The sequence below is a fragment of the Ovis canadensis genome, chromosome 14 (genome assembly GCF_042477335.2).
Source record: "Ovis canadensis isolate MfBH-ARS-UI-01 breed Bighorn chromosome 14, ARS-UI_OviCan_v2, whole genome shotgun sequence".
NCBI lineage: Eukaryota > Metazoa > Chordata > Mammalia > Artiodactyla > Bovidae > Ovis > Ovis canadensis.
Genome location: NC_091258.1, coordinates 20,504,697 through 20,793,054, shown reverse-complemented (window position 1 = coordinate 20,793,054; position 288,358 = coordinate 20,504,697). Strand labels below are relative to the sequence as shown.

The 288,358-nt window shown below is 44.9% G+C and overlaps 1 protein-coding gene, 1 long non-coding RNA gene and 1 pseudogene across 4 annotated transcripts; 1 reads left to right on the top strand and 2 right to left on the bottom strand.

Moving 5' to 3' along the window:
* Positions 1–11,625: 11,625 nt before the first annotated feature.
* Positions 11,626–17,935, bottom strand: LOC138419666 (uncharacterized). Its single transcript, XR_011249010.1, has 2 exons — positions 15,555–17,935; positions 11,626–12,144 (listed from the first exon to the last, which is right to left on the bottom strand). It is a non-coding gene; the product is annotated as an uncharacterized lncRNA (long non-coding RNA).
* A 70,138-nt stretch (positions 17,936–88,073) lies between these two features.
* Positions 88,074–252,379, top strand: CDYL2 (chromodomain Y like 2). 3 transcript variants are annotated; one of them, XM_069552510.1, is made up of 7 exons: positions 88,074–88,558; positions 199,166–199,754; positions 231,543–231,760; positions 240,929–241,101; positions 246,923–247,133; positions 248,889–249,032; positions 251,585–252,379. In XM_069552510.1, the coding sequence occupies exons 1-7, from the start codon at positions 88,535–88,537 to the stop codon at positions 251,741–251,743; spliced, it is 1,518 nt and encodes a 505-aa protein (XP_069408611.1). In that variant the 5' UTR covers positions 88,074–88,534; the 3' UTR covers positions 251,744–252,379. The 3 variants fall into 3 exon arrangements, with proteins under 3 accessions (XP_069408611.1, XP_069408612.1, XP_069408610.1); XM_069552511.1 differs by lacking the exon at positions 88,074–88,558 and adding an exon at positions 88,829–88,910; XM_069552509.1 differs by lacking the exon at positions 88,074–88,558 and adding an exon at positions 192,071–192,173.
* LOC138418486 (EEF1A lysine methyltransferase 2-like) lies at positions 120,892–121,569 on the bottom strand (annotated as a pseudogene).
* Positions 252,380–288,358: the final 35,979 nt, after the last annotated feature.

The window sequence follows — 288,358 nt, the reverse complement described above, 5'->3', positions numbered from 1 at the left end:
TTAGCCTCTCATCTTCTACCTAGTCCTGTTGGTTTTATTTCTCAAACAACCCTCAGATCTGTCCCTTCCATTTCTTCTCCAGGTCCCCATTTTATTTGCTGGAAACACAGCTATTGCCTCCTCACAGGCCTGCCATTTCTACTCTTACCAGCTCCAACCCATTCTCCAAAGCGCTTGAGAAGGAAGAAAACACAAGTCAGACTGTGTCTCCTCTCTACTAAAGACCTTTCAGTGAGTCCATCTTCTCTTGGGATAAAAATCAAACATCTTACAAAGGCTTTGGAGGCCATGCATGGTCTGGCCTGACTCCCCTAGCCCTTTAACTCACTTCTTTGCCTGATTTCTGAACTCCAGCCACATTGGACCTCTCTCAGCTTCTGAGGTACATCGGCGGAGCCTAGCCTAAATCAGCCGCAGTCAACCTGACCTGTAAACACACGAGAGATAATAAACGATTGTCATTTTAAGATAATAAATAATGAGGGACTTCCCTGGCAGTCCAGTGGTTAAGACTTTAGTTTCCAGTGGAGAGGGTGTGGGTTCTATCCCTGGTTGGGGAGCTAAGGTCATGCATGCCTCATGGCCAAAGAAAACATAAAACAGAAGAAATATTGTAAAAGATTCAATAAAGACTTTAAAAATGGTCCACATTAAAAAAAAACTTAAAAAAAGGACAAATTAATAATTTGAGCATGCTGGGGTTGTTTGTTATACAGGAATAGCTAACTGATACAGTCCTCTATGAAAACACTGCCCCACTGGATGTAGCCATTTCTGCCAGTGCCTTGTGGTCAGTGACCCACCGTGTGTGTGAGACTGTCATTTTCCCCACATTTGATCATGCTTATGCTCAGCTTCTCAGTCTTTCTTCGATGAAGCTCCTTCAACTTTTGGCCATTTCCCCTCCTTCCAAGCAGGCTCAAAGCAGCTGCTGAGGCTGGGTAAAGAGACAGTACTCATGTCATTTCCTCTATCAGCCTGCTCTCTTCAGTTCCCAAGCCCCAAGCCCATTCATCCTCTTTCTTAAAAATAATTAAAATAAATGAAAGCATCCTTACATTGACAGGCTTGGAAACCCACGCAAACATCTGCCTGTGGGCATCAGTAGCCTATTCAATATGGCAAACTGCCAGACCTTATGTGATGAATTGTGTTGGACTGGCTGAAAAGTTCATTTGGGTTTTTCTGTAAGATGCTATGGAAAAACCCAAACGAACTCTTTGGCCAACCCAATATCTCCAAGAAGCAGATATTAAGATGGGATTAGACAAGCAGAAGATTCACTGGGGACTTGCCTGTGGAGAGTGTGACACAGCGGGAAGAGGGTAGATGCCTAAGTCTGACAGCTTTGAGAGGAGAATTAGGAGGAAGAGCCCTAGACCACAGTAGAAGTCTAAGAACATTTAGGCCAGGCCAGTAAGGAATCCTCCGATAAAGTGCATGTTCTGTGGGAAAGGGCTGGTGCTGTGCTGCGCCCAGTCACTGGGTGGCACAGCCTGGGAGAAGTGTAGCCTCAAGATGAACATAGTGCATCCCCACAGGAGGCTGCTGGAGCTGCCGGGCAACCGTGCCTCCACAGCAGAAGGTCTGAGCAGTGAGTCTCCATGGCCATCGTACCAGCTTGCCCATCAAGCCATCAAGCTGGGCCATCAAGCCCAGCTGGGCCCTCACCCACTATGCCCTGAATAGAGAAATGTATTTAGATAATAGGTGGTTGGGGAGGGGAAGAAATCAGATCTCTCCAAGGAGAGAGTTTGGCCTCTTTAGATGACATTCATGTGGAGCAGACATATGGGAGACCTTGCCTCAGAGACAGGTACCCAAGAAAACGTGTCTATCTTCGTCTAAATCGGGAACACTAACCAGATGGCTTTGGAGCAGGTGGCAGTTCCTGTGGTTTTTCACCAAAACGGCGTTGATTGTCAAAAGGCACAGGGTAGCAAGACTGGAGTATGGGAATCAGTTCTGCACTTTTCCTTTAAAGCGAAGGAGGAAGGTACATGAAACCATAAGACCTGCCTTTACTGGCAGACTCCAGGCACAGGAGAGAAGACTGGGGTCAGATGGTCGCTCATTCACAACACTGATTTCACACTTGTGCTCATGACTGTGCCGAGTGCGAGGGGACTGCTCCAGGTAGTCTCCGCTTGCCCCTTCAGACCTGTGCTCTACTTGTCCCCACCTTGCTCCAGCCCTGGAAGGAGGACCTAGGTGGGAGGCACCGGGCTCCAGTGTCCCCTGGCTTCTGTTTGGGCTTGGACGACAGGGTGTCCTGGCACGAGACTGGGGGTAGGAGAGAGGGAGCAGCCGGCCGCTTCCTCCTTTGGCTCCCTCTCTGGGCCCCCGTTCAGCTCCACGACTGGCGATCGCTGCTGCTCTCTAGGAGGCTGATTTGCCATCGCTCTTGCATCCATGGCATCCCCAGTGGTCCCTCCCTTCCTCCCTTTAGGCTTAGGGTGGTAAGTTCTGGGTTACATCCCCTGCACTCACCCCTTTGGGTAAATAAACCCTCCTATGCTTATCAAGTTCAGGTGTGCCATTGGTCTCCCAGAGGCCCAGGAGTGATCAAGGGACAGTCACAAGACAGACTTGGTGTCTCTGAGGTCAGGACACATTGTCTTAATCAGCTCTGGCTGCCCAAACAACATACCGTAGACTGGGTGACTTAAACAACAGATCTTTATTTCTCACATTCTTGGGAGCTGAACATCCAAGATCAAGATTCATTTCCTGGTGAGAGCTCTCTTCCCAGTTTGCAGACAGCCACCTTCTCACTGTGTCTTCATACGGCAGAAAGCACGTGCGAGACCACCAGCTCTAGTCTCCCTCTTGTTATAAGGACATCTTGGGGCGCTACCCTCATGACCTCTTCTAAACCTAATCACCTCCTGAAGGCCCTATCTGCAAATACTATCACACTGGGGGCTAGGAATTTCAATATAGAAATTTGTGGGGCTGTGAGGGACACAATTTAGCCCATAGCAGGCATCAAGCATGTAATTCCACAAACATTTGAAATTATAATACAACAAAATCTACAATGGAAAAGTACTTGGGTCTCTAGTCTGGGCTCAGGTGGGAATCAGAAAGGGCTCTCTTGTGGAGATGACTCGTTTCACTTGCTCTGTCCTGGGCAACAGCAGATAGGAAAGCCAGAGGTGGGAAGGAGCCAGGGGTGTTCCACAAACCAGAGAAGGCTCTAGAGTGGGCGGCAGCCTAGTGATGGACTCGGAATCAGTTCATACAAATCTCACTCTCTCTTTTTTCTTCTCCTCTCTCTCCTTCATGCCCCCACCCATTTTGGGGGATGGTAGAGTTCAAAGAGGTCTTTAGTCCAAGGTCACCTGCTGATCTTGAGAAGGGCATAGGTTTGGGGTCTCTGGCTGAACTGAGGCAAAATCCCCAGGTTCAAAATGCTGAGTACAGTCTGAGCTATTGCTTTCTGCGCTCTTCTTTCTCTGGACTGCAAGGTGGGTGGGAGGATTAACTCCTTGTGATCCAAGCGATGAGAGGGACTGAATGACTCAGAGGCAGAACTGGCCTGATGCATAGAGGGCTGGTTATGAAGGGTTCCCAGATGCCAGCACAGGCAAGACAGAGTGCACTTGGCAGGACACTGTAGGATCTCATTTATTGGATCCATTATCTGAATTAGGAGCAATTTGAAATGATGACCATGAGATAAAAATAAAAGATAAGAGCATTTGTAATCATCCTTGCCCCTGCCTGTCTGTGTTGTGAGCATTGCGGAGGCCTCTCCTATCTCTCCTCATGTTTCAGATCATTTAATTAAATTTAACTAGTTCTCTGGAAGCCAGAAAAGGAAGAAGCGAGCCAGCATTTACTATGTGCTAGGCACTACATTAAGCATGTTGATGCTGGAAGCCACACACAGCAGTTCAGTTTCTCATTCAAGCTTCCCAGCAATTCTACACAGAAGGTGTTAGTTTTTACATTTGATGGGTGGAGGCTCACTGAGGTTTAGAAAGACTGGACAACCTAATTGTCATCTCTTAGTTAGAGTTATACATCTGTCTGTACATCTGTCCATCCATCCACCAATTCATCTAACCATCTACTCATCCATCTATCCATCATCCACTCATCCATCCATCTCTCCATCCATCCACCACTTGATCAACAACAATACTTACTGATCATGTTTCATGTGCTTTAGGGCACTAAGGGTGTCACTGGGGAAAGAGACAGTTGGTCTTCTGCCCTCATGGAGCTGTCAGTCTAGTGGGGTGTGTGCTCAGACCTCCCCGGATCCCTTGGGTGGGATGTCTCAAAAACCGTTTTATCCATGGCTCCATTCCAAGATTCCCTACACTGTCTGGGTCTGGGCTTGGTGGAAAAACACAAGGCTTTTCAGTGGTGCATAAGCTATTCTTAGCTCTCAAAGAGAATATATTTGGGGTGGGCAACTGACTTGAGTGGTGTCTTTTAGTGCTAAAATCAGAGAGTCCTGGGCATACCTGGATGGTTGACCACCATAAGTCAGTGGTTCTCAACAGTGGGGTGATTTTGCTACCCGTTTCCCCGCTCTCCTCCCCAGCCCCCAGGAACACTTGGCAATGTCTGGAGACATGTTTGGTGGACACAGTAAGGTGGGGGAGCTGTTGTTTTATTTCTAGTGGCTAGAGACCCAGCATGCTGATGAAGAGCTTACAGTTCCCCAGGGCAGCCCCCTCACAAAGAATCATGCAGTTTAAAATGTCAGTAGAGCCCCAAGCTCAAGGGAGGGGCTAGCAGTGCCACACAGTTACCTCTGCCAAGAGTAGGATTCAGCCAATGTGGGTGGAGTTTCTCACACCAGGAGGAGCATTCAGCCAATGATGACATTTCCCAAACTGGTTGCCCTCAAGTTCTTAAGTTAAGTTCTGCTTCCAGTGGAACCCAGTTATCTTTAGAAAATCAAACATGGCCAGTTTTATTAATATTTAAAGATAACTTCATTCTTCTCCCCATTTCTGGCCCCTTAACTCAACTCAGGGGTCCTGCTGCACAGCCAAATGCAGATTCATGAGGGCCAGTGGCCACCCTAAAGCTGAGCAGCAGTTCACGCAGAAGCTGCCAGCGCCGTGGACCTCTTTGGGTGGGTGCGCACAGATTTGCCTAAAGGACTGAAGGCGGGGTTGAAGCAAGGAGTGCAAAGGGGAAGTAGAAGCATTCAGGCAGGCTGAGTTTCCTTTGACCTGACCTCACTGACATAAGCCACTTGTTTCTGTTGGCCTTGTGATTGTACCCTGAGGCTTTTCCTACCCACAGTTGAGCATGGGTTAGTTGGGTTAGTACAGCAGGGTGGGTAAGGAACATTCCAGACTTTAAAGGCAGACAGAGTTTGACTCGAAATGTTGGCATTTACTAGTTCTTTGACCTGGGATTACCTACTCAGTCCCTTGCCTCATGTGATTGTCATGAAAATTAAATAACATTCACACAGAATGGTGATTTTGCCTGGTTTGCTGTATACTACAGATAGAGTAATTGTATAGTAATATGTGTGTGTGTGTATTCCAAAATATAATTTTGCAGTTTGCAAGTTCTTGTAGCACCGAGGATATGTGATGTGGCCAAGTTATGATCCAAAAATGATCTGCAGAAAGATAAGATCCATGAATGTAGGATAAGGACACATTTGCTTCCAATTTCCTTTCAATATTGACATTTTCAAAGTCTATACAGAAGTAGAAAAATGAATGAACCCCAAATATTCACCAGCCTTCCCAGGTGGCTCAGTGCTGAAGAATTTGCCTACCAATGCAAGAAACATAGGAAACATGGGTTTGATTCCTGGTTTGGGAAGATCCTCTAGAGAAGGAAATGGCAAACCCACTTCAGTATTTTTGCCTGGGAAATCTCATAGACAGAGGAGCCTGGTGGGCTATGATCCCAAAGAGTCCCTGGTGGGTGAGGTCGCAAAAGTCAGACACAACTGAGCCACTGAGCACACAGCACAAATACTCACCACCTAGCTTCAGCCATCATCAATATCTTGCTTCATCCAAAACAATATCTAAAAAAAAAGTTCATGGGGAGAAAAATCTTGTTTTATCTATCCATCCCCCAATATTTTTCTTTCTGGAGTATTTCAAAGCAGATTCCAGACAACAAGTCATTTCAGCCATCATCTTCCATTCACACTGGAGTGAATTTAGCCTCACTCTTCACCCAGGGCTGCAGACCCTCTGGGGAGTGCCACCAGGACTGCCGCCATCTGCCCTGGGCTATGGGGTCTCCATGGTCCCGTCCCACAGGCCTGGGGAAGGCCTGATGTCCTGAGCCCCCCACACGTGTGCTCTTTCCTCTCAGGCCTTTGTTTGTCATGATGGTTTAGAGGTCATATCTGATTTCTGCCCAGGTACCTGCTGCCTGCTTCTGCAGACTTAGCCAGCGTAATTCATGCTGAGCGTCTGTCTCCACTCTGGGAAGGTGCTGCTGGCTCCACATTTCACAATAAATATCTTTTTAAACGGCCTGGTGTTCAGGCTCGTTTCTCATTTCCAAGGAGACTCTTGACTGATGACCTAAAGAATTGCTTCCCCGTGACTGACAGGGGAACGTAGCATCCCAGGCTCCCTGTTCCCTCCCTCCCGGAGGTGTATAGGAGCTGTGACTTCAAGGGCCACAGGCTGCTCCCGGCAGAGGCATTTACCCGGTTACAGCCCGCTTTCCTCTGCCCCTGTGAGGCTGCTGGCTGCTAGCCTGGGGGTGCTCCAATGGGACGCATTTTTGCAGGAAATCCATGGTAAGGCCTCCAAAGGCAAGGTGAATTAGGGCCCCCTGTCTGCCGGCAGCCCACGGAAGGCACAGTTTTATAGAGGCCTTGAAATCCACGGAATGCAAAAGCTCTACAAGGTGGGGTGTTGCGGTTAGATTCTCTTGACCTGGAGGCCACGCTGCAAAGGCTGGCTGTTTTAAAATCCCGATGTGCGCAGGAAGCCCTAGACGCTCCCACTTTGTGATGCAGCTTCTTACATCCCATCCATCATAATAAAATGTACCTACATCCCACGTGAAAAGCAATTCACGTGTAAATGTCAGGTTGCAGATGAGTAGAGGCCTGGAGCAGATTCTACCCCTAGAGCCTTCAGTGAGTGTGGCCCTGTTTGCGCTACCCATGAAAGCAAAGAGGCTTACATGATGGTTCTTCATTTTTGTTCTTCCACCAGACTTAATTCTGTGTTATAGAATCATGAAGGGCCTGAAAAAGCCACCTGCCTTTTTCAGTTATACTTTTCTGTGTCTTAGGGAGAAATACTGTATCTTACCCAGGTTTGGAGTTTCATGATATAAAAACCAAGCTTTCAGTTCCTGGTAAATTGCTAACGTGGCCAAAGCAACCCACCTTTCTGCTTTCTAGATGATCTGGGGTTTTTCAGTCTTTAAAATGTGGATGGAATGCAGTTTGCTGTGACTGAGTTAATTCTGCCTTAATGATTGATGATGCTTCAAAGCCCTTAACCAATTCCATCTCAGAAGTCGGTCAATAAAGCACAAGTGTCATAAATGAGAAGGGCCTGGGAGCGTATTTGGCTCGAGGCCACTGGATGCTCCTGAGCAGCTCTGACCTCTTCTCTCTGAGATTCATCATCAAGTCATCTGGCTGCTGACAGTTTGGTTCTGATTGTGGTCCCTTGTTATGGGCTGGATTGTGTCCGCCCCCCGCCCCAACCCCGCCCCCCAATTCAAAAGTCCTAACCCTCAGCACTTCAGAATGTGCCTGTATTTGGAGACAGGTCTTTAAAGAGGTAATTAAGATGAGGCCACTAGGGTGGGTCCTAGTCCAATATGACTGATGCCCCTGTAAGAAGAGGAGCTGAGACTCAGATATACACAGAGGGAAGGCCATGTGAAGACTTGGGGCAAGGATGGCCAACTACAATCCAAGGAGAGAGGCCTCAGAAGATGCTAACCCTGGGACGTCCTTGGTGGTCCAGTGGTTATGAATCCACCTTCCATGCAGGTTTCATTGCGTTCCCTTCATTGAACCAGCCATCTGGACCATCTTTTTTTTTTTTTTTTTAATAGTATTAAAAAAAAATATCTTGGCTCAATTTATTTATTTATTTATTTATTTTCTGCCATACAAAGTCTTTTTTTTTTTTTTTAACTTTCCCTGGACAGCTTTATTTATTTATTTTAATTGGAGGCTAATTACTTTATAATATTGTAGTGGTTTTTTGTCATACATTGACATGACTCAGCCTTGGGTGTACATGTGTTCCCCATCCTAAATCCCCCTCCCACCTCCCTCCCCATCCTAGCCCTCAGGGTCATCCCAGTGCACCATTGGCTAAATTTATTTCAAAATAGGTTCTATTCTTGGTTGGGGAACTAAGATCCCACATGCCATGGGGCAATTAGGCCTACACACCACAGCGAAAGATCCCACATCTTGCAACTAAGACCCAATGCAGCCACATAAATAAATATTTTTTAAAAATGGTACAAGGAGTTTGAAAGCTCAGTGAGCTTAAAAAAAAGAGAAGACACTAAGCTTGCTGACCCCTTGATTTTGGATCTCCAGCCTCTAAAGCTGTGAGAAAATCAATTGCTGCGGTTTAAGCCACCCAGTCTGGTACTTTGTTATGGCTGCCCTACTTCTGATAGTGGATGGGTATCTCAATCTCTTTCTCTAGGACATACCCCCATCTCCCAATGCTTACCCTAGTCTGATCTTTCCAGTTCCTCTTTCTCAGGGGCTGGTGTCATTTGATTGTTGCTTGATTCTCTACATACACTTTTCTGAAGCCAGCTCTCAAGGCTTGTGAATATCACAGCTCCTGAATTCCTCACTGAGATGCTATTGTGGGTTTTGCTTGCCCGTCGTACTTCTTTTGGGAAAACTCCCTCCTCTCATTCCATGTATTTCTAGTAGAACTGTTCATCTACCTTCTCTCCATTGAACACCATCTGGACCATCCTTTTTTTAAATAGTATATTTTTAAAATTTATTTTTATTTATTTATTTGCTTTTTGACTCCAGAGCATGCAGGATCTTAGTTCTCTGACCAGGGATTGAACCCATGTCCCCTGCAGTGGAAGTCAGAGTCTTAACCACTGGACCACCAGGGAAGTCCCTGGAACATTATTCTTGACCAAACATTTCTGAGGGAGAATCTAACGGTCTTGGTGGCCAACTGGATATGCAGAGAGTAGAAGATACCGATACTGTGGTTTGGTCATCTGGATGAATATGTGCAGAAAATAAAATTTGGGAAAAGGTGATGAACTTTGACTTTCAGTGCCTGAGAAGTGAGCGGATAAAAGTGATGTTTCAGGATGGCTGGTTTTGGACTAATAGGAGTCTTGAGATTGAGAGACCCAGCAAGAGATGATAATTGATCCTAATATGAGAAGAGAAGTGATGTCATTAACTAACCACTTCTGCCCAAGGATCGTGGCAATTGCCAGGTTCAGATGAACATGATTTTCAATAGTGAATCCAGTGATATGTTAGGGAGTGGAAACCAGAGAGGGTTCATGATTTTCCAAGATAGAAGGAAGAGAATTTGAAGTTCCCAAGAGGAATCAAGAAGTGAGGAGGTGAGAGAGAAAATGGAAAGAAGAAGGCAGAAGAAGAACCAGAGATCTGTCTCAGCATGGGGGTCCTGGTGGAGTCAAGTTACTGACTTAGGCAAAGGAATCTTAAAAGATATTCAACATTTAATTTTAAGCTCTCTGCTTTGCTCCACCCACCTAAACTTTCATTTCCTCTAAGCACACACATTTCTTTAGTTTTGCTTTTAAAAAGAGATTGAGGAAGGGTGTGAGTGTGGATACTTTCAGAAAAGCAAGAGCATCTGCAATGTCATAGGACACATGCGCTGGGGGTAGTAGGGGGGCTCAGTTGACAGCTGGGTTTCACTTATTACTGTTTGTTATCTGCCTCAAACCTGACCTCACCAGCTGGGCCTGAAACCTTCTTCTAGACTGCTGGGTTCCACTGCACAATGGAGGTCCGTGGCAAGCACTTGTTGCCTCCAAAAGGTTCTCCAGTAAGAAGCCTCTGAATGACCCACCTCCCAGTTCCGTCCAGTGGTCTGGCCTGGAGAATGCTGCTCCAAAGAGAGCACAGAAGTTTCCCACTGCCACTCTGAGATCACACAGTAAGGGAACTGGCTGCACTTAAAGAGGTGAGGTTCACTCTGCAGCTTCAAAAAAAAATTTTTTTTTTTCCCAGCCAAGTTTCTGTTCTGCTAGCAGTTCTTGCTTGTGACCTAGAAGCGGCCAGTGCCCCCAGGGAATGATGCTGTCTAAACTTCCTCCTGTTTCCTGGCCTCCCCTCCCCTTCCCACTACCCCTAAGCACTTGGGCTTCCCAGCAGCCTTTGTAGGCCTTTCCTGCACCCCTCCTCCAGCCAGATCCCTGCTTGGAACCCTCATCCTATCAGATGCAGGCCTGCAGCTGGACCGCAGCCAATGGCAGCCATGAATGTTGGCATCAGGCTTAAATCCACACTGGCCTCCCTCCTGCCTGCAGCGGGTCCAGTCTGGTCTTCCTGTGCTGACTTCTCTCCCTGCTCTGGCCAAGGCGTGTGTGCAGAGTTTCTTGGTCCAAATCACACACTGACACCTGGGATTTGTGTCAGTACATGCATCCTGAGCTTTGTGGCTGTGAACTCTGGAAATGTTATCTGTAAGTTCATTTTTCTTTTGTTTGATCCATTCATGAGTGCAGCCCTCCACACTTCAGGACATTCTAGAGTCCTCTTTTCCTTGTCTTTGAACGGAAATGATTACTTGTCTGGTTGCCCGGACGTGGCTGGGAGCTGGGCCAAGAATCCCCTTTCACACACACCACTCAGTGCCCACACCCATCCTCAGTCATCTCAAAAACGCTGACTCATCCCCTCTATCACCATCATTTGTTCACTTACAAGAATATTGAAACCCACTGGGTGCCAGGGGCTGTGCTAGGTGCTGAGGGCACAATGCCAAAACAAAGCGATGGCTCTGCCATCCTGGCACTTGGAGTCTAGTGGGAGACACAGATGATCCAACAATTCAGTCCACTGACTTAAGAGGAGAAGATGGGGAGCACACCTAAGCCAGCCTTGGAAATTCAGAGACAGTTTTAGGAAGAACTGCCATATGCATGGACCTATGAAATGTTGGCGTTGGGCAGGGACAGCTGGCTGATGTTGGCATCGATGGTGGCCCTAAGCCATGCTGTGCATCTCTCATGCTGAAAAATTCCATAATAGCACCACACACAAAGAAACAGGGTAAGACATCCACTCAATGGTTTTTCCATTTCTTGGTTCAAAATATCTTCATTGGCAGCCTCTAAAAGTGTCATTGCAGTTTATTGCTTGTCCCCTTTTCACCTGCAGAATCTGTGCTTTGTAGAGTCAAGACTTGTTCATTGTCCTAACAGATAGACATATTACCCTATGGTAGAGCTCCAGTGGCAATGCCATCCACCCTACCAAGTTCAGCCTCATCTTGAAGCCCCACTTTCTGGATACTGACCATAAAGTTCCCATAGAATGAGCACCGTAAATATATGTGCTGAAGGCAGGCAGACAGGGAAAGGGCACCTATTATTTTACACACACACAGACACGCAACCAAAGCAGCCAGTAACTTTGGAAAATTTAGTAAAATCTGGAGCTAATTCAGGTAGCTAATAACAGGTGATATTTATTGAGTGCTTACTATGTGTCACTTCCCTGGTGGCTCAGCTGGTAAAGAATCCGCCTGCAATGCCGGAGACCTGGGTTTGATCCTTGGGTTGGGAAGATCCCCTTGAGAAGGGAAAGGCTACCCACTCCAGAATTCTGGCCTGGAGAATTCTGTTATACAGTCCACGGGGTCGCAAAGAATAGGACACGACTGAGAGACTTTCACTTACTACGTGTCAGGTTCTAAAAGTTTGATTTGTGTGCCCTCCTTTCATCCTCATAACCAGCCGGGGAAGCAGGAACCATTAGCGCTCCAGGGTAGAGACAGGAAAACACACAGCCAGGCTGAGTAATCGGCTTCATGTCTCACGGGCAGGGGTGAGAACTCAGGGCTCCTTGCTTTGGAGCCGGGGCTCCTGACCACGCTGACTCTCATGGTTTCCCATGCACAGAACAGAGCTCCCTTCGAGGGTTTTGATTCTTCAGGTTGAGAGGATGTTTGGTCCGGGAATCTGAGCAAGAGAAAAGAGCATGGAGAGAGAGTGTGTGTGAGGTGGCACTCCATGGCTGCCTTGTCCTGTGGGCGAAGCTGCGGACCCCCTTCTTACAGAGTCTGCAGTGAGCTCAGGGCCACCAGGAGTGGGTGGGTGCTTGGGAGCCGAAATCCAGCACCGCTTCCCTCGTTAAGCCCAAGGGGGACGCCCTTCTCCAGTTTTTCAAAGGTGCCGGCTCCCCCTTGCTCCCAGATGCGGCTCTTTGGAGGACATCTTTGGCCTCTGGGCCTGCCCCGTGTAGACAGAAGACTTTGTAAGACCAACATGATTCTGCCCAGGCTCACTCAGCAGCCAGAATCTAACACCAGGAGGTGGATTCAGGTTTCTGACTTTCCTGGGAGGGCAATTCCAACAAGAGCAGGGTCTTAAGGAAGAAAAATGGAAAGAGAATGAGAGAGGGGAAGAAATAGCAGGGATGATGGATTACTCATTTGAGGCCACTAACTGAAGCCTTAGGAGAGCAGGACCCCCCACATCAAGGCCAGGTATAATCCCTAACCCTCTCATACCCCTTCCTAGCTAACAAGGGGGCTGAGTTGGATGAATGGGATCAGCAGACAATTGCAAATACATACAGAGCATTTATTGGGTTTTAATCTCCCCCTGTTTACTTGTAAGAAATATTAAAGGGCAAATATGAAACCAGCTAAGTATATCCTTGGAAACCTAACTTCTCTGGCCAGAATAAGAAATACAATGTCTGTTTCTTTTTAAAAGATTCATTTTGGTTGTTCAGTTGCTCAGTCATGTCCAACTCTTTGCAACTCGATGGACTGCAGCACACCAGACTTCCCTGTCCATCACCAACTTCTGGAGCTTGCTCAAACTCATGTCCAGTGTCATTGGTAATGCCATCCAACCATCTCATCCTCTGTCGTCCCCTTCTCCCACCTTCAATCTTTCCCAGCATCAGGGTCTTTTCAAATGAGTCAGTTCTTTGTATCAGGTGTCCAAAGTATTGGAGCTTCAGCTTCAGCATCTGTCCTTCCAATGAATATTCAGGGCTGGTTTCCTCTAGGATTGACTGGTTTGACCTCCTTGCAGTCCAAGGGACTCTCAAGAGTCTTCTCCAGCACCACAGCTTTATAGTACAGGAGATCGGTGTCTGGATGCGTGCATGCGTGTTTTTCAGCTGTGCCTGCCTAAGTGTGTCCCTGAACTGGTGTGTGACTGTGTTTGCACATGTTCATGTGGGGCTCTCTGCCTGCAGCATCTGTAAGGCACAGCGTTGCAGTTGCTTTGGAAACAGCATTCTTGCCCTGGCACAGCCGGGGACCATGGGGCGTGGCAGACTGTGACATGGCCGTGCAGCTCTGATGCTCTCAGGGAGTTGGAGGCTCTCGGGCACTAGTGCCTTCTCTTGACTCTGTACATACGCGTGGACCACAGTGGACAGCAAGGTGCAGCGAGGTCTCAAGGACGTCGTGCAGTGCTCATGTGGAGGCGAATCTGGGAAAGAAGGCCACCTGGCTGTGTAGATGTGCTCTTGGAACCTTATTTTCTGCCCTCTAAAGAATGGCACCACTTCCTCCCGTCAGTGAGATCTCTTTCACAGGAAGCAGCTACTGCTTCTGGCCACCGGTGGACACAATTTAAGGCATCTCAGGGAGCACCCTAAATTTGCTTTACATAATGGAATGTTAGCAGCCACATTGTATTTTGGGGAAAAGAGGTTTTAGGGAATTCCTTCCTGGGCAAACGAAATGATTCAGTGAGAAAAAACTTGGTTAGAGTAATGGTCTGTGGGGAAGCTTATAAGTATAAATACAGATTTATATAGAGCATGTGCTGATACACTTTTTAAATTTTTGGCCTCACTGCATGACTTGTGGGATCTTAGTTTCCCGACCGGGGATTGAACCTGCGCAGCGCTGATGTACTTTTGAATGCGATGCGTATTCTCACCCCTTAGTAAATAATATCATTAAATCATTTAAGGGATGGGATGGCTCAAGAGGGAGAGGATATATGTTTATGTGGCTCAGTGGTAAAGAATCCGCCTGCCAATGCAGGAGACACAAGAGACGTGGGTGCGAACCCTAGAGAAGGAAATGGCAACCCACTCCAGTATTCTTGCTGGGGAAATCTCAAAAAGTACAGAGAAACCTGGTGGGCTACAGTGCATGGGGTTCCAAAAGAGTCGGATATGACTTAATGACTGAAAAACAACAACAACAGCTGGTTCACTGTGGTGTACAGCAGAAACTAACAGCACTGTAAAGCAATTATACACCAATAAAAAATAATCATAGCGTTAAATCATTTAAGAAATCTAGGAGGTAGACGGTGAAGATCCAGGGATGAAAACTCCAGCGCGTTCTGACAGAGTTCACGGAGAGTGGACAAAGTGTTTAATTGGAGAGATAATTGCCACAAAGTGTCATTTGGGTGAAAAAGGAAGTAACCAGGTGGGACAGAGCAGGGGAGAGGGAAGCAAACCAGAGAGGATCTGAGTGGCCAGCTCTTCGTCCTTTCCCCAAGCCTGTCCCTTACTCATACCAGCCTGGGAACTTGTCATTCCTGACCAACAAGTCAGGAGAGGAGAATGGTACCAAGTAAAGAAGTGTTGATGTCAGTGTTACTGTGTGTGTGGGGACAGAGCCCGCAGTAGCAGGCTCTGCTGTCACGGATGAAACACTGGCTGCAGGGTGGTGTGGCTGTTAGTGACTATGCACAGGACTTCGCAGGGGACCGCTGAGTGGGCGTGAGAACACGTGTACTAATGATCAGAACACCCGGAGCTGTCGTCTGTTCATTCTGAATGGCAGGCTCTGTGCAAAGAACTCTGCACCCCTCATCTCATTCAAACCCCACTTATTCTCATCCTGTGTTTAGCTGAGAAAATGGCACTTCATGGGAGTTAACAGGCAGCAAAGCTTCAGGTCTTTATGTCTGAGTCGTGTCTACTGTCCCCACCTCAGCCACAGCAGACAGAATGATGGACAGTCTAAGTTCATGTGATTGTAACTGGCCTTTTAGAATAGGACCTCAAGCAGCTTTATCTCTTTCTCCCCTCTGCCCAGTCAACCCACGTCATGGGACCAGCTTTCTCGTGCCCATGGTGGAAGCTCAGATGGGCCCGCTAGCCTTTCTAGCCATTTGCAAATATTAATACAAAACACCCAGCTCACTTTATGTCCAAGATTCTCATCTCAGTAAGGGATGTGTTCAATCCAGGGGAAGGGGCCAAACTCCAGGTCCCCTAACAGTGAAACTTCAGTCCTGGAAGCGGGTGGTGGGAGAGGCTGTGTGGTCAGCTTTGCCCCGTTTCTCTGCTTTTGCCTTGCTCCGCTGGGTGAGCAGTTTCTTGTCTCTCCTGGGTCCAAGTAATGGAGGAAGGAAGGAGAAGGGGTCCCGAAAAGTCTTACCTGCCAGGTCCCGTCTTGAACTTACTGCTGCTGCTGCTAAGTCGCTTCAGTCGTGTCCGACTCTTAGTGACCCCATGGACTGCAGCCTGCCAGGCTCCTCTGTCTGGGATTTTCCAGGCAAGAATACTGGAGTGGGGAGCCGTCACCTTCTCCCACCTTGAACTTGAGGCCACATCAAAACGTCAAATGAAGGGAATATTTTAGCTCAAAAAAAAGAAAAAAAAGAGAGAGAGAGAGAGGTAGATTAGTTTTGGAGGAAAGGGGTCCCTGGGAAATAATGATTGTTAACACTATCTGGGCCTCTTTTTCTGTACTGTGCAAACGTATATAACCAGAGGGGCTACAATGATTTTTTCCTATTTTATTATCAGGGAAGCTGAGGCTCTGAGAAAGAAATAATTTGTGTCAAAGGCAGAGAGCTTGGTAAGTACAAGATCAGGGGTTTGGGCCCAGAGAGTGTGAAGTAAGAACTTGGTCTCTTAACGGCTCTGCTATCTGAAGTTGGAAATCTATCAGGAGAGGAAATTACTACTCCTTAACAACTTCACAATTTTGCCTTCTTTCTTATTCTAGGAAATATTACCAGACTGGATAGCATTTCCTTTTAATAGCTAGTATCAAAGCAAATCTAATGAAAAAGTGTAACCTGAAAAAAAAAACCTCTGAAATGGTACTAATTTATGATCACAAAGGGATGTCATGTGTTTGAAAATAACCAACAACTTGGATGGTATGTAATGAATTAGGAAAACAAAACAAATCTCAAGAGATTGAATTTGTATAACTAGAAACTATCTCGAGAGAATTATTTCTTGCATTGCATGATACTCGGAGCATATTTCATACAGTTGAACTTGCACCCAGAAGTAATTTGTTGTAGGAGATAAGATAGCCTCCCCCGCAACTGGTGACCTGTAGGGAGAGCAGAAGAATGTATCACTGAGGATGGCTTTTGCACATCAAGCTGCTATTTCCGTTCTTGGAATTTGTCCCTTTCTCAATGCTTCAGTTTAGTTGGTGCTCACAGAAGCATTGAAACACTTTTTACATGTTACACTTTCCCAAAGCATTTTAGTTCAAGAGACTGAAATATCTGGGGTGGAAGCGGGCATTTTAGAAGGTGGTGTCTTGCATCTGCCAGTCCTCTCCCCTTTGCCCAAGCCGTTCTCTTTGCATAACTTCATTGTCTGTACTTGTTGAACACCTACTCATCACATAAGACACACAGGGATAGTCACCTCACAGAAGCCTTCCTAACTGCCATAGAGGCTGTCTGCCTTCATTGGACTATCGAGAGTTTTGCAACATTTTACCTTTTATGAGGGGCTTCCCAGGTGGCTCAGTGGTAAAGAATCTGCCTGTCAATGTGGGAGATGTGGGTTTGATCCCTGGGTCAGGAAGATCCCCTGGAAAAGGAAATGGCAACCCACTCCCATAGTCTTGCCTGGAAATTCCATGACAAAGGAGTCTGGAAGGCTACACAGTCCATGGGGTCGTAAAGAGACGGACATGACTCAGCGACTGAGCATGTACACACCTTGGATGAGAGCTGCCCGTCTTTGTGTTGTTCTAGTTAGAGAGTTCTCTCTTAGTAGGTGGCAGAGTACAGCTGTAGAGCAGAGGTCGCAAGTGATGGCTCACAGCCTGTTTTTGTACAACCCTTGAGGTAAGGATGGTTTTCATAATTTTAATTGGTTGAAAAAAAAAGTCAAAAGACGAATACTATTTTGTGACACATAAAAATGACATAAAATTCAGATTTCATTGTCCATAATTAAAGTTTGATTGGAGCACAGCCACACTCATTTGCTTGAGTATTATCTGTGACTGCTTCGGAGCCACAGCAACAGAACCAAGTAGTTGCAACACAGACCATCTGGCCTGAAAAGCCTGGAATATTTTCTGTCTGGTCCTTCACAGAAAGCATTTATTGACTTTTGCTCTAAGTCAGATGTCCTCAAATCTTAGTGTGTCTCAGCATATCACGGAGGTGCCTCTGCTGGAACTTGATAGAAATGCAGATTCTCAGGACCCACCTCAGACTTTCTGAGTCAGAAATTACAGGGGTGGGGGTCCATAATCTGTGTGTTAACCAGGCCCTCAGAAAGCAACAAAATTTGCTTTCTGTAAAAGACCAGACAGAAAATATCCCATGTAGGATCATCAGTACCATCTTTCTAAATTCCATATATATGCATAATAAACAGTATTTGTCTTTCTCTTTCTGACTTACTTCACTGTATAATAGGCTCCAGGTTCATCCACCCCATTAGAACTGGCTCAAATGCGTTCATTTTTATAGGTGAGTAATATTCCATTGTGTGCATGTACCACCGCTTCCTTATCCATTCATCTGCCAATAGACACCACGTCCTGGCTATTGTAAACAGCGCTGCGGTGAACATTGAGGTACATGTGTCTCTTTCAATTCTGGTTTCCTCGGGGTATATGCCCAGCTGTGGGATTGCTGAGTCATATGGCAGTTCTTTCCCCAGGTGTTTTGGGAACCTCCAAACTGTTCTCCATAGTGGCTGTACCAGTTTGCATTCCCACAAACAGTGCAAGAGGGTTCCCTTTTTTAGAAGGAAATCTTTGTCTAACCGGTGACCTTGCCTTTAGGATGAGCCACGCAGATATAACTTTGCTTTATTATCTGACAAGCCATTAAGCTCTCTCTGAATCTCAGTTTCTTCATCTGTCAAGTGGGGCTCATGATAACCAAGTCAGGTTGTCTGAAGGTTCAGAACATGACGTCTGTGAAAGTTCCTGAAATATGTTATAGGGCTTCTATAAATGGACACTTCTTTCTCTCCCTCCATCCCTCTCTCCCTCCTTCTATTCTCTCTCCCTATCCCTTCTCTCTGAAAAGGAACTATCCATACTTACTGTCTCACTGCCTCTGAATTGCCTTCCTTCACAAGGCTGCTTGGGACTTTCAGAGCCTTCAACGACTGATTATGTGTCTCCCTCCAGTATGGTGTTTGTCTTATAATTCATGCAAGGCAGGCTGGGAAAACCATTCTTACTTAATTTACTTGAGCACATACTGTGTTCAAGCTTATATACTAATGAAGAAAATTAAGATCAAGGACTTAAAAAAAAAAAGAGAGAGATTGCCTGTCTACCTCTTAGAAGATTTCATGATAAAGGCAGAGGCCAGGGTTTAAAAAATTAATGGTTGCCCTTTAGTTAATTGTAATCAGGTGGGTTTTGTCTTCTGTGTCAGGAAGAATGATAAAGGATGAGTGCTTGAGAAACAAAATCATACAAAAATCTTTTAAGGAACCAGATATGAATACATTTAAAAGAAATACAGCATTTTTTTCTTGGGTCTGGTTTTAAAACCATGATTAAATTAAGCACACAAAAAATATTACATTTTTCTTGGGATTTCTTTCCCTTAAAATTTAGCCATTTCTGCTTTACAAAAACTTGTTAGGAGAATCAAATGAGATAATTAATATAATTGTATTTGAAAATTATAAAGTAATGCTTAAATGCAAAGGAGATCAGGTTTCCCACATTAAGTTACAATCTCATTAGAGGAGAAAGTACAGTTTACTGGATGAATAGCAAAGGGTACACAGAATTAGGTAGAGGCTGGAGGACCCCCTTTCTCTCTGAGCCCCTGGGAATCTATGCACCTTAATTTACCTGTTAAGTTAATTACAGAGAAGACCTTTTAACTTTCTTGCTCTCAGATTTCTTATTGTCTTTCTTTACCTGTGGCTGAGCCTGAAAGATGGGAACTAACCTCCCTGTTGATTCCCTCCACGTGGGGCACAAAACGTGGGACACAAAATGTTGGTTGTTTACTCTTCCTTGTGGGTTCTCAGTTGCATCTGATACTGTGACCTCACGGACCGTAGCCCACCAGGCTCCTCAGTCCATGGGATTTTCCCAGCAAGAATACTGGAGTGGGTTGCCATTTCCTCCTCCAGGGGATCTTTCTGACAGAGGGGTTGAACTCGCGTCTCCTGCACTGCAGGCAGATTCTTCACCGCCGAGCCACTGAGGAAGTCGTTGACTCTTCTTTAGCCCAAGTTAGAAAAGGGGCTTTTTACCTTCACCTTTTCGCTTTAGCGCTCTCCCCCATCAGTTCTTTGGGTTCTTCAGCTGTGGATGTATTTAGGGTGTAAAGAATCTGCCTGCAATGCAGGAGACCTGGGTTCGATGCCTAGGTTGGGAAGATTCCCTGGAGAAGGGGATGGCAACCTACTTCAGTATTCTTGCCTGGAGAATTCCATGGACAAAGGAGCCTGGCAGGCTATGGTCCATGGGGTTGTAAAGAGTCACTCACGACTGAGTGATTAACACTAACTATGTTTGCAAATCATGTTTATGCTATTAACTTCTGTCTACCACTGCTTTTAGGCAGTGGTGTGCTGATAAATACTTAACAACTGGCTCCCTGGGAAAATGGACGCATATAAGTTTGAACATTATTACTATTACTGGCATAAAGGAAGTATAGCATACAGTTTACAAATAAAGATAAAATAAGCAATACTCTTATAAATTCCATAGAGCTGATTGATTTTCACACGGTGTTTTTGCTGATCTCTGCTGAATGCTTGTATCCGTAGCCAAATTATGGTTGCTACTGATCAGCAAGTGTAGTAAATGTTGGTTGATGTTTTCCTTTCTGTTAACTAGTAAGATGGAAGTGAAATAACCAAAGACATATGTAGGGATGTTGGTCCATGATATGAGCAACTTCTTTGCTGGATTGGATAATAGCTTTTGAATCCTGGGCTAATAAACACATGCAAAGAAGCTCAACATTTCTTGTTGCTGCTGCTGCTGCTAAGTCGCTTCAGTCGTGTCCAACTCTGTGCAACCCCATAGACGGCAGCCCACCAGGATCCCCCGTCCCTGGGATTCTCCAGGCAAGAACACTGGAGTGGGTTGCCATTTCCTTCTCCAATGCATGAAAGTGAAAAATGAAAGTGAAGTCTTTCAGTTGTGTCTGACTCTTTACGACCCTATGGACTGCAGCCTACCAGGCTCCCCTGTCCATGCGATTTTCCAGGCAAGAGTACTGGAGTCGGGTGCCATTGCCTTCTCTGAACATCTCCTGTTAGAGAAATGCAAATCAAAACTACAATGAGCTATCACTTCACACCCGTCAGAATGGCCATCAGCAACAAATCTACAAACAATTAATGCTGGAAAGAGTGTGGAGAAAAGGGGACCCTCTTGCATTGTTGGTGGGAACGTAAATTGATACAGCCACTATAGAGAACAGTACGGAAATTCCTTACAAAGCTAGGAATAAAAAAATTACCATATGATCTAGCAATCCCACTATTGGTTCTATACACTGAGGAAACCATAATTGAAAAAGACGCATGTACTCCACTGTTCATTGCAACGCTATTTACAATAGCTGGAGAAGGCAATGGCACCCCACTCCAGCACTCTTGCCTGGAAAATCCCATGGACAGAGGAGCCTGGTAGGCTGCAGTCCATGCGGTCGCGGAGAGTCAGACACGACTGAACGACTTCACTTTCACTTTTCACTTTCATGCATTGGAGAAGGAAATGGCAACCCACTCCAGTGTTCTTGCCTGGAGAATCCCAGGGACTCTGGAGCCTGGTGGGCTGCTGCCTATGGAGTCGCACAGAGTTGGACACGACTGAAGCAACACAGCCGCAGCAGCAGGACATGGAAGCAACCTAGACGTCCATCAACAGATGAATGGATAAAGTTGTGGATGAATAAAGAAGATGAATGGAATATTACTCAGCTGTAAAAAGAATGCATCTGAGTCAGTTCTAATGAGGTGGATGAACCTAGAGCCTATTATACAGAGTGAAATGACTCAGAAAAACAAATGTCATATATGAATGCATATATATGAATCTAGAAAGGTGGTACTGATAAAACCTATTTGCTGAGCAACAGTGGAGATGCAGACACAGAGAACAGACTTGTGGACACAATGGGGGAAGGAGAGGTAGGGATGAGTTGAAAGAGTAACATTGAAACATATATATTACCATATATAAAATACGTAGCCAGTGGGAATTTGCTGTGTGATGCAGGAAGCTCAAACCCAGTGCTCTGTGACAACCTAGAGGGGTGGGATCGGGTGGGAGCTGGGAGGGAGGGTCAAGAGACATGTGTATACCTATGACTGATTCATGTTGATGTATGGCAGAAGCTAACAATATTGTAAAGCAATTATCCTCCAATTAAAAATAAAGGAAAAGAAGGTAAAACAAATATCTTTTGAATCCTGGAAGAATATTTCCTTAATTTTGAGGGTGATTAGTATAAATATAGGGCTTCCCCAGTGTCTCAGCGGTAAAAAATCTGCCTGCAATGCAAGAGACTCAGGAGAGTAAATATCTTCAGTGTTGAAGGTCAAACAGTCCCTATTGCAACTACTCAACTCTGCAGCTGCAACACCAAGGCAGCCATGGACAACATGGAAGTGAGTGAGTATGGATGGTTATGTCCTAATAAAACTTCATAAAAACAGGTGGTGGGCCAGGCTTGGTTCATAGGCTACAGTTTGCCAACCTCTGGTACTTAATTTCCTGATTATAATGTTCAGTACTTTTCAAACTTGTTTTTAATCAGGAAAAAGTACTTAAATCTATAACAAACATCATCTATTTGTTGAATACTTATTATGAGCCAAGCACTGTGGTTAGCTTTGGGAATTACTCACAGAAGATTAACTCCTCCACCCTCCTCTCCACAAAAATGAATCTTAATTGAAACTCGGTATGTAAATAGGCAAAAGCTGAACTGTTCAACTTAGAAATAGAGAACTCAGAGTCCCATCAACTTAACCACTTTCTGGTCCCACTGGTTTCCCCTGTATTTAACTCTAGGGCTCTACTGGAAGCAACCTGAAAACCATGACCAAATCTTTCAGTTGTACGATATTGACAGTTTTTCTTTATTATGCCACTGCTTTGAATTTTTTTTGTACATAAATCTTTGATTTTCTACTTTTCTATACTAGATTTCTAACAGAGAATTTATGAGGTCAAATGTTATACCTGTTTTGAAGTCTCTTGCTCTGTTTTGCCAAAACATTTATCAGTTTGTGCCACCATGAACACTATTTGATGAGTTGTATCCCACCTTTGCCAGCATCCAGTACTGGCATTTAAAAAACATTTGCAAAAAAAGTAATAATAATTTTAAAAAAAACAACATTTGCAAGTTTGATAGGTAAAAAATATTGCCTTGTTATTTTAATTTACATTTCTTTGATTAGTTGAGTGCTGAACATTTCTTCATATTTATTACTCATTTGCATTTTCTCCCTGAATTGATGATAATAGGACATTTTGAACATAATTTAAATGGAGTTTTGAAGAGAGATTAAAAAATCAGTTTTTTATTTTCCTTCCCAGATGCCAGACTTTGAATTGAAATGAGGTCATGGTCAAGAAAAGCAGAATTTCCACAGAACTCTCCTAGGAAGCCAAGCCTGTGTTTTATTCTGTATGCATTATTATTCTCAATTTGATAAAATAATATTATTTTTTCAAGTGCTAAAAAACACTCTTTGAAAATGTACAGGCAAAGATGTAAGTGTGAGAGAGAAACAGTGTGGTATAAACAGAAAGGGAAAATGAAGCTAGGTATAATAAAAGAAACTCGATGTGTGCTATGGATTGAAGGTTTGTGAATGTGTAAGCCTAACTTGCCAACGTGTTGGGCTATGGAAGTGGGACTTCTGGGAGACGATCAGGTCACGAGGATGGACTTTCCTGAATGCTCTTAGTGTTCTTTTAAGAAGAGATATGAGAGAGATGAGCAACTTCACTTCTCATGAATCAGGTGGCTTGCCACTTCTTGGGGCTTCTCTGGTGGCTCAAAGGGTAAAGAGTCTGCCTGCAGTGCAGGAGACCTGGATACAACCCCTGGGTTGGGAAGACCCCTGGAGAAGGAAATGGCAACCCACTCCAGTACTCTTGCCTAAAAAATTTGATGGATGGAGGAGCCTGGTAGGCTACAGTCCATGGGATTGCAAAGAGTCACACACGACTGAGCAACTTCACTTCATAAGAGATGATGTCTCTGCCCTCCACTGTGTGAGGACTCTAGATGAAATTCTGCAAAGAAGGAAGAATTCCCTTGCCAGACAGTGAATCTGCCCACATCCTTTTTTTTTTTTTTTTGGCTGTGCCGCATGGCTTGTGGGATCTTAGTTCCTCAAACAGGGATTGAATCCAGGCCCTTGGCAATGAAGGTACAGAGTCCTAACCACCAGGGAATTTCCCTGCCTATATCTTGATCTTGGACTTCTTAACCTCCAGAACTGTATGAAGTAAAGTTTTGTTGTTTAAGCCATCCTGTTATAGCAACTCAAACTAAGATAGAAATCCATATTTGTCAGGTCCAATCATATATATTACATAGCTTGTAAAAAAACCAAAAGCTAAGGAAGGGATTTATTATATTAGCTCACACAATTATGGAGGCTGAGAAGTCCCACAGTCTGTCATCTGCAAACTGGAGACCCAGGAAAGCTGGTGGGGTAAGTTCAAAGGCCTAAGAACCAGAGGGCCAGTGGTATAGATTCCAGTCCAGGTCTGAAGGCCTGAGAACCAGGAGGGCCAAGGGCTGGAGAAGATCGATGTTCTAGCTCAAGTAGTCAGGCAGAGGGCTAATTCACTTTCCTCCGCTTTTCTGGGGGGAATCTATTCCGATCCTCAATGAATTGAATGATGCCCACCTGCCCTGGGGAGGGCTGTCTGCTTCACATGTGCTCACCTCACATGTGCTCACTTTACATGTCTCTACCTTAGTCTCTCTGCGTGTTTAAATGCTGCTCTTGCTTCAGAATTCTCGAACATCCTCAGGGAGGCCTCACCTGACCCCTGAGGTTAGGCCAGAACTCATATTCTGTGAATCCCTCGACCCTGGGCTTTTCTGGCCTCATCGCAAAGGTAATTAAATAACTGGTTGTGCAATTCAACCTTTGATATCTGTATTATGGTTGCCATGTCAATTAAGGTAGAAACTACTGGGAGGCAGAATCAGAGCTGTTTTATTGACCACAAGCCACACCTCACGTTATGCCTGTCAGATGACATCCCAATCCAAGCACGGAGGGCGGAGAGGGAGAGACACTTACGTATATACTTATTTTGAAGCTGATTTTTTTCTTCTCTCTTGTCATTAATTCTGCCCCTGATAGTGAAAATATTATCAAGGCTGGCAGGATATATTATCTTGTGATTGCTACCTTTGCCCTTTGTTCTGGAAGATCCCTTCCACCTCCTTGTGAGCTTATGGCTCTCTGTCCTCAGCATGTGCTCTGACTTGTTGAGGAAGCTGAGTTTTAAACATCCTAGTCCTTGATTTCTTTTTCTTGGAGACGGTTTTGATCACTGTCTCTTGTATAATGTCATGAACCTCCATCCATAGTTCTTCAGGCACTCTATCTATCAGATCTAATCCCTTGGATCTATTTGTCCCTTCCACTGTATAATCGTAAGGGATTTGATTTAGGTCATACCTGAATGGCCTAGTGGTTTTCCATACTTTCTTCAATTTAAGTCTGAATTTGGCAATAAGGGGTTCATGAGCTGAGCCACAGTCAACTCCTGGTCTTGTTTTTGCTGACTGTATAGAGCGTCTCCATCTTTGACTATAAAGAATATAATCAATATGATTTTGGTATTGACCATATGGTGATGTTCATGCGTAAAGTCATCTCTTGTGTTGTTGAAAGAGGGTGTTTGCTATTATCAGTGTGTTCTCTTGGCAAAACTCGATTGGCCTTTGCCCTGCGTCATTTTTTACTCTAAGGCCAAATTTGCCCGTTGCTCCAGGTATCTCTTGACTTTCCACTTTTACATTCCAGTCCCCTATGATGAAAAGGACATCTTTTTTTTTTTTTTTTTTGGTGTTAGTTCTAGCAGGTCTTGTAGGTCTTCATAGAACTGTTCAACTTCAGCTTCTTCAGCATTGGTGGTTGGGGCATAGACTTGGACTACTGTGATAGCAAATGGTTTGCCTTGGAAATGAACAGAGATCATTCTGTTGTTTTTGAGACAGAAAATTCTTTTTTTTTTTTTTTTATTCATTTGACTACACCAGGTCTTAGTTGCAGCATGTGGGATCTAGTTCCCTGACTAGGGATTGAACTCAGGCCCCTTGCCTTGGGAGCCTGGAGTCTTAGCCACTGGACCATGAGGGAAGTCCTGAGACAGAAAATTCTTAAAGAGATGGGAATACCAGACCACCTTACCTGCCTCCTGAGAAATCTATATGCAGGTCAAGAAGCAACAGTTAGAACCAGACGTGGAACAATGGACTGGTTCAAAATTGAGAAAGGAGTATGTCCAGGTGACAAGTATATTGTCACCCTGCTTATTTAACTTATATGCAGAGGACATCATGTGAAATACCAGGCTGGATGAAGCACAAGCTGGAATCAAGCTTGCCAGGAGAAATATCAATAATCTCAAATATGCAGATGATACCACCCTTATGGTAAAAAGTGAAGAGGAGCTAAAGAGCCTCTTGATGAAAGTGAACTAGCTGGCTTAAAATTCAACATCTAAAAAATGAAGATCATGGCATCCGGTTCCACCACTTTATGGCAAATAGATGGGGAAACAATGGAAACAGTGAGAGACTTTATTTTCTTTGGCTCCAAAATCACTGCAGATGGTGACTGCAGCCATGAAATTAGAAGACACTTGCTCCTTGGAAGAAAAGCTATGACAAACTTAGCGTATTAAAAAGCAGAGACATTACTTTGCCAACAAAGGTCTGTCTAGTCAAAGCTATGGCTTTTCCAGTAGTCATGTATGAATATGAGAGTTGGACCACAAAGAAGGCTGAGCACTGAAGAACTGATGCTTTTGAACTGTGGTACTGGAGAAGACTCTTGAGAGTCCCTTGGACTGCAAGGAGATCAAACCAGTCAATCTTAAAATAAATCAATCCTGAATATTCATTAGAAGAACTGATGCTGAAATGGAAGCTCCAATACTTTGGCCACCTGATGTGAAGAGCCGACTCTTTAGAAAAGGCCCTGTTGCTGGGAAAGATTGAGGGCAGGAGGAGAAGGGGATAACAGAGGATGAGATGGTTGGATGGCATCACTGACTCAATGGATGTGAGTTTGAACAAGCTCCTGGAGATGGTGAAGGACAGTGAAGCCTGGTGTGCTGCGGTCCATGGGGTCATAAAGAGTTGGACATGACTGAGCAACTGAACAACAGCCCTTGATTTGGCTTCCCAGGTGGTGCTAGTGATAAAGAACCTGCCTGCCAATGCAGGAGACATAAAAGACATGGGGATTCCTGGAGAATCCCATGGACAGAGGAGCCTGGTAGGCTATAGTCCATGGGGTCACAAAGTGTTGGACACAACTGAAGCGACTTAGCATACAGACCTTGATTACCTCCCCACCCACTATTCCGAAAGGTAAGCGGGAAACAACTGAAGTTTACTGTCATCAAGGGAAAGGTGAAAAGCCAAAGGATTATCACTGGGTAGATCTGTTCACTAGATAAAAGAAATGCAAGGTGGGAAGTGAAACATTCTTATCTAATCCTGGAGTTGCTATGGCTGGACCCCTGATACCAAATGTTTCCTCAATTCCACTGAAGTTACCAGCACTTACCATTAGGTAACAGCTAGGTGGTCAGCCCCATGAGTGTGGGGAATTCCTGGGAGGTCTTGTTGACTACTCTGTCCTTGCTATGGCACAATAATCTAGCTCATAGAGGTGAGATGGGAGGTTGGAGGCTAAAGAGGGAGGGTTTTATATATATAGCTATATATGTTATATATAATAGAATGGGAAAGACTAGAGATCTCTTCAAGAAAATTAGAGATACCAAGGGAACTTTTCATGCGAAGATGAGCACAATAAAGGACAGAAATGGTATGGACCTAACAGAAACAGATGATATTAAGAAGTGCCAAGAATACACAGAAGTACTATACAAAAAAGATCTTCACGACCCAGGTAATCATGGTGTGATCACTCACCTAGAGCCAGACATCCTGGAATGTGAAGTCAAGTGGGCCTTAGGAAGAATCACTACCAACAAAGCTAGTGGAGGTGATGGAATTCCAGTTGAACTATTTCAAATCCTAAAAGGTGATGCTGTGAAAGTGCTGCAGTCAACATGCCAGCAAATTTGGAAAACTAGCAGTGGCCACAGGGCTGGAAAAGGTCCGTTTTCATTCCAATCCCAAAGAGAGGCAATGCCAAAGAATGCTCAAACTACCACACAATTGCATTCATCTCACACGCTAGCAAAGTAGTGCTCAAAATTCTCCAAGCCAGGCTTCAACAGTCCGTGAACCTTGAACGTCCAAGCTGGATTTAGAAAAGGCAGAGGAACCAGAGATCAAATTGCCAACATCTGTTGGATCATCAAAAAAGCAAGAGAGTTCCAGAAAAACATCTACTTCTGCTTTATTGACTATGCCAAAGCCTTTGACTATGTGGATCACAATAAACTGTGGAAAATCCTGAAAGAGATGGGAATACCAGACTACCTGATCTGCCTTCTGAGAAATCTGTATGCAGGTCAAGAAGCAACATTTTAAACTGGGCATGGAACAACAGACTAGTTCTAAATTGGGAAAGGAGTACGTCAAGGCTGTATATTGTCACCCTGCTTATTTAACTTATATGCAGAGTACATCAAAAGAAACACTGGGCTGGATGAAGCACAAGCTGGAATCAAGATTGCTGGGAGAAAAATCGATAACCTCAGATATGCAGGTGACACCACACTTATGGCAGAAAGCAAAGAACTAAAGAGCCTCTTGATGAAAGTGAAAGAAGAGAGTGAAAAAGTTGGCTTAAAACTCAACATTCAGAAAACTAAGATCATGGCATCTGGTCTCATCACTTCATGGGAAATGGATGGGGAAACAGTGGAAACAGCGACAGATTTTAGTTTTGGGGGCTCCAAAATCACTGCAGATGGTGACTGCAGCCATGAAATTAAAAAACACTTGCTCCTCGGGAGAAAGGTTATGACCAACCTAGACAGCATATTGAAAAGCAGAGACATTACTTTGCCAACAAAGTTCCCTCTAGTCAAAGCTATGGTTTTTCCAGTAGTCATGTATGGATATGTGAATTGGGCTACAAAGAAAGCTGAGTGCCAAAGAATTGATGCTTTTGAACTGTGGTGTTGGAGAAGACTCTTGAGAGTCCCTTGGACTGCAAGGGGATCCAACCAGTCCATCCTAAAGGAAATCAGTCTTGGATATTCATTGGAAGGACTGATGCTGAAGCTGAAACTCCAATACTTTGGCCACCTGATGTGAAGAACTGACTCATTTGAAAAGACCCTGATGCTGGGAAAAAGGCAGGAAGAGAAGGGGATGACAGGGGATGAGATGGTTGAATGACATCACCAACTCAATGGACATGAGTTTGAGTAAACCCCAGGAGTTGGTGATGGATCGGGAGGCCTGGCATGCTGCAGTCCGTGGGGTCATAGAGTCGAGTGAGCAACTGAACTGAACTGAGCTGAATACACACACACACACATACTCACACACACACACATACATATATAGCTGACTCATTTTGTTGTATAGCAGAAACTAACACACTGTAAAGCAATTATATTCCAATAAAAATACTTAAAATCAGTGTTTCAGGACTAAAAAGAAATCTAGCTCATAAATTTGTACTTGGTAAACATTTGTCAAATGTATGGAAGAATTAAACTCTTCAGTCCATTTAGAATTCATTTTAGCGTAAATTATGATTTAGAGAACTTATTTTTAAAAAATATGTAATTATTTATTTGGCTAGGCTGGGTCTTTGTTGCTGCACGCCCTCTTCTGTCGTTGTGGCGAGTGGGGGCTACTCTCTAGCTGGGGTGCTCGGGCTTCTCATTGCAATGGCCTCTCTTATTGTGGTGCACAGGCTCTGGGGTGCTTGGGTTTCAGTAACTGCGGCACAGGGGCTCAGTAGTTTTGGCTCCCGGACTCCAGAGCATAGGCTCTGTAGGTGTGGTGCACGGGCTTAATTGCTGCGAGTCATGTGGGCTCTTCCCGGACCAGGGGTTGAACTTGTGTGTCCTGCATCGGCAGGCAGATTGTTTACCACTGAGCCACCAGGGAAGTCACTAACTTTATTTTTCCCCCACAAACGATCAGTCTGTAACTTCAATGGCAAATGGCAAATAATTTATCTTTTTCCTATTGACTTGAAACACTGTACTTACTGTATATGGGAATCATGTATATACTTGGTGCTGTTTCTATGCTTTCTGTTGTTTATTACTGTTTGTCTATTTGATCTCATAACCACTCTCTAAGCAATTGTTCTTGATTATTGTTTTTCAAGGACCAGTAAAATATTTACTTATTTTTATAGAAAGATTTTACTTTCATAAATTGTACAAGAAGACAACACTTGAATATCTTTAAAACTTAGAGCCCAAAACCACAGAATATTAAGGCATTCTGTAATGCACTTTGGTTAATTTATACAGCACAACTAATCAGTTTATTTCCAATTGTAATGTTCTATTTTAAAAATAAAAAAATAAAAAATAGAGAATGTATTAAAAGCAAATTCTACTGAAGGTGCTTGTTTACTAGGTTAAAGTAACTTAGCAACTTGAGGTAATATTTTCTCTTTCTCTGGATGATTGTGAGTGAGCTGGGATAAGCTGAATTTCTAGTCTTCTGAAAGGGAGTAAAAGAAATTATAGAGCACATTACGCATTTCTGGAATGGCTCCTCCTTCCTCATTACTAATTTTCAAAATCTTCTTGGCTATTTTCACTCATATATTATTCCAAATAAACCTTATAATTATTGTGTCAAATTCTGAAAGGGAAATCCTCCTGATATTTTGACTAGAACTGAATTACCTCTAAAGATTGGCTTGGAGAATTTTTAGATTTTTGTAATATTGAATGCATTCGTCCTGAAATATGATGCCTTTTGAAAAAAGCTCAGTTGTCTTTGATATCCCTTAACAAACATTTTTAGCTTCCTAAGAGTCCTGCATATTCCTCCTTTTCCCCCTCCATCCTTTGCTCCTTCTTTCCTTCACTTCTTCTCCTTTCCCCTTCCACCCTCCTACCTCTCTCCCTCCCTCCCTTCTTTCCTTCCGTCTCTCTCTCTCTCCCTCATCTGTTGTGAATGCTTGTTTTTTTACCCATTAACTTTAAAAAACTAGTTAGGTTGGGAAGATCCCCTGGAGGAGGAAGTGGCAACCCACTCCAGTATTCTTGCCTGGAGAATCCCATGGACAGAGGAGCCTGCCAGACTAGAGTCCATGGCGTTGCAAAGCATTGGACATAACTTAGCAACTAAACAACAAAAGGACAATTTATTTTAAAAAGTTATCAAGCATTTGTATAGGGCCAGTCTTGCTCCAAGTGACTGAAGCCATTGGCGTTTTTCTTTTATCATGGTAAAAGATAAACAACACTAACATTTACCATTTAAAGCATTTTGAAGTATAAAGTTTAGTGGAATTAAGTACATTGACATTGTTGTCCAACATGCATCATCCCAAACTAAAACTACGAGGCCATAGTAACCAGTGTAAACAGACACTTTTGAAAACTTTCCTGTTAGTTTCAATAGCTTTACAATTGATTTGTTGTTTTTGAGAGATACATATTTGTGTTGTATGCAAATAAAGAATATTGCAATGGTATATAGAACTTCCACCATAATCTAAAATATCAGAAGTGATTATGGGAATTATTGTTTTGTTGTCTTACTGAGAATGCCTTTAGTGGCTTTTTGTTTGTTTGTTTGTTTTAATGAGCAATGTGCTGTTACTTCCTGACTTGCCAGTTGATAGTGATGTGTGTGTGCATATTAAGTTGCTTCAGTCATGTCTGACTCTGTGTGACCCCTTGAACTATAGCCTGCCAGGCTCCTCTGTCCATGGGGATTCTCCAGGCAAGAATACTGGAGTGGGTTGCCATGCCCTCCTCCAAGGGATCTTCCCAACCCAGGGATCAAACCGTGTCTCTTAATCTGCTGCACTGGCAGGTGGATTCTTACCACTGGGGCCACCTGGGAAGCCCATATATGTATATATATATATGTACAAATATCTTATTAAACTTGTTAAAATTTGCTTAACTGGCCATTTCAAAGAACTCATTCTCATATATATCAGTTCTGCTTTATTTCCTAGTGTACCAATTTCTCCTTTATTATAATTTCTTACTTCATTCTCTGGAGGTTTATAGCTTCCTGTGTTGGCTGTTTGTTTTTATTATTTCTTATTCAGTAACAAAAGCATTTAGGGCTACGAATATCCTTCTGAATACAGCTTTGACTGCATCCTATAAAAAGTGCTATTTGTTGTTTTGACAGAAATGTTCTAAACTGTCTTGAAATACAGATTTTATTTCCAAACTGAATCAAGAGCTACTTTATAGAGTTTAGAATTCTGCTGGTGATAAAATGGTGAGCACACATGGCCTGTATAAACTCTAGTTTTGAAAAAAATCTAGAGATTTTCTTTGGAAACATAGATACTGAGTATATATCTTGATATATAGACTTTCCTACTTATTTTATCTTAAACAAGAGTTTTAGTCTAACTTTTTGCTCAGTTCTTTCTGAAGACTTTTCTAGCAAGTCTTATGTATTTGGGTACCAATACATAAAGGGTCTTGACTGTTGCTGGTTCACTGGCTTTGCCTTTACCAGGTGGTTGCATTCTACGTGAGGGAAGCGTTCCCAAAGACTTTGAAAATCTAACGCTGACTTTCTAATTGGAATGAGTGTAAAACTGGTATGAGAGGATATTCCTTGGGTGTATAAATCTTCACCTACTACAATATATCAATATATTTTTGCTTTAATGATTCTTTATTTTTCAGCATTCTTTTGATAGTTTTTTTCCAAAGAGCATCACATATCACGAGTTCTAAAAAACTCCCTGTGTAGTGTAATATATCTAACTTCTATTTTACAGTTATTGATTCAGGGTTACCATGTCAGCAATGGTGATTGTATTAGAATTTGACAAACATTCTTATAAATATAAAAATAGTTGAAAATTTATATTTAAAAAATTATTGTTTCCTACAAATTATTATTTTTACTGAATACTTTAGCAAAATAATAAATACCTAACAAAATCATCTATAGAGTGTCTAACATTTAGCGCAGTATGGGTCTCAAAGTAATGACACAGGATAATGGTGTATATTTATTTTCTGCTAACATGGTGCCATCATGTGGCAACTTCAACCATTATCATCATCATTATGATCAGAATGATCACCACCAAGATCATCATTTCATAATAAACACCATGTAATACTTACATATGCAAGGCTGTGTTCTAAATACTTTAAATATATTATCTCATTTAATAGTTATAACATGTAAAGTGGTTATTATTGCTATACAATTTACTTCATTGGAGAGCTCAATAATTTTGCTATGTTTTTCAAATTTTAAGGATGCTGGGCTTTGCATTATTTCAAATATTGCACAAATATTGCACACAAATTACAATGTTCTTAAGATACTTATATCCCACTACTTAATTTACTTAATTCAAAATGATACAAAATGCAACCCTACTATTTTGCTAGATCGCATTACGGAAAGTTTGCATGCATTTACATCTGTATTACAATCTTACTACCATTATTTAAAAGAAGTCTTTATCAACAAAGAAAAATGTAAAATGATGAGTTGTTTTAATTTGTATCTTTTATTGGATTAAAAATGAACTTTTGAACTTTAGTGTCTCTTCTGTTGATTTTTGCTCATGTCAGTTTTTCATCTGGGGTTTTAGTATTTTGCTCTTTGATTTCTGAAAATTCTTTCTATTTTAAGGAAATCAACTAGTTCTTGAAGTTTAAAGCAACTTGACCAAACAGTGCAGTTGTGTTTTGTATGATTTTGTTTTTTATTTTGAAGTAGAAAAGAAGAGCCTTATTGCTTTGCCAGGCAAAGGGGGACACAATGGGCTCCTGCCTTGAAAATCTACATGTCCCCACTTGGAAAAGATAGTGAGAAGCTTTATAGTAATGGTTCAAAGAGGGTGTGATCAGCTTGTGGACATTCTTCTGAGGGGTTGGTCATGAGGTAGGTGGGAGTCAGCACCATCAGCCTTCAAGTTCCAACTGGTCTGGGGTCTACATGCTTGAGGGCAGCATGCCACAGTTCACTGTTAGCTGCTCCCTCCTGGAGGGGTTCATACCTGTGAGTGTCCAGGAGTCTCTAGCGGAGGGGTGAGTTGCCAGGGGCCTGCTGCAGGTTGGGGGCACTGAATGCTGCAGTGTGTACACGAGGCCTTTTGAAGGAGGTCGCCATTATCCTCACTACCTCCACCACAGTTTGGTCTCAGGTCAAACCTTGTATGATTTTAAGTTATATTTGCTGAAACTTTTCTGCTTGCCTTGCCTCTGAACTAAGTTTTTATTTAGTTAATAGAGAATTTACTTTTTTATGTTATCAAGTCAGTTGCTGTTTTCCTTTGTAATTTACTACAGAAGTTTTTCTTCTCCATTGAGAGTTGATAAATATTTAATAATACACATTCTATTTTTATGATACAATTTGGTTTTATTTAACTCTTTATTCCAGTTAGGATTTCTGTTTGTGTATGGTGAAAGGAGAAATTATTAATTCAAAGTGAATCTGTACCCTCCCCTTGCAGTTCTTAGCCTGTTGTGCTAAAACAACTTATTAAAATATCTCTCTGATTTTGAATACACCTATAATTAAATTAATGTACACAAAAATGTACACAATAGATTCTGTTTCTCAGTGATTGTTTTTGTTCCCCTGATTCCCTTTATCTGTTTTCATATAATATCACACTGTGTATTATACCCCACCCCAGAGATAGCTGTCAGGGCTAGTCTGCCTCCATTCGTGTTTTTCTTTGATAGCCTTATCTATTTATTTTCCCAGGTTTTATTTTAAAAGACAAGTTGCAATGGCATTTAGAACATAGGAACTTCAGGTGGATTTCTGTTCAAATTCAAATCCTGTATTGGCATCTGCCAGCTTTATAACTTTAAGCAGGTTGCCTCAGCTTCCTCATTTGAGAATAATAGTAGTATCTCCCATGAGAACAATAGTACTATCTTCTATAAGGACAATAGTATCATCTTCTGCATGGGACCGTGGTGAAGATAAATGGAATTAAAACTCATATGGCACATAGACTGTGTGGATCACAATAAACTGGAAAATGCTGGAAGAGATGGGAATATCAGACCACCTGACCTGCCTCTTGAGAAACCTATATGCACGTCAGGAAGCAACAGTTAGAACTGGACATGGAACAACAGACTGGTTCCAAATAGGAAAAGGAGTACGTCAAGGCTGTATATTGTCACCCTGCCTATTTAACCTCTATGCAGAGTACATCATGAGAAACGTTGGGCTGGAAGAAGCTGGAATCAAGATTGCTGGGAGAAATATCAATAACCTCAGATATGCAGATGACACCACCCTTATGGCAGAAAGGGGAGAGGAACTAAAAAGCCTCTTGATGAAAGTGAAAGAGGAGAGTGAAAAAGTTGGCTTAAGGCTCAACATTCAGAAAACGAAGATCATGGCATCTGGTCCCATCACTCCATGGGAAATAGATGGGGAAACAGTGGAAACAGTGTCAGACTTTATTAAAGTCCAAAATCACTGCAAATGGTGACTGCAGCCAAGAAATTAAAAGACGCTTACTCCTTGGAAGGAAAGTTATGACCAACCTAGAGAGCATATTCAAAAGCAGAGACATTACTTTGCCAACAAATGTCCATCTAGTCAAGGCTATGGTTTTTCCAGTGATCATGTATGGATGTGAGAGTTGGACTGTGAAGAAGGCTGAGTGCCGAAGAATTGATGCTTTTTAACTGTGGTGTTGGAGAAGACTCTTGAGAGTCCCTTGGACTGCAAGGAGATCCAACCAGTCCATTCTGAAGGAGATCAGCCCTGGGATTTCTTTGGAAGGAATGATGCTAAAGCTGAAACTCCAGTACTTTGGCCACCTCATGAGAAGAGTTGACTCATTGGAAAAGACTCTGATGCTGGGAGGGATTGGGGGCAGGAGGAGAAGGGGACGACAGAGGATGAGATGGCTGGATGGCATCACCGACTCGATGGACGTGAGTCTGAGTGAACTCCGGGAGATGGTGATGGACAGGGAGGCCTGGCATGCTGCGATTCATGGGGTAGCAAAGAGTCGGACACGACTGAGCGACTGAACTGAACTGAACTGAAGTTCTAAATAATACTAGTGATAATCATGATTTTGTCAAGTTCAAAACTCACCCATTTGGGATATTGATGGAGATCATAGTAAGTGAAACCTAAGCATTGGTTTGGAATGATAACTCCTTCTTCGCTTGCTTTATTCAAGTCATGCTGAATATTTTGTCAACGCGTCCATGCCTGCTCAGTTGTGACTGACAGTTTGTGACCTCATGGCCTGTAGCCCACCAGGCTCCTCTGTCCATGGAATTTTCCAGGCAAGAATACTGGAGCAGGTTGCCATTTCCTATTCCAGGGGATCTTCCCAACTCAGGGATCAAATCCACATCTCCGGCATTGGCAGGTGGGTTTTATACCACTGTGCCACCTGGGAAACCCCTATTTTATCAACGAGCATTTGTTATTTTACCCACATATAGTGTTCTGGTTGGATTATTAGTTAACTAGAGAATTTAAGATCCGGGTGGAGGGGGGATTTGGATCATCACCCCCTCCTTACCCCGAAATGAGACCATTAAACTCAGTATTTCCCAGCAGTCTCTTAAATGGATAAGACCCATTTATTGCATGTGGTTGATAAAGAGGATAGAAGTAGCCTCGGCCATTTCTCTCCCTGATAAGAGAAGTCTTAACCCTAAGGCAAGACCTTCTTTGGTTAGGATGTTCTTTCTGGGGTGAAATGTGGCTGGCTGCAATAACGATGTGACCTGGATACTACCAACAGCCTGTTGCTGAGAAGGTCAAGGGTTGAGCACCTCCGCCTTCCCACAGACTGCGTTTAGAGCTACACACCTGCTCTAGAGAGATGCAGGAACTCTCACCTTCCCAGTCCTCTGCAAGCTTTTGCCATCAGAAACAGGGATAAACTTGTGCAGATGTTTTACTTCTGGCATCCCCTTATTAGGAATTCTGAAGGGACTCATATCCTTTATGTTACTCAGTTGGTCAAAGCTTGATGGGTTAGAAACTGTAGCTTTCTTGCAGTCAGTCCTTGCAGACTAGTGCAACGTGGTTACTTTTGCTTTCTTATCAAGGACGCGCTTTTCACAAACAAATTCGAAACTCACTCTCCTCGCCTTATCTCCCAAGGCTAAGTAGCTACGTATAAACAAAACTTATTCCACAAATATTTTGTAGTTTTCTTCATATGCCGCACACATAGTTTTCATTTAGATCTTTAAGTATGCTTAGTTGCTCAGCCGTGTCCCATCCATACTTTGCAACTGCATGAAACTGTAGCCCGCCAGGCTCCTTTGTCCATGGGGATTCTCCAGGCAGGAATACTGGAGTGGGTTGCCATGCTGTCTTCCAGGGGATCTTCCCAACCCAGAGACTGAACCCAGGTTTCCCACACTGTAGGTGGATTCTTTACCATCTGAGCCACCAGGGAAGCCGTAGGTCTTTAATAGATATTATAATTCTTTTGTTATTATTATGTGTTGGATTCCTTTTTCCTAATTCATTCTTACTGATGCTGTAGGAAAGTTATGACTTTTTGAATATATATGTTTTAGCAAGTCAGTTTACTGGTTTTTCCTTCTGTAACTTCTATTGAATTAATCAAGCTTTCCTTATTATGTTTCCCCTCTCCTTCTCTGACTTAGAAACTGAACAGTTTTCTATTCTTTTATTATCTTCTTTAAATTTTTAATGACATAGTTGGCTTAAGGTTTAATCAATATCTTTGTCCTCTTTCCAAACATATGAAGACCTCAAAATAATTTAACTCTGATCTTTCCTGCCATTTTCCATATTTTTTATTATTTAGTGGTTTCATCTTTTTTTTAAAACATTTTCTTTTGAAGTAATTATAGATTCATAGGAAGTTACAAAGATGGTACATAGCAGTCTCTGTATTCCACCCAGTACCTTCTAAAAGTTAGGGCTTCCCTGATGGTTCAGTGGTAAAGAATTCACCTGCCAATGCAGGAGACACGAGCTCGATCTCTGATGGGGGAAGATCCCATGTGCCACAGAGCAGCTAAGTCTGTGCACCACAACTATTGAGGCTGTGCTCTAGAGCCTGGGAGCCTCAGCTACTGAGCCTGGGTGTTGCAACTACTGAAAGCCTGTGTGCCCTAGAGTCTGTGCTCTGTAACAAGAGAAGCTGCCACAATTAGAAGCCTGTGCAGCACAACTGGAGTGTAGCCGCCACTCTCTGCAACCAGATAAAAGCCCTTGCAGCAGCAAAGACCCAGGACAGCTATAAATAAATGAGTGAAATTATTTAAAAAGTTGCATCTTAGACAAGTAAAGCACAATGTCAAAACCAGGAAGTTGACATTGGCACAATGTTTATTTATAGTTCTATGTCCCTTTATCACGGGTAGGTTTGTATGACAACTACTGTAATCAAGACGTAGAACTAATCAGCCACCATAAAGCTCTCCCTGTGATATTCCTTTATGGTCTCACCCTCTTTTGCTCTCCCACTGTCTCCAACCCCTGGCAATTACTAATCTGGGCTCCATCTCCATAATAGTATCACTTCAGAAATGTCATAGAAATGGAATTGTACAGTATGTGACCTTTTGAGCTGGGTCTTTTCACACAGCATAATGTCCTTGAGATCTATCCAGGCTGTTGAGTGTATCAATACTTTGTTCCTTTTTATTGCTAAGTCGGGTCACTGTTATCGCCACTGTTTTGTTTTTATTCCCTCCACAAATGTCATTATTATTGCCATTACTCAGATTTATTGGTGTGTTTACCAGTGTCTCTACTTACTGTTTCTTGCACGACTCTACTTCCTTCTGAGTTCAACTTCCTACTTCCTGAAAGTACTATAACCTTCAGTAACTCTTGCAGTGAGGGCTTGTTAGTGCTACATTCTTTCCATCTCTTTTTATCGAAAGGTACCCTTTTTCCCCCTTGCTTTTTTAAAAAATGAAGTATAAGTTGATTTACAATATTACATTAGTTTCAGGTGTACAGCAAGGTGATTCAGTTATATATGTATACCTATTTTCAGATTATTTTCCATTATAGGTTTTTTATTACAAGGTACTGAATGTAGTTCCCTGTGCTATACAGTAAATCCTTTTCATCTATTATATATATAGTAGTGTGTGTCTGTTAATCCTAAATTCCTAATTTGTCCCTCTCCCTTCTTTCCCCTTTGGCAACAATAAGTTTGTTTTCTGTGCCTGTGAGTCTGTTTCTGTCTTGTAAATAAGTTCATTTGTATTATTTTCAGGTTACACATATAAGTGATATTATATATTTGTCTTTATCCCACTTTACTTAGTATGATGATCTCTAGATCCATAAATGTTGCTGCAAATGGCAACATTTCATTCTTTTTTATGGCCGAGTAATATTCCATTACATATATATGTAATGGATCACAGCCTTTTAATGGTGAAAGGGACTGCATAAATTAATGAAGCTCTGAGCCATACCTTGCAGGGCCACCCAAGACATTTTGGTCCCAGTGAAGAGTTCTGAAAAAATGTGGCCCACTGGAGAAAGAAATGGCAACTCACTCTGGTATTCTTGCCTGGAGAACCCCTTCAGTTCAGTTCAGTTCAGTCGCTCAGTCATGTCCGGCTCTTTGTGACCCCATGAATCACAGCACTTCAGGCCTCCCTGTCCATCACCGTCTCCCAGAGTTCACTAAAACTCACGTTCGTTGAGTTGGTGATGCCATCCAGCCATCTCATCCTCTGTCGTCCCCTTCTCCTCCTGCCCCCAATCCCTCCCAGCATCAGAGTCTTTTCCAATGAGTCAGCTCTTTGCATGAGGTAGCCAAAGTACTGGAGTTTCAGCTTTAGCATCATTCCTTCCAAAGAACACCCAGGGCTGATCTCCTTCAGAATGGACTGGTTGGATCTCCTTGCTGTCCAAGGGACTCTCAAGAGTCTTCTCCAACACCACAGTTAAAAAGCATCAATTCTTCAGTGCTCAGCTTTCTTCACAGTCCAACTCTCACATCCATACATGACCACTGGAAAAACCATAGCCTTGACTAGATGGACCTTTGTTGGCAAAGTAATGTCTCTGGTTTTCAATATGCTCTCTAGGTTGGTCATAACTTTTCTTCCAAGGAGTAAGCGTCTTTTAATTTCATGGCTGCAGTCACCATCTGCAGTGATTTTGGAGCCCCCCAAAATAAACAGTGTTTCCACTGTTTCTCCACCTATTTCCCATGAAGTGATGGGACCAGATGCCATGATCTTCGTTTTCTGAATGTTGAACTTTAAGCCAACTTGTTCACTCTCCTCTTTCTTTTTCATCAAGAGGCTTTTTAGTTCCTCTTCACTTTCTGCCATAAGGGTGGTGTCATCTGCATATCTGAGGTTATTGATATTTCTCCTGGTAATCTTGATTCCAGCTTGTGCTTCTTCTAGCCCAGTATGAAAAGGCAAAAATATATGACAATGGAATATGAGCCTCCCAGGTTGGAAGGTGCCCAGTATGCTACTGGGAAAGAGCAGAGGACAATTACTAATACTCCAGAAAGAAAGAAGTGGCTGGGCCAAAGCAGAAATAAAGCTCAATTGTGGATGTGTCTGGTGTGGAAAGTAACGTCCAATGCTGTAAAGAATAATATCGCATAGGAACCTCCATGAATTGAGGTAAATTGGACATGGTTGAGCAGGAGATTGCAAGAGTGAACATTGACATCTTAAGTATCAGTGAACTAAAATGGACAGGAATGGGAGAATTTAATTCAAATGACCATTATATCTACTATTGTGGGCAAGAATCCCTTAGAAGAAATGGAGTAGCCCTCATAATCAACAAAAGAGTCTGAAGTGCAGTATTTGGATATAACCTCAAAAATGACAGAATGATTTTTGTTCATTTCCAAGGCAAACAAATCAACATCACAGTAATCCAAATCTATGCCGCAACCACTGATGCTGAAGAAGCTGATCGGTTCTATGAAGACCCACAAGACCTTCTAGAACTAACACCAAAAAAAGATGTCCTTTTCATCATAGGGGGTTGGAATGCAAAAGTAGGAAGTCAAGAGATACCTGGAGTTACAGGCAAATTTGGCCTTGGAGTACAGAATGAAGCAGAGGAAAGACTAGCAAAGTTTTGTCAAGAGAGCCTGCTGGTCATAGCAAACACCCTTTTCCAACAATCCAAGGGACAGTTACACACAAGAACATCACCAAATGGTCAATTCCGAAATCAGATTGATTATTTTCTTTAGAGCCAAAGATGGAAAAGCTCTATATAGTTAGCTAAAACAAGGCCTGGAGCTGACTGTGGCTCAGATCATCAGCTCTTTATTGCAAAATTCAAGCTTAAATTGAAGAAAGTAGGGAAAACCATTAGGCCACTCAGATATGACCTAAATCAAATCCCTTATGATTATACAGTGGAGGTGATGAGTAAATTCAAGGGATTAAATTGAATTAAAGTTCAAGATCTGGTAGACAGAGTGCCTGAAGAACTATGGACAGAGGTTCATAACGTTGTCCAGGAGGCAGTGACTGAAACCATCCCAAAGAAAAAGAAATTCAAGAGGCCAAAGTGGTTGTCTGAGGAGGCTTTACAAATAGCTGAGGAAAGAAGAGAAGTGAAAAGCAAGGGAAAAGGGAAAGATACACCCAACTGAATGCAGGGTTCCACAGAATAACAAGGAGAGATGAGAAGGCGTTCTTAAATGAACAATGCAAAGAAATACAGGAAAAGAATAGAATGGGAAAGACTAGACATCTCTATGAAAATGGAATATATCAAGGGTTGGATTATATGCAAGGATGGGAACAATAAAGGACAGAAATGGTTAGGATCTAACAGAAGCAGAAGAGATTAAGAATAGGTGGCAAGAACACACAAAAGAACTATACAAAAAATGTCTTAATGACCTGTATGACTATGCTTGTGTGGTTACTCATGTAGAGTTGGACATCCTGGAGTGTGAAGTCAAGTGGGCCTTAGGAAGCATTACAACCAACAAAGCTAGTGGAGGTGATAGAATTCCAGCTGAGCTATTTGAAATCCTAAAAGATGTTGCTGTTAAAAGTGCTTCACTCAATATGCCAGCAAATTTGGAAAATTCAGCAGTGACCACAGGACTGGAAAATGTCAGTTTTCATTCCAGTCCCAAAGAAGGGCAATGCCAAAGAATGTTCAAACTACTCTACAACTGCATTCATTTCACATACTATTATAGTAAGATTATGCTCAAAATCCTTCAAGCTAGACTTCAACAGTATGTGAACTGAGAACTTCCAGATATACAACTGGGCTTTAAAAAGGCAGAGAAACCTGAGGTCAAATTGCCAACATACAGAAAGCAAGGGGATTCCAGAAAAACGTCTACTTCATTGACTACGCTAAAGTCTTTGTGTGGATCATAAGAAACTATGGAAAAGTCTTAAGGAGATGGGAATACCAGATGACCATACCTGTCTCCTGGGAAACCTCTGTGCAGATGTTATGTTAGCAGCAATGTTAGAACCAGACATGGAACAACTAACTGGTTCAAAATTAGGAAAGGAGTATTGCAAGGCTATGTTGTCACCTTGTTTATTTAACTGACATGCAGAGTACATAATGCAAAATGCTGGGCTGAGTGAATCACAAGCTGGAATAAAGATTGCTGGGAGAAATATCAACAACCTCAGATATGCAGATGATACCACTCTAATGGCAGAAAGTGAAGAGGAGTTAAAGAGCCTCTTGATGAAGGTGAAAGAGGAGAATGAAAAAACTTGCTTGGAACTCTGCTTTCAAAAAAGTAAGATAATGGCATCTGGTCCCATCACTTCATAGCAAATAGAAGGGGAAAAAGTGGAAGCAATGACAGATTTTATTTTCATGGGCTCCAAAATCACTGTGGACAGTCACTGAAGTCATGAAATTAAAAGATGCTTGCTCCTTGATAGGAAAGCTATGACAAACCTAGACAGCATATTAAAAAGCAGAGACTTCACTTTGCCAACAAAGGTCTATATGGTCAAAGCTATGGTTTTTTTCAGTTGTCATATGCGGATGTGAGAGTTGGACCTTGAAGAAGGCTGAGCGCCAAAGAGTTAATGCTTCTGAGTTGTGGTGCTAGAGAAGATGCCTTTTTTTTTTTTTTTTTTGGACAAGACTCTTGAGAGTTCCTTGGACAGCAAGGAAGTCAAACCAGTCAATCTTGAAGGAAATCATTCCTGAGCAATCATTGGAAGGACTGATGCTGAAGCTGAAGCTCAAGTACTTTGGCCACCTGATGCAAAGGGCTGACTCATTGGAAAAGATCTTGATGTTGGGAAAGACTGAAGGCAGGAGGAGAAGGCAATGACAGAAAATGAGATGGTTGGATGGCATCACTGACTGAATGGACATGAGTTTGAGCAAACTCAGGGAGATTGTGAAGGACCGTGCAGTCCATGGGGTCACAAAGAGTCGGACATGACTGAGTGACTGAACACAAATTTGTTTTCTGGCTAAAAGAATTTAACCCAAGTAAGGAGAGTCACTTTCTTCCTTAAAAAAGTGATGACACAAAAGAAGAAGCTTGAATAATGAGTCAGAGTTGGATAGGTTGAGATATAGGAAGTAGGAAGGAAAAAAATTATAAACAAAGGGAAAATTATATGACAACATGAATTAAGAAATAGGTGTCATATCTGAGGAAGACTGGAGGAGAATCAAGCAGGGGGAGAATGCTTCCCTAAAGTATGCAGGATCATAGGTTATATAAGATTACTTGAGATTTGATATGTTTTCCTAAAAGCAGAGCCAAAGTGAAAAGTTTAAACAGTTGTAGGTGTTGACATAGGCAACATGATCATTTTTCTATTTTAGAAAGACCTCTCTGGTTGCAGAATGGTGAATGAATTTAGATGGGATGCAAGGTGGGTTGCTAGGAAGCCAGATTTGAGGCGCCTATCTCTTTCTCAAAAGTTTAATGATGCTTAGCTTGTACAAATTTTCTCTTATTATACTTTTGAGTATTGCTTTGCTATATTTGCTCTTTTTCTGCAAAAGATCCCCTCATTAGTGAAATCTTTGTAATGTGTCCAATTTATCTGCCAGCTCCTCTAATATTTTCATTTTCATTCAATATTGCTTGAATAGTTGATTTTTTAAAAAGTCTGCTTAGTGTTTCTCAAATGTGTTCTATCCATCGTTTAATCAAGTTTGGGCAGCATTGTTTGTTTGTTTGTTTTCCATGTCCAATACAGCTGCACTTTTAATTAAAATTTCTTATATCAGTTGGTGGTTTATATCATTTTGTTCTTATTTAATAGAAAATATTTCCCTTGTATCCTACTGAACATAAGAGGTGAATCTTTTAATGAATCATCCTTTTACTTCACGAATTTTGGTATAATAGAATATCATTTATCCAAGAGTCTAAACATGAATATATGATGAAATTATTACATACTTATTATATCCTTATTTTTTTTAAAGAAAAACAATTGCCCACTTAAAAAAAACCCATTTATTATAGTAACTGAAGAATGATTTCCTGAAGTGAATGATCCATGGTAACCCTAGGTTCTACTGGGCTGGATCTGTGATGGTGAGATTTGAAATGGGTGGATGAAGAATGCCTTTATCTGATGCCATTTTATACTGTGAAAAACTCATAAGTTTCGTGGGACAAATGTAATTTATTCCTGAGCAAAAGATGGCTCAGATGTAGAGGCTGAGAGAGAAATCTGAATACAAACAGCAGAGGAAGGAAAAGCAGATGATGGGTCTTTTCATCAGCACTGTGGCACGGCTCCATTCTCAGTTTTTGTGCTGTGGTGACATCAAACCCTGTTGATAAGAGATTCTAGCCACATCCCCCTCTTCAGATCAAGGAGGATTTCCTGGGAAATAAAAACTTCATTTCAAAGAGTAATTTATCATTTTTATAAGTCTGTCGTTTTTCAAAGGAAATGAGTGTAAAGCAAATTCTCTCTTTGTGTTTGAATTGATAAGTAAAATATGGTTGCTGTGTTCCCATTATTAGATATTAGTTATATGTTATTTTTCCATTTTCAAGTTAATTCAGATGTTTTTCTTGGGTGTAAAATGATGGCTTCATGTTTAGTATTCTTCCTTTATTTTGCACGAGACATTTATATTCGATAATACTCTCCTAGGATATATAAAACTTTAAAAAACAATTTAGTTTTTCTATCTATAGGTGCCACATAAGATTCTAGGATGCCTTTAAAAAAAAATCTTTGTCCAGTCAGAATGTCTGCTATCAAAAACTCTACAAAAAATAAATGCTGGGGAGGGTGTGGAGAAAAGGGAACCCTCTTACACTGTTGGTGGGAATGCAAACTAGTACAGCCACAATGGAGAGCAGTGTGGAGATTCCTTAAAAAACTGGAAATAAAACTGCCATACAACCCAGCAATGCCACTGCTGCTGTGGTACATACACACAATGGAACGTTACTCAGCTATTAAAAAGAACGCATTTGAATCAGTTCTAATGAGGTGGATGAAACTGGAGCCTATTATACAGAGTGAAGTAAGTCAGAAAGAGTAACAGCAACACAGTATGCTAACGCAGATATATGGAATTTAGAAAGATGGTTAACGATGAGCCTATATGCGAGACAGCGAAAGAGACACAGATGCAAAGAACAGACTTTGGACTCTGTGGGAGAAGGCGAGGGTGGGATGGTTTGAGAGAATAGCATTGAAACCTGTGTATTACCATATGTGAAACAGATGACCAGTCCAGGTTCAATGGATGAAGCAGGGCACTCTAAGCCGGTGCCCTGGGACAACCCAGGGGGATGGGAGGGGGAGGGAGGGGGGACACATGTATACCCGTGGCTGATTCATGTCAATGCATGGCAAATGCCACCACAATATTGTAAAATAATTAGCCTCCAATTAAATAAATACATTTAAAAAAATGAAATAAAAAATCTTTGTACTTGTTTGAAGTTAAGATACTGAAATCTGGATATACCTCATTGTTCTGTAAGAGGTCAAATCCTGGATATTCTGGTGAAATGATCTTCCTTTGGAAAAGTCTTTTACAGGAAACTCTTCTTTGAACCTTACTTAGAATTTTACACCTCTCTCTTGAACTTCGGAGCACCTCTTGCTCCCTCTTAATTTCTTATAGCACCTCCAGGTGGACTCGCCATTTAGCGTGTTTGAGTCGCAGCAGAGAGATTGCTGGCTGCCACTGTAGCTGGCAGCACTAGTCAGCATTCTGCAACTGTCAGACAAGTAATTTCATCATCTTGTAGATCCAATATTTTCTTCACACAGCACAGTTTTTAAGCAAGAGAGCAAGTCAACATAGATGGTTTCATGCTTGCAGAGCTGGAATTATCAAGACGGAAAGAGATGGCAGGATGAAACCACATAAAGATGCTCTCAGGGAGATAGGCTCAACATATCCCTTCCAGCCATCCCAAAAGGAGTTCATCACCATCTGCCAGCCGCAGAAACTCCCCTGCACTTGCACCACACTCTCTCCCCCACCTCTGTCTTCTGTTTGCGCTTACACTCTTCATCTGGTCCACAGTCTCAAAGTGTTTACTAATGGAGACCTGATTTTAAAAAAAAAAGAAAGAGACAGCTGCAGTGTTTCTCTAATTCTGATTCAGTAATTCTTTCTCAGTCATTGCAACATTATGTTCTAAACAACCCCATCCTTTCATCACTGTATATGGAACGTCATACCAAGCCTGCTTTCCAAGGGTGATATTTCAGTTCAGTTCAGTTCAGTCGCTCAGTCGTGTCTGACTCTTTGCGACCCCATGAATGGCAGCACGCCAGGTCTCCCTGTCCATCACCAACTCCCGGAGTTCACCCAAACTCACGTCCATCGAGTCGGTGATGCCATCCAGCCATCTCATCCTCTGTTGCCCCTTCTCCTCCTGCCCCCAATCCCTCCCAGCATCAGAGTCTTTTCCAATGAGTCAGCTCTTCGCATGAGGTGGCCAAAGTGGCAGGACCAAATGCCTTCACGATCCATTCTTTAGGAAGTATTTGAAATATTTAATGGCCCGTTCCATTCATTACTGATAATTTTTGTCATTTCTGGGGCCAAACCAAAATCAGTTCAGTTCAGTTGGTCAGTCGTGTCTGACTCTTTGCGACTCCATGAATCACAGCATGCCAGGCCTCCCTGTCCATCACCATCTCCCGGAGTTCACTCAGACTCACGTCCATTGAGTCCATGATGCCATCCAGCCATCTCATCCTCTGTTGTCCCCTTCTCCTCCTGCCCCCAATCCCTCCCAGCATCAGAGTCTTTTCCAATGAGTCAACGCTTCGCATGAGGTGGCCAGACCCAAATGTCTTGTTTGTAAGGTACTGTTTTTCGGTTTGGATCCTTATGACCCATGAGTCTACGTGGATTTTTATTTTCTGTCTACTCCTTCCTGAGTGTACAGTAGCATATCACATAGTGATATCTGGTGTTGGGTAGCAATTAGTGTTGTTCCTAATCCTTTCAGAGATGTGGCTGCTGGTTGATACCATCTCCTGTATCTGAGGCTGACAGCGGCTTTGTGTAGTGTGTCTCACTGTTACTGGTGCACAGCAAATGTTTAATAAAATTTCCTCCAACTCCAAGCAGTCTAGGCAAGATTAAAGGCTTTTGTAAATAGAGTTATGTTTCAGGAAATGAAGAACTGTGAGACCCATCGGTTCTTAAAAACTGATTTTGAGATGACTGAGGCCCTGCTTCCCAGAAGGGGAGAGATGGCTGAGGGAAGAGGGTTCCTCTTTGGAGCAGAGAAAAAAAATGCTCTCTTGTTGATGGTGGCGATGGACGTACAATGCTCAACAACTAAAAGCCATTGAGCCTCGTGGGGCAGAGAAGGGCAAGGAGGGTAAACTGCATGGAGGGGTAAAGTTCAGGGCACGTTCTGGAAATGGTCATCACTCTATAATCATTTATTTTGATTATTAATTTTTTAACTTTTTTTTTGCTGATTTCATTAGATTGCTATTCATTCCATTTTTTATTTTGTTTTTTTCCCCTTGTCCATTTGAGTATTTTACCAAAATTTCTGTCTCACTCTGGTCCGTTTTTCTGTTGTTCACATGCCATCTACATATTATGATTTGCAAATAAGACTCCAACTCTTTACTCAAGAAAGGCATATTGCTCCCCACCACGCTGTTCTGCTCCCGGCATGTCTCAGCCCCAAGGGAGACATCTCACTCTCCCTGGGACCTGTCATTTACTATCTCTGCCTCAAGGTTCTCTGACGCTGGCCCCTTGGGTCTCGCTCAGCTCAGAGGGAGGAAACTCAACAGAGTCTCTGCCTATTGGAGCCCATTCCCTCCCACCTGCAGTCTGTCCATGTGAGAAGCTGACAATCTCCAGAGAGGAAGCAGGCAGGAGTGGGAAAGGAAGACAGGTGTGGAACACTCCAAAAGATCTGAAACATTCAATCTGCTCCAGAAAATGAGTATCAGATTAGAAGTGAGCAGAAGACCGGTAAAAAAATTAGGAAAAAATATTAAAATCTAAAAGGATATTTCTCTCTGAATGTGTCACAATTGTCTTTAAATTCTCACTCCATTTTAAGGAAATCAAGAACTGAAAATCAGAGAGGAGGCATGTGGTGTGCTTTATACAGGAAAAATAACGCAGGAGTCATGCCCTGTGCTGGCTGATACTACACAGAGTTATAGCTGTAGCCCTACGGCTGCTGATAACTGCATTAGGACAGGGATAGAACACTTGTGGCATCACAGAGATTTCTGCTGTACAGCACCACGTCCAGGGGTACCCAGTCACAGGTCTGTCTAGTCAAAGCTATGATTTTTCCAGTGGTCATGTATGGATGTGAGAGTTGGACTATAAAGAAAGTTGAGCACCAAAGGATTGATACTTTTGAATTGTGGTGTTAGAGAAGACTCTTAAGAGTCCCTTGGACTGTAAGGAGATCAAACCAGTCTATCCTAAAGGAAAGCACTCCTGAGTATTCATCAGAAGGACTTATGCTGAAACTGAAGTTCCAATACTTTGGCCACCTGATGGGAAGAGCTGACTCATTAGAAAAGACCCTGATGCTGGGAAAGACTGAAGGCAGGAGGAGAAGGGGATGACAGAGGATGAGATGGTTGGGTGGCATCACCGACTCAATGAACATGAGTTTGAGCAAGCTCTGGGAGTTGGTGATGGACAGGGAGGCCTGGGGTGCTGCAGTCTATGGGGTCTCAAAGAGTCAGACATGACTGAGCGACTGAACAACAACTCACAGAAAAGTCCTCATGTTTCCATTACAAGCATCGGTTAACCAGTGTGCACGTGCATATCTCATATATTTAACATATACATTGTTTAATGGCATACTGTTTTCATTGACTAAAATTTTTAAGCAATCATTAGTCTCCCAATGTCATGGGAGAATTAGATTCTCCCATGGTTATAAGTTGTTATGTATGAAGTGAAGCAATTAAATGATTCAGAAGAAGACAGGGGAAAAGGGGAGAATGAACGGTAGGTGGAGTCTGTTTTCTTTACAGAAAAAAGAATAAGTAAAGGACTTTTTATTTTGTGAGAGAGTGCTTACTTTTAGAGTGGACTTCACTGAGGATAGCTGATTCATTCCTTTCCTCCGTGATTCTGGAGGTGAAGGCGCTTGTTGTATAAGCCGGCAGGACAGCAGATTGTGGAGTCTGTCCTGGGCAGCCACGCCTGTTCTGGTGCCTGGATGGTCGCTCCAGGAAGCCCTCTCGGGATCCCCCAGCAGACTGTACTTTCTATGTCAGACTTCACTCGTGTTTCTCTTGACTTGCAGTTTTCTTCCCCCACTGTAAGCTCCATGAGGGGAGGGAGCGTGACTGGCTTTGCTCACCACTGTGTCTTTGGTATAAAAGGACATCACTAAGCGTTAGTTGAATGGAAGATGATATCGACACAAAAGGTTTAAGAGCCTGGTGATCACAGGTGTGCATCAAGTGGGGCTGTTCCTTCGAGGAATGAGAGGTTGCCCCCCCAGCCCACCCCCAGAGACAAAAGCATATTTCATTGACATTTACACCTTTGACCCTTCACATGTCACCAGATTTTACACATGATTTACAATAGTGTCTGGGAAGGACTGCAGCCTCGTAAATAACTTGGCAAGTTAAGGCTAAGGGAAAACAAAAGCAGAAACTGGAAGAACTAGTCACTTGTTTTAAAAAACTCATTTCACGATTCATTTTCTTTTTTCTTATCAAAGAGGCAGGAAGCTCAGCGTGTATAAATCTTTAATGTTAAGCATACCCCTTCGAAATGAGGACAAGTTCTTAAACCTCTCCGTGAAGCAATCTCTTTGTGAAAGTTTATGCTGTATTAGGAATAGCATGTGCTAATGTAAGTGGGATACACAGCAAAGAAAGAACTGTGCAAGAAAAAACACACCTTAGCTGTAATCTCAAATAATGACTGATGGGTGTATGGCTGGTTCGGGGGTGGCGTTCTCAAATGATGACTGATAATTATGCAAGAAATATTAAAGATGTTAAAACACATGAGCAGTCTTTTACATTTCTATTGACAACTTAACTGTGTACCCTGGCAATCAGAACGTGGTGTTAAAGTTCGTTTTCGAGGACTTGAAATAAAAAGGCAAATAGCAAAGCATATGCTAAAACAGGCTGCTTATGAGTAACTTCTCAACTGGGGACTCTGCCTTTGTGAGAGAAATATCAATAAGGAAGCTTCTTACATAAATAAGCTGAAGGAAATATCTTGATTTCTAGAACTGATAGGATTCCAAAACAGGAAAATCTTCAAAGCAGATGCTTAAAAAAAAAAAAAAAGAGCCAAATATTTCTTCCCAAGGCAATACTCATGCTCTGGAAATAGCTGAGCAATCTCTTTGTTGACCTTTCCCCTTGTTCTGACGACTTTGGTGGTAACTTAGGTGCCATATTCTCATTCTCTTCTTGAGCAGCTGTGGTGCCTTGAGTTTTGCTCCCTAAATAAAAGTCTATATTTGTAAATTCTCTACCTCGAGAATGAAATATATCTAAATCATAAGAAGGAATGGGCTTCTTATGGTAACTTTGCATTTTTCTGATTTCTGGAGACTGAAGAATCCTTAAAGCACCAATCGTGCACATGAACGCTCAGCTGCTCAGTCGTGTTTGACTCTTTGCAACCCCATGGATTGTAGTTCGCCAGGCTCCTCTGTCCACGAAATTCTCCAGGCAAGAATACTGGAGCGGGTTGCCGTTTTCTCCTCCAGGAGATCTTCCCAACCCGAAGACTGAACCCCCATCTCTTGCATCTCCTGCACTGGCAGCAGACTCTCTACCATTAGCACCACCTGGGAAGTGTCTATGAACCCCTCGTCCTTCCCTTATGGAATCTCGGAGCACTTGAAATACTCGGAGCTATGTAACTGCAACATACTAGTTGCTGGAGACAGAGTAGCCTCTTGTGTTCTTTTCCTTGTCTTTGCACTCTTGGGCTGTGAGCATTTTTAAGTGTGGCCACCTTAAAGTAGAAGTAGAGTGGAAATAAGAATTGTAGTGTAGCAGCTGAGCCTTCTGGCTTCATGTAGCACTGAGCTCTTTTATTCCCATACTTTTCTTTCTTTTAAAAAATCTTTTAAAGAATTGGAGTATAGTTGCTGTCCAATACTACATAAGTTACAGGTATACAATATAGTGATTCACTGTTTTTAAAGGTTATGAACCATTTGTAGTTATTATAAAGTATTGGCTATATTCCCCACGTTGTACAATATATTCTTGTAGCTTATTTTATACCCAATAGTTTGTGCCCATTAATTCACCAACCCTATGCTGTCCCTCCCCCTTCTCTCCACTGGTAAATTAGTCTGTTCTGTACACCGGTGAGTCTGCTTCTTTTTGTTATATTTGCTAGTTTGTTGTGTTTTTTAGATAACACATATAAGTGATATCTACTTGCACCCCCTGCATTGGAAGGCAAAGTCTTAACCACTGGGCAACCAAGAAAGTACCTCCTTGGCCTACTTTTTTGAAATAGATGAATGAATGAGTGTGGAGAGTTAAAAGGAACAGCCCAGGAAACTGACTAAACAGAAGCAGGGCTGCTCTTGACCAAGGGTGGAAAGAGGCCAATGTTTTCCTTGCCCTTATTAGAAGGGATGTCCCTACTAACACAGAATTCCCTGGTGACTCAGAGGATAAATAGTCCGCCTGCAATGTGGGAGACCTGAGTTTTATCTCTGGGTTGGGAAGATCCCCTGGAGAAGAAAATGGCAACCCACTCCAGTATTCTTGCCTGGAAAATCCCATCAATGGAGGAGTCTGGTGGGCTACAGTCCATAGGGTCGCAACGTGTCAGACTCGACTGAAGGACTTCACTTTCACTTTTCTACTAATACTTGCTGGACTGCATTATTCTTCCCATTTTCCTTTCTAGCCACTCTTATTATTATTTTTTTTTTAACAAAGGGTGGGATCAATTCAGAGATGTTGTCAAGGTGTGACCCTCCTTCTAGGAGCAGTGGCATTGTAATGGGATATCAAATTTTAAACATGACCCTGGAAAAAAGAATTTGACCCTCTATATCCCTGTTAGAACCAAGTTTATAGGGAAGTTCATAAGATTTTGTGACCTGCAAAGCTACTCAATGTAGATGTTAAACAGGCTAGTTCCTTCTATTTGTACCTCACTTCAACTATGTCCTCTTGACACAAAGTGTTCCCCAGGGACTGGGCTGTGTTATAAGCTCCTCAAAGAATGAAAGCTGAAAAAATTCATCCAATCATCGGGACTTGCTGGCTTACTGAAAACAGGATAAATTAGTGTTCAACCAGATGTTTTGGCTTCGGCCAGACAGACGAAGCCAATTTCTATGTTTGAACTGCTTGGCGATCTTCTTCAAGGAGGTTTGTTGATGGAACACTCAAGGACAGCCAGTCTTCGCCCAAGTCCATCGGAGGAGTCCTGAGGTGCAGCCAACACCTCACCCACAGTGGCCTCTTCGAGATCTGACACTATTGTGAAATGGTTTTTCATGGTTCCCAGGAGCTCAAAGAACCAGACGACAAGTGAAGATCATGTTCAGTAGACCAGTGGTTGTCCACCTGGGCTGTTTTGCTCTCAGGGGATGTTTGTCAATGTTGTGGGATGGTTTTGGTTGTCACGGTTGTGAAGAGGTGCTACTGGTGTTTCATTGTACGTTGACACGATGCTTTAAAGAGAAACAAAACTGACTCAGCAATTAAAGCAGGAGGAAAATTAAATATGGAAGGAAGTGAATTCACGGATGGCATTTGCCTTGATATAGCTTTATAGGATCATGAGGCAGAGAGAAAAACATGCACTTTAGTGAAAAAAACGAGTGTCAAGTTTCTGTCATTTAGGGAAAGAACAGCATGAGTATTAGAGATGAAGGGCTCTTTGATGGATAAAATACTTCGATGGGGCTGTGTGGTTGGGAAAGGTGAGCCTCTGTCTTGCTTTTTTTTTTTCTTTGCCAACTTACAGGCAAAGCCTAGATTTTTGAGGGTGAAAGAGCTCAACTTCTTCCATGAGGAAAGGATTTTGAGTGTTGATGGGCAGCCGAGGAAAGAAGGTTTGAGGGACCCAGCACGTCAGAAGAAACTCAGTCCTGTGGCAGCAGAGAGTATTTCTGGACAAATCATGACAGTGGGAAATTTCCTGCGGGGGAGGAAATATGGGGACCTGTGAAAAAACGATGCTGTTTTAAATTGGGGGTTGAGTTTCTCTGGTTGTTAGGAAGTGATTGTGAAGAAACCACACTGGTTGTCCTTCAAAGCCTCAGTGAAAGTGGACCATGCACAGCAGACTTGGATAGTGTTGCTTGGAGAGAGAGAGGGGAAGAAGGAAGATGAGTGGCGATCAGAGGAAGCGGAACGCCCATTCACTCCTCCCGGTTCCCATCCTCTCAGACACTAGAAAAGAAACAGGACTTCCCGTGGACTAGAATGGGGCCATGAGCCATGTCATTCAAATGATATAAGAAGATGTGCCCTCAGCTAGCCAGACGGTACTGGAGGCATCTGGCTCACAGAACTGAGTGAGTGAGAGGAACCGTCAAGCCGTGGTATCTTTTCATGAGTCACACTGGAGACGTGTGTCCTGTACAGACATCTGTGTATCTGTGGCTTTCTCAAGGCCTTTAGGTGACACACGCAGCTTTCCTAAAGGCCTGAAATCTAGTTCTTTTTGCCCAACCTGGCTACGTGAAGGAGAGGAAGGGAGATGAGATAGGAGGAGATGGTTGTAAGATGGTTTGCCTGGGGTTGGTTGCATGAGTCGGAGCCCAGGCTTTCTGTCGACATCGCTTGCTTTGGAAGATGGCTGAACTCTACGTCGTTTTTCAGAGCATGTCCCCTCAAGATGTCTTGGTTTTGTTGCATTGCAAAGATCATGTCTGCTTTGTCTCCCTGCAATTCTGGGAGTTCCCAGCTGCCAGACGCAACATAAGAGGCTGTCGAAGAAGTCATTTGCCAAAGGTGAAGAGTTAGAGGTGCCAAGGCATTTGCTGCAGTAATTTTTCTTGTCTAATATTTGTCATCTTCCATTAGTCAGGAATACTAATGAGTAGTCAGGGTGTCCAAATGACAATAATTCACTATTTTCCTAGTGCTACTGACACTGTTTAAATGCAGCTGTAGGAACTGTAAAGCGTTTGCGTGTTACTGCTGTGGTCTAGGTCCCATAAAGTTCTTTCTGGAGTTTTGCTCACTAAATCAGCCCTAACGAACTTTCATCTGTGTGTCTCGGCTTTCCACTAAAGCTTGCTTCTAGATGTTTGCTTGGTTGGTTCCACATCCCCTTTTATGTCCGTTCAGATGTTAGTGCTTTGGAGAGACCTTCAGTGCCCTTCTCCCCCGACCCCCGATTTAGAGTGTTGCTCCTCTGTCTCTCGGCCATTCTGTAGTAGTTTTTTGTCTTATGTGGCTTTTGTTTTGTTTTGTTTTAGTGGTACTTATCACTAACTGCCTGGCTTTGTTTAGTCCCTTCTTGGTTATTGCCTTTCTCCTACTAAAATACAGGGCTTCTCATGTGACTCAGGGGTAAAGAATCCTCCTGCCAATGCAGGAAATGCAGGAAACACGGGTTCAATCCCTGCGTTGGGAAGATCCTCTGGAGGAGGAAGTGGCAGCCCACTCCAGTATTCTTGCCTGGAGAATCCCACGGACAGCGGAGCCTGGAGGGTTATAGTCCACGGGATCGCAAAGAGTCAGATGCGACTTCCTAACCTAGCACACACTAGAATACAAGCTCCGTGCAGACCAGGGTCTCATCTAACATGTTTGCCATTTTATGCACATTACTCACACTGTGCCCTGAACGTAGGAGGTTCTCAGTAACTCTTTATTTGGTAAATGGACAAATGAATGAGTGATACTACTCTTTATGACAACTTACTTTGTGGTCTTGTCCCAGATCTCGTTCTCTTCAAAGTCTCTGTAGGTTTTCCTACCACACTCAGAATTACTTCTTAACTTTTCATGTATACAGTTCAGTTCATTTCAGTCGCTCAGTCGTGTCCGACTCTTTGCGGCCCCGTGAATCGCAGCATGCCAGGCCTCCCTGTCCATCACCAACTCCTGGAGATCACTCAGACTCACGTCCATTGAGTCAGTGATGCCATCCAGCCATCTCATCCTCTGTCGGGCCCTTCTCCTCCTGCCCCCAATCCCTCCCAGCATCAGAGTCTTTTCCAATGAGTCAACGCTTCGCATGAGGTGGCCAAAGTACTGGAGCTTCAGCTTTAGCATCATTCCTTCCAAAGAAATCCCAGGGCTGATCTCCTTCAGAATGGACTGGTTGGACCTCCTTGCAGTCCAAGGGACTCTCAAGAGTCTTCTCCAACACCACAGTTCAAAAGCATCAATTCTTCGGCGCTCAGCTTTCTTCACAGTCCAACTCTCACATCCATACATGACCACTGGAAAAACCGTAGCCTTCTTGACTAGACGGACCTTTGTTGGCAAAGTAATATCTGTGCTTTTGAATATGCTATCTAGGTTGGTCATAACTTTTCTTCCAAGGAGTAAGCGTCTTTTAATTTCATGGCTGCAGTCATCATCTGCAGTGATTTTGGAGCCCTGAAAAATAAAGTCTGATGCTGTTTCCACTGTTTCCCCATCTATTTCCCATGAAGTGATGGGACCAGATGCCATGATCTTCGTTTTCTGAATGTTGAGCTTTATACAAGGCTCTACCTAATCAAGGGCTGGTCTATTTACCTTTCAGTCTCTTTCCACTTTTTGCTTTGCTCCAGTCACACTCATTCTTTTCTTTATTTGAACAAGCTAAGCTTACTTTTGATGGTCAAGAGTATGGGCTCTGGCCTCGGCTACATCTGGTTGGAACCTCAGCTCTGCTTGTTGCTGGCTGTGTGATGCTGAGCAAATTCTTCCCCTTGTCTAACCTTCATTTCTCTCATTTATAAAGTGCAAGTAATGATAGCACCTACCTCATGTGTGTACGGAGAAGGCAATGGCACCCCGCTGTAGTACTCTTGGCTGGAAAATCCCATGGACAGAGGAGCCTGGTAGGCTGCAGTCCATGGGGTCACAAAGAATTGGACACGACTGAGCGACTTCACTTTCACTTTTCACTTTCATGCATTGGAGAAGGAAATGGCAACCCACTCCAGTGTTCTTGCCTGGAGAATCCCAGGGATGAGGGAGCCTGGTGGGCTGTCATCTATGGGGTCACACAGAGTTGGACACAACTGAAGTGTCTTAGCAGCAGCAGCAGCAGCATATGTGGTAAATACATGGGGCCACTTGCTCAGAGAATTAAGGAAGTCTCAATGAAGAGACCTGTGGACACAGCATGGATTGGGTCAGGGTTGCAGATTTCAGTTTTTCAGGAAAATAAAAAGTTGGTCTTGGGTGTGGGTGAGTTCTCTAGGGAGGGGAGTTCCCTAGAGGGAAGAGTGTGAAGAGAGGGCGTGGAGGATCAAGGGTCAAGCTGTGCGTTGCATCCACAGTGAGATGAGAAATGCTCAAAGAGAAGGCCTCAGAAGGAGGGGAAGCATATCAGGGCAGTGGTTTGGGGAGCTGGAATAGGCGGGGCTGGCTGGAGAGTGGCTGAAGAAGACAAGATCAGAGATGTAAGATGGGGGTAGAGTCTGGAGGTCCTGGAATGTCATCCCTGGAGTCCGGGACATCCTTTGTCTTTACCTATTGAGGATCACAGATCCCTGAGTGGACTGAACAGTGTCCTCCCAAAATCTATGTCCACCCCAAACCTCAGAATGTGACTATGTGTGAAAGTAAGAGTCTTTTCAGGTTTCCCAGTGGCTCAGTGGTAAAGAATCTGTCTGCAATGCAGGAGACACAGGTTCGATATCTGGGTCTGGAAGATCCCCTGAAGGTGAGCACAGCAATCCGCTCCAGCATTCTTGCCTGGAGAATCCCATGGACAGAAGAGCCTGGTGGGCTGCAGTCCATGGAGTCTCAAAGAGTCGGACATGACTGAGCATGTGCACACAAGAGTCTCTGCAGATACAGCAAAGGTAAGGATCAAAATGAAGTCATGCCAGATTAGGGTGAGGCCTAACTCCAAGTGTCTCTATAAGAGACAGAAAAGGACACACAGAGACACAGGGAAGAAGGCCCCAGGAAGATGGAGACAGAGATTCGAATGATGTGACCATAAGCAAAGGAACAGTAGGAGTCCCCAGAAGCTGGAAGCGGCAAGGGCAGACCCTCCCCTAGAGCCTTTGAAGGGAATGTGGTCCCAGGAACGTCTTGATCTTAGACTTCTGGCCTCCAGACTGTGAGAGAGCAGTTTCTGTTGTTTTAAGCCAGCAGGGTTTTGACTGCTTTAGAAAACTAATCCAGTCTTCTAGAGAATTTGATGAAATCTATGGATCTTTTCTCCAGAAAAAGATACGTATGCACACACAAGTACAATTTTGCTATCACTTTAAATGGGTGTGCTAGAGCTCAGCCGTAGGTCTCAAGGTTAAGCACCCTTCCTCTAGAAAATGGGGCACCATTAATCCAGCTGGGGCTTCCCAGGTCGCTTGGGGTAAAGAATCCTCCTGTCAGTGCAAGACATGCAGGTTCAATCCCTGGGTGGGGAAGACCTCTTGAAGGAGAAAATGGCAACCCCCTCCAGTATTCTTGCCTGGAAAATATCTTGGCAGGCTCCAGTCCAAAAGTTGCAAAGAGTCAGACAAGATTGTGCATGCTCATGCACCATTAAGTTAACTGGGTCTGAGTTTCAGAACAGGAGTCACAGAAGCAACGTGGAGATGAGAAGGAACCAAGGGAGATTTTAAATATGAAAGACTTAGAGTGCAGTCACTTCCCTTTTCACATGTTTGCAAAATACTTCATTCTTTCCTTCTGGAAAATTTTAAATACAAAAAAAATCAGTAAGGTTGCTTATCATGTGTCCCAAAGCAGGATTTTTATTAGACAAAAAGGAGCAATGATTTTAATTTCTGCAGCTTGCTCCAAAATGATGAAGAACACCCTGGAGTAAATGCTGTTTTGTCTCGATTCACTGGAATCAGGTAGAGAGCTGAGGGAGATGTGGGTGGAGGAGTTTAATTTTGTGATTTCTGGGGCCAGAGGTGAGGTTGCTGCTGAAAGTGCGATACCTGGGGTGAGACAGATGCCTGATGGAGTTGGAGGCCGTGACCAAGCAGTTCTGGCAAGAGGAGAGTGATGCTACCCTGGAGACATGGAGATAGGGCAGCACGTTGAGAGGCGCCCTTGCCTCCTCCAGCGCAATGGCAGCGGCCACTCCATCTTTACAAATTTGGATAAAGATGAAGATAATGCTTCCCGAAATATTCTTTATGTATCGAAGAACAGATGCTTTCAAACTGTGGTGGTCAATGGCCATAAGTTTGAGCGAGCTCTGGGAGATAATAACGGACAGGGAAGCCTGGCATGCTGCAGTCCACGGGGTCGCACAGAGTTGGACTCAACTGAGTGGCTGAACAACAACAAATTTGGCAAATAGCTGTATTCTTCCTGCTGGAATATATCTTCTAAATATGAGTGGTGTTCCCACTGCCACTGTGTGATCATGGAGAGAGGAAGAACAGAAGGTTCAAATTTAGCCTTGTGTGTGTGTGGGCAAATCACACAGTAGAGGCTCAGTTTCCCTATCAGAATAAAGCAAGTTACTGTTGGGTTAAATGGGGAAATACCTGTCTGGTGCACATTGTCTGTGGATGACTCAGTAGCCTTCCCCACCCATACTTTTTCTGTACTTTTTTCCTGCTTGCTAACAACATCCCAATTTATTGCAGGATAATAGAACCCTATCTCCGGGAATTCCTTGGTGGTCCAATGGTTAGGACTCAGTGCTTTCACTGCCATGACCCAGATTCAATCGCTGGTGGGGGAACTAAGGTCTGGCAAACCATGTGGCACAGCCAAAAAGAAAAAAAATAGAACCTATCTCAGCCCGGGGTGGGGGTGGGGAGGCGGTATGACTTAGATCAGGGTAAGGAGATGAAAGGGGAAGTTTGCCAAAGAAGGACAATCTTCCAAATAAAAAGACAAAGTCTTGCAGGGATAAAATCTTTGTCCCTTTGTCTTCCTTTTGCTTTGAACATTGGATGTGAAGTCTGGGGCTGCAGCAACCATTTTGTAATCACTAAGATATAGGCAATTTGTGAACAGTGGCAGAGAAGGAGGAGAAAGAGCCCAGATCTCTGACAGTACCATTGAGAAACTGAATCACAGGCAGCAACCGCTAACTCCTAGGCTTTTTGTTAGAAAAGTTAAATAAATTCCCGTTTTATATTGCAGATGAATGAAGTCCTAACTGCAATCTTTAATGTCATCTTAAACGTGAAACAGTATGCTCTCATACCAGTGCTTGGCAATAGGGAGTGTCAGTAAATGCCAAGAACTTCCCCTTCACGCCTCTCTTCTGGTTTGGTTTAAGTTGTGCTTTCCCTGTATTATTTCCCAAGGACTCCATTTCTCTCTTTGGCACGTACCTTTATTATGTATTTAATTTTATTCAATAATATCTTATTTGACTGAATGTCACCTATCAACCAAACCTATCTTTCTTCAACATACTTGAGAATCTGGTGGTGGGGGGCGGGGAGAAAAATCAGTGGCAATTGTGCAGAAAATTAGATGTGAAAAACCTCATTTTCTAAAGGTAGTATTTATCTAAAGGCAGAATCTAAGAAGAGAGCCTCTTATCTTACTTGTCAGTTTGTATACTTTTACTTTGGACTCAGTTTGTATCAAAACTTGGCTAAATGGTTGTGAGCCTGCTCAAAACAACAACAAAAAAATGGTGATAACATAGGGGACCAAAAACACTATAAAAAGTATGAAGTGAGCATTGTAATAGCTCTAAGTCATTTCATATAGCTTCAGGCAGCCTGCACACTTGAAAATTCCCAGGGGGATCTCTATATCACAGCACAGTACGAAAGCTGACATTCCTAATTATCCAGAGACATATAGAAGAGGTTCATCTATGTTCCATATATTCTGCCTAAGGCAGGAAAATGTTTTAGCTTCTTCTGAAAGATTTCCATAAAAAAAAAAAACCAACCAAACTTTTGCTTGAAAACAGTAAGCTTCTCATATCTGACACATTTCACTTTAAATATCCGGGTATACATCCGGTTATCTTGTTGCTTAGACATGTCACGGGTTTTTTAGAGATTATCATCCTAAATTCTTAATGTATATCTCTGCTCACACTTCCTACCGTGATAAACCATGAGAGACAGGTGATAAAGGTCTATTGATTTGACTTATCTTCACATGTAGAAGCTGTTGGGTGTTATAACTTCATTTAATCTTTCAGCTCTTCAGAGTTTGTGTCACACTTAGAAGAATTCAAGTGGCACCAGTTCTGGTTTAGTGAGTGATCTCAGGGACGTTCAAATATCTTGTCCATGAGAGAGTAACGCACACTCTTAGAGTTCCATGTTACGAAGCATGAACTGGCTAGATAAGGATTCCCCAGGGTTCGGGGTGCTATAGTCTTGGCATGGAAGGAGGTGATGGGTTTTCTGTTTGGGTCTCAAGCCCTTGTGCCCTTTGGTCAAGGAGAGGAACATAGACTCTTCTTCACTCCATCATTAAGGAGAATAAGAGAGTGAGAGAACAGCAGGCAAAGCAGACACAGATACAGAGCCAAGTTCAGGTGAGAAAGCTGAAGCATCACTTAGCCTGGATAAAGACACAGAGAGCCTAGCATAGGAAATGTGGAACCTCAAACTCAGAAAGAAGATCAGACCAGAGCAGTATGTGTTCCTGTATTTCTCTTGGTTGTCCTGGTTAAGGGAATTCACACGTTGCTTTGGAAAGACAGGCGGTCGGGTCAGGAACCCCGGATATGCTTCCTAGAGTTGCTCAGCACTCAGTTGTGTCCGCCTCTGCACCTCGTGGGCTGCAGCACAGCAGGCCTCCTTGTCCTTCAGGATCTCCCAGAGTTGGCTCAAACTCATCTCCACTGAGTCCATGATACCATCCAACCGTCTCATCCTCTATTGCCCCCTTCTCTTGCCTTCAATCTTTTCCAACATCAGGGTCTTTTCCAAGGAGTCAGCTCTTTGCGTCCAGTGGCCAAAGTATTGGAGCTTCAGCTTCAGCCTCAGTCCTTCAAATGAATATACTTCCTATATGGTTCTAATGATAGAGGATTAATGATGCCATTTTCATGACAAACTTTGCAATCATTCATTCTCAAAACATGTTTTGTCATCTTAAGAGAACACCAAGTTAAACAATGCTGGAGCTTGTTCATTATAGATACTTGGACTAAGTGGACCCAACTTATGAAATCTGAAGTAGACAGAAATCAGGTGTACAATACTTACTATTCAAGGGTTCTTCATCTAGGTGTCCATGGATTTATATTCAAGAGGAATGGAAGTCACTAGAAATCCAAACAAAATTCTGTATCTCCCTGGACCTGTGCATTTTCAAGGTCAGCCAATCAATAGCTTTTCTTATAGTCTCAGAAATCTGTCACCCTAATGGGGTTTAAGCAACATAGCTTTTTAGAATACCCTCAATAATTTATTATCTAATACATAAATAATATGAAGTTTTAGAAAATGCATATGAATGAAATAAAAAAATATACCAAAACTACATATTTAGCTATTTCTCCAGCTTTAGATATTAAAAACTATGTATGGATATAAATAAGCACACACAATGGAAATATACATATATACATATTTTTTATACTATATATTCTTCGAATAAAATAACTGGATATAACCAAACATTTGTAAATTGTATTTTGCCTTTTAAAATCACATATGTCTATATAATCATCCTTAATGATTATATGGAATTCCATTATATAAATGTATCATAAATTTAAACATTTAAGATTTTAAAAGATATTTTCTTATTATAAATTACAATGATATATATCTATATTTTTGCCCATCTAGCCAATTAGTTTTAAGGACAAGCTATAAGAAGTTGACTTTCTGAGTCACTTTTTAAGTCTTCTAATATTTTACCCAATTACTTTCCAAAAATTTTACACTCTTAAGAGCAGTATAAGAAAGTGCCTCTCTCTATATTCACCTGCTGACCCTGGGCACAGATCATTCTTTTTTTTTGTCTGTTAATAAGACTGTTAAAAAAGGAACCTCAAAGGACTTCCCTGGTGGTCTAGTGGTTAAGACTTCCTTTTCCAATGCAGGGAGTCTGGGTTCAATCCCTTGTCAAGGAGCTGAGATCCAACTTGCCTTATAGCCAAAAAATCATCAAACAGAAGCAACATTGTAACAAATTCAATAAAGACTTAAAAAATGGTCCACATCAAAAAAAAAAAAACTTAAAAAAGAAAAAAAAAGCCTCAATATTTGTTAGCATTTATTTGGTGATTCTGCTGTGACATATGTTTAATTATTTATATCCTTTCTTTTGAGAATGAACTTTTATTCATATCCTTGGTCCCTTAAAATGTTACTTTTTTCACTTATAAGAACTTTTTCATATGAATCCTTTGACATATGTGTTGTACATAAATTTTCCCAGTGTGTAGCTGGCTGAATATTTTGTAGAAAAGAAATTTTACCTGTTATGTAGCCAAAGCTTTAAATTGTGTTTCATTTAAATATTGTTTCTCCATGTTATATTTAAATAGACCTAAGAGTATATAAACATTCATCCATATTTTCCTCTAGAGACTTCATAATTTCTTTTCTTTCATTTTTTTTCTTTCATTCTTTCTTTCTTACATTTCATCTTTCTATTTCTCTGTCACCCAGATTTTCTTTAGGTTGCTCATGGTAATGAATGCTCCCTAAATTTTAATGACTTCTGATCAGGCATGTTTATTTCTCACTCACCTTGTGTATGGGCTACAGGCTTGCTTTGGTGCTGGTCCAGATATGCCTCATTCTGGGAGTCCACCTGAACAAGCAGCCTCTATCTCTGTCTCCTGCCAGAGGGACAAAGAGCCATGGAGGAACCACGCTGACGGCTCATTGAACTTATACCAGGATGTGGCATAGTCACTGGCCACATCAAGTCACATGGCTAAGTCTATATCATGGTGCACGGAAGTATAGACTCGTAGGAAGGGCAGCTTCCTACAATTAAAAACTAAGTGTAACATACCACTTGTTTATTGGAGGGTCTAACTTCTTATTTTTCCAAGTAGTTAGCCAGCTGTTTCGATACCATGTATTAGTGGTCTTATTTTCCATGCTGCTCTGTGATGCTAATTTTATTACAAGCTACTTTCTTTTTATATCCTTTTTTTAGTTCCTGGACATTCTGTTGGGTTTCATTGATCTATTTTTCCCCTCCTGCACAAGGACCAGTTTTACTTTTAAAGTCACCTAGGGAAGGGCTCACTTTATTTCCTTTATTTAATAAATGTCTTGAGTATGCTCTCTGTTCATTATTTTAGTTGAATTTTTAAAAACCTGCACCATTTATTTTCAAACAGAAATCCTATTGAAATACTGGTTGAGTTGTGTTATATGTTTGGATTTATTTGGGAAACTTGTTTGTTTGCAATATTAAGTCTTCTCATCCATGAACATAGTATGTTAATTTTATTTGTCCATGCTATGTTTTAAGTTTTCTTAGAGTTTTGTAGATTTGACAAAGTGTGTCTTAAACTTGACATTTGTTTCAAGAAATTTCATAGTTTTTGATACTTTTATAAAATAATTCTCCCCATGATATTTTACAAATGATTGTAACTAGTATATGGGAAAGCCATTGGTTTATACTTATTTTCTAATAAAATTAGAACTCTAAACTAATTTATTTAATAGTTTTTAATTAATTTTCTTTTTTTTGGGACCAAATAATTACATATGTTTTTGTAATTTATATACTATCTCTTTTTTTTACTTAATTGTACTCACCAAAAGCTCCAAAACAATGCTGGATAATAGTGGTTATTTCAGGAATAATTTTCTTACTGCTATTTTAGGGAGAAAATCTTACTGATGTTTATGAATTATTTTTCTAACTCTACTGTTAGGATTGTTTAATTAGACATGCAGTTGGATTTTTCAAAGTGGTTTCTTTTTATACTTAAAGATCCTTGTAGAGTTTTTCTCTTTGGATTTATCACCATGGTGAATCAGATTGATGATTTCATATATTGAATTATCCTGTACTTCTGGAAATAATGGTCACTGGATACAGTGTGATATTCTTGGTTATGTAATTTTATTTATCTTGTTATAATTTTTACTCTGACTTTCTCATCCATATGAAATATTGTAATTTATCTCTAAATTTTCTTTATGGGAGTATTTTTGTTAGTTTTTAATGGTGTTGTAGTTACGCTGGTTAATTAATTAGAGATTAATAAACAAATTAATTAGACAGTATCCCTCTTTTTTTACATTTTGGAACAGTTTAAAGAGTATAGGTACTTTCTTAAAAGAATTTCACCTGTAATCTCTGGTCCTAAAATATGTTGAGGAAAGCTTTTTTTTTTTTTTTAAATATATCTTACATAGTCATTTGTGTTTTTGAATTCACTACTTCTCAAGTCAAGTTTAGTGATTTATAATTTCCAACACATTTTTATTTTTCCATTAATATTTTAAGATTAACTGAGATAGATTATACAGAAAAAGAAACTATCAGCAAAATGAAAAGGCCATTCACTGAACAGTAGGAGATCTTTGCAAACTCTAGGTCTCTTGGGGGTTAATACTAAAATGTACAAAGAAATCATACAATTCAATGTTAAGAACAATAACAACCCAATTATAAAATGGGCAAAGGACCGGAAGAGAAATTTTTCAAAAGAAGACATACATACGGGCCCACAGAAACATCAGAATATGCTCAACATCACCAATCATCAAAGAAATACAAATCAAAGCCACAAGGACACCTCACACCTGTCAGAAAAGCGACTGTCAAACAGACAGTGAATAACAAGATCTGGCAAGGATGCAAAGAAAAGGGGACCCTAGCACATAGCTGATGGTAATGTGAATTGGTGCAGCCACAGTGGAAAGCAGTATGAAGAGTCCTTAAAAAATTAAAAAACAAAATTACTCTATGATCCAGTAATCTGAGTATTTTCCCAAAGAAAACATTGCAGCCTTATTTACAATAGCCAAGATAATGGAGGCAGCCAAAGTCCATCAGTAAGTGTGGTGTATGTACACAGTGGAATGCTGCTCAGTCACGAAAAGAATGGAATTCTGCCACCTGCAACAGTATGGATGGACCTGGAGCATTGTCATCTCAGTGACATGACTGAGAAAGGCATACACCATATGCCTTCACTTATATTTGGAAGCTGGAAAACAAAACGAATAAACAAATGTAACTGAACAGACTCTTGGGTACGGAGAATGAATGTGGTTACCTGTCTAGTCAAGGCTGTGGGTTTTCCAGTAGTTATGTATGGATGTGAGAGTCGGACTGTAAAGAAAGCTGAGAGCTGAAGAACTGATGCTTTTGAACTGTGGTGTTGGAGAAGACTCTCGAGCGTCCCTTGGACTGCAAGGAGATCCGACCAGTCCATCTTAAAGGAAATCAGTCCTGAATATTCACTGGAGGGACTGATGTTGGAGCTGAAACTCCAATACTTTGGCCACCTGATGCAAAGAACTGACTCATTGGAAAAGACCCTGATGCCGGGAAAGATTGAGGATGGATGGAGAAGGGGATGAGATGGACAGAGGACAAGATGGTTGGATGCCATCACTGATTCAATGGACATGAATTTGAATAAACTCTGAGAGTTGGTGATGGACAGGGAGGCCTGGGGGTGCTGCAGTCCGTGGGGTTGCAAAGAGTCGGACATGACTGAGCGACTGAACTGAACCAGAGGGAAAGGAGTTGGGGAGGATGTGTGAAATAGGTGAAGAGGATTTAGAGATACAAATCCCAATGCCTCTGAGTACTGGAGTCACAGGGCTGAAATGTACAGCTAGGGGAATATAGCCAATGATACTGTAATAGCTTTGTATGGTGACAGATGATAGCTAGACTTACCATGGTGAGCTAGACTTACCATGGTGATCACTTTATAATGTGTAGGAATAGTGAATCACGATGTTATATACCTGGAACCAACATAGTGAAGTAGACTAATTATATCCCAACTTAAAAATATGTAGACATTGAGAGGCAGTGAATCAAAATGATAATGATGGTTATCTCTGGGGGTGGGGATTATGAGTGATTGTTAATTCTTAATTTATGCCTTTATGTATCTTATTGTCTTCAATGAACATGTATTGTTTGAAATATTAGAAATAAAACAATGAATGTCCTTACAGCTGAAAAAAAATTAACTGTCATAGCATCTAAGGTATCTTGTTCCATTTAACATATTTCAGAAGCTATAAATTTAAAACAGCTTGGAAACTTTGATTTATATTTCTTAGATGGAAACAGAGCCGAGCAAGGATGTCAACTCTGTCTGCCACCAACAGATGGCGATAGCAGTCACTTTGTATTGTTAATTTCACTTTAAGACCAAATGGCCTTTGAAAGTCTTCCAGAACCTAATCTCTACTGAAGGAGACCTTTTTACCATTCCTTGCCTGGAAAGTCCCATGGATGGAGGAGCCTGGAGGGCTGCAGTCCATGGGGTCGCTAAGAGTTGGACATGACTGAGCGACTTCACTTTCACTTTTCACTTCCATGCATTGGAGAAGGAAATGGCAACCCACTCCAGTGTTCTTGCCTGGAGAATCCCAGGGACGGCGGAGCCTGGTGGGCTGCCGTCTATGGGGTCGCACAGAGTCGGACACGACTGAAGCGACTTAGCAGCAGCAGCAGCAGCAGCAGCAGCGTTATAGAATTGTGCCCTGTTTATTCCATTTTCCCTCTGCTTCCCTTAGGTCTTTCTCATTTCATTTCTCTCTCCTTCTCTTTCCCTTCCTCCCTCCCTCTCTCCCTTCCTTCCTTTTCTTAGCCTTGTGCTCAGTCTTGTCCCACTCTTTGCGACCCCATGGACTGTAGCCCACCAGACTTCTCTCCTCGCCGGGCTCTTCTGTCCATAGAATTTACCAGACAAGAATACTGGAGTGGGTTGCCATTTCCGACTCCAGCAGATCTTCTCGACCCAGGGATCAACCTGCATAGACCTGCATCTATCTTACATCTGCATTGGCAGGTGGGTTCTTTACCATTAGCGCCGCCTTGGAATGCCTTGTTCTTTTCAATGAATCACAGTTTAGATGAATTTATATCTTTAATTCCTTATGTTTAGATTCCATATCTTTTCCCCTGTTTTTTTTAAAAAGTTAAATGCTTAGTTTATTTATCTTCAATATTACTTAATAATGGAAGCCTTTAACTCTGTAACTTCCACCTCTGCTTGACACCTTGACTGTATTTAATTAGTTTTAAAAAGTTTATTTATTTTTTAATTGAAAGATAATTGCTTTACAGAATTTTGTTGTTTTCTGTCAAACCTCAGCAGGATCAGTTAGTTTTGATATTATATATTTTCATTGCAATTAACTTCTACAATTTTGACATCTTACACATACTTATGCAGGATAGTTTGTTTTACATTCAAACAGAGGAGACTTCAATGTCTAACTCCCTGAAGTTATGAAGTTGTATTAATACATGTGTGTGCATGTAGTCAGTCGCTCAGTCGTGTCCTACTTTTTGCAACCTCACAGACTGTAGCCCACCAGGCTCCTCTGTCCATGGGATTTCCCTAGCAAAAATACTGGAGTAGGTTGTCATTTCGTTCTCCAGGGCACCTCCCCAACCAAGGGCTCAAACCCATGTCTCCTGCGTCTCCTGCACTGGCTGGCAGATACTCCACCACTGAGCCTTCAGGGAGCCTGCCATGAACTTGTGTAGGGGGCAAAACTGTATTCACATGAAATATTCACTGATGAATTAATCATTTATAAAACTGATCTCATCTTAAAGGTCCTTTCATTGGTAAAACAAGGATCCTTACCTGGCCTTTCGGTTGATTGTTTTCCTTTAGTCAATTACTGGATATTTTGTTGACAAAACAAAGCAGGCATGTTATACTTGATGAAAAAGAGAGCCTGAAGATTTTATAAGGTTGAAGGTGATGTTGGAGAACTGTTAGAACCACCCAAATTTAAGTGAAAGAAGAGGAAAATTTCAAGATGATGGTGTGTAGTATCAGAGGAAAGAAAAAGTGTTAGTGACCCCGTCGTGTACGACTTTGCAACTGCATGATCTGTAGCCCACCAGGGTTACATGTAGTAGTCCATGGAAGTCTCCAGACCAGAATACTGGAGTGGGTAGCCATTCCCTTCTCCATGGGATTTTTCCAAACCCAGGTCTCCTGCATTGCGGGCAGATTCTTTACCATCTGAGCCACCAGAAGGAACAGATATCTGAATACAAAAGCATTGAAAAGATCCTTGGGAAACTGATAAAAGTTTTGATTTTTTTCCAGCAAAATCATTCTAGTAATATTATTCAAACATAAAGGGTGTTGCATCATGAGATCACAGATTTGTGCGAATATGCCAAAATCAATATTTTTTGTTCTTTGATTTCATTAAATGTGTACTAAAATAAACTTACCTTGATAACTTTTTGTTTCGTTTTTCAAGACAAATGAACTTTCCTTCAATGCTTGTTGTGAGAATTTGAACTTCCTTTTAAGGGGATTTACTTTGAAAGGGTTATTCTCAGGATCAGATATCCTCGAGGAATGCCTGTGATCGATGTGTAATTGTATTGCATTTTTGAATTTTATTTATTATGTGTTTATCATTGAATTATTATTATACAATATATTTATATATATATTATTAGTGAATTTTATTATTATGTGTTTTATGTTTGCAAATTTTCTGTAATTTTCAGGAAAATATACTCTCTCCTCACCCCATTTAAAAAATTAAATTTACTAATTTTATGACTTAAATCCTTTATATTTTTGTTGATTTTTTTTGTCTAATTTACCTTCCAAAAGCAATAATGTTATGTTGACCTTTCACAAAATTACAGCGGTTCTGTCCGTTTTTTTTTGTTTTGTTTTGTATTTCTCATGCATTGGTTTATTTTTTTTTTGATATGAAATGTTGTACACAACAGAGCAACTCAAGAAAGTTTTACACATATTTTAAATTGTAGTAGTAGCTAACATTAAATGTTTCATGCATTTTTTGTTCCAAAAAGCTGTGGGAATTGATAAATATTTGCTGAACAATGCACCATATCTTCATTTCAAATTATGTCCCATGTCACTATACAATGTCCACTTTTTTTACATTTTGTGTTTTTTCCTAGATTTCTTTTAAAATTACTATCGTTTATTTATTTGACTGTGCTGGGCCTTAGTTGTGGTCCACAGGATCTTCGATCCTTGTGGCATGTGATATCTTTAGTTGCAGCAAGTAGTCCCCGGGCCAGAGAGTGAACCCTGGCGCCCTGCATTGGGAACACGGAGTCTTAGCCACTGTACCACCGGGGAAGTCCCTAGATTTCTCTTTCATCTGATATTAATTTTTCATTTATACCATGTCTTGCATGTACGTGTGTTCAGTCACTCAGTTGTGCCCAACTTTTTGTAACCCCGTGGACTTGTAGTCCACCAGGCTCTTCTGCTTATGGGGCTTTCCAGGCAAGCATACTGGAGTGGGTTGTCATTTCTTACCCTCGGGGATCTCCCCACCCCAGGGATTGACCCTGCATCTCCTGCTTCTCCTGCATTGGCGGGTGGATTCTTTACCACGAGCACCACGTGGGAAGTCCATGTTCTCTTGTAGTCCTTTGGTTTTTAAACATGTAATATCATTTATTTTTATATTTATGTGTGAAAAAAAATACAGTTGACCTCTGAAAAATGCATGTTTAAACTGTAGGATATACTTACAGGTGGATTTTTTCAATAGTAGACACTATGGTACTAGAGAATCCCTTGTTTGAATTCAAGGATGCAGCATCTCAGATGTGGAGGTATCTCGGATTCAGAGAAATGATGGATATAGAGATCCAACTTTAGGCCAAAGGGAGATTTTCCACTGGATACAGAGGGTGGGCACCCCTAAGCTCCACATTGTTTGTTCAAGGCTCATCTGTAGTTTTTGGCCTAACTTGCTTCTGCAGCCTAATTTAAGAGTCTTTGCCTCTCTTTGGAGGCATTTATCCAATTTACTTCTGTCACGATTATAAATATTACCCCTGTCATCTTCACCTATGTTGCCTATTTTTTATACTTCCTTGCTATCTCTATATTCTATCTTGTGGCTTGTGGACTATATTAACTTTGCTTTTATATTTGTATTTTGGAAGCTAATGCATCATGTAAGTTCTAGTAGAAGTTATCTTTACTGTTTCAAATTTGCCATCTGATTTTTTTTCTAATTGCAGGGTCAGGAGCAAAGGGGTATCTGGGCTTTCCAACCCACCACCTCCCATTCAAGAAAAAGTATTTACTTCCCCCTTGTTCACACAACTCAGTCCCCGATATTATTACACTGTTATTTTTACATTCACTTTCAGTATTAAAAATAGACTGAAAACACATTTAAACTTCACTATTTTGACAAGTTTCAGTGTTTTATTGCTGGTCTCTTTAGATAAGTCCATTCCTGAGGCTTTTTTTTGGGGGGGGGGATTGGAATATATAATTAGGTGATTTTTTTCACCAGAAATATATTTTCTGAGTTCATGTTCATATTAGAATGTTATTGTGTTGTCTTTACATAAAAATGACTACTTTCTTAATATAAAGTGGTTAACATTTAGTTACTTTGAAGTGGTAAGTCTATTGTTCATCCCTGCTTTCTTCTATTATAGCTTCAGATCTTTCTTCTTCTGTGTTTTTTGCTTGTTTAGTGGCACTTAAAAAAATCACCTGTTTTCTCCATCTCACATGACTATCGTTTTCTCTCTTCATCTCAAGCCCTGTTCTTCCATTCTAAGTCCTGAGAACTCTTCTCAAGTTTGCTGTCCTTATGACATACTGTCACTTATTGTCTGCTGCTGCTGCTGCTGCTAAGTCGCTTCAGTCGTGTCCGACTCTGTGCAACCCCATAGACGGCAGCCCACCAGGCTCCCCCCATCCCTGGGATTCTCCAGGCAGGAACACTGGAGTGGGTTGCCATTTCTTTCTCCAATGCATGAAAGTGAAAAGTGAAAGTGAAGTCGCTCAGTCGAGTCTGACTCTTAGCAACCCCATGGACCTACCATGCTCCTCCGTCCATGGGATTTTCCAGGCAAGAGTACTACGATGTTGATTTTGATTCATCTACAACATGCTAAATTTCCTTGAAATCTTTTGTGTAATTCTACTTTTTTTCTTTTGCTTATCAGTCTTTATCTTTTCTCAGGACACTCTGATCATTATCTATAGAACTTATTATTTGTTTGTCCTTTGAGAATCCCAATCAGAAAACCTCCAGTTTTCTTCTCGGTCTAGGAGTAGCTCATCTTTCGAGGCGAGTTCTTTCCTGGATTCTTCCTCTTTCCAGGTTTCTTGTTGTTTAGATGTGCCTTTTCCTCAGATGAATTCACTATCTTCTCTTTTACTTTGTGATTAAGTTGAGTGAAATTATAACTTTGTGGACATCTGTATGTTTGGGGAAATGTAATATTTCACTCTTTAATGAAAAGAAAAATACTCCTCCTCTTAGTGTACTTTCTTTTTTTAAAGAAAAACTGTTAATTGAAATCAATATAATAAAGTTTTTCTCCAGAAAAAACCCTTGTCTTTAATGGCCTCCTTCAGAGCCCTGAATAGATAATTTTTGAAAATGCTTTTACTGTATTCTGTTATAGGACTTTGCTTAAAAAAAATTTTTTTTTCTTAGAATAGTTTTACATTTACAGAAAAATTGTAAGATAGTACAAAGATTTCTCACATACTCACCTAGTTTCCCCTATTATTAATATTTTAGGAACAGTAGCTAATGTAATTATTAATGCTTTACATTAGTATGATACATTTGTCACAATTAGCAACTAATAGGGATTCCCTGGTGGCTCAGACAGTAAAGAATCTGCCAGCAATGCAGGAAATCTAGGTTCAGTCCCTGAGTTGGGAAGATCCCCTAGAGAAGGGAATGGCAGCCCACTCCAGTGTTCTTGCCTGGAGAATCCCATGGACAGAGGAGCCTGGTGGGCTACAGTCCACTGGGTCACAAAGAGTTGGACATGACTGAGTGGCAAACACTTCCACTTTTCACTGACGGCCTTCACTAAAGGCCATACTTTACTTACATGACGTTAATTTTTACCCAATGTCATTTTTTTTCCCAAGATCGCATCCAAGTTACCACATTACATTTAATCATCTTTTAATCATCATACCTCCTTAGATGTTTCTTCATTGTGATGGTTTCTTAGACTCCCCTTGTTTTTGATGAGCTTCTGAGAAGTACTGGGGCTTCCCAGGTGGCTTAGTCCTGAGAAATCCACTTGCCAATTCAGGAGATGCAGGAGACGTGGGTTTGATTCCTAGGTGGGGAAGATCCGCTGGAGGAGGAAGTGGCAACCCATTCCTGGAAAAATCCATGAACAGAGGTGCCTGGTGGGCAACAGTCTGTAGGGTTGCAAAGAGTCGGACAGGACTGAGCACGCCCACATGTTGCACGCACGTTGAGAAGTACTGGTTGGATATTTTATAGAACGTCCCTCAGTGAGGGTTTGTCTGATAATTTTCTCTTGATTAAATTGGGATCTTCAGTTTTTGAGAGGAAGGCTACGGACGTAAGAGTGCCATTTTCACCACATCATATCAAGGGTGCCCACTATCAGCTTGACTTGTCACTATTTGACCTTGGTCTTGATCCTGGCTGAGAATGTGTCTGTCAGGTGTCTCCACTCTAAAATTACTCTCCTCACCCCGCTGCCCCCCTCTCCCCCTGCCTCCCACACTCTTGGAAAGAACTCACTATGGTGGGGAGTTATGCTTCAACTCCTTGAGTGTGGAATAGTTTATGCAGATGCATAAACTATTTGGAGTTCTTCTGCACAGGAAAACGTGTCTCTTCTAACCCATTTATTTATTTAGTCATTCATTTATATTAGTTTTTGACTCATGAATATTTATTTCATACTTTGGATATAATCCAATACTACTAAATTTATTTTGTCACTCAAGTTGTTCCAGCTTTGGCTCTTGAAAGCTTTTTCACTTGGCTTCTTTGACATACTCTCATCTTTGTGGGTTTATTTATTCATTGTGAGTACTTTTTAATTTTCTGGTACTTTACGATAGTCTCGGCTCATTTTGTACATTTCTGCCTTAGTTCTAGAATCAGCCATTTCTCTGAACAGCTCTGGTTCTTTTTCCTGTAGAATGGTGTTAGAGACCAAGATCTGGGCATCACGTGTGCTCAGTGCCCCTGGCAAGTCCTTCCTTCTACGCCCTCTCAGCTGACAGAGCAAGGAGATACACGTGTGTGCATACTAACGCGTGGATACAAATGTTTATATATGGTGCTACTTGTATCTATGTTAAGCTAAACATGAGTCCATACTGATGTCTCCACCTCCAACCCATTACCACATCAATAATTCTAGCTTCCTCTCGTATTTTTCTGTAAACTCCCACTCCCAAAGCTTGCTTTAGTTTTTTTAAAAAAAATTTTATCTAAATGTAGTTGATTAACAATATTGAATTAATTTCTGATACACAGCAAAGTGATTCAGCTATACATACATATATATTCTTTTTCGTGTTACTTTCTATTGTGGTTTGTTACAAGATGTTGAACATAGTTCCCTGTGCTATTGCAGCGGGGTCTTACTGTTTATCCATTCTGTATATAATAGTTTGAACCTTGCTTTATTTTTAAAATAACATTTCCTTAAGCAAAATATCCTGAGTCTATAAATGTGTCTGTTTATGTGTATATGTATTTTTGCTCATTATAGAACATTAAAAAATCCAACAATGTCTATGGAAGAAAACCCAAATATCCATCTGTATTCAATCACTATTAACATTTTACCACATACACACACTATTGCACATTTACACAGACAATTTTATGAATAAAAGTATAATCATACTAGATATACTATTTGTAATCAGCCTTTTCCAGTCAACTTTTTCTCATGTTCATAACTATTCTTAAAGATCATGATTTTAATTACTTAAAGAATATTACCCTTTTAGACATTTACAGTTTAATTATTTTTGGTATTATAAATGACTATAATAAATACTCCTAAACATGTCATTATTTAAATATCTGTTTTTAAATTTAGATTAATTTGTGGAAGTTAAATTACTTAGGGTATGACCATTTTAAGGAGAATGATAAACAATGTCTAATTTCCTTCCAGAAAAGATAGCAACAATTTATTAATAGCTTCCTACCTACATTGTATGTAAACCATTTCTTCTATATCCTTAGCAATCCTAACTATTGGACTGCTGCTGCTGCTGCTGCTAAGTCGCTTCAGTCGTGTCGGACTCTGTGCGATCCCATAGACAGCGGCCCACCAGGCTCCTCCGTCCCTGGGATTCTCCAGGCAGGAACACTGGAGTGGGTTGCCATTTCCTTCTCCAATGCATGAAAGTGAAAAATGAAAGTGAAGTCGCTCAGTCATGTCCGACTAGCAGCGACCCCATGGACTGCAGCCTGCCAGGCTCCTCTGTCACTATTGGACTAATTTTTAAAAATTATCAATTGATGAATTAAAATGCCAGCGTGCCACTCTTTTTCATTGAATTTCTTTTATAAGAAGTATGTTTGAATAGTCTTTTCCTAACTTAATTGCCCATTCATATTTCTTTATTTCTATATCGCCCACTAATTCCCTTGCCTTGCCCATTTTTTTGGTTAGGTATTTTTATTTCTTATTATTTTGAAATAGCATTTTAATATACAAAGTTTGAAAACAAAGAAAATAATTACCCATGATCTCATCACCCCCTCTAGTCCACTGCTATCATTTCCATTCTGATGTGTCTATCTACACACCAGAAGTCAATATTTTACATTTTAGGAATGGTTAATCAGAAAAATGGTACCCTAGATGCCTTGTTTTCTAGACTGCTTATTAATCACTTAAGGCTCTATCATTAATATTTCCTCAGTGACCACACAGTGGTCTTTTTCGGCTCAAAAGAGAAGACCTCTTGGGAGTGAGTGTCTATCCATCTGGGTGCCTTTTCTGTGGCCGTCCTTCATCAGGAAGTCTGACTCCACTCAGCAGGTTGACAAGGACCCCAGCCTGGACCGTCTCTTAATTCCACGACCCCACTCTTGGTGCCGCAAGGATTTCTGCAGGGTTAGCGTGAACCGACTTTCCAGGATTATGAGCCAGTGTGTTCCCCTTAGCTGCGCTGCTGCCACTCTGCTGCCTTGGGGGCAGGGGATAAGGAGAGATGGCTACTTTCTGCTTTATCAGTGCATTCCAATCATACATACAGGCTTGACTCCGAATTTCCCATAGCATAACTAAGATAGCGGTGCAACATTTCACAAAACTGAAGACTCGGATAAAAGAAGAGACGTTGAACACAGAGAAAGTTCCAGCTCATTATTCTGCTATCCTCAGAGACCACGGATCCAGGTTCCTCCCCCTGAGTGCCCAGCTGGCACTGCCAGGGCCGCTCCCTAGACTGAGTGATTTTGGCCCACCGCATTTCACCTTTTCTCCAATGGCTTCCTCTACTGGCTTTCTCTTTCGTGGAGCCTCAGGTTCCCTCCCCGTTGCAGGTACCCGTATGTTACCTGCAGGTTAGTTCCCTGCCATAATGATCGACACTTGCAGTGACTACCCTTCTCAGAAGTAAAAATAAACCTAGCGCCCTGCCCACAGGGGTGGGGCTTGCTTTTGGGCACCCTCTCTCCTAACAGATTATAATGGTCAGTACATTTTTCTGAGGAGCTACTTCCCTGGTAGCTCAGAGGTTAAAGCATCTGCCTGCAATGCGGGAGACCTGGGTTCGATTCCTGGGTCGGGAAGATCCCCTGGAGAAGGAAATAGCAACCCACTCCAGTATTCTTGCCTGGAGAATCCCATGGATGGAGGAACCTGGTGGGCTACAGCCCTCGGGGTCACAAAGAGTCGGACATGACTGAGCAACTTTACTTTCACATTTTCTGAAGTCAAGTTTCAAAAAACTGAAATTCTGCTATAGGCAAGCAGACATTCAAAAAGAATATGGGCATAAAGCTAATCACTGCAGTACTATTTGTAACTGCAAAAGGCGGCTGACTGACAATGTCACTACGACATCATGGAGTATTATGCAGCTGTAAGAATAGCAATCGTAGATAATGCTAAAGAATAAGCTTCAGGATATGTTGTCTGATTAGAAAAGCAAGGTGGAGAAAAGTGTGCATAGTATACCAATACTTATCTAAGATATGGAGTATATGAATGTACGTGCATCTTTATTTGTGTTAAAAAATTCAACCATAAACCATAAAATAAAATGGTTACCTGCAACTGGAGGGAGGGAACAGACTGGAGGGCAAACGGTACAAGCTAGACTTAGAGCCGACTCATTGGAAAAGACCCTGCTGCCAGGAAAGATTGAGGGCAGGAGAGGAAGAGGGCGACCGAGGATGAGATGGTTGGATGGCTTCATCGACTCAATGGACATGAGTTTGAGCAAACTCCAGGAGATGGTGAAGGACAGGGAAGCCTGGCGTGCTGCAGTCCGTGGGGTTGCAGAGTTGGATATGACTTGGCAACTGAACAACAACAGCAGTTTCCCCTAAATATACTTTGTTTACAGATTTAATTTTGGAATGATGTAAAAATGTAATTTCTAAACATCAAAATCAAGACAAAAACAAATGACTCTAAACGTGTAGGGAGTTGTTGACTTAACCGATCATGGAGAACTTATTCCAAGTGATTTTAAAACAAAGAAATGTGACTGGACATTCTTTGCGGGATATACCTTAAGGACTAAAAGAACTATAAAAAGTTTCTAGCTTTATCCCTTGAAAAGGTATAGAAGCGATGACCAACCCACAGCTACAAGTTGGTGTTCATTTTAAGGCACCCTGATGACCTTTCTCAGTGAGAAGAACCAGGGATCACTGGTGAAAGGGTGGGTTCAAGATCTGGTGCAGGAAGTGGTCACGACACCTGAGTGTCTTTTTATACCAGAAATTGAGGATGCATTGAAAGATTCAGGAACCAACTGCAAGAGGCTCCTGCTGGCCAAAAACAGGGGCCATTTGAGCAATAAGAAGAGGAACAATAAGAAGGGGGTAAGATACATTAAATATGTTAAAATTCATGAGTTCAGCATGACGCTAGAACAAATACCTTATGCTCTTTCAAAGGCTGTTGGAGAACCAACTCATGATTTGGACAACATAAATAAAGGAAAAAACAAAGCATTTAGCCAGCCTTTCCTGTACAGATGTGCCTTAGGGCAATCAAACAGTTGACCAGGGAAGATTTCACACAAGTATCCAGCTGATAAATAATGAAGAGGTGATAGATGGTCTTCATTCTGCAACCCCTAATGATATGGACTGAGGCAGAAACCAGTATCTCTGTGGCTGCTAAAATCAGAAAAAGCCAAGCAGACACCCTGTGGCTTCTGGTGGGACTGCGCACTAGCAGTGAAGTATTCTTTCCCCCAAACAAAATCAAATCTAGATCTAACGACCAGCACAGAGGGGCTACTGGGCACAGAAGCACATGCTGAGCAACACTGTTGACGAATGATCTAGTTCCTCCAACAAACACATTGCAAGAAAAAAAGGCAGGGACCGCGATCTGTACAAACCAACTGTGACTAGGTATTTATGAGACAACTGGGGAAATTTGGACATCAACTGAACTTTGATAATATCAAAGAATTAGTGAGATTAAGATGGACATAGACCCTACCATGTGTAAGACAGATAGCTAGTGGGGAATCTGTTGTATAGCACGGGGAACTCAGCTCCGTGCTCGGTAATGACCTAGAGGGGTGGCAGGGAGGACCTAGCGGGGTGGGAGGGAGGTCCAAGAGCGAGGAGATACATGTATACATAGAGCTGATTCGCTTCATTGTACAGCAGAAACTAACACAAAGTTGTAAAGCAATTATACTCCGATTAAAAAGAAAAGAGTGTTAATCTATGTGCTTGCCTGAAAGATCCCATGGACAGAGGCACCTGGTGGGCTACAGTCTACTGGGGTCACAAAGAGTCAGACCTGACTTAGTGACTAAATAACAACAATAACAACAACCACATGCGACGGTGAAGATGCAGGTGCATGATCCCAGTCCTTCTGTGTTAGAGACATGTATCGACACGATTTCAGATAGAGTGATGTAACTCCTTAGACTTGCTTGAAAATAATCTAATGTATTGCATGAGGGAATGGGACAGGAGAGATGAAATAAGAGTGAGCTCAGGCTGGTGAAGTATGGTGAGACATACCTCGTACTGGGTATGTCTGTGCAGGCTCACTGCATTTTTCTCTCTACTTTTGCATAAGTTTGGAATTTTTCATTAAAGAAAAAGATTAAAAAGAGAACGAGAAGGAGAGAAGGAGGAGGAAAAGGGGGAGAAGAGTGAGTGAGAACACGCATGCTCACATCCTAAGATGTAGGAGGCATCTATAGGTAGGTCTATTTAGAAAAGAAACATTTCCATATAACCTTTGAAGATGTGACCTTCCCCACAACAGATACAGCCTTTTACCCGATTCTGTAGAACTGCAGTTCTCAAAGAGTGGTCCAGGTCTCTCAAGGTCTCTGAAATCATTCCAGGGACTCCCATGGTCAAAACTATCTTCACAATAACACCAAGAAACTATCGCCTTTTTCACGCACACCCTCTCACCAGTGTATGCAGTACTTTTCTAGAAGTTTCATGATTCTAAATAACTGTGTTCCTCTGGAGGCTAATGGAGTGTGTGCTGGTGTCTTATGTGTATAAATTCCTGTTCTAAAAATTTTTTCAACTCAGTTTCCAACAGCAAATAGCAGTAGCTATAATCCACATGAGCGCAAGCCCTTCTGGCGTTCCCAATCTTGTTGAAGAGTGCCAATAGACCCTGAGACCCAAAGTTGAGAGCCTGTGATAGAGTTTAGTCACTTGAAACGACACTGAGAGACATACCTATATCACAGTAATGTCATTGATTTACTACATACAAAAAATTGCATTTTGATCTTCTTAGACGAAGCAGTGGTTTTTAAACAATATTTATTTGGCTGTGCTGGGTCTTAGTTGGTGCCTGAGTGATCTTAGTTCCCTGACCAGGGATAGAACCCAGGCCCTCTGCATTGGGAGCTTAGAGCCTTAACCTCTGGACCACCAGGGAAGTCCCAACAAAGTACTGTTGGGTCAACAAATTGGAGTCCAAGTTCATTCTTCTTACAACACACACACACACACACACACACACAGACACCCCTAAAAACTGATATTGTTTGCTTCCCAGTATTCACGCATCTCTTACTGCAGGATTTCGAAGTCAGAGGATCAGTTCTTAGTCAAGGCTTAAAGCTAAACACTTGGGTTTTCTTTCTTGCCTCATGGCCTCTATAAGAATAACTTTTTCTCATGAATATAGCCTACAGGGAGTCTGATCCTACTTCAGGCAACAGAAGGTTTATCTGCCCTTTCTGGAGCATATGATCAGCATCATGATTCTTACATTTTTAAAACAGGCCAATGGTTCTTACCTTGTTGAAATGATTAAAATGATACAACTTGCGTGTCATAGTTGAGTTCTGTACACCATGCCTAGAAGGAAAGGCAGACTCACTCCACCAAAAATCACTGGAGACCGTAAACAGCTCAACACATTTCCTCACTTTTCCTTTCAGTTAAGCTGATTCAGAGGCTACCTCGGCTGAGATCCTAGAGGGTCTTTTGTTTTCATTCTCCTCTCATTTCTCAGCCCCTCTTCTAGCCCCAGTATCTGTGGTCTTTTCTGTCCCTCAGTTCTTACCTTGGAGTCACCCTTTGTTCTTAAGGTCATCAAGCTTCTGAACATGGGTCCTGCCTCTGTCTTGCTGGGACAACAACAAGGTCTTTCATTGTGAATAGGGGTAACAAGAAAGAGGCAAATGAAACAAAAGATGGTCGTACATGGAAAGCACGTACGTGGTTAGGACCTCGAGCGTCCACTGCAAGGGGCACGGGTTTGATCCCTGGTTGGGGAACTAATCCCACAAGCCCAGCGACATGCCAAAGGAAAAACGAAACAACAGGGAAAAAACAGGAAAGCATGCAAGTCAAGGGAGTTGTTCAACAGTGGTCGCTGCCAACACTGACTGTGCCATTTCAAGAGCCCTGTTACTTGGTGTCGTCCTTCTCACTTGAACAATCTTTGTTCCGACTCACTGACCAACAATTTCGTTTATATCACCTCTGCCCAGCCCACATGATATCACAGGCCTCCTTATCTAGCTTAGGTTCGGTTACCATCATTCTTTCCTTACAGTTACTTCCTTAAATACATTCTTAACTCCATTTCCTCTCTCTCCTTTCATTGAACTCACACGGTGAATCCCACCGTTGCTTAAACCCAATGCCCAGCTTGCCCCTGAACAATGGAATGTGATTGGATAAAGAATAACCAAGCCTATGGGTCTGATTAAATTATGACCACGTATCCAGTGGGCCTTCAGTATCTCCCAGCAACACCACCCTGTTTTCCTAGTCAATTTCCTCTCTTCCCCAAGTCAACCTTTTTTTCCCCCCACCTCACTGCACGGCATGCCTGATCTTAGTTCCTCAACCAGAGATTTTAGTTCTTTGGCCAGGAATCTTAGTTCCCTGAGCAGGGTTGGAACCTGTGACCTCTGTAGTAGAGGCAGAGAATCCTAGCCACTGGACTGCCAGGGAATTCACCCAAGTCATTTTTTCACATTTTAAAAATCTGTCTTCAAACACTAGAAGAACTGCACATGTTCATTTTAGATCTAGATAGCCTGAACAGTGAAAAGGGGGGGTGTTATTAGTTTTGGGAGAAGCGTTGTTCCAGGCGAATCAAGTTCCCCTATCTGATACCTTTCCCCTTGCTTTCATTTGATGACTTCATGGCTCATTTCATGGGGAATATAGAAATAACAGAAGAGAGCTCCAAACCTGCCAGTGACTTCATCTGCAGCCACACACTTGGCCTGCCTTGTGTGTGCAGAGAATGGCGTATTAGTTTCCTGTGGCTGCCGTAAGAGCTCACCAGGAACCCGATGGCTGAAAGCAGCAACAATCTATTCTCTCCCAGGATTAGGGTCTAGAGGCCTGGAATCAAGGTGTCAGCAGGACCACATTACCTCCGATGGCTCTGGGGAAGAATTCTTCCCTCCTGGCCTCTGGTGATTGCGATCAATCCTTGGCATTCTTTGGCTTCTGCTCACATTTCTCCCATCACTGTTTCCATTGTCACATGGCGTTCCCCCTGTCTGTCTCTATTTTAAGGACACTAGTTATTGGTTCAGGGCCAACCTGAATCCTGTATGACCTCACCTTAACTAATTACATCTGCAAATAAGGTCACGTTCTGGGGTTCCAGGTGGACACGAATTTTAGGGGGGCACAATTCAACCTGTTATAGACAGACTCTGTGTTCCTAAGGCTGGGCCCTCCACCTTGGCCTTCTGTATCCCCTCACCAGTGACCTTTTCAAAGACTCTGTTCCTGCAAATCTGCCTTCTCTTTGCTGTGTGACTATTTCCTCCTTATGACTGTGTCATTCCTATCATTGGTCAGACATGTGGTCATATCATCTGTATTAAAAACCCTTCCTGCATCCGATGGCTGCCTCCGTCTACCGACCCACTTCTCTGCTCTTTTGTAGCAAAAGGCCTCGAATGAGTCACCTGTGCTCACTGTCTGTACTTCCTCTCTGCCCAAGTCTCTTGAACTCATATCAGTCTAGCTTTACTGCTCCAGCAAAATGGGTTTTGTCAGGGTCACCAAAGCTCTCCACGCTGCTGGATCCTACGATCAGTCCCCTTCTCACCCGTTCTCCCCCTGAGGTTTAACGAGCCGTCCCCTGTCTCTAACTTGGCTTTGGGATGCCACACCCTCTTCCTCACTTCCTATTTCCATCACCCCTTCTCAGACACCTTTGCTGACTCCTCACCGTCTTCCTGACCTCTAACTGCTAAACCACTCTAGGCCTCTATCTGACACCCTCTTTCCCACCAGGTCTCTGCCTATTCTTTACCAGCTGTGTGCTGACCACTGCCACTGTGTTCAGCCTGGGTTTCTTCTCTTTTTTTTAATTTACTTTTTAGGCTGCGTTGGGTCCTAGTTTCTGCACATCATTGAACTCAGTTGCAGCATGTGGGATCTAGTTACCTGAAGGGGGATTGAACCCAGGCCCTATGCCTTGGAAGTTCAGAGTCGTAGCCACTGGACCACCAGGGAAGTCCCTGACCTGGGTTTCTGACTCACATATCAACGCTTCCCTCATCTCCACTTGGATGTCTAAACTCACCTCAAAGTTAGCATGCTCTAAAATGGAATTATTGATTTCCCCTCACCTGGACCTAATGCAAATACAAATAACCTACGAGATACACTTCTCCCCAGGCTTCCACATCTCAGTAAATGGCATCTCCATTCTCCCAGACATTCAGACCAAAAACTTAGGATTTTTGGACTTCCCTGGCCGTCCAGTGGTTAAGACTCATGCTTCCAATGCAGGGGATGTGCGTTTGGGCCCTGGTTGGGGAACTAAGATCATGCATGCCCCATGGTGCAGCCGAAATAAATAAATAAAATAAATACAAAATAAAATATAGACTATAAAAAAGGTAGGATTCTTCCATGTTATTCACAGCCCACGTATCCCCATAGACACCCCCATCCAACTGCTTCTCTTTGTCTCAACACCTTCTTCCTTGGTCCACACCATGAGGATCTCACACCTGGACTTCCAGGATGGTATCCAGCAGCCCTCTTGTGTCCCTTCATTGCAGTCTCTACCCAGGAGCCAAGTGACCCAATCATATCATCCCCTGTTCAAAGCTTCTCCAATGGCCTCTCACATCACTGAGCATGGAATCTCCATTCTTTACCTGGCCTCCGAGGCCCTCCATATACCTGGTGCTTGGTCAGGTCTCAGACTGACCTCCACCTGCGCTCTTTCTCGCTCACTCGGCTTTAGCCACTTTACTTCACGGCTGGACCTTGAACACACACAGCTTCTTCAGCCCCAGGGCTTTGCCTTGGCCGTTTTTGGTCTCTGACATTCTCTGCCTTCTGATTGGATTTATGTTCTCTCACTTTCTTTGGGGTTAAGACCTCAGTGAGGTCTTATCTTTATCTAAACCAGTACCGTCTCCCAAGCATACACCCATCTCAGTTTTTTTTTTACCTCTTTACCTGGTTTCATTTTCCTCTGTAGTTCTTATCAGTCCATGCAATAATATCACATATGTGTGTTGTTTTCTCGTTTGAGTCACTGTCTCCTCCACTGTACTGTAAGCTCCTAGAGGGCAGGGCATTTTTTGTTTTGTTCAGTGAGAATAGCAACTGACATGCTGTAGACACTGAATAAGTATGATTTACTTCAATTACTACTGTATGGCCATCATCATCATCATTGAAATAAAATGTGTTAAAATTAATGCTAAAAAATAAGGTTTAATTAGCAACAAGCGTTTCTATATGGCATGAAAACAATAGTTTGAAGGTTTTATTTAATGCCTTTCTACAGGATCTTGAACATTCACAGATATTAATGACATGTGCAAGTTTAAAACCAGTAGTAGCAGTTGTAATATTAATTATAACAGCTACCATTATTCAGCCGTTGTTAGTGGCAGTTGCCTTGCATGGATTATCTTATCTAATTCTCCAAACAACTCTATGGGTTGTCTATCACCTCAATTTACAAATGTGGTATGGTGGTTTTGAAATACGTCCACAAATTCTTTGATGGTCCTTCCTTAAGATGGTGGAGGCTAATTCATCTCTCCTTGAGTGTGGACTCAGCTTAGCTGCTTCCAGATCCCTAATGCACAGAAACGGTGAGATAAGAAATGGCTTTTGTTTTAAGTTACTAAGCTTTGGGGATAACTTATTATGGAACAATAAATATTTTGGGGAATGAAAGAACAGAGAGGTTAAGTAAAGAGCCTCATAGCATACACCTAGCAGTGATGGTACAAGAATTGGAACCCAGGCAGAGTGAACCTAGAACCCAAATGTTCAACCGTGTTATATAGGAAGTCAAGATCAGGTCTCAAGCAATGCCAGAAGGAGAAGACTGTGGCTTTCTAATGCCACTGTCGGGGTGGAGGATACAGTCTATCCTTGGATACTAAACTGTCCATTCTTGCTCTATCACAAGGGCATGCTTCACGCAGCCACTTCCCTTGTTTCTAAGCTCCCTTTCCTCCCCAAGCTTCTTTTAGCATATCGTGAACCTCTGTCTTCCCGGCATCCTTTCATTCCGCCATTTCTTTGGGTTTCTGCTCATTCTCAACTGGGATCAGGTAATTCTGGCAAAGCAATCAATCATTGCACTCTTCCTGCTGGGATAGGTGGAGATGTGACTTAAACTGGCCAATCATAGAGCATTATTAGTGGCTGGCTACAGTAATCTGTCCAACATACTAGCACATGATGTACGTTGGCCAAGCAGAAACATTCCCTAGGATTTTGAAATACTCAGTGAGATCTCTAAGCTCAGATGATGTGAGCTGCTGCTGCTGCTGCTAAGTCACATCAGTCATGTCCGACTCTGTGCGACCCCATAGACTGCAGCCCACCAGGCTCCCATCCCTGGGATTCTCCAGGAAAGAATACGGGAGTGGGTGGCCATTTCCTTCTCTAGTGCATGGAAGTGAAAAGTGAAAGTGAAGTCGCTCAGTCGTGTCCGACTCTTTGTGACCCCATGGACTGCAGCCCACCAGGCTCCTCCGTCCATGGGATTTTCCAGGCAAGAGTACTGGAGTGGGTTGCCATTTCCTTCTCCAATGCATGAGAGTGAAAAGTGAAAGGGAACTCACTTAGTTGTGTCCGGACTCTTCGCGACCCCATGGACTTCAGTCTACCAGGCCCCTCCCTCCATGGGATTTCCCAGGCAAGAGTACTGGAGTGGGTTGCCATTGCCTTCTCTGGATGTGAGTTGCCAGGTGCCATATTCTTAGCCGCCTGGGGAAGTCTATCTCCAACAGGAAAGAGTCTAGCATGGAGAGAGAGGACATCTTACATCCTTAGAGACCTTGAATCCAGCCAACCTGGAGAGCAACTCCATCCTTTTCTAATCTATGTGAGTCAATAAACTATGTTTTAAACTAGTTTGAGTTTCTATCAGTTGCCCTTCACTATGACCAGTATGAAGAGTCTGTCCCATTTTGTGGAAGATGGTAGGTATCTTCCATTCTCCATGAGCAACAGTGGTTCTGAGTCATCCGAAGAACCTGAAGCAGTTCTGTCCATTGGTTGGCCTTTCCTCAGAGGGTGAAGGACTTCCTTTTCATCCTTTAGGAAGCATCTGGCCTTTCTGGAAGCCAGCGATGGTCTGGGGGCAAGCTCAAAATAAAATGGTGCTATGATGGATGGGGAGTTCAGTCACTCAGTGTAAAACCTTAGTCATCTCTGTATCCTTTCTTCCCTTAGTTGCTCACCCCCTCCCTCAGTTATGCACACACACACACACACACACATCCTGTTAGTCATCAAGTCCTGTTGATGTGGATCAAATACTTTATGGAAGTAGATGGAGTAACCATAATGAAAATCTGTGGCCGCCAGGTTCTTCCTTCTGAACATCTTGCAAATCCAGTTTTTCTTCTTCATTTCTACCTCCACCACACTGGACCACTGCGACTGGTCTCCCTACCTCTAACCTCAACCCCTGGAGTCTGTTCTTCATATTTCTTCTAGAATTTGTCTTCTAACACACTTTGGATTGCCACATGCTTTTGATGGATTCAAAAATCTTCATCCAGTTTTCCCCTGCTGACTGGCTAAATTGCAATCTTCTTAGCTTGGTGTTCAAGACTCCATGAACAGACACACATTCATTATCCAATGTCCTGTGACTTCCACAAATCAATCTTCTGGTCTTCTCATGCCCATCTCATTGCAGCACTGCCTGCCATCTACCCTTGTCATCTTCTCCAAAGTCCCTCCTTTTCTGTGAGTCTTCAAGATCCATTACAATACTATCTCATCCATAAAATATTCCCTGAGCATGCCAATCCACAGTGAATATCTCCTTCTGTGAACTCTGTAAACAATTGTTGTCTAGACTAAGGTTTTTTTTTTTTTTTCCCCAAACTGTGCTCACATTCCCAGGGAGTACTTGGCCAGCACAAGTGAAGTTTTTGGTGTTTTTGTAAAACTACTGATTATATATTCAAATTTGGCTGAGCGTATTATTTCCAAACCCAGTTTCTTTCTTGTCTTCTACTTTCAAATTACAACCTCATGCTATCGTGGTGCATTTATTCCCAAGTACAAATTAAGGATCATTAAAATTTGTTTTCTGACCTACAGATAGGGAACTGCATATTATTAATATTCTTATTTAAAACCATGACCATGGGGAAAATATCAGTATGAGGGAAGAAAACTACTATAGCAATTTCCAGTTTCTAAACCAAATACACTTTCTTGTTTATTCCCACCCAGTCACCCCTTTCCCCCTTCCTCATTTTAATATGGGATTTTAACTAGACATTGGTATAAAATCTGTTGTATTGGTATAGTCTGACAGTCATTGTATACCCACTCTCTGCCAGCAATAGGGATAACGATCACATTGCCATGCTTGTGATACACAGGCGAACAAGCCTCGGCAGGAGGAGCTTCCCAGATGGAGTCAGCGTGGAAGGACATTCTAGGCACAGGGGACAGCATATGAAAGCCCATGTATTCCTAGAATGAGCCAGACATGAAAACCCTGTGTTCCAGATTCTGTGGGATTTTTTTTTTTAATAGAAAGATGTGATGACTTTAAAAAATTTTGATAATCTACAAATCAAACCTTTCTCTTTGTTATGATTCTCCTTTGCCATCTCCCTCTCCACAAGGGCAGTTCAGGGTCCAAATTCAGACACAAGTAACCTTACGGAATTCTGCTGGAATAGGCCACTTTGTGTATACAGAGATCCTCTATTCGATTCTCACATCACCTTAGGTGTGTCCTACCATCTCCAATTTAGAGATGGAGAAAACAAGCCTCATGAGGTAAAGTGACTTGTCCAAAGTCTCTCAAATAGGAAAAGACGGAGGGAGAATATGAGTTAAGTCCACACCACAGCTGGAGAATGACCAACTGGGCATTTCTGGGGCTAGAATGAGGAAGACCTTCCTTCCAAATTCAATAGCCTGCCTTCCCAGGTCCTGAATTCACTGTCTTTAAACAGAATTGGTGTCCACGATGAAGCAGGAAGAGATGGCTTAAGAACGAGTTTGGGTTTCAGAGTTCCTCCGGCTCTAGAGCCTGGCACACAGTAGGAGCGCCTTCTGGCTGAGCGACTGAATCCTCCTCCCGTGCGCGTGGTTCCTCGCTCCTCTTAGAGTCAAAGTCCCTTGAGGGCAGGGTCCCAGTCGCGCCTACCCGGGGACGCGGTGCAGTCGGGTAGACTTTGGAAGATGCTTGTTGAATAATGGATGAGTGGATGAATGGGGGCTGGGGAGGTTGGGCGAAGGCCACGCCCGGCTCCAAAGACTTTTCAGGGTTTGCTGGGGTGCTGTCCTGCCTCTCTCGGCGTCTCTGGAGGGGTCCTTTCGTTCTTCCTGTGGCCTCCACATCTCACCACCCAGACTGGAGGGAGGCGCTATGCGGCCGGGGAGGGGCCGCGCGGTCCCCAGGGGCTAAGTCTCCTGGGGGCGGCGCCCACTCCCTCCCGGGGGCGCGGGGCAAGAGATGAGGCCCCCGGGAGCCGGCCGAGCCCGCCCGGAGCCTCTTCCCCGCCGGGCCCCGCAGCCCTCTACCTGCCTCCCGGCCGCCCCTTCGCTGTCCCGGGCCGGGTGCGCCCGGCGGGCACCTGGCCCGCCACCCCCCGGGGAGCCCCGCCGGTCGCCTCCGGGGCCGGCCCGGGGCGGCGGGGCGGGCCTGGGAGCTCCCCGGCTCCGGGACCGGTCCCCCGGGGCGCGGCCCGGCAGCCGCCCCCGTTACCCCCCCGCCCGCCCGCCCGGGGGGCCGGGCCGGGCTCCCGGGGGGCGGGGACTCGCCCAGTGGCAGCAGCGTCCGGGCCGGCGGCGGGCGCGGGGCGGCTTCCTGCAGGCGGCGCCGGGGCGAGCCGTTGCCCGCCGCAGCCACACCGCCGCCGGGTCGCCGGGTCGCGGGGGCCGCGGCGCTCGGGCCGCGTCGGTGCCTCCTGGGCGCGCTGCGCGGCCGTCGCTGCTGCCCGCGCTCGTGCCGCCGCCGCCGCCGCCGCCGCCGCCGCTGCCGGTTACGCCAGCCCCGCCGCCGCCGCCGCCGCCCGCTCTGATTCTGCGCATAGGCAGCCCCCAAGCCTGTCATTCTGCAAAAACACAGTTTACTCAACACACCACACACACACACACACACACGCGCGCACACACGCGCACACTGGCCCCCCTCGCGCACACGCACGGAGGGCGCGAGCGAGCAGACGCGCACAGCCGGCGAGCCAAGTTCCGCAGCCTGGCATGGCTTCTGGGGACCTTTACGAGGTACGGGGACGCGGGGGCGCGGGCCGACCCCAGCCCGCGGGCGGGCGGCGGGCGGCGGGGGCCGGGCCGGGGCCGGGGCCGGGCGCAAGCCGGAGTTGCCGAGCCCGTGGCGGCGGCGGCGGCGGCCGGAGGGTGGCGGGGGCCGGGCGCGCCTCCCGCCCGCCGCCCGCCCTCCCGCGGCGCCCGCGCCCGCTCCCTCTTTCTCTTTCTCTCGCGCACACACTCTCTTACTCCATCTACTTTGCGGCCTTGGAGGGGAAGGAGGAAGCCGGGCGGAGCCGGGGCGGGGGAGGTAGCGGTCCCGGGGAGGTGTTTCTCGCCCGACGAGCCGCCTCGAGTGCAGAAAGTACAGGTAAAAGTCGGCGCCGGACGTGCGGGGAATGCGGGAGGCCGCGGGGCGGCCGGCGCGGGTGAGTGGCCGGGGGTGCGCTGCCCCGGGGCCGGGCCGGGGGCGCGGGAGGGGAACCTGGGGGGGGTGGCGGGCCGCGATGGAGCAGAGCCCGGCCGGGGCGAGGCGGGGTCCTGGGGGGAGGCGGCCTTGAAAGGGGGCGGCCGGATGGGGGGTTCGGGAGACCCCCGCCAAACCGCTCCCCGGGGCCGCCGGGCCACCCGCCCCCCTCCCCCCACCTGCTGCCCCCGCCGCCGACTCGGGGCCGGGGCGTGGGGGCGGTCCTTGCGGGTGTCGCGCTCACTCGGGGCGAGAGGGGGCGCTGCAGAGGGACTCCGGTGGAAGCCGGAGCACATGGAAGGCGGAGGTGGGTGGTAACACGTTGCTAGAGTACTGGGGATGGAAGCCCGGCTCCCAAAGCTCCACGGCGCTGACCTCAGGGGATGCCTGTCTCCAGGTCCACAACAGGTAGTGACCAGAAATGGCTGTTTTGAAAACGTCTCAAAAAATGGTCAAGGAAGACATTAGTCGGGAGCCTTTGAAACAATGGAGAAATGGCCATGGCCTCTGGGAGCTGGGTTTTACTATCTCCGAACAGAACAGGTCCTGCTTTTGGATTTGGGACAAGTGAACAAAACAAGAAGCAACTCCCTTTCCCTAGGGAGAATGCCCCCAAAGAGCTGTTGGCCCCAAGAGAACGTTCAGGATTAAGGAAGCTAAAAGATGCCCCATCTTCAACTTGAAGGCCTGCTGATCCTCTAGGAAACCAGAATCAGAGCTCGTTGTGGACCTGGACTCCCTTGCGCAGAAATCGATTAACAGTAGCCCTGGTTCTCAAGACTTTTGGCTAAATTGAGATGAACACCCCAAGGGGTGGAATTCTTGGTGGGAGACTACAGGGGTGATTCACCCACAAGGAGCTTTTTTCCCCTCTGGGCCTTCTGGAAAGATGTAGCTTTTTCAGCTGGTAGATTTGCTGGCCAGTGTGAGAGAAGAAGAGAAGCGAACAGGCAAGGTAGCATCTTAGCCTCCTGTGCAACCAGGGTCTTCTGGATGCCTTGCCTTGGACCTGGTGAGGCTCAGTCGTGAACCACCAGAGGGCTCAGGTCCCATGGCTGGAGAGGACACTCCAGTCCTATGGAGAGGTCAGTGTTGAGACCTCCTGCCAACAACCAGACCTTGCTTTAGTAAGCTTGTGTGTGAGCCACCTGGCAAACAGAAACTCCAGCCCCAGTTGAACGTTCAGAAGACCACAGCCCCAACAAACATGTTGACTGAATCGCCATGATATGTTCTGGTGCAGAACCATCCAGCTAAAATGCTTCTGTTATCCTTGAAAGAATGCTGTAGGTTGACCTCTTCTCTAGGCTACTGCCTTCCTCATCCCTGCACTGATAGAGAAGATGACGTTGGGTAGACCTGGTGAAGAACTTTGGAAGATTGTGTCCAATAGGTCACCCAAGCCCTTTTGTCTATTTCAAGATGGTGGAACAATTTCTGAAACCGAAAGAGTTGAAGCACAGTCAAATGGGATGTTTGATTGAGTTTCCCAAAGTATAATCAGCAAAAAAGTAGACATCGTTCAGGGGCAAAGCTCAGCTCGTCAGCTCGTTGGGAGTATGGATTTTTCTACCCGTTGATAGTGAGTCATCTCAGAGCTTCCGACTTTCCCTGGGAGAAGAGTTGCATTGAGAAGGCATTGAGAGGACATGTTAGGAGCTGTCAGTATACTTTTCTTTTAAAGTTTGGAACTTATGAACCTTCTGGGGATAATGATCATCTGAAATGCCCTCCTTAACACTGGTAATTATAGTTGCCAGATGACTCTGTTAAAAGGGGAGTTTTCACACCAGCCTTGGAGATGTCTTAGCATTTCTCAAGGTTTTCTTGAAGTTCAGTAAACAAGACAATAATAATAACTACTTCTGTGATAGTAGGTAATTGTACTAGATGTAAAATAGTTTTCCCATGGCTGACTATTTGCATAGTTATTACTAAAAAGGGCTAAATTGCCTTACGAGAATATAACCATTGTCAGCATTTTTATAGCCAGTGTCTACATTACATAACACATACTGAGGAATTTAATTTGTTGTTCAAATTTGGTTTTAAAAACAGTTAAGAAGTGCTAACTGTACATTTCGAACTGTAAAATTGGGTGTGTAACAAGCAGGCTGTTGACTTAAGGACACGTCTTGGATTATCCAGTACCCTTATTGACCTTTAAAGAAAAAAAAGAAGAAAACTGATACCATTCTCAGTTTAAATATTACATTAATTAAATACTATACCCAAGGGTATGTAAAATGGCTTCTTGTAACCTCTGACCAAGAAACCACATTTTGACTGGGCAAGAACTATTATTGAGTACGTTTGTGATTGGTTTATTTCACCTGTGTGTCTGCTGACACTTTCCTTGACCCTCTATGGTGAAGATGTGATTTGGAGTCTAGAGAGTCTTCAACTTCTCTTTGGTGCTTTAGACAATTAAATTGTAAAAAGTAAGCCTTCCCTGCATAGCATCTTTCAAGGAATAGGTGCTAATTTTAAAGAAAAACTTTGTTTATGTAACGGCACTCTTCAGTCATAGTGAAGAAATATGTAATCAAGCTCAGTTACCAAAATCTTGGCTCTTGATAGACAGTTTCTCCTATAGCAGAGTTCTCTCCATCATCTGGTGTATTATAGGCATCCACCACAGGAAGGTGATCGTAAATATGGGCTGAGCACTTTAAAGTCATACATCTAGATGCAAAATGAAATTTCTCATCCAGATGCTCTGGTCAACATTCTGCTAAACAAGAGAGTCATAAAATGGTAGTCTGAGAGCCCGGTCTAGGCTCTCTTATGTGTTTTGCCTTGCCTGGATGGTAGATAAGAAAAATGGACTTGAGTACCTTTAGATGGGGCATGTGATTCTTGTGTATAATTGTTCCAGTGTGCCGTCTTAGCAGAAACCCTTTCTGCTTCACTCTCATGTTACGTATCTGGCTCCAGTAGGCATTAGAGTTTGCAGCCCCCAGATGGTAGTCAAGCATTCGCTAACATATTTGGATATCAGGAAGATGTAACCAGTAGGAACAAGGAGCCCAGTTGCCTTGTCCATCTCTGCGTCCTCGAACATTCAAATACTTGTTGACTGAATCAGTGAACCTAAGACTGACTTAAGTATAGATAAAGTACCTTGGCTGACCTTTGTTATACTTGTGTGGAGTGCTGCCCTCTGTTCTCCTTTCTCCTTTGACTTGTGGTCTCTCCGTGGTGGTAACACCTTGTTTAGGAGAGTCCCTTCCAGTTCTGTCTGGAAGGAAGTGTGGCTGAGTCCCCTTCCAGAGAGCCGGACTATGTTATTCATTAAAAGGATTGAATGCGTTTAAGCTTCAACCACATGGCTTTCCAAGTGGCCGTTGGGTGGTGGTTTACACCCTCTCCCTTGTCATTAGCTGACAGTATGGAGGAAGGCTCCACTCAGTTGGCAGAAATATTCAAAGAGTGCTGTATGTCTACACAGAAGGTCAGTGGCCAAGTTGAAATTTATTGAGGCGTTTTGAACAGTGGCAGTTCCTGACATTTGTCAGTGTTCAGTTTATTTGCAGTTCCTGGGTATCTTCCCGTAAGAGAGTTCTATCTTATGTATTCATGTATCCATATCTAATAAATATGTATACCATTATGTGTATGTATATATATATATAATACTGCCTTTGTTTCATTCCAAGTAAAATAACTAATAATAGGATTTTCGTTTGGTTGAAAGCAGTCTACTTTAGTTAAAAGTTGATGCTGCTACAGTGATGAACACGGGCCTTTCTGCTACAGCGCTACACAGGCACCTTGTGTCCTGCACAATTACGCACTGAAAATAACAGGGTTTATGGGAAAAAGTGGATTGAGGCCGACTGCAGAGACATTGGAACTGTGAACAAAAACAAAACCAAATCTAATGAAAATACCCCTCAGTTAAATCTCCACCTGGCTGATGTTTGCTCTTACCAGGTCAGGCCATCCTTACAGCCTTCAAATTGGGCTGGTACTTCTTTCTTCTCTCTGTAGCTCGCAGAGGTCAATTCACTTCTAATGGAGACTGTTTTCACTGAAGTGAAATCTAACCCAGAACGTATCCCTCTGCATTCATCTCTATGGAAAGAAATATTTTGTCCCTTCTTCATCTGTAATTTGCAGCTTTGTCAGTCATGTTAGCATGCTAGAAAGGTATTAATTCTTGAAGCCACCATGGGCCACTACTCAGATTAAAGGAAGGTACTTGAATGCGTTTCCAGCTTTGTTCTTGATCTTCAAGCATTGTTAAGTCTTTCTCTTTCCTTGTCAGAGCTCTTTCTTGCGATTTGCTTCAAAACATTAACAAACTGTGAAACTCACATAAGAACCAACACAACTTGTTAATTTGACATAGTCCTCTATGTACCACTTGTACCCAAGGTGAAACATGTATAATTCAAGAATGAACAGTCAGTGATAAAACTTCTTGAGTGTCAGTACCAGTATTTGAAGAGGCAAATATTGTCAAAGAGAATACACTGGATGAGCTGAATTGATTTTTTGGCACATGGTAGACACCTGAAGAATATCGACTGGCTATATGATTCTCCCAGCTTTTGAAAGTTGTTTTAAATTATTCCCTGTGGATAGAGAGCAGCTTATTTTCAAGCAGTATAGACTTTTATGTGAAATCATTCCTCATCGAATAACATCATTTCCTCAGGGGCTTAAACTATCCTTGAAATGAGTTTATACAGTGTCTTGTACCTGAGCAATTGCTAAGGAATGGTTCAGGCATGGTAATTATCAAAGATCTTAAGTATTGGAGACACACATTTAGATTGCAAAGATGTGAGGCCCTCTACATCTCTTGGATGGTGAAAAAAGTTGTAGATGTGGCTAAATTCATAACACCATCACTCATTTGCTCATCTCACATTAAGAGAACACCAAATATATGCCAACCACTACTCTAGGGAATTGATGAGATTGTACTGCCTGAGCTTAAGGTCTAAGATGTAGTTAAGAAAATAGGTGAGATGTAGTTAAGAAAATAGGCAGTTTACAGTGCAGGAGGAAAAGCGTTAGTACAGAGAAAGATGGAGTTCTCTACCATCATGAGGGGAATCTACCTTGAGGGAATAAATGAAAGCCTTCCAGAGAACGTGATGACTGTAGAGCTGTTTGAACTAGGAAATGAGCATGATCAGGTTTGCAGGACTTATTGAGAATATTTATCTTTTCTATTTTTAAAAGCAATTTATGTTTATTGTTGCATCTTGGAAAAATAAAAGCATAAAATTATATGCATATATAGATATATATTGGAGAAGGCAATGGCACTCCACTCCAGTACTCTTGCCTGGAAAATCCCATGGATGGAGGAGCCTGGTAGGCTGCAGTCCATGGGGTTGCTAAGAGTCAGACTCGACTGAGCGACTTCACTTTCACGTTTCACTTTCATGCATTGGAGAAGGAAATGGCAACCCACTCCAGTGTTCTTGCCTGGAGAATCCCAGGGACGGCGGAGCCTGGTGGGCTGCCATCTGTGGGGTTGCACAGAGTCGGACACGACTGAAGCAACTTAGCAGCAGCAGCAGCATAGATATACATATCTAATATATCTAAGATAAATATTGTTATACATATATTATACATTTAGCATATACTTGATGTTTATTAAATACTGATGTGATATCTGAATTAATTAAAATGTTAGCTTCCTTGGTATAGGTGCAAATATGAATGAAAGTATTTTCTATATCTATATAATTAAAAAATCAAATTAGAACATAGGATATATATTGTTTTATTTTCCTCATACATATATATAATGATTATTTCCTTATATATCTTAAAATATTATTCTATATCATGATTTTTAATGACGGGTTAATTTTCACTTGAATTGATACACTATTTTGTGTCTAACTGATCCTCTATTGTTGGACATCTCGATTTTTTCCATTTATAAACAATTTAAATATTGCTTTTAACCTCCATGAACATAATTATTTGTATTCCTGTCTTATTATTTTCCTCAAGATAAATTCTGAGAAGTGAAATTTCTAGGTTGAAGAATGCTAACATTTTTAACACTTTTGTTACATAATCTCAGACTGCCCCTCAGAAATGGACAGTGGATTAGTTTGGAGGAAGATTAGAAGCCATGGCGACTAGTTAATATACTGTTTTGGTAATTGAAAGGAGTGTCAGTTGGTGACTTGAACCAAAGGAGTGGTAATACAGATGAAGAGAAATGGATGGAATTTAAAAGATTAAAAAAGAATCAACATAATTTGGTACACCAGTCAAGATTATGTCTGGATGCTTATAATAGGAAATGTACAATAACAGTGGCCTAAACAAGGTTTATTTTCTTACATGAAGTAAACTTGGATTAGGCAGTCCAAGATTGGTGTGATGCTCTCCAAAGTTCTCAGGATATCAGGCTCCTTCTTGTCTCTTTCATCTTCAGCTGTGGCTTCTACCTTTAAGGTCACTGCTGGATCCAAGGTGGCCACGGAGCTCTAGCCATCTTTTGTGTGAGAGGGTGGAAGAAATAGGCAGAAAAGAAGATGCAAAAGTTGAGTAATCCTCTATAAACAGCTGCTGAAAGTTCCATGCAATCTTGCTTTCCTCTTATTGGCCTGAATAATTATATTGTCACAGCTAGCTGCAAAGGAGGCTAGAAAATGTGATTTTCAGTTATACTCTCTCCGTTCCCTCTCAAGTAAGACTTGACTGACATTATGTAGGACTGAGGGAAAGGCAGGAGTTGAAGCATAACTTGGTGGTTTCTGTTTTGGTCCATTAGGTGGGTGGTGGAACCAGTAGTGGAGATAGAGAATTGAGGAAGGAGCATTGGTTGGAGGAAGTGGGGTCAGTGGAAAGGACAGTGAGTTCACAGTGTTTGTGGGACACCTGGGTATAGATATTCATAGCAGTAGGTCATGTGAGCATTAGACTCAAAAGCATGATCTGTCATGGAGATAGAGATTGGAAATCATTGGCATATAGATTAGAATGAAAGGCAGAGGACAGTGTGTAAATGGGGGGGGGGGGTCCAGGGAAGGAGGTCTGGAGAAAGTGGGCATTTTCAGGATGGAAGAAGAGACAGAAGATCAGATTTACAAGGAGTAGCAAGAGAGGTAGGCGGCAAAACAAGAGACTTTGCTGTTATGGAAGGTAATGGAAAATTGTATTTCATGAGTGGTGTGGTCATCAGAGTCCTTTGGCTGTAATAAACAGTAAGTCACTGGAAACCGTAAGGGGCGTGTTTTCTGTAGAGTGTGTTGGTGGGAGGGCTTGGCTGCAGTGTGGTGATGCATGCAGGGGGATGTGGGGAATGTGGATGTACAGACATATGGGTAACACTCTTGAGAAGCTTGAGTGAGACAGCCATAAAGAAAAGAATGAAATAATGCTGTTTGCAACAGCTTGGATAGACCTAGAGATTATCACATTAAGTGAAGTAAGTTAGACAAAGCAAATATCATATGTTATCACTTATATGTGGAATCTAAAAGAATAATACAAATGAACATTTTCACAGAATGGAAACAGACTCACAGACCAAAAAAAAAAAAAACCCCAAAACAAAAAAAACCCAAGCTTATGGTTACCAAAGAGGAAAAGAGGGGAGGGGATAAATTAGTAGTTTTGCATTAGATACACACATTACTATATAAAATAGGTAAACAACAGGGTCCTGCTGTATAGCACAGGGAACTATATATAATATCTTATAATAAACTATAATGGAAAAGAATCTGCAAAGGAATATATCACTTTGCTATATATCAGAAACTAACACAACATTGTAAGTCAACTATACTTCAGTTAAAAAAAAGAAACATTGTTTGATAGTGAGGAGAGAGCAAATGTGATATCCAGAGTGAAGCGGGAGAATAGATCAGCCCATTCTCCATTCCCCTAGTTCTGCACATGCTCTGCTGCTTTGGTGGATAACAAAAAATTGTGATACTGACTTTGGTTTATTGGATCCAAGAAGTGATTTTCTATGAACCCTACCAACTCCTCTCCTGCTGAATGGTGACCGTGGGGTCCAACATCTTCAGTAATTCAGCTGGAGAAGAAAGGCCGAATATGTCTAATGTAGTCACCCAGAACCTTTCTGAATAAAATTTGCTCGGGGAAGAGATCTTGCTGTATTGAGGACAAGGAGGTAAAGTTCTTCATTAACGGGTCTGTTGCACCAGCAGCTCTCTGAGCGACCAGATCACTGGGGTGCTACTGATAAATGAGTGTGATAGTGTTTCGTGTGTCAGCTATTCAATCAAACACTAAAACAGGTGTTGCTGCGAGGTTATTTTGTAGATGTGATTAAGGTCCATAATCAGTTGACTTTAAATAAGAGAGATTATTCTAGGTAATCTGGGTGAACTTGATTCAGTCTATTGAAAAGCCGTAAGAATAGAATGGGGGCCTTCCTGAAGAAGAAGCAATGCCATCTGTGGAGAGCAGCCTCAGCCTGGAAGATTTCCAGCTTCCCCTTCCTAGTGACCTGACTTATGGACTTCAGACTTCCCTAGCCAGGTCCATAACCACATAAGCTGTTCTTTGTTAAATCTCTTAGTATATATCAGTATATCTAGTGGTTCAGCTTCCCTGGCTGAGCCCTGATTGACACAGTCAGCATCCCCATCGACACACCACCGGTTCGTAACACTGTAAAGCCAGACATGCCTTTCAGTCTGTTTGAACCTCGATGGCTTCTACTGTAAAATGAGAGCCCTTCTGTTTTTCAAAATGCTCCTCCTCCTGATTGAGTCTTGCTTTTTCACATGAACACCTTACTTCTTTGTAGCCGTCGTCATCTTGTGTGTGAAGAGAGGCAAGCCTAGAGCTCCAAGAATGCTGCTGTGTTTTGGTCTTCTGTTCTTGGAGCTGTTCCCTGGAGCCCTGTTTGGGATGGCAGGTTAGAGGTGGTACTGGACCCCTGGGGCAGGCCTCAGCTGGGTCTGAAATTCACCCCTGCTCTGAGTCAGCCCCTGCTCTCTCTGGTAGTTGAGTGAATGATAGGGATGGCGAAGTAGCTTTTCTGGGTCCTGAGTCACTCCTTCTTGTCCCTTCTTTCAGCAGAGTGTCTCTTCTGACATTGCCCAGTTAGGCTGAGTCACTTGGTGGAAGCTGCTGCCTCCAAAGTTCCTGTTACAGGCCCATCAGTTGATCAAGCCTATAGAAAGCTGTGGTCTGTTCTGGGAAGCCTGGGAGGGCCATCAGTTTGTCATTTTATGTCCTGTTTTCTCTTAATTGTGTGTTTGATAACAGAAAACTGAATGAAATTTATAATCATAAATATTTTAATCAATAAAATGTTAAATGTTAAAAAAATTTGTTCTTTCTTTGCTCCAGTCATCCCATCTCTCCTGGAATCCCCCCAGCATCGTTCCATCACCACACTGCTTTCTAAATGACTTATAGGAGCATTGGTGTGGAGACTGGAGGGACACACGTGTGGGACTGGGGCCCCAGGCCACATTCTGCCATACCAGGAATTCCCCTGCCGAGGGGCCTCCACCCTATTCTCAGATTCTTGATCAGGGAATTTTCCTCTTTGATTTTCATTTCCTTGTCTGAGTTCAGTGTTCTAAAACTTATATCTCAAGGGCACTTGCTAATAAACCGTGGATCACATATCCTGGATGTGAGTTTTATTTAAAAATAGTTACTTTTGTTCAGCTATCCATCAATCAAATATTTACTGTATGTTAACTATGTGCCTAGAACTATGCTAAGTGCTGGGGCTGCAGTCATGAATGTCTTTTAAACTGCTGTTCAGAATGTGATCATGAAAACCTCACGCCCACATATGGTTGTATACCACATTTTTAACACATTGGAGTGTTTTTAGTATGTTGAAAGGGGCAATCAGGTCAACCCTTTCTGTGAGCAGACCTCAGCATACAGGTTTTCCTGCCATCTCTGGATGTGTAAGTGAACTTCCAGTAAATGTTTTAGCATCTTTATAAATCTGCAACATTCTTTAAAAATTTTAGGCCTATTCATAGCTCCTCACATGCAAGTGTACAAGCAAACACACTTTATAGCACAATGCACCCCAGTCCATTTAAATAACCACTTAAGGTTCAGGTGGTATGGTGATGAATGTTCTAGACCTGGCGTAATAATCAGTGTCTGGTAGTAACTGAATGTCTAACACTTTGTCTCCTTAAATTGTATAAAAGGTAGTGTGGGTGTTTATTTAGAGTTCTGGGTCCTTCTACCATGACTTTTATATTTAGGAGAGAGAGTGTGAACTCTTGTATATTAAAGGTTCAACTATGAAACCGGCATCAGACTTCAGTTAGAGTGAAGGACACCTTGAAATTGCAAGACAAGATGATGAAGCCAACCAAGCCTGGTTAGCACTCACAACTACTTTTCATTGCAAATCGGGGATTGTTTTCTTATGGACAAGCAAACCAAATGAGATAAATTGCCAAGGCTGTTATAGGAAGAGTAACTTCCTCAGACCTCACTTAAAAACCTTGCCCTTAATCACAATAGGCTTTATTGCTCTCGAGTTAACGCAGCGATAAGGAAGTATCTGTAAGTTATAGTTACACCAGACATCTCCACTGGGAGGTTATCACATGTATCTCATTTTATGTGTTAGGTTTCCTGGAACCATTCTGGTGGGGGAAGAGGGTTCCATTGCTGAACTCCAGAACTTTCTGCTGGATTCTAAGCTCTATGAGAGTACAGGCCATGTCTAGTGTGTTTTCCATGATTGTATTCTCAACTCATGGCCCTTTGCTGGGGACACTGTAACCTTTCAATAAATATTTGTTGAGTGAGTCATTGAAAATGTTCAAAACCTGTGCTTCTAGGCTACCTCGGGTTTCTCTTGAGTGAGTGTCCTTTATTTTTCCCCTATATAGTATTACTTTTTACCCTTTCTAAGAAGATTCCTTCAGATTGTCCTAGAAATTCAAGTTTCCATTTTGCCTTCCACTGGATCTTGTATAGACTTACTAGGTAACAAAAGTTCCTTACGGTGAATTCAAACATCCAAATCATTGTCCTTCATTATGGATGACAACTGGATTGAGAACGGCTATTCTAGGAGAAGAGGGCATCAGAGGATAAGATGGCTGGATGGCATCACCAGTGCAATGAACATGAACTTGAGCAGACTCTGGAAGATGGTGAAGGACTGGGAAGCCTGGCATGCTGTAGTGCATGGGGTCACAAAGAGTCGGACATGGCTGTGCAAATGAACACCAACACCAAGAACATTCTCTGTTAAGTACTGCATGAGACAAAGCCCCTTGTACCTCTTTACACACAAAGACCGCCCTGTGGTTTACAGCTGCTGTTTTTCTCTACTCAAGCCTCAGTGTCTTGGCCCAGTTTGGTATGCACCATCCATTTTAGGTCAAGCTGCCTAGAACTGGAGAATTGTATCCAGAGGGTTTACTGAAGGATTCTCTTGGGTGCTTGATCTGTAAGGAAGTGAGGCAGGATTGGATGGTGAGCAGACCTGCAGTGAGTTTCCACCTGAGGCTTCAGTGGATCCCAAGGAAGACTTGGGAGCTGGAATGACCCTTCAGAAATGTCTCAACTTGAGGCCAGGGAACCAGCCCCCTCATATCCCTCCATTAGCCAGCCGTTGCTGGTAGGCTGCCCTTGAGGTTGGGGAGAATTGTTCGTGGGCAGGGCAGCTCCCTGAGGCTCACATCTGTGAGTCCTGAGCAGCATGGATATTCCTAGAAGCTGAGAGGATGGGCACATGGACCCTGGAAAGGGGATCGGGGTGGGGTATCACATTATCCACCCCGTCAGCAGCTCCTGCTCGTCACTGATCGGTGAGTGTCTGCTCTAGGTCCTCCATAATGAATGTCTGTCACCTCCCTTGTATTTTAGGTTATTGTTGTTGTTCAGTTTCTTAGTCCCGTCTTGACTCTTTGTGACCCCACAGACTGCAGCATGCCAGGCTTCCCTGTCCTTCACTATCTCCCGGAGTTTGCCCAAACTCATTTCCATTGAGTCGGTGATGCCATCCAACCGTCTCATCCTCTGTCCTCATCCTTCAGGTTATTGGTTCCTCCCAAAGACATCATTTGTCATTTGACAGCTTCTTGAGGGCCGCCCAGGTCTTGAGTACTGACACGCTGGCCGTGGCAACCCATGCTTGTGATTCCTATCTGTCCATACCTCGCGCAGCACAGATCCGCAGGTGGGGAGGTGTTTCAGAAGCTGACATTTCCTTTGGGTCTCCACCCCTTCTACTTGAGATGGTTTCTTCCACTGGCTCTCCCACTCTTAAACTGCCTTTGTGTCATTTTCTGCCATTTATTCCGTAAACGTTGAAGCTTCTTATAGTTTTAACCTGGGGTTCTTCTGTTCTCTCATTGTACTACAGTGACCAGAAGGGTGATTTCCAAGTCTCTGACACTTTCTTGTTTTGTTTTTTTTTCCCCCCTGAGCTCCAGAGCTAGCCATCTAACTCTCTTGGGCTCTTTAAACTCAAAACATCTAAAGCTGAACTTATGTTTAACATATTATAAGACTTGCTTTTCCTTCTGGGCTCCTAGCCTCAAAAGCATCTGTATCCACCTGCTCTGTAGCTAGAAATATGTCCTCCTTTGTTTTGCCCAGACCCCATGTATCTGATGAATCTGCATCTTGAATATTTCTTGAACCCGGCCTTTTCTCTTCATACTCACTCTCACCGCTTTAATTCAAGAGACAACTCTCACTGTTTCAGTCACTCTGATACCTCTCAGCTGGTATCTCTGAATCTAGTTCAAATTTTTTTTTTCCATACTGGACTCACAAAGGTCTTTCTAAAATCCCCATTTTTCTATGTCTCTCCCGATGAAGGATCTTTAAGTGATGCCCTTGGGTTTTGACCCTTTTCATCTTCTACTAGCTCTCCACGCAGCACATATTCCATCCAGAGAAATCTGTTCTCAGTTCTTGGACATTCCATGTGCCCTCCTTTAATCACACCCTCCTAAGTGACAGGGAACTCTTCAGGATCATCGCTGCCACATCTTTGCTTCCCTAATCCCTGCTCATCCTTTACGTCTCAGCTGAGACATCGTTCTTGGGAAAGCTTCCCCGGCTCATCAAGAGTTTTCTTCAGGCTCCTGTAGAACCCTGTTTGTCTCTCATCACAGCACTCACATTAATAGGTTGTAATTTATTATCTTATTTCCTAAATCTCCCACTGGGTTGTAAGTTTTGAGAGAGCAGGGATTCCCTCTGACTTGTTGCATCTTTAGCACCTCACACAGTGCAAGATTCAGAAAACACTCTAGTGAAAGAATTAATTTATTTAGGTCTTTCATTTACATGAAAGTTGAAATTGTCTCAGATGTTTGCACAGTCTGTTTTGTAGGAAGCTCGAAGGCATTTTTAATCTTTCAGTTTTCCTGAGGGCATATAAGTTTTGAGTCTATTTTCTATGTCTTTATTGGTCAATTAATAATAATTTTTTTGGTTTCTCATAAGTTAAACTCACAGCATTCAACTTTGTGTTATAAGTAAAGTTAATACAGTCTTGTGTTCAAGGGATTATTGAATCTTGGAATGGATGGGCGTTTTGAAGTCCTCTGCTTGTCTTTCACTAACATCTCCAACACGTGAACAAAAGTGAGGGACTCTTTTACTTTACTGAAGAAGAGAGGAATGCTTGAGATGTCAAACCTGGCTGTCTGCCTTCCCTGAGTCTGAGTGTGTCATCCGTGGGGCAGAGATGGTATCTTCCTAGACTCTTCTGGAGAGCTGCCTTGGAAATCTTGACGTCATTATCGCTTTCTTGCACAAGACTTAGTAAAGGAGGCCAGTGAGGCTCAGCCCGGCCTCAGGTCTTGTTTAATTCTCTTGTTGATGAAGAATGGGGTTAAGACGTGCCTCGGCGGCTGACATCACAGGCCTTGACATTATGGCAGGTACTTGACATCTAAACTTTTCCTGGAAATCCAGACGCGATGATGAACTGCTGGAAGTCAGATCGACTCATGGAAGCATTTTAGTGTCCTGATATTTACGTTGCCGTATTTGTTTGTGTTTCCTTAAAACCATGTTCACTTAGAAAAATATGGTACACAGGGTGGTTTGTGAAACAGACTTTGGTAAGCATCTTGTAGTTAAATATTAACCAAAAGAGGAAGGGAACTACACCATGGCTGCCTTTGGAATGTAAAAACATATGGACTTTCTCCAAATTATATACCTAAGTTTCTTTCCAAAGTGATGTATATTTTAATACCATGTAGGACTGTCAAGGGCTCAATGGTAAAGAATCTGCCTGCCAAAGCAGAAGACGAGGGTTCAGTCCCTGGGTTGGGAAGATCCCCTGGAGAAGAAAGTGGTAGACAGAGGAGCCTGGCAGGCTACAGTCCATGGCGTTGCAAGAGTCAGACACGACTTAGTGACTAAACGACAACAACAAAGGATTGTCATAGATTGTTTTCTCGTCTGTTTATCAGACATGGCAGTGATTCCAAGCTCTCTGATATCCTGAGACTTTTTACGTTTTATTACCCTCCAGTCTCCCACTCTTCTGTGGCTGTCTATGGTATTGACTTTTTGGGAAGCTGGTATATTCACTTTTGACTTCATGAACTGATATGTTTTTTGAAGAAATCTAATCTTTGATCCTGGTTGAGGTACAGAGAAGTTTTAGAATTGTAACTTCCTATGATTCTTATATAAAATAGTCTTATTAAAATTAGTAAAAATAGTGCTTAGTGAGTGTTACTGTATACCAGACATTATGTAAATTTTCACATGCAGTCTCTCCTTTGGTCCTTCCTGGAGCTGACTGTGACTCAGATATGAACTCCTTATTGCAAAATTAAGGCTTAAATTGAAGAAAATAGGGAAAACCACTAGGCCATTTAGGTATGACCTAAATCAAATTCCTTATGATTATACAGTGGAGCTGATGAATAGATTCAAGACATTAGATCTAGTAAACAGAATGCCTGAAGAATTATGGATGAAAGTTCATAACATTGTACAGGAGGTGGTGACCAAAACCATCCCAAAGAGAAAGAAGTGCAAGAACGCAAAGTGGTTGTCTGAGGAGACTTTACACATAGCTGAGGAAAGAAGAGAAGTGAAAGGCCAGGGAGAAAGGGACAGATATATCCAACTGAATGCAGTTGGGTGTATAACCCAGACAATGGCAAGGAGAGGGAAGAATTTTCATTCTTAAATGAACAATGCAAAGAATTAGAGGGAAACAATAGAAGGGGAAAGACTAGCGATCTCTTCAAGAAAATGGGAGATCTCAAGGGAACATTTCATGCAAGGATGGGCATGATAAAAGACAGAAACAGTAAGGACCTAACAGAAGCAAAAGAGATTAAGAAGAGGTGGCAAGAATACACAGAAGAACTATGCAAAAAAGGTCTTAATGTTCCCAGTAACCGCAATGGTATTGCTCACTCACCTAGAGCCAGACATCCTGGAGTGTGAAGTCAGGTGGGACTTAGGAAGCATGATTACAAACAAAGCTAGTGGAGGGGACACGGTTTCAACTGAGCTATTTAAAATCCTAAAAGATGATGCTGTTAAAGAGCTGCACTCAGTATGTCAGCAAATTTGGACAGTGGCCACAAGCCTGAAGGGCAATGCCAATGAATGTTCAGTCTACTGTATAATTGCACTCATTTAATATGCCAGCAAGGTTATGCTCACAATCCTTCAAGCTAGGCTTCAGTAGTACATGAACTGAGAACTTTCAGATGTATATCTCAATTTCAAAGAGGTAATGGAACCAGAGATCAAATTGGTAACATTCATTGCATCATGGAGAAAGCAAGGGAATTCCAGAAAAATATCCACTTCTGCTTCATTGACTATGTTAAAGCCTTTGATTGTGTGGGTCACAACAAAGTGGAAAATTTTTAAGAAATGGGAATACCAGACTACCTTACCTGTATGCAGGTCAAGAAGCAATAGTTAGAACTGGACATGGAACAACAGACTGGTTCCAAATTGGGGAAGGAGTACGTCAAGGCTGCATATTGTTACCCTGCTTTTTAAACTTATATGGCGAGTACATCATGCTAAATGCCAAGTTGGGTGAAGCACAAGCTGGAATCAAGATTGCCAAGAGAAATAGCATCAACCTCAGACACAGATGATACCTCTCTGATGGCAGAAAGTGAAGAGGAACTAAAGAGCCTCTTGATGAGGGTGAAAGAGGAGAGTGAAAAAACCGACTTGAAACTCAACACTGAAAAAACTAAGATCTTGGCATCTGGTCCCATCACTTCATGGCAAATAGAAAGGGAAAAAGTGGAAGCAGTGATGGATTTTATTTTCTTGGGCTCCAAAATCACTGTGGACAGTGATTGTAGCCATGAAATTAAACAAAACAAAACAAAACACTTGCTCCTTGGCAGGAAATGTATGATCAAACCTAGGCAGTGTATTAAAAAGCAGAGACATCACTTTGCTGACAAAGGGCCGAATAGCCAAAGCTATGGTTTTTCCAGTAGTCATATATGGATGTGAGAATTGGACCATGAAGAAGACTGAGTGCTGAAGAACTGAAGGCTTTGAATTGTAGCACTAGAGAAGAGTCTCAAGAGTCCCTTGGACAGCAGGAGTTCAAACCAGTCCATCCTAAAGGAAATCAGCCCTGAATATTCATTGGAAGGGCTGTTGCTGAAACTGAAGCTTCAGTACTTTGGCCGCCTGTAGTGAAGAGCTGACTCATTGGAAAAGACCCTGATTCTGGGAAAGATTGAGGGCAGGAGGAGAAGGGGGCAACAGAGGATGAGATGATTAGATAGCATCACCAACTTAATGGACATGAATTTGAGCAAACTCCAGGAGGTAGTGGAGGACAGAGGAGCCTGGCGTGCTGCAGTCCATGGGGTCGCAAAGAGTTGGACACGACTTAGCAACTGAGCAACAACAGCAGTGGGATTCATACTAGTATTATCCTCACTTTATGATTCAGAAACCAAGGCTCATCAGCTCCCAGGTGGTTAAACCCAAGATTCGCATGAGGTCATCTGAGGCACTCATCTCTTTGATAAGTGATAAGATGCCTGTAGTACTGCTTCTCGCCTCCCTCCTTTTGTTACTCAGTGGTATTCGGCTGCAGCACTTTTATACAGAATCCCAGATGGGATAGGTCAGTGGATGTTTCACCAAAACCAAGAAGAGGAACAAGAAAACCCTTCTGCTTCTTCATGCTTATAGCATGAAAACGTGGTTGTATATGTTCAAGACGGGGATGACGCTGGCTAGCTTGTGTGTTGGTTTGTGAAGGAGTTCCTGAGAAGTGAGTTAATCGGGAAGGGAAATCTTCCTTTTGAGTTTGTCTGAGTAGAGGTTTTTCAACACTGTTCTAAAGTCCTGCTGCTTCAGAAATTGTGATGCCTCTGCCCACCTAGTAGTTTTGATGGAGGGGCTGTTTTCAGTGGCCTTCAGCTGGTTGGCCTCTACTCAGCTTTAGCATTGAGGAGAAGACTGGTTTTGAGGGCAGTTGGTAACATTTTTGGGTCAGTGTCCTTTCTTTCAGCATATTTATGAGCCTCAGTGCATTTTTCCACGTTCTTTTTTCTTTGTTGTTTCGGTTTTATTTCTCTTGGCATGGTGTTTGCACCCCGTCATGATTGGAATTGGCAGGATGCTATGTTTGAAACGCTTACTTTACTGCCATATTCTGTACTTAGAGTTTTGGCGCCTGGTGGACAGTGGCGCCTTGATTGTGTGGATTTGTGCTCCAGACAGGTAGCCTTCTCATAGGTGAGGCACATAACCCCAGATTCTAGCAGACAGTTCTGTACACTTGGCTCAGAAAAGAATTAACAGCACATGCTTTAAAAAACTGTTATTTTTTATTGACGTATAGTTGATTTATAATGTGTTAGTTTCAAGTATATGGTAAAGAGATTCATGTATATATAATTATATACATGTATGTATATATATAATTTTTCAGATTCTTTTTTCTTATATGTTATTACAAAATGTTGAGTATAGTTCTTTGTGCTATGCAGTAGGTCCCTGTTGGTTATCTATTTTATATAGAGTAGTTTGTATCTGTTAATCCCCAAATCCTTATTTATCCTGCCCTCCCCTTTCCCCTTTGGTAATCATACTTTGTTTTCCACATGTTTGTAATCTTAATTAAAATTAAGATAATGTGTACAAGTAAGTTGAAGCTTTATATCAGTCAGTTAAGTTCAGTTCAGTTGCTCAGTCGTGTCCGACTCTTTGCGACCCCATGAATTGCAGCACGCCAGGCCTCCCTGTCCATCACCCACTCCCAGAGTTCACCCAAACTGATGTCCATCGAGTCGGTGATGCCGTCCAGCCATCTCATCCTCAGTCGTCCCCTTCTTCTCCTGCCCCCAATCCCTCCCAGCATCAGAGTCTTTTCCAGTGAGTCAACTCTTTGCATGAGATGGCCAAAGTATTGGAGTTTCAGCTTCAGCATCAGTCCTTCCAGTGAACATCCAGGACTGATCTCCTTTAGGATGGACTGGTTGGATCTCCTTGCAGTCCAAGGGACTCTCAAGAGTCTTCTCCAACACCACAGTTCAAAAGCATCAATTCTTCGGCACTCAGCTTTCTTCACAGTCCAACTCTCACATCCATACATGACCACTGGAAAAACCATAGCCTGGACTATATGGACCTTTGTTGGGAAAGTAATGTCTCTGCTTTTGAATATACTATCTAGGTTGGTCATAGCTTTCCTTCCAAGGAGTAAACGTCTTTTAATTTCATGGCTGCAATCACCATCTGCAGTGATTTTGAAGCCCCCAAAACTAAAGTCTGACACTGTTTCCACTGTTTCCCCATCCATTGGCCATGAAGTGATGGGACCAGATGCCATGATCTTTGTTTTCCGAATGTTGAGCTTTAAGCCAACTTTTTCACTCTCCACTTGCACTTTCATCAAGAGGCTTTATAGTTCCTCTTCACTTTCTGCCATAAGGGTGGTGTCATCTGTATATCTGAGGTTATTGATATTTCTCCCAGCAATCTTGATTCCAGCTTGTGCTTCATCCAGCCCAGAGTTTCTCATGATATACTCTGCATATAAGTTAAATAAGCAGGGTGACAATATACAGCCTTGACGTACTCCTTTTCCTATTTGGAACCAGTCTGTTGTTCCATGTCTAGCTCTAGCTATTGCTTCTTGATCTGCATACAGATTTCTCAGGAGGCAGGTCAGGTGATCTGGTATTCCCATCTCTTGAAGAATTTTCCAGTTTGTTGTGATCCACACAGTCAAAGGCTTTGGCATAGTCAGTAAAGCTGAAGTAGATGTTTTTCTGGAACTCTCTAGCTTTTTCGATGATCCAGTGGATGTTGGCAATTTGATCTCTGGTTCCTCTGCCTTTTCTAAGACCAGCTTGAACATCTGGAATTTCACGGTTCACATATTGCTGAAGCCTGGCTTGGAGAATTTTGAGCATTACTTTACTAGCATGTGAGATGAGTGCAATTGTGTGGTAGTTTGAGCATTCTTTGGCATTGCCTTTCTTTGGGATTGGAATGAAAACTGACCTTCTCCAGTCCTGTAGCCACTGCTGAGTTTTCCAAATTAGCTGACATATTGAGTGCAGCACTTTCACAGCATCGTCTTTCAGGATTTGAAATAGCTCAACTGGAATCCCATCACCTCCACTAGCTTTGTTCGTAGTGATGCTTGCTAAGCCCCATTTGACTTCACATTCCAGGATGTCTGGCTCTAGGTGAGTGATCATATCATTGTGATTATCTGGGTCGTGAAGCTCTTTTTTGTACAGTTCTTCTGTGTATTCTTGCCACCTCTCCTTAATATCTTCTGCTTCTGTTAGGTCCAATCCATTTCTGTCGTTTATCGAGCCCATCTTTGCATGAAATGTTCCCTTGGTATCTCTAATTTTCTTGAAGAGATCTCTAGTCTTTCCCATTCTGTTGTTTTCCTCTATTTCTTTGCATTGATCACTGAGGAAGGCTTTCTCATCTCTTCTTGCTATACTTTGGAACTCTGCATTCAGATGCTTATATCTTTCCTTTTCTCCTTTGCTTTTCACGTCTCTTCTTTTCAGAGCTATTTGTAAGGCCTCCCCAGACAGCCATTTTGCTTTTTTGGATTTCTTTTCCATGGGGATGGTCTTGATCCCTGTCTCCTGTTCAGTGTCACGAACCTCCATCCATAGTTCTTCAGGCACTCTGTCTATCGGATCTAGGCCCTTAAATCTATTTCTCACTTCCACTGTATAATCATAAGGGATTTGATTTAGGTCATACCTAAATGGTCTAGAGGTTTTCCCTACTTTCTTCAATTTAAGTCTGAATTTGGCAATAAGGAGTTCATGATCTGAGCCACATCAGCTGACTGTGTTGAGCTTCTCCATCTTTGGCTGCAAAGAATATAATCAGTCTGATTTTGGTGTTGACCATCTGGTGATGTCCATGTGTAGAGTCTTCTCTTGTGTTGTTGAAAGAGGGTATTTGCTATGACCAGTGCGTTCTCTTGGCAAAACTCTATTAGCCTTTGCCCTGCTTCATTCCGTACTCCAAGGCCAAATTTGCCTGTTACTCCAGGGGTTTCTTGACTTCCTGCTTTTGCATTCCAGTCCCCTATAATGAAAAGGACATCTTTTTGGGGTGTTCGTTCTAAAAGATCTTGTAGGTCTTCATAGAACCGTTCAACTTCAGCTTCTTCAATGATACTGGTTGGGGCATAGGCTTGGATCACCATGATATTTAATGGTTTGCCTTGGAAACGAACAGAGATCATTCTGTCATTTTTGAGATTGCATCCAAGTACTGCATTTCGGACTCTTTTGTTGACCATGATGGCTACTGCATTTCTTCTAAGGGATTCCTGCCCACAGTAGTGGATATAATGGTCATCTGAGTTAAATTCACCCATTCCAGTCCATTTTAGTTCGCTGACTCCTAGAATGTCGAAGTTCACCCTTGCCATCTCTTGTTTGACCACTTCCAATTTGCCTTGATTCATGGACCTAACATTCCAGGTTCCTATGCAATATTACTCTTTACAGCATCGGACCTTGCTTCTATCACCAGTCACATCCACACCTGGGTATTGTTTTTGCTTTGGCTCCATCCCTTCATTCTTTCTGGAGTTATTTCTCCACTGATCTCCAGTAGCATATTGGGCACCTACCGACCTGGGGAGTTCATCTTTCAGTGTCCTGTCTTTTATGCCTTTTCATGCTGTTCGTTGGGTTCTCCAGGCAAGAATACTGAAGTGGTTTGCCATTCCCTTCTCCAGTGGACCACATTCTGTCAGACCTCTCCACCATGACCCAGCCATCTTGGGTGGCCCCACATGGCATGGCTTAGTTTCATTGAGTTAGGCAAGGCTGTGGTCCTAGTGTGATTAGATTGACTAGTTTTCTGTGAGTATGGTTTCAGTGTGTCTGCCCTCTGATGCCCTCTTGCAACACCTACCGTCTTACTTGGGCTTCTCTTCCCTTGGATGGGTAACTCTTCACGGCTCCTCCAGCAAAGTGCAGCCGCTGCTCCTTACCTTGTACGAGGTCGCCCCTCCTTCACCTTGAACGTAGAGTAGCTCCTCTCTGGCCTCCTGTGCCCCCATAGCTGCTCCTTGGACGTGGGGTAGCTCCTCTCTGCCGCCCCCGTGACCTCGGATATGGGATAGTTCCTCTCGGCCACTCCCGTGCCATCGCCGCCTGGTGCTCTCGGTGGCCACCCCTGACCTTGGCGTGGGGTAGCTCCTCTCTGCCGCACTTCTGCGTGGTCTATTGAGCCACCGCGCTTCTGTATTATATCAGTACTTGAATACAAAGAACCAGGAAGAGAGATGTAGTACAGGTTTTTCAGCATCTACGTGACAGGCTGTAAAGTGCTGACAGCCATTTACCCAAGTACTTTTCTATGAGAAAACTCAGTTTGAGTAGATGGGAAAGCTGAGATATGAGATGAGACGTACACATGCACAAACACGTGATTTGTATCTTTCCCAGGAGTTTTGCATTGGGTTGTCCAGATGGCTTGACATTTCTGTTGATTTTAGCGGAGTCTTCGGGAATTCCTGGCAGTCCAGTGGTTAGGACTCCACGCTTCCACTGGAGGGAGCCCAGGTTCGATCCCTGGTTGGAGAAGTGAGGTCCCATGTACTCAGCAGTGCAGCCAAAAAAATAAAGCAAAGAGTCTTAGAGGTTGGGGTGTCTTAGATGTCATCTAATCTGATTCCTCAACCAGCATGTACACCGTTCATATGTGGTCAGCCCGTTCCTTCTAAGAATCTTTCCAAGGAAAGAGGGCACGCTGTCTTAAAGGGCAGCCTCGTCCATTTTGGCGTCATGTGCTAACTGCTGGAAAATGCCTTGCTATAGTGAGCCAGTCTCCCTTCTTGTGCAACTCCTGCCTGTTGGTAAGAGCCGTGACTTCAGTGACCAGGAAGCTTTCAGTTTCATTTCCGAGGTAGCCCTAGTTCCTGGGATGCCCTCCTGGCATCCTAGTCCGAGCCATCCCTCGCTCCTTTCTGGAGGAAACAATAGCCTCTTGACTGGACTCCCAACGTTTCCCCTCTGCCGCTCTCTCTTCTCACTTTCTTCCCAGTGTCTTCAGTTGCTCTTGAACAAAAGTTTGAACTACTGCACGGGATCTGGACCTGCCTGCCTTTCCAGGCTCAACTAAGACGACTCTCCCTTTTCTTCTCTGTGGACTACACTCACTGCCTCTTTATAGGCATCTGGCTGTCTTTTGCCTCAGGACCTTTGCTCATCCTGTTTCTTGCGCCTGGGAAACCCCTGATCCCGCCTGGTCTCCTTTTCCACCCCCTTGCAGCTCTAAAGTTGGTTTACAAGAACACCTTCTCTGACCCGCAGACCAGGGTAGACCTCCCTGTTATGTATTCTCTGAGCACCCTGTGGTTCTCTTCCACAGTGTTGCTCTTCATAATCAGTCTTTATTTTTGTGCTTATTTATGTAAGGACTATCTTCTTGGAGGCACAGTCACGTCTGGTTCAGGGATGTATCTCCAGCACCTAGAGCGTGAGGGGAGCTTGTGGAAGTCTCTCAAGTATTCCAGAAAGGTCTGGGCTACTGGAAGTTAGGGCCGTTTTCTCCTCCAGAGTGAGCACCTCTATCTTTTCTTCCTGCTGTTTTTATTTTCTAAGATTATATTTTGTTGTTTTTGTTGTCAACCTGTTTTAAAGAAAAAACTTCAAAATAGCATAAATGAAAATACTAAGTCCCAGAACTTCTGTGCAGTGGGTGAACGGGTACTTAAAGGAACATTCATAATCTTAAAAACAAAAAAGAGTGAACTCAGCATTCATCTCAAAAAGTTAAAAAAAGACAGCAAAACGAATGAAAGGAAGTCATAAAGAATGAATAAGGGTAAAGACAAAAAATTAATAAAGCAGAAAAGAGAAAAATAGTAGAGTAAGTGCATTGAAGGTTGTACTAGCTTTTTTTGGATGTAAAAGTTATATACATATATATATGTAGGTACACACACACGCACATATATAACCAGTTTTTAATTGTGGTAAAATATGCACAGTTGACGCCTGAATGATGCTAGGGTTAGAGGCACAGACCCTCCACGCAACTGAAAATCCGTATGTAACTTAGAGCTGGCCCTCTGTCCCCATGGCTCCGCCCCCGCCGTGTGTGCAGTTGCCCATCTGCGGGTTCAACCAGCCTCAGATTGGGCAGCACTGTAGCATTTGCTGGGCTGCCCTGGTGGCTCAGATGGTGAAGCGTCTGCCTGCAGTGAGGGGACCTGGGTTTGATCTACTGAAGAAAGTCTGTGTATGAGTGGACGTGTGCAGTTCAAACCTGTGTTCGATAGTCGCCTGTGAACTTTGCCATTTTAGTGATTTTCAGTGTGTGTTGGCTTTAGCATTTTCATGCTGCCATGCACCACTGTCTTATTCCAGAACATATGGACATTTTTTATTACCCAAAGAGGAAGCCCTTTACCCATTTAGTCGTCAAATGGCAACTTAATCATCTGTTGTCTTTATGGATTTGCCTATTTTGGATATTTCACATAAATGGAATTTTATAGTGCATGGCCTTTTCTCTCTGGAGTTTTTCTATTTCTTCCTGTAGTGTCTTCCAGATTCATTCCTTTTTTTTTTTAATGGCTGAATAATATTCTGCAGTATTTCATGTACACCACATGGTGTTTATTCATTCATCTGTTTGTGGACACTTCCTGTCTTTTGGCTGTTGTGAGTAATGCTGCTATGAGCTTGGCTTACAAGTACCTTGAGTTCTTTTCTCGGTCCTTCTGGGTGTATACTCAAGAGTGAAATTGCTGGGTTAGGCTGTAATTCTTTGTTTAACCTCTTGAGAAACTGCCAAGCTATTGTCCACTACATATACACCACCTTATATCCTCATCAGCAGTGTATTGAGGGTCACAGTTTCTCTGCATCTTTACTTATCCTTGTTACTTTACTTAAAAAAAAAATGTAGCCATCTTTGTAGTTAAGAAATGTTATCTCATTGTGGTTTGGGTTTGTATTTCCTTAAATGACTAATGATGTTGAACATATTTTTGTGTGCTTAGTGGCGTTTATTTATCTTTTTTGGAGAGAGATCTGCTTAAGTCCTTTGCCCATTTTTGAATTGGGTTGTTTGTTTTTTTGTTGGTTGAGTTGTAGGAGCTCTTTTAAATTCTGATTATCAAAACCTTACCAGATATATAATTTGAAAATATTTTCTCGCTCTGTCTTTCACTTTCGCGTCAGTGTCCTTTGATGCACAAAAGTTATAATTTTAATGAAGTATCTATTTTGCCTTTGTTGCCTGTGGTTTCGGGCTCATGTTTGGGGCAGAGCTTCCAGTACTGTGTTGAAAAGGAGTGAAGAAAGTGGGCATTGTTGTCTTATTCCTAATCTTAGGAGACTAGGTTTCAATGTTTCACCGCTGAAATGATTTTGGCTGTGGATTTTTCATAAATACTCTTTACCATGTTGAGAAAATTTCCTGGTCCTGGTTTTCTGACATTTTCATTATGAAAGGGTGTGGAATATTGTCAGTGCCTTTTCTGTGTCAGTTGAGATGATCATGTCGTTTTTTCCATTCTGTTAATGTAGTACACTTATTGATTTTTATATGTCGAATCAGCCTTGCAGTACTGGCATAAATCCCACTGATCACAATGTGTTATCTTTTTAATAAGTTTCTGGATTTGGTTTGCTAGTATTTTTATACTCCACTTACAATGACAAAATGTTGGCTATATTCCCTGTGCTGTGCAATATACCTTGTAGCTTATTTATTTTCTACACAGTAGTTTGTACCACTTAATCCCTACTGCTACCTTGCCCCCTGCCTTTTCCTCACTGCCAGTCACGAGTTTGCTCTGTGTATCTGTGGGTCTGTTTCTTATTCATTATAGCCACTAGTTTGTTTTGTTTTTAGATTTCACACAGAAGTAATATCATACAGTATCTGTCTTTATCTGATTATTTCACTAAGGGTAATAGATTCCAAGTTCATCCATACTGTTGCAAATGGCAAAATAAAAATTTTAGTATTTTAAATAGTGATATAACTAAGCTTTCTTTAGAAATCTTTGTATATGTTGGTGATGTTTCCTGAAGATAAATTTCTAGATATGGAAGTTCAATGAATATACCTTTTATAAAGACTGTTACTAATGCTGTCAGATTGCTCTCCAGAAAAGATGTGCTTGCCATTCAGAAAAGATACTGCCAGCAGTAACTAGCCTGTTTATTTATTTCACTGGGCTCTCAGCACTACTTGTATAACTGTTAAAAAATGCAAGGTGTTTTTTGAGGTGTTTTCCATCTCTTATTGATATTATATATAAAGATTAAAAAAACTATTAATGACTTTAATCCTTGTCTAGATGAATCACAAGCTGGAATCAAGATTGCTAGGAGAAACATCAACAACCTCATATATGCAAATGATGCCACTCTAATGGCAGAAAGGAAAGAGTATAAAAAGAGCCTCTTGATGAGGGTGAAAGAGGAGAGCGAAAAAGCTGGCTTGAAACTCAACATTAAAAAAATTAAGATCATGGCATCAGGTTCCATCACTTCATGGAAAATAAATGGGGGAAAAGTGGAAACAGTGACAGATTTTATTTTCTTGGGCTCCAAAATCACTGCAGATGGTGACTGCAGGAAATTAAAAGACACTTGCTCCTTGGAAGGAAAGCTATGACAAACGTAGACAGCACATTAAAAAGCAGAGCCATCACTTTGCTGACAAAGGTCCGTCTAGTCAAGGCTATGGTTTTTCCAGTGGTCACGTATGGATGTGAGAGTTGGACTGTGAAGAAGGCTGAGTGCCAAAGAATTGATGCTTTTGAACTGTGGTGTTGGAGAAGACTCTTGACAGTCCCTTGGACGGCGAGGAGATCAAACCAGTCCGTCCTAAAGGAAATCAACCCTGAATATCACTGCAAGGACTGAGGCTGAAGCTGAAACTCCAGTACTTTGGCCACCTGATGTGAAGAGCTGACTCATTGGAAAAGACCCTGATGCTGGGAAAGATTGAGAGAAGGAGAAGGGGGCAACAGAGGATGAGATGGTTGGATGGCACCACTGACTCAGTGGACATGAATTTGAGTGAACCCCAGGAGATAGTGAAGGACAGGGAAGCCTGGAGTGCTGCAGTCCATGGGGTCCCAAAGAGTCAGTCATGACTTAGCAACTGAACAATGAACAACAACAACAGTCCTTGTCTAAGCACATACATTAACCAAAATATTTATTTTTCTTTCTGATTAATTTTAAATTTCACCTGTTGTAATTTTTTTTATAAGGAGAGTAACTTTTATCCTAGATTACATATTTGTAATACTTTTGAACTGTGGTATTGGAGAATCTGACTCGAGAGTCCGTTGGACTACAAGGAGATAAACCAGTCCATCCTAAAGAAATCAGTCCTGAATATTCATTGGAAGAACTGATGCTGAAGCTGAAGACCCAATACTTTGGCCACTCGATGTGAAGAACTGACTGATCAGAAAGGACCCTGATGCTGGGAAGGATTAAAGACAAGAGGAGAAGGGGATGACAGAGGATGAGATGGTTGGGTGGCATCACCGACTTGTTGGACATGAGTCTGAGCAAGCTCCTGGAGTTGGTGATGGACAGGGAAGCCTGGCGTGCTGCAGTCCATGGGGTCGCAGAGTCGGACACGACTGAGCATCTGAACTGAACATATTTGTGATTCCTTCCCATCTCTCTATTCTTTCTGCTTCCCTCCTTTTCTTCCTACTTTCCTTCCTTGGAGTAGGGAGAAAGCCTTCCTTGTGCTGAAGTTTATAACCACTGATATTTGGTCTCTTCTGTTCCTTTTATGGCAAAACTTACACATATTTCCATGCACATTTACTACAGCTGTGGTTTGTGTTTCTGTGTAGTGTGAAGTAGGGGTAGGGTCCCTGGCACTGTTAACCTATGGTTTTAACACTATTTACTGAATAATTCATCATTTTCCCTCTGATTTGAAATGTCAAATTTATCACTGGTGAAATTATTACATATAGGGATATGAGTTCGTTTACAAGCATTCTACTCTCTTCTTCAGTTTCCGTTATTGTTCAGTTCAGTTCAGTTCAGTCGCTCGGTCGTGTCTGACTGTTTGTGACCCCATGAACCGCAGCACACCAGGCCTCCCTGTCCGTCACCAACTCCCAGAGTTTACTCAAACTTACGTCCATTGAGTCGGTGATGTCATCCAACCCTCTCATCCTCTGTCGTCCCCTTCTCCTCCTGCCCTCAATCTTTCCCAGCATCAGGGTCTTTTCAAATGAGTCAGCTCTTTGCATCAGGTGGCCAAAGTATTGGAGTTTCAGCTTCAGCCTCAGTCCTTCCAATGAACATTCAGGACTGATCTCCTTTAGGATGGAATGGTTGGATCTTCTTGCAGTCCAATGGACTCTAGGGAGTGTCCATAGCTATTATTATTAGTTATTATACTTGTAGAAAACATATTATTGTTTGATAACTTGAGTCCACCTTCCTGATTCTTTTCTCAAAATGTTTTTGATTATTTCTATTGATGAAGTTCCAAAATAAAATCCATATGAGACTCTTCTTTTAATTGCGCTCAATTTACAAATCACTTTGTGGAAAGTTGGCATCTTTGTGATTTTGAGTCTTCTCATTCAAGAACATATTTCTCTACGTTTATTAAAACTTCCTTTCATGTGTGTTAGTAAAGTTGTCTAGCTTTCTTGATACAGATTCTGAGTTTGTTACTGGGCAGTTTAAATTTTTGTTTCTTTTGTAAATAGGGTTTTATTTACAATTTATTACTGGTTATATATTAGAAGAATAATTTTTGATATTTGTTTTTAATGCTTCACCTTCTGAATTCTTATCAAATATATTTTGTTCAGTTCTTTTTGGAATTTTAGGTGGTCACATCATCCTCAAATTGTATTATCTTGCCTGTCCTTTCTCTTAGTTATACACATATATTTTTCTACTCTTATTTTATTTGCCATGATTTTAAAAAGCACTCACTAACAGCATGACAGCCAGGAGTCATGTCTTGCCCTGTCTTGCTTCTGATTTCATCATTAATTAAGGCAGGGGCTATTGGTCCCTGTTAATTAGAGTTCCTGTATCTATAGTCTTCCTTTTGGTTTTAATAAGGAATGCTGTTGTATTTTATTAGGCGCTTCTTTGATAGTTCCTGAGATGATCATATAATCTTCCTCCTTATTATAAACTTGGGTATAATTTAGTAACTGATTTCTTAAGACTAACTTGTCATATTGTGAAATAAGCACACTTGGTAATGAAGAATTTTTTATTTTAATATTTTGCTAGGTTCAGCCAACTGCTCTGTGTGTTTAGAATTTTTGTATTGATATTCATGAATATTGTTGGTCTTTGGTTTTCTTCTGTGTGTACTAATTTAGTACAATTTTTAATGTCAGAATAGTGTTGGTTTCATGAAAGCAACTGATTAACCTTTTATTTTTCCCCCTGTTTTTAGGGAAAGTTTGTGCAACATGTCATTTAAGCTTTCTCTTGAATGTCTTTTGAAAGAAATAAGTTGGTTGTGATATTTTCTGCATCTAGAATATTTTTTGAGATACTTTTGATAGCATTTCTAATGGCTGTTGATTTTTTCATGTTTCATCTTCTGAAGTAATTTTTTGTAATTTATATGTAGTAAGAACAACATTCCTAGTATCCCTGTTTTAAAATTCGTTTGAAGAGGTGCAAAGTTTCCTCCTGTGTTTTCAGAATATCTCTTTTCTGTATTTGATGATGCTCTTGTATACTCCTCTTTTACCTGTTTTTCAGGTTGCCAGCAGTTTGTCTCTTATATTGATTTTTTTTCATAAAATCAGCTCTTGGCTTTATTTTCCCATTTCACTGTTTTCTTCTCTGTATTAATAAGTTCCTGATTTATCATGAAGAAATGAATATTTCTTCATTGATGTACTTTTTACTTCATCTATTTACTATTTAACTTTAAATTATAAAATATGAAATGCAAAAATGTACATGTAATAGTAATAGTAATAAGTGCACTCACCACATAATTTAAACAATAGAACATGTTTTTAGCTCTCTTGAGCCCCTGTCTCAGTCTAAGCCCAGCCATCCCTCTTTCTGAGAGGTTACTGTTATGAATTTCTGGTTAATCATTTCCTTCACTTTCTGTGTAATTTCACTTATGGGTCCCTAAAGTTCATGTTGCTTGACTTTTCCTGGTTTTGAAATTTAAAGAAATGAATTGAATTGAATTGTATGAATTGAATGAATGAATTGTATGAATTCTTCTTCAATCTTGTTTTTTGCTCAGTGTTATGCTTTTGAGATTTATCCATGTTAATGTATACTGGAATATACTATTTTTACTGGAGTATACTATTTCTTTATAAGAGTATAATATTTACATGTATAAATATACAAAATGTTGAAATATACAGTATATAATTACAAATAATAGGATATACAAATTATGGAATTTATTCATCTGTTCTATTGTGGGTAGACACTTGGAATTATTTAAGCTGCTTATTGTATTTTCATGCTTTGCTATTACAGTGCAGCTATGAATATTTTTTGTACCTACCTACTGGTACATCCATGCCAAAGACTATCCATGGTAAATACTTAGATATGAAATTCCTGTGTTGCTGTGTTCTCATATATTCAGCTTCACTAGATCATACCAATTTTCTCAAATTATTTATCTCTTTAGGCTTAATTTACTCTTAATTTTCCAGTTACTTGAGCTGAATACTTATTTCACATTTGATATTTGAAAATAAAAAGGAAAAGATTTATAGTTATTAATTTGTTTCAGAGCATGGTTTATCTACAGTTTTATTATGGAGCCTTCTAATTTAAATAAAAAATTTTATTTTAAAATAATTAAGTTAATATTATTTTTATTCTTTTTTTAATTGTTTCTGGCTTTAAGTCTTTATGCATTGTGGCCAGAGATCAAAGTGTATATTTAACTCTTTTTTGCAGTGTTACTGAATTTTTTGTGATTTAATGCATGATCAGTATTTTATTATTTGAAGACTGATTTATCTCTAGAGAGCACAGAATGTAGTATCTATATTATGAGTAAATATATATTGACAATTAGGATATATACCTATTAAATAAAGCTGACTAATTATATCAAGTAAATTCCTTAGATCCTTACTATTTTTTCATAAAGTGAGAGCTAGTTTGAAGTCTCAGGGTCTTCTTGTAGATGTAGTGGATAGATTTCCATGTCAATGTGTATAGGTAAATTTATTATGAATATTAGTATATTTGAAATTATTTATGAAATCATATATTTTCTGTTTATAATGCTTCCTTTTGATCAACTGATACATTTACCTGATGTTTAATTATATGCATAAGGTATATAAATCATCATTTCTCAGGTATGAAATCATTTATTTTTAAATCCTCATTTATAAATCCTCATACTTACTATGTTTTGTGACAGTCTAATCAAACATTAAGAAAGTCTTCTGGCTTATTATTCTGACCCTGGAATAACTTGGTCAAATCTTCATAAATAGCTATATTCAATTCACCTATACCAAGGCCCAAAACTGAAGAATACATCCTTTCTATAAATTCATTTACTGCTTTAAAGTTTTAACTGTTCAACAGTTACAGAATTTTTTTTTTAATCAGAAAGAAAAATGTTTGCATCTCAAATACAAAAGAAAATTTTAAATCGTTCTTGATTGATCTCTAAAGCCCAACTACTTACATGCTCATGATTTTCTTTTCTGTTTTGTTTTTACCAACTTGTTTTATCTATTCATGGTGCCTGCAGCCATGAAATTAAAAGACGCTTACTCCTTGGAAGGAAAGTTATGAGCAACCTAGACAGCATATTCAAAAGCAGAGACATTACTTTGCCAGCAAAGGTCCGTCTAGTCAAGGCTATGGTTTTTCCTGGTGGTCATGTATGGATGTGAGAGTTGGACTGTGAAGAAAGCTGAGCGCCAAAGAATTGATGCTTTTGAACTGTGGTGTTGGAGAAGACTCTTGAGAGTCCCTTGGACTGCAAGGAGATCCAACGAGTCCATCCTAAAGGAGATCAGCCCTGGGATTTCTTTGGAAGGAATGATGCTAAAGCTGAAGCTCCAATACTTTGGCCACCTCATGCGAAGAGTTGACTCATTGGAAAAGACTCTGATGCTGGGAGGGATTGGGGGGCAGGAGGAGAAGGGGACAACAGAGGATGAGATGGCTGGATGGCATCACTGACTCGATGGATGTGAGTCTGAGTGAACTCCGGGAGATGGTGATGGACAGGGAGGCCTGGCGTGCCGCGATTCATGGGGTCGCAAAGAGTCGGACACGACTGAGCGACTGAACTGAGCTGAACTGAACTATATGCATTCAACACGTGCATCTTGTGTACTTGTTAAATGTTTATTTGCGCTTGCATTTTCTGTGTCAGGTTTACTTTGAGGCAGAGCTTCTTAAAAAAACTAACTGCATCTGTCCAGTGAAAAGTCTCATGTCTTTTGGAAAACCAGTGCTGCTACCCTGTCTCCAGATCTACCTCCAAAGCTGAACTGGGGTGTTGGCAGCTCTTGGAAAAGTTCAAATCCTGCACTGAAGTCATTCATTCTTCTTTGGTCCAATCACATAGGGTTATTAGAAAAAAGCCTTTCACTTTCAACACCCTGAAGAGAGATTTCACATATTGCTTCCTCTTCCCAATTGCATTGTCAGGATTAAAGCTTATGGGATCAGAAGTTCCTTTATCAATACAACTATAAAATCCAGACAACTTTGTGGAAGGATTCAAGAAGTATTCTCCCTTCAACTTAATGTTAGATAAACCTTGTTTCTCTGTAATACTTCCAGAAAGCTGTACTGCAAAAGGAGAGTAATCAATTCCAACAATATCAGAGAAACCAAATTGTGCCAACAAGTTCAACCAGGAAAACACCGTTTGCAGCTCCAATATCAAGCACTGAAGCATCCAGGGGAATCTTGTGTTTCTGCATCCACCTCTCCATGCTCGCCTCTCCAAACCAGATTTCTCCTGCATCTCCGTATTCTTGGAAAGTTTGCAGTTCTCTGTCATAGACATCTCTTAGCATCTCAGGGGTTCTGGAGCTCCCAGCGCAGACAGGGCGAAGCCACACCCTCCGGGACTGCCCCCTGGAACCACGCCTCGGCGCCATGCGGCACCATCTTCTTCATCTGCTCCCGTTTATCGTGTGTTCTTGTTTTCCTTTTCTTGGGATTGATTGTTTTATTTTGTGACTTTCTTTTCCCCTGGAAGTTATATATATGCTGCTGCTTCTTTTTTTTTTTTTTTTTCTGTAGTGGGTTGTCCTTAACTTTTTAATAGACGTATTTGAAACTATTCTTTCTGCTAATGCCTTGAGTTAAGCATTGTTAGAGCGTCTCTCTTGAACACGGGAAGCAACTTAGCTGCTCTTTATTTTCTCTCTCCTGGCCACCTCTCCTGTTTTTTAATTTAATTATTTAAATTTTATATACAGACTTTTGTTACTGTTGTGTTTATACTAAACCTACTTTGTTAGGCCTTGAATTTTAACATTTCTTTCCCAAAGTGTAATGAATTGTCAACAGTTATTTAGATTTAAATGTAAATTTACTTACGCCATAATTTGTTGCACTTTTATATATTCCACAATTTTCTTGGACTGTATTCTGTGATGCTGGAGTATATCCTCGAGTAGCTCATTCAGATAAGGACCATACTTAGAAAACTGATTCCTTGAAATGTTATAATTTTCTAATTTATTGAAGTATTTTTTTTTCTACTGAAATCTTTCTTTTTTTGATCAGTTGACACAGTTTTATAAATTTCTTTACAAATTTCTTAATGTTAACCCTCCATGTTTTGGAATAAGTCCTTCTTGCTGATGATTATATTTTTTTCTGAGAAATTCAGCCAGCTGCTGTGTTTCTTCCTCCTGTTGTGGCCCCTGCCTATCTAACAACTGACTCTTTTTTGTGCTTTGTCCATTCTGGCCTTCCTACTGACTTTATACCATGTTTCATTTTATGAACTATTCAAAATATTCTTCTGTTTTTTGCTTGGAATGCTGTCCTGCTCTCAATTCATTTTCATTTTCTTTTTTTCAGTGTTTCTTTCTATAAAAAGCCTTCCTTGACATCTAATACAGTGTAAGATTCCTGGTTTTATTTTAGGTTTGTTGTTTAGTTGCTAAGTTGTGTCCGACTCTGTGACCCCATGGACTATAGCCTGCCATGCTCCTCTGTGGAATTTCCCAGGCAAGAATACTGAAATAGGTTGCCATTTCCTTCTCCAGAGTGCCTTTCTGCCTCGGGGATCAAACTCATGTCTCTTGCATTGGGAGGCAGATTCTTTACTACTGAGCCACCTGGGAAGCCTTTATATACTATTATTTTAATTTTTTCATTAGAATTTCAGGGTTCCAGTACGAATTCCCAGTAGGTCCAACCTTTGTGATCCTCTCAGTTGACTACTCTGGGTCAGGACATACCCTCCCCCGGCTCTAATTGTCGATTAATTCCTTGACTTTCCGTTACTCCCCGTTTTTTGTCTGGGTAGTTGGTCAATACCTTTTCAGTTCTCCTGTTCCTCTGTTTTCTCTTTGTCAAAAAGGAAACAAAATTTCTAGTGGTATCTAGTGTGTGTAAAGTTTTTGTTGGAATAATTAAGGAATTTATATTTGTTTTTGTAGGTTTTTAAATATTGTATCCTATTTAAGGAAAGATTAATAGCCTTTATGTAGTTAATTGTTAAAAATTAGAGATCAAATCTACATTTTACTTTTATCTGTTATACTTTATCATGAATTATCTGATGGCACATCTGCCTCATTTATAAATTTATCATTTTGAAACACTTTTTGGTCAGTGGTATACTTTTTGTTTTGGCTCAGGAAGAACATATGTATGGGTGGTATACTTTCTGGTCTCTTGTATATCTGACATGGAAAATGTTTTTTTTTTTTTTTAATTCTTTCTGCATGAAAGATAGCTTGACTGGTTGTGAAGATTTTATTGCACACTGTTGTTTTGAAAATCATGGTGTGGAGGAGAAGTCTGATGCTAAGATGATTAAAAACTTACTAACTTTTGTTTCTGATTCTTATAAGATTTGTTCTTTATCTTTTACATTAATACATTTCAGAAGTAAATATACATCTAGTGTTCCGTTTTCATTAATATAGGTTGGTGCCAAGTCTTTTGATCAGTAGTGGAAGCCTTCAAAGTTATGTTATTAGTTACTAGTTTCTTCCTTAAATTACATTGGTGAGTATATTGTCCGTTTTTGGGTATACACTCAATATTTCTGTCATTTTTCTCATCATTTATTCTTCCTAATTTTCAGAGAACTTTTAAGCTAAACTTCTAATTCACCTATTGTTTTCTGCTAGCCATTGTTAACTCCATTTGTTTTGCGAGATATTTTCCTTATTTTTATAAACCCTGGTTCTTTATTATATAAACAAGATAGACACACTTTAAAAAATACTTTTGCAATTGTTTTATTCTTAAACCCTCTTTCCTTTTCATGGAATAGGTTGCCATTTCTTCCTCCAAGGATGTAGACGTGACACCCACTGCCCATTCCACGCCCCCCTCCCCTACACTCAGCACATGGCCAGCTTCTCCCAGGCCAGGGACTGCCTCAGGATGGAAGCAGCTGGGCATGGGTCTTGCCCCTGAATCTCCTTTCCACTTGTTGTTTTATTTTGTTGGGAGAAGTCACCAGAGTTCTGTCCCAATCAGAGTTGGTCCCCAGAGTGTCCCTCAAGCAAGGTGGGTGCTAAGGCCACCCCCATTCCTGGCATGGTGTTTATTCTCTCAGCGGTGCCTTCTGCTACCCCCACTGTCCTGACCCCCATGTGTGCCTTCTACCCAAAAGCATCTGGCACCTACCCTAGCCTCTTCCCTCTGAATCCAGGGCTGGCTTCTCGTTGCCTCACTTCCCAAAGTGAGTTTAGAGAATTGAAGTCAGCATAGAATGCTGATCCCACTTCTTTATTTTGTTTCCAGGGGAATCAAAATGTCCTTGTGACTATGACAGAATTATCTCTGCTTCATTGTACATTTAAATGGAAACATACTCTTCCATTATAAAGGTAGACAGCATGCTTTGTTTTTATTTTCATTTTTCTATTTCTGAGAGGAAAGAACAATAACAGTAGTTTGTGCTCAGTTCTCTGTTACCAGACTGAATGAATCTGCCCTTTTGCTCCCCCTTCTCCAATGAGATAAAAACCAGAATTATAAGAAATCATTTATGCAATATTGATTTAGTTTTTATTGGCATATAATCAGCATGGAATTAATTTGGACACATTATATGAGGATCTAAATGCATCCTATTTCATGTTTATAACAAGTTGACATAACCCCATTTATTTACTAAACTTCTTTGCCCACTGATGGAGATGACTCCTACACTAGGTGTCAGAGCCCGTTTATGCTACCACATGCAAAAGAATGAAACTGGACCACATCTCACCCCACACACAAGAGTTAACTGACAGTAGATTAAAGGCTTGAAGGTAAGACCAGAAACCATAAAACTTCCAGATGAAAGCGTAGGTGTAACTTCGTCGACATTGCTCTTGGCATTGGTTTTTCTCTTGTTCTGTGGATCTGACTCCAAAGGTAAAGAAAGCAAAAATAAACACAAGGTACTATATCAGACTAAAAAGCTTTTGCACAGTGAATGGAAAACCATCAACAAAATGAAACAGCCTATGATTGGGAAAAAGTCTTTGCACATCATACATCTGATGTGTGTATGTGAGCACTCAGTCCTGTCTGACTCTGCGGCCCCATGGACTGTAGTCCCCCCAGGTTCCGCTGTCCGTGGGATTCTCCAGGCAAGAATACTGGAGTGGGTTGCCATTTCCCCCTCCAGGGGATCTTCCTGACCCAGGGATCGAACCCACGTCTCCTGTATCTTCTCCACTGCAGGTGGATTCTTCACTACTGAGCCATCAGGGAAGCCCCATAAGTTTGATAGGGGGCTAATATCTAAAATATAAAAATAACTCATACAATTCAATAACAAAAAAACACAATGTGATTGAAAAATGGACAGGGGATCTGAAAAGATTTTCCCAAAGAAGATATACTGATGGCCAACAGGCACGTAAAAAAGTGCTCAGGACCTCTAAATATCAGGGAAATGCAAATCAAAAAGGATGCATATTATCAAAAAGACAAAAGATAGCAAGTGTTGGAGAGGCTGTGGAGAAAAGAGAAGTCTCATACACTGTTGGTGGGAATGTGAATTAGTGTAGTTACTATGGAAAGCATTATGAAGTTTCTTCAAAACAATTAAAAATAGAACTACTATGTGATCTAGGTATCCAGGTTCTGGGTATTTACTGCAAGAAAATGAAAACATTAATTCAGACAGACATATGCACCTCCATGATTGTTGCAACATTCTTTACAGGAAACAAAATATAGAAACAACCTGAATGTCCACTGATGGATGAATGGATAAAGAGCATGTGATCTCTGTGTGTGTGTGTGTGTGTGTGTGTGTGTGTGTGTGTGTGTAATGGAATATTATTCAGCCTTCAAAATGAATAAAATCCTGCCATTTGCAATAATGTGGATGGCCCTAGAGGATATTATGCTAACTGAAATAAGTCAGAGAACAAAGATAAATACCATGTGATTCTACATATATGTGAGATCTAAAAAATTAGATAAAAAATAAAAACCAAACTCATATATAACAGAGAGAGATTGGTAAATATCAGAGGGAAAGGGGGTTGGTGGGTGAGAAAGGTGAACAAGGGGTTGGTTGTATGATGGTGGTTAATAACTAGACTTAATTTGATGATCACTTTTTAGTGTGTTCAAATACCGAATTATAATGTTGTACACCTGAAACTAATGTTATATTTAGTTGAGCTAATTTTACTTTAAAAAAGGAGACCATTTTTGCTGGTACCTCCCCATAGTACGTAAGTGTACACTGCTGCGCTGCTGCTGCTAAGTCGCTTCAGTCGTGTCCGACTCTGTGCGACCCCATAGACGGCAGCCCACCAGGCTCCCCCATCTCTGGGATTCTCCGGGCAAGAACACTGGAGTGGGTTGCCATTTCCTTTTCCAATGCATAAAAGTGAAAAGTGAAAGTGAGGTCGCTCAGTTGTGTCCGACTCTTTGCGACCCCATGGACTGCAGCCTCCCAGGCTCCTCCATCCATGGGGTTTTCCAGGCAAGAGTACTGGAGTGGGGTGCCATTGAAGTTTTTAATCTCTATATTCTTTTCCATATATCTGTCTGTTCTTATTCCAGTAACATACCCTTTTATTCATTATAAATATTTCAGTATCGACAATGCTGGTCTGTTTTAATTACTCATAGTAAAAGATTTTATTTCCTTTTCTCCCATTGGGATAGGGATTGGGATTGTATCAGTCTTAAGTTTGGGGAGATTTTGGTCCTTGAATCTCTTTGGTCTTCCTCTCTGGAATAAAGCTCTTAGCCCCATTGTTGCAAATCTCTCTTCAAGTCTCTCAGAACAGTTTCACAATTGTCTCTATATATGCATTGTGCTCAGTCCACTCAGCTGTGTCCGCCTCTGCGACTGTACGGACTGCAGCCCATCAGGCTCCTCTGTCCATGAAATTTTCCAGGCAAGAATGCTGGAGCAAGTTACCATTTCCTTTTCCAGGGGATCTTCTCCACCCAGGGATTGAACCTGCCTCTCCGGGGTCCCCTGCATTGGCAGGCAGGTTGTTTACCACTGAGCCACCTGGGAAGTCCTGCCTTTATACAGGTCGTGTGCATTTCTTACGGCTGTTTTTAAGTATTTTATAGCTTTTGAGGCCACCATGTATAAAATGTTTAAAATCACATTTTACACTATTAACGGTTATTGCTGGGATATAGAAAAGTGATTTTTACTTATTCATCTTATGCCTAGCCACTTTATTAAATGCTTGTCTTTCACATGACTCTTTTAAGCATGTTAAATCATTCCATATTTAAAAAGATATTTTTTTTGTCTTGTTCTTTTCAATATTTATAGTGCTCATTGTGTTTTACATCTCTGATTTCCCCACTGCTTTTCCTGGGTACCCTATTTCATTTTCAATGCATCTCGTATTTTATACCTCCTCCTCTATTTTGTCTTTCCTCCTGGTTCTTAACAGCCTTTGACATACTATATATTTCCTTTAAAGAAAAACAACTTATTCATGATTTCCCTGTAGGATATACGCTCCCTAAGGATAGGGATTTTTATTCATCTTTACCACTGTATCTGTAGGAAGGGCACATGACTCCAAAAATATTTGTTGTATGGATGAAGTTTCATTATTTTGGAACTCCAGATTGTAGCTAATTTGAGTTCAGAGATGTGAAACTTTTGAAGTGTCTTGGCTTCCCTTCTCTCTTTTACCTAATCTTTGTTGGAGATGATGGAAACAAATTAGTTTTTGAATAGCTACAGTTGATTCTCATGATTGGTCACAATTGTTAGTCACAAGTTATGTTCTTTCTAAAGTCCCTGTGAACACAGGATTTGCCAGTATCCTTGGGCCCTCCATATCCATGGGTTCTGCATCCACAGATTCCAACTGTGAATAGAAAATATTGGTGGGGGTTGGGGGGCGGGGGAAATTCCAGCAAGTTTCAGAAAGCAAAACTTGAGTTTGCCAGGTACCAGCAACTATTCATATAGGATTTACATCATATTTACAACTCTTTGCATTGCACTTACATTGTATTAGGTTTTAGAGGTAACCTAGAGATGACAAGGTACATAAGAGGATGTGCCTAGGTCACATGCAAATACTATGCCATTTTATATAAGGGAAACTTGAGCATCAGCAGATGTTGTTATCCTCAGGGGTCATGGAACCCACTCCGCTCTGCAACCCAGGACATCAGGGGAGGTCTGTACTGAACCATTACCTTAGGGGAAACGTAGGGTTCAGCTTGTGAGGCTCTTGTCACATTTTTGTCAACTGATCAGCACATAACCTCGTTTTATGTGTTCTTCTGTTCAAAGGCACCTTATTTAATACATATTATTGATGCATTAATGTTGAACTGCACAGATAGCAGCACTATAAACTCACTCTGGAAGGAAGCTCATGTAACATACGTATTTTCTGCACAAGGCCCAGCACAACCTTCTCAGTGTAGGGCCGCCAGGCAGCCTTCCAGCACTAAGCTTGGGGCTATTTTAAATAGCAAAATCACCAACAGAAAGCACGAAAATGCAAAAGTGTGGCACTAAATAGACCTGGAAAGGCACACTTGTTTGCACCATGGGAGCTGAAACAGAAAAGGCAAGTGTCCTCTTGTTCAGTCTCAGCTGGGGTCATGCCAGTCAGATGACTCAGTGGACCCTGCTCCGTGCATGTTTGTGAATGGCCACAGAGTCTCTTGAAGATGGACTTCGGGGGTTGGAAATAAATTTTAGTGAGTAGAATTCGCAAATATGGGGTCAGTGAACAATGAGGATCCAGTGTAGTTTCATGTGGTGTGGCTTTAGCATCTTTTCTAAATGGTGGAACATCCCTCCTGAGTCGGGTTTCGGTCTGAATGAGGTGACCGTGGCCAGCAGCTCTGCAGTCATGAGCTCTGGGTCTTAGCATCACCCACCATTTGGACCGTAGTCACCTTCTACTCCTTCCGCCTTCGCTTCATGTCCCCGTGATGTCCAGGCTCTCCCTGAGGTCACATTTTTCCTTAGGTACTAAATTGTTTCTCTTTCCTGGGATCCTCTGCCCCTGCATACTCAGAATTTCACTCTGGGGACTCTTTTGAAGTTTATTTGAGCAGCCCTTCTTCTTAGCATCCCTGGACCACAGATGTAGCCTTTGAAACTCAAAACGTTTTAAAGCTACTTTCCTGAAGTTCTGAAATGGAGGCACACACCTACATAACCTGGAGGGGGGGGGTGCTATAAACTCAGATCCCCCCAGCCTTGCCCCAGACCCCCTGTGAGTCAGCAGTGGCAAAAGGTAGACGTTCCACAGGTGAGTCAGATTTGTGCAGGTGAGGAGCTCTGGTGAAGAAGACAACAGCTAGGAATGATAACCGTCAAAACCACAACCATAAGCGCTGGGCTCCTTAATAAACTCTTTGTATTTTAATCTTACACCTCTTTGACATAGATGTATACTATGAAGAGGAGTTCCCTGGTGGCTCAGTGGTAAAGAATCTGCCTGTCAAGGCAGGAGTTGCAGGTTCAATTCCTGGGTCAGGAAGATGCCCTGGTGTAAGAAAGGACCACCCACTCTGTATTCTCTCTCTCTCTCTCTCTCTCTTCTTTCCCGCTTTTAATTTTGTATTGGGGTATAGCCAGTTAACACACAATGTTGTGATAGTTTCAGGTGAACAGCGAAGGGACTCAGCCATACATATACATGTATCTATTCTCCCCTCCCATCCAAGCTGTCACGAAACATTCAGCAGCTCACTGCGGTATTCTTAACTGGGAAATCCCATAGACGGAGGAGCCTGACTCTTGGCAGCTCCATGGACTGCAGCACACCAGGCTGCACTGTCCTTTACCATCTCCTGGAGTTTGCTCAAAGTCCGCTCAGTTGAGTTGGTGATGCCATCCAACCATCTTATCCTCTGTCACCCTCTTCTCCAGAACATATTCTGTGCTGTGCTGTGCTTAGTTGCTCAGCCTTGTCCAACTCTTTGCGACCCCATGAACTGTAGCCTGCCAGGCTCCTCGGTCCATGGGGATTCTCCAGGCAAGAATACTGGAGTGGGTTGCCATGCCCTCCTCTAGGGCATCTTCCCAACCCAGGGATTGAACCCAGGTCTCCCGCTTTGCAAGCAGATTCTTTACCAGCTGAGCTACCAGGGAAGCCCAGAACATACTGTGATAAACCTCAAATATGAATGAGAAGACAGATGTTCACAGTGGTCAAGTGACTTCTCCAAAGTCTTAGCTCCTTGGCAAAGAATTGGAGCTCAATAGAATCCCTGGGACACGGGAGCCTGGTAGGCTGCTGTCTATGGGTTGCACAGAGTCGGACACGACTGAAGCGACTTAGCAGCAGCAGCAACCTAATCAGGAGTGGTTCCACCTGGCTTTTGTGCAGGAATTGGCTGGAGGGGCTTGTTAAAGCAGATTACCAGCCCCACGCTCTGAATTTCTAATTCTGTAGATTTGGAGTGGGGCCTGGAGGGCCTGCATTTCTAACAAGCTCCATTGTGATGCTGATATCAATGATATCCTTCTTTTGTTGTTGTTGTTCAGTTGCTCAGTTGTGTCCCACTCTTTGCCACCCCATGGACTGCAGCTTGCCCGGCTTCCCTGTCCTTTACCATCTCCTGGTGACCCCATGGACTACAGAGTCCATGGGATTCTCCAGGCCAGAATACTGAAGCGGGTAGCCTTTCCCTTCTCCAGGGGATCTTCCCAACCCAGGGATCGAACCCAGGTCTCCCTTATTGCAGGTGGATTCTTTACTGTCTGAAGCACCAGGACAGCCCAAGAATACTGGAGTGGGTAGCCTATCCCTTCTCCAGCGGATCTTCCCAACGCAGGAATAGAAGCGAGGTCTCCTGCATTGCAGGCAGATTCTTTACCAACTGAGCTATCAGAGACACCATCATCACCCGGAGCTTGCTCAAACTCATGTCCATTGAGTCAGTAATGCTGTCCAACCATCTCATCCTCTGTTGTCCCCTTCTCCTCCTGCCTTCAATCTTTCCCAGCGCTGGGGTCTTTTCTGATGAGTTGGCTCTTCGCATCAGGTGGCCAAAGTATTGGAGCTTTAGCTTCAGGATCAGTCCTTCCAATAAATATTTGGGACTGATTTCCTTTAGGATGGACTGATTGGATCTCCTTGCAGTCCAAGAGACTCTCAAGAATCTTCTCCAACACCACAGTTCAAAAGCATCAATTCTTCGGCGCTCAGCCTTCTTTATGGTCCAACTCTCACATCCATACACAAGTACTGGAAAAACTGTAGCTTTGACTAGATGGACCTTTGTTGGCAAAGCAATGTCTCTGCTTTTTAATATGCTGTCTAGGTTTGTCATAGCTTTTTTTGCAAGGAGCAAGCACCTTTTAATTTCATGGCTTCAGTCACTATCTGCAATGATTTTGGAGCCCAAGAAAATAAAGTTTGTCACTGTTCCCATTGTTTTCCCATCTATTTGCTATGAAGTGATGGGACTGGATGCCATGATCTTCGTTTTCTGAATGTTGAGCTTTAAGCCAACTTTTCACCCTCCTCTTTCACCTTCGTCAAGAGGCTCTTTAGTTCCTCTTCACTTTCTGCCATAAGGGTGGTGTCATCTGCATATCTGAGGTTATTGATATTTCTCCCGGCAATCTTGATTCCAGCTTGTGCTTCTTCCAGCCCAGCGTTTCTCATGATGTACTCTGCATATAAGTTAAATAAGCAGGGTGACAATATACAGCTTTGACGTACTCCTTTCCCAGTTTTGAACCAGTCCATTGTTCTATGTCCTGTTCTAACTGTTGCTTCCTGACCTGCATACAGGTTTCTCAGGAGGCAGGTAAGGTGGTTTGGTATTCCCATCTTTTAAAGAATTTTCCACAGTTTGTTTTGATCCACATAGTCAAAGGCTTTAGCGTAGTCAGTAAAGCAGAAGTAGATGTTTTTCTGGAATTCCCTTGCTTTTTTGATGAGCCAACGGATGTTGACAATTTGATCTCTGTTTCCTCTGCCTTTTCTAAATCCAGCTTGAACATCTGGGAGTTCTCTCTCTCTCTCTCTCTCTTTTTTTTTTTTGGACTGAGCCACCTCAATTTTACATGAGTTTGAACAAACTTTGGGAGATGGTGAAGGACAGGGAAGCCTGTTGTGCTGCAGTCCATGGGGTCACAAAGAGTCAGACATGACTGATTTTCTGTCTCAATTTTAAACAGTCTCAGTTTTAAAATCGATCAGGTGTGAAGTAAGCTACATTGATACTTTGTGCAATACTGGGGAATTAGCCAATATTTTTACAATAACTATGAAGGGAGTATAACCTTTAATACGAGAGAGATAGATCCACATGGCATGGTCTGTCTGGTTCCCATTCCCTCCAACTGCCAAGTTAGTGTCCGTTGTCCCACTGTGCATTCAGTCCACAGAAGCACTTGTTCTCAATCAGTCTTTTAACCCTTCGAGAGAGAACTTGTCATCGGATTGAGTCCAGCCCTTTTTTTCCATGCTTTTGAGAATATGGCTTTAGATAACTGGTCCCCTCTGAGTCTTCTTGCTCAGCTGTCATTCTTCCTACGTTTGTTAATTGTAGTTTGTGATCCATGCAGCTTGTAAGATTTTTATCCTTCCACCAGTAATGGAGCCTAGGTGAGAAGATGCTTGCAAGGAATACTACTATTTTAACACTTCTTCTTTTTTTTTTTTTTCCAAACATACTAGAGGCAATACATTTCCTCTAAGAAAGCAGGCTGCTTTCTTAGGGGCGAATGCTATTAAGTTCTGGCCTCACTGAGGTGTGTGCCTTGTCTGTACAATAGATGAACACATTCGCAGGTTGGATAATAACGTAATTGCACAAGGGCAGCCTGCTAGTTTTAAAGGAGCCCTGTAGCAAGCAGACCTTGTAAAGTGAACAGTGACACCCGATTTATAATTCCAGATTTTCACCTTTTCTTTAACATGAAATATGCCTTCATGGTGGACCACTAAATCTCTAAACAGTCTTTGTGCCCCTACGGTCAACTTACCCGAAGACAGTAATTTCTAGTAATTCTAGTAACTCTAGTAATTTCCAAATCATCTGAGTCATTTCTCGTAGAATTTATGACACGACTTCAAAGGAAAAAAAAATAGTTCAAGATTTTTCCACATGTTTCAGGGAATCTTAGAATTCCCCTGATAGTTTCCTGGGCTTAGGGAAACTTTTGCAAGTGTGGTTAGACTCGAAGTGGTTTGTGCAGTTCCTGAACTTGTTGTCATTTTAAATTTGTTTATTTTTTTCCTCAGTGCAATTACTCTGGTGTGACTGCATCTTTCTGGTTATGCATTTGCTTCCGAGAACCATCTCACACTCAGGTGTGTGGCCTGTTTTGCCACCTTCAAGAGGAGGGCAGGTTGTAGCGCTCTCTTCCTGTCCACACAAGCAGCAAACACTGTCTAAAACCCAAATAGAATGATTTGATTGCTGCGCTCATAACCATCATCACAGAAGCATGCCACTGTTTGTAATGGTTAATGATTTATTATTTTCTTCCTGGCCATCCTTTTAGCATGTTATTTTAAAATGAAGTTGTACTCAATTGGTATATGGATCATAACTCTAAACAATTAAAGACATTCAATTAATCTGTGAGTACACATGTGAGTCCAGTTCATATTGAAGGGCTTGAAAAATCACAGAAAATCACATTATTTAGGACTAAACTTGCTTTGCTTCCTTAGTGATTTTTAATATTTATTGTACTATTTAATTATATAATATATTTAATTATATATAATTTATATATTATGTTATTTATTTGTGATCAAATATATAAAAATTATTTATTTATACATAATTATATAATGTTTTTATTCTTGTATTTCAAAATTTTATTGACTACACCAGCCCAGTTATTTTACATATGAATTTACAGAATCAGTTTTCAAGTCAAATAAAATCCCAGTAGCTTGGATTGGAATGGTATTTAATTCGTTACTGAGCTTGGGAGGACTTTCTTATTTAGAGGCCAATTGGCTTATCTTTCTAACAGGTGCAGGTCTAATTTGTATCTTTCAGTAATTTTTTTTCTTCGTGTGAATCTTACATATTTCTCAGTACATTTTTCTCAGCTGTGTTCTGTTCAGTTTTGTTTCTGTTATTGTTGAGAATACATCATTCTCTATTATATTTTTGTTGTTAATTTTATAGGGTAAAATGATTGGTTATTGAATACGTATAACCTGCCTGTGCTTTTGACTCTCTATTAGTTATTATGGGCTCCTGCTTAATTCTCCTGGGCTTTTTGAGTTCGGTTTTATATTAAGCCAGCAATGGTCAGTTTCTCTCCTTCCTGATAATAAAAGCTCTTACTTCTTTGACTTGCTTTGTTCACCAGTGTTGAATACTAGTTGTGATAGGAGCCTGATCCATGGTTTTAATGGGAATGCCTGTGTTACCTCACTTTGTGTTTTACATTGGCTGGTTGTTTAAGACTAGGAAGGCTCTATTTTTGCTGTATTTTAAAAACAGGAAATGACGTATTAGATGAATTTTAAAAATTATTGAGATCATTTGATTTTTTTCCCACTAATTGATATGATTATATTAGTGCATTTATATTTTTGGGGGGGACAGGTTCTTGCTGGTAGAGGTATATTTTATTTTATTATATTTGTGAAGTTCAAAAATATTTTATTTAGAATTTTAAAATTATATTCTGAAGTAATACTGGCTGTAGTTTTAGTGTGTGTGTATTAGATTTTTCTGCCAAGGTCATTAAATGTCATAAAAATGAGTGAGGAAATGTTCCGTCCCTATTGCACCTGGAGCATTTTATAGAGCTTCAGAGAGTATTCTTTAGGAACATTTTCAAAATCATCTGTAGCTTTTGCTTAATTTGATGTTCTTAATTCTTATTAAGTCAATTGTGTTCATTTTAATTTTTTCCAGACAACCTTCTATTTCCTTGAGAATTTTCAAATTTATTAAGTCAAATAATTTCTTGTCATTTTTGAAGTGCTACCATGTTTTTACCCTGTTTCATTCTATATCGTGTCTGTTTTCGTTTTCTCATCATTTTCTTCAATTAGACTGTATAGAGGTTTGTCTGTTGGTGGCAGTTTTTGTTTATAGTAGTGCTTTTTAGAGAACTAGCTCTTGAATTCTACTGCCATTTAGTTGTTAATGAATTTATTTCTGCTTTTCATGTTATTAATGCCTTGATTCTATTTTTCTTCGGTTTTATTTTGTTGTTTTTTCCCCTAACTTCTTGTTAAATTTTATGCTTTCTTATTTAATAATACTTTTCTTATGATTATAGTTTTGGCCATGTCTTTTCTAGAGTAGTCTATGTAGTATTACCATCATTGCTATTTTGAACTAATTTGTAATTTTATTTCCTTACCCAATAATTATTTAAAAGTTTTTTTTCCTAAATGACTGAGATTTTTGTTTATATGTTTGTAATGTTATAAGTCTGTGATGAATAATTTGTATTTCTCTGCATCTCAAATTATAGGATAGGTTTATAGAAGCAGGATTAGCAGGTCAAAAGTAAAGTTATTTTCTAGGCTTTTGATAGATATGGCCAGGTTCTTTTCTGGCCCTTTTGTCCACTGAGGGCAGCTCTGCCTCTTCTGGGTTGTTGGTATCAAAACTCGTCCTCCACAGATGCCGGCTCTCTGTAGACAATTAAGTGTAGTGTGTGGGCTCTGGTCCCCCAGTGACATCTTCTCTTCCTATGTGGGGGCTCTGGGTTGAGGGAACCAGGAAGCCCTTCCTGTCCATCCTCACACAGATCAGAGATGCCCAGACTCCTTGGTAGATTAAGGGGTGAGAATTCACAGTTCTGTCAATGTAAGGCCTCTCCACACATCCCAGCTAACACACAGAAGTGTACTGATGCTCTCTGAGCAACCAGGAAACGTCAGGCCTTTTATATTTTGCCATCTTAAAATACCTCTGTGCATTAAATAGAGTACAGGTGAGGGAACCAAGACTCTGAGTGGTGAGGGCAGAAGCCTGAGCCCCTTACGAACTCCTCCACTCACCAGAAATGCACGTTGTGTTGCTGGGCCACTGCCACGTTCAGGAGTCAAGTTCTGAGGATTTCTCTCTTGGGAAGTCACAGGGGCTTCTCACCTACCCAGCAGTGTACACCTTCCCATCTGAGGCCCTGTTCTGCCCTGCTGCAGGAGGGTCTTCTGGGGGCCTGTTGATTCCCCAGTTGATTAGCATTTGGGAGAAAGAGGGCCAAACCCTGTCACACTCCCAAATGAACTTTAAAATCTCACCAATGTAATTTATTGTGCTTGGTCTCCCTGCTGGAGGGCTCTTGTCCTCTCCGGTGTGCGGTAAGGGAAGTGAGTCTCAGTAGAAAGGCTGAGCGGCTTGCCCAGGAGCCATGTGGGCTGACGCTGGACTGCCCTCTTCTACAGTATTCTTCCTGGCCACGTGAGACCACCCTTTGTGGATCATGGTGGATGTGATGGCTCTCAGATTCTGGTGTACTTTGCAAACTACATTAAGTTCTCTGCAAAAAATTCTCTAATGGCAGCACCTCCTAACTTCTGATACTGGGATGGCCTTTGCTCCCGACTTAATCTCCATTGTTTCCCTGAATGGGGATGGCTGTTCACGCAGCCCTCAGAAAGTGATATCGTCTGTTTCGTGGTGAATCTGCCCACACATTGGTTGCAGCCCCTCCTGCTAGGGACTTCGTATACATCCACCTCCTGCTGGTGCTTCCCAGATTGGCAAAGATTAATTACAGTTTGTGTCTAGCGAAGCATCTCCATCCCCTTCACCATGCATGGGGGTGGCTCTTGGGAGCATGTTGGAGTCTAAGGTTGTGCTGAGCCTGTCAGATAGCGATTAAAAACTGCACCTGCCTCAAAGGATTACTGTGAAGATCAAATAAGATGTGGCATAAGGCATGCTTCCCTCATCAGCGTCCAGTTATAATTCAACCCGCCGTGTCTCCTGCATCTTTTCTTCCCAGAAACCTGGTTACATACCTCGGGTGTTGACAAAGCAGATTATTTTAGAAATAAACTCTTTGTCAGAAATATGTATGTATTCTACATGTCTTCTATGGCTTATCTTTTTATTTTCTTAATTGTGTCTTTTGATAAGTGCAAGTTCTATAATTTTAAGGAAGTCCAGTTTGGGCCTTAGTTTAAGAAACTTGGGGCTTCCCTGGTGGCTCAGACGGTAAAGCGTCTGCCTGCAATGCGGGAGACCTGGGTTCAATCCTGGGGCTAGAAGATCCCCTGGAGAAGGAAATGGCAACCCACTCCAGTACTCTTGCCTGGAAAATTCCAGGAATGGAGGAGCCTGGTGGGCTACACTCCATGGGGTCATAAAGAGTTGGACATGACTAAGTGACTTCACTTTCTTTTCTTTAAGAAACTTTCTGCTTGAAGGTCATGAAGATGTTCTCCTTTGTTATTTATAGAATATTCATTGTTTGACCTGTTGCATTTAGATGGGTGGTCTTCTGGAGTTGATTTTGTTATACATGGTGTGAGGTTCAGCATAGGGTATCAAGATTCTTTTTATTTTTAATTTAATTTATTTTCTTAAGTGTTGGAGGCTTTACTTCAAATATTCTACTAGTAGGGAAATATGTGAAGACATGAGTGATGGAAGAACAGTGTTTTGTTCTAATAGTAACTAAATAGTCAGTATCCCCAAAATAAATAGGTAAATAGTGGCAAGAGGCTTATAGAATAAAAAGAAAGCATGCAAATGCTTTTTGGGAATAGATGACACTGTAATGTTACTATAGAGGATGTTCTAATAGGCATATCATACCACAGGTAGTGGGGCTTCCCTGGTAGCTTAGCTGGTAAAAAATCCACCTGCAATGCAGGAGACCCTGGTTCGGTTCCTGGTTTGGAAAGATCTGCTGGAGAAGGGATAGGCTACCCACTCCACTATTCTTGGGCTTCCCTGGTGCCTCAGACAGTAAAGAATCCACCTGCAATGCAGGAGACCTGGGTTCGATCCCTGGGTTGGGAAGATCCTCTGGAGGAGGGCCTGGCAACCCACTTCAGTATTCTTGCCTGGAAAATCCCATGGACAGAGAAGCCTGGTGGACTGCAGTCCATGGGGTGGTAAGCACAGCACAGCATCACATGTAGTATTCAAGCTAATATTTTGAAATTAATATAAAAATGCTTTAAAATTTTCTAATTTAAATTAGGAACTTGTGGTTAATAGCTAGCTCTCTATATATAAAATATAGAGGATAATAACATCAACCTACTGTATAGCACAAGGAACTATATTCAGTATCTTGTAATATCCTATAATAGAAAATGTGATTTGGTTATATATGTGTTCTTTTTTAGATTCTTTTTATTTTTAAAGTTAGGAATCTTCTGTTTCTTGAAAGGACCATTTTTTTCCCTGCGTCTGTGTTCCCTTTAAAATGTATTGATCACCCATATATGTGTGGTTCTCTTTTGCTTATTAAATGAAAGTGACAGTGTTATTCACTTAGTCGTGTCCAGCTCTTTGTGACTCTGTGGCCTGCCAGGCTCCTCTGTCCATGGAATTCTCCAGGCAAGAATACTGGAGTGGGTAGCCATTCCCTTCTCCAGGGGATCTTCCTGACCCTGGGACTGAACCTGTCTCTTGCACTGGCAGGTGGATTCTTTACCACTAAGCCACCAGGGAAGCTCTAAAAGTTTATATGTAAGGCTTATTTTCCCCACCTGAGCCCAGCTTCGGCTCAGTTTTATAAATTTTGGAATGCATTGGAGCTGTTACCGTTACTTGTAGCCCATGGTTTGTTTGGATTACCTTAGCCAAGACTTAATTATTGGGATGCTTCGAGGTTTTGTTTGTCTTTTAGCTATTGATTTTGCTTTGCATTATTTTACAGACAGAGAAAATAGCCCGTAAATTTCTGGCTATTGATATTTATTATTTCTAATAATACTTGATGAATTATTTCTAATAATACAAGACTAATACTCATTCAATTTTTTGTAAGTGTTTCAGGGACATTTTAAACGACTGTGTTTTGCTTTTGTTTTTTGTGAAAAAACTTAGACCACTGTGGGCAAAGCACTAATTTGCCTCATAAATTTTCAATAATTTATTTGCTTTTTCAGCATTTTTTAATGGATTACTCGCCTTAAGTAAAATACAGTGAAGCACTCAATAGAGTTTTAGTTTTTTAAATCAGAAGATAAAACGGGATTACTGGAGAAAATTTGGAAGATAAAAGTATACATAGTGAAAACCACAAGAGTCCCTCATAAACTGGATTTCAAGTGGAGTCTCTGTGTGTGTGTCTGCTCAGTCGCTCAGCCGTGCCTGACTCTTTGCCTCCCCGTGGACTGTAGCCCACCAGGCTCCTCTGTCCATGGGATTCTCTAGGCAAGAATACTACAGTGGGTTGCCATTTCCTCTTTGAGGGGATCTTCCTAATCCAGGATTGAACCCTCGCCTCTTGCGCCTCTTGCACTGCAGGCAGATTCTTTACCGTTGAGCCCCCGGGGAAGCCCTAAGTGAAGTCGACCCGTTTATAAAAAGCAGCTCCGTTTTTAAACGACGCTGAGCCAACAACAGTAGGGCTGTGGGGAGAGCAGTCTCTCGGGGAGTGGTCTCTGTGCCGGGCTGTGCTGCCAGAGACGCTCCCGTAAGCTCGCTGGTCCCCTCACGCCCCGGGGGGACCCTGCTGACTCACGCGGTGTAGCTCTTTCCTGGCCTGCCTGGTGGCCGAGGGAAGATTCCGGGTGAGCCAGGAATCCTTCTCAGTCTGTTCAGCACGCTCGACTTCCTGTGCCCTCCATTCTTCGGGTTACTTTTCCTGTCTTCAACACCGATTCAGAGCACTCAGAAGATTCCAGAACATTTGAGAGAACGCAAGGAAAATTGCTTAGAATCCACATTCAAAAAACCCTGGCTGTAAGAAGAAGGCACGAGGTCATGATTGGAGTCATGGCCAAATGGAACATTTCGAGCACGTTTAAAGAAGCCCTTTTCTTCCCGTAGCACAATGCACTCATGAGCTCCTAGTGCTCGGGATTATAAAGTCAGCCCTCCCTGGTCCACGGGTCAGCTCACCCCCTGTCTTTTTATTATGCACCCTGCCCATGCTTCGGCTCAGATAGACTGAGTGGAATTCAGCCTCTTGTCACTTGCCGGTCTTCATGGGGGTGGGGAATAATAGCCCCTAGCTTCACCCAGGGGGCAGCCCAGTACCCTGCTACGGTACCGGTGGGAGGTGCTCATCCCCAGAGACCAGGCTGGAAGGTGGGTCTAGGTGTTAGGTCTGGTCTTGTGAGTTTCATTCCATTTCCACTTTACTTTTCCAATTTCAAGGAGCTGGTGCGGGTGATGCTGACAGCGCAGGTCAGCGGCAGGCGTGCTGATCAGCAGGAAGAAGGGGTGCGCTAACGACCACAGCGCAGCTGAATCAGGTGGTGGTGACGTGTAGCTTGTTTTGGGTGAGCAGTGGTGTCATTGGTCCCCCTGCCTTCTCCCATCCTCTGAGGCAGGGGGTGCAGCAAGAAGGGAAGATCAGGGTCGAGACCTTTCCAAGTGAATAAGGACACCCTACTGTTTGCTTAAAAACTCTGGTCTTGGGGTACACGTGTCTCTCTCAATTCCGGTTTCCTCGGTGTGTATGCCCAGCAGTGGGATTGCTTGGTCACAAGGCAGTTCAATTTCCAGTTTTTTAAGGAATCTCCACACTGTTCTCCATAGTGGCTGTACTAGTTTGCATTCCCACCAACAGTGTAAGAGGGCTCCCTTTTCTCCACACCCTCTCCAGCATTTATTTCTTGTAGACTTTTGGATCGCAGCCATTCTGAATGGCGTGAAATGGTACCTCATTGTGGTTTTGATTTGCATTTCTCTGATAATGAGTGATGTTGAGCATCTTTTCATGTGTTTGTTAGCCATCTGTATGTCTTCTTTGGAGAAATGTCTGTTTAGTTCTTTGGCCCACTTTTTGATTGGGCCGTTTATTTTTCTGGAATTGAGCTGCAGGAGTTGCTTGTATATTTTTGAGACTAGTTCTTTGTCAGTTGCTTCATTTGCTATTATTTTCTCCCATTCCGAAGGTTGTCTTTTCACCTTGCTTATAGTTTCCTTTGTTGTGCAGCACTGTTTATAATAGCCAGGACATGGAAGCAACCTAGATGTCCATCAGCAGATGAATGGATAAGAAAGCTGTGGTACATATACACAATGGAGTATTACTCAGCCATTAAAAAGAATACATTTGAATCAGTTCTAATGAGGTGGATGAAACTGGAGCCTATTATACAGAGTGAAGTAAGCCAGAAAGAAAAACACCAATACAGTATACTAACGCATATATATGGAATTTAGAATGATGGTAACAATAACCCTGTATGCGAGACAGCAAAAGAGACACAGATGTATAGAACAGTCTTTTGGACTCTGTGGGAAAGGGAGAGGGTGGGATGATTTGGGAGAATGGCATTGAAACATGTATATTATCATATGTGAAACAGATCACCGGTACAGGTTCAATGCATAATACAGGATGCTTGGGGCTGGTATACTGGGAAGACCCAGAGGGATGGCATGGGGCGGGAGGTGGGAGGCGGGTTCAGGATGGGGAGCACGTGTACGCCCATGGTGGATTCATGTCGATGTATGGCAAAACCAGTACAATATTGTAAAGTAGTTAGCCTCCAACTAAAATAAATAAATTTATATTAAAAAAATACTCTGGTCTTGTTTAGGGTTGTTTTCAAATTCCCCATGGACATCAGAAGAGTGATGTTAACAGTTTTACTCCTCAAAGTCAAATCTAGGAGCAAAAGCACCTCGTGTTACAAGCTGGAAACCTATACGTGGTCATCTCTTTGTAACAATAGTAATACTAATAATAGTAATTGCTAAAGTGTATTGACTTTTTGCATCCTTACAGTAGCAGGCATCATCTGAAGTGTTGTAGAGATATTAGCGCATATAATCTTCCTACTGACTCCTAGAGATAGGCACTGTTCTTCTGCCGATGAGAAACTTGAAGCACAGAGAGGTTAGGTGGCTTTCCCAAGGTCACCCGGCGAGTAAGTGGTCGGGCTGGGATTATGTAGCCCAGGTGCTCTTGATTCCATTCTGACTGCCTTTTGCCTTGGGCTGTTTGAGTAGCTGTGACAGGGTTTCATTTGGGCTTCTGGCTTCAGGGTCACTAATGTCCTCGGGAGTGGACATCTGGCTTTCCAGATGTTCAGTTCATGCAAAAGAGGTTGACTGGTGTTGGGCACAGATCAGGGGAACTGGAATTAGAGAGTCTTGGTTAAAAATCCCAGACCCCATTCTAGCCACAGGACCGTTGGGCAGGTTGGTTGAACTTCTTACCTTGGTTGTTTCAGTGAGCAGGATGCCTGTAATACCTGGCTCTTCGAGGTGCTTGTGCAGGAGAAGGAAACAAGTGTTGTGAATGTACTTCGTCCGCCAGAGGGTCTCCAGCAATGACATTTTTATTGCTCCATGCCTGTCACTCACCCTAGAGGCCAGGGGTTTTGCACGTCTGTGGTACTCAAAGGCCTCTTGGGTGCAGAGCTTTCCGGAGAGCAGAAGAGGCAGGTGGCTCAGTGCTCCTGTATCCTCCGTGCTGAGCTTGTAACTCACAGCAGGAGGGGAGTGGTCCAAGACTGTTACCTCTCTGATTATGTGTGAATGTGCTGCTTGTTGTCACAAGGGCAGAGTTACTGCTTTGCTACCCTGTCCACCAAGAAGAGAGCCTGCCGGAGCTCAGTTAACTAGAAGTCCCTTGGCTGTGTTGATGCATGCTGTCAAAGCTTAGTTTGCTCTAGATCCCCACGTGGGCTTTGACTGTAGATCTTGGTGGCGCTAGTGGAAAAGAAGCCGCCTGCCAGTGCAGGAGACACAAGAGACCTGGGTTTGATCCCTGGGTCAGGAAGATCCCCTGGAGGAAGAAAAGGCAACCCACTCCAGTATTCTTGCCTGGAGAATCCCGTGGACGGAGGGGCCTGGCAGGCTACAGTCCGTGGGGTCACAAAAAGTCGGACATGACTGAGTGTGCACAGGTGTAAAACATCTATGTGACCCAGTCACCTGGGATGTACCCTTTTCATTTAGGGGACAGCAGAGCCGTATCCATAGTGTGATCCACCACCGCCCCAGCCACTTCCTCTGAGCCCGTAAGCACGTGGTAGGTGCCACTCCTGTGTTCAGAGACCTCATCTTTCTTTTGGTTTATCCTGTTTATCCTTCTCCCAGGTCTGTCGCCTTCTGTTGTCACTTGTTCAGTTCAGTTCAGTTCAGTTGCTCCGTCGTGTCTGACTCTTTGCGACCCCATGAATCGCAGCACGCCAGGCCTCCCTGTCCATCACCAACTCCCGGAGTTCACTCAGACTCACGTCCATTGAGTTGGTGATGCCATCCAGCCATCTCATCCTCGGTCGTCCCCTTCTCCTCTTGCCCCCAATCCCTCCCAGCATCAGTCTTTTCCAATGAGTCAACTCTTCGCATGAGGTGGCCAAAGTACTGGAGCTTCAGCTTTAGCATCATTCCTTCCAAAGAAATCCCAGGGCTGATCTCCTTCAGAATGGACTGGTTGGATCTCCTTACAGTCCAAGGGACTCTCCAGAGTCTTCTCCAACACCACAGTTCAAAAGCATCAATCCTTCGGCGCTCAGCCTTCTTCACAGTCCAACTCTCACATCCATACATGACCGCAGGAAAAACCATAGCCTTGACTAGACGGACCTTTGTTGGCAAAGTAATGTCTCTGCTTTTGAATATGCTATCTAGGTTGGTCATAACTTTTCTGCCAAGGATTAAGCGTCTTTTAATTTCATGGCTGCAGTCACCATCTGCAGTGATTTTGGAGCCCCCGAAATATAAAGTCTGACACTGTTTCCACTGTTTCCCCATTTATTTCCCATGAAGTGATGGGACCGGATGCCATGATCTTCGTTTTCTGAATGTTGAGCTTTAAGCCAACTTTTTCGCTCTCTTCTTCATCCTTAATTGTACATGAAGAGGTTGAATGTTAAAAAAAAATTGTTTTTAATTTCCAATGAATGTGTTTATTATAGGAAATAATCTTACTTGGCTAAAGATAATAACAAATAATGGAACACGAGGCTCAGGTGTCATGGTTCTGGGGCTCACTGCCAAGCCCTTCTCTCCGGATGGAGGTGAGACCAGTCCCCGCGCAGCCGCGTGGGGAACGTCTCTCCCGACTTGCTCAGGCTCCTCTTCTCTCGTCCTCGCTTCCGCGGCGTCCTTGGTGGTCCTCTGTCCCAGATATCAGCGCGCACACTGGGTGCCGCCTCCTTCTGTCAGAGCTGCTGTATCAGTGCAGACAGTTCTCAGGCCTGTTGTCTGTGGTTCTTGGAGACCCAGATCTTAATGAAAGACTTTCATAGTCTGCGAATTCTTTTTGACTTCTCTCTCTTTTAATGAAACGAAGAAGTTTTTAAGAACTTTGGGAAGAGAACATCTTCGGGTTTGGGGGCAGCCTCACACTCTCTTTGTCTCACCGCTTACTCCTGGGAGCAGAAGTCTTGTTTAATTGTGGCATGCCTGTTTTGGTGAGGGCTAAAATGGTCCCTGAAAACTTGCCTGCCGTGAAGTTGACGTTCAATACATGTGAGTAGAAATAAAAACAAGCATAGCTTTCGAAACAGATGCTGTGTGACTTCAGCCATTCGTTCATTCGCCCGCCCGTCCGCCCACCCACCCCGCATCTCTCCATCCATCCACCCGTCTACCCGTTAATTCTATCAGTGCGTGTGCTGGAATGTGCTTCCCTCAGTCCCTGTCGCTGGACATTAGGTAATAGTCGGACTCCACTGTTGGCATCGATGTCCCCTGATGGCTTCTCGTCTGGGTCAAGGCAGCCGCACTTGCCTGGGTTTCAGTCCAGGCTCTATTAGACACTAGCTGTATGATGCTGAATGACTTCTTGGTCTCTCTGTGCATCAGTTTCCTCCTCTGTAAAAGTGGAGATCTTAGCAGAATCTAGATAGTACCTTCCTGAGGATTAAGTTACACAGCCCACTGAAAGCACAGAACTGTGTCTAGTAAGTAAGTACACATGGTGCCCAAAACATATGACGATGCTGAAACTGTGCTCATAGTTCTGGTTATTCCCTTAGGCTGTTTTCTGGAAGTGGAATTACTGATCAAAAGCTGTGACCATTTCACAAAGGTTTTTCATGTGCATTGCCAAATGGCCCTCCAGGAATGTTGTAAATTAGCCAGCAGTGTGTAACAGTGCCCATTTACCTGAACACCTGCCAATGATGGTCAGTTGTTTTAACTCTTGCCAGTGTTGTGAAAAATGTCAGTTCATTGGTTTATTTTTCAAGCTTATGTTTCTGGTAACTTTAAATATCTTCTATTTATTTCCTGGTCATTTCACTTTTTTTTTTTTCCTTCTACACCTTTTTCCCCTCACCTTTTCCATTGATGTGCTCATCTGTTTCTTACTGAATCATTTCAATAAAAATAATAATGCTAAAAATAATAAATGTTTATCTACCATTTATGTCAAGAGTCTTTCCCTCACACTGTTTTTTCAAATTTAGATTGTGACACTCTTTGATATAAGAATTTTTGAATGTTTATGTAATTAAAGCTTTAAAATTTTCCTGTAGACTTAGAAAGACCTTCTCTATCCCTAAATCACGTATGTGTGTGAAGTATTTATTTATACCTGTGACTGAATTAAACTGTATTCATGTTGGTTGTTTGGAGGTAGATATCTCATAATTTTTTCTTTGAACCAGTTATACAAACCCACTTTCTTTACTGAATTTAGAATCTAAAATGACATTTTTATTATATATAAAATTCTAAGAAATATGTATGTACACACACACACACACACACACACACACACATATATATATATACAGGTCCATTTTTGAGCTTTTTATGCAATTTCAATTTTTATGTCTGCTTACATCAGTTGCTTCTTTGTTATAACTTTGTGTTTTAATAAATGTTAGTATAAGTCCTGAATTCATTTTTCTTCTTGTTTCAAAAATTTCTGGGCTATTCCTGCTTCTTATTTACTTGAAATAAATTTGTCAGGTTTAAAAAATCCAGATGGGATGTTGATTGAAATTGCTTTAAATTTAAAGTTAATCTTGAGAAAATTGACATTTTTATAGTAATGTAACGTCCCATCTACAAATTTAGAAGTGTCTTCATTTGGTAAAATCATTTTTTTTGATGTATCACAGTTGTTTTGTGGATTTATTCATTTAATCCTGCACATTTTTACTAAGCTTATTTCTAGGCATTTTATATTTTTGCTGCCTCCATAAATATGGCATGGGCTTTTTTTTTCTTACTATAGTTCCTAACCAGTTATTGCTGAATGTTAATTAGATCTTTATTTTGTAATCAGACATCTTTCTGAATTTTCTTATTCTGAATTCTTTCAATGTATCTCTCTTGAGCTACTTAGATGTATGATGATTTATGCAGATGGTTTTTTTTTAGGTTCTTTCCTATAGATTTCCTCTCTATTTTTGTTTCCTGCCTTATTGCATTGGCTGGAAGTTCTAAAACAATATTTAAAACAATGATTTTAGGAGTCAAGGCTTCATTTTGGATGGTGCAGACTTATGCATTACAAAGCTCCAAAGGGTGGGTGTTATAGTTGTGCCTCTGGGTCAGGCTTTCCAGATGCTTCTGCCCGTGCTTACATTTGGCTGCTTCTGCAGCCCTTCCTTCTGGCACCCAGCCTCTAACACTTTAGACTTAAAGGATGCATAGAAAAAGTATACCTGTAGGGTCTTGGGCCTTGGAAGGATGAGGGTTGCAGTAGGGAACATAAGTAGCAAGTTTCAGGCACCCTGGTTTTTGCTGTATCTTCCCAGACTTGCTTATTCCACAGGCTGCACCAGGTTTGAGAAGGGACACTAAAGAGATGAACATGTCATGTGGATGCAACCCTGCCTAGTTTAGTCTCTCCCTTTTTGTTTTTCTGAGTTGGAGACCTATAAGAAACTCTCCTGTGTTGTATAATTTCTCCTTGGCCCTCATCCCTCCCCTCGAGATGCTCCTTCAGTCTGCCCTGATAATGCCTTAGCTCCCAGGTCTTTGGTCCTATGAGGTCTTCTCCAAATTTCTCCCCTCCTCCGCACAGTGTTCCTTGCTCCAGCTCTTATATCCCCCCATTTTTAATTTTTTTAAAGTTATGGTCACATACACATAACATAAAGTTTATTGTCTTAGCCGTTTTTAAGTGTGCAGTTCTGTGGCGTGGTTGTAGGACCATCACCACTCTCCCATCTCCAGAACTCTCTTCGTCTTGCAAGACTGAATTGTGTGAGTTGTCTCATTAAATCCTGACTTCCCAGCTCCGCTCCCCCCATCTGTTGATAACTACCTTCTACTTTCTGGCTCTGTGATTCAGACTCCTCTAAGCATCTCGTGTGTGTGTGTGTGTACCTCATTTTGCTTATCCGTTCATCCATTGATAGACACTTGGGTTGCTTCCACCTTCTGCCTGGTGTGACTGGATCCTCTGATTATAGCTGATAATAATGTGGGTCAACCTGAGTGCTTTTTACAGTGTTATCCTTCTGAATTTTCCAGTTATTTAAAGTTTGCCACTATTCTCATCTCCATTCTGCAGAGGAAGAAACAGAAGCTTGGTGAATGAAGCTCCTGATTTCCCCCGACTTGCTTTCTTTTAATACAACTTTTTTTGGACTTCCCTGGTGGTCCAGTGTTTAAGAATCCACCTTCCAATGTGGGGGGACATGGATTCCATCTCTGTTTGGGGAGCTGAGACCTCACATGCCTTGGGGAATGCAAGCCCAAACACTCTAGAGACTGTGCTCTGTAAATAGAGAAAGCCCGAGCCCCACAGTGAAGACCCAGGGCAGCCGAAAAAGACAAAGAACAGCTTTACTGAGATATAATTCACCTACCTGTGGCTCCCCCACTCAGAGGTTCAAGTTAGTGGTTTTAGTGCATCATCACACTCTGTGCAACCATGACCACAGTCGATTTTAGAACGTTTTTGTCAGCTCAGAAAGGCAACCAGTACCCATTAGCAGTCACTCTCACATCCCCTTTTCCCCCAGCCCCTGGCAACTGTGGATCCACTTTCCTTCTCTATGGATGCGCCGGTTTTGGATGTTTCCTGCAGATGGAGTTATATAGTCTGGGCTTTTGGAGATGGGCTTCTTTCATGCGGCACAGTGGTTTCAAGGCTCACCCAGTTAAGGCATGCGTTAGCGTCTCAGGCCCACGGTAACTCGCTGTGTGTTCCCAGCTCCTCTCATCACAAGGTGGAGATTTAGCTTCAGGCTTCTGTTGTACACTGCTACGGTGGCACATGGTGAGTGCTTGGTAAATTCAAAATCAGCTATTTAAAAATAAGCGCTTAGTTTCCCGAATGCTATGTATTGGACAGTTTTGCACACTAAACTTACACAAGGGGTTATTCGTATTTTAGTGTTCTGTGTGGGACAGTTACACGTCATGTTTTGCCATTAGAAATGAGAACAGATGAATGAGACATATCCATTAAAGGGGCTCTGAAACAATGTGAATTATAAATGTACTGACGGTGGGGATGTGTCACCATTTGCAATTAGATTGAGGAGCTGATGAATGGCCTGCAAGATGGAGGTTTGCACACGCTGCCCTGGGCTTGTGGCCAGCTGTCACAGCTGGGTTTTCCACAGTCTCAAGGTCACTGGCTGGGTGTTCCACAGTCTCAAGGTCATCAGCCCATGCCTTAAAGGGCTGGTGACTGAGGGCAAGCTAGCTAGCTGACCCTTAGCCCAGAGGCTAGAGCTGACCGAGGTCGGGAGTGGTTGTTGACCTGCTCGAGATCCCTGAGCCAGCAAGTGCTGATCCAGACCTTGGGTGATCCCAAAGTCCCTTCTCTCATGGACAGGCCATGTCTGAGGCTGGCAGACGACAAATGTCTGAAAGTCAGAGCTGATCAGAGCTCCTCAACTGACTTAAGATTCCTTTGGAGACAGTGCACATGAACGGTGTGGTCTGAAGGTAGCACCGTGGCCCACAGAGCATTCTGCAGGGAGTCCAGTGATTAGTTCTAGGAGGGCCCTGAGAAAAATGTCCAGGAGCAAAATTTCCAGGTGCTCTTCTGGGCCTCTAGTTGGACTGTGGGGGGCAGTCCTCTGGGGGTCTGGCTGCCTCTGAGAACCACCTTGGCACCTGGTCACATCAGGCCTGGTGATCACTGCCATTCAGCGAGTTCCTGTTCTGGGCAGGCACAGAGCTAAGTGCTGACAGGAGCTGATCATGAGGTGGTCATTATCAGCCCCATTTTACAGATGAGAACACTGATGCACAGACTTGGGGAAACTTGCCAGAGCCTGTAAAGATGTGATCAGACTGTGCTTTCTTTAGAACTGCTCTAAGCAGCACCGCTTCCTCTCCTGTCTCTTTGTAATCTATGTATGGTTGTGGTTTAGTTGCTAAGTCGTGTCTGACTCTTGCGACCCCATGGACTGTAGCCTGCCAGGCTCCTCCGCCCATGGAATTTTCGAGGCAATAGCACTGGAGTGGATTGCCATTTCCTTCTCCAGGGGATTTTCCTGACCCAGGAATTGAACCCAGGTCTTCTGCATTGCAGGCAGATTCTTTACTGACTGAGCTATGAGGGAAGACCAATCTATGTATAGACCCATTATAATACAGAAGAGTACAGTTAATATATACATCTTCTTTGTGGCTTATTGGCAAGTTCAGTAGCTTGAGCACCATTTGTCTTCCTGGCTGGCAGGTTCTAGCACGTCCCTTGCTTGTGAGGAACATCTCAGTCTGTTTACTTCACTGGGGCTCTTTTTCTTGCTCCTGATGGTGGAGAGCAGGTAAACCAGGTGCATGGCTGGAAGAACCAACCAAGTGCCAAGAAAGAGGGTTGAGCTGGGTGGTAAGTGCTCATTTTGTGGTGACTTGAGGCTGGCACACCTTGCCCCATGGGCAAAGGGTACAGAGTAAACTTGGGGATCCCCGGGAAGGCTGTGAGTGGAGGGACATCAACAGTATCACCAGAGCCTGGGAGTTCCAGTAACTGTCAGTAGTTAGAACACATTGTGGTGGGAGATCCTTCATCACCTCCGTCACCTTCAGTTGAAGGAATAATATTGCTGGGTTGCAAATTGAGGACAAGCTCTGTAGTGAATGTGCAGACGGCAGTGAGTCACTTAACACCTCCATTTCCCAGAATACATCCTTGAAGGGGTACATCTGTACCCCCAGGGCCCAACACAGTGTCTTTCACATAGTGAGTGCTGATGCGGTAAACCTCATCAAATGAGTAGGTCCAAACCCCGTGCTTCTAATTGCCAAATAGATGGACTTCTCACGAGAAGGCCTTCCTCTTTTCTCCTTCCCAAGCCTAATTTTCTTTTCTGAGTTTCTGTGCAGTTGCTTTCTATCTGAGTGTCCTGCCGCAGTTCCTCTTGATCCACAGTGCCTCTGCCTTCTAACTGTTCCTTCACCCCTCACCCCTACCCAGGACACCTCCAGCATCCTCTTGTTTTCACGACCACATCCCAAGCATCTCAGCAGCATGCCCAGTTAGCATGCCCCTCTAAAGCTCCATGGTACAAACACATAAGGGGTCCCCAAAGTTCTCTTCTGCGTAGCCTGGTTCTTGTTGGTCTAACTTGAAAGCTTTTTTCCACCTCCAGTAGATTCAGCAAGATTTACACATTGGCCAAGTAAAGTCTCAAAGTTATACTCTTGAAATACCAAACTTTGAGTGATGGTGTTTCCTAATATAGTCTATGAGAACACAACTGTGTTAGCGGTATCACTCAGGTATCTGTAAGAGGTATGGTGGCTTGCTAATAAGTTCATTGAGCCTAACCTTTTGTATATCCTAGTTTATCTGTTACTTTTATTCTTGATAATAAGAATAAAATGGACTTTCTTTCTTTTACCAACTTTTTACTAAAATGGACCATCTACTACAAACTTTTACGAACTTCAAGTTAGTAAAGCCAGTCTCCCTTTCTAATTTTGGGAACTTCGTATATCTGTTACCTTTAGGATGGGACTTAGTCCTATTGGGGAGCCATTCATATTTTTAAGATGGAGATAGGCAGTAAGGGGCTTCTCTGATGGCGCAAGTGGCAAAGAATCCGCCTGCAGTGCAGAAGACACAGGTTCCATCCTTGGGTCAGGAAGACCCCCTGGAGGAGGAAGTGGCAACCCACTCCAGTATTCTTGCCCAGAAAAATGCCATGGACAGAGGAGCCTCGTGGGCTACGGTCCATGAGGTTGCAAAGAGTTGGACGTGACTGAAGCACCTGAGCGTGCACACACACACGCACACACAAGGCAGTAAGATTTATCTATTAGAAAGCTCAGCTTGGTGTCTAAGTGGAGACTGGGGGAAGGAGTCTGAAGCAGAAATCAGTTAGGAGCCGCTGAACAGTTCTGATCCAAGGTGGTCGTTATGCAGATCTGTTATGTGATCTGTTATGCAGACGTCTAAAGTCCTTGACCCGCTCCTTGTTGCATCCCTGTGTCCTCAGGGCTGTTTCCTTTGTAGTGAGGATGGCTTCACTCGGGCGTATTGACATTGCACCGGGGAAAAGGCATCTCCACAATCCTCTGTTTGCTGTTGGACAGGCGCTTCTCCATCCTGGCCTAGTGGTGATGTCCCCAGAGGGATGGGAGCTGAGACACTGCCATGTCCTACTGGCTGTGAAGCGAGGTCACAGATGCCTTCCAGGAAGCTGCAGTCAACCTGTCCAGGGAGGCTTGGAGAAGGTCCAGAATTTTCAACATTTTCCGAATCTTGGAATAGGGTGAGGCCACTGCATAGCCAAGATGGCATTATGAAACTACTTACTGTGCTTCCAGCAGATAGAGAAGTGGGTTTCCTACCTGTTCCATCCCTGCCCATTCTCCAACTAGGATGCAGCGATGGCCCTTTTGAGGTTCTCAGGGTATCTTAAACAATATGCAGCAGATTCTAGAATACTTTTTTTTTTTGGATAACTGATTTTTATGAATCCTACTTCCTCAGTTTCCTTCTAGCTCCATACTCCTCCCAGTAAGCTACCTGCACCCCCAGACAAGAGGCCAGGTGCTTTGGGGGTGATTGTGGGAACGCAGAGATTTGGGATACATTGGTTTGGCTGCAGCCTTCACCCTTCCCTGCAGGTGCCTCTGAGTCTGTGTTGGTCACGTCTCTTCATAGGCTGAGTAGACCATGGTACCTTGATGCAGGCAACAGAATTAGGCTGTGCATGTGGGTGTGTTTCCCATTCCTCAAAGGTCCCAACTTGACTCTTGTTTAGGAAGGGCTATCACAGGTCCAAAGGAAGTGCACAGACCAAAACAAATGGAACCAAAGGAAGTCATTATACCACTGTCTGGAAGTTCAGAGTCAGTTTCATCACCCCTAAGGCCTGGATTCTTAGACTTCTAAATATTTTTTTAAATTTTTATTTATTTTTGGTTGCTCTGGGTCTTATATTTAAAGAGCAAAATTTTTGTACATTTTGACATAGTAGGTACCTGTGAAACTATCACCTCAGTCCATCTAGTGAATATATCTATTCCTTCCAGATGCTTCCTGTTGCCTCCTTGTAAGTTCTCCTACCTCTTTCACTGTCTCCCCCCCCCACTCAACTACTGATCTATTTTCTGTCACTACCGAGTATTTTCGTTTCCACAATTTTATATAAATGGAATCATACAGTGTGTACTCTCTTTTGTCTGGCTTCTTTCATTTCAAAATTATTTTTGAGATTCATCCAAGTTCTTGAGTGTACTGATGGTTCACTCCCTTTATTTCTAAGTAATGTCCAATTGAATAGATACACTAGAGTTTATTCATCCATTCAGTTATTGCTGGACATGGGGACTGCTTTCAGGTTTTGGCTGTTGCAAATAAAGCTGCTATGAACATTCACGTACAAGACTTTTAAAGACGTACGCTTTTATTTCTTTTGGTTAAATGCGTAGGAGTGGAACAGAGGAATCATATAGAAGATGTATGTTTAAGTTCTTGAGAAACCGCCAAACTTTTTTCCAAAGTGGTTTTACCACTTTATATTCCCACCAGCGATGTATGAGAGTTCTAGTTTCTCCATGTCTAACATTTGATATGCTAAGTATTTTAGCCAGTTTTCAATGTGTAATGGTATTTCCCTTATGGCAGAAAGTGGAGAGGAGCTAAAGAGCCTCTTGATGAAAGTGAAAGAGGAGAGTGAAAAAGTTGGCTTAAAGCTCCACATTCAGAAAACGAAGATCATGGCATCTGGTCCATCATTGCATGGGAAATAGATGGGGAAACAGTGGAAACAGTGTCAGACTTTATTTTTTGGGGGGCTCCAAAATCACTGCAGATGGTGACTGCAGCCATGAAATTAAAAGACGCTTACTCCTTGGAAGGAAAGTTATGACCAACCTAGACAGCATATTCAAAAGCAGAGACATTACTTTGCCAACTAAGGTCCATCTAGTCAAGGCTATGGTTTTTCCAGTAGTCATGTATGGATGTGAGAGTTGGACTGTGAAGAAAGCTGAGCACCGAAGAATTGATGCTTTTGAACTGTGGTGTTGGAGAAGACTCTTGAGAGTCCCTTGGACTGCAAGGAAATCCAACCAGTCCATTCTAAAGGAGATAAGTCCTGGGTGTTCTTTGGAAGGACTGATGCTGAAGCTGAAACTCCAGTACTTTGGCCACCTCATGGACCTTGATGCTGGGAGGGATTGGGGGCAGGAGGAGAAGGGGATGACAGAGGATGAGATGGCTGGATGGCATCACCGACTCGATGGACATGAATCTGAGTGAACTCGGGGAGTTGGTGATGGACAGGGAGACCTGGCGTGCTGCGGTTCATGGGGTCGCAGAGTTGGACACGACTGAGCGACTGAACGGAACTGAATGGTATTTCATTATAGTTATAATTTGCATTTTCTTAATGACTAATGATGTTGAGTCTTATGTGCTTATTTGCCATCTACATACTTTTTTTTTTTGATGACTCAAGTCTTTTACCCATTAAAAAAATTGGACTGTTTTGTTATTATTGATATTTATGAGTTCTTTATTCTGGACACAAATCCTTTATCAGATATACGTTTCAAAATATTTTTTCTCAGTCCATAACTTGTCTTTGCAATCTCTTAATGGTTTCTTTCAAAGAGCAGAAGTTTTAACTTTGATAAAGTCCAGTGTTTTCCTTTTTTTCCCTTTTATGGACTGTGCTTTTGGTGTTCTATTTAAGAACACCAAAATCTTTGTCTAATCTAAGGTCACAGGGATTTTTTCCTGTAAGTTTTATAGTTCTAGGTTTTACATTTAGGTCTGTGATCTATTTTGAGTTAATTTCTGTATGTAGTGTGAAGTGTGATTTGAAGTTCTTTTTTGGACTGATGGTGGTTTTGTTGCTAACTCATGTCCGACTCTTGGAACCCAATGGACTGTAGCTTGCCAGGCTCCTCTGTCCATACTGGAGCAGGTTGCCATTTCCTTCTCCAGGGGATCTTCCTGACTCAGGGACAGAAGCTGGGTCTCCTCTGTTGCAGGTGGATTCTTTTCTGATTGAGCCACCATGTGCCATGAGGTGCTTAGTCACTCGGTTGTGGCCGACTCTTTGTGACCCCATGGACTGTAGCCCGCCAGTCCATGAGGATTCTCTAGGCAAGAATACCAGAGTGGGTTGCCATGTCCTTCTCCAGGGGATCTTCCCAACCCAGGGATCTAACCCGGATTCTTTACCTTCTCAGCCACCAGGGAAGCCCAAGAAGACTGAAGTGGGTAGCCTGTCCCTTCTGCAGGGGATATTCCTGACCTAGGGATTGAACCGGGGTCTCCTACATTGCAGGCGAATTCTTTACCAGCTGAGCTACCAGGGAAGCTGTGAGCCATCATACGGCTCTCCAATTGTTTCAGTGCTATATGTTGAAAAGACTACATATATATGTGTGTGTGTGTGTATATATATATATATATATTTCTCTACTCAGTTGCTTATGCTGCTTTGTCAAAAGTCAGTTGTTGATATATGTGTGTGGGTCTATTTCTGGACTCTTAAGAAGACTAAAAGAGAGTCCTCTTAAATTTTTCTCTGTAATGCAGTTTCTAGTGTATAAGTCTAACAATCTTTTATCAGATTGATTCCTAAGTATTTCATATATTTTCATGCTGTTGTGAATGGTATTTTTCAAAAAGATTAAATTTCTGATTGTTCATTGCTAGCATATAGAAATATGATTGATGTTTGTATATTCATCTTATATCATGCAGCTTTGATAAATTCACTCATTCTAGTAGCTTTTTTGGATGACTCAATTCAGTTATCTCCTAGATAATCGTGTCTTCTGGGAATAAAACCAGTTTTGCTTCTTTTTTTCCCACCTGGATGACATTTTTTTTTTTTTTCTGAATAGAACTTCCAAAAAACGTTAAGTGGAAGTAGTGAGAGAAGACATCTTTGTCTTGTTTGTTCATGATGTAAGGGGGCAAGCATTTATTCCTTCACTATTAGGTGTAATGCTAGCTAAATGTAGGCTTTTTTTGTTTTTGTTTGTTTGTAGGTGCACTTCATCAAGTTGAAGAAACCTTCTGTCCTTAATATGCTGAAATTTAACATTCAAGAGTGGATATTAGACTTTTTCAAATGTTTTTTTCTGGATCATTGAATTGTTTGTATGTTTTTTGTTTGTTTTATTTGGAAATATGGTGAATTATGTTGATTTATTTGAATGCTAAATCAACTTATATCCTGAGGATAAAATTTCATTGGTCACGATATATAATTGATGGAATGATATTACTAAAATTGTTGAGCTTTTGTGTTTATGTGCATAGTGGAGGCTGATTTTAGTTTTTCTTTCTTGTACTATCTTTGTGTAGTTTTGGTGGCGGGATAGGGTTGCCCTATGATAGAACAAGATGGGAATTATTCTGTCCGCTTCAGTTTCTGGAGAGTTTGTACTGAAGTACTGTTGCTAGTAGGAGTAAATGATTGGTAAAACTGGACTTTCTGTTCTGAAAAGATCTTAGGCTACAAAATCAATTTATTTAGTAGACATAGAGCTATTTGGGTTATGAGAAATGTAAGAGTTTTGTCTTTGCAGAATCTGTAGTATGTCACCTCCCTTGTTATGGATGTTGTGAATTTGTATCTCCTCTTTTTTTCCCCCTGATCAGTCTGGATAGAGGTTTATCAATTTTTTTTTTTCTCATTGAACCATCTTTTTGTTTCACTGATTTTTCTCTTATTTTTCTGTTTTCTTTCATTAATTTCACTTCTTCTTTCCTTTATTTTGCTTCTTTTGGTTTAATTTGTTCTCTGTTTTAATTTTTAGAGAAAGAACATGAGGTTAACTTGAGACCTTATGTCTTTACCAATAGAGTTCTTAGCATCATACCACAAATTTGATATATTTTGTTTTAATTTTTATTTGGTTTAAAAGTTTCACTGATTTGTCTCTTATTTTTCTGTTTTCTTTCATTAATTTCACTTCTTCTTTCCTTTTTTTGCTTCTTTTGGTTTAATTTGTTCTCTGTTTTAATTTTTAGAGAAAGAACATGAGGTTAACTTGAGACCTTATGTCTTTACCAATAGAGTTCTTAGCATCATACCACAAATTTGATATATTTTGTTTTAATTTTTATTTGGTTTAAAATGCTAATTTCCTAGAAAATCTTAACAGACCCATCACAAGCACGGAAATTGAAACTGTAATCAGAAATCTTCCAGCAAACAAAAGCCCAGGTCCAGACGGCTTCACAGCTGAATTCTACCAAAAATTTCGAGAAGAGCTAACACCTATCCTCCTCAAACTCTTCCAGAAAATTGCAGAGGAAGGTAAACTTCCAAACTCATTCTATGAGGCCACCAACACCCTAATACCAAAACCTGACAAAGATGTCACAAAAAAAGAAAACTACAGGCCAATATCACTGATGAACATAGATGCAAAAATCCTCAATAAAATTCTAGCAATCAGAATCCAACAACACATTAAAAAGATCATACACCATGACCAAGTGGGCTTTATCCCAGGGATGCAAGGATTCTTCAATATCCGCAAATCAATCAATGTAATTCACCACATTAACAAATTGAAAAATAAAAACCATATGATTATCTCAATAGATGCAGAGAAGGCCTTTGACAAAATTCAACATCCATTTATGATAAAAACTCTCCAGAAAGCAGGAATAGAAGGAACATACCTCAACATAATAAAAGCTGTCTATGACAAACACACAGCAAACATTATCCTCAGTGGTGAAAAATTGAAAGCATTTCCCCTAAAGTCAGGAACAAGACAAGGGTGTCCACTTTCACCGCTACTATCCAACATAGTTCTGGAAGTTTTGGCCACAGCAATCAGAGCAGAAAAAGAAATAAAAGGAATCCAAATTGGAAAAGAAGAAGTAAAACTCTCACTGTTTGCAGATGACATGATCCTCTACATAGAAAACCCTAAAGACTCCACCAGAAAATTAATAGAGCTAATCAATGAATATAGTAAAGTTGCAGGATATAAAATCAACACACAGAAATCCCTTGCATTCCTATACATGAATAATGAGAAAGTAGAAAAAGAAATTAAGGAAACAATTCCATTCACCATTGCAACGAAAAGAATAAAATACTTAGGAATATATCTACCTAAAGAAACTAAAGACCTATATATAGAAAACTATAAAACACTGATGAAAGAAATCAAAGAGGACACTAATAGATGGAGAAATATACCATGTTCATGGATCGGAAGAATCAATATAGTGAAAATGAGTATACTACCCAAAGCAATTTACAAATTCAATGCAATCCCTATCAAGCTACCAGCCACATTTTTCACAGAACTAGAACAAATAATTTCAAGATTTGTATGGAAATACAAAAAACCTCGAATAGCCAAAGCAATCTTGAGAAAGAAGAATGGAACTGGAGGAATCAACTTGCCTGACTTCAGGCTCTACTACAAAGCCACAGTCATCAAGACAGTATGGTACTGGCACAAAGACAGACGTATAGATCAATGGAACAAAACAGAAAGCCCAGAGATCAATCCACACACATATGGACACCTTATCTTTGACAAAGGAGGCAAGAATATACAATGGAGTAAAGACAATCTCTTTAACAAGTGGTGCTGGGAAAACTGGTCAACCACTTGTAAAAGAATGAAACTAGATCACTTCCTAACACTGCACACAAAAATAAACTCAAAATGGATTAAAGATCTAAATGTAAGATCAGAAACTATAAAACTCCTAGAGGAGAACATAGGCAAAACACTCTCCGACATAAATCACAGCAGGATCCTCTATGATCCACCTCCCAGAATTCTGGAAATAAAAGCAAAAATAAACAAATGGGATCTAATTAAAATTAAAAGCTTCTGCACAACAAAGGAAAATATAAGCAAGGTGAAAAGACAGCCTTCTGAATGGGAGAAAATAATAGCAAATGAAGCAACTGACAAACAACTAATCTCAAAAATATACAAGCAACTTATGCAGCTCAATTCCAGAAAAATAAACAACCCAATCAAAAAATGGGCCAAAGAACTAAATAGACATTTCTCCAAAGAAGACATACGGATGGCTAACAAACACATGAAAAGATGCTCAACATCACTCATTATTAGAGAAATGCAAATCAAAACCACAGTGAGGTACCACTTCACACCAGTCAGAATGGCTGCGATCCAAAAATCTGCAAGCAATAAATGCTGGAGAGGGTGTGGAGAAAAGGGAACCCTCCTACACTGTTGGTGGGAATGCAAACTAGTACAGCCACTATGGAGAACAGTGTGGAGATTCCTTAAAAAATTGCAAATAGAACTACCGTATGACCCAGCAATCCCACTTCTGGGCATACACACCGAGGAAACCAGAATTGAAAGAGACACATGTACCCCAATGTTCATCGCAGCACTGTTTATAATAGCCAGGACATGGAAACAACCTAGATGTCCATCAGCAGATGAATGGATAAGAAAGCTGTGGTACATATACACAATGGAGTATTACTCAGCCGTTAAAAAGAATTCATTTGAATCGGTTCTGATGAGATGGATGAAACTGGAGCCGATTATACAGAGTGAAGTAAGCCAGAAAGAAAAACACCAATACAGTATACTAACACATATATATGGAATTTAGGAAGATGGCAATGACGACCCTGTATGCAAGACAGGGAAAGAGACACAGATGTGTATAACGGACTTTTGGACTCAGAGGGAGAGGGAGAGGGTGGGATGATTTGGGAGAATGACATTCTAACATGTATACTATCATGTAAGAATTGAATCGCCAGTCTATGTCTGACGCAGGATGCAGCATGCTTGGGGCTGGTGCATGGGGATGACCCAGAGAGATGTTATGGGGAGGGCGGTGGGAGGGGGGTTCATGTTTGGGAACGCATGTAAGAATTAAAGATATTAAAATTTAAAAAATAAAAAACTAAAAAAAAAAAAAAAGCTAATTTCCTTTGGATTTCTTCCTTGACCTATGTATTGTATAGAAGTATATTTCTTAATTTAAAAATATTTAGAGATTTTTCCAGAGATCCTTCTGTTATTAATTTATAATTTAATTTCACTTTGATTAGAGATCATTCTTTGTGTGACGTTAGTGTTATTAACTTGAGACTTGTTTTATGGCCCAGTCTGTGGGCCATATTGGCAAGTGTTCCATATGCATTTGGAAAGAATGTTTATTATGGTGTTATAGGGCTGAGTGTACTAGTCAGGAGTCACAGGTAATGATGGAGTGCCAACTAGGTCAGATTGATTGATGGTAGTGTTCAGGTTTTTCTAAATTTTGATTTTCTGTATGTAGTGATTTACTGTGTACTTGTTCCATTAACTTTTAAGAGAAGTCTGTTTAAGCTTTTAGCAGTAATTGTGGATATGTGTCCTTCCACTTCTATCTGGTTTTTATTTTCTGTGTTTTGAAGTTTGAATGCCAAGTGTACGTGCTTTTGAAGAAGTGATCCTTTTTATCATTATGGGATGATTTTTCCCTGGTATGTCTCTATTAAAACTAAAATGTCCCATGTAGTCAGCATGTAGTTAGTTCTTGTTTTTTTTTTTTTTTGAAATCCGATTTGATCATCTCTTTTACTTGGGGTATTCAGATCATTTATATGAAATGTTGTTACTGGTATGAGCAGGCTTACTTCTATCACCTTAATGCTTGTTTTCTGTTTGTTGTGTTTGTGCATGGTTCCTTTCTTCCACCTTCATTTGTATTAATTATATAATTAAAAATTAAAATCTCTTTTATTGGAGTGTTAGCTATATATCTTATATATGTTTTCCTATTTCAGTTATTTATCTTTACAACATATATTTTCAGTTTCTGTTTGTCTTGGAATGTCCTTACTCTGCCTTTGATTTTTTTAAGTTATCTTTTCTAGATATCGGATTCTTGGTTGACAGTTTTTTCTTTTGGCACTTTGAGTACGTTACCCCACTGCCCTCTGGTCTCCATTGTTTCTGATGAGAAGTTTGCTGTTAATCTTTTTATAATTCCTTTGTATGTGAGGAGTCATTTTTTCTTACTGCCTTAAAGACTTTCTCCTTGTCTTCAGCTTACAGTATTTGACTATAATGTATCAGGTGTGATATCTTTGTTCTTATTCTACTTGGAGTTTTTTTTAGCTTCTTGGATTTGTAGACTAGTGTTCTTCATCAAATTTGAGATATTTTCAGCTACTATTTATTTTAATAATATTTTCTCATCCTCTGCTTCTACTTCCATTATGCATATATTTGTTTTTAATGGTATTTCATATTTCTCTAAAGTTCTGTTCTTTTTTTCTTTCTGTTTTCAGTTGGCATGATCTCTACTGATTTATCTTGAAGTTTATGGACTCTTTCTTCTGCTAACACAAATCTGTTTTTGAGCCTTGTTAATGACATCTTCATTTGGTTATTTTACTTTTCAACTTCAAGAATTCAATTTGGTTCTTGTTAAGAAATGATTTTCATCTCTTAATTGATATTTTCTGTTTGATGTGTTATAGTCATCAAACATCCCTTAAAATAAACATGGTTTCCTTTACTTCTTTGAATACCATTGTAGCAGTTGTTTGAAAGTCTTTGTCTGCTATGTCCAAATCTGGGCCCCTTCAAAGACAGTTTCTGTTGTTTGCTTTTCCGCCCTGTTATTCATCACACTTTCACATTTCTTCACAAGTCTCGTGATTCTTTCTTGTTGAAAACTAGGCATTTTAGATCATATATTGTAGCAAACCCAGATACTGATTCTCTCCTTCCACTCCCAACCACCTGTTGTTTGTATTTGGTCATTATGTATTTAATGACCAGGCTGAACTCATTCTCTGCGGTTCATTTGTATAACACAGGATCCTATCTAGGATAACACATCGCATTTAATTGTCATGTCTTCTTGGCCTCCTCTGATCTGTGAGAGTGTCTCAGGTTCTTCTCATTTCTAATGCCCTTGATTGGTTTGAGGAATACCTGGTAGGTATTTTGTTGAATGTCCTTCAATTTGGGTTTGTTTGATGTTTTTCTCATGATTAGTTTGGGTTATGGGTTTTTACCAGGAAGATCCTAGAGAGAAAGTACCGTTCTTTTGTCATCCTATCAACTATGCATGCCATCAACATGACTTACCACTGCTGATGCTGGCCTTGATCACGGGACTGAGGTTGTGTCTGGTCTTTCCACTGTAAAGGTACCCCTTCCTCTTGTTATCCTCTGTTCTTTGGAATTAAACCACTAAGCTCAGCCCACACCTAAGGGTGGGGAGTTAAGTGTCACTTTCTTGAGGGGAGCATATCCACATGAATTATTTGGAGTTCTTCTGTGTGGTAGATTTGTCTCTTCTCCCTAATTTGTTTAATTACTTAAGTACTAATTTACATAATTGGACTTGTGAATATTTATTTTGTAATTTGGGATATAATCCACTACTGCTGCTGTTGCTGCTGCTGCTGCTAAGTCGCTTCAGTTGTGTCCGACTCTGTGCGACCCCATAGACGGCAGCCCACCAGGCTCCCCCATCCCTGGGATTCTCTAGGCAAGAACACTGGAGTGGGTTGCCATTTCCTTCTCCATGCATGAAAGTGAAAAGTGAAAGTGAAGTCACTGAGTCGCGTCCAACTCTCAGCGACCCCATGGACTGCAGCCCACCAGGCTCCTCCGTCCATGGGATTTTCCAGGCAAGAGTACTGGAGTGGGGTGCCATTATTTACTCCAGTTGTTCCAGTTTCAGCCACTGGAAGCTCTTTCAGGTTGGCTTGTGATATGGCTTTGACATATCTCCATTTTTTTTTTTTTCATCACTACCTTACTTTCTGGCAGCACAAGCTGCTCCAGGCTTCTTTTGTGTATTCCCTGTCCTAACCCTAGTATCAGCTGTTTCTTCAAGGAGTCCTTGTACTTTATATTGGAGATGATATTGGAACCAAGATCTGAACCCTAGTCATTCTTAATCCTTTTTGTGCTTAATCTAAAAATAGTTACTCTTTGAGAAAGATGCCTCAGCTGGTCTTTTATTGAGTAAATACATAATGAATGTCAAGTTCTGTACTTGTGGTCATGTTTTTAGTTATTTAAAACTTGCTTTAAATAGAATTTCACTTATTTTTACACATACTAATTGGAAATTCATTCATAATTTGTTGCTATTTTAGTAAAGGGTTATAATTAGATTGGAGATAGGGTCATAATATAATTATTGTTTGTTGTGCTAAAATCAGTCTATTTTACAAATGCCTTCATTCCATTGCCAGTTTTAAAACCACGTGTTTATTATTGGGAGCAAATATATGGATGAATATTTACTTGAGTCACTAAATGCTCATCAAATAATTTTTCAGTGTTCATGTAGAAAATTTCAAACACACACGATAATACAGAGAACAATATCCTAAACTTCCAAGGACCCATCAATCAGCTTCAACAATTGGAACTCATGGCCAATCTTAATTCATCTGAACTTGACTTTTTTTTTTTTTTGGATTAGCACATAATTTTGAACTTGGAATAGATACCACTGCTTCTTTGTGACTCACAGATACATAACAGAAGAAGCTTGGGTATATGCTAAAGAACATTTCACAGTTGGCCTTTTAAGAGCCAGTGAGTAACTACATGTCATCCCACCTTAGAAGATAAAAGAGCTTAGGAGCCTGTGGGTAGAGTGACACCAAGAATGTTCAGGACAAGTGAGAATTTGAACAGATGAAGGTTCACTCATCTAGAACTCAGATCTCACTCTTCTTAAATAGCCATGCACGTGCTTGTCAGAAAAGTATGCCACTCACACTGGGGCTGGCAGGCTTTTGGGAACAAAATGTGCCAAGCATTTTTCAGTTCAGCCCGAGTTCAGGTTTCTCAGGTCAGGCCAGCACACCCGTTGCCAGAATTTCTTGTGGACTGCTGGAACTTCAGATCTAGGTTAGGCTCCAGTGACTGAGTGTAATTCCTAGAGATTTCAAATTCATGAGAATTAGAAGTTTGTGGGTTGAGATCTGTAGACTGTAGAAGGAGATTTGTTGACTCAGCCATTCAACAAATGTCTCCTGAGTGCCTGCTGTGGGCCAGAGGTTGTGCTGGGAACACAGTGGTGGGTGGGACATGCATAGACCCTGGTACATGGGCCTTGCCATCTTGGAGTGTAAGGGCACAGTCACCATGAATCCTACAAGTCACCAGTGACGTTGTGATGTGTTGCGAAGGATGGAAAAGAATGTTAAGAGTACACATCCCTGATTTTGTCTGGGGTATCGGGGAAGATGTTCTGAGGAAGTCTTGTTAAACTAGGTGAAGCAAGGCGTGTGTGTGTGTGTGTGTGTGTGTGTGTGTGTATGCGCACACGCATGCATGTGTGTTAAAGGTGAGCGTGTGGGGATTAAGAATGTTCAAGGTAAAACATTTACTGAATTAAGCCTAATTCAACCCCAGTATCCAAGGGGATAATACCCACAAAGAGACGCTGCGATGAAGAAAGAGCTGAAGCTGGCCAAGGACCCCATAGGAGGCAGTGAGACTGGAGGTGGGTACAGGAGAGGGGCAGGCTGGCCACAGACCCTGCTGGTCTATGGGCTGTGGTGAGAAGCCTGGATGTTATTCCTAAGGCAGTGGGAAACCACCTTAGGGTTTCAGAATGGGGCCTTTGAGAGCCGACCACCATGTGCAGAATGCACAGCGAGGGTGAGGACTGAAAGCAGGAGGAGCAGGTGTTTGCAGAGCAGGTCTGGGTGAGCAGGTTTTGTGACCTGGTGATATAGAGAAGTGAGATCTGAGAGTGAATTCATAGACGTGTGTATGTATATACATGTGAACAAAAGCTTCATAAAACAACGTCTTTACTATAGCTAAGGCACACTGCAATATTTCATGGTGTGTGTGTGTGTGTGTTTGAAATAGGCAGAGAGAGGGTGTTCTGGGGCTCTATGGGCCATATTAATAAATCTGGATCTTCATCCAGTATGAAGTGGGATATCACCAAGGTTTGTTTGTTTGTTTGTTTTTTAATTCACCATAGTTTTAAAACAGATTCGTTCTTTGAGAGAAATAACCCTAATAATAATAGAAAATAACAATCAAGAAAAGAGTCTAATGACAGGAGCACATAAATAATTTCTTTAAGTTTCCTCCTCCTTTTCTTCTTTTTGTTTTGGTAGGAGTTGGAAAAAGGGCGAGAGGAAAAGTATTTTTGGCTTTTGGGGCCATTTTATCTCTGTCCATTACTCAGGTCAGCTCTCAAGACTGGCAAGTAGCCGCAGGAAAACAATATGTAAAAAATGGGTGTGGTGGTGTTATCAATAAAACTTTATTTATAAAAACAAATAGTGGGCCAGATTGGCAGGCTGTTGCTTGCTGACCCCTGTCCCGAGAAAGGGAGGTGAATGACTTGTGGGATTTGTGAGGAAGGAGGATTTGTTGAGATAAAGTCAGTGTGGGGGATGATACTTGTCCCACGTGGTCCTCCAGGGGGATCAGAGCAGCTGGAGCATGGTGGCCCTTCTGAGGAAGTTCTGCTGGGACCACAGTGCATTCTTACACTCAGGGTTTGCATGTGGGGAGTCTGGGTTGCAGAAGCAGTTGAAGTTAAGGTCTCATCTCCCAGCCTCAGAGTCAGCCACACACAGAATGCAAACTGTAAACTGGATGTTCGGCTTAGTTTCTTTGGGCTGTGAGGCCAAAGCTGGACTTGACACCAGGCCAGGGATTAATTAATACAACCCTTCTGGGCAGAGTTCCCTGCTGTCTGGCCATGCGCAGGGAATGCAGCCTTTGTGTAGAGAGAAACAGCTCTTAAGAGGAGATGGCCTGAGATGGCTCTCCAGGCCACTTTTCCGCTCTCTAGGAATTCCTGGACCCATGCCACACACCTAAATGCGCTGAGGCAGACAGTAAGTTTAAGCAGGTGCCTGAAACGGGTACCATGATGCACAGGGCCAGAGAATGGATATTCAGTGCTCCTGCTGACCCTGGCTGGTCAGAGGTCCTCGCCTTGTGGCAGGATGGGGTCACGGCACCCTTGATTTTAATCCTGGTTGCAGAAACGATAGCATGAAAAATTGTGTGTGTTTTAGACTCAGTGAAATATAGTGGTTTGTATGTGCTTAGTTGCTCAGTCATGTCTGACTCTCTGTGACCTCATGGACCGTAGCCCGCCAGCCTCCTCTCTATGACCTCATGGACCGTAGCCTGCCAGCCTCCTCTGTCCATGAGATTCTCCAGGCAAGAATACTGGAGTGGGTTGCCGTGCCCTCCTCCAAGTGGGTTGTATGTTAGATGATAAACCTGCCTAGCAGAAGGGGGCCACAGATGCACAGGCTGAGTGTGAGCCTCATGGACAAGGAAGAGCTCACCGCTGTAGGAGCAGTGTGGCCAGTCCTCACCACCACCTAGCCCGGCAGCCCCGACAGAAGGACTCTCCTGCAGGGCAGCTTTTCTCCACTCAGACTTGCTCAGGGTCCTGGGAAGGAGCTCAGATAATTTTGGGTTCAAATCCAGGCTCCAGCAAGTGTTAGCTCTATGACTTTGGGCAGATGCCTTGATTTTCCTGGGCCTCAGTTTGCTCACCTGACAAATGGGAACAGCAAGGAGTTGATATGTTGTCACAAGTGCAGTGTTTCTCAGGGGCCTGGCAGGCACTTGGGACAGCCGGAGAACAGCAGCAATTGGTCGTCCGGGAGCTCTTATCCTGGGGGCTTCTTCTCGTGTTCATGTGCTGTCCCTCCTTGTCTTGGCCACGCGTGGGAGACACTGCGTGGGCTTTAGAGGAAGCCCCAGACCGCCTGGGAGGAGGTGACATTTCCTGGGGGTCTCTGCGGAAGTGTGCTCACCGTGTTTAGAGTCTCTTCAGGCTGAAGCATCATCTCTGTAGCCACTTCCCCGTAATGATGTGATGTGGGTTCTCTCTGGCTATTTTAGTCTATTCTTTTATTTAAGATAAGTTACCCCACTGGTGACTCTAAAGAAAGCCTTTAAGCAACCACACACACTCAATTTCTGAAGTGGTTGGGCCCTTGGGATTTAATTTTAAACCAGAAACCATATCACAAGTTGGATGCCCAGGCCAGCCCACCAAAGTCTGCCTCTAGCTAAAGCTGCAGGGTTACTCTACTCATCAGAGCAGCGTGTCGGCCTCCCACATTTGTATAATACATTGGTCCCGGAGGAAAATGCATCCTGAGTCTCAGGTAGAAACGCCAGAAGTGTGTTCCCCGCAGCAACAACTGTCTCAGAAGCCAGGTTGAAGGCTTGGGTAAAGAGTCAAGTCCCCACCAAGAAAAGTCCCTCAGAGTTTCAAGACCACCAGCAGAGCATCGCGCTCCTTGCTTTGTCAGAAGAGTGCACACTCATTGCCAGGGTGCTTCCTGTTGTTGGGATCAGATGAAAATGACAAGGCTCACCGGGGGTGTTGTGCATGGGTAAATTTGCACTGCCTGGTCATTGGGCACTCAGTGGGGTCTTTCATAAACGTGGTGGGAATGGCATCACCTCTGTACGGGCAAGCCTTGTTCCTTGTTTCTGTCTCCTTGCTTCCTTTGGTCTCTGGCATTAAGAGTTCAGGTGACTGTCCATGGTTTACAGGGTCCAACATGGAATCCAGTATGTCCACAGGGAGGGGAAGTGGCAGGTGGAAGTGGAGGCTGGGGGAGATATTCCAGGGCGAATATCTCCTCAGTTGGTGGGAATACTGGATAGTTTCAGAGCCCTTGGGGAAAACCTGAATTCTCCTTTCTTTGCACCTTCATTCGTGACCTTCCTGTTTCTGCCTGTATGTTGTTTTGCTCTGTAATACCTTTAGAATGTCAGGGTGAGGGAAGCAGGGACATTGTTGGGAGATGACCCAGCACAGGGAATATCCATGATGCTCTTGAAACGCCTCCTGAATTCACGGGCTTCACCGCAGTGATGCCAGGGGAGGCAGGCTGGGGCCAGAAAGAGGTGGCCAGGGCAGACTCAGAGACTCCTCGGGTTCCCCTGGGCCAAGTCATCGTCTCTGCGCAGACAGACGCAAGCTGAGAGCAAGGTGCTTCCTGTCCCCGTGACCGCGCAGCGTGAAGCTGGCGGTGATGGCCTCCCTGGCTTCCTGTTGGTGTCTGGGCTCCTAGGGGAGACAGCAGCACGCAGGGGCTCAGAACTGGGGTCCCCAGGTGACCTTGTTTTCCTCCAGTGCAAATACTTGTTTGTCTCAATTTTGGGTTGTTGGCTGGTCCCCGTGTTGGAAAAGCGGGAACTCCCTGCAGAGCTAAAAACAATGCGGAGATTCTTGAAATTCAGTGCATGCCAGTGACTAATGGTCTTGTTCAAAGGAAGTCTCGTAGACTGTATTCCGAGATGGTGATGCCGAAGATGTCAGTGATGGTCCTGGTGATCCTGGCTTGTGTTAAATCCCTGCTGTATGCCGAGTATGTTTAATACAGCAACCCGTGAGCCAGGCTTATTCCCCAGTTACAATGGGCAACCTAAGGCTCTAAGAAGTTAGATGGCTTACTCAAGGCCACACAGGCTCCTGCTTCTAACCTCCTTCTGGGGCATGGCCAAGGAATCTACATTTTTTTAAACCAAAGACCCCAGAGGGTCTCCAGACTCTAGTTTGAGAAACACTGCCTAGACTTCAAGTTCACAGGAGGCAAGAGCTGTGTCTGTCTTGTTCAAGGCTCCATTTTTAGGGCCTGGCCTGGGCCAGAGACACATCACGTGCTCCATCAGTGCTTATCAGAAGGATGGATGAGTGTTGTTCTCTTCCAGGCAGCCCCTTGGGAGCCCCAGGGACTCCTGCCCAGCTCCCGGGGAGCATTGCAGCGTCAAGGCCAGAGCTCCAGCCCTAGAGCAGTGTGCTGGGCTGCTGCCTTCTGCCCTGGCCAGAGTCCTTCATCCTTCCCTGTTTGTCTAGGTCCCAGGCCTTCCGTGCCTCTGGTCAGTCCCTTTCTTAGGGACCAGGCTTCTGTCTCCCACCAAGGCCTGGCTGCTGGGACCCTCTAACCTGAGCAGGCTTTCCTGAGGCTCCTGCCAGTCCCCTGTTCTGGATTTTCCATCCTGTGACCACCTCCGGCACACACACACCTGCCACTGGAGCCTGGGGTGTCAGGTCTCGTTGGCCAGACTGGATGTCCAGCTCCTGCTGCTGCGTCCTTTCCCCATAGTGAACAGTCCTACTCCTGAGTCTGGCTACCATCCTGGCCAGCTTGCCTGGGAGCAGTAAGTCAGCGCTGGTCAAGATGGTCAGGTGATATTAGGCCCTGGAGAGGATAGATTCAAGTTCAACTCTCGACCCTTAAGCAAGCACTGTAACTCTGAAAGCCTCAGTTTCCACATCTGTAAATCAGGTATGATGGTTTCTACCACGGGGTGATGTGAGGATTAAATGGAATCATGCGTATGAGGTGCGCAGTGTTGTGGCAGCCACAGGTTATCACTGTTGTATCGATTATGCGAATTTACCATCTATCATTAAACAAGTTGTGAGTTTTCCTTGCAGGTCATATTAACAATGAGTGCTATATATTCACATTTTATTTTAAATTAGGTCCCTTAGTTTTATGCAACGACAAAGCAAAGCCCACTACTCACTCTCCACGTGGCCAGTAAAGCAGTGAGATTGACTTGGGGTGCATTCTTGTGTCAGCTTTGTGACCAACTCATCTCACCCCTCTGAGCCTCAGTTGCTGCACCTGTGAAGTGGAGATAATCGCCTGTTGTGGGTTTGTCTGAGTGGTTTAGCGGCAGAGGTGGGGAAAGCACCCAGCAGGCGCCAAACAGCAGACGCTTCTGTTTGTGCAGAGCCAGGTACCTTGTGCATCTCTATGGGTCCCACCCTGCACCGCTGGCCTTTCCAGTGAGAAGCTTATTAGGATTGGATCTGCGCAGCACAGGCCTCGTTTGTCTCCACAGATCACATGGAAGCACTGTTCCAAGAGCCGTGGTTTGCATGCCGGGGAATTTTGGGAATATGCTGTGCACCCCACCCCCACCGCCAAATATACTTGCACATCCTATTCTTTGCACACTTGCAATCATCAGTCATTTAGTTTAAATACTTACCTGCTGTCTGTCTTCTGTGTGTCCTGGCCCACCCTCCAGATCAAGGGCCTTGTCTGTGCACTTCACTACTCCCTGTCCCCAGCGGGTCTCTTGAATACTTGTCGCTTCCCTGACCATGGTGGATGCTCTGAGTGTTGGAATAGCTACTCCTCTTGTGTAGCTGCTTAGTTGGGATGTTAAGGGTGGTTGTGGTCTTCCCAAGTCAGGGGTCCCTGGTGATTGTGCAGAGGTCGTGATTTGGGGTCCCGCAAGGATTCCTGTGTTCTCAAGCCAGTGCCAAGATGCAGGGGTGCGGTGTGTGTGAGTCCCTCCTTCCTCAGGGCCTGGGTCAGACACAGCACCTCCTCTCTGCTGCCTGCTCTTTGCAACCACCGTGTCACATGGCGTGAACCAAGGTCCCGCTTGGGTCTGTGTGTTGTGCTTCAGTGACGCTCACTCTGGCCTCACCTCCGTTGGTCCTCCAGGTGAGTCAGATGTAATCACTCATTTGCGTGAGCTTAACCACCCACTCTGTGTCTGCTGATGTTTCTGTCTCAGGGTTTTGTCTCTGCTCCCAAGTGCCCTGAGGCCTGCTCTGAGCTTCTGGCTACCTCCTACCTGGTGGGATTGATTGACATGCCATATCCATGCTGCTCTGTGGACTCTGTCCACTGAAGGAACGTTACAAGTGCTCACCTTTCATCTCGTCTCCGAAGTCGGAGCTTAGATGAAAGGCAGTGGTAACCTACTTTTGGCTAATTTACCTTTCCCTGGGCAACCCTGGGTGAGCCTCAGGGTTAGTTGATTGAATGTAGAAAGCGAGATGGTATTTCTTCTTGGGGTTCCCAGGTTGGAGTGTGTGTGAGGTATGCTGGGGTTTATGAAGCAGAACAGTGGGGTGAACAGAGAGAGCTGGGGTCAGAGATAGGGTAACAGGCTTTATTGGAGCAGCCAGAACCATGGCAGGTACAAGGAAGTCTGATCTGATGCATGAGCCACAGAACAGATGTGTACATGGTGGGTGACAAGCCAGATGGGCAGCAGTCTCTTGGCTTATTTAGTTTATGGATGATATGCAGTGAGACCCCTAAAAGTGTCTAAGACAACAGGAGGAGAGGGCCCCCCTGCAGTTTAGGGGCTCACAGGATTGAGGTTCAGTGTCAAGGCCTGAGCTAAGTGGTCTGGGTTTGGGGATAGTATCTCAGTTTCAGTGTTTCGATTAACATGGCTGTGAAAGAAACCACCCCATAAATTCATGGTGTAAAGCATTTAAAAAATGCTCACGGACTCTGCAGTCAGAAATTCAAACAGGGAAACTGGGAACAGCTTGTCTCCTCTCCACAGTGTCTGGGGCGTCCACTGGGAAGACCTGAGGGTGTGGGTGACTCGATGGCCAGGGGCGGGAATCATCTGGAAGCATCCTTGCTTGCATGTCTGGTTGGCTGGGACCAGCCAACCAGAGCTGTGTTGTCACCTGGAACACTCACGTGTGGTTGCTCCACATGGCCTCTCTCGGGCTTCCTCACAACGTGGCTGCTGAGTTCCAAGGATGCGTGTCCCAGGAGAGCATGGTGGAGATGAATGGCGCTCTCGTGGTCTAGGCGTAGAAGGGTCACTTCCATAAATTTTACTGACAGAGGCAGGGTGGTGGAGCAAATGTCAAGGTCGTGGTCATCCTCCACTGACTGACTGAAGCTAATCAGAGGTTTAGAGGGATCTTTTGAGCTCTGGGTTAAACTTCACATCTTAAATAGTGACCCATGGCGACTGCCGCAGTGCATCTGAATGGCCATTTGATTTAATTAAAAATGCTGCCCATCTCCTGTATGTTTCCAAGTGATGATCTGATTGAGTCACCTGAACAATTTCAGAATTTCCCCCCAGTGTGGTATGCTCACAGCCCCTCCTGGCTTCTCTTAAAACCCTAGCCTGTCCCCGGTGGCTCAGCAGTAAAAGAATCTACCTGCCACGCAGGAGACGCAGGAGATCCTCTGGAGGAGGCCATGGCAACCCACTCCAGTATTCTTGCCTGAAAAAGCCCATGGACAGAGAAGTCTGGCGGGCCACAGTTCGTGGTGTTGCAAAGAGGCGAACACAACTGAAATGACTGAGCTCGGCCCGGCAGCTCTCCATCCACCCATATTTCCATCCACATTTCTGCCCACCCTTGCACCATCTCCCATCCTCCTAGCACTTATTAAGCATCTACTGTGTGCTGTGAATTGCATAGGGCATTACGAGCTGCAGGAGGAGAAGAAAAGAAGACAGACTCTAGCAGATCACTGGAAACTGCAAGGAACGCGCTGCCTGGAAGAGGTAGTCTTGCAGTAGTGAGTAGGGCTGCTGGGGGCAGTGGAGAGGTTCTAGCCTGTAGCTGAGCCCTTTATTAAGGCTGGCACACCCACTGGACCTCAGTGCCCTCGGCTTCCATATCCAGTGGCCTCCCGGGCTCGTCCCTCGGTTGGGTATTGGCAGAAAGTCGCCATTTTCTGCCGAGGGGCACTGGCTAGTGCCCCTGGGCTGGAAGTCACTGAGCTCGTGGCACCCGGTGGCTAGCAGACTGACAGAGCCAGCTGTGCATCCCACATAAATCAGATGAAGGGCGACAGATGTGTCTGCTAGCAACTGCATTTTCTTTTCACCGCCCGTTTCCCTTTGCTCCCAGAGCTGGGCACGGCGGCTCAAGGCTGCCTTACCATACGCACCTTTCAAGGAGGGTGTTACGCATTTCCACTCCAAGCACCTGCTCAGGCTTCAGGAGTCCTCCTCCCCCGCTCCTCCTGGCCGCCCATCTTCTCCCATGCGGTGGGGAGGAGACACAGCTGCCCCTGGACCACTGCTGCTTGGGATGGGATTATTTTCCCTGCATTCGTGTCCACGAGTATTCAGTTTGTTGCCGCCGTGGTGAGGCATTGGGACACATGAGGGGCTAGCTGACACGTGGAGGAGCCAGCAACCTGCATCGCTGTGATGCTGATGAATGAATCAGAGAGAATTTCAAGGGCAGACAGAGGACGCTAGGCAGCGATCGCTCACACCGGTGGTTTTGTGCCCGGTCGCCAGGTGGCCAAGTGGTTATTTTGGAAGAACTTTGGGGGCATTATTTTAAAACAGATGCAAACGTACTTGCATGCAGTTGAATCACAGTGGTTGGATATTTTCTTTCTTTCTTTTTTTTTTAAAGTGTGAAGAATAATTCTCTGCACTCAGTCTCCCCTTAACCTTACAGCCTCGTCATTCCCCACACGCTTGGCTTGGGTGATCGAGTGAGTGAAGCTGGTTGATCCAATCCGGCTTTGGTTGGATGAATGATAATTCAAGATCCTGTTGTGGTGCCCGTCTCTCGGTGCCATATTGAATATGGTCAGGGCATTTTGTTCTTTCTGGGGACATCAGGCGTGGGGTCAAGCTGAAGAGTAGAGGCAGTCTGAATGTCTCTTGAAATGTCAGGTTTCAGGCTTAGTGACTATTGGCTAAGCTCCTCTTAGGGCCAGCGTGCTGATGTGTGCTCAGCTGCTCAGTTTTGTCCAGCTCTTGTGACCCCGTGGACTCTAGCCCCCCAGGCTCCTCTGTCCATGGGATTCTCCAGGCAAGAGCACTGGAGTGGGTTGCCATTTCCTTCTCCATCTGCCGTTTCCTTCTTCCCGACCAAAGGGATCAAACACGAATCTCCTGCATTGTCAGGCGGATTCTTTACCACCAATCCACCTGGGAAGCCCTCTCAGAGCCAGGGGGTGTTGCTTTATAAAACGTTCAATCCTCAGAACAAACATCTGAGAGAGAAACTGTTATCCCTACATTTCTGAAGAGGAAAGGGAGGCTCAGAGAAGTCAAGCAGTTTGCTGAGGGTCACACAACGAGCAGATGGAATTAAACCCCAGAGCTCTTAGGATCCAAAGCTCGAGCGCTGTCTTCTACTCTGCATCCCAGGTGGTCAGAGGAGGAGCGAGCTTTTTGGTATGGGAGAGCCAACTCATGAAATGTTAATAAAAACGGAACTTTCTGTTAAACACGCAAAGTATTCCCATCTCTGCCCGTCCCAGGTATCCACACAGGTGTGTTGACCCGCCTCCCTCCACGTCGTCAGTGTCTGGTTCCCAGCATGAGACTTTTACTGATTCAGAGATTCTGACATGAATGGTTCAAGATACAGACTTTATAGTTTGCGGAACCCATTGAGTGGTTCCTTCTGTGCTAAACGTGAGAAGCCCTCACTTCCCGTTGTGCCATCTGCTGTGTCCAGAAAGTTGTCTTCTTGGTAATGGCCCTGCTTGATCAAACCCTCCCAGCTCTTCTTCTCCCATTAACACAGTCGGCCTGAAAGCCTTATACAACCGGCCAGCCTTTCAACAAAACCTTTCCTTCCTGTTGGCATGCTTTGCCCTGAGTGTTTGCATGTTGCGAAGGGGCCATTGTTTCCGTATTTACATCAAGCAGCAGGCTGCAAAGTAGTTTCAGTGACAGACTGAAGATAACCAGCTGTAGTTCAGGATTCAGACTGGAGCTCGTACAAAAATATGTGTTCACAAAACTAAAATTTCAAATTACTTCCTTCACGTCTTGAAATAAATAGGGTGCTGTGTATGTGATATGCAGTGAAGAACTATTTCTGATTTTTTTTAGCAAAACTGAAAATTAGCCTATTGAAAACCCTTCTTTTGGTGACTTAGCTTTTTAAAAATGTAAAACACAGCTCTGTGTTGCCTGTGTGTATACTTGTGTAAACAAATATTATTGTTTTCCCAGCCTTTGTTTTGATCCTGTTAATCAGTTTACATACATTTGTTTTCCTATTTCATTTAACAAACAATATATTAAAGTCGTTTTCTATTAATATTTGGTTACATACTGTCTGTAATTCTAATGTTCCAGGGCTTTGCATTCACACACGCGTGCACACACAGACATAGCACACAGATACACACACGCTGCTTTCACAATGAACATCTTAAATGCATGCGTTTGTCTCTTACAGACATTAAATTATGCCTGTAATTCCTATTGAACGTGCTTAATGTTTCCTTGAGTGGGATTACCTGGTCAGAAGACATGGGCATAACAGTATATATTGCCAGATGACCACAAGAAGGGCTGGACCAGTTTATTAATAATAATGCTGTGTATCTCCTTTAAAAATTAAATCAACCGTGGAAGAACATTTTTCCACGTACAGCAAGTTCTGTTAGAGTGTGACTTTGGTGTCCCTAAAAATCACTGTGCTATCCAGAATCCCACGATAAAAAACTCACAGGGTTTATAGAAGTGGGCACAAGACTTGAAAACTTTGTCAGTGACACAGTCCAAAAGAGAAGGCAGCACAGTTCTGCGCATGTGAAATGGTGAAGAAACACACGGTGCACGCGTGCTTAGTCACTTAGTCACTTCCGACTCTGTGCGGCCCTGTGGACTGCAGCCCGCCAGGCTCCTCTGTCCATGGGATTCTCCAGGCAAGAACACTGTAGTGGGCTGCCGTGCCCTCCTCCAGGGGATCTTCCCGCCTCAGGGATCCAGCCCCTGTACCCTGCAGCTCCTGCAGTGGCAGACAGGTTCTTTACCACTGTGCCACCTGGAGGGCCCTAAGAAACTCGTACCTTCAACAGTGCCTGTGATTGGAAGTTGGCCTGCAGAAGTGGGTTTGAGAGGGAGAAGGCGATGGCACCCCACTCCAGTGCTCTTGCCTGGAAAATCCCATGGGCGGAGAAGCCTGGTAGGCTGCAGTCCATGGGGTTGCAAAGAGTCAGACACGAGTGAGCGACTTCCCTTTCACTTTTCACTTTCATGCATTGGAGAAGGAAATGGCAACCCACTCCAGCATTCTTGCCTGGAGAATCCCAGGGACGGTGGAGCCTGGTGGGCTGCCGTCTGTGGGGTCGCACAGAGTCGGACACGACTGAAGCAACTTAGCAGCAGCAGCAGCTGAAGAGGGGTTGTGAATTTGGAAGGTCATCTGAATGGAGGAAGCTTGAGGATGGCTGTGGCTCATAACACACGTGGTGAGCCGAGGCTGCTGGTAGATGCGTGAGGGGGGTGTGTGTGTGTGTGCGCACGCATGCTCAATGTTTACATATTTTACGTGGGATTCTGCATTCGTCTAGTGTGTTTCCAATGGGTAAAGATTGTGTACACGCGAACACAAAATTTGCATTCTGTTCAAATTGTACCTTCAAATTAGTCACATTGGAACAAATTTGTGTTTTCAAAACAAGTTATAAGCAGAACTCACTGTGCTTTTTTCTATTTGTATTTCCTGTTGTTGGGCTGGCGTCTTATGCTTCTGTTCAATTTGCAAACAGGCGCTGTGTTTCCTGAAGAGAGTTTTATCTTTGTATTTAAAAAATAGGAATGTAGATAGGTAATTGCCTCATTTTGCTTTATAATAAATAAGGATTGCATCAATTTTATGTTATAATACAGACTCCATCGTTACTAGATTCTTCTCTACTCTGTCTTCATACTTTGGAGCTGGGAACAATTTAACTACAAAATGAGTGTCTTGTATTTTCCGTTTCTAAGTTTAGAAAAAAGGACCATGCCTCTTATTTTCTGTTCGTTTTTAAGAGATCTGACTACCAGCTAATATTTATTGATTGCCTCCTGGGTACAGTGATGCCCTTTGCATTCTCAAGGGACAGGTTGAGTTTTCTTCTTGATGCAGATCTTCTCTGAGCCTCATCCTCAAAATGGGATGGTGTTGGTGTCCTCATAAGGGAGTGATGAGGCTGTACCAAGATAGGAAATGTGTCTTTTCCATTTCCTATTGGGTGAAGGAGCGTTTCCCCCCATCCTTCCATCCCATGTTGGTTTTTCCGATGACCTAACATCCCCTACCACCTTCCTAAGGAACATGGCGAGGGAAAGGCTCCATCTTTGCCCCACCAATGAGGAATTTGGTCTTAGGAGCCCTTCTGCAGAAGAGGAACCACTGGCCTTGCTTTCTGGATAATCGCAAGGTGACCTCGACACTCTCAGCACCCTGACACTGTACTGGAATAGAAAACACTTGTGGCGAAAGAGACATCAGTGGTCTGTCACTGGAATTTCCCCAGGGAAGGGCAGTGAAACAACTGTGCCGTGCATGACAGCCCCCTTGAAGTACCAGCCCTTGACTTGTGCCAGGGTTCAGAGGAGCTGCGTCCCCTAGCTGAACAGGGCTATCTCTCTGGAGGGCTAGGTATGGCCGTTCTGTTGCAAATGGGTTATTTTGTACAAACACAAAAGCTGATAAAAACAAGGAAAAGATTATGACTTCAGTGTAGGTTTAGGCATTAGATTGACACCACTAAATTATCTGTAGTTTGGTGAAGCTAACCTGGGGAAACTGTTCTGGCCTCTATGAGACTACTTCTTTGATAGAGGATTTAAAATCATAGAACCAGGGGGACTTCCCTGGCGGTCCAGTGGTTAAGAATCCACCTCTTAATGCAGGGGTTGTGGGTTTGATCCCTGGTCAGGGAACTAAGGGGGCTTCCCTAGTGATTCAGATGGTAAAGAATCTACCTGCAGTGTGGGAGACCTGGGTTCCATCTCTGGGTCGGGAAGGTCCCCTGAGAAGGGAGTGGCTACCCACTCCAGTATTCTTGCCTGGAGAATTCCATGGACAGAGGCGCTTGGTGGCCTACAGTCCATGGGGCTGCAAAGAGTTGGACACGACTGAGCGTGTTTTCCTCCCTGCAGCCTCAGCCCTTGATTCCTCCTCGTCCTTTTTCCAGGTGGTCCCTGCCTACACTGTAGACCTCAGCCTCATTCTTCTCCATATTTTCTGTGACCCAAAGCTTTCTTGTCACCGTGCTAATTACTTGTGGAATGGGGAAGGTTTCCTGTGGGGCTGTCCCATGCTCCCAGGTTGATAATTCAGTGACAGCTCATTGTTTTCTGGAAGCTAGGATCAGCAGTGACTTCTTTCCAAACATTTAGTGCACTTACCTGTGTGTCGACTAGTAGCTGTCTCCCACTAGACTGCAGGCTCAAGGGAAAGGACCACACTTGACTTTACTCACTGCTGAACCTCTGGTGTCTACCACAGTGCCTGGCATGGGATAGCAAAGGTCACTCAGTCCTGTCCAACTCTTTGTGACCCAATGGACTGTACAGTGCATGGAATTCTCCAGGCCAGAATACTGGAGCGGGTAGCCTTTGCCTTCTCCAAGGGATCTTCCCAACCCAGGGATCGAAGCCAGGTCTCCTGCATTGCAGGTGGATTCTTTACAAGTTGAGCCACAAGGGAAACCCAGGAATACTGAAGATGGTAGCCTATCCCTTCTCCAGTGGATCTTCCCAACCCAGGAATCGAACTGGGTTCTCTTGCATTGCAGCAGATTCTTGAGCTATAAGGGAAGGCGTGTGATAAGCACTCAATAAAGTGTTTGTTGAGTGAACAAGTTACATCTTTAGTATTATCTCTGAGAGAGTAGCTGTGGCTGCCTGGAGTTTTTCACTGAAATAATAATAATGGTAATTATTATATGGTTATTCTGTAAATGATGTGATAAAACAGGGTAACTAGAACAGTCCTTAGAGGACCCCACAAGAGGGCCCTTTGGCCTGAGCCAGGGCAGGGTGACCAGGAGACTTGCCATCTGGCAACTTGATCGGGTGGTCATTGACCCCTGGGCACCAGATCTAGTCCAGTGGACATTAGGAGCGATCCAGCTGCTACTGCTAAGTCACTTCAGTTGTGTCCAACTCTGTGCGACCCCATAGACGGCAGCCGACCCGGCTCTCCCGTCCCTGGGATTCTCCAGGCAAGAATACTGGAGTGGGTTGCCATTTCCTTCTCCCATGCATGAAAGTGAAAAGTGAAAGTGAAGTCGTGTCCGGCTCCTAGCGATCCCATGGACTGCAGCCTCCCTGGCTCCTCCATCCATGGGACCTTCCTGGGAAGAGTACTGGAGTGGGGTGCCATTGCCTTCTCCGTCCAGTTGCCAACTCAGGAGCAAGACAATTTGGAACTGCACCCCAGTCCTGAATCAGGGAAGCCCTGGTGCTCCATGTTTTCATGTTTCAAACATTTGTGGTTCGCCTGCTCTGTGACAAGCCTTGGGGTTCACAGTTGAAAAACACAGTCTTTACTTAGCATCAAGGAGTTCACAATCTAGTCTGGGGAAATAAATGAATTTTTAAGACACAATTCTATGTACATATGGTTTCCTGTGAATGAAAGGAAATTCATAAATATAAAGGGTATAAACTCAAATCCTGCTCCCTGGGCGTAGCCTTAACAGCCTTTCTTCTTTTTGCCCAAGGGTATGTATTCTACATGTTAAGGTTTTCTCTTCCTATTAATATTTCCTTCTTGTCTTCTTGTCTAAGTTTCCGTGTGTCCTATGCTACATGATTGAGCTAATTCTCTAATACAATTTTATATCATGGTGCATCAGCTACAGACTTAGTAGCTGGAAATGACAGCTGATTGTTTCTCATGATTCGGTGGGTGGGTTGGGTGGGTCTCTTGGTATCTTAGGCTCATTCACGCCGCTGAGATGCAAGGTCCAAGGTGGCTTCACCCACCTTTCTGGCACATGGTGCTGGCAGCTGGCTGGGCACGTCTGGTCTTTTCACTCTCTGTGGGCTGGACCTGGTGGTCTCAGGGCAGTGGACCAAGGAGGTGAAATTAGATGCTCCAGTGTCTCTTAAGGCTTATTTAGAGTTTGGAGTTGAATGACATCGTTTCTATCACATTCTGATGGTTAAAGCAAGTTACAAGCCTATTCTGGATTCCAGGGCTGGAAAATACACTCCACCCTTTGGTAAGAAGAGGGGTGAAATCCCATTGCAAAGTGGGGTGGAAGCAGAAAGACGTTATTTATTAAGGGCCATAACTGGAACAATCTAGGATTCCCTGAAGCTATGAAAAATCTTTGTTTTCCATTTAATAGTTCATCACTTTCCCACATCATTGAAACCAATTTGTAGATGAAGTTTTTGTTTGTTTGTTTGTTTGTTTTAGAGAGTCCATGTTTCATTTTAACCTGTTTGTTAGAGATTTAGATTTTAGTCTGCTTCCGTGTATACATACTTCATGTATACGAACTTCATGTATACTTCCACGTGTGATGCTTTGCCAGGTTTTTGGAGTCCTTGAAGAGGCATGGCTATGTCAAAGAGTGTGGGTGCTTTAAGGCTCCTAATACATATTGTAAAAATCCCTTCTGAAAGTTGTAACACTTCACGACAGTCCATCCCCTTGTCAGCATTAAGCATTATTGATTTTCAGAAAAAAGCTTTAATTTGATGGATTAAAAACCAGAATCTCACTCTTGTTTTTGTTTACATTATTTGCTCATTCATTAAAGTGTTTTTACATATTTAGTAGCCATTTGTATATACTATCCGTGAATAGTTTCTTCATGCCCTTGGCTTATTTATGTACCTTTCTTAATGATGTTCCTGAGATTTTCATGTGGTAATTATTTAAGCTTTCATCTGACATGTTTCTTGCATGTCTCTTGAGTTTTTTCCATTTCATTGTGTACCTTTTGATTTTTGTTCTAGTTTTATAAACAGCTTTTGTTTCAGAGTAAAAAATTATTCTTTTAAAATATACAGTGTCTTTCAACTAAAACTAAGATGGCTATCCACCTCCATTTTATTCTAGGTATGTGGTATGTGTGTGTGTTTTTCAGCTTTCTGGCTCTTGGAACCGCCTGGAATTAGTTTTTAAAGAAACACCAAACTCTGATTCCTCTGTTGTGAAGTGAGGATCTGTTCTCACCTCATTTCTGTTTAATTGTCCCACTTACCCAAGAATTCTTCTTTCCGGCACTCATTGTATTCCTGTGTCTGTCTGGCTGCAGCGGGTCTTCGTTGCAGCATGCAGAGTCTTCTGTCTTGGTGTGGTGCGCACGCTTAGTCGTGGCATGTGGGATCTAGTTCCTGGCCAGGGGTCCACCCTGAGCTTCTTGCATTGCGAGTGGAGAGTCTTAGCCACTGGACCACCGGGGGAAGTTCCTCTTTGGGCATTAATTTTTGATGCAACTTTTTCCCCCCTTCAGATTCTATTTCCTAATATGCTAAGGATTGTTTCTGGGCTTACTCCCTTATTCACTTGATTTTTTTTTTTTTCTTGCCTGAATACTTGGCTCACAGTGATTGTGACTTTATATTGGGTTTTATTTTATAATTGTGGAAAGAACCTCCTCATTCTTCTTTTTCAAAATCTCTTGACTATTTTTGTTTAATTCTCCCAGAGATACTTGAGAATCCTTTAAACAGTTCTGTAAATGGGCCTATTGGGATTTAGATTGTAACTGCATTATTTTTATCGATCAGTTTGTCATGATCTGACATCTTTAATATATTAAGACTTTCCATCCAGAAACATTGTACATACAGCTCCATTCATTTGAGCCCTTTAAAATATCTCAGCAGTATTTTGTGGTTTTTCCTCTTACGGCTTCTCAATATTTCTTGTAAAAGTTAACCTCTGCTATTTAATCTTTCTGGTTGCTTTTTGGAATGGGCTGTTTTCCCATTATATCTTCTAAGTGGTGATTTAGATTGTATAGGAAATGCATTAATTTAAAAATATTTTTATTGATTTAACAGTGGCATAGATACTATATAAATAGCGTGTGTCAAAAAAAGTTAAGCAGTGCAGAAAACTATTGAATAAAAGGGAAAGAACCCCTTACTGCCTCTTCCCTGATCCCACTCCCAGCCTGAGAGCCAAACGTGTTAAGGATTAGGCAATAGTCAGAGACAATTAACAGTGAAATAGCCTAGCCCTGTCTTCATTTGCATATGTATATTTTGACATGAATGGAATCATACTATTAAATCAAAGCATACAGCTCTATTTTAATTTATTTGATCATTGTTGTATAGTCAGGATGGGTACCCAGAAGCCAAACTGCTGGGCCAAGGGTTTGTGCAGTTTTTATTCCCAGTGGTTTGATGCAATAAAGGGTTATTTCTCATTCATGCTTCAAGTGCAGGGTGGGTTGGTAGGGGGGGATAGGCTCCACCCAGTCCCATGGGGGCCCAGGCTGATGATGGAGTCTTAACTATCCTAGCTGTACCAAAAACATTTGATACTTCCATGGTTACTAGCATGGAGTAGACAAAGCGGGAAATAATGTTTTTGTTCAGAGGGGACACACAGTTCTGCTCATTGGCCTGAGCTAGTGGATATGACCCTAAATATAAATACTCTGTGTGCGTGCAGGTAATAAATTTTAAGATATCTGTGCATTTAAACTTTGTATAGGTATCTATTAAATTACTCTTAAGGGTATTACAAAAACTTCCCTGGTGGCTCAGTGGTAAAGAATCCACCTGCCAATTCAGGAGATGCAGGTTCAATTACTGGGTTGGGAAGATCCCCTGGAGAAGGAAATTGCTTGGGAAGTCCCATGGACAGAGGAGCCAGGTGGGCTACAGTCCTTGGGGTCACAAAAGAGTCGAACACGACTTAGAAACTAACAACAAAGAGTGTTACACTCTGATAAAAGGCATACGTGGGTGTTCATTTCCCCACACTCTTGCTAATGAATATTATCAACCTTATTTCTGTCCGTTTTCTTCATTGTTCCTTTGCTACTTTCCCTGATTAGTGATGAGACTGATCATGTTTTTGCATGTTATATCCATTTTTATTTCTTTGAAAGTTTTATTCTGATTCTTTCCCATTTTTATTGTTAAAAAAATTTTTTTTTGTTGGTTTCAAAGTTCTTAAAAAGGATTTGGACATTAACACGTTTGTCATAAGTGTCGCTGTCTTGTCATTCTGTCTTTTGTCTTTTGTTTTAACTGATGGACCGACATTGATGTATCACTGTCCCATTGTTCACACTGTGGCGCTGTACATTCTTTGAGCTTGGAGACATGTATGATGACACATATCCATCGTCACACGCAGTAGTTTCACTGCCCTGAGAGCTCTCTGCGTGCCACCTGTTCTTTTTTCCCTCCCCAACCCTTGGCAACCATGGATCATCATGAAAGTTGTGAAAGTGAGTGGCTCAGTCGTGTCCAACTCTTTGCAACCCCATGTACCCACCAGGCTCCTCTGTCCATGGACTTCTCCATGCAAGGATGCTGGAGTGGTGTGGTAGCCAGCCATTCCCTCCTCCAGGGTATCTTCCTGACCTAGGGATCGGACCTGGGACCTCCTGGATTGTCGGCAGATTCTTTACCATCTGAGCCCTGGGGGCAGTTCTAAATGTTTATGAGGGTCTCTGTATGTCCACTCTTTCATTCCTATTATAGGTTACTTGAGTTTTTGTGTTCTTTGCTGTTATGTCTGGCTAGAAGTTTATCAATTTTATCATTCTCTAAAAGAATCAGCTTTTGATTTTATTAATACTGTCTGTATTGTTACTGTTTTTAATTTCCTTTATTTCTATTCCTACCTTTATTATTATTTTTCCTTATGTTAGCTTTGAGTTTAATTTGTTCTTCTTTCTAGTTTCTTCAGGGGTAAGCTTAGGTTATTTATTTCAGATCTTTATTTTCTTCTTATGACAGCTTGCAATGGTATAAATTGCCTTTTGAACACGATTTTACCTGCTTCCCACAAATTTTGATATGTTGTATTAATTTCATGTTTATTTAATTTGCAATATTTCATAACTTCTCAAGGAGACTTATTTGACCCATGAAATAATTTAGAAGTGGGTGCTTTAATTTCCAAATATTAGGGGTGAGATTTTCCGGATATATTTTAGTTAATTTGTGGTTTAATTTTGTTATGAGGACATAGTTTGCATGATTTCCATTCTTTTGAACTTTTTAAGGTTTTCCTTATGGCCTAAAGTATGGTAAATGTTCCATGTGCCCTTGAAAGGAATGTATATTTTGTGTGAGTTTTTTTTTTTTATAAATGTCAATTAAGTCAAAGTGATTCATAGTGTTTTTAAGGAATTTGGTATCCATATTGATTTCATCTTTTCTGATTCTTTTAATTCCTGAGAATAATATTGAAGTAACTGTGAATTTGTCTAATTCTTCTAGTTTTCTGTGTTTGCTTTGCGTGTCTGTAACTGTGGTTAAGTGTATAATTCTTTTGTATTGCTGTATATTCTTGGAGAATTGACTCTTATGTGATGTTCCTGTTTGTTTCTAGTAATATTCTTTGTTTGGAACTCTACTTGTTTGATATTAATATAACTCTCAAGCCTTGTTAATTTTTTCATAATATATATTCTTATCATTTAACTTTTAACCTATGTTTTTAGACTGAAAATAGATTACTTAGAAACAACATATAGTGGAGTCTCATTTTTAAGATCACATTCAATATTGTCCTTTAATTTGATGTTTATGCCCTTTGCATTAATGTAATTACTTATATAATTGTATTAAAATATTGTTATTTTATGTTCACCTAATCCATTGTTTCACTTTTCTGCCTTATTTTGGGTTAAAATTTTCAAAAAAGTTTTAGCATTTCTCATTATTCTTTTTATCTCTGCAATTATTTATCAGTTCAGTTCAGTCACTCAGTCGTGTCCGACTCTTTGTGACCCCATGGACTGCAGCACACCAGGCCTCCCTGTCCATCACCAACTCCTGGAGTTTATTCAAACTCATGTCCATTGAGTTGGTGATGCCATTTTAACCATCTCATCCTCTGTTGTCTGCTTCTTCTCCTGCGTTCAATCTTTCTCAGCATCAGGGTTTTTTCCAGTGAGTCAGTTCTTCGCATCAGGTGGCCAAATTATTGGAGTTTCAGCTTCAGCATCACTCCTTCCAATGAATATTCAGGACTGATCTCCTTTAGGATGAATTGGTTGGATCTCCTTGCAGTCCAAGGGACTCTCAAGAGTCTTCTCCCACACCACAGTTCAAAACCATCAGTTCTTTGGCAATTATTTATAACTCTTGTTTATTTATAAAACTAACTGCACTAAAGCTTCCATTCCATGTCTTTATTCAGTTTACTTTTACATAACTTACACTGCGTCACTGCAGTTTAGCGACCTGACAATAAGATATTCTCATTTTCCTTCTACCTTCGTCCCATCATTGTCATACGTATTACTTGTACACATGCCATGAACACGCAATGCATTGCTGCTCTCTTTACTTGAGATAGTCATTTACCTCTAGAGCAATTCAAGGTAAGGAATTTACTTTCATGTATCCTATTTCCAGGGCTCTATATTTCTTTGTGTAGATCCAAGTTTCTGTCTAGTTATTATATTCCTTCTATCTGAGACATTCCTTTAACATTTTTTGTAGAATAGGTCTGCTGGAGATTCATTCCCTAGTTTTTTTTTCTGATAAATTCTTCCTTTTTCATCTTTGAAAGATACTTTGGCTGGGTATCAAGTTCTTGATTGACCATCTTTTTTTCCCATCACCTTTAAGATGTTATTTTACTGTGCTATCATGCATGGTTTTTGATAAGAAGTCTGAAATGGCTCAGATGGTAAAGAATTCGCCTGCAATGCAAGAGACCCAGGTTTGATCCTGAGTCGGGAAGATTTCCTGGAGAAGGAAATGCAACCTACTCCAATATTCTGGAAAGTCCCATGGACAAAGGAGCCTGGTGGGCTACAGTCCATGGGGTCACAAAGAGTCGGACATAACTGAGCAACTGCTGTTAAGTCGCTTCAGTCATGTCTGACTCTGTGTGACCCCATAGATGGCAGCCCACCAGGCTCCCCCATCCCTGGGATTCTCCAGGCAAGAACACTGGAGTGGGTTGCCATTTCCTTCTCCAATGCATGAAAGTGAAAAGTGAAAGTGAAGTCGCTCAGTCGTGTCCGACTCTTTGAGACCCCATGGACTGCAGCCTCCCAGGCTCCTCTGTCCGTGGGATTTTCCAGGCAAGAGTACTGGAGTGGGGTGCCATTACCTTCTCCGAACTGAGCAACTAACACTTTACTTTTTTCACTGTAATGCTTGTTTTTGTTCCTTGGTATGAAATATGTCTCTTTTGTACTGATTGCAAGATTTTCTGATTGCATTTTTTTGCAGTTTCAATATGATACAAGTTGGTATATTGCCTCGTATTATATTGTTTTCTTTTGGGTATGGAGAGGGTAGTATTTATGTTGTTCAGTGTTTTCTGAACTGTTGGATTAGTGGTTTGACACTCTCGACAAGTTTGAAAAACATTGGCTATTCATTTTTCAAATATTTCTTCTGCCTATTTACCCTTTCTTTTCCTCTGAGATTCCACTGACATGTGTGTCAGCCTATTTTATATCATTCTATAGCCCTTAGGATGCCCTGTTTTTTCCCCCTGCTTTTTTTCTTTGTGTTCCAATTTGGTTAATTTCTATTGACCTACCTTCAAGTTTTCTGATTTCCTCCCTCAACTGTGTTAAATCTACTGATCAGTCTATCTGATCTCTCATTTTTTTGTTGATTTCTAGCACTTTTGCTTGATTATTTCTTGTAATTTCCTTCTCTCCACTGAGTTTTTCTCTCTGATTTTGCATTGTACATCTTTTCCATTAGAGCTGGTGACTAGTGGCATCACTTGAGGTGTATCAAATTCAGTCTCCTTCTACAAACATCTGAGATTTGGGGCTAAGTTGTTTTCCCTCAGTGTGTATTCTGTGGTGAGTTCTAGGCAAGTTATAAAAATGAGTTTGTCTGGATTTTTGTTGTTCTTGCTGTAAAGCAGTGAGCTGGAATTTCCTTATGGAACTCCCATTATGTACGTATGTTGTTACTCTTGGTTATGTTCCGCAGGTTTGTTGGGCCCTGTTTATTTTCCTTAATTTTTTTTTCATTTGTGCTTCTCAGACTGGACAGTTTAAACTGAATTATCTTCAAATTTGCCAACTATTTCTTCTGCTTGTGCCCATTCTCTACTGAAACTCTCTAATGAATTTTTCATTTATGTTGTGCTTTTTGTCTCCCAGATTTCTTAGGTTCTTTTTTATAATTTTTGTGTCTTTTTTATTTTTCTATTTGTTAAGCCATTGCTGTCCTAGCTTAGTTTAACTCTCTGTCCATAGGTTTCTCTACCTCTTTGAGCCTACTTAAGACTGTTGATGCAAAGCCTTTGTCTAGTGAGTCCAATATCTTTCCTTCCTTAGGGAAAATTTCTGTTAATTGATTTTGTGAATGGTCATATTTCTTGCTTCTTTGAATGTTTCACAATTTTTGTTGAAGAATAGACAGTTTGAATATTATAGTGTGGTAACTCTGGAAATTAGGCTTTCCTCACTTTAAGGATTTGTTTTGTTGCTCATTGTGGACTATTGCCACTTGTTTAGAGGCCTTTCTAAACAGTTTCTATAAAGTCTGTATTCTTCATCACGGGTGAGCTATGAAATCTCTGTGCCTTTAGCATGCGTTAAGCTAGTTGTGACAGATCTCCTTGCATGCCAGGAGAAGTTAATAAGGAATAGAAATGAAAGAAGAGAGGAATTGAGGGAGGGAGGGAGGGAGGGAGGGAAGAAGGAAGAAGGGGACCCTCAGATTGGCTCTGCACTGGGACATTCTTTCAGTACTCAGCCAGGCCATTCACAGCTCTGCCTTAGTCTTCACTTCCTGCATGCATGAACCCTGGAGATTAGCCACAGCTGAAAGTTTTAGGGCCATCCTTGGTCTTTTCTGAGCATGCGTCCTGCCTTGGGAAGGTGTGTGGCCTTCTAAATTTCTTGGTACAGTCAGGGTTTTTTGAGTGCCTTGACTTCCCAAGAAACCTCTCCATCTTTTCTTCCCAGGATTTTGTACTTTGTTGTTTTTCTCAACTGTACTCTTTTGCCTCAGTTGGCAGCTGATTTTGCAATCTTACATTGTTCTGAAAGAATTAGTCTGCATAAATGTTTTACCAACCTGAATAAGTTTCAAGCAAAATAAAAACAAGTGCTTATGTCAGTTCTTCATGTAGCCCCTAGACAGGTTAGAACAAGCACAATTCTTTGAAGAAAAGGTTTGATCTGCTCCTTCCAGGACCAAGGACCATGGTTCTATATTGGGAATGTGGGCTGCTTTATTCAAGACTGCTGCTGAGCTGGGGAATGGGTGGGGCAAGGGTAAGTAAAAAAAATGACCAAAAAAAAAAAAAAAACCTTTCCTACTATTTTTGAGTTGGGTTTTTCTTGATTCAGCGTTCAGTTTGGTTGTTACAAACCTTGTTTTCCAGAATTCTAAAAAGATCGACTCTGATGTTTGCTTGATTTTTCAGTGTTTCTGTGGAGAAACAAGCCCCCAGGGCTGCCTACTCTTCCATTTTTTGCTCTTTATTTCAAGAATCAGTTTCTGAATGTCAATGAGTGCAGCTTTTTTGCCTTTTCTGGTTTATTAATTTCTACTTTGATATGTATCCCGTTCTCTTTCTTCCCAGGAGAGTGTGCTTCTCTCACTGATTACTCAGGGCAGATGTCTAACTCCTTTCGTCTTTCCTTCTCCTGCCCAACTGTTGATTCTGTGTGTCCCCATTTTTTTTTATTTTTTAAAACATTGTTACTGTAGTTATTTTCTTAGCTTTTTATTTGATGGTTACTTAGGGCCAATATTTCATTTATAAGTGATTGGGACTAATTTTTTAAATGTGTTATCTAGTATATTAGAATTTTGTGTATTTAGAGATCATACTTCATAAAGTACCTTCTTTTTTGACGTTCATTAGTGAATCTGAGAGAACTCCGGGAGTTGGTGATGGACAGGGAGGCCTGGCGTGCTGAGATTCATGGAGTCGCAAAGAGTCGGACATGACTGAGTGACTGAACTGAACTGATGAACTGAGAGGATTTTTCCCTCTGATATTTTAGTATTTAATTGATTTTGATGTGTTCTATGGATGATTTTCTTGAAATTCTGTCAAGTTTATTTTGTTTACAAGTTATGCAGTTAAAAGTTTGTGTTCATTCAAATACATGCAATACTTACTTGATCAACTTACTTACTTACTTACTTACTTGTATCATCATATGTATACATCAGATTCTTTACATCCCTGTTTTTCATCAGCTTGATCTATTTTAGCCTGAAAGTATTGAGTTTAAGTTTTTCAGTTCAGATTATTTCTACCAGTTTTCTGCTGAATTTTTAAAAGTTAGTTTTTAATCTGCTATTGACACAGAAAAATTAATGACTATTATGTATTTAGTATTTTTGAATTAGAAAAAACTCTTCCTTCCTATTTAATGTGTTTTTGCTCCTCACATTTTACTTTGATATTCTTTACAAAATTTGATCTTGCCTGATATATTTTTGTTATTTCTTTTAACTGTTACCAGTAAGTGAATAAGTGTATATAAGGAGTACTTGAAATTGTTAGGTTTTATGATTGTTGTTACCATTATTGGATGCTTTTTTAAGTTTTAGTGTGACCTGCAATTGTACTTAAAAACGGGCTTAAAATAATTATAGATTTTCACAAATCTATACTACAGAGTTTCCATATACTCCTTAACCAGTTTTCATAATTATTTACATCTTACACCATGTGCGTTTATAACAACTAAGAAATGAGCATTGGTGTTACACTGTAAACTAACCTTCAGACCGTCTTAGGATTTCACTAGTTTAGAGATAGGTTACCCACTCCAGTATTCTTGGGCTTCCCTGGTGGCTAAGATGGTAAAGAATCTACCTGCAAAGCGGGAGACCTGGGTTCAGTTCCTGGGTTGAGAAGATCCCCGGAGGAGGGAATGGTTACCCACTCCAGTATTGTTTCATGGAGAATCCCCACGGACAGAAGAGCCAAGAGGGCTACAGTCCATGAGGTCGCAGAGTCGGAGACAACTGAGCAACTGAGCGCAGCACAGCCGTGTTTTCCATGAGTGTCTTTTTCTGTTTTAGGATCCAGTCCAGGATACCACGTTGTGCTTAGTTAGCACTCTTCCTCAGTCACCTCTGATCTAAGGCCATATTTTGGTCTTTTTATATTTTGTAACCTTGACACTTTTCTAGGATATTGGTCAAGTATGTTGTAGAGTTCCCTCAGGTTGGATTTGTCTGATGTTTAATCAATAGGTTATGGGTTTTAGGGGATTATTTCACAGAGAATAAGTGCTCTTCTCAGTGAATCAGATCAGACTATATGTGACATCAACACGATTTATCACAGGTGATGTACCCTTGATCACTGATGTGGGCCAGGTTTCTGCACTGTATGGTTACTCTTTTTGCGTACTTTCTTTGGGGGGGTTTAATTGGAGGGCTGTTAAAACTGCTGTGGTAGTTGGGGGAGATATTTTCAGGCTATGCAGATATTCTGTTTCTCTTTAAAAATTTACCCACTAATTCTAGCATCCATCTGTGCATCTTGTTTGTAGCAATTATTACTGTGGTGCTCTAATGATGATTTTTCTATTTCCCCTATTCTTTTATATTTATTATTTCAAATTGTTCTATGAGGAATGTTTGTCCCTTATCCTCCACTTGTTTATTTCAGAATCAGCAAACATTTTGTGCAGTGGACCAGATAGCAATTATTTTAGTCTTTGTGGGCCACACAGTTTCTTTTATACAACTAAGTATTCTTAGAGCATGAAGCAGCCATAGTTAATACATAAATGAGTGGGTGTGGTGTGTTCTAATGAATCTTAATTCTTAAAAACAGACCCTGGACCAGATTTGGCCTGCGACCAATTCTGATAATTAATTCATTTATTTATATCAGGTGACCTCATGGGTATTTGTTTCATTCTTTTAGGTTATGAATGTAGTATTATCCCTATTTGCTTTTTTCAAATTGTTCCAGCCACTGGGCACCCTTTCAGTTTCAGATGGCTTCTTTGGCATTTCCTCATCAGCTGGGGTTTATTGATTGATTAAACCCTATCTTATTTTCTGGCATTACGAGATCCTTCAGACTCTTTTTTTAAAACACGGTTTATTGTTTATTTTGTGCCCTAACGAACAAAATGTCTTCCTCCTCCCTTCTCAGCTGATGGTCCACTTGACTGGTTTTAGACTTCTTAAGTTCACATTATTTATGCTTTCAACTTGTGTGTTTTGGATGGAGGAAGGCTGGGGTGTGAGGTGGGGAGTTTAATTTTTTGAAACCAAGAAAGTTTGCAAAAATAGAAATTAAGTTGATGTATTCTCAACCTTTGCTTCCTCCCAAAGAGATCTTTTCTTGACGTGCAGACTCAAGATACAGAGACCTCTCTTGTTATTCCTTGTTAGTGTTCTTGTCTTACTTTGATTTTTTTCTCTTTGCTAGGCTTACAGTTCTTGGATCTCTGTTAACCCTCCTATATGTCTACTCTCATTTCTTTAAAAGCCTCTGTGTCCTTTTCTTCTCCGTTCTTGGAGACTGTTGCAAGTATGTTGTCTACATCACTGATTTGATTTTCTGCTTGTTGCCTCTGTCCTTTCCTGGTTCCAGTGAGAATTTTATTTCTTTGCTGGCATTTTTTCCTTTAGCTTCCTTACATTTTTTCTTATGTAAATGAGTCTTCCTTTATTTCAATTCCCTTCTCAACCTATTGATTTCATCATCATCATTTATCTTTTTTCCTTTTTCCTCACTCTTTTTATAAAAGAGGTCGTATTTTCTATAGTCTCTGAAATCACAACACAAATGGTATCCAAAAATATACAGTAGTACTTCTAGTGTAGTGTGACTGAGAATTTTTAGTTATGATCATGTTCTGGTATGTTTTAGAAGTTTTTATAAATACATTACCAGCTTTTGTCTGTGTGCTCTCTATCAAAGAGGAGTCTCTGGTTTAGTGTTTTCCAACAGAGTGGGTGTGGGAATTGGTCTTGGTCCTCTCCTCACTTAGATGCTGTTGAGCCCCCCATTCTGACCCTCACCCAGAAGCCAGCTTGAATCGTATGGCTCTGAGCGGAATTTCTGCCTCTATTTCCTCAGTGTAGTTCATGTGTAGTCCAACAGGACATGCCGCCTGTTGGTACTGCCTGATTCTCTGATGAGATAATCTGAAGCAACCACAGTCTTCTAACCCGGACGCAGTCCATACCTAGTTGTCTGCAGAACTTACTCCATCTTAATTCTTCCCGAGGACTTCACGTATGCTTGCCTGCTCAGTCACGTCCATCATGACCGACTCTCTGTGACCCCGTGGACTGTAGCCCCCCAGGCTCCTCTGTCCGTGGGATTCTCCAGGCAAGAACACTGGAGTGGGCTGCCATGCCCTCCTCCAGGGGATCCTCCCGACCCAGGGATCGAACCCTGGTCTCCTGCATTGCAGGCAGATTCTTTACCACTGGTCCACCAGGGAAACCCAAGGACTTCATCCCCCATGTCAAATGATGGGAGCCTGTGCCATTCTACCTCCAAAGCAGTTGTCCCAGGATACTGAAAGGGTGCAGATAGAGAGGCCCTCATGGTTGTTGGGTCTGAGGTCCAGGATTCTGGAAATGTCCAGGGATGGCTGCTCTGGTGCAGGTGTGGGCAGAGAGCCCAAGTGGACATCACCTTCCTTTATTCCTTTTTGGCCTGGCTCTTTGCATTCAGAGGTTAAGATGTACTAGTAGCCCATAGTTTCTCAATCCAACCCCATCTGGTATGAGGGGCATTCTTTCAGGAGTCTGGACAATCTGAACCTGTACTTCTGAGCAGTTGTCATTTTACGTACTCTTTTGGTTTGGTGGGAAGCTGGGAGAGGGAAGATGACTGATAATTGTTCTGTTTCCCTTTGAGCTGACGGAGCATGGGAGCAGGAAGGGAGGGAGTTCCACATGGCGTGCTGGGGAGCCCAGGAGAGACAAACTCAGGAGGCCACTATTCTTATTGAAGTACACTTGATCTACAATGTGTGAGTTCCTGGTGTGCAGCAAGGTGATTCACTTACATGTATATGTTCTTTTTCAGATTCGTTTCCATTGTGGGTTATTATGAGATATTAAATATAGTCTTTCTGTGTTATATAGTAGGACCTGGTTGTTTATCTGTTTTATTTATAGTAGTGTGTATCTGCTAATTCCAAACTCTGAATTTATCCCTCCTCCCCACCTTTCCGCTTGCTGCTGCTGCTGCTAAGTCGCTTCAGTCGTGTCCAACCCTGTGCGACCCAGTGACAGCAGCCCACCAGGCTCCCCCGTCCCTGGGATTCTCCAGGCAAGAACACTGGAGTGGGTTGCCATTTCCTTCTCCAATGCATGGAAGTGAAAAGTGAAAGTGAAGTCACTCAGTTGTGTCCGACTGTTAGCGACCCCATGGACTGCAGCCTACTAGGCTCCTCCGTCCATGGGATTTTCCAGGCAAGAGTACTGGAGTGGGGTGCCATTGCCTTCTCCAACCTTTCCCCTTAGGTAACCATAAATTTGTTTTTTATGTCTGTGAGTCTGTTTTTGTTTTGTAAATAAATTAATTTGTATTATTAATTTTAGATTCCACATATAATTGATATCATGATATTTGTCTTGGTATGACTTTCTTCTCTTTCTTCTCTTCTCAACGTCCATCCATGTTGCTGCAAATGACATTCTTTCTTTTTTATGGATGAGTAATATTCCATTGTGTGTGTGTGTGTATGTGAGTGTCTCCATCTACTTTATCCATTAATCTGTTGATGGACATTTGTTTCCATGTCTTGGCTGTTGCAAACAGTGCAGCCATGAATACGTGGTGCTTATATCTTTTCAAATTAGAGTTCTCTTTAGAAGGCCACTTTTAAGCCATGTAAAGCTGCTGTAAGTTTTCTGGGACCTGGCAGGAGTTGGGGGAGCATCAGCAGCTGCAGATACACCATCAGCCTCAGTCAGGCTGGGCTCGCTGAGTAAGGGTGGGGAGTGGATGTGGTGTCATCACTGGAAGCGCGGGGTCTGGAGCTCAGACACTCCTGACCGAATCTTAGCTCTCCACTGCTTGACAGAGGTGGGGTCTTGGTCAAAGTCTTTAACCTCTGGGTGCCTCAGTTTTGCCTCTATAAGAAAGAGGATAAAGTTACCTATGTCATTTGGCTATTCTGAAGGTGAGATGAGTTAATATATACAGTGTTAATCTGCTATGCAGCGATCGCGTGCAACGGTGGCTGGCGCTTGGTCGATGCTGAGTGAGTGTAAGGTGGCGCTGCTGTGATCTGGCCCACCTGCCCCGTGGGCAGCGACTGTCCTGCTGCCTGGAGAGGCCTCTCAGGGTCTAGATTTTCTCCATCTCTGAAGGTCCCGTTCCTTCTCAGAGGAGCCTCCCTGCTCATCTGATTTGAAGTAGCCGTTCTTGTCACAGCCCCTTTCTCTCCACCGTCAGAGCACTTTTCATGGTTATTCCCCCGACTCTGTGCCGCCTCGCTGAAGCGCTCTGCTTCCCGCAGCCTGTGGGCACCATCCTGGTGGTCTGCGGGTTCGCCAGGGCCTGCGGTGCCTTGTGTGTGGACCCATTAGAGTGTTGGGTGAGCGACTTCATGAAGCCGCCTTCTTCCTCAGTGCCTGTCGCTTTGCTTTGCTGGTCCATGTGCTTGGCAACTTGCTTGCTTGGTTCCAGTGGCTTCCCACCAGTGAGGTGTAGCCAGTGGCCAAGAACTCCTGCCGAGGAGTCAGACGAACTGTGGTTCTGTTCTTGGCTGACTGCCTGCTGACCGTGTGATGGAGGGAAAGTTATCTCCCTGCTCTGAGCCTCAACTTCCTCAGCTGTTAGTGGTGAGAATGCTCCTCAGGGGAAAGCTCGGGTGGGAAGGTGAAGTCTGACTCCTTATAAGTTCTTAGTACAGTTCCCGGCATGCTCACTTAGCATGTACCACTGAAGGTGACTGGCATCATCCTGTTCCTAATGATGCAGCCGTCCACTTGTCATTGCAGCTCTGGTAATAACTGCCTCAAAATTTCCCTGCCCCCACCTGCAGTAGAATACCATCTGTATCAGCAGGGATCACAGAGGGGAAATGTTCATTAATGATTTGGTTGAACTCCAAGGAATTGTTCAGGGCCTCAGATTGTTTACCTTTGAAAAGAGAGGGTGGCAGGTGTGTGGGTACGTGCTTTTTCAATAGTGTTCATGCATTTGTAGGTAGGGCTTCCTCTGTGGCTCAGCTGGTAAAGAATCTGACTGCAATGTGGGAGCCCCGGGTTCGATGCCTGGGTTGGGAAGATCGCCTGAGACGGGAAAGGCTACCCACTCCAGTATTCTGGCCTGGAGAATTCCATCGACTGTATAGTCCATGGGGGTCACAAAGAGTCAGACACGACTGAGTGACTTTAACATGCATTGGTAGGTAACTGCAGGTTAAGGGAATTTAGAAGGTTTCAGCTACTGGAGGAGGGCTGGGCAGGTAGGGCGGGGATTCAGAAGCTGAGCTGCCAGCACCTGGGGGCCCAGGTCTCTGTTTTCAACAGGTGCAAGGAGTCAGGGACAGTGGAGGAGGCTGGGGGAGCTTCAGGGAAAGAGCTTTTCCAGAGAGAATGTTGCTGTCATTTAACACTCAAGTCCTAAATAATGTGGGCTTTTGTTATCCTCAGAACAGATTAGCTTTCTGGTTCTATGTGAGGTTTTCCTGAGAAGAAGAGGGAAAGAGGGTCAGAAAACCTGTACGGGGATGTAAAGAAGGAGATTAGGTCCCAGGAGATGGTGCATTCAAAGTCTCAGGGGGTGTCTGGGGGCTAGATTTCCTCTGAGCGCCTCGTGGGCATTTTGGTCTTTCAGAAAAAGCAGTTGCTTCTCTAAACCTTTTCTACAAAGTGCGTAAACTGTGGAAGAAAAAAATGTATTTAAAAGCACTCTTGTCACCTGCAGTTTTGTACTTCTCAGAGCAGTTCCACGCGTCTTGCAGTGCTTTGTGACTGATGTTCAGGACACTTTACTTTCTCATCACACCTCATTCCTCTTAATTCTCCCAACAACCTTGCGGGAAGCTCTTATTATTATTATTACTATTTCTGTTTAACGGATGGGGACAGGGAGGCACAGAGAGGTTAGGCAACTTGCCCAGGGTCACGTATAGACAAAGTGGAAGAGCCAATAGTTTTTTTCCTGACTAGCATGTCAGGCTAGTAATGATCCTGCTAATACTGCTCATTGTTGGCATTGGGTTAACTTAAGTAGAAATGACTGTCAAGTCACCCAGTAGCTTTCTGGATAGGACCAGAGGTGGAAGCAGTGGCCTTTCTGTCCCCCATAAAGCCAACTGTGACTGAATCCTCCAGTAACCAGTAACCAGGAGGGAAGAAAACCAGCTGCTCTCCCAGTGTGGCCCCAAGTAGCCGTGTAGACACTGCACCCTTGCTGACTAAAGGCTTCTTGAGCCGCTCTCCCAGCATGGCATCTCCCCCACTCAGGACTTAGCTCAGCAGGTGGACTCTCCTAGGGAGGAGTTGACTACCCTCAGGACGTCTATTCTGCTGGGTGGGGACACATTGTCTTTAGCTACTACCCAGGTTTGCATTCACTGGAGGATATGCAAGGTGAAGTGACCTTTACCCTGGAATGCTAAACACCTTATTTGTATACTCTCTACGGTTGCCCTAGGTGGTAGGTGCTGTATTTCCCTCTTGCTAGGCAAGTCATCTGAGGCCCAAAGAGATGTAGTAACTTGATCAAGAACACACAACTCCTTAGAAGATTTAAGTCTTGCTCCATAGCCTTATTCTTAAATACTATACTAAGCTCGTTTGATGAGTGTGAGCCATCCACTCATCCACCCATTTACTCCTAAACTCACCTCTCTGCCTGCCTTTTTCACCCATCCCCCATCCATCTAGCAATTTGTCCATTTATATGTCTTTCCATCACCTGCCCATCTCACTATCCTCCCATCTGTTTATCTCTCCATCCATCCATCTATTCATCCATCCCACTATCCACCCATCTGTTCATTCATTCATTCAAGCATCCATTTTTCCATCCATCCATCCCATTATCCACCCATCTGTTCATTCATCCAATCAACCATCCATCCATCCACCCATCCACCTACCTACCAACGATTGTATTGGCTGTTTGTCTAGCATGGTTTTTCTGCTTCATCCTGGGGAAGAAGTTTCTCCATCCTGGAGGTCAAGCACATGCTTTCTGAAGCTGGAGACCTCCATGCCCACACATTTGTGGCCTTAACTCATAGCCCTTGGACATGTCTGGGCTTCCTCCTGACACTCCTAGGCTGGCCTTCTCCAAAATGCTGCTCTTTCCAGCAGTGGCATTCTGCTTGTGTGCTTTCCTCCCTCTGTAAACTTGCAGAGGGTTTCCCCTTCAAAGTCCTGCTGCTGCTGCTGCTGCTGCGTCGCCAGTTGTGTCCGACTCTGTGCGACCCCATAGACGGCAGCCCACCAGGCTCCCCCGTCCCTGGGATTCTCCAGGCAGGAACACTGGAGTGGGTTGCCATTTCCTTCTCCAATGCATGAAAGTGAAAAGTGAAAGTGAAGTCGCTCAGTCGTGTCCTACTCTTAGCGAACCCAAGGACTGCAGCCCACCAGGCTCCTCTGTCCATGGGATTTTCCAGGCAAGAGTACTGGAGTGGGGTGCCATCGCGTTCTCCGCTTCAAAATCCTACAAATGTGCAAAGCTGCAGGCTCCTCCACAAACACTCCCAACTTTCTGCAACATTATCACAAATGAATACCCAGCTACCCCATTCCTTGACTCAGAGATTGAAAGTTTGATTAGTTTGGCATGATTTTACGTTTTCAAGCTATTATAGAGTTTGTGTGATACTTCTAAAAATTATATAATCAATCCAAAACAGATGTTCAGAGCGCATTTTAGAAGGAAACAAATTTTAATAGAAATAGGCCAATTTGATTTGAGATGAATCAATTAAGGAAACAATTTAAATTGTCTGTGAAGAAGCAGTATTATAAAAAGGCAATATGGTCTAGCTATTAAGATATTTATTAAGTGCAAAGCAATGAAAGTCATTTAATTATTTTGCATAGCTTCTGTTATACCCAGATATTGGGAGACAATTTCACTTTTCAGAAATTTTCACTTCTTATTATGGAAAAATTTAAACATAAAGATTTTAATATACAAACATAAACAGTTGAAAATGAACCCACGTTTACCTATTACCCATCTTTAACAGTTACCAGCTCTAAGTGTAACCACTTTTCCCTTCTCATATTGTTGGTTTTTTTTTTTTTTCTATGAGTTTCAAGAGCATATCCTTTACTTATTACTTTCATTGGGTCAAAGTTCCATCCTAGAAAATTACGTTGACACTGAAATGTAATAAACATTTGAATGTAATAGTTTACTTTTCCTTTGAAATTTAGCTCTTTTTTTTGGTAGAGCAATGGAAATTTTCTTTTTTTTTTAGTTAAAAAATTTCAAACCTATAGTAAATTTGAGAGAGTAATAAATAAACCCTTGTATACCCTTCACCTCGTTCACCAGTTATTAGCCTTGGGACTGGCATTTTCTAAGTGTGCTTTCCCATGATAATACTTGAAGACAGAGATTCCCTTACCTTTGACGGTATGCAGATAGTAGTACATGACTTGAAAACCAGATCTCCGTTCGGATCTTACCTCCACCATCCCTAGCCCTGCATTGTAGGTCGGTTGCCTTATACTTAATTCCTCATTTATCAAATGGATAGTAAAAATGTACATTCTGGGGGGTTATGCAAGGTATATATCGTCACCTTGCTTGGCAGTTGTACCTGTAACGTTGCAGGTAGGGGAGCCAACTAGGGGGACATTGGGTGTCACTGATTCCAAGCAGTTTTGGTCAATATGGAAGATTTTTATAGTTGAGAGATTTGGTATGGCCTAGTGAGTAAGAAGGCAATGGCACCCCACTCCAGTGCTCTTGCCTGGAAAATCCATGGACTGAGGAGCCTGGAAGGCTGCAGTCCATGGGGTCACTGAGGGTCGGACACAACTGAGCGACTTCCCTTTCACTTTTCACTTTCATGCATTGGAGAATGAAATGGCAACCCACTCCAGTGTTCTTGCCTGGAGAATCCCAGGGACAGGGGAGCCTGGTGGGCTGCCGTCTATGGGGTCGCAGAGTCAGACACAACTGAAGTGACTTAGCAGCAGTAGCTGCAGTGAGTGAGAAAATAAATCTGGGCTGAGAGTGGTTCATATCCCAGTTCTGCTCTTACCAGTTTGGAACTTAGTTGACTGACTTAATCTCTCAGCCTCTTTTCCTCTCTGTAAAGTGGGGATAGGAGGAACACAGCATTGGGTTACTGTCCGGAGAAAATGAAGTGAAAGCATCCGTGCCCAGCAGTTAGTAGCATCTGCCTCCTCACACATGCCCAGAAAACATTACTAATCATTAGTATTATGATAAGTAAGGACATGTTAGCAGAGCGGGTGGAAAACCCACACCAAATTGGTCTTTAAAAGTCTGATTACACTTTTGTGCCACAGAAAGAATAAAGACCTTCCGCGAATGCTCACAATGCGATTTTGAGCTAGGGTAAGCCTTGGGGACTTCCTGGGTGGTCCAGTGGTCAAGACTTTGCTTTCCAATTCAGGGGGTGCCGGTTCGATCCCTGCCTGGGAGTTGAGATCTCACATGTCTCAGGGCCAAAAAAACTGAAAACATAAAACAGAAGCAATATTGCAACAAATTCAATGAAGATTTAAAAAATGGTCCACACCCAATCTTTAAAAAAGAAAAAGAGTAAGCCTTGGACCAACAGGTAGAGGCAACCAGCCAGGCGTGGCGTCATGCAGTTGTCATGGGAAACGACCATGTGTGTGCCTTTGGTTCCCTTCAGCGATCTCCTGAAATAAACCAGCCTCGAAGGCTCCTGGGAGGGTCAGCCTCCTGGCCCCTGTAGCCAGGACAGACACCTCTGTCCTTGTGTTGTTCTTGTGACCTGGCAGTGATTTGATTTTTATTTTTTCCTTCTCTCTCTCTTTCCTGATTCTCCTCCCACATCCCAGGTCGAAAGGATTGTAGACAAGAGGAAGAACAAGAAGGGAAAATGGGAGTACCTGATCCGGTGGAAAGGCTACGGGAGCACGGAGGACACTTGGGAGCCTGAGCACCACCTGCTGCACTGTGAGGAGTTCATCGATGAGTTCAACGGGCTGCACCTGGCTAAGGACAAGAGGCTCAAGTCGGGGAAGCAGCCCGGCGCCTCCAAGCTCCTGCGGGACGGCCGAGGACCCTCGGTCGAGAAGCTCCCCCACAGGCCCTCGGATGCCAGCAAGAGCAAAGGGTCTTCCCACAAACGGAAGCGGGTCAACCCTTCCCTGTCCAAGCCCAAGAAAGGCTATTCGGCCAAGCCCCCCGCAGGCGGGGACCGGGCCGCCAAGACGGTGTCTTACAGGACTACCCCCAGTGGCCTGCAAATCATGCCGCTGAAAAAGGCGCAGAACGGCATGGAGAATGGGGACGCCGGCTCCGAGAAGGACGAGAGGCCCTTTGGAGACGGGTCCCACCAGCCCGACCTGGATCTGAACGACGTGGGCGAGCAGGACCTGGGCGACTGCGATGGGAGCCCTGCGGCGCTGGCGGAGAATGGGCTGGGTACGTGGCTGCTCTTCCTCTCGGATGGGGCTTTGCGGGCAGCCTGGGGAAACACAGGGCCCCTGCCCTGGCTCTCTCACCTGGGGCCCTGCGGGCTCAATCCCTTGCCCACACCGGTCCCGGACGCCTATATAGGTGGGGGAGGCCAAGCCACTGACGCTCCGGCCAAGGCCGGTCCCAGGTCCACCATCCCCAGCTGCCCTCGGGGACACCCGAGGCCGTGGTAACCGCTCTGGAGGCCCTGCCCTGAGGGCAGCTCAGAGTCCCTAACCCCCAGGACCTGAGATTCATGTCCCCGGGGGCCAGTGTCTCTCTGGGGCTCACACGCCTCCCAGGGCCCTTGCTTTCAATCTCGTGAACCCAGCACCATAGCCTAGAGAGGTGGAGTCTGGGCCGGGGGCTGCTCCTCCTTCTCAGACCCAGGTTGGGCTTGGAATTCCCCAAGCTGGCCCTTCAGTTGGAGCTGCCTGCCCCCATCTCTCTCTAACACACATGATCAGCCCCCGGTCTGTATTAGGTCCCAGAGGCTGCCTGCCCCCATCTCTCGCTAACATGCACGATCAGCCCCCCCGTCTGCATTAGGTCCCAGAGGCTGCCTGCCCCCATCTCTCGCTAACACGAACGATCAGCCCCCCGGTCTGTATTAGGTCCCAGAGGCTGCCTGCCCCCATCTCTCGCTAACACGCACGATCAGCCCCCAGGTCTGTATTAGGTCCCAGAGGCTGCCTGCCCCCATCTCTCGCTAACACGCACGATCAGCCCCCCGGTCTGTATTAGGTCCCAGAGGCTGCCTGGACACCTGCCCCCCAGGCTCCTTTGGCTTGGTGCCTTCTTGCCCGCTCTTGCAAGTCACCTAGCAAAGATACTGGAATCCCCCGTCCCTCTGACCAAGGCCCCACAGGCGCAGCAGGGGAAAGAGGAGACAGTGACCCAGGTTTTTCGAGCTCTCGAGTCTGACTTTCCCTCCGTAGTCAGATGCTTTCCTGACTGAGTCCTCAGCGGCCACGTCTTCCAGGTGGGCAGTCTGCACCTGTTACCTGCCTTGCTTCATTTCTCAGATACCTGTGTGTCCACGCGGTGAATTTTTCTCTTTAGCCACCAGGACTCCAGGCCTTGGGACGTCAGGAAATCCTGCAATGGGTGTGGACAGCCTATGCCCAACACAGTAGGGCCTTCCGATGCCCCGGGTGGAACTGGAGTGTGTGTGGGCAGAGGGTGTCAAGAGGCAGGTGGGGCGGGCTGGGAGAGTTCCCAGGAGGATGGGGTGACAAGGCACGTTACGAGGATAGTGATGTCAGAGTTCAGGGCGCTCAGGGTGTGCGTGGCTGGGAAGAGCATCCTCAGGGACTTCCCCCTGGGGGGAATCCGAGCAATCCGCTTTTGAGGTCCCTGTTTCTCCAGAGAGAGGAATTTCACCCAAACGGGATTGATTTAGCAGTCTCTGCCCCAGATTGACTCACGTTTCCGTCTGGGGATCCCTGATGCTGACATGACTCTGCCTGCTAGCATATGGAAAAACTGTTTGTTTTAAAAAATCCATCTCTCAGGGAGGAGTGGGCTCGTGTGAATGAGGCCTGGCACAACCACCGGTGTTTGACGTTCCCGTGACAGTCACCAGCAGTGGAGGGATTCCCCGTCTGGGGCAGGGAAGCCTTGGCGGCTCCTATGCTGGAGGCCCAGGGGCTTGGCGGTGACTGCGGGCGCCCTGGCTGGTAGCAGCACCCCGCCCACCCGCCCTGCTCAGGAGGGGGCCGCCCTAAGAGCGGGGTGGGGGGTCAGTGTCAGGGAGGGCCATATGCTGACTCCAGCCGCCAGACCACAGGGTGGAGGGACGCCAGGCCTGTGGAGGTTGTGATAAAGGCTTGCTTCTCCTTCAGCACCCCTTTCCAGAGGCGGCGTGGCTACCAGCTGTGTGCACTCCATCCCGGGTCTGGTCGATACCACCTGATTCAGGATGGGGCACAGTTCCCCGCCACCAGGGGAGACAGACGAGGACAAGCCTGCCGGCCCTGCTGGAGGCCTTGTTGACACTGAGTGCCTCTCTAGACCTTTCTTGTTTCTGATTTCTTCTTGGCCTTATTTATTCCCAGTGTTGAACATTGTGTACTCCTCTCTGCCCATGCCTGCGTAGAGAGGAGGAAGTGCCTTTCTCTTGTTTGGTTTTGAGTGTCCCCAAAAGGTCGTTTGGCTTAATCGCATCCTATAATATTGGTGTCCTTCAGGTTCTCGTAAGGCTAGGGCAGTGGTCCTCAAAGTCGCGTGTAAGATTCCCTGGCACTTTCTTAAAAGGCAGGTCCCATAGAGTCTGATTTCCTGAGTCTGGGGTGGAGCCCAGAAGGTGGGTTTTTAACAAGCACCTCCTGGTGGCTCTCCTGCATTTTGGGGACCTGCTCTGTGGTAAAATGGGGTGGCAGTTACGTTTCGCATCAGCTGTCCGTTTACTTTTTTTCTGTTCTTCGCAAGAGTTGGTCACTATGCTAGGTGCTTGGAGGTAAGGCATAAAAGCATAGGTTAGGGCTGTGCCTTTTGAAACTTAGAGGCTGCTCTCCAGTGAGTTCAAACTGGGTGTCTCTAGGTCGTTGTTGAGAAGACTCCCGAGGCTGACACGCTGGTAGGAATAGTGTGCTTGTTAAGAGATGGTGTGCCTTTCTGCACCTGGGTTGACGTCTTCTGTGGTCAGTGGGGCGATAAATGCCCAAGCCCTGGTCAGCCTTTAACACTCTCGTTAGAGATAGCATCATATCCAGGTCTTGGAGTAACTGGGAAGAGGAAAATACAGAATCCTCGCCAGAGAGAGAGAGAGAAAATGCGAGGTTTGGAGTTCTTGAAGAAGACCCGAGACAGGAGGTTGTGTGGTTCCAGAACTTTCCAGCCGGGGGTCAGAGGTATAGTCAAGCAACACACAATTCCACTTATGTTTTCAGCCGGAGGGAAGCCTTGGTACAGCCAGTGTCCATGCCCGCACGGACCCTGAATGTTCTTCTTCCCTCTTTCCCCCAGCCCCGCCTTCTCTGACCACATCCACCACTGACCCAGAACCCCAGGGGCACAAAGAGGAGGCAACAGGGTTTTCAGCACAGAGGGCCCTCATATTTGCCTGGCAGAAGATGGGGAGATCCTGGCCATGCTTTCCCAGCATTTGTTTTGGGGGAGGGCTGTTGCTTTTTATATGATTTCAACTTCTCTTTGGTGAATTAAGGTTCTGCATACAGAAAAGCAACTTATGTAACACGTTACTCATTTACTGCTGACTTCCCCGATCTGAGCTGTGGGAACAAGTGCTAAATTGGGGCTCTAGCGGGTGGTGCTTTGGTTTCAGACAGCAGTTTCTCCGGCAATGTTTGGAAGTGCATGCAGGGGCCCAGGACGGCTTTTGCTTCTGATTCTTTTCCCGTAATGACAAATGGCTCTGTGGTCCAGATACCATCTGCCTCAGTGTCCCTTTGGGAGCTTGTTAAAAATGGTCTCTACGCCCATCAATGAATCTCAGGGGGCGGAGTGTGGATTGTGTCTTTTAAATGCTGAATTTTCACAGCCATGGTGTATACAGCAGTTCTCACGGAAGCGTTTGGTTGTAGTGATGAATGGTTTATAGTCCACGTCCTTTGTTGGTAGATTCAGAATTACTCCTTGAATTTTAAGCTTGTAAGTAGGAATGTGATTTAGTTCTTTAAAGGTTTAAAACCTGAAATAACTTCTCCTTCTTGCTCATACACTCTCTACCAGGCATCTCTCTGTTTTTCACTCTCTCTTTTTTTCTAAAACAAACCTGTTTCATCCATACGGAAGAGCTGTTGGATTAGTGAACTCCCCCTGTAGTCTGGTCCAGAATTGGTTAGCACAGTTTCATCAAAATACGCCAAAGCATCAATTGCGTCTGATTCTTTGAGACCCCATGGACTGTAGCCTACCAGGCTCCTCCTTGTTGCCAGGCTTTTCCAGGCAGGAACACTGGAGTGGGTAGCAATCCCCTTCTCCAGGGGATCTTCCTGACCCAGGGATTGAACCCCAGTCTCCTGCATTGCAGGCAGATTCTTTACCACCTAAGCCACCAGGGAAGCCCAAAGCATTAATATTTGACAGATTCAGATGAGCCTTTAACCTGTGGACACATCCCTGACTCAGAGCCAACTCTGAGCCCCAAACACAACACACAGGTGCCTGGTGTTCCCCCAGTTTCCGTGAAGCCGATGAGTTTTCGCTGTCGACGCTGACCCTGTGGCCCCGTGTTCACGTTTCTCTGAATTTTGGGCATCACCGTCCTCGTGTCCTGATGACTGTCTTTTGGAGCACAGGCGCTGTGTCTCAGACGCCGCCTGATTCAGTGTTTTCAGAACTGTTCCCATCATTGAATGAGTCATCCCACACAAACGCACAACATTTGCCGTCTCTTCTCCATTGATCTTGTAAAATTATCTCAGCTTTCACTTCTATCGTGTTTGTTTATCTCTCCCTACTCACTCTGTCACCACGATTATCGTTTTTCCTTTTATTGATCCTCGTGGAGTAACTGTGCTTTAAAAGCACTTCAGAACTAAGCTCGGACAGGGGAGGTGCCCGGTGACTTTCAAGAACCCTGGGCCCTGAGGTGTGGAGCTGGCATCAGGATCCACTGGAGGGCATGTTAAAACATGATTACGGTGCCTACCCCTACTGACTCAGCCGCTGTGGCAGAAAGCCTGAGACTCTGCATTTCTAGCAAGCTCACAGATGCTGTGGCTGGCTCATGGACCCTGCTTTCAGAACCACTGGTCTGGACAAGTAAGCACCGAGACGATTAGGAACGCCAGCTGGGGGTACTGGGGAGCTGAAGCACTTTTGCTCTGGATCTTGAGTTTGCCTTTGTGAGAATTCACAAGGTGAAAGTTTGTGGAACAAAGTTGTTGAGTTGAAAGTCTTACCATGTGGGAACTTCCCTGTCAGGCCTCGGAGTGTACGAAGTCCTTTCTGTGGTCCTTACAGCAGCCCTGAGTGGCAGCTGTGGTTAATCTACCCATTTTTCGTGGGAGGAGACTGAGGCTATAAGTGCTCAGGTTGGCACTAGGAGAGAAATCCAAGCAGGCCGACTCCAGAGCTAGTCCCTAGATCACCGCTCAACTGGCTCCCAGGCAGTGCAAGGCAGTTCCTGATCACTGAAAAAATACGCCCTGATTGGGGGGCCCTGGAATGTTGGTAGGGCAGAAGCCATTTGGACTCATCCTTGTTTATTGATGGATGGATATAATCCTTCTAAGCCTAAGAAACTGAGGTTAACTATGCGCCATTCAGTTTGAAGAGCTTCCCTGGTAGTTCAGCTGTGAAGAGTCCACCGGCCAATGCCTGAGACGTGGGTTTGATCACTGAGTCGAGAAGATCCCCTGGAGAAGGAAATGGCAACCCACTCTAGTATTCTTGCCGGGGAAAGCCGGTGGACAGAGGAGCCTGATGGGCTACAGTGCATGGTGCCACATAGAATTGGACAAATTTAGCAACTAAATAGCAACAACATTCAATTACAAACCCAGGAGCAAGTGGTCAATTTCTTAAAACAGATACAACTTAAGCAAACAGAAAACCTGAATAAGGGCTGCTGCCGCGGCTGCTAAGTTGCATCAGTCGTGTCCAACTCTGTGCGACCCTATAGACGGCAGCCCACCAGGCTCTCCCGTCCCTAGGATTCTCCAGGCGAGAACACTGGAGTGGGTTTCCATTTCCTTCTCCAGTGCATGACAGTGAAAAGTGAAAGTGAAGTCACTCAGTCGTGTCCAACTCTTAGCGACCCCATGGACTGCAGCCTACCAGGCTTGGCTTTTAAATTTATTAAATCAGTCGTTCCACATCCTTCACAAAAAGAGAGAAGGCACACAGACTCAGGTGGTTTTACAGGCAAGCCTATCCAGTATTCTAGAACAGAAGCATCTCTCCCATACCCAAATGGTTGCAGAGAAAACAGAAAAAGAGGAGACACCCCATCTCCTTTGATGAGGCCAGCATAACCTGGATTTCCAAACCAGACAAGGAAGGGAGGAACAAGGAAAATTAGAGGCCAGTTTCACTTAAGGATATAGTGATAAAAGTCCTGAATAACGCCCCCCCCCCCCCCGGGCTTGTTACGGTTCCCTGACACTTCCTCAAAACTGACTGTTCCAGAAAGTCCTCACTCCATGCTCTGAACTTGACCCCAGTTCATGACCTTTAGAATCACCACCGCTTCTGGAGGTGCCCAGCTTGTCTCCGGAAGAGGTCCCGAGTGTCAGAGGCAGTGGCCCCGAGCCATCTCGGTGAATCACAGGAAATCTGAAGAGGGTGTCCACACGGGGCCCCTTGTGAAGGCAGGTATCCGTTTTCCTGGGCACAGCTGTTCCTTTAACACACTTCAGACACCCACTCCCAGGCCAGCAGACTTTGACCCGCCTTGTTGTTTTTACAAAAGTGGGTCATTTTCCAGACGTATAGCAGCCACCAGAGCCTAAGGGATTCTTACGTTTTGTCTTCCAAAGCATGGCAAGTGAGCGACTTGTGCGAATGAATGAACGTAAAACCCTTTTATGGGTAATGTGTGCAGACCCGTCCAACTTGGCCACTGCCTCTGAGTGGAAAGTGCCTGACTGTGGTGGAAAATCTGACTGTCGGCTTGACCCACGGCAGATCCAAGGGGGAAATCAACTCTCCTGGTTGGCTCCCCAATCCCGGGTTTGATTTTGGCATCCAGAGGAGACCGATGGAATCTTGACCACTGTCAAGACTTGGAAATTGACTAATCACTTTCACTGCCAGCTCAGATATTGTTTTCCTCTCTCAACCACCTCAAAAGAGCGTCCTTAGGAATTGTTTCCAAGACCTGTTTATCAGTGGTGAACTACAGAGGTGGGATGGGGAGTGGAAGTCCCCCGCCACCCCGCCAGGCACAAGCTGTGAGGGGTACCTTGTCTGCACATGGTAAAATTTGGCTTGCAGACGTCGTTGAAAAGCTAGTCTCCCCCCTCCCTGGGTAGACCCCCAGGGACCAGGGCTCCAGCTCCACCCACCCCCCCAGCTGGCCCTGCAAAGACCACCCTGATGATGCAGGCCTGGGCTCCACGGCAGTAGAAGCATTACCGTTTGTGTTTGATGAATGCCTGCCATTTAATCCCCTCACTGGCTCCCTGACTTAGCAACTGGACAACATAGCAACATAACAAGCTCAGCTATGATCAGCCTTGCTTATAGATGGGGAAACTGAGGCGTGGAGGGGTGGAGACATGGAGTGCCAATGGCAGGGGCTGGGTGGGGCCTTAGTGCCAGGTCTGGCAATGCTGAAGCCCTCAGAGGTCTGTGACCCGTTTTTACCAAAAGGCATTACAGAGATTTAGGTTCAAACCAGCAGGCTTCCCCAGGGTCCTAGGGCAGTGTTCTGGCCAGCATCCCTGGGCCTTCCTATGAGACATCTTCAGTGGTTCCAAAGATGCTGGCTCAGCATTCCAGGGGGATGGAATTGTCAGTCCTGCACGAGGATTTTCCACTAGGCTTGATTTTTTTAAAAAAAAATTTATTGGAGTATAGTTGATTTGCCGTGTTGTGTGAGTATCAGGTATACAGCAAAGTGATTCAGTTACACATATATTCATTCTTTTTCAGGTTCCTTTCCCATATAGGTTGTTACAGAATATTGAATGGAGTTCTCTGTGCTATACAGTAGGTCCTTGTTGGTTATCTGTTTTATTTATTTATTTATTTTGTGACTGGCTTATTTCTTTTATTTTTTAATATAAATTTATTTATTTTAATTGGAGGCTAATTACTTTACAATATTGTATTGGTTTTGCCATACATCAACATGAATCTGCCGCAGGTGTACAGGTGTTCCCCATCCTGAACCCCCTGTTTTATATATAGTAGTGTGTGTTTGTTAATCCCAGGCTCCTAATTTATTCCTTCCCTCCACATTTCCCCTTTGGTAACAGTAAGTTTGTCTTTGAACTCTATAAGTCTGTTTCTGTTTTGTAAATAAGTTCATTTATGTCTTTTTTTTTTTAAACCTCTATTCTTTATAGGAAAAGACACACATACATATTCGCAGCTCTTCTAGGGAATTCCCTCAATTATCAAAGTTCATTTCAGGGCCAGAAGAACTGGCAGAAAATGAAAGTTAACAGTGTCCATCAGCTGATGAAAGGGTAAACAGAACTTCTTATATTCAGACAATGAAATGTTATTCAGTCATAAAAGGGAATGAAGCGCTGACACAGGCTACAACGTAGATGACTCTTGAGAACACGACGCTGAGTGGGAGAAGCCAGTCACAGAAGGCGACTTACGGTAGGACTCTCTATTTGGTAGGCCCAGAACAGGCAGATCTATAGAGACAGAAAGCAAATCAGCAGCTGCCAGAGGTTGAGGGAATGGAAGGCAGGGGAAATGCCTGCTGATGGGTACAGGGCTTCTTTTGGGGGCAATCCACATGTTCTCAAATTTGATTGTAGTGATGGTTGTGCAACTCAGCAAGTGAATTTAGGAATCACTAAATTGTATACTGTGGACGGGTGAATTTTATAGTATGTAAATGATGACTCAAAACGGCTAGTGCTGACCGCATGCCTGGGAGCCCTGAGTGCTGTCCGCAGAGACATGCCCCTTTGCCGCCCCAGGAAACTGTGGCTAAAGCACACTTCTCAGGCACGTCCAGGTGAGCTGCAGTGCAGCCACAGCGTGACTCCCAGAGCCCAGGTCCCACCTACGAAAGGCAGGTGCTCTTGGTGGAGCAACAGCCCGTCTGATTTTCCTGTGGCTGCTGTAACACGCTGAGTGGTTTAAAGCAATGCACATTTACACTCTTGGAGTCCTGGATGTCGGAAGTCTACAGTGAACTGGCAGGGCTGTGCTCCTAGGGGACACTCGAGGAGGTCCGGTTTTCTTGTCTTCTTTGGTTTCCAGAGGTCGCCCGCTCTCCTTGGCCCCTGGCCCCGCATCCCCCTGCTTCCGCCGTCACGTCTCCTTCTCTGCCTCTCCCGCCTCTCTCTCATAAGGACCCTTGTGGTGATATCGGGTCTGTCCTGTGTGATCTAGGGCGGTCTCCTCTGACAAAGCTCCTTTTGCGACATCAGGTCACATATCCCGGGGTTCTGGGCGTGAGGATGGGGACATCTTTGGGGGGGTGCATTATCCAGCAGACCACTCGCACGTAGGAGAGTCTGGAGGGAAGACAGTCGAGACACATGGGTTTATATTCCTGCATGGGCAGAAGCCAGCTGGTAACAAGGAAGCATGACTTTTGTCCTCTGGGTTAGACAGTACGTGCAAATGGAATCATTTGCTTGGTGTGGACTTGTGAACAACTGGTGGGCATTGAACTCGGCTCAAGTTTCCTTGTTGATTTTAGAGATGGAAGGCCAGCTGAGGCTCCCACAGGATAGGAGGCACTTTCCAAACTCCACGTGGCACACCTCACATCCGCGTTTACTGGAGAGGAGCTGACCCAAGCCCTCCACAGGCTGCAGCCTTACTAGTGATAACGATACTAGTGATAACGATAACAGCAATGGCATCAGTAACAGACACTTAAGACGTCCTTTCTGGAGTTGGGTGTGGCGCTAAGGACTGTAGGCAGTAGTTCAGCCAGTCCTGACAACTCTGTGGAGTAGCTTGTCTTTTTCATCTCTAGTTTACAGGTGAGGAAACTGAGCCTTTAAGAAGTTAGGACTCCCCAGAGGGTAACATGCCAGAGTCAGAATTCTGACCCCCGCTTTCTGCGTTTTTTAAAAAACATTTATTTGGCTGCTTTGGATTTTAGCTGTGTTGCACGGAGTCTTTTAACTGTGGCCTGTGAACTCTTGGCTGCAGCATGTGGGATCTAGTTCCCTGATGGGGGACTGAGCTGGGGACCCCTGCCTTGGAGTGTGTGATCTTGGTCACTGGACTACCAGGGAAGTCCCCTGACTCAGCTTTTTACTTTTGAGATTTGGGGCTTTTGAAAACTTCTCTGTCACACTGTCTTGCTGTGTGATATCTAACTTTCTTCCCAGACCCTAATCACACAGTGGGAAAAAGCCTGTTCTGCTCGTGTGTGTGGGGGGCATTCAGGTACACACCCCTGTGTGTCTATGTTTGTGTCTGTGTGTATGGAAAGCAGTTTGTATGACAGCATTTGCGTCTTGATTTTTCTACTCAGCATAGCGTATACCTATTTCCATATTGGGCAGGTCTTCATGTTTATAATTGTAGTCATGTCATTTTATATATATGAGAAAATGTACATTTGACCTAGTCTTCTGGCGTTAGACACAGATTGGGTCTAAACTTCCATGGAATTGCAAAGAGTCAGACATGACTGAGCAACTGAACTGAAAACTTATTTGGTTTTCTCTTGCTTTATTTCTGAATTGTGTTCTTAGAATAAATTCCCAGAGGCACTTATTCTGGGGTTGTACTGGTGATTTTGCCCTTCTCCCCAGCAAACAAAGTAACCAGCGAGGTAGTTTTACTTTTGCCATGATCCAACCAGTCCATTCTAAAGGAGATCTGTCCTGGGTGTTCTTTGGAAGGAATGATGCTAAAGCTGAAACTCCAGTACTTTGGCCACCTCATGCAAAGAGTTAACTCACTGGAAAAGACTCTGATGCTGGGAGGGATTGGGGGCAGGAGGAGAAGGGGACGACAGAGGATGAGATGGCTGGATGGCATCACCAACTCAATGGACGTGAGTCTGAGTGAACTCCGGGAGTTGGTGATGGACAGGGAGGCCTGGCATGCTGCAATTCGTGGGGTCGCAGAGTCGGACACGACTGAGCGACTGAACTGAACTGTCAGCATTATTTGTGGGAACCAAAAAGAGGAACTTCAGTGTCTCTCTGATTTGCATTTCTTAACTCATCACTGAGGCTGAGTCTTTTCTGCACATGCTCCTTGAGCCTTTGGGCTTGTCTGCTCTTGTCTTTGAACCTGGGGAGAAGGTACAGAGGGGTGGCAGGCTGGGGAGGAGGTGGGCTTGTGTTGAGGGGAAGACTCAGGGAGACTTCTGAAGGCTGGCGGGGCCAGGGCAGGAGATGCCAGGATACTTGGGGACCCAACCCTAGTTATAGTTACAGGACCAGTTGCTTTGCAGGGGCAGTCATGAATGGAAGGACTGATCCTACTTTCCTGATTTAGGGTTTCCTGATGACTTTCTGATCCTGTATTATGGATGAACTGTCAGAAAAGACCGAAATAGCAAAATCTCCTCCTGGCTTATATATCATCAGACCACCCTCCACTGGGGTCACGCGTCCACTTCTGGCTGCCCAGCCCAGCATCCTCCCCAGTGCACTTAGCCCAGATGCCCAGTCTCAGGTGGCCTCCTGCAGTTCTGACTTGGTTCTGGGCTCCCCCTACCTTCTGGTGTCCACGGCTGGGCAGGGCCACTCTCCATGGTCCTTGGCACCTGCAAGTCCTGAGCTGCAAAGGCTTTGTGGGAGGGGGGGCGGTGGCCCCCATCTCGGCCATCCCCTCTCAGGTACTTGGCGGAAACTTTAGGGCATGACCTTGGCCCTGCCTCGTCCGGTTTCCCGTCCACATGGTAGAAAGCAGTATCCACTCTTGTCCCTTCTTGCTCTTTTTCTTGTGGGTATTTATACCTTTCAGAAAATTGATTCCTTCACTGCTGTTTCAGGGTGGTTTTCACCCTGAATGGAGGCCTGGAATGGAGGCCTGTCTAACTGCCGTCCCCAAAATGTCCCCTCCCTTTCCCACCCCGAGACTTCTTTCCTTCCTCCCTCCTTCCCTCCCTTCCTTCTTAAAGTTAAAAAGTAACTTAGTTCAAAAAATTGAAACACTATGGAAAGTGTAAGCTTTTTAAACATTCAAGTTCCCTCCTTTTTTCCCCCTGAATTCTATTTAGAGGTGACTGATGTTCACATTTCCCTATGGATCATTCTGGACTACTCTTTCAGCTTATGCAACTTGTATATATATTTATTTATATTTATTACACATTATATGTTGCGTGTGTAAAGACGTTCTGTTTGCTCAGAGATCTGTTGAAGGCATGATGAACGAGGATAGTCCCACCTCTGTGGGTGTGTGCACATGTAAGAAACCGGGGCCTCACTGAGAAGGTGGCATCTGGGTAGAGACTGGAGGTGGTGAGAACACTGTGTTTTAAATCTGAAACTCCATCTGTGTCAGGGGAGTGGATGAGCCTCCCCTTTCTGGCTGCCTGGGCTTTCACGGCTTGCAGGGACTTAGCTGGCCTCTCTGATGGGCGGCCAGGCGGCTTCCCGAGACACACACCCTCGCCAGCTCTGGCTGTTGCCAGTCTTCGTCACGCTTTTCCAAGCTCTGCGGTTCTGATTTTAGTCTACAAATGAGGGTGAGCATCTTCTCACGTTCCCAACACTTGTGCTTCCTCCCCTGGGAGGGGCCTGAGCCTCGTCATGCCAAGCAGAGCAGGGGATGATGCTCAGTAGGGTGGGTGGACCAGGCATTCAGCCACGTGGCTGCAGGCAAATTGCTCAGCTTCTCTGGGCCAGAGGCTTCATTCATAAAATGTAGATGTAATCATGCCTCATGGGGTTGTGTAAAGAATAAGGGAATTCATTCATAGAAAGCCTTGAGAATATTAGGTGGCACATGGTAGACATTTGATAAATATTAGCTATGTTGTTTCAATCCTCTGCCCATTTCTCCTGCATGTGTGCATGCTAAATCGCTTCAGTCGTGTCTGACTCTTTGCAACCCCATGGGCTGCAGTCCTCCGGGCTCCTCTGTCCGTGTGATTCTCCAGGCCAGAACACTGGAGTGGGTTGCCATGCCCTTCCTCCAGGGGATCTTCCCAACCCAGGGATCGCACCCAAGTCTCTTGCACTGCAGATGGATTCTTTACCCACTGAGCCACCTGGGAAGTTTTTATTGTTTTAGAGCGTTTTTTATATTGTATACTGTAATCCCTCGTTATATTTGTTAACTCAACTGTACTCACTGAGTGACTGCTGTATACCAGGAACTGTCGAGTGGCAGTCCCTCATAGCCTGATGGAGAGAGATGCAGAAGATATTGAGGGAGTTACAAGCAGGGGTGCCAAAGCCAGCCTGGGAAAGGAGTTAGGAGAGGGCTTCTTGGAGAAGGTGACACGCAAGCTGAGTCTGATAGAATGAGGTGGAATGAGCAAGGCAAAAGGGAGGGCTGGTGGGAGAAGATGACAGCACCCCCAGAAGCATAAAGCCCAGGATCAGTGTGTGGGTATACCACACCACATCACAGAGAAAATTCTGGACAACCCTGCAGGGAAGGCTGAAGCTCCAGGGCTGGCTTAAGAACCAGGTGGCTTGGAGCCTGCAGTGGGAGGGCATCTGGGAGACTTTCTGAAAGGAACTGAGGCATCCCTTTGTGCAGCCCACACTCCGCAGGCCTGCAAAGCCTCCCCAGTCAGGCCCGCCTTGCCTCCTTCCCCACGCGGTCTCTGTGTGCCATGTATGCCTTGGCACCCTCCCCGCCAGCCCTCAGGTGGGCGTTTAACCCACCTGCTCATGCTTCGTGGCTCTGCTCAACAGCAGCCCTCGTGCAGAAGCTCCCCCTGACTCCCTGGGTAGGTGAGCTTCCCATCTGCTTGCACACCTAGACCCGCGTTTCCTCACGGATGGCACGGACCTCGGCTTGTCGCAGTCACAGCCCGAATTCTCAGATAGCCTCTGCCTCCCTCCCTGGGTTGTCGGCTCCAGAGAGCACCGATGGGCTCTGGCTTTGCTCCCACTCGTAGATCCAACACCTAGCACTACTCAGCACCTAGGAGGCGCTTCAGAAAGGCCTGCCGAATGAGGGAGCGAGTGGACAAACGGAGCAGAGAGAAGCAGGGAGCCTCTTCTGCTTGGAGCCGTGGGCCGAGCCCCTGTAGAATCCTCTGTCAGGCTCCCCCATCCCTCGTCTCAGCGGCACTTCCCATCCTGGGCCGTCTCCCGTTTCTCAACATCGCGCTCCTGCAGCGTGGCCCAGAGGACCGCTGATGTGGGCTCTCTTCATCAGCTGAAGGGTTCCCTTTCAGCATCTTGCCTGACAGTTGTTCACATCAGCACCCGCCAACAGCCCTACTGGCTGCACTTCTTTCTCCGCCCTTACTGTTCACATAGACGCGCAGCTCTTACTGAAGCCCCGGGGCTCAGACCCTGCCCGTCCTCCGTCAGGGGCTCGGCACGGTCTCTCACGGCAGAGCGCGTTATTTGGGTCAGAGGTTCTGTGTTCAGTGTAAGTCCTTTGCTGTGGCAGAGAAAACGCAGGCAGACTTCTTAGTCGAAGTCCTGTTTCCAGAAAGGACGTTGGGATTTCTCCTTCAGACTTGCCGTGAATTCTGGAGGCAGCAGTGGTGAGGAAGAGACTAGAAAGAGTGAGCAGGGGCTTTGGAGGCACAGGGTCCATGAGTTCAAGCGCAAACTGCCTCTCGTTGAGCCAGTGACTCTAGGCCGGTGCTCGGAGCTTTGGAGCCTTGGCGGTCTTCCCCTCTGTCCACGGGCGATGACAGAACCCTCTGCAGAGGGTTAGGTGATGGGGCCGCACGCTCAGCGCCGTGGGTGCACGCTCAGCGCCGTGGGTGTTGATTTCTCTTCTGCCCTTTCCCAGACGGCACCGCCTCTGATGGGGTTTCTTCCTCTGCTCGGAGGCCCGCTTTCCTCCCTGCCGCCACGTGCCCTGCTGCTCGCCCACTGATGCTAGGATCTTCATGGCTCTTCCATTCATGTCAGCCGGCAGGCAAACTCAAGAGGCCCTACTTCTGAGAGAGGGATGACTGGCCCGCCCCTTGTGTCCTCAGAGTTGGTAGTCGGTAGTCAGCATCAGCCCTCCCGCCTGCCTCATGGTGACAGTGATCCCAGGCCCTTCCTTCTCTAGCACACTAGCGCTCTGCGGTTTCCCCGCCCTCTGCCTGCTTCTGCACGTGGGGGGAAAGTGGGTCCATGCTGAGCCCCCAGAGTCTAAGCAAGGCGTCTTACTACCGCCCTGGCTTCCCACCAGCAGCTCCTAGCATCACTTGGTGGTGAGACAGAAACATCTGACCGCAGGGGCAGCCGCGTGTGCCAGGTGTGGGATCGGGCGCCAAGGCCACGGCTGTGTGTGAGATGGTTGCTGTCTTCACCCAGCTCGCGTTCTTGTGGGAAGACCTGAGGAAGCAGCTCAGCAGCCAGCTCACAGGACAGGGGGGTGTTCTGAGTGAGTGAGGAGCCCGCCGGGGTTAGGAGACAAGAGGAGGGTCTTCCAGGTGGGAGAGCATGGAATCTGAGGCCTGAAGGACCTGTAGAGTGGAGTCAGGCAAAAGGGAGAAGGGCGAATGTTCTGGACAAGCAGGAACTGCATTTTATTGAGAAGATTTCTAGGGGATAGGTAACAGTGACCTCCGACATCATCGGTCAACTTCATCTATGCTTTCTTCATCCAGCATTTAGTGACTGCCGAGAGCCCTCACGTGTACCGAGGAGCGGGTCACTCCGTGCCTTGTTCTCCATGTATATTGATGAGCAAGATGCTCACAGTTAAGGGAAGAAAGCAACCTGATGGGGAAAAGACAAACTGGCGGTTTCCGTTATCGTTCAGTCGCTAAAGCGTGTCCGACTCTTTGCCACTCCTTGGACCGTAGCACGACAGGCTTTCCTGTCCTCCACTGTCTCCCAGAGTTTGCTCAAGTTCATGCCTATTGAGTCGGTGATGCTATCTAACCTTCTCGCCCTGTTCTCCTTTTGCCTTCAGTCTTTCCCAGCTTCAGGGTCAGTTTCCATACCATGCCAAAAATACCTAATATTTATTTGTTGAGCCCATGCTATGCACCATGCTCGGTTCTAAGCAGCATGATATGTGGCGACTAATTTAATCTGGGGTGGGGGGTGGTCTGTCTCTCTCCTTTTACAGATTGGGCTTCCCTGGTGGCCCAGCTTGTAAAGAATCCTTTACAGATAAGGAAATTGAGGTATGTAGAGAAGCCACTGATCCGTCAGAAGGTGGCTGCCCCAAGATTCAGATCCAGTGGGTCAGGCTCCAGACCCGTGTTCTTTTTTTTATTTTTAATTTTTTAAGTTTAGTTTTTGTTGTTTTCTTTAAAAAACACTTTTTGTTATTTTGTGTTATTGTTTATTTTAAAAACTGTAAAATTTTATATTTTAGTTTTTCTTGTTAAGACCCACGTTCTTAACTTCGGCTCTTCAACTTCCTGAGGGGTGGGGTTGTCTGTAAGCACAGATAATACTTCTTTGTCGAAAAGCCATCCCCTTAGCCTTCCGATACCATCATTTTTTCTACAACCCAGTTAAAGAGACATTTATTTTATGCCCACTGCGTGCTGGGAGCTGGGGATTAGAGATGACAAGCCTGGACTTCCAAAGAACTCATTAATTAAGGAATCAGATGCTCCCAAGTGGCCAGCCACAAAGCCGAGTGTGCCAAATGTTCAGGAAGGGCCTAGACAGGCCGCCATGGGGGCCCCCAGGGAGTGGCTGTTCTGGGAGGAAGTCAGCTGCCTGGGAGGGAAGCGTTTCAGGTGACTCCAGGTGTGAAGGTGGACGGAAGTGGCATTCGGGGCCAGGGGGACAGCTGAAGATGGCCCGGAAGCAGGAAACTTGACATCGTCCTGGAGGTTGGGGTGTTTGAGGGGCGGGGGTGGGAACTGAGGTTGGAAACTAGAGTGAGGCCAGAAGGTAGAGTCTGTGAGTGGAGGGGTGACAAGAACAGATGAGAAAGCGGCTTTCCAGTGGAGTCATTTTCTGCTTTGGAGACCATAGGGCTGAATTCGGTAGCAAATTCAGCTGTTGGGTATAGCCGAATAGGGTATCCTTCTCTGGTCAAATATTTGAGCATCACCATGGCCATGGGGTGTTTAACACAAGAGATGTGATTTCACCTCTAGAAACAATTTTGTTTTCATCAGGTTATTCTGCATTCTGAATTCATGCTCTGCTGTTAAAAACATTTAGAACTGACAACAGATATCGTAAGATATACGCCCATCACTCTCAATGGTTTGAAGTAACTTGGGAGCCTTAAGCTTTCTTGAAATTCCTAGTGTATTTGTTTTATCAGGCATGATTATAACATGCCAGATGATGGCTAACGAGGCTAAAGAAGATTTTTTTAAAAATTTGGTTATTTGTTAATGCAATTTTAAATGTTACAGTCCATTTACAATTATTACAGAATATTGGCTATTTTCCCCGTGTTGTACCATACACCCTAGAGCCTGTCTTATATGCAATAATTTTTATACCTCTCTCACCCCCACCCCATACTGCCTCTGCCCTCTGCACTGGTAACCATTATTTGCTCTTTATGTCTGTGTGTCTGCTGGGTTTTTTGTTGTTGTCTGTTCTATTTTGTTGTTTTATTTTATTTTTTTAGTTTTCACAGGGTAGACAACATCATACAGTATGTATCTTTGACTTGTGTCACTTAGCATACTGCCTAAAGGAAGATTCTTTTTTTTTGAACATACCTATAAACTTGAGCTTTGCTGTTGAATTCAGCCCTGAGATCAGGGATTCTGGCCATGGTGACGGTTAGGGGCTGGACGAGGACCAGCTGGGAAACACTGTACAAGTATTGACTGCATGTTGGGCTCTTTGAACTCTTCGATATGAGAGGATGGGGTGATTGGAGGGTGTTTTCAACTTTAGCACCACCGCCAACTCCCATACCCCGCCCAGCTCCAAACACCTGACCCCCAGCCCCGCTTCTGCCGACAGAAGCTGCTGCCCCCACTGCGGAGTCTGTGGGCAGCAGCCCTTCCTCCCCGGCGGAGACAGGAGAGGACCGGGCGTGTCAGCTCTGTGTCCTGTACTTCCCCTCCCAGCGCACCCTCAGACCCGGCCCGCACTTTGGGGATCTTTGGTGCGTCAACCACAGACCAGGAAACGGTTCTCAAGTGTAAGAACGATCACTTTCTCTTCTAAGAACTGCAGCTGGAAAGCCCTCACCCCGCCGTCAACACAGGACGGTTTCTCTCAACTGCGGAACTGATGAGTCTTCTCTCTTGCCTATTTCAAGCCTCCGCTTCGCCCAGCCCGCTCCACAGCTTGCAGGCCACGGCGCTCTGGGGTGCAGCGCCCTCCGGCTGCTTGCACGCCTCCCTCGCCTCTGTGAGTGGAGTCTGCTTCCCGGGAGATGGTGATTGTGAGCGGGATGCTGGGAGGAAAGGACCAGGGGAAAGGCCTCACACTCGCGCCTGCATGGGGGTGGTGGTGTGGGAGGCTGGGGCAGGTCCCTCACCGTGTTCTCATCCTGCTCTCCAGCCTCTCGCTCTCTCAGTTTGGGGCAGGAGACAGAAGCTTCTCTAGGCCCTCCGCTGTGTGTGGCACGTGCTCATTTATGCACTTTCATTGGTTCAGCATGACTGAGCCACTTCTGCCTGCCGGCTGCACTGGTTTTAAAGCTCAGTCATGTCCGACTCTTTATGACCCACCCCATGGACTGTAGCCCCGCCAGGCTTCGCTGTCCGTGGGATTTTCCAGGCAAGCATACTGGAGCAGGTTGCCATCTCCTCCTCCAGGGGATCTTCCCGACTCAGGGATCGAACCCTCACCTCTTGCATCTCCTTCACCAGCAGGCGGATTCTTCACCACTGTGGCCTAAAGACACAGGAACAGCTGACACAGCCCTTGCCTTTGGGAATCTGTGTATGGGTGAAGAGGGGGTCGGATGCGCCTGTGCTCTGTCAGGGTTTGCATGGCACACAAGGTGATTCTCCTGCAGCGTGATTACCTACGCTGTCCAACATGGCACTACCAGCCTCATGTGGCTAACATTAGATTTCAGTTCATTAAAATTAGACAGTTTTTTTTTTTTAAGTTTCAGTAGCCCTATGTGGCTGTGCCAGAGAAGGCAATGGCACCCCACTCCAGTACTCTTGCCTGGAGAATCCCATGGATGGAGGAGCCTGGTAGGCTGCAGTCCATGGGGTCGCGAAGAGTCGGACACAACTGAGCGACTTCACTTTCACTTTTCACTTTCACGTATTGGAGAAGGAAATGGCAACCCACTCCAATGTTCCTGCCTGGAGAATCGCAGAGATGGCAGAACCTGGTGGGCTGCCGTCTCTGGGGTCACCCAGAGTCAGACACGACTAAAGCAACTTAGCAGCAGCGGCAGCGCGTGACTATGCAGATAGCAAGCATTTCCAGCATTGCAGGGGGTTCTTCTGGACAGTGTTGAGTCGGACTGGGAGTTCGTATTTAACGTGTATTTATTTATCTGGCTATGCCTCGTCATGAGGGATCTGTAGTTGCACCATGAAGACTCTTAGTTGTGCCATGTGGGATCTAGTTCCCTGACCAGTGCTCGAACCCAGGCCCCCCACACTGGGAGTGCAGAGTCTTATTCACTAGGCCACCAGGGAAGTCCCCAGACTGTAAGTTCCTGAGCGCAGGCTCCATCTCTGTTTCTGCCCATCAGTGTACCCCAGGAGCCAGGTTTGTCCTGAACATTCTTTAATTGCATGCTGATTGAATGAAGGGAGGGGCAGTAAAGAATGTTAGAAAAAAACAGAAAGGAAAAGGATGTGCCAGCAGCCTCTAGACGAGGGATGAACTGCTCTGGAAGAATTAGAGAGCAGGTCCCAGAAGAGCCACGTTGAGAAGGGTGAGACCTTTACCAGGAGGGCACAGGGGGAAGGGCGTTCTAGGAAACAGTGTCTCTGGTCTGGAGACACCTTCCTGCTGCGTCCTGATGGCTCGCACCCCAAGAAGGTGCTACTATTTTCTTCGCAAGGGGAGGAAACTTCATAGCACTCACACCGTATTCTTTTGCTTGGGCATCTCAGAGAGGTGAGGTCTCGCCCGGCTGCCGTGAAGCAGAGGGGCCAAGTGTGATGTGAGTACAAGTTAGCCATCGAGGTGTGGCAGCAGCCTGGATTCAGGAAACCATTGTTTTTTTCCATGCATGAGACTCATACCAAGGTTCGGAAGTATGACCGGCGTGTCGAGAAATGAACGTGGAGCGTGTCTCAAAACTGAGAGCATTGAACACGAGGTTGGCATGTGGTGCAAGGAGGCTGCTCTGGTTAGTTTCCGTGGTTTGTTTTTCACTCCTCCGTTTGCTTGATGACCATGGCTGCCTTCCAGGCACCGTGCTTCATCCTGCGGACACAGAGCAAGGGAGTGGCTCTCTGGCTTGTCCCTGGAGAGCCTGCTGGCAGGTGGAGGCATCAGGTGGGTGCAGAGACGATGAGGACGCAGCGAGATGAGCTCAGCTTGGAAACAGCTCCACGGGACACTGGAGCCAGGCGCAGCACCCAGATTTTCCTTCTGATGTTGTGCAGTGGTCTCTCAGGGGGAAACAGATGCAGAAGGTCCCTGAGAGCCAGCCACCAGCAGGAGGGCCCAGGACCAGTCTTAGGCTTCCGAGTCTTGTTGCTTGAGTCAAGCATCATGTTTGATGTCAGGATGTTCCGAGTTTGAACTGTATTCTGGCCCTTCCCAGGGGCACGACCTTGGGATTTTCTTTTCTCCCCTGTGAAATGTGGATGAAATGATGCCTTACAGGATCAAGCAACATAAGCTCTGTGGATCACATAATAAGCATTCAACAAAATAGGATGATTGTGTTCAGTTCAGTTCAGTCGTGTCCGACTCTTTGTGACCCCATGAATCGCAGCACGCCAGGCCTCCCTGTCCATCACCAACTCCCGGAGTTCACTCAAACTCACGTCCATCGAGTCAGTGATGCCATCCAGCCATCTCATCCTCTGTCGTCCCCTTCTTCTCCTGCCCCCAATCCCACCCAGCATCAGAGTCTTTTCCAATGAGTCAACTCTTCGCATGAGGTGGCCAAAGTACTGGAGCTTCAGCTTTAGCATCATTCCTTCCAAAGACATCCCAGGGCTGATCTCCTTCAGAATGGATTGGTTGGATCTCCTTGCAGTCCAAGGGACTCTCAAGAGTCTTCTCCAGCACCACACTTCAAAAGCATCAATTCTTCAGTGCTCAGCCTTCTTCATAGTCCAACTCTCACATCCATACATGACTACTGGAAAAACCATAGCCTTGACTAGACGGACCTTAGTCGGCAAAGTAATGTCTGTGCTTTTGAATATGCTATCTAGGTTGGCCATAACTTTTCTTCCAAGGAGTAAGCGTCTTTTAATTTCATGGCTGCAGTCACCATCTACAGTGATTTTGGAGCCCCAAAAAGTAAAGTCTGACACTGTTTCCACTGTTTCTCCATCTATTTCCCATGGAGTGATGGGACCAGATGCCATGATCTTCGTTTTCTGAATGTTGAGCTTTAAGCCAACTTTTTCACTCTCCTCTTTCACTTTCATCAAGAGGCTTTTTAGTTCCTCTTCACTTCTGCCATAAGGGTGGTGTCATCTGCATATCTGAGGTTATTGATATTTCTCCTGGCAATCTTGATTTCAGCTTGTGCCTCTTCCAGCCCAGCGTTTCTCATGATGTACTCTGCATAGAAGTTAAATAAGCAGGGTGACAATATACAGCCTTGATGTACACCTTTTCCTATTTGGAACCAGTCTGTTTTTCCATGTCCAGTTCTAACTGTTGCTTCCTGGCCTGCATACAGATTTCTCAAGAGGCAGGTTAGGTGGTCTGGTATTCCCGTCTCTTTCAGAATTTTCCACAGTTTATTGTGATCCACACAGTCAAAGGCTTTGGCATAGTCAATAAAGCAGAAATAGATGTTTTTCATGAACTCTCTTTTTTCTTCCAAGGAGTATGCGTCTTTTAATTTCATGGCTGCAATCACCACCTGCAGTGATTTTGGAGCCCAAAAAAGTAAAGTCTGACACTGTTTCCACTGTTTCTCCATCTATTTCCCATGAAGTGATGGGACCGGATGCCATGGTCTTCGTTTTCTGAATGTTGAGCTTTAGGCCAACTTTTTCACTGTCCACTTTCACTTTCATCAACAGGCTTTTTAGTTCCTCTTCACTTGATTGTGTTAACGGTGGGCAATTGAGAGAAAGGACTTTGAGGCTGATGCTGGACTGATGGTGGAAGGAGCCTTCTCAGACTGTTCCGGGCAGATGTAGGTGGCTCTGAGCCCAGTTGCCCATGATAATCAAAGGACCGCCCTTATTGTTGCTCTTCAGTCACCAAGTCATGTCTGACTCTGTGATCCCTGGGCTACAGGGAGGGATGTGACTTCCCTGTCCTTTTCTGTCTCTCGGAGTTTGCTCAGACTCATGTCCATTGAGTTGGATGCCAGTCAACCATCTTGTCCTCTGTCATCCCCTTCTCTTCCTACCTTCAGTCTTTCCCAGCATCAGGGTCTTTTCCAGTGAGTCGACTCTTCGCATCAGGTGGGCCAGTATTGGAGCTTCAGCTTCAGCATCAGTCCTTCCAATGAATATTCAGGGTTGATCTTCTTTAGGATTGACAGGTTTGATCTTCTTTGTGTCAAGGGACTCTCTAAAGCTGCCCTAGACCCTAAGTAAGAGTTAAGTGTGAAGCCAGCACAGAAGACGCACCCCTCACCTGGGGATGGCATCCTCTGGTGTCCTATCTGAGCTCCTTCCCTTCTTGCTCTCTGGAGGGAGCTTGGTGCTCTCCAGGGCTGGGGTTTGCCATGTTCCTGGTGGAGAACGTGGACATGGATGCCGAGCCCCGCCCAGAGTGGCTGATGCTGCACACAGTCATGTCCTGCGGTCTGTCCCTCATCCATTCAGTCCTCTGTGGCTTCCCCTAGACTTTTACCCTCTGTCCTCCCGGAAAACTTACCTCTCACTCGTCCCAGGGCTGCTGCTCCCTTACCTTTCACACGTCAGCTTTCCGTTTGCCTTTGTGTATCTTACAAATGGCAGTGCATTTCCTGACACACCTCTTCCTGCTGCACAGTGACAACTATGCACCATTTGTTGACACTTTTTGAGTATCTCCACTATTTCTCACTTGACCGGACAGGTTTCCTTCTCCCACTAGCTGAGTTAAGATGCTTTTTTTCTGTCTTTAAGAGTCTGTCCTTAGGGAGTCTTCCTCACATCTGGATTTTGGATTCTTTTCTCCAGTCAGATCATCTCTGTCTTCTAATATATGAGCCTAACCTGCTCACAAATTAATGTGACTATTAACATCATTTGTGTCTTTTCTTCTAATTTCTTTGGTATTTTCACTTTGTAACTCTGTCTCTCTGCTCCCTCTCTCATCCCCATCCACGGCCCTTTTTGTACTTTCTAATTGAGCTGATACATTGTATGCATTTCCTCTCTGGGCTGATTTGGATGCTAGCCATAGGCCATACTTGTGCTCTTAAATTTTAGCATGCATATTCAACTACACAGTTTTTCTAACAGATGTGCTGTCTTCCTATTGGTGCAGCAAGGAGGACCTTACTTGGTCTTGACTTCTCAAGGAGCCTCATGTTTTTGTTTTGCTCACTCACTCGGTGTTGTTAAACAGCAAAAATTGCTTTTGTTATTTTTGCAGCCAGGAATTACATTTACTAAATTAAAACCCAGCAGCTGTGTTTCTCGTGTCTCTTGTCTTCCTACAAATTAACTTTTTGATTTGCTGAAGTTTCTATTTATAATTATTTTAGAGTCTGTGATAAACTCTTTTAGTTTTGGGATATCTAAAAATGCCCATTTAACTGGTCCTTTAAATGCGGTTTTAGCTGGGTATAAAATTCTTGGCTGAGAGTTATTCTCTGTCAGCATTTTGATGGAACTTCTTTTTTTTCAGGCCTCTGTTACTGCTTTTGCTATCAATCGGATATTCCTTTTTGAGAATGTGTTTTTTTCTCTCCATGCTATATTTTAAGATTTTTTCTTTGAGACATTCTGCAGTTTCATTATTATTTGTCTGTTTGGAAAAGACTTTGGTGCTGAGAGGGATTGGGGGCAGGAAAAGAAGGGGACGACCGAGGATGAGATGGCTGGATGGCATCACTGACTTGATGGACCCAAGTCTGAGTGAACTCCGGGAGTTGGTGATGGACAGGGAGGCCTGGCATGCTGTGATTCATGGGGTCACAAAGAGTTGGACACAACTGAGCAACTGAACTGAACTGAACTGAACTATCCTATTTCATATTCAGAGTGCTCTTTCAAACTAATAATTTGTCTGTTTTCTTAAGTTCTTAAAAACATTCAACGATTTTTTCTTTAAATATTTCTTCCCTAGAGGTATTCCTTGTATGGAATTTTAATTTGATTCTTATTTTCAGAATGTATATATATGTGTGTGTGTATATATATACACACACACACACACTCACACATATATATATATATTTAGCATATATAACTTTTAGTTTTCAATGGACATGGGTTTGGGTGAACTCTGGGAGTTGGTGATGGACAGGGAGTCCTGGCGTGCTGCAGTTCATGGGGTCGCAAAGGGTCGGACACGACTGAGCAACTGAACTGAACTGAGCATTTTACCATGCTTGCTCTCTCTTTGTGTATATATCTGTGTGTATGTACATGTATAGGTAATTACATAGACTCACACATATATACACACTTAGAACTTATGTACAAATGATTATACGGATTATATACAAATTATTTTTCTTTTTCTGAAGCATTTAAGTGTAGATTGCATGCCTCTTTACCCAGTAATATTTTCTGTGGGTTTTGTTTGTTTTTATTGAAGGATAGTTAATTTACAATGTTGTCTTAGTTTTAGGTGTGTGGCAAAGTGATACAGGTATTTGAATATACTCCTTCTCCATCCCTTCTGCTCTGTTCTCTTTGCCAGCCGTTGTGGGCAACCAGTTTAATCATTTTCTGATTTTCCCTTCCTCTGTCTCTTCTTGCAAAATAAGCAAGTTTATCCATTTCCCCTTCTTTCTTACACTAGAGGTAAAATACTTTCATGCCTTGCCTGTCTTCACTTTGGAAATCACTCGTTAGTTCCTAGAAATAGTTTTCATTCTTTTCACAGTTGCGTTAGTATCCCATTGTGCGGATGCACCAGAGTTCAATCTCCTCAGTCTGTGCTTGGATGTTTGGATAGCTGTGGTGTTTTGCAATCGTGAATAATGCTATAAGGAATATACATACATACATGTATGTACATCTTATACATACATGTATCTGTATGTTTATAGGTGTATATTTTATGTTATATTTCCAGAAGTGGGATTGCTGTGTTGAGAGTAAGTGCCTGAACAGTTTTCTCACAGATTGCCAAATTCTCTTCCAAAGCACTTCTACTGTTTGCATTCCACCCACCAATAAGGAATGCCTGACTCCCCGCATCTTCTCTGCTGCTGCTGCTGCTGCTGCTGCTAAGTTGCTTCAGTCATGTCTGACTCTGTGCGACCCCGTAGACTGAAGCCTGGAGCCCACCAGGCTCCCCCATCCCTGTGATTCTCCAGGCAAGAACACTGGAGTGGGTTGCCATTTCCTTCTCCAATGTGTGAAAGTGAAAAGTGAAAGGGAAGTCGCTCAATCGTGTCCGACTCATAGCGACCCCATGGACTGCAGCCCACCAGGCTCCTCCATCCATGGGATTTTCCAGGCAAGAACACTGGAGTGGGTTGCCATTTCCTTCTCCAATGTGTGAAAGTGAAAAGTGAAAGGGAAGTCGCTCAATCGTGTCCGACTCTTAGCGACCCCATGGACTGCAGCCCACCAGGCTGTTCCGCCCATGGGATTTTGCAGGCAAGAACACTGGAGTGGGGTGCCATCGCCTTCTCCACACATATTCTCTAGAAGAGTATATTGTCAAGATTCTAAACTTTTGCCGAGTGAATGGGTAAGAAATGGTTTCTCAGTGTAGTTTCAATGTTCATTTCTTTCATTCTGAATTTTAGTTTGTATTATTCTTTTAAATGAAGTTGAATTCTCTTCTTACACATAAGAGCTGTGTTTATGTGATATTTGTGGATTATCTGTCCATATCTTCAGTCTGTTTTTCTCCCCCTGGAGGAACTTTGGTCTTTTCGTCCTCAGTGTTTAAATTTTTCTTTAGTCTGGGGATCTTTTATCCATGGCATGCAATTTTTTTTCCTTTTTGTCATTTGCTTTTTAATTAGTTCTTTACCTTACCCCTGTGCTCTTTTCCTTTCTGTCTGCTTTTGTCTGAGAATTTATTTATTTTAAATGACTGTTTCCCTCACATCTATTGCTTGGAGCATTCTAAGCATTCCTATTTTAAAGTCCATGTCATACTGTCTCATAATATTTATTTGATTTGATTTGGAGCCATCCATGTCACCAGCGTTGATTTTATCAGCTAGAATCCTAAGCATTAGATATCTTCCTGTTTTGGAATTTTGGTGGACAGGCTCATTTCAAGAGGGAAGTTGCCTTTGTCTTTCTATGCTTCCTCTCTCTCCCTCTAGCCGGCCCAGAGGTCCCAGTAACGCCTTGGCGGTGGGCAGCATGTGGCTTTGTTGTCGCTGTCCTGTCTTGGTGGAGGACATCACGCCGTCCCCTGGTTTCCACCCCCGGCCCCGCCCTCCCACCTCACGTGGGAGACGTGCGTCCTGCTGCCCCCACGCCCCCTTCCTGCCCCCGCTCCCGGCGCCCACCCCCACGGCGAGCTTTGTGTTGCTGCTCTGCCTGTGTCACACAGAGATGCGTATCTTGTCTGTGAGCCCGGCGTTGTGTCCTTCACTTCTGCATGTCTGGAGCAGAGGGGCTGTGTGAGAGTGAGAGTCTGTGGGGCCTTCTTAATGGGAAATACTCCTTTGTACTTGGAAGGAAGGAACATGAGAAGGCTTGAAGGGAGTGGAAGGAAAGAAACCAGCCTGATCATCCTGGGAGGCAGGGATGGCATCTCCCATTCCATGTGTGGAAAGTGGGGGTGCAGAGAGAGTAGGGAGCCCCCAGCCTGAGAGGAGGGGTGTGGGCTTTGAAGGCTGGTCCGTCCCTGGGTTTCACTCTGGCCTTCTGCCTCATCAGGCGGTCAGTTCTTCTCCCCCTGGAGCACCCCATCTCCCCTGGACCCGTGTCCTGGGCTTGGAACAGGAGAGCTGGGGCTACACAGACTTATCAACTGATTCCTCAGCTTTGGAGTGACCTGGTGTCCTTCAGCTAACATTTCTGAAAGTGCCTAGAACGAGCCACGCCCTTGCTAATCCCATGTCGGTTCCTTAATTCAATTAACATGGAACAACCCTCAAAAACACATACCACGGACCCCAGCTTGTAACGAAGGAGATGCTGCTGGAGAGCTCGTGGGCTTCCAGCTTCTCCCGATGAGCTGACGTAGTGCTGGGATTCGCATGCTGTCTGGCCGTGAAGCCCTGAACTTCCCTGCTTCCGGCGTATTCTGTTCCCCATGGTGCCTTCCCCACCAGCCTCCCCTGTCTCTCTGGAGGCATGGTGCCCCAGAAGGGTAGCAGCTTTGAGAGCAGCTCTGTGGGAGAGCGGAGTGGGGCTCAAGGTGACTTAACGCTACTGTATGTGAGTGAATCCAGGCCCTCACGGAGGCTTCCTGCCTTCCTTGGCCCAGAGATGGCGTGTCCTCCAAGTGAGCACTCATGACGTGAGCGCTGTGTCCTGGTAAATAATAGGCATAAGGATTACTTGGTCAGATGGTCCCTTAGGGACCGCTTCCTCTTATGCTTTAGCAGAAGGACCACGGGCTCCTTCACCGAGAATCCCTAGTATTCTTCATCACGTCACCCTATCTTTCCCCATTTATCATTATTTTAATGATTAGTTTATTTGTTTTCTGTCTGTCTCCCACCCTCTGAGAGGGCATGAAGCAAGCTCCAGGAGGGCATGGGCCTTATTTCTCTGATTTTTGTTGGACCTCCAACATCTAGTGTGATGGCTGACCCAGAGGAGGTGATAACTCATTAGATTTTGAATGAATGAAGAGGAGGGGCAGTTGCCTTTAATCCTGCCTCTGCCATTTAAAACCTTTTTGGCTCCCCGCAAGTGCCTCACTTTTCCTATCTGTAAAATGGACCAAGAAGGGCAGTTTTGTAGGACTGTTGAACAATTTACAGGCAGCTTACAGAGCTGCTCAGAAAAGGTAACCCTCAGGTCCTCCTTCTTGATGTAAAAGTAAACCAGCACCTTGACTTGGTTGCAGGGCAGGAGAGGTGAAGTCAGACCTCTCCCAGCCCCAGGGAAAACACTGCTGTTCTGGAGCCCTGAGCTTTTGACTTCTCACGGGTGAGCCGGGTGGCTGCCGCTGAGAGCAGCTCCCGTGATGAGCTAACCTCTGCCAGGAGGTCCCCAGCATGCATCTGCTGGCTCCAATTAGGAAGGCTTTCTCAGGAGCTGGAGGTTTTGAGCTTGACCCTGAAGAAATACCTCCCTTTCCATGAGCCTTTTAATTAAATGCTCATGCTTGCTTTCCGGAGTTCATTGAATCGTTTACCTGCATTGTGGTGTTTGACAAAGCCCTGTCGCTTTGGGTAATGGAAAGGGACAAAATGAGGAGGCTTCTCAGAGGCTGTCTGATGACACAGAGGCTGGTGTTTCTGTGCCCTTTTGGGGCTGGGCGCTTATCTTGGTGGGGTAGGAGAGGGCTCCAGAGCAGCATTTCTGGTCTCTGCCTTTGGCTTGCTTCTTGCGATTCCAAGGCCCACCCCCACCCCCATGCTCATTAAGAATCTGAGTCACCTTGACAGTTGTCCTGAGCCTGGTTCTCACAGTCCGGTCCCTGGGGCAGGGGCAACAGCCTGGGGTGCACCCAGCTGGCTGGTCGAACCTTCTCCAGGTGATCTAGGTGTCTGCTCAAGTGTAAGAACCACTGGTCTAGGGACTCAAACCCTCTGGCATGTCAGAATCAATTGGGGTGTAGTTTTCTTTTTTTCAAAGTTAACTTTATTTTCTAAATAGTTTTAGAGTTCCAGGGTTTGGAAAGAAAATACAGAGAGTTCCTGTGTGTACCCTGTAGTCAGCCTCTCCTGTTTTTATGACATCTTAAACTAGCAGGGTCCATGTGTTGCAATCAATGAACTGCTAATCCATACAGTATTATCACTAAAGTCCATACCTTATCCTACCATCTATCCTACGATCTTATCCAGGATCCCACACCAGATTTCGTTGTCATGTCTCCTTAGGATCCTCTGCCCTGAGACAATTTCTCTGATTTTCCTGTGTTTTGATGACCTTGACATTCTTGCAGTACAGTGATTAGGTATTTTGTAGAATGCCCCTCAACTGGGATTTGTCTGTGTGTTTCTCATGATTAGACTTGGCTTGTAGGGTTCTGAGAGGAAGACCCCAGAGGTCCAGCGCCTTCTCCCTCACACTGTATCAGGAGAGCACACCACGCCATGACTCATCCCTGTCGGTGGTGGTCTTGATCACGGGGCTTTGGCTTCTCCATCTGCCCCAGTCAGGTTTCTCCACTGTTCCTCTTCCCCCACTAAGCCCCCTCCCCCACTTTCTACACCGTTTGGAGGGTATGAAGCACACCCTTAAAGAAGCTATGTTCTACCTCTTTGAGAACAGAGCGTCTACATGAACTGTTTGGGATTCTTGTCCACGGAAGCTTTGTCTCTTGTTGTTGAGTCACTAAGTCATGTCCGACTCTTTGCGACCTCATGGTCTGCAGCACGGCAGGCTTCCCTGTCCTTCACTATCTCCTGGCGTTTGCTCAGATTCGTGTCTCTTATCTCCCGATTGTCCAGTCATTTGATGATATCAGTCTAGACTCATGGATATCTATTTTTTACTTGCAATTATAACACAGTATGTACTTTTAATACTTTACTTGCTCAAATTCTCGCGTCTTTGGCCGTTGAGCGCTCTTTCAGCCGCCGCCTGTGTCCTTTGACATGTGCTGTCATTGTGAAGGTTGTTATTTGTTTTGGCTTTGGTTTCGCTACTCCCTCCCTTTCAGTCTCTACAAGCTTATCTCGCCTGTTTCCTGCCCCAGGCCTGGGATCACCTATTTCTCCAGAGAGCCCCTGTTCCTTTTGTTGAGAATAGTTATCAGAAAACAAGACCTGGTCTCTTGGGGTGCCCACTGCTATTGGGATGCCAGACTCTGGGCCTTCTCAGCCGACAGAGCGAGGAAATGCACTGTGTATATGAACCTGCATAGACACGCTTATCTAGAAATATTTCTGTATGTAACCATCTGTACCTGTGTTAAGTTCATACTGATGTCTTCAGTGTTCATCCATCAACACGTGGATCCTTCTAGCTCCCTCCCTTTATTTCTCTATAAACTCCCACTCAAACAGAGAAACCTTCCGCTCCCACTTGCTATATATTTACATAATTGTTCAACTCCAGCATTCATGTATGATGTCAGAATTCTTAACTCCTACTTACCTCCACTTACCTCCATGGGCTGAAATTCTTAACTCCTACTTACCTCCACTTACTTCCAAGGTGAAAGTGAAAGTGGGTCAGTTGTGTCCAGCTTTTTGCTACCCCATGGACTGTAGTCCACCAGGCTCCTCTGTCCGTGGGATTCTTCAGGCTAGAATACTGGAGTGGATTGCCATTCCCTTCTCAGGGGATCTTCCCAACTCAGGGGTCAAACCCAGGTCTCCTCCATTGCAGGCAGATTCTTTACCATCTGAGCCACCAGGGACGCCCAGGTGGGTTAGTGGTAAAGAATCTGCCTGAGGTGCAGAAGGTTGCGGGTTCGATCCCTGGGTCAGGAAGATCCCCTGGAGAACGCAGTGACAACCCAGTCCAGTATTCTTGCCTGGGAAGTTCTGTGGACAGAGGAGGCTGTGGGCTACAGGCCATGGGGTGGCAAAGAGTCAGCCGTGACCTAGTGCCTAAACAACAGCTTACCCCTGTAGGAGTCAACTTTATCAGCTGGACTCCAGCGCTTCCATGCAGGTTATTTTCAGTTTTACAGACTCCACTCATTCCTAAAGTTGCTTCAGTCAGGACCTTTCCCCGTCCTCCTTCAGGGAGATGGTTTCATATGCTTGTCATACAGTTAGATTCTTTTTATCACATTCTGCGTTCCATCCTTGGGTGGACACGAATCTGAGCAAACTCCGGGAGATAGTGAAGGACAGGGAAGCCTGGCATGCTGCAGTTCACGGGGTTGCAAAGGGTCAGACATGACTTAACGACCGAACGACGGCAACAAAGGCATCCACGCTGTAAATTTCCTCAGGTTTCGGCAAATGTTCAGTGTCTCGTATTCGCCGTCGTAATATCTTGCAGGGTAGTTTCACGGCCCTAGAAAAGTCCCCTACATTTCACCAGTTCTGCCCTCCTCTTACTTCACCTGAACCCCTGGCCACCAATGATCTCTTTACTTTTCCTGCACTTTCGCCTTTCCTGAGATGTCGTATGATTGGAATCACACGGTATGTGTTGCTTTTTCAGACGGGCTTCTTTCACTTGGTGATATGCATTGAAGAGTCATTCTGTGTTCTTGTGGCTTGATAGTGGACTTCTTTTTATGCAAAATAATATTCTACTGTGTGCATTAATCAGAGTTGAAAATGAAAGTCGCTCAGTTGTGTCCGACCTTTTGTGACCCCATATATAGTCCATGGAATTCTCCAGGCCAGAATACTGGAGTGGGTAGCCTTTTCCTTCTCCAGGGGATCTTCCCAACCCAGGGATCAAAAGATCTCCTGCATTGCGGACAGATTCTTTACCAGCTGAGCCACAGGAAAGCCCAAGGGCATATTGGTTGCTTCCAATTTTTGATTATGAGTAAAGCTGCAGTATTTTTGGTTTGTGGTTTATTTAGGGAACGTTCCTGGATCCGTCGTTGCTGAAGGCATCCAAGCAGAACCTGGGCGCTCACGGGTGGATGTGTGGGAGAGGGAATCAAGGATCGTGTAGGGTCCTTCACAGAGAGTCCTATCTGTGCTCTTCCATGTTTGGAGATGTAGCCTTTCACCACCCAGAACAGAGGCTGCCCGGAGGTCCCAGCCACACCCGACCCTTCCCACGACAATCTGAGTGTTCTCCCGCCGCGCTCCTGTGTCGCTGTTCTGCAGTCAGCTTCTCACTCTGTGTTCTGATTTTGGAAGGCTCTGCTCTGACCAACGGCGGCCTCAACCTGCACAGCCCGGTGAAGAGGAAGCTGGAAGCTGAGAAGGACTACGTCTTCGACAAAAGGCTCAGGTACAGCGTCCGCCAGAATGAAAGCAACTGTCGGTTTCGGGACATTGTCGTGCGGAAGGAAGAGGGCTTCACGCACATCCTGCTGTCCAGCCAGACCTCGGACAACAACGCGCTGACCCCCGAGGTGAGAGGGACGGGACAGCGGGTGGGTGCTGGCTCTCTGAGCCCTCTGGAGTCGGTGGAGACCACCCACACCCAGGCAGACTTGACCTGGGGACCCAATTTGCTGATCTCACTACATCCATCATCTGTCTGATCTTTATGATCCATGACTACAGTATCCCATTTTGAAAATGAAGACCCTGGGAAACAGATTCAATAAGCTGATCGTGGTCACAGAATTAGTCAGTATTGACCCCAGAAACCAAACATGACATCTTGGGCTTCTCCAGCAAAACTGAATGGTAGTTAGCATGTCTAATAGAGATGGAATCATATTCACTCAGCTCACTTACAGTTTTATTGATTGCGATATAATTCACATACCATAAACTTTATCCTTTTAAAATGTACAGTTCGGTGGTATTTAGTGTATTCACAAAGCTGTGCGACCATCAGCGTTAATCCTGGGACATTTCCATCACCCCCAAAGGAAACCCTGTGCCCGTTAGCAGTCACCCCCATTCTCCCTCCCCACGTCCCTGGCAACCACGAATGGCCTTCCTGTCTCTACAGATTTGCCTCTTCTGGGCATTTCATAGATGCAGAACTGTGCAATGCGTGGCCTTCCATGGCTGGCTTATTTCGCTCAGCACAGTATTTGAGGGGTCTGTCCACGTGGCAGCACGATCAGTGCCTCGCCCCTCCTCTGTGTGTGGGTGGGCCACACTTTGTCTGTTAGCTCTCCACTGAGGGACGTTTGGGTTGGCTCCTCTTTTGGTGCAGACTTCCCTGGTGGCTCACATGGTAAAGAATCCGCCTGCAATGGAGGAGACCTGGGTTCAATCCCTGGGTCGGGAAGATCCTCTGGAGCAGGAAATGGCAACCCACTCCAGTATTCTTGGCTGGAGGATCCCATGGAAAGAGGAGCCTGGGGGGCTACACCCCACAGGGTCACAAAGAGTTGGGCACAACTGATCGACACTTTCACTTTCCACTTTTGACTATCTTGCATGATACTGCTATGAACATTTGTGTATGTGTTTTTGTGTGAACATAAGGTTTTCTTGGTTTCCTAATTATGGAATTGCTGGGTCATAAAGAGCCAACTCATTGGAACAGACCCTCTTACTGGGAAAGATTGAAGGCAGGAGGAGAAGGGGATGGCAGAGGGTGAGATGGTTGGATGGCATCACCGACTCAATGGACATGAGTTTGAGGAAATTCTGGGAGACAGTGAAGGACAGGGGAGCCTGGTGTGCTGCAGGCCATGGGGTTGCAAAGAGTCAGACAGCTGAGCGGCTGAGCGACAGTAACAATGGTAACTGCATATTTGACCTTATGAGGAAGTGCCAAACTATTTTCCCCGGTGGTTGCTCCATTTTGCATCCCCAACTGTGGTGTATGATGGTCCCCATTTTTCTGTTTCCTCGCCAGCACTTGTTATTGTCTGTCTTTTTTTATTACAGCCGTTTTAGTGGCTGTGAGGCGCTATCTCATTGTGGTTCTGGTTTGCATTTTCCTAATGATGGATGATGTTGGGCGTCTCCTCTGGTGCCTGTTGGCCATTTGTCTGTCTTCTTCAGAGAGATGTCTGTCCAAATCCTTTGCCTAATTTTAAAATTGGGATTTTTTTATAGTTGAGTTTTAAGCATTCTCTGTGTGTTCTGAATATCACATCCTTGTCAGAGCTATGATTTGAAAATACTGCCATTCTGAGTTGTCTTTTTCCTTTCTAGATAGCATTCTTTGACATTCAATTCAAATGTTTTTGACGTCCAGTTTGTCTTTTTTCTCTCTGACTTTCTTTTTTCTTTTCGACTGTGGCTCATGGTGGCTTACGGGATCCTAGTTCCCCAAGCAGGGATTGAGCCTGAGGGCCCATCAGTGAGAGTACCAAGCCCTCAGCCCTGGACCGCCAGGGGATTCCATCTCTATCACTTTTTAAAATGCTAATTCTGCTTATGTCTAGATGAGCAGAACAGGGAAGCAGTGAACACATAATGCATTTACATAGACAACACCATTCAAAAGAGGGGGTGCTTAGCAGATGGCAGCGAAGAGATTGTTGGTAGTGCCAGTGTGAGAAGACTCGCATCCGAGCAGTCTTCTCCTGCTGGACCAACCCGGGCAGGGCATAGAGTGGTAAGTGACCAAGACGAGCATGGTGCAGCTCGCAGGCCTCTGCACACTACATCCTTCTTACCCCATTTCATCCCACCTTCTGGTGTAGGGTTATTACAGTTCACGTCTTCCAGATGAGACAGCGTGGGCCTAGAGAGTGGAATAGGGCTGTGGTCCCTCAGCTTCAGAGGGCAGGGCGCTCAGCCCAGCGCCTGGCCAGTGCAGACAGTTCAGTGCAGACCCCCGTTCCCTTTCCCGTGGTACTGCACTCCGGGTCCACAGCAGCAGTGCAGACCTGGAGGGTGAACCCCGGGATGGGTTTGGGGTGGGGGACACAGTCAGGGGGCGGCTCACTGGTGGCCCACCCAGCGGGGGCGGTGCAGATGGCCTGGCACTGCCGGTGTGTCCAGTGCGACTCGGGGGGCCCGGAAGTGGGTGGGATGGGCAGTGCTGCGTCCTTGAGCTTATTATAATCACCAGCATTCCCCCAATGCTCTGGACCCCGGATCCTTGTCAGAGCTGTCATTTGAAGATGCTGCCATTCTGTGGGTTGTCTTTTTCTGTTCTAGATAGCCCTCTTTGATATTCAATTCAAAATTCTTTGAAGTCCAATTTATCTTTTTTTCTCTATTGCCTTTTTTCCCTTGTCACTATGATTTACATAGACTGTGGTTCTTTTTGGGGACTGTGTGGGTAACGGGCAGGAATGTTTGTCAGCCTGTGAGGGAAGAGGGTGGCCAGGGCTGTGGACGTAGGGGCCTGCTGGTGACTCATTGCCCCTCTTCTAAGTGCAGGTGTTGGGGTCACTCCCTCCTCCACCTTCAGCGGAACCACCTCTAGGTTCTCTGCTGTGTAGACCTCTGCATGGATCTCAGAGCCCAGGGCCTGTGGTTTATCCCAAAGGCCACCATTCACATGTTGATACACCTGGAAACCTTGTTATTTTAAGCTCCTCACAAAACATTCCCAAGAGACCAATTCTTCTCAGATTTTTTTCTACTTCACTACTTTTAAAAAGCGTGCTTGAAAAAGGCATGGTATTTTCCTTTGATAAACCGAATAGATGTGGAGCCTGCCAGTTCATCCTCTCTCTTTGCAGCAGCTTTGTGTGTTAACTCTTGCCTTGTCATCACAGAAGCGTGTGGCATCTGACTAATTTCAGGCGCCCGGGTTCTCACCTCCTGAGACTCAGGTTTGGTTGATTAGCAAGGTTTACTCCTAATTGGTGTCTGTCAGTAACAGAACAGGAGGAAGACGGAAAAACAATTATTGATCTGGTGGTTTCAGCTCTCGCAGCAACCAGAGGGGGTTGACGCCGTGGATAAATTGGCTAACTGGGAAGAGTAGCTGTGACAGTATGTGACGTGATGTTAGTGAAGGAATACAGCTCCCCAGGCGGCACTAGTGGTGGGGAACCCACCTGCCAGCGTAGGAAACGGAAGATCCGTGTGCTCGATTCCTGGGTTGGGAAGGTGCCCTGAGGAGGGCATGGCAACCCCCTCCAGCATTCTTGCCTGGAGAATCCCATGGTTAGAGGAGCCTGGTGAGCTACGGCCCCTGGGGTCACAGTGAGTCAGACACAGCTGAGCAACTTAGCATGCACAGAGTTAGCAGGGGAGCCCTGCCCCTCCCGGCCGAACTGGGATCAGATCCCGCCTCCAGCACTTTTCCTCTTCTGCTACCTTGGGATTACCTTGCCTCTCTGAGTGTTCTCATTTATAGGAATCATACAGTGTATTCCCTGTGGGGTTAGAGATAATGTCTGCAAAAGAGGCTCTCAGAGCCCCTGACACCTAGGAAGTATTCAGTGACTGTTCCTATTGTTGTTAAGATGAAACAGAGGTGTCGCAGTGGCTGCTAGCAGGCCCAGCCCTGCTCGTTCAGGGAGAGGCTGGAAGGAGGCCGCTTTCAGGATCACAGCTGAATTCTTTTTCTAGCTGTGTATGTGACGTTGGCGGGATCGGCCCCATGGGCAGAAATTCATACATTACTGGGCGTATTAACCGGATTCTGAGGCTAGCACAAGTGTTGCCATATTTCTCCTTGTCTGGAATCTAGCAAAGAGCCAGGGAAATAATGGAAATGCCCCTGCAGGAAAGAGTCAGCAAAATAGATGGTCCAAAGTCTTGGGGATTAAAAACTCATCCACTTTCTCCTTAGGAGAGGACCTCAGGCCCTCACTGTGTTTCTGGGGTTTTCTTTGTAGCCCCCAGCCTCAGTCCACAGACCACCACCTTCCATGGGGGCCCCCAGGCCCGCTGGAGGCATCTTCACACCCTCTGGGGTGCATCTGCCGTGTCCACACCGTCCTCAAGCCAGTCATGTTTCTTTCTATTTCCATCATAACTCTGGGAGGCCACACTGCTAGCTGTTTTGTCTGCATGATTGTATCAGCCATAGCCCACCAACAAGTCTGCCCACATTCATGTTTCCTGCCCCGTTAGCTGTTCGTCAGAAGCAGAGTGATCTGCTGGAAAAGCAAATATGATCAGGCCACTCCTCACACACCCTTACATACTTCAGACACATCAGTGGCTCCTCCAGTCTTGCCTGAGACTCGGCTGGGGAAGCTGCACTTCCACGCTCCTTCTACTGACTGTTGGCAGGTCCTAGGTCTCTGGTGGCCAAAGGCATCCGTTTCTTGCCATTGGCTTCCCACCGTGGACTATGGCATAGCGTCTCCATAGGGCTGCTTACAGTGTGGCAGCTTGCTTCCCCCAGACTGAGAGCTCCAAGGAAGAGAGAGAGAGCGAAAGAGGACGACTGAGGGGATTTCCTGGCTTAGGGACTTGGTGCTTTCACTACCAGGGTGCAGGTTCGATCCCTGGTTGGGGAACTAAGATACTGAAAGCCTTGGATTGTGGCCGGGAAAAGCTGAGACAAGTTTAGTCATCCTGTGTCTTAATCACCTCTCGAAAGGAACATCCCATGACTTTACCATATTTTCTTAGAAGGGAGTCACTAGGGACTGCACGCAGGTGTGAATACCAGCTACCTTAGAGGCTGCCTGTCCCAGGGATTTAATTTAGGGAGAGGGCAGGATAAAGTAAGGACCCACACGTTCTGCCAGGGAGTTGGTAGAAGTGTCATAGGAGGGGATAGAAGCTCTTGGGGTGTCAGGAGAAGAAGGAGGTGGCATTTCGTGGGGAATATTTGAGAAGGCCTTCATGAGGGTGATCTCAGTGGATATGGGCCCCGGGTGACTGGATTCAGCAAGTAGAGATGAAGGAGAGAGAGGGACCCTGGTCTGCTCCCTTTTAATACCCACTTTTAATGGATTTGGTTATCTGGTTCCAGCCCTTGGCAGCTCAGAAGGTAGAAGCAGCAGCGGAGGGGTGTGTTTTTTCCATCAGACATTCACACAGGAGCAGGCGGTGGCCACCAAGTGCAGAGCAGGGCAGTGGCATCAAGAAGGGACCCAGGATTTCCACATGCACAGTGGTCTGGCTCCGTTTGTTAGCAGAGGTGCGCCCGGGAGCCTCTGAGGGGACTGCTCCATCACAGGCTAGCACGTGACACGGAGAGGCAGTGACAGGCGCAGTGCTCTGTTTTAGAAGACACAGGAGTGTGTAGGAATTTTAGAACCACACTTCAGTTACAGTATATGACTGGTACGGGGTCCTTCAAGAAGCAGGAACCTCAGCCTTCCATCCAAGTTGGATTATCAACACGAGAAAGGCCAAGGAAAAGTACACTAACTAGATACATACATTTTCATTAATTTTTTTGGCCACGCCTCAAGGCAGGTGGGAGCTTAGTTTCCCTGGGATCAAACCCGCACCCCTGCATTGAAAGTGCAGAGTCTTAACCAGTAGACCACCAGGGAAGTCCCCAAGATATGTACACTTTAAAAATTAAAACTGGTTTGTTCTTTCATCACATGAACAAAACACGAACCTGCTTTCCATTTAACTCACAGAGTGGGTGGCCGTTCTGCTCGTTGACAAGCGTGCAGGCCCTCAGGTGGGGAGTCACGTGAAGAATTACAACTCACGTCCCCGGCGCAGGGTTTTCTTTCCTTTGCCTCTCGGAGAAGCAGAGCTCATGTATAGGTGAGAGCCTGTCTATTTCTGGAGGCAGATAGGTTAAAGGACCCACATGATAGTGACCTGTTAGCTTTTCTGATGTTTTAAATGAATGTCTGTGGCTTATCCCTGCTAGAATGGAAAGCACTTCTCCCGCCCTTCTCATGAAGCTCAAGCCCCAAGAGTTCTGATTCAGACTGATGTCTCAGCATGCGTGTGTGGTTTTTATTTTTCTCCACAAAGACTCACCCATTTGTTTAAGTCACCCTCCAGTGTGCGGTAGTGGGCAGAGAAGGGAGGTGAGGTTTGTATCCTGGTTCTGCCTCTTGCTGGTGACCTTGGCTTTGTTTTTCTGAGTCTTCCTTGCTTCATCTGCAAGATTGAGATACCACACCCTCCCTCACTGAAGTTTCGTTTCAGGTCAAATATTATGTGGAAATTCATGGATGCAATCCTGGCACCTCTGTGCTTAATAAAAGGGCATGGTCACTTAAAGTACAGTCTAAAAAACAGTGGTCTCGTAAAGTGTCTCCACTGTACCCTACAATTCTGCCTTTTGAATGTTTAATAACAATCATTCAAAAGCCTGTTCCTTTGCTGGCTCCCCTATTGGACTCTCGGCTCCACTCAGGCAAGCACACGCCTCGTTTTCTCTTTTCATGCCCTTTCTGCACTTACTTTTCCTGCTTCCCTGACTTCTGTTGGAGGGTGAGCTTCTTTTATTTTACACCCTCCCCCACCCATGCTTTGTAACTCATGTACTTTTGAGACGTTTTCCTTAAGTTGTCTCCACATGAAAGGGAGAAAGTTAAAGTGTTAGTTGCTCAGTGATATCTGACTCTTTGTGACCCCGCCAGGCTCCTTTATCCATGGAATTCTCCAGGCAAGAACCCTAGAGTGGGTAGCCATTCCCTTCTCCCGGAGATCTTCCCAACCCAGGGATTGAACCTGGGTCTCTTATATTGCAGGCAGATTCTTTACCATCTGAGCTATCAGGGAAGCCCGTTATGTACACGTCAGTTCAGTGCAGTTCAGTCGCTCAGTCATGTCCGACTCTTTGCGACCCCATGAATCGCAGCACGCCAGGCCTCCCTGTCCATCACCAACTCCAGGAGTTCACTCAAACTCATGTCCATCAAGTTGGTGATGCCATCCAGCCATCTCATCCTCTGCCATCCCCTTCTCCTCCTGCCCCCAATCCCTCCCAGCATCAGGGTCTTTTCAAATGTGTCAACTCTTCGCATGAGGTGGACAAAGTATTGAAGTTTCAGCTTCAGCATCAGTCCTTCCAATGAACACCCAGGACTGATCTCCTTTAGGGTGGACTGGTTGCATCTCCTTGCAGTCCAAGGGACTCTGAAGAGTCTTCTCCAACACCACAGCTCAAAAGCATCAGCCTAAATGTGACAGTGACCTCTGCACCATTTCCAGAGCCGCGGCATGCCCCAGCTCTGGCCTTCCCACCCAGTATTATTGCCTAAAGCTATGGTTCTACCTTGTGCAAACTCCAGCCTTCAGTTGGCCTCTATCAGTTTGATGATGATTTTATAGTCAATTCTTACATTGATTTACTGACACATTTTCTCTGTTCTGTGCTGGCTGCTTTTCCTTGCAAGTCAGTTTTTCTTTGTGAATAGTTTTCTTTTTCTTGAAGTGCATCCCTTTTTAGTTCTTCCAGTGAGGGCCTAAGGGTAGTAAGCAATCTTTTACTGAAAATTCTTAATCTTTTTTTTTTTTTAACCTTTTTAGTTTATATTGGAGCATAGCTGATTAACAATGTTGTGATAGTTTCAGGTAAACAGTGAAGGGACTCAGCCACACATATACACGTATCCATTCTCCCCCAGACCCCTCTCCCACCCAGGCTCCCACATAACATTGAGCAGAGTCCCCCGTGGTATACAGTAGTAGGTCCTTGTTCGTTATCCATTTTAAATACAGCAGTGTGTACATGTCCATCCCAAACTCCCTAACCATCCTTTCTCCCCATCCTTCCCTGCTTGAAAATGCCTGATCTTTACCCTTGCCTCTGAATGATGGTTTAGCTGGATATAGAACTTGTGTTTAATGGTTATTTTCCTTGGCACCTGGAAAATGTTACAGGTCGGCCTGGTGCCAAAGCCCAGTTCCCACTTGACCTCTGAGCCATGTGAGCATCTTAGTGGAATTAAGGATAAACAAGATAGCGTTGTTGTTACTGGATATATGGAACTGCTCAATTCAATACATATTAAACTGGAAAAGAGAACTGTGATGGACAGGATTGCATCTTGGGACCAAAAGATGCAACCTGATCCTAGGTAGCAATGTTTACATAAATGCGTGTGGGTTTGGGGTATATGCTATGGTATTAGCACTTTGTATCCTCAGCAGCACTGATATGTATTTTTTTGAAATTTGAATTTGAAAGTCGCTCAGTCGTGTCTGACTCTTTGCTACCCCACGGACTATATATTCCAGGCCAGAATACTGGAGTGGGTAGCCTTTACCTTCTCCAGGGGATCTTCCCAACCCAGGGATCAAACCTAGGTCTCCCACATTGCAGGCAGATTCTTTACCAGTTGAGCCAGAAGGGAAGCCCAATATATGTATATACTCAAATAAATGACTGCTGCTATGGAAAAAGAAAAAAAAGGATAAGCAGGAGCATAGTTAAACTGGGACTTCTGGCAACAGCTGACATACCTTGCCTGGGCTGTGCACAGGAATATTTTCCCACACCTTGGAAAGGGCCAAATAAGCAATGCGGGCGGAGGACGTGCTGAGATTTAGCAGGCTTAGACAGTTCCACACCCGGCTTCCGAGCCTGCAGCCGCTGACCCCACTGGCACCTCCTTGGTGCTCTGTGCTGCTTCGGAGACGGGACGGGGAGTTGGGTTTGGGTTTCTTTCTTTGGTCTGGGTGTGGCGTGTCTGCAGGGGAGGCTCCCTGCATGGGCAGAGCAGGTTCACTCTCCTCTACGCCCGGGGCTCTGCACAGGCCTGGAGGCGCCCTGCTTTTAGAGGGACCACTCGGCATTCCTGCAAACCCATCTCTGCCCGCAGATCATGAAGGAAGTGCGGCGCGCGCTCTGCAACGCAGCCACGGACGACAGCAAACTGCTTCTCCTCAGCGCTGTGGGCAGCGTGTTCTGCAGCGGCCTGGATTACTCCTACCTGATTGGCAGGTTGTCCAGCGACCGGAGGAAGGAGAGCACCCGGATCGCAGAGGCCATCAGGTGAGTCTGCACACGCCGGGGGGCGTGCCTAGGTTTAGCATGTGAAAATACAGGCTGCTTAGTTAAATTTGAATTTCAAACAAGGAAACATTTTTAAAAGCATGAGTATATCCCATCCTATGCAGCACTTGGGATACACTTATACTAAAAAATTGTTCAGTTGCTCAGTCGTGTCCAATTCTTTGCGACCCCATGGACTACACCACGCCAGCCTCCTCTGTCCTCCTCTATCTCCTGGAGTTTGCTCAAGCTCATGTCCACTGAGTCAGTGATGCCTTCCAACTGTCTCATCCTCTGCCACCCTCTTCTCCTTTTGTCTTCAATCTTTCCCAGCATCAAGGTCTTTTCCACTGAGTCAGCTCTTCACATCAGGTGGCCAGAGTATTGGAGCTTCCGCTTCAACATCAGTGCTTCCAATGAATATTCAGAATTGATCTCCTTTAGGATTGACTGGCTCGATCTCCTAGCAGTACAAAGGGTGTCTTAAGAGTCTTCTCCAGCACCACAGGTCAAAAGCATCAGTTCTTTGGTGCTCAGCCTTCTCTATGGTCCAATTCTCATATCTGTACATGACTATTGGAAAATTGTTTTATGTTTATCTGAAATTCAGAGTTTAATTGGACATCCGATATTTTCCTGCCAAAATTAGAGATGCTTTTACACTCTAGGTTATATCCCACTTTATGTATTTATTTTTATCAAAAAGAGATATTATCTCCTCACGTTAAAGCCAGCCTCTGGTAATGCCCAAGAATTATACACACTAATCCCACCGTCTGCCTGGTGGTGAAATCTTTGCTTTTCTGGGCATCCCAGCCTCATGGAGCTGACACGGCTCAGCCATGAGGAGGAGGAGGGACATGGGCAGCTCTGTGTATGCAGACCCTTGGGTGGGGAGCATTTCCCCCTCTTGCGTTGTCTTTGGGGCAAAAGCTGGGATCCTGGGGAGGACATCCACTCCCATAGATCAGTATCTCCTTTGGGAAAGCAACATGTGGTTACAACCTCATTCTTTACAGATTTGTCAGAAGCAAGTGAGTGTGACTTCCAGCAAGGCTGCCCTTCAGGGTGCCTCCACCCTGGGAAGGGCACACACCCGCGGCTACACCTTACGTGGCCTAAGCGCTCCTTCTCCAGGGACCAGGCCGCACCACCGAACCATGACTTGTCTGGGGACCACGCGTCCCCTGGACCACTGGTTCTCAGCCCAGGGAGCTTTTCCAAAACCCAGCGGCTCGGCAGCATCTCTAGGAGCTTTGGGCTTAATGAGTGAGGGGAGTGCTGGGGCAGCATGTCTTGGGTTTCAAAATTTCTTTGGTGATTCTAATATGAAAGCAAGATCAGGAACCCCTGCCGCGTGCCAACCAAGAGGCTTCTCCACATTGACTAAGTGCACCAGCAATCGGGAGGATCCCCTGGACGAGGGCATGGCAACGCACTCCATTATTCTTGCCTGGAGAATCCCATGGGCAGAGGAGCCTGGTGGCCTATAAATCCGTAGGGTCACAAAGAGTCAGACATGACTGAAAGCGACTTAACACACAGGTACCAGAAGTTCTAGAACCTGTGTTCTAGACAAGCATTTCCCGGAAAACTTTCTGCAGCTTTCCAGAGAAGCATCGTGAATGAGGGGCCCTGCTGATAAATGAGGTCTGTCCCCTCTTCTGCGGCTTTTCCAGGCATGTTAAGAAATTTATAGTCTGAGAGGTCTCTTGTAAAAGAACTTCATTCAGAATCTACCAAGGCCGATACGTATTTTGGCCACAGAACCTCGTAAGCTGCTGGCGTCCCTTGTAGTTCTTACGCACGATGTCGGCCGGGCTAAGCCCAGGATCCGGGCCAGACACCCGGCCGTGGCACCCCAGCCATGGTCCCTCCCCATCCTGATAGTTTCCTAAAGAAAACGCGCCTGCACCTGGCCCGGGAAGCTGCCCGCCCTCTGCAGATGTTCGCTGAATGAACTAGCAGATGTGGGAAGAACTCGGATGACTCACTCCTCAGAAGCCTCTATCCAGGACCCAAACAAAGCTGTGTGCTCCATCCCAGCAGAGAGGCCGGCCTCACCTGAACCCCTCACAGGGCTGACCATGGCCTGCTGGCTGGATGCCGGGACGAGAAGGAGTCAGATTACCTGTGTGCAGTACTCGGTCCATTCCTGGCCCATAATGAGTACTTAGGACTGGTGTAAAGTTTTCACTGTTCTTCCCGTTACCTCCAGCCATGAGGTCTAGCTAAAAGCCTGGATCTGACTATGGAGAGGGCTTCTGGTGGGGGGCCCAGGGTGCCTGTCACTGTGTGTGTGCCTGGTGCCCACATGCCCCGTCCTGGCTGACTTGGCTCCGCAGATTGGCAGTGGGGGGCTGCACCCCACAGCTCCCATTATAGGGAACGGGGAGCAGGGTCACAGTTGCCAAGTGCTCCGGGTGGACTCTGGACACCGCTGATGCAGGAGTTCGCTCTGAGTCTTCTGTGGGCCAGGAGAGGAGCTCATGGACCACTGGGAAAAGCGTGAAGGCTGTGTCCGCCCTCCCCGGCCGATGTGCTGACTGTGATGACAGAGATGCGTGTGCCAGGCTCTGAGCTGGTGCTGGGTGGACCCTCACGTTGAAGTCTCTGGCTTTCCCGTTTTATGAGAAGCCAAATGAGGCTCCAGAGACTAGGCGACTTGTCCCAGGTCTCCCCACTCGTTAGGGGCAGTGTTGAAGCTGGAGGCCAAGTCCTCCAGCCCCCGAAGTTCCTGATCCTCCTGCCACATCAGCCCAGCCTGCAGCTCCCGGCGCGGGCTCAGGTTGAGTGGAGGCTGGCGTGAGCCCGAGGGACTCTGACATGGGGGGACACACCAGCCATCTCCCCAGTGCTGCCCTGCCAGCCAGGCCAGCATCAGATATCTGAGCAATAGCGTCTGTAATGCAATATCCTGCGTGCTGTCTGGCTTCCACATCCAGCGGGCCCTCGCGATAGAGATCTCCTGCTCGAGGTGAGAAGAAAAGGAAGGGGAGTGTGGTCTGCTCACCATGTTTTATATCAAGGAAATGAATTTGCAAGTCTGCTGGATTGAATGGAGATGGGAATGGCAACCCATTTCAGAACTCTTGCCTAGAAAGTCCCATGGACAGAGGAGCCTGGCGGACTGTAGTCCGTGGGTTTGCAAAGAGTCAGACACAACCGAAGCAACAGGACTTAGCATGCTGGACTGAAATGGGAGGGTGGGTCGAAGGGTCAGAGGGTCGGAGCTGAGCATGCTTGGGCCCCTCTGCCCTCCTCGGGGGTCCTTGGTGCCTGTGCACAGAGCTCAGGTTGGAAAAAACAGCATGAAAGTTTCTGGGGTCTGGAAGAGGAAGCTCCTGGAGAGTTGTGAGTGCCCAAGTGACTTTCTGGAAGGACTGTCGTGTGGATGGTGAAGCAGAGGGAATAGGAGTATCAGAGGGGCCGCAGCAGGGGGAGGGGGGGCATCCCGATAGGGGTGGGCCCCCTTTACTGAGAGTGTGCAGCAGAGGCTGTGATGCATCCTCAGGAGGTGATTCTATGCCAAGTGGAAGATCTGGTTCCCTGCCTCTCTCTTAACGTCCTTCCCAACTGTGAGATCCAAGATCCTGGAGTTGTACCAGGGGGTTTAGGAACGGGACATCTGTTGAAAATCCCAAACCCAAACCCTGTGGTTCCAAGGACCCTGCAAAGAAGCCCCACTCCCCCCTGCAGATTCCAAATTGCATTTGGCAAAAAGTTCCTGTTGAAACCAGTGACTGGGGCCATGAAGTTAGGAAGTCAAGCTAGGAAACAGGCCACTGGAGACCCAGGACTCAGAAGGCCATAGGGCCACATCTCCCTCTGTGCAGCGGTGTCCTTCTGGGGTCAGCCACGCTGGGCAACAGTGGCTGAGGTGCGTCCCAAAGAGCCTGCTCACAGAGTCGCACAGAAGTCAGGAAATCCAACGGCTCAAGCCTGGGTGCATGTTTCGTGACAACATGTAGGTCCCAAGATAACCCCCACGTCAGGAGTGTTAAGCTGTCTTCTCACGGTTCAGTCTAATCCTGGCATATCACTGTGATACCCAGATTTTTTGAGATGAATTTGAGGGAATAGTATCAACTGAGAAGAGATAAATCAGCTTGATGTTTGTATAAGTTAAGTATTCGCTGCTGTAACAAATGAACCCCCAACACACATAATGGCTCAGCTGTGAAAGAAATTTACTTCTCGCGTGTGTGAACTCAGAGCAGATATTACTGATCAACCCGTGGCTGTCCCCCATGGGCTGAGTCAGGAACCCGAACACCTGCCATTTTGTGATTCAACAAATGTGTTCCAAGATTGCTGAGCCTGTCAAGCTGGGAGGGCTGTGTGGGGGGAGATTTTCTTGTACCAGGCCCAGAGTGTGTATCTGGTTTCTGCTCATGTCGGCCGGCACCTGGTTACTTGGGCATAGCCAGCTGCCAGGGAGACCATGTTCCAACAGTAACCCCAGGAAGAGGAAGGAAGGGAAAGCAGGTCTGATGACCAGCCAGTGTCTCCCTACCACACATCTACCAGCCTTGCTCTCTTTCTGGGAGATGATTTACCAAGTGTTCATCCCGATGTGCTTGGAGACCAAGCAGGGCATGAGGCAGACCTGTGAGTTTCCTTAAGGAACTGGAAGAGGGGGAGAGTTCAAGCAAGCAGCAGATAATTGGGATAATTGCAAATCCCAATCACGGAGTTTTCCAAGAACTCTCAGAAGGCCCAGGCCGCCCCTGCACAGTGAGCAGAGGTGAGAGAGACAGGAGATGAGTCTGGAGAGGGAAGCGGAGGCAGACCAAGGTCACGGTTTGGAGTCTGGATTTTATTCTTGCAAGTTCCTGTTAGTTTCCAATCTTCTACCTGAAAATAATGAGGGTTGCAGGCTTTACTAGACATCCTGGGTTTTTCCTCCATGTCCAGATAAACATTAATGTTTTATGGACCTTATGAAGCAGCTAGGGGAAAGGTGAAGAGTGTCCTGAGGCAGAGGACTGGAGGTCGTTGTAGGTGCCCCTACAGGTGCCCTGTAGGTGTTTAATATTCAAGATGCATGTTGTAAGCTTGCTCGGTGCAGGACAGGGAGGCGACATTGCCTGATCCATAGCCACGGAGACCAATGCCTCATGCCCCCAGGGGAGCCCAGCATCTTTCCCCAATTTTGGCCAAAGCCACTCAAACATACAGACCTTCATCAACATTCTAGAACCACATTCAGTGAGTCTGGTATGCCTGTAGGTAATTCAGAATCAGATAGTCTTGATACTGAAAGAGCTCTTTAGAGGTCATCAGTCCCCACCTGTGCCCATGGTCTAAAGCTCACTCAGGGTGATCATCAGGCCAGACTTGGGGTACCTCCAGGAACAAGAGGTTCATGCCGCCAAAGGCGCCCACTCCACCCTCACCCCTGCCCTTAGAACATTCCTTCTCTCCTTGAGTTCAAATACCCCTCCTTATAAGACCCTCTTAGCTCCGTTCTGAACGCTAACATTCAGGCTGTCTTCCTTAAGGACTTTTGCTCTTCATTCCCGTCTTGGAGGTGGGAGGGCAGGGTAGCCAGGTGCAGTGCTGGGACCATGGGCTCGACCAGGGATCTTCTGGGCAAACCGTGGTCACCCCGTGAGTTTTCCCCTGAAAATCTGATGCCAAGCACTGTGCCATGCCTGTGCCTGTGGCTCCAGGGCTCGCCATCTGGGAGGTCCCCTGATGACCCATGGGTGCTTCCCAGCACCTGGGGAGGCTTATTCCCACCTCGACAGAATCAAGCTTGTCTGTGGGTCTTGGCGAATCCATTCACCTGCTAAAGAGGGTCCTCTCTTTTCCCCAGGGACTTTGTGAAGGCCTTTATCCAGTTCAAGAAGCCCATCGTCGTGGCGATCAACGGGCCTGCTCTGGGCCTGGGCGCCTCCATCCTGCCCCTCTGTGACATCGTGTGGGCCAGCGAGAAGGCCTGGTTCCAGACCCCATACGCCACCATCCGCCTCACGCCCGCCGGCTGCTCCTCCTACACCTTCCCCCAGATCCTGGGCGTCGCCCTGGTAAGCCTCCTCGTCTCTGCGGCACATTTGGGGTGCCAGAGCACCCCTCCTCTGTCCTGGTGTTGAGGACACAGCCCTTCACGTGGGCAGAGGCCCAGGGCTGCTCCCGCCCATGCAGTCTGCAGGCCGTCTCAGCTTCTTCTGCCTCCCTGGGGTTGCCGCCCGCTGGTGTCCACACAGCCTGCCCAGCAGGGAGATTGCAAGGTGGTTTGGACTCAGGAGCTGGGGCCACTTTCTTGCGGCTCGCAGCCTCAGCAGTGGCGGGCAGATGAGACAGGCACTTTCCCCTGTGATCTCAGCCTCCGTGCTCTGCCCCATTCCTCCCGGCCTTGGTGGTCACAAACATATTAACATTGCAGAGCCTTGTCTCTTTCATTTCAATCATTTCTGAAACTCCAAGAGTGTTCCCAATTGAGACCTGTTTTTGCCAACTGACTGTGTCCCATTTGGCTTCTTCCGCTAGGTTTCTTCCTTGCATTTCTCCTTCCTGAGATGGTGTCTCTTGTCTCTAAATACATACAGCGTGTGTTCGTCTTCAAATCTCCAACCAGATGCATCCATTAGCCTCTTACTGACCTGACAAATTTCGCTCCTTGGGCATGAAAGATTGTCCTTTGGGTCATCATGACCCCCCCAGAGGGGAAGTGGGCGCACAAATCCAGAGGCTGGGAGAGCTTGGCATTTTAACATCTGCCTAAGAGCAGCTAAGCATGCCAGGAAGGGGACTGGAGGGGAGGCTGGTCGACAGCAGTCAGGGAGGGGCTTGCATGGTCCGCTGTGGGAAGGAGGCAGGGACTCGTCCTGAAGGAGGGAGGGGCTACGGCCGTCTTGCCCTGATTGTCAGCGGGAGAGCCGCTCGTGGGTGTCAGTGGTGGTTGCACTGTGCCCCGCCTTTGCTTAGGACCTTATCCGTGTAGCTCCTCCCAGAACACGAATAACAGCTGAGAGAAGTTCTTCGGGGAGCAGAGTGCAGAGGACTCTGTGGAAGGCAGGAGGGGTTTCTGCCCTTGGCTGCTGGGCAGCGCCTGCAGCCAGCCCTGGGCCCCTGGAAAGGATGCATTCTGTGTCGGGATCATGTTGTTACTCAGGACCTTTTGGGCAGTCGGTGAGGGAGACCCCTGAGGTGGCTTAAAGGATGGTGTGGGGGGACAGAGAGTTTACCGGTCCCCATAACTGGCAGGCCCAGCAGCAGAGCCCCTGTTGGGGGTGCCAGGCCCCGGCATCCCAGAACCAGCAGGGCTCTTGTTCTCCATCCATCCTGTCTTTGCAGCTCCTCGTCTCCACGGAGCAGGGACAGACACAACAGTGGGTGGCCCTGGGCTGAGTGGCTTAAGCCACCAGAGAAGGAGAAAGATTCTTCCCCATCCTCTCCAGCTTGGGGACCTCACAGAGAGCTTTAATGCCTGGGGTGGCTCTTCTGTTTATTCCCATATCAGCCATCAAGGACGGGGTGTCAACTCTGAACTGTCCCAAGTCCCTCCTGGGGGTCTGCCGCCAGACATGGGGAGGGGTATTGGGCAGACGAAGCTCCTGTAGGTACATGGCTTCTTTTGGGAATTTAACGGAAGCTGGGGGCCCTCTGCTCAGAAAGATGCATACAGACACAAGCGTTGGCAAATAGGTCCCACCGCATCCTTGGTCCCCAGTTAAGGATGCCGCCTCTGAGAGCTGGGACCATCATCCACAGCATGCTGACTTGTTAACAGGCTCACAGGCATACCGGCTCTCAGCTTTCTCCTGCCTTTGCTTTTTCAGGCCAACGAGATGCTCTTCTGTGGGCGGAAGCTCACCGCCCAGGAGGCATGCAGCAGAGGCCTGGTGTCCCAGGTCTTCTGGCCGACCACGTTCAGCCAGGAGGTCATGCTGCGGGTCAAGGAGATGGCCTCCTGCAGCGCGGTGGTGAGTTCTGCGTCTCTGCGCGCTATTCTCGCAGGTGGGGGCAGCGAGACCGGAAGGGAGTATCCGACTTGCCAGAGGTCACATAGGGAGTACATGGGAGGCCCTGTGTGATTTCACAGAGGCCGAGTCTCGGTGCTGAGAGCTTAAATCCAGAGGGAGACGGTCAGCACCATTAGGTGTTCCCACGTCAGGTGCAGTGCGAAAACCTCAGAAGAGATTTATAGCCTGGGGCAGAAGTGGTGCCTTAAAGCTCCCAAACTTGCACAGACACAAATCATCTATGGTTTTCAAAGAAGGGGAAGCAAGAGCGAATAAGGGCAGGGTACGAGCCAGCTGAGAGATGAGAAACAACAGTTCCTGCCGCCCCGGAACCTCATTTCTCCTGCCGGCCCAGCGCGCGGCACATTTAAAGTCTACAGTTCAACTCTGAAGACTCCTTGAAAACTGGATAAGTGAATAACACCTCCGTGGAGGCACCGGGTTTTAACTGTCGGTTTTGTCTCATGAAAGTCGCTCTGAGCGCTGCGTGGGAATACCCCAGGGAAGGGGGGAAAAGGGCAGGGCAGGAGAAAGGGCGCTCTCAGAGCAGAAGGTCCGGACGCTCTCTGTGCTCTAGCGTCACGGGGAGCTGGGCTGGACTGTGGGGGCCGGGCGGTCACCTCCCCCTTCTCCCCATCTGCCCTGAGTCCCCACCCACAGTCACTTACCTCCTGATTGCCCCCGCCAGCCTTTACAGACACCCACTGTGTCAGCGCTGCCTGCAGGAAGCCTGTGGTCCCAGGGATGGTGGCAGGGTGGGGACAGCCCTGCCATCTTGGTGGTCGTTTGTCATGGGCCAAGCCCTTTGCTCAGCTCTTTATGTGGATTCTCTTTCAATCTTCCTGTTGACTCTGGCGGCCAGCTCTTTGCCCAGAACTCTCTCCTGTGGTTTTAGCCCCAGAGATCTCAAGTCCCAGGAAACTGCATGAGCCCAGGCAGACAGGGGTGGTTGGTGCCATAGGGGCTGCTGCCTGCAGGGGTGGGGAGATGCTCTCAGTGGGGTAAGCGGTGTGAGTGAGGGCACGGGGGGTTCAGGCAGTGGCTGCTGGTGGTGTGAGCTGGCGCACAGCATTTTGGGCGGCCATGAGGCTGAAAAGGCAGGAGGACAAAGACCCCAAAGCTCCCCTGAGAAGTCTGACCTCTGGGGGTGCTCAGACAAAACCGGCTTTTGAAGAATTCCTGCCAGGAAGACTCTCCTGTCCACAGACAGGAGTTCAGGAGCTTCGGGGTGATTCGCCTGAGATAGGAATCTCCCCCATGCCCCCGGAGATGGTGGTCTTTGGAGAAATTTGGGGGAGGGAAGAGGTGTCCTTCATCAGCCGGCCCCTCCTTACCACCCATGAGCCTCCAGCCCAAGCTGAAAGATAGGGTCACTGCCCACTTCCAGCCTGCTTGAGCAAGGGAGCTCTTGTCTTGCTGTTTTCTGTTTGAAAGCACTTGGGGAGACTGAGAACTGAAGTCCCCACGTCCGCAGAGAATGGGGAGGCGAGTAGAAGGGTGCTCGGACTCTTTGCTGCCGGCCGTGCCTCTGCCAGACTGAGGCAGCCGTGGGGGCTACAGAATCAGCCAGGGGTTTGCAGGGCATGTCCACTAGGCAGCCATGGGCACGTCCACTTCTCTGAGCTTGGGTCCTTCATCTGTCATGTGGAGATAAACATACTGCCTGTCTGTGGAGTGAACTTGAGGTGGAAATGAATGACTGCGTGGAGAGTGCCTGTCACAGAGCCGACAGCTTTGCTGTCCTGTGATCGCTGCGACGGTTCTTACTCACGATCATGATTATTATTGCTAGTTTTTCCATGCTGGCTACTGTGTTACTAATATTCAAATCATTAATACTGCTGCAGTATAATACTATTGTATTACTGTCCCTGGCGATACTATGATTGCTACTGTAATACTATAGTTCTGTTACTACTGTTACCGTTATTACCACCACTAACATTACGGTTATCACAACTATGATACTACGGTATTACTGTTGTCACTATTATTGCTCGTCGCTGCCATTTATTGCCATTGTTATTACTTGCTATTGCAAGGATCGCTACTTTGATTACCACTGCTGTTACTGCTAAGCCTGAACAAGGGACATTGCTGTCGAGGTGGGTCCTGTGGGTACTCTGGCAACCCGTTAGTTCATTTCCTTATCTTATTCTGTGATCCCAGCCATTCTTGAGTTAGGTAGCACACGGAGGTTATTTCCCCAAGTTTTTTCCTGACATCCATAGAAAGTGATACTGAGTATCTGTCACCCATGGGTGAAAGACCAAGTCCTTGCAGTCGGGGTTAACACAGGTCCCACTCATCCATCCCAGGGACTGAGGGCTTGACATCTGGGCGCATGTGCAACCTGTTCCTGGTGTTGCCAAGGGGCGGCGGCCTGGGAAGCCCGGGACCACGGGAGGCGCCTCCTCTGGCTGTGGACATCAGAAGGTTACCCAGGCCAAGTACGTCCCTTGGGAGCAGAGTCCCTGGCGCCTGGCTGATGAGGCTCGTGCATTTCCCTGCAGGTGCTGGAGGAGTCAAAATGCCTCGTGCGGAGCTTCCTGAGGTCGGTGCTTGAAGACGTGAATGAGAAAGAATGCATCATGCTCAAGCAACTCTGGAGCTCCTCCAAAGGCCTGGATTCCCTCTTCAGCTACCTGCAGGACAAAATTTATGAAGTCTGAGGGCCCAGCACTGCAGGGCCCCTGACTTCCAGCTCCGCCCCTGTGTTTCAGAGATCGGAGCCCAGTGTATGCTCGGCCGAGGAGTCTGTCCAGGTGTCTCTCTGTCCCTAGGGTTGTGTCCATTTCCTTGTGTCCTTTGGTTGCTCCTCATTGGTTTGGTTTTGTGTAATGATGGGAAACGCAGTGTGCTTGGCCTCCTGCCCCATGTCCACACCTCAAACCCCAACTGGCTGGGGGGCCATCGAGGGCTATCTCTTCCCAGGCCTTTGCCAGGCGCCCTTGTCCTGCCCCACTTGCTGAGATGCACCATCCTTGTCCAGGAAGGAAGACCAGTCCCCTCACCCCACCGGTCCCTCTGACTCAGGCTGTGTCTGGCACAGTGCCTCTGACGTGGAGACTCAGCTGCCGTGGCTCTCTGTGGCTAAGGGCAGATCCAGTGACCGGGGGACGGCCAGTCTTAGGGGATTTTCCAGAGCAATGAGCAGAACGCTTGTGTGGAGCCGGCCTCAGTCTCCTCTCTGATGCATGTCTGTGTGACTTTTAGGGCTTGGTCTTAACAACCCAACCAAGTGATTTACAAAACCCAGATATTGTACATTTAGGAGCGTTTTGTTAAATATATATTTTTTAAAACAATGTAAGTGGAAATTCTGATAATTTATGTATATTATATGTAAAGCTAGTTTTGCAAAACACACAAACTACTAGGAAAGTGGGTTTTTTTCCCCTTTAATCAGACTTATTTAATTTATTTATTTTTGTTTATACGTGACGGTATCTGTTGTTCACACAGATACTATTTTCATACTGCCCTAGACCAAATCCCATACAGGGCTCGAGCTGTTTGGTGCATTCTAGCCATGAACCACGGAGATGGAAAATTCAGAGAGATAGAAATGGGATTGCTAGGATTAGAAGGAACGGCTCTGCATCAGACTCTCTGCATATGAAACAGCTCTGTGGTCACTGAACACTTGTTCTAGGAGAAATCATGGAAGGGTCTTCTCTTTGCCCCGCTGCCCTTAAGGAGATAAAAGGGCCTCCCACCTGAATGGTCCTGAGACACAGCCAGTCCCTAATCCCTGGATGTCGGGAACAGGTGGGGCTGGGCCCCCTGGGGGTTGCATACTACTGAGGGGCACTTCTTCCTTGGGGGCTTGACTTTCAGAGCCCCTTTCTCATGGGCAGTGGTATCTGGTTGGGGCCTCCCAGAGAGGTGGGGGAGAGTCCCCGCCCTGGAGCATGTCAGCAGCAGGGCTAAGTCTTTCTGCCTCCAGAAGTCCTGTTTTCAGGCTCTTTCCTCCCATGAGGGAGCAGTAGCAGGGATTAAGCCTCTGCCCGTGGGCCACAGAGGGGCCCCAGCGTTTGTGTTCAGGCTGGCAGCCCGAAGTCCCCAGACTGGCCATAGGGGAGGAGAGGTTTTGGTTTGGGGCCTTGGTTTTGGTTGCAGAGGAGAAGGTCAGCATCAGGGTTCAAGCAGAGAGGTTACAGGGCCATGTTCTTCTGCGTGGGGATCACACCAGAGGAAGTTTGGTTCTTAGAGTGGCAGGATCTTTCCATTTCCACCCCAGCCCCCGAGTGTTCTCAAGGACCGCCGCTTGCCCCTCTCCTCTGCCCTCTGTCAGTCCCCAGCCCCTCCTGGCCCCTGCTTGGAGAGTGGAGGGGAGCGGCGAGAGCTGGGCTCAGCTGAGGGAGGGGAGCGCGGCTGAGGGAGGGCCATTGCTGTAGCTCCCTCCCTCTCCGGTCCTCTTCCCTCCTCTGGAGGCAGGTGGACACCCTGGGCCGGGCAGGTGGAGAGGACTCATGGTGCTGAGCTTTGTGTTTCAGAGGACAGGTGGAGTCTCTGCACTTGAACCTGGGTTCTCTTGGCTCCCTCTGCAGAAAGCCCCACTCCTTTTCCTGTGACCTCAAGAGAGTCAGGGAAGAGCACACGTCTCACTTGCTTCTTCCTTCGGCAGGGAGACAGCTGCCTTGGCTGAATCCATCCACAGGAAGATGGGTTGAAGTCCTGTGTACACCAGCCCCACCCCCTGCCCACCACCGTGGTCCACGTGGGATCCTGTAGGAACTGTTACTATAGGGAAGCACCTCCCTTTGCCCAGATGCCTGTGGTCACAGCTCCATTTGGGTTTGTCTCCTCCCTTGAGAAAGCTAACGTGTGCTCTGCCAAAGCCCCTGGACTTGGCAGGTAATCTCTCTCCCGTCACTAAGCTGTCTAAAGAAAGAGCACCGTGCTTTCTGTTCACCTTCTAGGGACAACCACTTCATCGTCTCTAGAAGCAGAGTTAGGATTCCTGTTGGATGGAGATGGAAGACAATGTTTGGAAATTTCTTGGGCTCAGTGCCTATCTTTGTCCCCTGCCAGAAAAAACCAGAAGTGTTTAGCTTTGGACTAAAACATAGCTTTGGATCATCAAATCCAAACTTCTAAATACCTCCAGTATCTCTGATGATAAGGTAGGAACGTGAAACCATCACTCAGGTGGAATGCCTGGGCAGGTTCCACGTATAAGAGGAGATGTTTTACCCGACAGTCTGTGTTTCGGCTGTTTCTGTATAGTCAGTTCAAGAAGGATGTTCCACAAATTGGGCAAAAGCCAGTTTAATCTGTTGGCTACAGGGTAGACCAAACCACTGAGTTTTTCACTTTCTGAATAGTCACGTTGATAATGCAGAGATGAGATCCAGGTAACTTATGGCCAGCGGACATGGGTTGTCGACTTACGGCCGATATGGGTTGAATTTCGCCAAACCTGTGTCCGTCACAGTTTGTCCTCCATAGCCTTCTTGAGATGGGGCCCAGGTTTTCCTTTCCTATCTTCTACTCCAGAACCTTCTCTCCATCCATACGATTCTTTCTCCCCTCTCTCTACTCTGTCTCACCCACTCCCCACCCAGTCAGTCATGACCCAGAGCCTGGGCAGCTCTTAGAGGAATTGTACTTGGTCTTGGCAGCCCCGTCCTGGGGTTGCCTTTGCGGAAGATGAGGGTACTTCTTTAGTCAAGCAGTCTTCTGGACAGTACACCCTGTGCCATCCTGTAAGGCATGCATAAGGACTCCCCTCTCCTCCAGGCCCTGGTGATTAGCATCCAGGGCCTTGCAGTGGAAACATCTGAGTTAACAGCGTGGTTCAGGAGGGCTTTTTGGAGAGCTTTGCAAAGATGGTCAGAGCTCCTCACCATTTGGAATGGCTCAGCCTAAGGCGGATATACCCATATATCCCTTCCTGCTCTGAAATAATGTCTGTGGGTGAAAACCATAGAAAATGACCCTCTAGGAAATGAAATTGGATAACTCTAAGAAGCTAGTAGAGAATTGATTTAAAATATTACTCTTGTTTGGTATAAAGTAAACTGAGAAGTGTTCTCTCTGAAGCATGAAAATATGTTTTTCCCATGTGGAGTTTAGTATAAGGATGGAAAAATGATAATCACACTAGACTTTGACCAATGCAACTCTATTTCCAGATATCCATGTTGAAAAATAGCCTTCACTGGATGCTGAATTGCATTTCCCATGATTAACTGTTGGTTTAAAAAATTTTGTACACTTTTTTAATTTGAAATTTAGTCACATTCATATAATTTTTCAAGCCAGTTTCTGTGGAAATTTTTTTAACAAAGAAAAATATAGAAACACCTTCAGATCTTCCTAAGTGAATATTTAAAATGCAGAATTGCTTCTCTTCTGTGTTTCTGTATTCAGATACTGAGATCTGTTGTATATATTAGTTTAGACATTCTCACTAATATACACAGTATTTAAGACTCTAAATGAGATTTCTTAAGTATTTTATTTTATTCTCTGTAAATGGTTTTGTATGATCTTTAAAAATCTACACTTTGCTTTTGTAGATATTTAAGGGAAACCATTTGGGGGTTGTCTTGCATGTATATTTTTGTTGTAGATAAGTGTTGCTTAGTTATTTCTGCAAATTTTGGTTGAAATGCTTACAGACTTTAATACAGTATATATATTTTCAGAATATAAACTTTTATATTTCTGTGGTAAGTTAGGATCTGCGTTTTAGGCAATCTTTTCCATTAATATCACTTGTTCTTTCAAGAAATAGCATTCTGGTTTGGTGCCAATGGTTTTCTTTTTTTTTTTTTTCCCATTAGAATCGAGTGCTCCTAAACTGTTAGAGAGCCGGTTAATTTTCTTTTTTTTTCAAAGTAATTGAGTTTGAAAAAATGTATTGAATTTGTGAATAAGCCTTACCATTAGGATCAGTAAAAATTTCCAACCTTTGCAACTATGTATGTAGTTGAGGATCTCCCTATAAATTCTCACTGTGTGGCAGTTGATGGAGTTTGTGAACAGAGCCTTAAGCTTGTTGCAAAAAAAAAAAAAAAAAAGGTAATACGGGTTGTTTTTTTTAAGCAGCGTAAGCCATGTGGATGGACTCTGTGCAGTCTGTACAGCATGGCTAATATGGAGAGTGCAGTTGAGCCAGCGGCAGCAGGGACCAGTTAGATGCCGTGGTGATTGTCTTTGGCCATACGAAGGGGCCCTGGACAGGCGTTCTGGAGCCCCCTGTGTGCTGTTCACGTGGTGTAGACACGGCCACAGGGAGGGCCGCTGGTCCATCGCTTGCTCTGAACCAATGTCATTTCCTGCTGCTGAACTTGGTGGTTGACCCCAGGTTCCTTGCAGGTGACCTGGGAACGTCCAGTCTGGCTGCAGTCAGCACTCCTTGAGAGATGTTAACAAAGTTTACATGTGAGTCTTACTGTGTAGACAATCTGAAGTCGATTTCAGTTACATCATCTGCATTCCCACATGAGCTGAATGTCTTGTCAGTGAAGTAGGTGTGTTAAGCCATACTGAACCTGGGTGTAGCGGGGCAGAGGCAACCTAGGTGTGCAACGCACGCGTCAGCTGAGCCGCTCTCAGCCCACTCTGGGCTCTTTGAACGGCGCGTAAGTTGTGGAGCTCACTGGACGGGCAGAGTCTGATAAAACCAAGTGAACTCTGAAAATTAAACTTAAAAAAGTGATTCTTTCTCATTGGCCCTGCTTCTGTAGTTACCTCCTGGTTCTCCTTATCAAGGTTTAAAGATGATATTGAGACCAGGGCCATAGAATGGCTAAAGTCAAGTTATTTGGTTCATCTCAAAATATGTGTGCATAAAGCCAACCTGTCTCCCACTAGGATGGAGACTGGCTTCAGATATTTGCAGTGTGTGTGTGTCAATCAGAAAAGCTGACATCTAGTTTTTAGCCTCTGCTCTGACCTCTCTGTGGGTTGACCCTCCCTCATTGGCCCAACACCTGGCCTCGCTCTGGAGCTCATTAAGGTGACTGGGCAGTTTGGAGGGTGTGGAATTTTCCATATAGTATTTAATGTGTCCCTGTGCCATTAGTCCCAGCCTGAAGTCATTTGCGGATGCCCATGTTGACAGGATTGTGAAAATATTGCCTTTCATAAAACCAAGGACCAAAGAATTCCATTATTCCAGCAAAGCACGAGTTGCATAGATTGTGGGCACATTTAGGCAGAGGTGTGCATGCTTCATGGCGCAGAGAAGCTGCTCCCGTCCACCAGCCTCATGCTCCCCCTGGCTGGCCCTACAGAGGGATTTGTTGTCCCCTTGCGAAGGCTCTGAAAGATGAGTTTCTCAGATTGAAACGCGCTGTCCCAGGCGGGTGTTTCTGCTGTGCGGTCCCAGCCTTTGTCCATGTCAGTACCGTAGAGAGTGGAGGTCTGGCCTTCTGCAGGGTCCCTGACCAGTACAGGATTTGTCCATCTGTGTAGACGCCTCCAGCGCATGTTCTTCATACGTGTCTACACTGAGCAGCCAGATCCTACAGTTGCCAAATTTCCACCTCCTTTTTGTTCTCCATCAACCCATTCCGCTTCCTGTTTAGCCCTGGAAGAAATCTCTTCACTTCTCATACTAGGTAGATGCTCCACGCTCATCCTCAATGAACCCATTCATCCGTCGGCCGGCTGAGAAATGATCTGATACTGAAGCAGTGGGATTCTAGTGGTAAGGCTTATTACCAAACCTCTGATAATGAAGCAGGCTACCAAAAAATGTCTCCGGCCCACCCTGGGAGTGTTCAGATTTGATCTTGGATCTAGCACACACACCGAAATCCAAGGAGACCTTTGCAAATTAGGCTACTCGTTTTCTTTCACCAGGTGATCATGGGAAAGTCTTTAACTAGTTCTGAATATCTGTAAGTATGAGTACTTCATAGACTTATAAAGCAGGTACACCGCCCCTTTCTCACCATGCTGTAAATATTACCTGAGACTGGGTGCAGTACTGAGGGATAATAATCTTCTGATTTATCAAATGCTGACTGTCTAGAGCAAATTGTACACTCTCTTTGTGAATGGTCCTGTAACGTGTATGAACACATTTCTGGGTGCCTTAGAAGTTGTATTTTTCATGTGTGCTAATATGCAGTATTTATACATCGTGAGAAGCTGCTTTGAATAAAAAGGTTGAAACTTGGTCTGCGTTCACTCGTGTCCTCCCTTTGGCAGCCTGGCAGGTGAAGTTCACAGACGAGTTCTGTGGTTTCCAAACAGAGACGTTTCTGAGGTCTCCAGAGGGTTGCAACATCTGAAGCTTCTAGGTTGTGTCTGGGTTCCTAGGGAGCAAAAGTACCTCCCACCCACATTTACCTCCAGCTTCAGTAATTCAGGCTGGTGGATCGCTGGGGGGGGGGCAATGGGTTGGTAACAGAGGACCTGGAAATGGGGAGGGGTGCAGGTAGGATTTGTCAGAAATTGGTAGGAGCATCCACCCCTTCCCTGGCCCACCCAGCATGTTTCTTTGCATAGCAATCCCTCCTCACTGGAGATGAACCTCTGCAGAGCTTGGTTTTACACAGTCCCAGCTGCACACGTGACTCACGAGCATGTTTGTCACTATGGAATTACACGAAGTCTGTCCTCTTCGCGTTGGTCGTCACGTAGTGGCTCCCAGGAGGAGCATGCTGCTGAGGACCCCTGGCTCTGGAGACGACATGGAGGCCCCAGAAAAGAGGAAGAAGAAGTCTGTCAGGGGCTCGAGGCAGCAGGGAACTCTGTGGAAGGGACTACCTGTGCGTCCATCCAGCGGCGGTGTTGAGCCCCCAGCTCTGCCTCGAGGCCACACCAGTGCCGACAGGCAAAGATTACTCAGACCGTCCCTGTCATGCAGAATCTTGGGGTCCAGGAGTGTGAGAAAGACATGTCATCCTGCCTTAATTCCCAGACTGTGCACAATGTGGTACTGGAAAGAAGAGCTTACATAACCTCCAACACCCTCAGAGCCTAGAGGATGGTGCGGTGGTGGTAGTTTTCCGTTGAACCTGCATCCAGCAGCGTGGGCCAGCCAGCCTGGCTGGGAGCCCAGGGTTGTCCCACTGACGGTCCCCTTCCCTCTCTCTTGTTCTTGGTGGCATCAGCGTTGTCTTGTGTGCCTCTCTGCCCTTTCTCTGTAGTCCTGACTCCATCCTGAGCAGTCAAGGTCAAACCTGGAAACTCCTTTGCTCCTGACTGTGTCTGGTCCTTCCAGAAGACTGGACGAAGCCTTTCAGATGTTTCAGGGCGAAGTGTCTGTAAGACTAACCCTTCTTCTTTTGACCGTCTCTCCGAGGCTACCTTTGATGTGATGTGATACTGAAAGAAGGCCTCACCCAGCAGTGAGAACTGAGCTGAGGGTCTCACGTGGTGAGACTCATCAACAATTAAATGGACCGCCAGTATGTTGAATGAACAGTGATGGGGTGTAATCCCCAAATTTTGTCTCTCACTGTTTCTTTAAGTTGGGCTAACTGGATAATCATCTCCTAGATGAAAACACAGGCTGTCGGTTTAGTCACTCAGTTGTGTCTGACTCCGTGCAGCCCCATGGACTGCAGCACGGCAGGCTTCCCTGTCCATCACCAACTCCCAGAGCTTGCTCAAACTCAGTGTCCATCGAGTCAGTGATGCCATCCAGCCATCTCATCCTCTGTCATCTCCTCCTCCTGCCTTCAGTCTTTCAGAAAATAATACAATGTCACAAACACAATGTCAGTTCAGTTGTCAAAGATGGTTATGTTCCATTTAAGCATCAGTGCTTCCAATTTCATCCAATGTCAAAACTTCACTCATTCTTACTGACTCTCATTTCCTTTCCTGGTTGGATTAGGGAGCGCTCGAAAGATTTTATAAGGACCAAGCAGTGCTGTTGTCACATGGGGGCTTCCTTCTCTGGGCCCCTTAAATGTTTATGCTGACTGTCTTTCAGGGAACCCATCTGGGTTTCTGGTGATTTCTTCAGCTGATGCTGGCCAGTCTCTTAGTGTTGCCGGTGAACTCTGTGTCGTCAGCACATCACTCCCTCCTCGGTCCCTAGGAGTCGGGGGTCCACTGCCAGCTTCTTCACTGCAGGTCTGTTTGTCCCTGTAGAATAAGATGACCCCACATGCCTAGACTCCATCTGGCTCAGGGGAGCATTCATGCAACCTCTGTTCATACAGGTCGAGGACTGCAGGCTGAACCCCAAACAGCAGCAACTGCCTCCCTGGTGGGCTAACTAGTCAGCTAGTTGGCCTCTCGTTCACTGAATTTCTCAGGCACGAGTCAAACGCCAATCTACTGTGTTACCTAAGTTTTAGGGGATACATATAAATTGATAAAGCCTCATTTCCTTTGACTTCAGATGAAAGGCCTTCTCGCTCACTCCGGGGTGTGTATACGTGTGTGTGTGTGTGTGTGAAGGGGTGGTAGGTAGCCTAGTTCTCACCAAAGAAATTCTTAAAAATCCTCTGTAGTAGACGTTAGATTCATACATTACATCCCCAAACGATTCAGGCTCTTGCGAGTGGTGGTTTCAACATGCTGGCAGGTCTTCGTATGGGAGACACATGCTGTACAGCCTCGTGGGTTGGGCTGAGGATTCGAGTTTCCACTCTAAGGGAGGTGGGAGGGCTTAGGAAGGAGGAGCCAGGACTGACTTGTGCTTTTAGCAGATTTGCTGTGGTTTTGGGCAAAAGGGAGCTGAGGGCAAGGGGACCCAAAGGAGACTCTGGTAGTTGTCTGCCCTCGATGAAAGCTTGAATTGGGGATGGGGCACTTGAGGTAACAGGAAGGAGTGACATCCTGAGTGTATTTTGAAGGCAGACTTAGAGAGAACAAGCCAAGTTTGGTCCTGGGATTTGGGGTTGCCCCTAAGTGAGGCAGGGACAGCTCTGGGGTTTAGGGCGGGCAGATCTGAGTTGGGGTGCTTGGAGCTCAGCTGAGTCCTGGTATCACATGCACAAGATGTTTGAACTTGCTTAGCCTTTGGGGAATACAACTGTGCTCGCCTTCTAGGGAGTTTTTAAATGATTAAATGAGATTTATAAAAACATACGTATATATGTGAATGTATGAATATGTGAGAGTTTATATATGTGAGATTTATTTAAATATACAAAGGACACTAATATATAAAATTAGATTAGGTATATTTATAAGAGTTGGCATGAAGTCTTTTTTAATGATTAAATGAGATTTGCATAATTATATAGAGTCTCTAGAACAGTTGCTAACATAGTAGGTATTTAATGGTTAAGTGAGATTTTCTTATAAATGCAAAATTTATATAAGTGAGATTTATATATATGTATCATATATAAATTTTAGACATTATATATAATTATCATTACATGTGGGCTCAGATAGTAAAGAATCCGCCTGCAATGTGGGAGACCTGTGTTTGATCCCTGGTTGCTGCTGTTGCTAAGTCGCTTCAGTCGTGTCCGTCCCTGGTTGGGAAGATCCAAATGGCAACCCACTCCAGTATTCTTGCCTGGAGGATCCCATGGACAGAGCAGCCTGGAGGGCCACAGTCCATGGAGTCGCAAAGAGTCAGACACGACTGAGTGGCTAGCATGCACACACACATACATACATATGTAAATGAGGTTTTATCTATGTGCAAAATGTTTGGAACAGCTGTTGGCACATAGTCACTTTTTACAATTGAAATGTAGTTGAATCACAGTGTTGTGTTAATTAATGCTGTACAGCAAAGTGACTCCGTTGCACATAGACAGCCTTTTGTAATATTCTTTTCCATTATCACAGGACAGTGAATGTAGTTCCCTGTGCTCAGTCATGTGGAGAAGGCAATGGCACCCACTCCAGTACTCTTGCCTGGAAAATCCCATGGATGGAGGAGCCTGGTGGGCTGCAGTCCGTGGGGTCGCTAAGAGTCAGACACGACTGAGCGACTTCACTTTCACTTTCCACTTTCATGCATTGGAGAAGGCGATGGCACCCCACTCCAGTGTTCTTGCCTGGAGAATCCCAGGGACAGCGGAGCCTGGTGGGCTGCCGTCTATGGGGTTGCACAGAGTCAGACACGACTGAAGCGACTCAGCAGCAGCGGCAGCAGCGCTCTGCAGTAGGACTCTATTGTTTACGCGTTCCATGTATACTGGTCTGCATCCGCTAGTCCCAGATTCCCAGTCTGTCCCTCCCCCATCGCCCCTCCTCCCTGAATCACCAGTCTGTTCTCCATGTCCATGAGTCTGTTTCTGTTTCATAGGTAAGTTCCTTTTTGTCATATCTTAGATTCCACCTATAAGTGACCTCATATGGTATTTGTCTTTTTCTTTCTGATTTACTTCATTTAGGATGATAATCTGTAGTTGCATCCATGTTGCTGCATAGGGCCTTATTTTGTCTTTTTTTGGCTGAGTAATATTCCTTCTTCTATATTCATTCATCTAGTGATGGATATTTTGTTTCCATGTCTTGTCTATGTGCATGGCCACTCTTTAGTGATGAAATGAACTTTACATATATGCATGAGTTTATATATATATATATATATGATCTATTCAAAGTGTGAGATTAAGCAGGTCCTTACCTACATACATATACAAACACACTCTCATCTTGAGGACCATTGTTGGCAAAGCATTGCTACTGAATCAAGAGTAGCCTTATCAGTACTTATGCTGGTGAAGGCCGGGGCGAGAGACTGGGTTACATCAGTCGGGGACTCAGGTATGTCTGTTAGATGGGGGCAAACGCAGGTCTGGGCTCAGGCAGAAGTTGGGTAGGAGATGTAATGTTCCTCTGCTCTCCCAGGTGAGAACTAGTCTCTGCTGGTGGCTGGATGGCCACTTCCCCAGAGGAGGCCCCTGGCTGTGACGCTGTGGCACAGCCTTTTCCTCGCTGGCTCCCGAGCCCTCCTGCATGTGGGGCTCATGCTGCTGCCTCTCTTAAGGTTATTGGGAGGATTTGATGGGAACGTGTGCGAGGCCTGATGCCCTTTTCCTTGGGGATTCCCTAAGGCGGCCCCGTCAGAAGCTCTTGGCTTCTGAGGTTTCCAGTGAGGTCTGTACTTCTCCATCCTCCAAACCCCTTCCTGGAAATGCGGATGCAGAGGCCTGGGCCCAAGGATGGTCCAGGAGCCTTCCTAAGCTGGGGGTGAGGACAAGAGCCCTTTGGGCACCAAGGCAAGTTGAGAAATCAACGTCCAGGAGCCGACAGGCTTCATGGGGGCACCAATCTGGAGTGACTGGGAGGTTCAGGGCAGAGAGTGGGAGGGGGACACTTTATAGGGCAGCTGCCGTTTTGTGCAGGGATCAGGAGGAGACTGTACAGGGCACCAGGCAGGCAGGAAGCACCAATATGTGTATGTAAATCAGTGAAAATTCCTCCTCCAAGGCTGTCAGTTTGTGAGAAATGTGGCGAGATCTTGCTGAGAAGTGACTGGAGAGATCAATGGCAACGATGTCACTGGAAAGAGCATGATGTATGTGATTGTTCTACGGGCAGAAAATCTTGCATTTAAGTCTCTGATCTGACTTCACTGAATGGCAATCTTCATTTCCTAATCTGTGCAGTGGGCACAGTAGCTCTCACTACAGGGCATTGTGATGCTCAGGCAAGCTGGAGGCAGAACGTGCCCGCAGTAGAGCTGGCACGTAGTAGCTGTCCTATACATGTTGATTGCCTGACACCTACCTCCTCCCCTTCCCCGTCTTTAAAGCAGTGGAGACCTGTCTGGAGCACAGGGGAGGAGCGGACGACGCAGAGTGGGAGGCAGCAAGGGTCTCCGCAAGTCAGTCATCAGGGACTGACATTCAAGCTGGTGTCATTCAGGAGGTGCCAGGAGACCCCACCCACGTGGGACCTCCAGCCAGATGGTGACTTGTGGGGTGTAACTTAACCGCCTGGATTAAGGGCCTTAACAATGGTTTGTGGCTGTAGGACAGTTGGGGTCCACAGGCTTAGCCCCCACGTGCAGAACACACACATACGCTAAGAGAACACTTGTGGACTCGCCTGGGGGGCAGGGGTGGGGGACGCGTGTCCTTGGGATTTTCCACCTATTGTCAAACATGGAGCCCTGGGCTCTGCCAGGACAGATGGCAAATGAGCTGTCTCGCGGTGCCAGGGGGCCCGATGGGTTCTAGCTTCGGGCCACACTCGGTGTCCCAAGACGCCTCCTTGTCTCACGCAGACACACTTGTTTACACTTTCACTTCCAAACAGGGGCCCGCAGGCTGCTCTCACAGCCATTTGGATGGTAACAAGCAGTTACTGACAAAAGAAGAGAAAACTCAGACGTTGTGGGCCAGTTCCTGGCAGAGGAGATCTGTGGTTGACAATTTTTTTTTTTTTAAGAAGTCTTGTGGTTGTGTCTTTAAGATTGTATCTCCTCTTGGCCACATTTCCTGTTTGATTGCGGAGTCTTTTCCCCCCCCTTCTCCTCCTCCCCGTGTCTTGCATTGGTCGTAGTACTATCATCAGAGCAATGGCCAGGAGGAAGCCGGGAGAGCCTGGCGTTTGGCGTCAAATGGAGCTGAGTTCACATTCTCCCTCCATCACGGTGTGATGTCATGTGTGATGACTCAGCTCCTTTCGCCTTCGGCACCTCTTCTAGGTTTTGTTTGTTTGTTTTAAGAATTAAGAAATATTGTGGGCAGACGCTTTACCATCTGAGCCACCAGGGAAATCCATATGCAGACATACAACTGAAAAACGTGTACTCATCTTGTACCCAACTTCTTTGCCTGCCTCAGTCTGATAGGAGAGAAAAACTGGGGCTCAGAGAGGTGAAATTACTTGCCCAAGGACACACAGTAGTGAGCAGTGAGTGGGAATTCCAGAGTGTCTTTCTGTCCTCTCATTCTAAAACAATTTGACTTACAAGAAAGTTGCAAAATTGTACACCCCCCAATTACACATACCCTTCACCCAGATCCCCCAAATGATAACGTCTTGTATAAACATGGCACGGTATTAAAAATAGGAAATTAACAACAATATTATGACCTAATTATTGAGGCTTTACTGATTGTCCCGTGATGGTCCTTCTTCTGGTCCTGAATCCAATCCGAGGTGATGCGTCACATTTCGCTCTCCCGATTCCTCTTTAACCTGGAGCAGTTCCTTCACCTTTCTGAGGTTCTCTTGACCTTGACAGTTGAAAGAATGTATAAGAAGCTAGTCACGTTTTGCAGTTTGGGGTTTGTCTCCTCTTCCCCCGTTATTCAATTCAGGTTATGCATTTTGGGGGGAGGATCACAGAAGCCACGTCATGTCTGTCTGAATGCATCGCTTCAGGGGCCTTTGTTCCCTCACTGATGATGTCAACTTGATCATTTGGGTTTAGATTCCAAGGCTTCTTTTCTTTTGACTGCACCATGCTACCAACAATCTGATTTCTACACACTGTACTCAAGCTGTCAGAACCGATCCTGCCATTAAAGCAGTTGAAAATAATATTAAATGATACCGCAACTCGAGATGTTGCTTTTATACTGTGAGTTTCCTTGAGGGCAAAAACCAATTTTGAATCTTTGGCGCTTTTGTGCCTTGCACAGAGAGAAAGCCAAGATGCTGTTTGTTGAGTGAAAATAAACAAAATCATGAACATATGAGTGGATGGGATTCTCAGTTCAGGTGGAGGGCAGGAATATATACCTTCTATATCCCTTTACTTTCTATATTGCCTACAAACAGTGGGTACTCAATTGAATATGAATGAATGAAACTAACACTTCCAAGTGGACATTTCCTGACTTACAAGAAGAAGGGGAAAATATCTATTTTGTATTTTAAAAAATGAAAAATATTTATTTTTTCACAGCTCTTTTTTTATTAAACAAAGGTATTTCTGCTTTAATTCTGGGTGTGTAAAAATAATTTTCTTATCTTTGGTTGTTTGTGGTGTTTCCACAGATGGAGACCGTAACTGTTTAGTTTAAGAAAGCTGGTTAATGATTCAGGCCTGTGGTAGGCAGAATACTGAGATGGCTTCAAGATTGCCACCCGATATAATCCCCTGTTCTTGAGTGAGGCTGCTCTAACCAGTTGAACCATCAGGAGACTAGAGGTCAGAGATGGAGTATTCAGAGGTTCAGACTTGAGAGGCCAAAGGGAGAGAGTCACATGGTAGGGAATGGCAGGAGGGTTCTAGGAGCTGAGACCAGCCACCAGTCAGTGGCTTGTAGCAAGAAAACAGGGACCTCAGTCCACAAACACAAGGCATTGAATCCTACCAACACCCTGAGTGAGACTGGAAGGGGACCTGGGCCTCAGACAGGACCCAAACCCACTGACACCTTAGTTTTGCCTCATGAGACCTTGAGCAAAGAACTCAGCTACACTGTGCCCCAACTCCCAGACCCATGGAAACTGAGATGACACATTTGTGTTGTAAGTGGCTAAGTTTGTGACACATTCCACAGCAAGCTGGAATCAAGATTGCCGGGAGAAATATCAATAACCTCAGACATGCAGATGACACCACCCTTATGGCAGAAAGTGAAGAGGAATTAAAAAGCCTCTTGATGAAAGTGAAAGTGGAGAGTGAAAAAGTTGGCTTAAAGCTCAACATTCAGAAAATGAAGATCACAAGCATCCGGTCCCATCACTTCATGGGAAATAGATGGGGAAACAATGGAAACAGTGTCAGACTTTATTTTTTTGGGCTCCAAAATCACTGCAGATGGGGACTGCAGCCATGAAATTAAAAGACGCTTACTCCTTGGAAGAAAAGTTATGACCAACCTAGATAGTATATTCAAAAGCAGAGACATTACTTTGCTGACTAAGGTCTGTCTAGTCAAGGCTATGGCTTTTCCAGTGGTCATGTATGGATGTGAGAGTTGGACTGTGAAGAAAGCTGAGCACCGAAGAATAGATGCTTTTGAACTGTGGTGTTGGAGAAGACTCTTGAGAGTCCTTTGGACTTCAAGGAGATCCAACCGATCCATTCTGAAGGAGATCAACCCTGGGATTTCTTTGGAAGGAATGATGCTAAAGCTGAAACTCCAGTACTTTGGCCACCTCATGTGAAGAGCTGACTCATTGGAAAAGACTCTGATGCTGGGAGGGATTGGGGGCAGGAGGAGAAGGGGACGACAGAGGATGAGATGGCTGGATGGCATCACTGACTCGATGGACGTGAGTCTGAGTGAACTTTGGGAGTCAGTGATGGACAGGGAGGCCTGGCGTGCTGCGATTCATGGGGTCGCAAAGAGTCAGACACGACTGAGCAACTGAACTGGACTGAACTGAACACAGCAATAGTTTGGCCTTTTCTGAATGTCACATAGTTGGAGTTGCGCAGTATGTAGCTTTTTCAAATGGGCTAATTTCACTTAAGTTTCCTCCATGGCTTCTTTGTGACTTGACAGCTGATTTTTTTTTTTTTTTTTACTGCTGAATCAACTTGAGGCTCTAAGAATCACATGGCCAGGAAATGGCAGAATCATACTTTGAACCTAGCTCTAGCTGAGTCATGAAAATGAAAGTGGAAGTGAAGTAGCTCAGTTGTGTCTGACTCTTTGCAATCCCATGGACTGTAGCCTACCAGGCTCCTCCCTCCATGGGATTCTCCAGGCAAGAGTACTGGAGTGGGTTGCCATTTCTTTCTCCAGGGCATCTTCCCGACCCAGGAATCGAACCCAGGTCTCCCGCATTCCAGGCAGACGCTTTAACCTCTGCGTCATAAACCCACATTATTTCTTCTGGAGGTCACGGCATGGGGTGGTTCCTGTACCTCGGAAGAGGTGAGGGTGGTTTCTTCTTCTCTCTTCAGTCTGCCATTTTCCTTGGGTCTCACTCAGAATGGTTTTCCCTATCAGCTTGTAGATTAGGTTATCAAGGGAGCGGGATAATTATTGATTACTTTCCATACACCAGGTACCATACATTGCCTTAAAAATTTTTTTAAATACAATTTTAAAGGTTACTTTCCATTTACAAAATATTTTCCCCATGTTGTACAGTAGATCCTTACACCCAGCAGTTTGTACCCCCTCCTTTTTACCCTCTCCCTCCACTGATGGCCACTAGTTTAGTCTCTGTATCTGAGAGTCTGCTTCCTCCTTGTTCTATGCACTAGTTTGTCATATTTTTTTAGGTTCCACACATTAGTCATATCACGCAGTATTTGTCTTTCTCTGTCTGACTCCCTTCTCTTAACATAATTCCCCCAAGTCCGTCCGTGCTGCTGCAGATGGCAACAGTTCATCCTTGTTTGGGAGTAGCATTCCATTGTGTATATGTATACCACATCTTTATGCACTTGTCTGTCCATGGATGGGTACGCTGCCACATCTGGACTGCAGGTAAGTAATGCTGCTCTGAACATTGGGGTGCATGTATCTTTTCAAGTGAGGAGTTTGGGGTTGTTCTGGATGTATACCCAGGAGTGAGTATGACTATTGCTGAGTCATATAGCTGCTCCAGTTTTAGGGTCTTGAGGAAACTCCATACAGTTTCCCACTGGCTGCACACATTTACATTTCCACCAACAGTGTGTAAGGGTTCTGTCTTCTCCACATCCTTGCAAACATGTGCTATTTGTGTTCTTTTTTGATAGTAGACATTCTGCCAGGTATGAGGTGACATCTCACTGTGGTTTTGATCAGCATTTCCCTAACGGTTAGTGATGTTGACATCTTTTCATGTGCCTGTTGATCACATGCATTTCCATTTTTGAAAAAGTGTCTGTTCACTTCTTCTGCCCGTTCTTAAGTAGAGTTGTTCGTTTTTCTGATGTTTGTATGAGTTGCTTACTTATGTTGGCTTTTAACTCCTTATCGGTCATATCATGTGCAAATAAATATTTTCTCCCATTCAGTCTTTTCATTTTGTCAGTGGTTGCCTTTGCTGTGCAAAACCTTGTAAGTTTAATTAGCCCCTTTTGTTTATTTTTGCCTTTATTTAGTTTAGGAGATGGATCCGAAAACATTGCTGTGATTTATGTCAAAGAGTGTTTTGTCTATGTTTTCTCCTAGGCATTTTATAATATATAATCTTACATTTAAGTGTTTAATCCATTTTCAATTTATTTTTGTATATGGTGGTATAGAATATAATTTTATTCTTTTCCACGTAGTTCCCCAGTTTTCCCAGCACTGCTTATTGAAGAGACTATCTTTTCTCTATTGTATACTCTTGCCTCCCATGTGATGGATTAATTGACCGTAAGTGCGTGGGCTTAATTCTGGGCTCCCTGTCTTGTTCCACTGATTTCTGTTTCTATTTTTGGCCAGTACCATACTGTTTTCATTATCGTCACTTTGTAGTTTAGTCTGAGCTCAGGGCATGTGTTTCCTCAACTTCTCATGCACTGCCGTTTATATCTGCTGTTTAACCCTTACAACAAACCAGTTGGTTGGGTAATATTATGATTTTCTTTTTTTACAGATGAAGGAAATGAGCCTCAAAGTCATTGAGTCACTTTTCCAAGTCACAATTAGTCCCAGCTAGTAATGGCAACTGCTGGGTTTGGAATGTGGAGTGGTCTTGTTTTAAGTTTGTGACCTTTACTCTCTGCTGATGGCCCTCATTCTTCTTGGTCTTAGGCACCTCTCTTTCTATTAAAAGAGATTGGGCTGCAGCCCCTCCTGAGTTATTACATTTAGGTCATTAATGACTGCCATTCCTAGTAATTTCACCAAAAGGGAGTCAACTGGACATTATTTTTCTCCTCAAGGAAAGACATAATACCACCTATCTCTAAACTGGGCTTGCAATGTCCAGGAACTACATGCGAGAGAATATGTTAAGCAAACTCTATCAATGCAATTAGTCAAATCTTGAATGCAGAAAAAAAAACTATTTCAGCATTTGATTCCTTTACCAGATGACTTTCAAAGGAAAAAATATCAATGGGAGAAGGGAACCTAGGAGAGACATATGTACCAAACATCATATGTAGATTATGTCAGATCTTGATTTGAACAAAAAAACTGTATGCCTGTGTATGTGTGAATAATATTAAGGAATTGCTGGTAGTTTTTTTTTTTTAATAGGATACTGACTGTAGTTAGCCTTTTTAAAAATGTTCTTCTGGACTTCCTTGATGGTTCAGTGGTAAAGAATCCACCTGCCAATGCAGGAGACACAGGTTCGATCCCTGATCCAGGAAGATCCCACATGCTGTGGAGCAGCTAAACCTGTGCAGCACAGCTGTGGAGCCTAAGCTCCAGAGCTCGGGAGTCACAAGTGCTGAGCCCAGGAGCTGCGAGTACTGAAGCCCGTGTCCCCTAGAGCTTGTGCTCCGCAACAGCAGAAGCCACCACGATGAGAAGCCCTGGCCCTGCAACTCCAGAGTGGCCCCAGCTCGCTGCAGCTGGAGAAGAGCCCTCATAAAGCCCACCGAGCACAGCCAACATCAAGAATAAATCAATCAAATTATTTTAAAAATGTTCTTCCATTTAAAACATGTGCAATTAACTTCTAAGTACTTTACTTTTCTCACTTCCTCCTTTTTTTTTTTTAGACAAAGTTAGAGGAACCCCTGGAAGCCCTTTGTCAGCTTCACACCTGGGACATGGCAGAGCTGGGCCTGAAGGCAGGGGACGCAGGCAAGTCTGTCTGGGCGCAGCTTGTTGCCGCGCCTTTACAGTCTGGTCAACCTTTCTTGGTGTGGACACACGTTGAACCGTGTGACAAATGAGCAGTCGAGGAATCTCAGGCTGCGGCTCTCGTGGGATGCAGTTTAGGGGTTTTTTTGTGGAAGTCCCTAGGAACAAATTTGAAAAATACCCAGAATCAGCTCCATGGCAGGAAAGGTATTTGCCAAAAGCAGCCTGATTGAGACCGAAACTCCAGATGTCATCAACTTTGCAGACACACGCAGTTCCGTGGTGAGCGGCGAGCGGCAGTGGAGGCTGCTGACTCACAGGCTGGGAGCCATGAGGCCGGGGCTGTTTCTTCAAGGACGTTTTATAAGCCAGCTGCCATCTTGGCACTACCACGTGGGCTGGGCTGTCCTCAGAGTTGACGGTGGTCCTTCCACATTTGGGGGTGCTTCTTCATTCCAAACATGCACGGAGTTCAGCGAGCGCATCTTGCTTTGGAATTTCTGGTTGACAGCTCAGAACCTCATCTTTCTTACGATTAGCCCATGGGGTCGGGACGTGGACTTGAAGGGGTGAAGTGATGAGTCTGACCTCCCATGAACCCTTTACCTTCCTGATGAGATGAGTGCAAGGAGACAGGAAGGAGGTTGGGCCCGAATCGCTGAGCGCTCACCACGAACTGAGAAGCACTCGTGCTGCCAAGCAGCTATCTCTGCAATGCACAGGGTTTCTCACAAAAGCAGAGGGGAACTGTGGGTGAGTCGGGACGAAACCAGCCCAGGACTGAGAAGACAACCGAAAGGCAGGGCTGTTCAGCAGCTCGGTCCTGGCCGGAGAGCACCAACTCTCGTGTTCACTCGGGAGGCAGCCAAGTCCAGCAAGTCTAAGCAATGATGGGGTGGCCTCGTGGGGTTATTCGCCCAAGGCTTCTGGAAAGAAACGTTCTGAGGGAAGAAATGTTCCTGGCTTCTGACCAGGAACAGGGGCATGTGAGGACCTGCCATAAAGCCTGAGCATAAAATCAGAAGCCTGTTATCTATCCAAACTTGGGAAGGCGTCGAGAGCCCATGGCTGTGGTGCTCTGTAACCAGGGAAACAGGATGTAGCACAAATGGGGATGGGTACTCTCACAGTTGGCGTGGCTATTGGAGCACAGAATAAGGTCATGCTGGAGGGTCTCATGCTGGGCAGTGACCCTCCCGTAGAGAGATGGAGCCGGAGCTGGCTGGGAGGGCCACAGGACAGACAGGTTACAGAGGGTATCCAAGAGAGGCGTGTCCTTGGGTTTATGCATGGCACCCCTTGTGTACTCAAGCAGGGAGCTGAGGTAATGTGACGTGTCATAGGGTAAACATGAGAATTAAGTGAGAGAATAAGAAAAGCATTGGTGTTGTTATTGCTGTTTCATAATTTTAATTGTTATGTCAAATAAACCTCGGTTCTGAGATATATATCTATAGACAGAAGAACCTGGTGGGCTCCAGTCCATGGAGTCACAAGAGTCAGACATGCCTGAGCGACTAACACACACACACACACACACACACACACACACACACACATATACACGCACGCATGTGGGCTCAGTCGTGTCCAACACTTTGTGACCCCGTGAACTGTAGCCTGCCAGACTCCTTTTGTCCATGGAATTTTCCAGGCAAGAATACTGGAGTGAGTTGCCATTTCCTGCTCCAGGGGAATCTTCCCGACTCAGGGATCGAATCTGCAACTCTTGAGTCTTCCTCATTGGCAGGTGGATTCTTTACCACTGGGCCACCTGGGAAGACCCCAGAGCTGGGCCATAGAGAAGGCTGAGCACCGAAGAATTGATGCTTTTGGACTGTGGTGCTGGAGAAGGCTCTTGAGAGTTCCTGGACAGCAAGGAGATCCAACCAGTCCATCCTAAAGGAAATCAACCCTGAATATTCATTGGAAGGACTGATGCTGAAGCTGAAGCTCCAATATTATGGCCGCCTGATGCGAAGAGCTAACTCATTGGAAAAGACCCTGATGCTTGGAAAAACTGAGGGCAGGAGAAAAAGGGAATGACAGAGGATGAGATGGTTGGATGGCATCACTGACTCCACGGACATGAGTTTGAGCAAAGTCAGGAAGATGGTGAAGGACAGGGAAGGCTGGCGTGCTGCAGTCCATGGGGTCACAAAGAGTCAGATACAACTTAGTGACTGAACAACAATGTACTATTAATAACTTAATTAAATTATATGAATTACCAATGTCTGTACGTAGTAAGTGCTACGTACAGCTGCTAGTTGCTTCTGTTATTTTTATGATGATGATTATCAGTGGAGATGATGGTACTAGAATAGCAGGAGGACTTTAAAGATGGAGAAATATATTTTGATTATAATTACCGTCATGCCTGTTTTTGATCCCTGGACTAAAAATGGAGCCTGGAACTCATGGGTAATATTGAAATAAATGTGTTGAACTCAGTCAAAGAGAAGGAGAGAGAGAGACTCAGAACAGGGACTTTCAGGCTCCAGTTTCCATCTTGGTTCAGCCGCAGAGGTGGGATGCCCACGCTACGCTGCCGGGTTAGGTTTGCTCGTGGTCCAGATGAGTTTGAGACTGTTGGAGTAGACAGTAGGAGGCTGGAGATGCTTGTCTAAGATCTCCAACTGGTTGGCGTCAGCAGCCAGCGCAAACACAGGAACTCCCACCTCCGACTTCAGATCCCTTCCTCTGGCACTGCTGTCTCAGGTATGAGAGGCCCCCGGGGTCCTGGCTGGCTGTGCTCATGGGGATGAACATGAAGACAAAGCGGGTTGGGATCCAGGCTCCCATCCGTGTGGCTGGCTCTCAAAAGAACGCCTTGGTCCAGCCCGGAGGAGAGGTGCGGGGTAAGCCGGAGAACTGGTTTGGCTGAATGTTCTAAATTTAGAAGGGGACTTGGATGCGCCCTCTGTGGCTTTTGACTGGTGCCCAAGCTCCGAGCGTGTTGGTGTTTTTCCTCTTTGGGTTCCCCATCGGGGTGGGGAAGCTGCCGCCCTCTCAGGTTCCTGAGGGCTCAGGCACAGGCGCCAGGTTTATAAATACCCTCTCTCTTCCCTGGCCGATTGTCAGTGATTCCAGGGTTTCTCATGGAGCCTCTGTGCTTCAGTTCACTGGGATGAGGATCCAGGGTGGCGGGTCGCCCCCAGCCCTGGGGAGGGTCTGCGGCAGAGGCTCCAGTGGATGCGTCCCGGTGCTGCCTCCCTCCTCCCTGTGCCTTGCGAGGCAGTCAAAAGCCTTGTGGGGAAATAACACTTTCCTTTGTCCCATTCAGATAAAACCATTTGGAGGTTTGTGCTGTGTCATTATAGGGGTGGGGGCGTGAAGACAAGGTTGGGCCTGGGGCATTTGTAGACTGTGTTCCAGGCTTATGCCCGGGGATTTAATGCTGGTTGAAAACGTGAGCTGATAATGAGTGTTCTATGTGTGAAAGCTCCATGCAGCTGTTTTTATGCGGACTGTCTTATTTATTCACCCATGTGATCCTTTAACATCTGTGGAGTGTTTCATGGCTGAGGCACCTGAGGATCTGAGGAGTGATGGGACTGACCCAAGTCGCACTTCACTTTCTTTCTTTCCACAAGCGCCATGTTGAGAACCCCTATCATCTAATTTGTATTTAATAGCATCCTGGGCAGTTAAAACATTTTGAAGACGTAGTGTAGTGCATGTGTGTGTGTGTGTGCATGCTCTGTCGTGTCTGACTCTTTGCGACCCAATGGACTGCAGCCCGCCAGGCTCCTCTGTCCATGGGATTCTCCAGACAAGAACACTGGAGTGGGTTGCCATTTCCTCCTCCGGGGATCGTCCTGGTCTAGGGATTGAACTCCCATCTCCTGCATTGCAGGCAGATTCTTTACCACTGCACCATCTGGGAAGCCCAAAGACATGTAGACCGGGGCTCAAATCACAGCCCTGCCACTTGCTCTAAGAATCCTCAAATCCTTTAAACTTATCTGAGCCTCAGTTATCTTACCTGTCAAATGGGAAGGAGAGCAGAGTCAGTGTGAGGCCCAACTGAGACTGTGCCAAACCACTTGGGAAATAGTGTGCCCTGAATCAGTGATAATGAATAATTGTAATAATAATAAAATGTTAATTCAGTTTGTCCTCCCTATGTGTTAGGCTATTCTGTGCACATTATATTTTTTATTTAATGCTCTCAACCATCTTAGGAAGACATACTTTATTTAACCTCAGGTTTCAAAAGATCTGAGGGTTAAAGAGTCTAAATGACCTGCCCGTGGTCTCATAGCTAGTAAATGGATGAACGTGGGTTTGAATCCAGAGAGACTCCGAGCCCATATTCTTACCTCGTGTGTACTGCCTTTGTCATCATTGGCATCATCGTTTATCATCTCCGTCATCGTCATTCACCATCACCATCATTCTCCATCACCGTTATCACCATCAGTATCCTCTCCACCCTCATCACCATCACACTGCTCACTGCCATCAACATGGCACCACCCTCATCACCATCACTACTGCCGTCATCACCATCCTCATCAGCATCTCTATGAGGACAGTCAGCATCGTTATTCCTGACTGTGTCTGTCAGCTCTGGAGCTGCTCTCGGATGGGGATGGTGCCCATACGAGCAGTAGGATCTCAGCATGTCTGTGGATTGGAAGCATGAATGAGATGACCCTTCATGAGCTCAGCTCATCCGAGAGGTTTCTCACCCATGTGCCCAGAGCAGTCGAGGGCTGCTGTTGCTGCTGCTGCTAAGTCGCTTCATTCGTATCCAACTCTACGCGACCCCATAGACGGCAGCCCACCAGGCTCCGCCGTCCCTGGGATTCTCCAGGCAAGAACACTGGAGTGGGCTGCCGTTTCCTTCTCCAATGCATGAAAGTGAAAAGTGAAAGTGAAGTCGCTCAGTTGTGTCCGACTCTTAGTGACTTCATGGACTGCAGCCCGCCAGGCTCTTCCATCCATGGGATTTTCCAGGCAAGAGTACTGGAGTGGGGTGCCATTGCCTTCTCTAGCAGTTGAGGGCTAGTGGATCTTAAACCTGAAATTCCCGTGGAAGGGTGCTCTGAGAAGCACAGTGTTGGCAAAAACGCTCAGAAGCTGAGGATTCTGTTTCTCCTGCACTGTCCAACCAATATGGAAGCCACTAGTGACTAAATTTTAAAAGTCACATTATTTAAAATAAAATAAAATAAAATGTTAAATTGAGTTCCATAGTTATGGTAGTCCCCTCCCATCACTTGTGGCTGGTGGCTACCATATTGGATATGCAGCCATTGACCATTGAGTGTCTCATTGCTAAAAGTTCTCTTGGTGCTGTCCTAGAAGGTCCTGATTCTCAGTCCCCATGTGGCCTCTGAGTACATTAATCTTTCCAGATAAGGAGGCTGGTCTCGGGCTTGGAGCCCGTGGTCACTGTGGCCAGCACGCACCAGTGGGATGGGGAGATGAGCCAGAGAGAGGCTCCTGGCGGACTCCTCAGTCTTGCCGCCATCCTGCCTAAGCTCAATGGGCTCAAGATAAGGTGGTTGAAGTCACCAGCATTGGAGTCAGGGCTCAGATCTCCAGTTTTCAGCTGTGCAACTTTGAGAAAATTAATAAACCTCCCTGGGCCTCAGTTTCCCCAACTGTGAAATGTGTATGCCACAACTTCATAGGGACTTGTGGGAAAACCGGAAGAGCCGTGTCAAAAGCACTTGCGCACAGCAGGTTATGAAGCGTCAGTTCTCTTCCCCTCCATCAGAGAGAAGGCCAGGGTGGGTGAGGTTCAAAGCCAGGTGCCTTTACAAACTGCAGGGAAGTTCCCCTGCCCTCACCTCAGCCTGCTTCTCTGGACCTGCTTAGTCCTTCTTGGAATGTTATATGTTTGGGCATTTGGTGAGACAGAGAATTGTTATATTTTGCTACCATCACCAGTAAACAAAATAAGAGGCTTTCCCCAAAGGAAGCCATGCACAGGGGACTTAGTAAAGAGTTCTGGCAGCCCCAGGAATCAACTCCCTTCACCCACTCAATGCCCATCCCCTTCCCTCCATACTCGCCCCGCAAGGCCCCATTTCCCTGCAAAAAATCAGCACCTCTGTGGCTCTGAATTTCAAATTCACTAGTAGCAATCACACTCATAGCTACTGTTTGTTGAGGTCCTCGATGTGCTGGGCATGGTTCAAAGGTGTTTACACACAGTATCATGGCCCTCTGATGGGCCGTATCAGCCCATTTCACAGATGATGAAACTGTGCTGGTTTGACTAGCACACCCATAACCTGTTGCGTGGCAGGTAAAAAATGGCAGAGCAGGACATTGAATTCAGGTCCACAGGAAGCTGAAGTCCCAGCTATTCCCATCATTTCACATTTCCCATGGGGTCAAGAAGATGCTTATGTAAGAGTGACCGGCATAGAGTTTTATAACCATGATGGTCCAGCTTGGAGGGGAAAGCCCAGGCTTTGTGGCCCCAGTTCAGCTTTGAGATCTGGCTCTGTGTTGACTGCCAGGGCAGTCGTGGGCAAGCTGCCCCCTTTTATTAATAAAAACCACTTTAAGTTTCAGTTTCCCTAACTGTAAAATGAGGATGGTGATTAAACCTCATAGTGATGTTTTGAGGATTCAGGGGTCGCGAGCTATGTTTGACAAAGTGTTTGACCTGCAGTGGGTGTTTGGAGCGCATTAGAAGCTTCTGCCCTTGCAGGCTTCTCCCCACCCTGGACGAGAGTTTCTCAGTCTCAGTCCTCCTGACCCTCTGAGCTGACAATTCTTTGGTGTGGAGGCCGTCCATGTTACAGGATGTTTAACAGCATCCTTTGCCTCTACCCACTAAGTGCCAGTTGGAACAACCAAAAAGGCTTTGCTAAAACTGTCCCTGGAGGGGCAGAATTCCCGCTCACACCCTCGGGGACACCTGCTGGAGCACCATCTCCCAGTGCCATGCCAGACAGGAGGCTGTGATCAGCCTGGGGTGGCCGGTGCTGGCGCCTTTTGAGAATTGGCACCAGGCTCACTTTTTTAGCTGGCAATTATCTGAACAGAAGTATTCTAATTGCCTGAAGATCAGGTTTCCTCTGGGGGTCATTTCTTTGAAGGCTCCTGCTGCTGTTTATTTATACTCATCCCCATAAAAAACATGTGCTCAGCTGCAAGGGGTATTAATGATGGGAGGGTCACTCCAGACGGTGCCCAGGGAGGTGCCTGAAGATCCCTCCTCCAGAGGTTTCTCATTTGCTGGATCTGCCTGGCAGGGCCCTGGTGGGAGTGAGGTGGGGAGTGTGTGTGTGTGTGTGTGTGTGTGTGTGTGTGTGTGTGTGTGTGTGTCTGTGCACCAAGAGCGGGCATTTGTTGCCTCTCTGAGTTAGCACTTATAATAACACAAATACATCCCCCAAGGAAGCTTCTGCCCTCACATCTGGCCACCAGACTGGGCCTCTGCCAGTCTGGACTTCCTGCACCCATCACAGGCTTCCAGTTTGACTTCTGGGGGTGACGCTGAGCCCCAAAGCTAACCCAGCTGGTTATCCACCTGGAGGGAAACTAATAAAGTAGTAAGGATGCCATACATATGAGGGCTCCGTTATTAGCAACAAGCTTTCTCACGGTGATCGTCAGAATGAGGATATTAAATAAACAGCCTTTTCTGAGCACTGACTGTGTACCAACCACTGCACTGTCCGCTCCCTCATTCACTCACGCACTCATTCATTCACACAGACATTGAAACAGACATGCTTTGAGTACCACTAACCCCAGGCATCATTATAATGCCAGAGCGTCGAAAGCCAATCAGATAATTAGCTCCCATGGAGCTGACAATTCGGGGAAGGTGGAGGGGAGACAGAAGCTCCTCCTCCCCTGCAATTATAATGTTGTGAGCAAAAAAATAAATGAACAGGATTATTTCAGTTACTGATAACTGCGCAAAAGGAAGTGAAACGGAGGAAGAGGGCAGAAATTTGTTAAGGCGAGAGGGGCCTCTTGAACAGGACACAGCCATCAGAGGAGACCTCAGGCCAGGCCCTTGATGACAAATGGCGGGAGTGTTCTTGGAAGAGAAACAGCGGGACGAATGCCTTGAGGTGGCAACAAGCTGGAATTACTTGTGGAGCAGAAAGGTGTCCCAGGAGGCTAGAGCCAGGAGAGGGAGGAGGTGGTTGGCGAGACTGGCAGGGGCCAGAAGTCGAGGAATGTCTTCCGCAGCAAAATTCGAGTCTAAGCATTGAGTTGGCCAAAACCTTCATTCTTACTTTGGACTGATTATTCCATTTCTGCCCCACAAACAGCCCGATGAGGGCATCTTATTGTCTCCCTTTTACAGTTAGGAAAACAGGCTGAGAAGTGGGGCCACCTGACCAAGACTCCACGGGTGGAAGGTGGGTCAGGGACCCAGGTCTGCATGACTCCAAAGCCACTGCCCCTAATACCTCCCCACCCAACCCTGGCAGCATGTTGCATGGCAGTGAGGCTTTAGTCGGGTGGGTTATGTATTCGACCTCTTCCCTTCCATACCACAAGCCGTTGGGAGACCGGGGGCTGTCATCTTGAGGCCTTTTCCCATTGACCCCCTAGCTGGGGGCCTGGCTGTGTCCCTGGGGGGCAGTCCTCTTACCCTGACGCCCCTGCAGGCTCGGGGTGCTGTCACGCAGACAGGAAGGGGCTTGGATAGGAGTCAGTGCAGCTGTGCTCCATTGTGTGAGGTCAGAGGGAGACGGAGGCAAAATCCCATCTTCTCCTCCAGCTAAGCAGAACTCGTCCCCACCCCACCCCAGCCGTGGGGGCACCTTCTCAGCTTTGGGGGTGGCTGCAGGGCCAGTGGACGCACCCCCATGAACTGGGACCCTGAGAACCCAGGTCCCTGTGCCTCCAGGCCCTTAGCGTCTTCCAAGGGCTGGAACCGAGTAGGGCAAAACCATCGATTCTTTGTGCTGGAAGGTGTATCCTCCTTAAAAAGGCTGCTTGCCCTCCCTTGCCTTCCTTCCTTCCCTCCTTCACCCCACCCTCCCTCCCTTCCTCCTCTTTCTCCTTCATCTCCCCTCCTTCCCTCCCTTAGGCCCTGGGGCACACAGTGGGGCAGGAAGCTGACCTCATCGCTGCCATCCTGAGGCTGAGGGCCCGGCCCAGTGATTCTCCTTCCCCTTGGGAAGCCACAATCTCGGAGGAACAGAATTGGAATAGGTGGGAGGTGGGGGTCACAGTCGAGTGGCGGGCAGTCAGCCTTCTGCAGTTTTGGAAATGTCTCTAGTTGACCCTAACTCCCCGGGGGGGGGGGGGGCACTGAGAAGTCCTGGTCTGGAAGTCTCCTGGATTAACCCAGTGACTCTCTAAGTAACACAGAGCTGCAGCCCTGAAGTGCTATGGGGCTGAGGAGTGTGGTCCAGAGGGGTTATTTGGGAGGTTGGACTTGGCTCAGGAAGTCGAGGAAGGCTTCCTCGATGAAGTGACTTTGGGTTGAGTTCTGAAGGGCAGATGGTAGGAGTGAACGAGGTAAAGAGGCGAGGGGAGAGGGTGTGCAAAGTCCCTGTGCAAGCAGGAGTGTGGTAAGGACACTGACCAGGCACTCGGAAGAACGGGTGGGTCTGGAGTTGTGAGGAGGGGGAGGAGGGGAGGAGGAAGGGGGAAGAGACTTCAGGTGGGGGGTGGGCTCAAGGTGAGGAGGGGTGGGTCGGGGGGGCAGGGGTCGCACCACTCTGGCTTCCTGAGCCCATCAGCCCGGGGCAGAAGCTGTCTTCATCCAGAGATCAAAGGGAAAGTGTGGAGGTGTTGAGCAAGGGCTGGCACGCCCACACTCACAAATTTGCCATGGGCTGTGCCCGGAATGTGCAAAGAGGGGGTTCCAGGGTGCATCTTGGGGAGACCAGTCAGCAAGTCACGCCCCAGTCTGGAACGGAGGCCAGGGACAACGAATCATGGTATTAGCAGTTAGGAAAAGTGGCCAGGCGCCAGACGCTAAGTCACTTGGCTGGGTTCTGCAGCCAGCTGGTTCAAACCCAGTTCAACTGCACAGCGCCCGAGTGGCAAGTCTTTCGGAGCACAGGTGTCCCCTCATGGATGTGTGACATAATTTTTGTGGGTCACAACCAGCATTTGCAAAAATACTTGTGTGTGTGTGTGTGTGTGTGTGTGTGAAAGGAAAAGGAAAGGAATGGAATGAAGTCTAGCACAGAGCGCTGCAGGTGGTTAAGTGTGAGGATTACTTTGTGCAGATGCGTTCTGTTTTGTATTCGGATCTACCAGGGTGTGATGTGGCCAGTCGTGGCCAAACAGGTTTGGAGAACGCTGCTCAGGGAGGTTTGAGGGTTCCCCCTCCAGCCCCTTTCTCCCACTGAGACTGGATTCTAGTAAACGAGTCAGAGGAGAGACCGTCCCCCACTCTCTGAGCACCTTGCGCTTTCTCATAATGCAGTGCTGTGAACTGGGAGCCAGAGGGGCCAGATGTATGCCCTGAGCCTCTGTGGCGGGGATGTCCAGGGCTGAGGGGAAGGCCACATGAATCCCCACGACTCAGGGTCCAGCTCAGTCCAGACCCCCGCTGGCCGAGAGCCGGGGGCACCCGCACCCCTCCTTCCCCATCTGATCTGCCGCAGCCCCTGCCGATGAGTCCGAGTCCCCGTGGCCCCAGCATCAGCCCCCCGTCCCTGGCTGCGAGGCAGGAGCAGGGCTGCAGAGCTGAGAGGCCTTTAATTTGTTTGATGTAAGGCTTGGTCTGCAGACGGTCTACATCACCAGGAGGGCCTGGCTTGGCCTGGCCCCTGAGAACGCTCCCCCACACATCCTACAGGCCCGATCCTAGAGGGCAGGAGGGTGAGGGGCATGCCCTGCCACCCTCTTCTCAGGCCCCGAGAATCCCACCAGCCGGGCCCAGGGAGGGAACAGAGGGTGCTGGTCTTCCAAGTCTCCTCCGGTGGGTTCTGAGTCCCAGCTGTGGACCTTCAGATAGCTTAACTCTCGCGTGGTTTGCATGTGGCTGGCCAGCTTTCCCAACACCGCTTGCTAATAAGAGGCACCTGGATGCCTCTCTGAGACTTCTGTTTTCATTGAGATACAGGACTTCTCAGGTGGCTCAGTGGTAAAGAACCCGCCTGGCAACGCAGGAGACATAAGAGACTCCGGTTCCTTCCCCGGGTCGGGAAGATCCCCTGGAGGAGGAAATGGCAGTCCACCCCAGTATTCTTGTCTGGGAAATCCCACAAACAGAGGAGCCTGGTAGGCTACAGTCCGTGGGGTTGCAAAGAGTCAGACACGACTAAAGTGACTGAACACGCACTTATGCTTAGCTCACATGCACATACACGGCACCCTCTCAAAGTACATAATTCAGCTGTGCAGGTATCACCACTAGCTCCAGAGCACTGTCCTCACTTCAAAAACGAAACCCCGCATCCTTGAGTACCTTCATGTTCCCCCTCCCCCTCCTGTGGCAATCCCTAATCTACTTTCTGCCGTCTCTGTCTTACCTTTGCTCCTGGATAAGCAGGTCTAATCTTCCCTTAGAGCCATGTTTCATTATTTGCTCAACATTTGAACCTCCTTCCCATATGTGTGGAATTCCATAGTGTATGGCTTATTGTCGGAGGCCTTCTACCTTTTTTCAGATTTATTTATTTGGCTGCACTGGGTCTTCACTGCTGTTCGTGGACTTTCTCTGCTTTCAGCAAGTAGGGGCTGCTCTCTGTTGCAGTGCATGGACTTCTCACTGTGGTGGTTTTCTTATTGCAGAGAAGAGGCTTTAGGTGCTTGGGCTCTAGAGCTCTGGCTCAGTAGTTGTGGCACACAGGTTTAGTTGCTCTATGACATATGGGATCTTCTTGGACCAGGGATTGAACCCGTGTCCCTTATATTCAGTTCAGTCGCTCAGTCGTGTCCAACTCTTTGCAACCCCGTGGACTGCAGCATGCTAGGCCTCCCTGTCCATCCCCAACTCCCGGAGCTTGCTCAAACTCATGGCCATCGAGTTGGTGATGCCATCCAACTGTCTCATCATCTGTCATCCCCTTCTCCCACCTTCAATCTTGTCCAGCATCAGGGTCTTTTCCAGTGAGTCAGTTCTTGGCATCAGGTGGCCAAAGTATTGGAGCTTCAGCTTCAGCATGAGTCCTTCCAATGAGTATTCAGGACTGATTTCCTTTAGGATTGACTGGTTTGATCTCCTTGCAGTCCAAGAGACTCTCAAGAGTCTTCTCCAGCATCACAGTTTGAAAGTGTCAATTCTTTGGCGCTCAGCTTTCTTTATAGTCCAACTCTCATATCCATTCATGAGCACTGGAAAAACCATCACTTTGACTGGATGGACCTTTGTTGGCAAAGTAATGTCTCTGCTTTTGAATATGCTGTCTAGGTTGGTTATAACTTTCCTTCCAAGGAGTAAGCGTCTTTTAAATTTTATGCTGCAATCACCATCTGCAGTGATTTTGGAGCCCCCAAAATAAAGTCTGTCACTGTTTCCATTGTTTCCCCATCTATTTGCCATGGAGTGATGGGACCGGATGCCATGATCTTAGTTTTTTGAATGTTGAGTTTTAAGCCAAATTTTTCACTCTCCTCTTTCTTTCAAGAGGCTCTTTAGGTCCCTTTACATTGGCAGGCAGATTCTCAACCACTGGACACCAGGAAAGCCTAGCCCTGTCTCTATTAAAGCTTTAAAAAAAGCTGAATACATGCTTTCCCAGACTCCCTTGCTGCTGGATCCCTGGTGTGGGAGGCTTAGCCAGTGATTTTAGCCAATCATTAACTGATGATTTAGTGATCAACCAGTTAATCTTAACCAGTCTAGAGTTAGTGGCCCCGAAGTCAGGGGCAGTGGGGAATCTTCTGGGAGGTGTGTGGCCTCAGCGATTGTGTCCAAGCCTATGGGCAGCTATGGCAACGGGGCCAGGGCCATGCTCAGTGGCCCTGGTGTCCCCACTGGGCTGGTTGGGGTTCTGACTGTGGTTCTGGCTGTCAGACTCCCGCATTCCTGGCCATTGTTTCAGCTGGGTCCTGCAGCCTTCCTGGTTCCTGTGTGAACAAGACCCTCTCTTTAAAATAGATTGCCTTCAGCTAAAACCATCTTGAGTTTGTTTCCATGCATGCAGCTGAGAACCATATCTCAGTTTAATGAGACATGTTTTAAAATACTAAAGTCTTAACAAAACAGCTTTGTGGAGGTTGTCCCCCAGAACACTGCATTTGGAGGGTGCCACATTTTGAAGACTGGCCCGCCCTCCTTCCGTGTTCTTTCTTATTCCTGCTGCGGTGCAGTGGTGAGCAGGCTTCTTCCTCTGGGAACATCCCCAAAGTAGCAAGGGAGCAGAGAGGGAGACGGAGACTCAAGATCAAAGGTGCTCACCTGGGGGTCCCTCAGTCGGGGAGGAGGCCGGGTCTCTCCTCATCCTCTCTGAGTCTCATTTAGAAATTTAGAGTTTCTGGTTCTGGCTGCTTGTCCTCTGTTACAAGTTGGACTGAGTTTTCCCACAAGATATGTGGAAGTACTAACCCCACAGTATAAGAATGGGACCTTATTGTATAATGGGCTTCCCTGGTGGCTCAGACAGTAAAGAATCCACTTGCAATGCAGGAGACTCGGGTTTGATCCCTGGGTTGGGAAGATCCCGTGGAGAAGGGCATGGCAACCAACTCCAGTACTCTTGCCTGGAGAATCCCAAGGACAGAGGAGCCTGGCAGGTTGCAGTCCATAGCGTTGCAAAGAGTCAGACACGACTTAGTGACTGAACATCAACAGGAAGTTAAGCCACAGTTTGAACCCAAATCCCTGGCAAAAGCTCTGCTTGAGAATCTAGCCTTAGAGACAGGCAGAACAGGGCGTGGGGCTTAACTCATCACTACCAGACATGTGGGGAGTCTCCATTTCCTCACCTGAGAATCAAAGATGAACGGACCTCTTTCAAAGACTGTTAAACACTGGGACTTCTGTGGTGGTCCAGTCTTCCAGTGCAGGGGCGTGGGTTCAATCCCTGGTTGGGGAATTAAAGATTCTGCATGCCAAAAAAAAAAAAAAGACTGTTAAACATTGGACATAGTGCCTGGCACATAAGTGGTAACTATTGATGTTAACCAAGTGCTCCTTGTCGTTCTGAGGCCCCCATGATCTCTTCCTGTTTGGGGGAAGACGTCAAAACCTGCTCTTCGAATACAGATCAATGCCACGAATTATTCACAGACAATGAATTTTCTTTTCGAAAGAGAGGATAACTCCATGCATGCAGTGTGTCCCCCAGCCTGCACCGTCTTTTTAATATTTTTTCGTGCTTCTGAGCTTATGTTGCAGGAAGACCCCCTTCTTAGGAACGGTGGGTGCTAACAAGCAGGGGAGGCCCTGTGGCCCAAGGACAGAGCCCTCCTCCCCACCAGCCGGTCAGGGTCGAGGGGTGCAAAGCATCTCGGAATGGCTGGTGGGGAATCTGGCCTCCAATCTGGGGAAGCTGGGAGCGGCAGGTGGCTTTAATATCCGCTCTCCACGGCTTCATCTCCACTTGAGATGGCTGCTGATTGTGGCGCAATAAAGCTGGAGTGATGGTGGGGGTGGCTCGGCCGTCCGCGGTTATTTCACTCAAAGGCTACTGTAATCCCCTTCAGGGAGAGGTGGACGTGATTCAAGGTGTTTCAGGAGCTCAGGGCTCTAGGACGTGGACAGTTCCATCTAGCCTGGGGGCTCTCATGATTTGAGGCTTGCGGCCCCGCAGGAGGGCCATCCTGACTGCAGACATGGGAACAAATTTAACAGGTGCGTGGGTGGCTTATACAACAATTATCCACAACCCTTGTCTGAGGGCAGTTTCCTTAGAAGTGGGCCCTGCCCGCGGAGTCCTGTGCATGGGACTAGTTCAGGAGCAGGGCAGGGCAGAGGAAGGAGGCCCTGTGATTCCAGGCTGAGACCCGTGGAAGGGAGCTGTAGGCTGCTCTTGCAGGGGCCTCTGAGTGGTACCCTGCGCCTCTCCTGGGTTTAGGGGAAGCTGATTCTACACCCGCTGGCTGAGGGCCCCTGTGGGCTGGCACTGCCAGAAACCTGTTTGCACCGGATGCTGTGGAATCCTCGATTCTCTAGTGCAAGAATCATCTGAGTATAGAATGGAGTCTGGACCCAGGAAAGGTCCCTGTGTATAAAAATTGAAAGATGGGCTTCCCAAGGAGCCCAGGCAAAAGGAGGAGGGGGGCGTTTCCTTCCTCGCAGGCGGCAGTTGTGCCCAGCATGGGAAGGGATAGTGGTCACAGATGAGGGATTGGTGCCCAGAGGCTATCAGTGATGTTTGGAGCCCTGTGGCTCTAGTAGAAGCGCCAAGAGGGTTGGAGCAGTGAAGGCAAAGGTCACGAAGATGCCGCTTTAAAACTGCTGGCCTGACACATGGGCGGCTGAGGTGCCCCAGGGACCCCCTAGTGCCTGTGTGTGAAACCTGGCTGGGCAATCAGCTTTGCCTGGATTTTCCAGGTCATCTCCTCCCTCTTTTTTTCTTTTTTTTGGGTCAGGATGGGGGCATAAGTTGTCTGCTGTATGGCATCCTTTTCCTGTCTCTCTAGCTCTTACTCTTAGCCCAGGCTTTGGATGGCCTGGGCTTGGCAGTGGAGGGAGATTTCAAGAGAACAAGGGTGGGCTGGCGGTGTTCATAAACTCCCATCCTAACCCCTCTCCAGGGGACACTTGTGGGTGAAAACATAGGTTTCCTCATCCAACTTCAGTGGGAAGAACGCAGGTCTCTGGGAGTCTTTCTAAACCCAGAAGCTGATTCAGCAGGTCTGGGGTGGGGTCCCTGAAGGACCATTGTGTTTAAGTGTGGTGGGGGGGCAGGGACGAAGAGCAGGGGAGGACAGAATGGAAGCGCACCCCCCCCCCAACTTCGTAGAGAGCAAGCAGCTTTAGTCATCACTGCGTGAACGACGGTCTATTCCTAAAGCAAGACAGAAAGACCACTGACCTAGAATGTGCCTCACTTTACACACCCTTAGCCCAGGTTGCTCTTTATCTCCCCCTAACTTTGTGAACTCTTGTCCGGCCTTCGGCCTCCAGCTCAGGGATATTTGCTTGCAAGCTGCTTTCCTTAAACACCAAGCCCTGGTCAGTCCTTTATCTGCGTGGTGTTGGCACCGGCCCTCACACCTACTGCTTTGGTCGGCATCCTCTCACTGTGTCGAAAGTGCATTCTTTGCACGCCTCTCCCCTTTCTATGCCCAGAGCTCCTTGAGGGCAGGGATGACGTCACTCATATCCCCTCCTGGGCAGACTGTTCCGATTGCTATGCTGAACGGGGCCCACCTGGTTCATGCTTCCCTGACTAAGAAGCACACCTCCTTTCAGTTCTCAGATGCAGCCAGTGTTTTTTATTCATTTGTAATTTCATAAATGATTATTCATCTCCGCCTGCATCTCCCGGAAATTACCTGGCTTGGGCAAGAGCAGGTAAACACGTTCAGATAACAGCCTCTTTCCCGTCCTCCTGACATCACAGACGGTGTTGTGTGTGCTTTTTTTTTCCCTTTCCTAGAGACACTAGATGTTCACGTTTCCCCTCTGTCCCTGAGATATGATCAAATACCCAGCCGAAAGGTTCAGGATTTGTGAACAACTTAAAGTTCATGTCGGATAAAGGATCTGGCTGACAGCACCGTTCGGGGCATTGTAATCTGATGAGGCTGGCGCCAGCCCATTCCTGGGAGGTCTGGGACTTGCTGACACAGGCCTCCCATCCACACTTCACAGAGGGTACAGCTGTGAATACTGGACCTCTGCTGAGAAGCTGGTCCTTCTGCTCTCCTGGCATTGATGGGGAGGCCCCAGTATTTCCTGGGAGCCATTCAGGAAGCAGGAAGTTGTGCAGGAGCAGGTGCAGAAGGACGCCCGTGGCACTCAGTGAGCTGCTTTAATTCATTCTACGATCTGAATCGAGACATTCTAAAGCTTCTAATTGGCACTAGTGGTAAAGAACCTGCCTGCCAATGCAGGAGCTGTAAGAGACGTGGGTTCAATCCCTGGGTTGGGAAGATGCCCTGGAGGAGGGCATGGCAACCCACTCCAGTATTCTTGCCTGGAGAATCCCCAAGGACAGAGGAGTCCCCGGGCTACCAGTCCATAGGGTCACAAAGAGTCAGACATGACTGAAGTGACTTAGCATGCAAGTGCAAGCCTTCTAATTGGTCAGAATCTTGTCTCGAGTATTCTTGGAGGATGTGCACTTCAGAGGTGCCCAATAACTTGGTGAGCCCCTTTTCAGCCAAGTCCCGTAATCCAATGAACAGTGTTTCTAAGATAGGGCCCGGGTGGGAATAGAGATCTTGACTATCCCCTAAAGACTGAGCACCATCCTGTGCCAGAGTTTCAGCCAGGTACTGGGGTAGGGGAAGGACAAGGCAGAGTCTGCATCCTTAAGCCTCGCAGACTGCCAAATGCACAGTGTCTCTTGATTGGACTGTTGAAGCGATGCAACCAGTTAATACGGATCAGAAAATCGGTCTGATGGATTGAACTGATCCATCAATCCAGACTGAATAAGAAAGCTGGTGATGTGCGTACACAGGGTAAGGAGAGGGAAGGAAAGAAGAGTTCAAACAGGCTATAAATGTGGATGGTATGGGAGGGGGATTAAACATAGTACAAATTAGCTTTATTGTAGACATCCTGGGAGGGGTAAAACACGGGCTTGGTCAGCATATTAAACAGTAGATGTCTTCTTTTTTTTCTTTAGTTTTGATTGGAGGATAATTGCTTTATAACATTGTGTTGGCTTCTGCCGTACGACATCGTGGATCAGCCACAAGCACACCTGTGTCCCCCGCCTCCTGAGGCTCCCCCACCCCTCTAGGTGTCACAGAGCACCAGGCAGAGCTCCCTGCACCCCT

Bases quoted from the DNA above. Each gene is read 5' to 3' on its own strand.
- CDYL2 (XM_069552509.1), top strand. From the start codon at position 192,147: ATGTGTGAGTTCCTGGTGTGCAGCAAG. The intron at 231,761-240,928 runs GTGAGAGGGACG...CTCTGCCCGCAG, and splicing joins ACAACGCGCTGACCCCCGAG to ATCATGAAGGAAGTGCGGCG. The intron at 247,134-248,888 runs GTAAGCCTCCTC...TTGCTTTTTCAG, and splicing joins AGATCCTGGGCGTCGCCCTG to GCCAACGAGATGCTCTTCTG.